Source organism: Apostichopus japonicus, chromosome 9 (genome assembly GCF_037975245.1).
Source record: "Apostichopus japonicus isolate 1M-3 chromosome 9, ASM3797524v1, whole genome shotgun sequence".
Lineage (NCBI taxonomy): Eukaryota > Metazoa > Echinodermata > Holothuroidea > Aspidochirotida > Stichopodidae > Apostichopus > Apostichopus japonicus.
The window spans coordinates 1,563,874-1,836,023 of NC_092569.1; the positions used below are offsets into that span (position 1 = coordinate 1,563,874).

General features: G+C 36.8%; 11 protein-coding genes across 19 annotated transcripts; 5 read left to right on the forward strand and 6 right to left on the reverse strand.

Annotated features, from left to right (window-relative positions):
* Positions 1–9,420: 9,420 nt before the first annotated feature.
* LOC139974042 (transcription factor 23-like) lies at positions 9,421–32,224 on the reverse strand. Its single transcript, XM_071980957.1, has 2 exons — positions 30,107–32,224; positions 9,421–11,405 (listed from the first exon to the last, which is right to left on the reverse strand). Exons 1-2 carry the CDS (start codon positions 30,680–30,682, stop codon positions 11,310–11,312), a joined length of 672 nt encoding a protein of 223 aa, XP_071837058.1. The 5' UTR covers positions 30,683–32,224; the 3' UTR covers positions 9,421–11,309.
* An 11,983-nt stretch (positions 32,225–44,207) lies between these two features.
* Positions 44,208–60,104, forward strand: LOC139974142 (extracellular signal-regulated kinase 2-like). 2 transcript variants are annotated; one of them, XM_071981078.1, is made up of 14 exons: positions 44,208–44,710; positions 46,200–46,298; positions 47,474–47,503; positions 48,027–48,117; positions 49,347–49,477; positions 50,289–50,458; positions 51,008–51,205; positions 52,201–52,335; positions 53,093–53,198; positions 54,171–54,372; positions 55,247–55,345; positions 56,490–56,635; positions 58,457–58,624; positions 59,486–60,095. In XM_071981078.1, the coding sequence occupies exons 1-14, from the start codon at positions 44,645–44,647 to the stop codon at positions 59,669–59,671; spliced, it is 1,827 nt and encodes a 608-aa protein (XP_071837179.1). In that variant the 5' UTR covers positions 44,208–44,644; the 3' UTR covers positions 59,672–60,095. The 2 variants fall into 2 exon arrangements, with proteins under 2 accessions (XP_071837179.1, XP_071837180.1); XM_071981079.1 differs by lacking the exon at positions 55,247–55,345 and having other exon boundaries at positions 59,486–60,104.
* A 4,980-nt stretch (positions 60,105–65,084) lies between these two features.
* Positions 65,085–75,175, reverse strand: LOC139974148 (uncharacterized). Its single transcript, XM_071981092.1, has 4 exons — positions 75,071–75,175; positions 68,092–68,147; positions 66,768–66,932; positions 65,085–65,629 (listed from the first exon to the last, which is right to left on the reverse strand). The coding sequence occupies exons 2-4, from the start codon at positions 68,135–68,137 to the stop codon at positions 65,148–65,150; spliced, it is 693 nt and encodes a 230-aa protein (XP_071837193.1). The 5' UTR covers positions 68,138–68,147; positions 75,071–75,175; the 3' UTR covers positions 65,085–65,147.
* Positions 75,176–92,731: 17,556 nt separating this feature from the next.
* On the reverse strand, positions 92,732–97,152 carry LOC139974149 (uncharacterized). The gene is made up of 4 exons (XM_071981094.1): positions 96,975–97,152; positions 95,621–95,676; positions 94,299–94,466; positions 92,732–93,157 (listed from the first exon to the last, which is right to left on the reverse strand). The coding sequence occupies exons 2-4, from the start codon at positions 95,664–95,666 to the stop codon at positions 92,820–92,822; spliced, it is 552 nt and encodes a 183-aa protein (XP_071837195.1). The 5' UTR covers positions 95,667–95,676; positions 96,975–97,152; the 3' UTR covers positions 92,732–92,819.
* LOC139974144 (transmembrane protein 65-like) lies at positions 93,376–124,929 on the forward strand. Of its 2 annotated transcripts, none has more exons than XM_071981084.1 (7): positions 93,376–93,780; positions 110,880–110,924; positions 111,747–111,814; positions 113,218–113,272; positions 114,439–114,481; positions 119,241–119,346; positions 120,302–124,929. In XM_071981084.1, the coding sequence occupies exons 2-7, from the start codon at positions 110,888–110,890 to the stop codon at positions 120,410–120,412; spliced, it is 420 nt and encodes a 139-aa protein (XP_071837185.1). In that variant the 5' UTR covers positions 93,376–93,780; positions 110,880–110,887; the 3' UTR covers positions 120,413–124,929. The 2 variants fall into 2 exon arrangements, with proteins under 2 accessions (XP_071837185.1, XP_071837184.1); XM_071981083.1 differs by lacking the exon at positions 93,376–93,780 and adding an exon at positions 108,485–109,962.
* LOC139974150 (uncharacterized) lies at positions 102,857–108,151 on the reverse strand. The gene is made up of 5 exons (XM_071981095.1): positions 108,003–108,151; positions 107,792–107,886; positions 106,725–106,780; positions 105,442–105,603; positions 102,857–103,223 (listed from the first exon to the last, which is right to left on the reverse strand). Exons 3-5 carry the CDS (start codon positions 106,768–106,770, stop codon positions 102,916–102,918), a joined length of 516 nt encoding a protein of 171 aa, XP_071837196.1. The 5' UTR covers positions 106,771–106,780; positions 107,792–107,886; positions 108,003–108,151; the 3' UTR covers positions 102,857–102,915.
* Positions 124,930–125,344: 415 nt separating the features above from the next.
* On the forward strand, positions 125,345–131,558 carry LOC139974147 (replication termination factor 2-like). The gene is made up of 7 exons (XM_071981091.1): positions 125,345–125,653; positions 126,241–126,335; positions 126,966–127,047; positions 127,946–128,082; positions 129,159–129,237; positions 129,524–129,637; positions 130,168–131,558. Exons 1-7 carry the CDS (start codon positions 125,585–125,587, stop codon positions 130,489–130,491), a joined length of 900 nt encoding a protein of 299 aa, XP_071837192.1. The 5' UTR covers positions 125,345–125,584; the 3' UTR covers positions 130,492–131,558.
* Positions 131,559–131,636: 78 nt separating this feature from the next.
* Positions 131,637–143,222, reverse strand: LOC139974145 (uncharacterized). Of its 6 annotated transcripts, none has more exons than XM_071981089.1 (10): positions 143,041–143,222; positions 141,810–141,917; positions 140,894–140,992; positions 139,802–139,900; positions 139,139–139,237; positions 138,339–138,437; positions 137,528–137,626; positions 136,901–136,996; positions 136,338–136,436; positions 131,637–135,565 (listed from the first exon to the last, which is right to left on the reverse strand). In XM_071981089.1, the coding sequence occupies exons 2-10, from the start codon at positions 141,900–141,902 to the stop codon at positions 135,398–135,400; spliced, it is 951 nt and encodes a 316-aa protein (XP_071837190.1). In that variant the 5' UTR covers positions 141,903–141,917; positions 143,041–143,222; the 3' UTR covers positions 131,637–135,397. The 6 variants fall into 6 exon arrangements, with proteins under 6 accessions (XP_071837190.1, XP_071837188.1, XP_071837191.1 ...); XM_071981087.1 differs by having other exon boundaries at positions 141,810–141,920; positions 143,041–143,221; XM_071981090.1 differs by lacking the exon at positions 143,041–143,222 and adding an exon at positions 142,782–142,979.
* Positions 143,223–143,543: 321 nt separating this feature from the next.
* LOC139974141 (intraflagellar transport protein 172 homolog) lies at positions 143,544–182,697 on the forward strand. Its single transcript, XM_071981077.1, has 39 exons — positions 143,544–143,701; positions 144,203–144,346; positions 145,758–145,870; positions 147,728–147,913; positions 148,240–148,542; positions 149,487–149,610; positions 150,551–150,709; positions 152,286–152,438; positions 152,865–152,968; positions 153,303–153,501; positions 154,189–154,254; positions 155,078–155,179; positions 156,325–156,461; positions 157,073–157,265; positions 158,301–158,393; positions 160,303–160,380; positions 160,576–160,824; positions 161,231–161,309; positions 162,480–162,600; positions 163,642–163,786; positions 164,304–164,393; positions 164,573–164,670; positions 165,224–165,359; positions 166,140–166,256; positions 166,941–167,083; positions 167,310–167,468; positions 168,933–169,113; positions 169,569–169,678; positions 170,733–170,868; positions 171,310–171,408; positions 173,109–173,282; positions 173,808–174,011; positions 174,966–175,076; positions 177,274–177,393; positions 178,079–178,234; positions 178,978–179,076; positions 179,557–179,710; positions 180,554–180,645; positions 181,289–182,697. Exons 1-39 carry the CDS (start codon positions 143,663–143,665, stop codon positions 181,376–181,378), a joined length of 5,256 nt encoding a protein of 1,751 aa, XP_071837178.1. The 5' UTR covers positions 143,544–143,662; the 3' UTR covers positions 181,379–182,697.
* Positions 182,698–182,836: 139 nt separating this feature from the next.
* On the reverse strand, positions 182,837–188,008 carry LOC139974143 (uncharacterized). 2 transcript variants are annotated; one of them, XM_071981082.1, is made up of 2 exons: positions 187,465–188,008; positions 182,837–185,052 (listed from the first exon to the last, which is right to left on the reverse strand). In XM_071981082.1, the coding sequence occupies exon 2, from the start codon at positions 184,962–184,964 to the stop codon at positions 183,693–183,695; it is 1,272 nt and encodes a 423-aa protein (XP_071837183.1). In that variant the 5' UTR covers positions 184,965–185,052; positions 187,465–188,008; the 3' UTR covers positions 182,837–183,692. The 2 variants fall into 2 exon arrangements, with proteins under 2 accessions (XP_071837183.1, XP_071837182.1); XM_071981081.1 differs by lacking the exon at positions 187,465–188,008 and adding an exon at positions 185,705–186,027.
* Positions 188,009–190,284: 2,276 nt separating this feature from the next.
* LOC139974376 (CYFIP-related Rac1 interactor B-like) lies at positions 190,285–262,674 on the forward strand. Its single transcript, XM_071981486.1, has 11 exons — positions 190,285–190,463; positions 219,826–219,936; positions 231,237–231,358; positions 232,483–232,588; positions 234,524–234,660; positions 237,100–237,174; positions 239,000–239,125; positions 240,429–240,508; positions 246,355–246,481; positions 249,500–249,567; positions 261,247–262,674. The coding sequence occupies exons 2-11, from the start codon at positions 219,867–219,869 to the stop codon at positions 261,311–261,313; spliced, it is 978 nt and encodes a 325-aa protein (XP_071837587.1). The 5' UTR covers positions 190,285–190,463; positions 219,826–219,866; the 3' UTR covers positions 261,314–262,674.
* Positions 262,675–272,150: the final 9,476 nt, after the last annotated feature.

Below are 272,150 nucleotides of genomic sequence, written 5' to 3' on the forward strand. Positions count from 1 at the left end.
TGAATGCTTGCGATAACATTGTCTTTGTATAAAACAGTTCCGTCTTTTTCATTTCCAACTTTCTGATCTGGTTTGTTTGTCCTCTGTGTAGACGTTTTCGTTTGATATACATCTGTCGTCTTGACATTTTCTTCCTCCGAAACAACAGATGTCATCAAGTCGTGACTATGGTTCGATGACGTCATGCGCGGGGCTGGTGATGACGTGGTGATGACGTCATCATCCGTTTCGATTAAATCAGTAGCAACAATGATTGGTCCTATTTCGCATTGGCTATTATGAAAAGGGTCTGAAGTAATCGTTGATATGCAAATTAGCGTTTTAGTATTCAAAGTGTAATTCAAATCGATCCGAACTTTGCTCCTGACAAAATGGTTCCCGATAAAGTCACGTCCTTCAATTGACGTAACATTCCCATCGAGCGTCCTGACATACCAAGAAAGATTAACATACGGGTATCCATCCGATAAACATTCAAATTCTATAGCTGATCCAATGGAGAAAGAGGATACATTTCCATGCAAATTAAGTCTGCAAGCGGGATACCCATTGGACGGCGGATAATTCACTTTCAAAGCGTTCGTCGCCGAAGCACCGTTCTCGTCGAAAACGCATGAGTACTTTCCCGCGTCAAATCTTGAACTGTTTTTAACAACTAATTGTGAATTAATGCCCACCCAGTTTGGTTCGGTCAGGACGATATACTTCGTGACGTCATAGTTAAAAAGACGAGCCCCGTCATAGATGAGGGACTCGTCTTTCATCCAACTAAAAGTTCGAAAGACGTCAAAAGCAGTCATGTACGGAGTCTCGTAAGTACACTCGACGACGAGGTCGTCTCCTTCGTTAGCATCCTCCGTCAGAATTAACATCGAAAGAGGTGACCACGGATTCTGCTGGATGGATGGTGTCAATTTGGTTACGAAAAAGAAACAAATAAATATACACTTCGCCAAATTCATGTTTGTCGTTGTATTGGCATATCAAATAAAAGCTATAAGTTCCCTGTATACAGTTAAAACATCAGACCTTTGTGCGGCATGTATATACGGCGTTAAATTGCGATTAAAGTTTCCTCATTATTGCTGTCGGATTCCATTTATAACAAAACTTGTCACGGATTCAAGAAGAATACTAAAGTAGATTTATGCCACAAGGGTTTGCACGTCTCCTCACTGGTCATCCTTTCAAATCAAAATTTCCAAATATTTGCTGATATAAAAAATATGATGATGTTTATTTCCATAGTTTGATAAGTTATTCGGTGGTTAAATGAATGCAACTTTCGTACACAGACAAACACAGTAACGATAATCAATTGTATGATTGTGAAATTATTTCTTTATCTAATTAGATGATGCACCTATGGTTAATAGTGCGAGAGATAACTGCACCTTCTATTATTTTGGTTGAACCGCCAATGGGTGCAGCAGGAGGAAATCATTAACTTTGATGCATTGTTACAAAGCTACTTGCGGAAAGTGTACGGAGTAACAATAGTTCCATTTCGATAATTGTTGACATTTTTATAGTCTGGCTATTTACAGACAACGCCGGATTAAGCTATTGCGGGCCGTAGCATATGTTATAAAAGGGTCCTAAATTAAATATAGTAATACACATAAATGACTTCGGTTTCAAATACCTTTGTATTAATTCGTTGTATATGTATCACATACATACCACACTCCCATTAATCACTGTGTTAAATAATCACCCCAATTGAAGGTGATAATTGGCTAACATCGCTAACCTTAAATACCCAGTCGTTTATGAAAGTTGAAGGCAGTGTAGTATTATAGTAATAAAGCAAGTGTAGAGTCACTGAATGGGATATTGATAGCGTGCAAGCATTTAGCGCGGGACATATGCTACTGTTGCTTAATCCAGTACTGACGACAGAAGGTATAGTAACTTACAATGCTGATTTACAGATCGGATGAGTTATATAAAGAAAGATGCCGTTTAATACAGTCAAGACGCATTAACTTATGGGGCTCCTCAAGCGCGGTTAAATTAAAAGAGGCCACTGTCATCGGTCCTATCTAGCTGTTGCTATGGGTGTTGCTATGGGTGTTGCTATGGGTGTTGCTATGCATTAGCTTGGCGGTCACATGGGTTGATCCCTATAAAAAGTATTTGCAAGTATTTCAACATGAGGATAGTTCATGTTTACATTGTCAATAAACAAAATGGCATCAATAATTATCCGTACATTTTTCAAACGTCCTTCAAGTACCATTGCGGTCATTACTATGTGAAGAAAATTCGTTATAAAAGATATACCATATGCGAAGCGGAAACTATTAAAATTAACAACAGAAATGTTTCCGACAATATGCTGAGCCTGGGATAAGAAATAAAAACAATGCCATAGAAACATTGCATACTTTCTGGACGTATTCGTGCTCCAGAATATTAGCCTATATTAGTTTTAGTGTAAAGACTATACCGCATATGCCTCGCCGATAGGGCCTAGTGCATAAAGCTAATAGTCAACTATATACGGTAAGCAGGTATATGAGTCTCTATGAAAAGTTGGGTTACGCACAAAAACTATATATATAATGGCTCAAATACACGTAGTCAATTTTCTATACTGTACTTTTGATATCTCGCTTCAAATCCCTCGTACTAACAGGATATGAATATCATATTTCTGGCAGATGAAGGCATGATATAAGGGGACAGTGTAGAGTGGTATTAGTGTTAGGAAATTGTCAAACCTGTCAAAATATTATGTCGATGCACCGTTGATTACTTATGAAGGCCAAAGAGTATGAAAATTATCCTTATGTTACTCAATATATATATATATATATATATATATATATATATAGTTATATTGAATAACATAAGGTATATATATGTATGTGTATATGACAAAGTTCAACTACCCGCTTTTGGTAGAGTATTTGCCCTTCGTGTATCGAGTGGAAGGTTAATTAACCGGGAACAATATCCGGTGACCTTTGTACCATCTTCCTCTCCTAGTTCTTAATTATCACCAAGTGGTGATAGAAAATCAGTTTTCATGCACACGTATAGAAATACTAACTACAGCCAATTGCAATATTAAAGGAATATTCCGGTGGTGAAAGTTCCCTGTTTAATCCCTCCCTCTCTCTCCCTCTCACCCAAGACAGAAATGATGTAAATTTTCTGCAATATATTATAGGTGAAAACTGCATCCTGGTATAGCGGCAATCTGAATCACGAAGATATGAATATTAACATTTCGATGAAGTTTTATGAATTTATCTGGAGTGAGAGACATCACCATTGCAAATCGGCTGAAAATGTGTTTGGTTTTCATTTGAATGTAGTCTACAAACCATTATCTCAAGAAGATAATATCATTCTTTAACAAACAAACAAAACTTTGATGAAATCCTGATAGCTAAATAGGAAACATTTTAAAATTATATTTCAAAGACAATCGAAATAATGCCTATATTCCTGCCACCTGAATATTCCTTTAACAAAGACCAAACATATGATCGTGACCCTCGAAATATTCTTCCTCATTAAGAGAATTATTTTTGACCATTTTATTGACCCTTATTTAGACCTTTATTGCACCTGCTGTATAAGAAGAAAAACATTTGCTAATTTTAGTATCTAAAATTTTTCCATCAAATATATGACTCGATCAATGAATTTCACTTTAGCAATTCACATGGCTTGTTCACCTTAAAAGGGAAGGGCTCACGGTTGGCATTATGGGTGGAATGTTACACTAGCTAACATGAATGATAACATACAACTGAGCCAAAACATACCTCTGCACCCGAGACGAACACACGCGGTCTCTGTATAATATATATATATATATATATATATATATAGATATAGATATATAGATATATTTATATAAATATATATATATATAAAAATATATATGTGTGTGTGTTTCTCAAGAAAGCATTGCTTTTAACCTTTGTCGGGCTAGATATTTAAAACTCGCAAGGATAAGTTTATAACAATATTTCATATTGTACGTTTGAACTAATTAAATTTCAAACTAACTCTTCGATTAAATATAACGCAAATAGAAAATAGAAATAACTAATAATATTTATCTTCAGATTATCCTCTACAATGGCCTATATATGTTCATATCCCAATTTCCGTATTTCTCTATATAAGGGACCAGACTCGCCTATCTATACCCAGCTGTTCCCGCATAAAGCTCTGTCAATTGCCCGGCGGCGTTTTGTACTTTTATATGGTCATTATCTACGTAGTTCAATTAATATTTTATATATATTATGGAAACATTTTGGTCTTTAGCTTTCGGGCAAAATGGTGCCCATGCCACATTTGTGGTTTCCCATAAAATTCCAAGCTTGTTGGCGTAATGCCAGCGGCACAGTTTCACGCAGAGAGTTAAATTTGAAAATATGTAATGGCGCCATCTGTTTCTCGCTCCATGCAATGTTTTGGTCCATTTAAATAAGGCAGTTTCTAAGTCATATATACTCCAGTCTCCATTTATACATAACGGAACTTGTGAAAATTTGAGTTATAAATAGACAGTTCTTTTTTTCGTGAAACTAGTAAGGTCTTCAAGTCCATGAAGTCATTCATACTTTTTGCATGGCACCGCTTCCGATCGGAAGTTACAGTTGCTACTTTCAAATATAGGTTACACAAGACATTAATATTTCATTTTGTCCTCCGCCGTATAAATATATCGTATTTGATATTTGAAAGGTCTTAAAGATTACATCAAAATTTTAAACATGTTAATAATTTATGAATGTTTTCAAAAGTATTTTTTTCCTTGTACATATTGTAAATTGACGCTGCATGTGTGTCCCAGAAAGACAATTGAATTTTATCGAGAATATCTTAATATTGTAGGGAATAATCGAGCGTTCAAGTTTTGTGTAGAAGTTTGGTCTTTTATGGAATGCTATGGTTTCTATGTAAAAAAAATCCACTTCATCTTTGCACTTGTATAGCACTTTCTCCTATTTTACATAGCATTTTGCGATGCGATACCTGATAAATTATTCCCTGTAATGTATAAAAACTATGATATCAAAAAGATTGATATTGAGCAATTCATAACTTCCCTACAAATCGAGAAAGATTGCCACATGTGTGCGACACTGCAACCACACCATATACATGGCATGACTCAACAAAGAATAGTATTTGAATTGGTCCATGGAGCCTACTAAAGATCTTGAAAAGATATGGCTAACCCACTTCTACACCCCCCCCCCCCCCACCCACACACACACGCGCGCGCACCCACACGCGTCCCCCTCCCTTATCCTCATCTCACCCTAAACCTAAACGATCCATCACAAATATTTATTTTGAAAAGAAAGAGATCCCTTCTTGAGCGACATATAAACATATGATGTGACTGGTATACGCTACATTACGATATAATTCTGGCTCAGCTTTCTTTCTATGATGTCAACGTTATCTTTCAAAGACAACCACCAATATCATCCTTTGTCGTATCTTCCATATTGGAAAGAATTAGGAAAAGAAATATAAGAAAACAGAAGGAATCAAACCAGGACCACGGGACATTAACACTCCAAACTTGGTGGGTGACTGAATAAAATGTGAACACTAATTGAGTAAATATCTTCAATTTTAACAAGTGATGAGTAACCGCGAATTATAACCCGTGAGGTTGGTCTAGCTCCCTGGTTGGTATATATGCTGTAACTTGGTCAGATGCGTCATCATCAAGTTATGGTATTTTAAACAAATATAGTCCAATTGTCCCTGTCTAAGGTCAACGATCTTCTTTCTTCTTTTTTTTTTTGGATAAAGGAACTGGCCTCAAATGCAATCATCATTATTGGTCTTTGAGATGGGGATAATTGTAACTGAACAATTTCCATCAAACAGCGAAAGAAAATATTATACCTCCTATAGAGATATCACATCAGATGTAATGTGTCTTCACAAACATGGCCGGAGACTTGAGCAAGTCTAATATGACATCATTTTAGCATCATTTGTGCTTTTACTTTTGTTATTTTAAATTCAACTTTATTTATTACACTGTCTATTTTCTGTAATGGAGTTGAATCTTGCAATTGATTTCGAATATATCTTTTACATTATTATGTTGAGGTTAAAAGAATAGTCCAATGGTTTGTCATATTTATCGGAAATAACCCCCCCCCCCCCCCCACACACACACACACACACACACAAATGCAAAATAACACCTCGCCAAAGCATATGTTCATATGAATGACAGGTGAAGAGAAAATGACATTTGAAAATAACGTCAGCTCCAAAACAGTTTGTGACGTCACTGATTCGCTCTGCCTTAATTTACCAAAACGGACGACATTCCCCATAGCAAGACTACGCAGATGCCTATTTGCCAAACTTAAAGGCGTCGAAATATGACTTCAAAACCACGCCGAAGGAGATTTGCGCCATTCCAAATTCCTTACACCGATTAAAACTGGTATTGTTTCGATCTACCGTACTCTTTATGCCGAAAGTTGACATACTCACAGAATAGGAGGAAATAACTTGAAGTAAAGATGTGTAAGCCTCTCTCAAACCTATTGTTTACTTACTGGCTTTTATTAGCACCGATAATTCTCTTTATTTAGTTAATTATACTTCACTGGACTTCTCGAACGCTCCAGTTGTAAGTCAGTACACTGTATATTTAGTATACCTACAGCTATGCAAGTAACTGGTCTGAAATATTGTTACACTAGGGATAAGAACGTGTTTTGGGAACATGGCCCAGTGACAGAGGCGAGGCCATAGAAATATTTTGGACATCCGGACAAAGTGACTCCGTGACATTACAACCATGTTGGTACTGTTTTAATTTTGGCGGCTTGGTGGTAAGTTTCAAATTTCATTTTCTGTTAATCAGATTCGTATATGCTTTCGTGAGGTGTTTTATTGTATTTTACGGTTTATTTACCATTAATATGACAAACCTCTTGAATATTCTTTAAATGTTTTCAGTGTCAACACTACTTACATTCTAACTGGAACACCTGAAAGCCAAAAAACAAATTATCAGGGTTTCTTTCCCAATAGGCCTATGTCAATATTACGAGAGATTTAGTAAACTTCTTATTTAATAATGACGATCTTATTATATGAGAGTCATGCATTCTTGTTAGTCTCATCTAGTACGTCACATTGCGCATGCTCAGTTCTATCGTGAATCGACCTTACTACTTAATCACATCTGCGTTATAGATAACGTAAACATTAGATTCATTAGTCGTTTGAGAAGTTATCCGGTTCTTCTATGTAAAAACAAATGACGTCATACTGCGGAACGATCAATCACGTTGCAATATCATTGCATAAAACATAATATGCCTCTTCTGGTTTACCTCTGATTTTGAGGTGTCCGATTAGAGTCGAAAACCACACTTTTCTGTCGGCGAGGAGAAAAAACGGGAAGTGACGAGTTGGGGAATTGGAGTTGGACAGGGGCTTTATCTAGGTGAATTATTGGCGCCCTGGCACTCTTACTTGTAACCACATCCCCACCCCGCCCCTCCTCTTTATCTCCTTCTGCCCCTTAATCACCAAAGTTGAACTTTCGCACTGCAACGTTGTCATATACGCAGGCTATAGTGGGTGTAATATATTCGAACATGTATGAAAGTGAGCATATTATAATGCACGGTACAGAGAGGTTAATACAAGGGGCCATGAACCGGTCAACTCTGTACCCCTATACCGTCATTGGAGCTACGAGATATTAATTCATTGTTATACCTCTATCAAGTAATGACAGACTGAATTGATTTGACTCCATCTCAGGGTAGTGTTTTCTGTCAAAAAGACCAAAATGGCAACCGACGGATTTGTAATAGGTGTGAGAATCAAAGGAACCTTTTTCAGTTGCCAGGGGTTCTAATTCCCAATTCTATACCTCACGGCGATAAAACAAGACCCCGAAGAAAACGCAAAAGCAATAGTATATACTCATGGGTTCAGGTGAGACTTGGACATCCCAGTTAAATTTAATCTCTTTCTTGTAAGAATATTTCGAATCGATCTAGCTACTCATATTCGAGGTAGAGTTTTAGCATGTCATTTCTGATTAGTGGTAGAGGAACTTACTAGATGAAAGCATAAGTCAGCCGGTAGGTAACCACGAGCTCTCTTGGGGCCTAGCCTAAATACAACCCGCCGTGCGGGATTCCTTGTTAGCCTAAGGGGAGAACAAGATTTTATGTAAACTATAAGCCATGATACATATATATATACATACATATATAGATGTTATACCCGTACTAAGTTATAGTGTACGTATAGAAATACCATGGCAGTCAGTGTATATATGGTAAGGCTTTCCTGTTTTGTGTTTTGCCCTTCATAAGCCGCCTTTATATGAGTCAGAAGCTAGCGATCAACTGGCTTGTTTACTATTCAAAGATGAAATCGAAAATCCGATGGAAAGTCAATATTTTGACCGTAGAAGAGATGGCAAGATATACCGACTAGCTGTTGACAGCACAAACTTCCATTCAAATACTATGGCAAGCCATCTAGGCCATTATTGCCTGTGTTGTCGAAACAACCAATCAAAGGGTGCATGGTTCTCAGTAATGTTAATGCGTAACTAATTTTATGATCAATGTTTCTTTACATTATGAATTATCACAATTCAAATGTTTTGCATAGCATATAATTTGATTCATAACGTTTATATTGTTGAATATCGAATTAAAAATATCATTTCCCAAAACGGTTAAAATCGATACGAAAAGTCTAACATATAACGTAGTAATACATTCTCAAACTTTACAGTAAATTTCAAAGGAGTTTTGCTTTTCTGTTAATTAAGTAAGATTTCATAGATTTTTTTGGGCAGCTATGAATCCATAACCCCTTTTTGGCGGAATGTTTGCAAACGTCCGTGAAGTTTGTTGGACTAAAATGAGATGAAATTAAAACATTGATACGAATTCTGTATTTAATGTTCCTCAGCACTTCATGCAATAACAAACACGGTTGCTAAGAGACAGATTGTCCGTCTGATTCTCATCTGTAGTAAAGTGAACATTAGATGTACCAGCTGTAGTAAAATGGTATATAATTATCGAGAAGTCGTTATAAGTAAAGTGAGGCTTTAAGTCATGAGAAACCCTTTGATTCGGTTACCCGACGTTTGTGTGGGACTGTGAGGGTGGGTGGGACTGTGGGCCGGTCTGGATGGGGTGGGGGTGTCGGCGGTTCTTCCCAGTTCATGAAACAAATCTGCAATACAACAAATCTTTTCAGTCGATTGTTAACCCAGAGTGAAGCGTAAGCCTACTTAGTTTTCTTCATCAGACTTGCACCCAAACGTGTTTATATAGCAGCTGAAAAGCATTTTCTTCAATATTTTGCATATTATACTCTATGGCTGAAAGAATGATACTGAGGAATGCCTCAAACACATAATCTGTTTTCAAAACTTTTAATTCACCAAAACAAAAATCACTAAGAATTCAAAGGATGAAATTACACACTTTTTAACCTCAGAGGATTTTTAAAGACAAAACAATACATTACATAAACGTGTGGGACACAAACTTTTTTATGCATTGAACTAAAAATGTGTACACATAACCAGATGGTTGTATACACATGGCCCTCTTATAGTTGTTGGGTGCTACCCAATAATATGTGAATATTGTATATGACTTTTAAAATTTCTTGGTTTGGGGGACCTCAACTTTCACTTTTATCATCTTTGACTACCCTTGAGTCACTAATGCCTGTGGCCTGGGAATGTGATCTACCGGACGGAGCTATCGCTCTCCCCCTTTGAGAATCTTTTTTAAGATCATGGGTGCCTAGTTGCAAAATATTATTACATTTTTGTATTAGTTTGAAGTAATTTATATATGTTCAAGATTCCCCCCTTTTTTTCCTACAAAATATTGACAATTATTTTCTACCAAATTTTGTATGCAACCCTCTAATCTTTTTGGAGGCCGCCTTCAAAACGCGCCACCACATGAAATACCAAGGCTGGGGTCAGAGTGGCACAACCAAATGGAAAAATCTACCTTTGACAAATTTAATAACAGTCCCCTATAAGCCAATCTACCATCCAACCAGCGCTTTCAAGTTCATACCACAAGATTTTAAGATAAACAATAATAAGGCTGAATTATATATCAATAAACTGAAATTTTACGTATCAATGTGAAACATAAACCTTCCCAAATTATATCATATATATAGTAACCTACGAAATATCTTCATTTAAGATCATCATAATCCTACAAGATATATGCCAAAATAAAACCAGAATTATTTCAAAACGAATAATCATGATTTCTTCTCATGGGGCGTCTCCTTTAACAATGTAAAACAGTAGAAAAACATGAAAGCAAACTGAGTTCGCCATAAACACGGATAATTTGTTATCTATTATTTTAAGAAGCTTCATTTTTTTTACTTCTTCAAACTGGAGACTGTTGTCTGCTTCCACTTGTTAAGAAAACTAATAAACAGCGACCTATCTGTTATGTGAGGGGTGTACTGGACACATAAAGATATAATTCTCAAACATAAAACTTGTACGTAGAAATATTTGACTTATATTTAATGGAATCGAAAGATAAAAAGAAATATGTATCTATCTTCTTCTTTTAATGTTTTCTAAGGCGCTTGTGGCGTATTTCTTCTTCTCATTTTTTATCGTAAACACTTAAATTATATTATTCAGTTTATATATGCAGTTTCCCCCTCTTGTGTTTTCGCTGAACTTGATTCGGTTCCGTACAAAGCACGGCCTTTATATATATATATGTATGTATATATATATATATATATATAGATAGATATATATATGTTGTCTAGGTATTGCCAATGGTTCGTTTGTAGCCTACCATGGAGTTGATATTGGAACATTATTTCACCCTATATACGTCTCTACTATGTTCTAAATAATACAAAATTGTGCTCTATTAATAGTTGTTTAGATTCCTTTATACCCTTTTCCTTTGTTCTACAAAAGTCGCTTCGAATCCGTTTTAGAAACTTTCCCTCGTTCTCATGCAGCACCATGGATATATTCTATTGGTTGTTGTGAGATTCCGGTTCGGTATATACAGGACGGTAAAGGTACATGCAACCAGCTCCGCCGTCAAACGGTGTCTAGACGAAAAGTGAGGATGGAGAAAAACGGTGTCCACTTAAAACGGTATCTCTTACCGCGGTATACCGTCACTTCCATTATTGAAGTACTTTCGACGAATGTGGAAGAATAGACATATGGTGTTCATTCAGAACCGATGCGGTTAACCAATGTACGACCGGTTCCAAGGTTAAAAATGTTTTCAGACAGATGTTGAAGACGGAGACACCTTATCCAATGTGGACGGTACCGGTATACCGCCAGCACCAGCGTAAAGCCGCGATCTCATGGGCCACTTCTATATAAAAGAAATAAGAAAGAAATGAAAGAAATAACATTAAAAACTTTCAATAACTAAAAGTTAAGCATTAAAATTCATTGGAATGAAACATTAACTTACGATGATATATTTTACTTAGGGGCGACATTGTAAACATTACAGTAAAGACAGGTTCGATTTATTTTGAACCTGAATCGACTTTATAGATTATTTTATGTTTTTCCTGAATAAAGACTATAAGGTACTTTCACAGGTGAGCAATTATTTGTGGTAAATTAAAGAACTTGTAAACAAAAACATTAAATACGTCAACAAACATGACCATAACAATATACATATATATATATATATATATATATATATATATTTATATATATATAGTATTTTAAAAATATTAATTAAACAACTTGAATATATTTCGAACTATAATGCTACAAATATAAAATAAAAAAGAAGTTGGGCCCGGACGTAGGGGAGGGGGGTGGGGGTTCTCTCCGACGCGATCATCTTTGTGCCTATATACTGGTGTTTGCATTATCGGTTTCTGCACCTTTCGGAATCTTACGGATTGTTGTACTTATTGCGGGTTCGGGATTGTTCTATATCTATAGCGTGGCTGCCGAACTATATCTCCTTCAATTTAATATAATTTTAAGAGACGTTTGGGTTATTATAAACTGGCGATGGTTTCACTCTAACCGTGCGAATTCCCGCTAGTGATACTCAAACCACCCGCACAGTAACGCAAGCAATGGATAAAAGATTAATTTCGACAGTTGGGGGAATGTTGCCTTTTTGACTCACGTGTGAGGTTCCTTCCTGGAAAACAGTTTCTTACTTAAGTGTACACGGAACTATGCCATGTGTAGACATTAAAGTAATTACAGTACGTTACCGATGGTATATTCTTACTGTACTTAACTGAGTGTGTATGCTATAGAGGACAGAGCTAACTTGTATAAAGTAACAAAATTAAGGACGAACGGCATGATATAAACGAATCAGCTCAAACATTGTAAATTAAATATCAATGTAACCTATATGTTTTATTTGACCGATATTTTCTCGTGGAATGGGTACACACATTCTGTGTACAACGCTAACAATCAGGATGTACCTGTTGCCGGTATACCTATGGTCTACTTCAAATAAGATAACAATTAATTAATATAAGACACATTTCTAGCCACGGACTTCAGCAAAACAATAGAAAACTTTGCGTTGATTCTATAGTGAACTGACGTAATGTTCCATGTACTAGAATAGCTGGTCCAGCCACTTTTACTGAGAACTTTCTGATGCTTTAAGGCTCATTTCTATACCAAAAAAAAAAAGTATAGTTGAAATATCTTGCAAAATCAATACAGAAATGCTGTCTCAAGACAGGTTAGGATATTATTCCTGTTCGAGATGCATTTGCAAGGCGGGATAGACGTCTCCATTCACTGCCGGAAACGGTCATTAATATCTTTTATGATGCAATCATTGTGTAACATATGTTTTACAATTTGATGGGTGATATACCAGTTCCGCGAATATATCACAATGACGTCACAGCATCTATAATTATTGGTGGCAGTGTACGGTTCTATTATTTCTTCTTTTAATCAGAGATGCATTTAAAAGAAAAATTACTGCTTGGCTTTTTCACCTGGTCCGGATTCACATTGAAACCCATCGCCCTGGGAATCATTTTCTTCATATAAGTTGAAAAAAGAAGTAAAAGGTTTTTAAAAGAAAGGTTATTGACACGACAGGAACGTAATCGGCCGTCCACAGCGGGAACGCAGCGGAGGGTGGGGAGACTCCCGGTGGGATGGTTCGGCGAAGCTCTACCTGATGGTATGCATAGCGGTTATACTTTGATTTCTAAAAACGTAGTTGCTATTATTGCTGTTACAGATGGCAAAGGCTGCATGGCGTTGCTTTGACAGATCATATAGGCAAGAGCACTTACCCCTACACGCTAAAATAAATACAAGTGAAGAGAAATACATCTTTTCTCCCTGTCGGTAGCATGTAGGCCAGCTTATTTAAGCTAAGGAGTTGCTTTCTTGTCATCGTTCGTAATGACTCTATAAGAATCTAATATGTATGAGTCATATGTCGACGAAAAATATCGCAAAACTAATTTATTCTCTTTTCATAGATATCCCTTCCAGCATTCTTCATAATTGTTTTACTTGAATCTGACGTCATCATATCCTTTGGTGACCAATTATCTTAATGATCAAAAATGGCAAATGCCATTTAAAGATATGAAAAATAAAACAATTTTTTTTAATAATTTTTATTCAAGCTTTATGATCAAACATGGCAAATGCCATTTAAAAAAAAAAATAATAATAATAATAATAATTTTAGAATTTTTATTCAAGCTTTCATACCTATCTGTACAGCAACAACTTCCAGTTCGAGTTGGCAGATCATTTTTTTAAATTCAATTTACAAAATTAAGGTTTGCTTTCTTCCATGTTACTTTTAGTGTTTACGTCGTTAAAAATATTCGTTACACGATATATGTGAGAAAATTTGACTGTAATTCTGCGGACTTATACTCAGTGAATAAATGTTTAACAGGACTCGCGATCAAAGACTTGGATATCTCAACTAATATAGATCTCATGACGTGTATGTCTGGTATCACTATCTCGAGTCCGAGCAAAAATATTGTTTATGATATTCCCTGTCACTATATTCTATTGACGATTGCTTGTTTATAGAACGTTTATAAATGGGTTAACGATCTACAAGGAGCATGCGCAATCAATATCTTGTTTTTGACGCTCCTCGTCGAATCGTCTACGTCATCAGTCAACGATGCGAAGAGACCCTGTCTCCTTTCCGTTTCCAAAAGAGATCAAATTTTTTGTTCTGCCTCATTATTCATTCCTATCTAGGGAGAGATTCTGACAGGGACTATGACCCTGTCAAAAGCCCCCTTCCAATTGTGTAAATAATCATAAATTTATTGGCTCTTTCAAGATGATTTTTCATAGGCTAATGACTTTTTAATTTTCGAAAACTTTCAACACTCAAACTCGAGATAGCTATTTATGAGAGAGTGATATTTATCTGATGGGCGTGGCCAATTAATCTAAAACACGATGACGTTAAACAATAAGCCTTGACACTCATCACTGTATCGTTGTAGGACACCTTTATATTCCTTCGGCAAAGAATTTAGATTTTTGAAGCGATTTCTTCTCTTAGTCTAATACTGTTGATATTCCACATTTTACTTACTACAATTTACTTTACTCAAGTAAATTATCGGTGTCTTTTTTATTCTCCCAGGGCCTTTATTTTGTCTTGTTAGACGATAAACAAATTACCTCAAATTTCTCCCACTGGGTTAAATAATTTCAACTTGTACTTACATCGAAATTTACAGGTTTGGTTAAGATTGACACCAAAGGATTGCGGTAATAATCCATGCATACACGGAAATAACTTCCGAGAAACTTAGTCTCAAAGTTCGTCATTACCACCCCCCCCCCCCCCTTTTTAAAACTTCTAGGGAACAACAATTAACATTAACAGTGTGATAAGTTTTGTGGCCAATGTTGATGGCCTTTAAATATCGAGATTTTTTTTTCTCATCTTCAACTTCTATCTCTCTTTGAAATTTACATATAGCCACAATCAAAGCCGATAGTCAATTTCTCTTAGGCTACTGCCAAATTAAGAGACCAGACTTGTGCAAATATTCAGGCCTTTCCTTTAAATGTCTCTAAAGTTTGAAGCAGAGTCTCTAGAGAGAGAGTTGGGCCAACTTGGGAAGCGTTTTTCTCAATCGTCGAAAAGTTATTACCCATGTTATGTTAGGCTCTCATGACTGATTTTTATGCGTAGTGTTGAATGTATATATGTGTACACATTTTATGCTGTAAAACTATAGTATTAGAAAATCAAACGTAGTTGCTTCTAAAGGTACATGCCCAGCGAAAGTTAAGTCTATCAGCAAAGTACAGTTCTGTTAAATAAGTTCGGAACTTTTCACAGTGACATATGTTAACAGCGACCTCTACAGTTAGATAAACTCTGGACTTTCTTTGACAATTTGTGTCAGTGCGTGTTGCTAGAAGGGATTCGAAGCATTGACCTTAAACACATATCTGCTACACAAATTTTGCTATTCAACACTGTACCTTTGTTTGAGGGGAAGGGTGGGGGGGGGGTGGGTATCACTGTATGTACAAATTTGGCTTTCTCTTCCTTTGTGAAGGGGGTGAGGTATCACGGTAAATGCATATTAAGCGTTTCTCTTCCCGTGAGTCGATGTTTTTCCTTAGATGCCACGTTACCGTACCTCTTGCAAAATATTACAAGTGAATACGAAAGGTTTTGCTAATGAAAGCTTTCGAATTTTTTTGTGAGGTTGAAACATTGGGGAGGGGTGTGTACCGATTTCTAGGCCCAGGTTGCCCGCCTAAGGGCGTCCTCGGTCGGAGGACTGATCTATTTCTTCCCACCCGGCTGAACGTTTTTGCTCTGACTGACGATGCTTGGAGGCCCCCCCCTCACGCCCCGCCCCCTTGCGCATGCTACAAGCTATAGCTTTGATTACATAATTTGTTCATATTTCTCAGCTAAGGAGGTGCGGGAAGGGTATGGGGGAAGAGGATATGGGAGGTGGCGATGTAAATTTGCTTGATGGTGGGGTCTGAAGTTACTTGTCTGAAGTTAGATTTATATCTGTGTTATTCAAACTTCACTTGCACATAGTTTTAAAGTTATACTGTCCGACTCAAAGTGTAGCTTCCTTTTATCATTTCAGAACATACAATAACGTATGTTAGGCCTATGTGAATAACAAACAAAGTGATTTACTCGAGATATGGGAAATGTGAGCCAATGGAAACCGTATGATTATTTTGTCGAAATGTTGTCTCTCTTTTTCCCCCGTTCGCTATGGTTGTTATTACACCGATCGCTTCCGTAGACATAATCCGTAACGAAACGGTTCAACGATTCTATGTTAGGCAAATAAACTACTTACAAGATTTCGTATTTAGGACAGACTTCGCGTGCAACCAAATGTTTGAAAAGTTTTAGTGATTTATGGTCTTCGAGGAAAAAAAAAAGCCTACATTTTAAAAGACCACCTTGACGGCCCAAAATAACCATAAACAATCAAATGTTGTCTTAATATCTACATGCACCCTTCAAGAGATTTATTAGATTGAAATTCAAACATTTGAAAATATATCAATAATATGCTTTTCAAGTCACAAATGGCGTTCTATAGAAAGTTGAAAGAACTCGGAAAATAATGATTACTGCACTTCAATGAATGCAGACAATAGCGTTGGAAATGAAATCATATTCAAACAAAAACCCATATACATTTTTTTCTATTAAACAAATTATTTGCAATACATACATTTGTAGACAAATACACATTCATATTGAACGTATCGATATGTATTATGTTTTACTGAAAAATTACTGGGTAAATATGAACATATATATATCCAACTGCAACCTGGTTAGATTGAAGTTTTCAAATCATGTTAATTTTACAAGGTTTAGTTCATAAACCTGCATGTATAGAATATATAGCCTGATATGGGCCTATCAAACTTATCTAAGATAATAAAAATAAGTTTGAATCTGAGCAACCTAATTTGTTTTTACCATATCTGAATGTTTTTTTAAAGGTGAAATTGAATTGAATGTAGAGAATAAATTCGATAATATCGTTTCAAAGATACTTGCTTTTCTTATTTGTATTAAATACATGCAAATGCCAATAAGGGAATTTTCAGACAATATACACATTGCTGGTTCAGGGATTTTAATAACACAGTCGGGATATCCAGGTTTTTTTTTACAAAAATCAACGCCAAAGTTGCCTCAAAAAATCACTGGTCGGTGGTATTCCCGTAGCGAGATATTGGGTTGTTGTCATTTTTTCGTGTTTTGTCAATTTTTGAGTCATATATAGTTATTAATTGTAAATTGTTTATTTCATATCACTTCATTGAAATGTACTTATTTTTATTTCGATAACTTTGCATTTTGAATTCCGAATTAAAATGTTCAGCCTGTTCAGTAAGCCATTAGGGCTGTATGTTAAATTAGCAATAAAATTAATAGTTTTGTATCTGCCTGCGACGGAATTGAGCTTAACGTTACATTTAGCCTTATTTTGTTTCAATCTACTATGAAGGATACCCTTTGGAAGTATACATAATTCCATTTTTATATATAGCCTATGACTGAAAATTTCGAAACTTCTCCGCGAATTTGGAAGTCTATAACAGATCAATATTTTCTTCTTCTTCAAAGATGCCGTTTTGGCAACGATTTTTCCTTTGAAACTTTATATCGCTTATGATAAACGTTTATGATATCATGAAAATCAAAGAAAAATCTCTTTCTTTACCGGATGAATTTTAGAATCCTCTCGGCTAATCTAAACATTATTTTTTAAACCCGACACTGGGATCGTGAGCGTAACTAACATTTGGTTACTAGGTGGGACATCACGTACTTCGATTGGGTTGTCAAGTGAGAGAGAAATAGGCTTGCATGTTATAATGAAGTACAAATATTTCCCTTCCTAGATATTAAATATCCAAATTACATTTCTACCTCCGGGGCCAGGCACGCTAAAGTAAATATCGAAAGTGTAAAATAAACATGATATTTTACCAAAAATTTATAGGCAATAGTTAGTATCCTTGGACGGGTTCGAATAGAGCCATCTGGAGCACTGACATCAACTTAAATATTAATTCATATTTTAAATTGAATAATTAACCCATATAGTCTGCGATTTCTTTTTTCTTTCCTTTTTGCAACATGGCAAGTTTGACGTCACAAAAGTTGATTAATCGGAGAGGGTGAAAAGTTACATATATGTTTTTGAAATTAAAGAAAATAAATCTATAAATTTATATTCTTTAAAGCAAAAACTTAGTATCATTTAATATTTGTATTTTAATATTTTATGTTGAACATCATAATACGGAAATAATATTTGTCTACAGTTCTGGACAGATTAAACGTAAAGAAAAGCACATTCAAGCAAGTGATGATATAAGTTTGTACAGTAGCTTAAATTTAGTTTAAGAAGAAGAAATAATAATAATAATAATTTGTGGGATATCTACGAATTGAAATGATCTTTTTCTTCTCTTTTTATTGTCTTAAGTCGGACATTATATACCTTTGGCGATATACTGCAAAGTTTCGGATGAATTTCCATTTTAATTTTCATTGCTTTGGCTATATATTTTTTTATACATCGCGGATATTTGGTTGATCAAAAATTTGCAACTTTATACGGTATAGTTCCTTAGTGGGGGTGTTGTGCATCCATTAAGAATGTTTTTGTAGCTAACTTGAAACCCTGAATAACCCACATCCGCAAAAAGACTTTGATTAACACCGACGCCCCCCGCCCCCCCCGGCCCGGGTCTCACCTGCTTTATTGTTTATTCCAACGCCTTGAGCCTAATATGAATATAACACTATTCTGGGTGTAGACCACCGAAAAAAACTGTTGGTTACCTGCCAGAAACAATAAAATAATAACGGTCCTCCACCCGCCCACCCCCCCCCCCCGACATTAACCATGTCAACCAGTCACTTATATTTGCAAACCTGGAAAATATGTAAAGTATATTAATATGACCCTACCCCACCATCATCACACCACTTTACCGCTCAAACCCACACCACACTTCCCATTTCTCCCAATCTCTGACCATGGAGTTATCCAATAAAAGTTCCCTGGTTCAACTGTGTGGTAATGTTCTTTTCCTAAGCATATATGAAAGATGGCCTGGTGGGCCTTCATTTGTTCAAATTATGACGTAACCGTTTTTGCGAGAAAAAAAAAGAAGACAAGTTTAAGATTAGTGTACATAGATGCCATACAGCTCGGCCGCATGCTTGTACTCTATACAGCGTAGGAACGATCACGTGAGCAGTTGTCCTTCCTTTTTGATTTGGGAGACAAATTTAAAGCTAAAACACTTCTAAGCATCATTTTATATAATAGATGCACACTTTGTACATCGACTTTAAAAAGATGCAAACACTCCCTCCCTCCTTCCTTCCCTTCCCTTCGTCCCTTCCTCCTTCCCCCCCCCACACCTCCCGTCTTTCTCTCATCGGACCGTAAATTTGGAGCGCTTTTTCTAACCAACAAATTTATAGATAATCTTGTATGATTGGTTCATGTAGTTTAATCTTACCAGCTTATATACGGATAACAAACTCTGTCCCGATTTTTATATATATATTAGACTAAAGGTCATGCGCAAACTCTGTCACCATTACTGATCATCTTTAATCCTCTTTTCACAGGATGGCGTAATTTATTTTCCCTATAAGACAGATCAGAGTAATTCACATAAATGGGCGTTACTTGCTTGTCAGACAAAAATTGAACATGATAACCATCTCAAAATAGATCAACCCCGCCCATTTAAGCCGATTACCCTTACTAGTTCTAGAGGACGACGGGGATGGGGGGGGTGGGGGAAGTTGCGATAGTAATGTGTTGCAGTAGACAAGTATCCGCATATACCAATTATTTAACAGGGAAAATGGCGGTGCATAAGAACAGAAAAATAAAACGAAATTAGTGCCCATCTGCGAAGCATGCTTATTTTTGTTTTCCACATTGTACCTTGTTTTGAGCAAAGAATATATTTAACTGAGCTAATTTATATAATGTGCCAAATAATTCAGAAGAGGGGGCCGACGGAACCGGGCCTACCTCCAGGAATTCCGCCCATGCTGTTTTCAGGGATGTATCAAGTTTGCATATCTCAAATGGTCCAATGATTAGACGCCTATATCGTCATGTAAGACTTTCCATATTCCTCAGAAAAGATTTAAAAAAAACGAAAAATTTCTTTCTGTTACTTTTTGTTTAGTTCCTATAGTAACCATTAGTGCTGGACGTGCCACTCATTAGATCGACAAAGTAGAGATATACTTTCGACACTAGCGGCGCCCAAACGTGCCTCTTACCCGTTTAACACCCGCTATCGTTCTTTCAATTCTCCGCTTCCAGGCATTTTATGCTGTTTTGTAAGGTACATTAACAATAATTAGGGTCACATAAAAAAGTTTATAACCATATTGCACGGTCAAAATGTAGAAAGGACTCGTGCTAAAGGTAAATTTTATGAGTGGACTACCTGTGGTCTTAGGCAAGTTTAAGACGGGCATTAAATGGCGGTGTGATAAAGGCATAAAGGAGAAACGGTGTTGACTGATAAGCAATTTTGATTGAAAGAGAAACCATTAGAGGCAGGTATTGTCATTTTATCAATGACGTCTGACAACACTTATTATATAGCTCAAATCTGAGGTATCAGGTTGATAGGACTCTGGGGAATCTCAAGGTATACCACCCATATAATGCTACAACATGTTAGTAAAGAAGGTGTAGGCTCACACAGTTATTCACAATTATAAATGAACTGAAAACATTTTACTAGTTAGAACAAGAAAGGATAAGAAAGTGTTTAAGCTATATATGCGACAATATACCTTAATCGTTGCCATACGAAAGAAAAAGAAGCAGTAGCCTACTAACTACAACACGTTAGGCTCGCGAGCTTCCTTATCATAAAAAATACATATATAATACTAACTAGGATTACGTCACGTTAGTAAAAGGAGGGTAGGTTCATTTAGAATAATTCACTGTCATAGGACATTAATAGTAATACTACTGAGATTTACAGCACGCTAGTAAAAAAAAGGTGTAGGCTCATCTACCTAAATTACCGTAATCAAAGAACTACCGAAGGAAACATGTGAAACATCACCAGAGAAAGTTAATCACTTAATAAATTAGATAGTTGAAACAAGATTATTTCCTTCAAAATAAATCATTATGATATGAAGGTGTATAAATTGCTTTAATTAAACTATACAGACGGTGATAAAACGAGGCGTACAAAGGACTGATCTATAGTCATAAGTCAAAATTATAACCGTTTATTCGTTATTTTCAAAGTCGGTGTACTATAATAATGTTAGCCAGCGAAAAGAAGTCTAAGTATACAGTGAAGTATTGGCAGCAGCCAGTCCGTAATATAATCCTGTCAGCATTACTTTAATGACATTCAATTAATCTCAGACCTATACTTTTTTTTACGGAAATAACTTAATTGGATCATCAACGTGGTGTTTGGGGGTTGGGAGAGGGGATTCTTCCTGTGTTAAAACTTTTCAGTACTTCAGGGTGGAATAAATAAAAGCACGATCTGTCGCAACAAGTAAGCCTCGTTTTAATATTGATTGATGCCCCCCACCCCCACCCCCCTTCCTTCTTTTTAAAAGGAATTCAAGGAATGACATGCTTTCACAAAGTGTAATATATAGGGTATTCGAATCACGCAAGATATTAATTCAAATGTAAACTGAGCACTTGGCCCAGTCCCCGCCTCAATAATACATAATAATACATAAATAATTGAAATGAATGAATATTTAAACTTTAGTTGGTGTTTGATGACTGACTTTAAAACCGTTATCACATTACTATAAACTAACATATTTAGACCTATAGTGTCGCTTCCGCGAACGAAAGAGGTGGCTTATACTTTCCTACTACTTTTGGCGTAATAAAGCAAGATAAATTGAGACAGGTCTATATGAATATCAATACTTCAAGATAGGAAATTATAGTTTTATCTGACGTTGCTTTAGGTTTTGTTAATTAAATTAGTTTATTAACGAACCACAGCTTTTGTTCGTGTTTCTAATAACTGTAAAGAACTAGGTCTTTAGTCTGAAAGAAATTATATGTACACCAAAATTCTCATTGGCATAACAACTTTAAATTAATTTACAAAACAGTCATTTCTTACATTCAAAACGTCTGTCATGTCATTTTGAAACATATAGATTTTTTAGTTTTTCTCACTTTTTTCCATTAATAATTCGAATAAATTTATCAAAACTTACATGATGTTTGAAGTATCAATAATAATTTGAATAATAAATCTCTAACTTTACCCAACAAAGACCCGAAGAACTTTGTGGATACTGAATTGAATCCATGAAATATATTCTACGACAAGAGGAATAGAATAATTCTGGAAATATGAGAAATTAAATGTGTCGTAATAGGCCTATGTGTTTCATTATTTGTTTTTACAATTTTATTATCATTCTCACTAATTCATCTTGACAGTTACGTATTGGTTTATATATAATTAAGGCAATTTCAGTATAAAGAGTATAGAATTATATAAATAGATATAAGTATAACTGTGCATAAACATTGTGATAAAGACTTCGCTAAAGAACATATATATATATATATATATATATATATATATACATGACAGATTATCCTTATCGGCAAATTTATATTTATAAATATTTTTAACAATGGGATACAATTCCACCATTTACTTCCGATAATGACTGTAAATCAATTTGTTTTACAACGATATATGCTAAATAATTTGTGTGTTTGCGTCATGGGGAGGATGTGGGGGGTGGGAGTGGGCGGACGGGATGGTGGTGGGGTTTATTTTCTCTCTCTCAGAATGAAAACGATCGGTCTTTCACAATAATGTATGAAGCATATAAGTTCGAAATCGTACAGTAAAATTGCCAGAATTGTAACCTTAATTTATTTATTCCTGCATTTGGTTCATTAATATTCAAGAATTCCATTTTCTTTTGTGTCTGCTTAAATTTTGTATTTGTATTATTTTGTTGTTGTTGAAAATCTTGCTTTATATAGAAGAAATGTAGACAGCCTCCTGGATTTTTCCCCAATCACCCCCCCCCCCTTACCCTCACTAGGCTTGTGACGTAACGATTACCATGGTGGTCCCGGGGACAAGAATTATATGGTGCACTTAAACCGAGTGAAGCGAAACAACTGACCACCGCATCAGCGTATAATGAGATTCGGATCCCACATCTCCTTGATTGAACCTGTCACTCTCGAACTCAATATACTGTGTACTCCCTTTCAATTTTAGGCGCGGGTTCCTAACCGCCCGGGCTTCTCCCCCACTCAACCCCCGGGCGTTGCGCCGATGCCCCCTCTCTATCAATTTATAATAACGTTTCGTAAGCCGATAACTTCAGAAATTTAACCGTCCCGTTTTGTCGCACTCATTTTATGAAATCTGAGTTTACGGAGAGCCTTATGTTGAATAAGAGGAGTGGGGTGTATTGAGGGACAAGTTTTACAAAAGAGAGGGGATGTGGGCTCGCGAAAAAAGGCTGATCCGCAAAGACGATCCTCGGTTCTTTTTCTTAAAAAAAAAAACTGGAGTTGGCAGGGGGAGGGGAGTGTTGAGATACACTGGTTAATGTCTCGTTGCTTTGATTTTTGTGTGGTCATGTTTACTACCTTCCTAATGTAACATTATTCAACACAAATTCAGTTTATTAGTTTTACTATAGTATCAAATTTATCTTTAAGTCATGCAGGCAAAGTCCGAAACTTTCCGATTAGCCTTTTGCATGTCATTAATACTTTAATGTCAGACATTTCTGGACATCGATATTTTCAAATCAAATGGAACCAATAATTACTCGCTACTTATCACGAGGCCTAAGATATTATTTAGGATTGGGGCTACTGCATCTAAGGGTGGGGATTTTAGGTGACCGCCAACAACTGCGTCCCCTGGTAGGGTGCAAGGGGAGAACCAACCATGGAAGCTACAGCATTGACAGATATTTCGTGTTTTCTTGTAGCGAAATTCAAGGACCAAAGTATATTTCAGGAAGTGGAATTATCTTAAAAGTTCTTTAAAGTGCATCTTCTTCTTTTTATAGCCCTTTGTTTTAGCAAATAAAAGTATGATGGGGGGGTAGCTAACCCCCCCCCCCCCGGCGCCGGATACTCCAACCCTGTGTTCACATGGCGTTTATAGGTTAGTGAATCAGTGAATATAAGACTAACATATCCGCGTTCACTATATATAGACCAGTTTTCATAATCATTGACTTGATAGTATAGGTTACGTTGTTCCTAGTAAACTTTTTCTCAGACTCTGTCAGGTTTATAGGCACAATTTCATCTTCCTCTTGTTGCCATAGGTGACGGTAATAGTCCTGCTACTTACTATAAATGGCAACGTTAAGCCTTTATACCGAAAATTATAAGTAAAGAACTTTTGTAATGAAAATGATACAGGTTACATTTGTTTTTTGAAAGGTAGATTATTTTCTTCAAATAAAATGTTCACATGAAATCGTCAGTTGATTAAGCAAACAAGGCATAACGTATAAATGGTCGCTTTCAGGATTACAAAGATATTACATTATAACAGTATCAGTCGTGATCTGCCACCCCCATCGACCCCCCCCCCCCAATCCATCCCCGGTCCCAATCTACACTCAAGTTAAGGTTTCACCCGGCAAGCCTGTACCGTTTTCGGTTTGGATGTTACGCCACCTGACATAATTTACTTATATCATGTTAATATTAAGTTAATTTTACTTGTAATAATTATAAAGAGGTAAAGACAATAGTCACTTTTGCATTGAGTCTTGCATATGTAAATTAAGCTAGTAGGCATAGCTCTTGTGAAAGTATTGTACCGTATGTGTTTAGCTTTAAAGTTTTTATTTAAATTACCAAATGAAGACAAAGCAATGACATTAAAAAAAAAATAAAACTTTTACAAGACTCTCTCGAATTTGCTGTTTAGCTTACATCGCTTTCTTTAAAAAATCAACAACTAATAATATGCCTTTATGTGTTTCGTTCAATTCTTTACAAGACGACAAACGTATGCGAACCGGAAGAGTTACACGGAAATATATTATGTTATACTTTTAGATCAAAATTGCATTGGAAACGATGTGCTAGTATTTATACCATAACCTTGATATAAAGGGTTGTCAATGAAACGTTTCATTTTAAATATATTTAGTCTTACATCAAATTACAGATACTGCCATTTTTAACGGTTGATTCTAAACCAGTGGGCGGAGGGAGGGGAGTGAGGGCGGATCCAGTGAGGAGCCCCCCCCCCCCACCTGGATCCCCACCCCCGTATGATCTTTTTGTTTCACTAAAGAGTAGAACTCTTCCCATAAAGGCATTCTATATTTTTCTTGTTTTGCACCGCTATATATAAGGCTATATATTAACTGGGTAATAATTTTGGTCTAGTCTGCCGATACTTCTCTCCCGGGCCTTCGACTTGCTTTGACCAATCCATGGACCCGTCACTGAATTAAGTGTGAATTCGAAATGACTTGGTCAGACAAAAAGATAAATGTTATATTGGCTTAATTAAGCGAATCCGTCACGCCTATAGGGTACCTCCAAGTTATACGCAAAGCTTCAACACGGGAGGATATAGGTATATATGACATGTTTATGTTGTGCAGTTGTCATGCAGTATATAAGTATATCGAAGTATCTTTTCGCGTAAAGGGAAAGTATACAAGATATATAAATAAATTAATATAAATAATTAATAATAATAATAAGGGATACTCTCAGACGACACAAGAACAAAACCACGATTTACTTCCGTCCTTAGACTGGATCAAACAACTTTTTATCGCTCTCGATCTGTTGTTTTGACAGCCCCAATCAAATAAGTCTGACAAAGCAATATTTCTATACGGTTGTCAACTAAGCGTATATACAGAGCTATATAATGTCACTTTTCTACCTGCGAACAAGTGCCCTGAGCAACGCAAATATACCACACCGAGCGCTGCATGAGACCCTCTCAATGCGAAGGTCTGTGAAAAAGTGAAGGTTATGATAAAATGTTCGGGACAAACCCCGGTGTTTAGGAGGAGGTGGTTGGCCGGTACCTACGGCGTCAACAAACCCGAGGGGACCCTTCAAGTCACCTCACCAGGACACGGGATTTACCAAGGTTTTTTCTTTGTCCAGTAATTACTGCTAATTGTTTATCGTCTTTTTAAGTTGACTTTTTATTCAGGAGGTTATAAATATTGTTCTTGTTTTGAAGTATGTTTCTGGTAATTATAAAGCAAATCTATAATAGCGATAACATCGCAAAACAGGGTCGGTGTAGATATTATCCGAACATGTCCAGAAGCATAAAAAGAAAATGTACCGTTAATTAGGCCAACCGCATTTCGACATCCATGGAATAGGGCCATGTGTCTGTAGCCTATCTCACAATGAAGTCAGTTAACTGATGTAAATGATTTTAAATCGTTTTCAGAAAGTATCACACGTCGATAGCAGAGTATGACTTAAATATAAGTCGACAATTTTGGTTAATATATATTTTCAAAATAATTCTATAATTTTTCCATTATTTTTATTATTAGACCTATATGGATTTTTTTCTCGAATGGGAGGGTATTTATATTTTAACATTATAAGAGTGAAAGATATGCGACCCTATTCACATAACTGACAAATCGGGTTATATTTTCTAGTCTACGACTATCTTTACAACTTAAGTCTGATTCAATATTCCCCATCAACCAAATTTGGCAAATACCAGACCAGAGGCAATACTTGTATTGGCGTATTTATATATATAATGCAAAATTACGTACTCTTGTACATGTATACTCACACTAAGGGAAATTCTACTTTATTCGTACTCATCCTGTTGTATTATGCTATTCAAGTCTGATAAATACTTTACCACGAATTTATATTATCGAGGTAAATAAGAGACACATACCGTACAGCTAATTATTAAAATTATTAAATTTATAATAATTTCGTAAAATACTGAATGAAAAGACAACGCACATTCCAAAGTAATACTGTTTATCTTCTACAAAACTAGCAAAAACCAAACCGATCATAAATTAGCAAGCTGTTTTAAGTTTGAATAATTAAACAATATTATACATATTCATGAGTAAACTGATAAGCCTCTGCTGTCAATTGATGTGTTTCTCCGGCTTCCTTCCATGCATTCAACATAGAAACCTGTTCGAATGTTACTTTACACACTGTCAGTAATACAAACTCAGCTATATACAAACTCTGACAGACAGACAGACAAACAAACCGACAACCGAAGAAAGGAGATGGGGTGGGGGCGGGGGGGGGGGAAGAGGTGTATAAGCTATATCCTTGACGGTCCATTTAGAGTAGAATACACTCGAACAGCTTGTGGCTGCTCCCTTTAGACAGAGGATTATACAAAGGTAAAGTGTTCTGGAAGGTGAAGCCATCAAAAGGCGCTGGTCCTAAAACGGCCCAACAAAAGCATGGAAAATGACGTCTTCCCAAATAAAGACAGGAAGTTGAATGGGTCTTTTAAGGATGATAAAGGGTTTGCTAAAAGGACAATCGAGTTGTACAGTCGGTATTTCAAAAGTCTAAATAAATGTGAAGACATTAGCGAATAGGCACGAAGTGTCCATAATTGATACCCCGGAGTGTGCTTAAAATGGAGTCACTTTTGTTGCAGTAATACTTATAGCTGTCAAAATTCTCGCAAAGAGTGCTCGTTTTACGTCAGAAATTTCAGCATCCCCGGGTGCAAGCACGAAGCATTTATAATTATAAATTTCAAAATTTGAACTTTTCAACACTACTCACAATTTATAACATTGGTATCACTGGTATGTATACAAAACCGCTTTTTGAAAAGTAGGATATCCAAGTCGGATTATCATATTTAGTATTAGGGCCTAGGTTGTTTCATTTATAAATTTTTACTTTTATGTATATCATTCGCCTTGATGAAGAGTTCATCCTAAATTGAACTTAGTAAACAGACAGGTTTACTTTGGAGAGATTTCTTCTTACTTGATCTAAACTTGCTGAGAAAAGTTACCCATGCAAGAAAGAGCCCGGTTTTACGAAGAACCAAACAATTTGATCCCCTCTCACCCCCCCCCCAGTCCCCTTACACCGAGACTGTATAAAAATGTCATCACATCAGTGTTATACATCAAGTGAAGTGTACATGCAGATACCACACATGGTCTTAGCCAAAAATGCCCGAGAAGTTATATGATCCTCAAAAATATACTTTCTTTTCAAAGTCGATGAAATAAATAGAATCTATAACTCTTTGGATTTTCTTTTTTCATTCACTTTAAGAAATTATCCCGTCACGCAATTCGAGGCTGGAAAATCATCGGTATATATTTACTCGACTCAAACTGACAATGAAGTGATTCATTATGGGAATTATTCATAGGGTAACAATGACAAAGGAACCAGCTTATATCCCTCCGCCCCTGGTACAAAATCACCCTCCTCCCTCGGAGGTCAATATATAAAATATAACATAAAGTGTATGACTCCCTCCCCCCTCCCCTTAGCCACCCCTCTCTCTATCTCTCCTTGACCGATTTCTTCAAGGATCCTTAAGCATACTGCCAGCGATTATTGCAAATAGATAAGTATCTCAATGAGTAACAGCAATTCGATTGAATGGGGTAAACTTGACAAGATTGGCTTCAACATGATATTAAAATTTATAAATAGTTAATCGATAAACTTTTATATTGCCTTTATATCATTTTCAATGTTTAAGTTTACAATGTTGATTTAGTTTGCTTTAATTAGTTAATTAAATCAAACTCGTGTGAAATAATTGTATGCATGATTATACTTCCCACGAAGCTTCAAGTTTTGCTCTGAAGAAACTATAATATTCTTCAAAACTTCTGCTCAACAGACAGAATCATTTTGCAGGTATTTAAACGATTTAATATAGACATGTTTGGTATACAATTATTGCATATGTGTTATATTATCTAATATCATGTATACACAAAGTTAATATGTTTCGTTATATTTTACTTCCCTGATGTTGTTTCTGGACTTCTAAAGAGACTTATAACTCACAGTTATAGCATAGGAAAGGTAACAAAAACGTGTAGGGGTCGGGGAGGGGGGTGGAGGTATTTGTCCTTTCACATTTCTGTATGTATATATATTTGTTGGGAGGGGTAGGCGGTGGGGGAGTAGAAGGAATGTAGGAAAGTATCAGATAAAGTAAATATCATATATAAATATTGCCTTGAAAAAATAACTACAGTTTACCATGAAACAAATGTTAGGTGACCATTAAAATTTGTATCACATCATGGATCATAAATATTTTCTCCATTTAATTGTTTTGGCATAAATCAGTTACCCCTTTAGTCGTTTAACATTCTAAATATTCTAGTAGTAAAGTAGTATGTTTGTTCCGTTTTCAAAAATCAAAATTCAAAATTAATTACAAAACCGCGATAATCGATTGGTTCCGTTATAATACGGTTGCTTATACGACGCGTGATGTGAGGATATAGTGAAGGCAGGACGTCACTGACATGTTTTGATGGTTTATTCATGAGGATGATCCGTCAAAAGATTCAATAAATAAACTACATAAAAACAAACATAGCTAAACTCAGAAATGGAAGGAAAATACAGTAAAATAAATTAGGCAACCAAATGAAACTACCATCTCAAGTGTATACAATTATATATCGATATGAAAATGCTTATCTATATTTTACATTACAAAATTATGTTTATTGTTTATAAATTGTAAATTAATTCTATACCTTTACTTTGATATTATTCAAGCTATCAGGGAAACTCACAGAGAAGAGCAAACTTAAAATATATAGTCCTGAAGTTGGTTACGAGGGGTAATGGTGTGAGATGACAAAGAACGGTATGTAAGCTGATGGGGAACCCGAAAAAAATGTCTGGAACCAAATATAAACTAACGGGGTAAAAAAAACGGAATGCTGATAAAAGTACAACTCAAGAAAAAAGTTAAAGGAAAATAATTTACCTTGACTGGATGAAGCAGTCCATGTGCTTTTAATCTGTGTTGTTTTTCTGATATACTTGAACTGTTCCTATTCATTACGTCACTATCACCACCATCATCCAAAGTTTTCATTAAATGGGAAATGTATGTCGTAGCTAAGACCAGGACGTCTAACTTGGAAAGTTTGGTATCTGGAGGGACAGAAGGAAGAGATCTCTGAAGTTCCAAAAATGCATCTCGCAAAGTCTTTACCCTTGATCTCTCTCTGGCGGCGTTGGCGCCTTCTGGTTCATCCCCACCCGTCAATTGCCCGTTAGATGTGTTCGTTACCTGCGATGAACGAGGCGGGCGACCACGACCCCTCTTAACCGGTCGTGGCCCGTTAGCCTCCTCAGTTGGAATCGTAGATTTTTCCGATTTTCGTTTTCTGCCACGCTTCTTTGGTGTTTTCTCTGCCGTCGTTATCGAGGAATGAGGTTTGGCCTCGATAATATTTGTATCAGAATTGGGAGGTGATATATTTAACGAATCAGCAGCGACGTATCCGAAGGAATTGTCGGCCATTTTGGAATTGTTTGAGAGAACTTTGCTAAACATTAAAGACTACCCCTCCTTTATTCTTTTGTTTTTTGGTCACATACGATAATCCTATCTGGAAAGACGAACGGCAAACATATAGCTCAGAGAGAATCCGTGGTATTGATCACAAAAATCATTTCATATTAATTTTATCAATAAAAAATGGCCTCTAATTTTCACAAATATGTTGCACAATTTCTGGGCATATTAAGCTGAAAATTGTGTCAAAATATGGGTATGTATGATCCTTATTGAAAACAGTCTTTATGCGCTGGCTATACAATCATGTTGCAATCACAAATTCCATTTACAAATACATCTTTGTTTATTTATTAAAATCACCAAGATAACCAAACTTCGGATGAAAAACAAGAAATGTCCAATGCTTAGCCCCTTAACCAAATAATTATACGGTATTCCCTCCGTTACACTTCATGTCCATCTGTCGTCATACCTTGAAGACAAGCCTTAATTCTTATAGTTTTGACATACCAATACCCTTCTCAGAAAGTCGTAGACAATTCGTGACACGTTTTACTTCTTAACTTTGTATGACGTGAAAGTTCCCAGTTTAAATATACGACAGGTCGTAAAAGGGACCTTCATGGTCTAATGAAACGGAGAAATATGTGTTCGAGATGGTGCGAGACAGAAAATAGTGACTAATGTAGGCGCAATCCTTCAAGTATCTATGCCGTGTCAACCGGTTTAGATATTCTGGGACGATGCGGGGAAGTCAATGGTAATTTGGTGTAAGAGTAACAATAACTATACCCAATATTGATGGATATTTAAATTATATATGCCAAATCAAAATTGTCCAGCTTGATTCATTTTTTTTTATCTAATTCAAAATAAAATAAATCACATTTTTGTAGTATACCTGCATGCCTTTCAAAATCCTTTTTTATTTAATAAAAAAGCGTCCAGTTCAGTTATCCAATTACCCGTAAAAGTTGTTAATTAAATAATGTGGGAAATTGCAATAAATAGCCCAAAAATCACGTCAACTTCATAAAATGATCCAAAACAGAATATTTCAGGAACAGAAACACTCCAAATTCCGTGTCTAGAGTCGACGTAAAAATGCTTCTTCTTTTTCTTTTCAAAATATAAAAATAACCATCGTTCCTCAAGCAAAATTAATGGCAATAATTTCTTCCGATAATTTTGTTGCGAAGAAAAACACTCTTTAAGCGGTCATTGTTACTGCAGTGTGGTACTCAAAACTGAACAAGAAAGGTTAATGCTTGTTGCAATTCTTGAGGCGCTAAGTTATGTGTCACCACACAAGACGGACCCACAGTGATCCCAGCACGCCACTCTCTTCTGTAATATCGCGACTAGCTGCCGTCTTTAACGTTTATGTGGTATTACGTTTTACTTGGTCCTATTTGGCCTGTACGGAAAATCCAATGCTGATTTTCTTTAGATAGCATGTAGTAATTTAGTCTCTATTTTAGTTACAATTTGAAGGTTTAAACTTGCAAGCATCCCTACCAAATTTGTGGTGGAAATGTGAGCGGGATTTTTTTAATATTTTTTGGTCTGTAATAAGATCAAAGTTTAAATGGATGATTATACTTAAGTAGATATATTTCATACAGTCATATACGCACTTATACGTAGTAGTCCATGATAGTGTTTTCTGTAGTAGTGAATCGATCAAGTCAATTCTGCGCATGCCCTGTAAAGTTTTACCGACCAATCCGAAGAACAGGAGCGTTACAAGAGAAAGAGTTAATGACAAGAAAGGACATTCCCTTCACAGACAATTTCCTCCGAAATTGGGGTTCGTCAATGATTGATTAGGGTGATGGATTGCTTGATTGATTGATTTATCGATTCCCTGTTATCAACACGTCACTGAATATAGAACAGAACAGGGGTAAGAGAAGAGGGGAACTTAACGAATAGATTCCTCGCATGGAGGTATTGCTTCCGTCAGAACTTGGGGTTGCACGTAAAGTGTATTTATATTCTGTCATGCACCGTGAAGTGGTACACGCGTTCTTTATTAATTTATTAATGATATTAATTTTAGCGTGGTTAATTTTTAGTATAAATATTCATAAATTCTTTTCTCGATGATTCTGATCTATGAAAATTGTGCCAAGACGCTGCAAAAAGTTAATTTAATTAGAGAGTCACTTTGCAATAAGATCACGTGTATTTTTGTGAATGCTGATATGTATATTGTAAAGGCGTACCGTGCATATTCAGGACCACGCCTTGACCACTGGTTTGATGTAATGAGACTTCACTAGGGGTTGACAATGTGGTCAGATTTGCGATGATGACGTCATATGTGTTTTTCGTGCTAAGGTTCCAACTTAAGTAACTTTTTCTTCAAAAATAAAAAGCAATTTTAACATTTTGAATGGTATCTTGTAAGCTAAAGATATAAAGCCAGTTTGGTTACTGGTTTTGAGACTGCTCCCTGTGGTGGCAACACGTCCACATGGAAACCAGTTCCCCCTCCCCCAGGGGGGGGGCTTGTGGGACCTGGACTTCATTTTAATTCTTATTTCAATCAGTACTATCGACAATTATCCGCCAAAAAGTTTTCAGTGTCGTCGAACATTGTCATCAGTTCTATTCTTGTGTCAACAGCCTTCGTTGATATTTTAGTTTTCTTTCTATATTAGATATTAGTGTTTGCATTATTGTTGTGCGTCAATGAAAAATTAAGGCATAAATGTTAAATAGTTCGGAAGTGAAATTTCTTCAAACTAGGTTGATATTTATGCTCTGTTTTCAAGTTGTTTTATGATGCAGATCAATCGCGGATCCAGAGAGAGGCCGAGGGGTGACCGAGGGGTGACCGAGGGGTGACCGAGCCGCCTCTTCTGAAACTTTCTTGGAACTTGAAAGAAGCTGCAAACACATTTATAACTTCTGAATTTTTAAAATGATAAGACATGAATTTTGCAGAAAAGTTAGAAAAAATTTCTCGCTTTTCAACTAATTTTTAACAATTGGTTTTTTTTTTGTATCTGATCTCAGACATGCTTTGGGCGTTAGATACGTTTAGGAATCCCTAACGCCTCAGAGATATCACAAAAAAATCTGAGAAAAAATGATATTATTTGCCTTGACATTGGTACAATTAATTTTTTCCTTATACAAAAAAAATGTAATTAACACAGTTGGCCCCAGTATTTATGACGGCAAAGTCACAACCAGGTGCCTGAGAAAACCATTTTCACTTCTTTTTGGACCCCTCCGGGTACTCGGTTACGTCTCGCACCCCTGTTGGGTCCCCGGGAACGCGTCGAAGCCACGATAGTCTGCCGTCTATACCGAACAGTACCGCTACGGGCGACGCGTCTGCATCGATGACTGGTGACTCATATTTTAGCTTAGGCGATTTATTAATCAGTTTAACAGTATGTTAGTAAAGAGGCGGCGTGCACGTGAAATAACAGGCAGCTGGGCAAACCCTCTATGAAACTGCTTGTACTTTTCTTGGAGACACTTGATACGAGCAGACGCGAACGAAAAATTTGTTCTATAAATATATTGCAAATATATTGCAAATATTTGACAAACGTATTGATTATATGGTTATAGCCTATCATATTAGTGGATAGTATGATACCCAAAAAAATGGTGTCAGTTGGTGTGCACATGTGAATAGGAAACCCTTAGCCTACTAGCAAGCAACGTGTGTGTTCCCACTTAATAAACTGCATGTGAATAATAGCTGGTTATGATGTAGCAACACGTTTTGCAAAAACAAAATGACGTTGTCAGAAAAATGGTAATGGAAAAAAAAATGATATTAATAATAATTTAATCCGAAATCGTGGATTATCAGATGATTTCACTGGTTGAAGCTTTCAGAATAAAATTTGTCTATAGGCCTATTAATGTTAACAATACCGTCGTGAATTTAAACAAACCCTGCATGCAGTCATCTGGAACAAAAAGTTGCTTTCCCATCACCCAAAACGTCAGCCCCTATATCTGCCAACACTGTCTTTAAGAGACAAGGCAAAACAACACCACTTAAAGAGCGCATTGATGTCTTACCCCCTCCCCCAACCCTTATTGAGGAAAGACCAAACCAAGACACTGAAATAGCACGTTTATAGCATAACGTGTAAGTCTACGTCACAAATGAGCAAATAAGATTGTCCATAATTGAAAAAAAAGCAAAACCTGACCTTATAATTCTTAGATTTACCAAGGAAACTTGCAAGGTTCTAGATAGGACTCTGAACCACTCTGAAAGATATTGAAAGTGAAAATTATGGTAAATGTTTGTTCTAGTCACCGCGGGCTCTTTTTGTGACCTCATTAACGTGCTCTTTCTGAGGGAACCTGACATTGTTTTGGCCTAAGTTCTTCTAATTATCGTTTCTGTTTCATCATTAAAACACAATTATTTGTGCTCAGGGTTGCCTTTTGTGTGAAAATGACTTACCCTCGGGGAAGCTTCGTTGTTCACACGGTCACAATAATTTAACGTCAAATTTTACAATTGATAAACTGAGCGAAGCTAACGTAAGACATGTTTGTGCCAAGTCGTTTTATATTGTCTGAGGAAGATAAGTGTATAAGTCCTATTAAAACCGCGTTCGATGAAGCTGACTGTGTTCAGATATTTACGTCTCCTGACAAAGCAAAAACAAATAAAACAAAACAAAATCAAACGAAACACAAATATTTTCGCGTAATGTGTTGGCGTAAACGTGGGGCGAAAGTTGTTATAGTCGACTACTTAAGACTGTCCTTATCGCAACCCTTGTCATTCCAGCTTTTTTTGACGTGAGAAAGTACTTAATCAGTGTTCGTATATAGAACATTGCACGGACAAAATGGAGAAATGTGCATGATTTTTCAATTAATAATAAAAAAAAAAATTTAACCACATTTTATGGGGCACATCCCGGACCTAACCAGCACCGTATACACTGGAGGACACATAGGCCTACCTGTGAATGAAACGAGTTCGGGTCATTTCGTGTATCAAGGAAAGCATGTAGCTCGAAATCGTGCAGTTATATCCCATGCGAAAACAGGAATTTGCAAGTCACATGGGATTATTTTACAATTCTCACATAAAAGGGGGCTTTTAACAATATCAACGGATGAGCATTATGCAACTTACAGAAATTTGAACCATTTTAAGAGGTTGGTAGCCATGGCGACAAACGGTATAAAGGTTTGTCTAAATAGTCATTATAATATTATGTAAACAGCAGTTGAAATTGTAGCTGAATTTTATGATGAAAGTGTCAAAATATTTTGGCCTCATATATACGCCATTTTCGAAAAAGAAATATAGGGTATACAGTATACTTTATACAGGGTCAGGGGAAGGGATTCAATCTGGTGGTTAGAGGGGAGGGGGGTGGGGGACAGATTTCAAGTGAATCTTGAACAAATCATCACATGAAACTGTGAATCGTAAAACATTGCACAATGAACGACGTAATTTAATAATATTTTCAAAAAATTTAAAATAAAATAACAAAGCATTGCATTCAATTTGTTGGATACAAAACTTTAAGAAGTAAATTAATAGGTTAAATATTCTGTACTTTGTAACAACCAAACGGCTGCGCCCACGTATATATCGATACATATAGGCCTATCATATACTGACGTGTTATCCAATAGGAGCGCATGTATCATACGCCTTGTTTTAAATGGTGTAGCAGTCTCAACCTAACTCAAAACTCTGTTCAAAGTCAATATAAATAGACAACATTTGTTTTATTTATGTGTTTTTTTCCATTTATTTTTTAAAAACTGTTCTTCGGAAATTGCATTTATACACTGTAGTAGAATTCATACCGTAGTATATGTGAATAATATTGCCATGCGCATGCGTTTACCCTTCCTTTGCACTTTGACCTTGTTTAAGGACACGGAACGACCAGCGACTTCGGCCAAGGCTTTGTTGACAGATGTGGCGACGTCATATGACAGTTTTATGAGTTTAACCGTCTCTAGGTGGACACCGAGAAACGGTAAATCATAACCGCTGTCCGATGGGCGCGGTAACCTTAACAGTCAACCGTACTATCATAAAAACGCTCTATGGAACTTGTGGGGTAAGACAATTAATGACAGCAATTGTCTCCGTAATAACGTCGAATTGTTGAAAAGTGTACAAGGACGAAAGATAACTTAAGATTGGATGTGTCGCTGATCATATTTGTCAAATCAAATTGATTTAATGTCTATATATGCATATAGATATCTATATATATATATATATATATAGAGTGACAGAGACAGAGAGAGGAGAGGCAAAAATAGACCACCCATTATATATCTATCGTTTTAGAAAAGATTTCAGACATTAGAAAATTTGTTAATTTACCGTAACTGATGGAGAATATCGGACGATATTTCAAGCATTTTCAGTTTTTATTTTGTGTTCATTGAAAGTCTCGTATCGTGACATATCAATAACTCTATTAATAATTTAATCTTTTGTTTAATCTGGCTTCATGGCAAACTTTCAGAAACGATTTCCCTCGTCACTTAAATAGTGACGTCATCAGACATCGTTTAATGCGGTAGTTTGTGCAATAGGAGGATTCTGTTATGTATTATTCTCATTACAATGCAATTCAGTGGCTTATATGGTTATTCACAGTTGATGATTTTCAATTATTGATGGGTTTTTTGTTTTTGATTTATTTTAAAATCAGTGTCTGTTTTTGATATTTTCAAATATTATCGATACCTAATCGATACAAGATAATCTATACAGTATATACCACTCTGTATTATCGTCCTTCATTTTAGGGTCAAATATTTTACCCTCTTTTTCTTTCGCCTCACAGAAATCAAACACAAGGTTTCCAGATGCATGGTTAAAAACCGAAACTCGTATTGAGTGACTTTGTTCAACATCTGTAAAAGGTGTAAAACTATTTTTAATTGCTGTTTTATGATCTCACGGGCATATTAACATGACAAAAGAATACACACAAATTTTTCAAACGGATACTCGGGTATAATTCATATGAGCAAATACCACAAAAAGCCCAGAAAGACGGGAAAAAAAAAAGAAAAAAAAAAGAAAAGGTCGTTTTGTATACCTACTTTATAGGTCTCTATATTGACAACTAAGGTGTGTTTTCAACACCATTTTTTATCATCCGTGGAGAGACATTTACTATATATAGGAATGTTTTGCAGACTTTTTCCCCTTTTCCCCCTCGCCGCACGAACTATAGGGTTTGCGGGAAGACGGTATGCATGACTTTTCGAACTATGGTTTATATGAAACAATAGAGCGGTATTTTTATGAATATTTTATTTCTTAAAGGTGAGATTTACATGAACCTGATTCGAGAGACCTACTTCATCAACGAAAAAACTAAGCCAGGTGTTTTAGCGAAGTCTGATAAAAATGACTCGTAGATGTAAGATATAGGCCTATGCGTCACTGCGGTTATGTTCAACGTAGGCCTGTATGTATGTATATCGAGTTGGATAGCATCAGGTTTGATCTCTATATCTGTAAGGCAAATATGTCACCAAAACATTACTAGTATATTTTTCGATACAGGTGACAAACACCTACAGTGGAATTACCACCTTCCTGGCCGGTTTCGAAATTCTGGACATACAATCAGCGTACATAGCCTACTCACTACATACATATATATATATATATATATATATATATATATATATATATATATATATATATATATATATAATATATATATATATATATATATATATATATATATATATATTATTTATCATTATTATCATCATTATGATTATGATTATGAATATTTATATTATTGTTGTTGTTGTTATTGTTGTTATTATTATAATTATTATATTTATTATTATTATAAACCCTTTAAATATCAGAGGTTCATCAATCAAAGTGGCTGGACTACATAGTCTAGAAATATGGAGCTGACATACGTTAACCTATCCCTATTGTATAACCTCCACATAACATGATACAGGTGGGTATCACACGTACTTCACTCGATACACACAGAGAACACAGTAACTACTGTAAATCTTAAAGGTTCGTACCACAGTAAAAACTGAATCGAGCTATAAATATGTAGCATGTGCTATTAGGATTACAGTTTAACAACTGAGGATACCCGGTACATTCTCCAAATAGGCAAGCTTAAAAAAAACAAAAAAAACAACAACATTGACTCATCAGTCTGAGGTCAAAGGTTACAACATATGTCTCTCACAAAAAAAAAAAAAACAAGAATTCAATCATAAATATATTACTTGACCACAGCTGTCGCGTTTTTCCAGTAATCAAACACATATAAAAAGTCGTAATAAATGGTTGTAATTTTTATTATATTATGTTCGAAAATCAAAGACTTAACAGCTTATGTTTCCCTCGGGATCGGCGGAGAATGATGGGTATTGTATAATTATGGGTTATGATAAAAGTAGGTTTGGTTCAACAAATATCACTTCGAACTTTCTGCATGGGTTTCTTTTACCATATTTTAGTCTAGTCTTATTGAGATTTTATTCTTTTTATACGTGAAGAGCATTCGAGAAAAAAAAGAAGAAGTTATCTTTGATAATTTAGAAATCAAGACGGTTTTGCCAGACCAATCGCGAGAAAACTATCCTAATTCTCCCCTTTATGTTGCAATCCATTTCCTTTATGTCCGCGTGAGATTCTCTTACCTTTAACACATTAATTCAGTCGTTATGAGGAAATGAATCATAGATTTTATTGAAACGACTGATAAATAATCTAGCCTCACGTATGCCGTCGTGTCGAATTTGGGAACGGAGCAAAATGCAGATCGCATGAACATATACGCAATTACTCTTGGATGGAGTCTTTGTTTCTCAGTACACATGAACGAAATACATGTTGGTTTTTGGCCCGAGACCACCGTTCAAATGTAAGGAGAGGGAGTGGAGGGTGGGGGGGGGCTGTTCGATGTCTGACCCTGGGGAGGGAATTTTTGTTTGGGTAATGTAAGGTGAGGGTGTAAGTTAGATGCAAAGAAGTGCGATTATTTCCATCCTTTGTAGTACATTGTAGTGTATATAGTGAACGTTTCATTTTGTTAGTACAATCTTTATAAAATCTTTTGGAAAAAAGTGACAGACGTGTGATTAATGTGTTGGCTATATGCGACCTTACCCCAATTGTACCCCTACCCCATGCATTATGGAATTTAGGTCATGCCCCACCATAGCGCAATGGATGTCAGCCTATATTTGTTTGCGCATTTTTGCATTACGAGGCTTTTGACCAAAGTACTTGCCAACTGCATTATAATAAAAAAAGATCTGTTTGGTTATTGAAGGATTTGTCCGCGGGTTTTCTTTTCAAAGTATATAGGTTGATTTTGTTTCTAACTGACATAGTTCATAAATACTTTTAACAGTGTATAATTATGGGACGGGGAAGCCTCCACCCCTCACATAAAGTTCCAGGGATAAACAGGGGACAGGGAAAACAGTAAAAGAAGAATAAATATCTATATGATATACGATACTGGATTAGCTGCTTAATTGTATTGGGTCATAATTGAGATATGAGATACATATACTTTATGTTTAATATTGTTAAAATATTCAGGGCCATAGCTACTATGTGATTGGGACAAAGAATCTAATTTTAATCGTCATGAATCGTCGTTATACTCATCAATGTTGGTCCATTTAAATTAGTAACTTAATTTACAACTCGGGTAATTGTCATTCTCCCAAAGCACCTCGTGAATTTAGATTCGGTTATAATTAGAACAGCTTGACGGGTGTGTTAGAGTGGAGCATTAGTTAAAGCGGTATGGGAACCAGTGGTCTTCGTCAGACAGAATTGTAATGTGGGTGTAATGTCCCGACTGTACAAGTTCCCAAATACGAATACGAGTAAAAAGCCAAGAGTACAAACCCACTAAGTGTGCCGAATACTCAATCAGTTTCCTTTTTACTATATCATGGTGAACATGGTTACAAAGCCGTCAATTGCTGAGTATGGATAATGGTGTACTCAATTCAATTCAAGCCAATTCATTCCTACCAAAGATCAAAAATATATATCACATACATCAATACATATAAAGGATATAATACAAGTTTTATTGAGACGAAGAACAGAAAACTTGAAAGGTATAATTGATGGGTAGGGAAGCCAGAAATAATAATAGCTTTTCGAGTCTGGCATTTTAAGGAGAGAAACAAATGGTAACGTACAAGCAATAGAGGAGAAAATTTAGCAGGATTGAGAGAAGGAGAACACAAAAGCAGGACAAACAAACAGAAAAGAGTACGGATGGACTCAAGTACCTCAATCCTGGCCTCAGAATTAGTCCCAGTTTCGTTCCATGTACCACATGGACCGCTATAATGGTGCAGTGTGTGTACAATCAGTACAGGTGCACATTAGCAATACACACAATACATACGGAGCCAGGACACTTCGAACCTCCTTGGGATACAACAAATACGAGTGTCCAAATTGGTATCTGAGCTGCTAGCTAACTAGCTATCTGTCATCGCATAACAAAGGAAGCCCAGTCGCTCATGTAAGAGGGCGGTATTGGTTTGTATCGATTTGATGCAGAAAATGTGACGCCCTTTAAATGTTCTTTCGTTATATGAGTACTTTAATGGGGTACTTTAATGGGTAAGTCTGTGCTGCGGGATCTGTATATCAAGTAACCGTTAATCAAACCGATTTTCATCCGATATTATCTATCCATGATATGTTTTCCAGGCTCCTGGATGCGGTTTTGTATGTTACTAATAAACATCCGACGATTATTAATGAAAGTCTACATAAAGACTAAAATTGTAAATTAATTTTGACAGGACAAGAAAATTAAGGCTTTAAAGAGATGCACATTTTCTCTTTCGTGAATCTAGTTATATACTATTCAGTGAACTTAATTGGAAGTTGCTGTACTCGCATTCGCCAAAACATCTTGGAAATGTAAACATCGGAAATTAAAACAGCGCCATCTAACAAGTCATAGCTAAGAAAACCATAACGATATTTTCGAACTATTTATCAATTTCCGAGGGGAAAAGTGCATTCACAGGAGATCCAAAGTTGACAATATAACAGATATCAATAAGCAGCCTCCTTAGACACATAACCTACATTACAACATACGCCAGAGTGGAAGAACCCATCGTGCTGTCTGCAGTTTGTACCACCCTTTTCGAATCTCAAAACCGTCTCCGGTTTTACGATGCTTCGAACGGCTTTGCATATGTTTCGTTGCTTTTAACGATGACGTAAAAAGATGTAGGACGGGTCATTCTGCATAAACCAACCTCGAGAGAAATTACGCACTGCTGTATATCTTTGGCAATGGGGTTATAGCAAATACCTATGTACTTACACCATGACCTTTGACCTTGGAAAGGAGACCTATACCTAAACGGTTATATCAATGTCACGTGATTTACTTTAACGGTTTTATTAGTTGGAAGGTATAGCTTTAATCAGGCAAAAAATCACTGATTACTTTTAGTAAGATAACATGATAAGAAAATCCTGTTTCATAAGTATTTGATTGTAACTTTGCGATAGCAATTCCATGTGATATGATGGAACGCAAAATGAGAGGACATTACGTCATAAATGGAGTGCGCATACTCCCAAAGGAGCTTTCCTTGCTATTAACAACTGGTTTAAATATTCACAGAAACTTCAAAATACCTGTATTGCAGTAAAAATATGAACACTTTATTTTGGTGTATGGTTTGTTTCACTTTCATAAGATGACTCAGGCGAGAGGGAGGGAAGTTTACAGTAGTGCCACACTATCAGCCCAGTCTCCTTACACTGGGACTAAACTGATAACGAGGGGGGGGGGGGTGGGATTGGATCCTGCCCGGGCCTGGGGTGAATAATAAAGAATGGGGGCCCGGGGGATAAGGGATGATATAATATATTCTCATTTCATAATATTGCTTACTTCAGGAAACTTAAGACTTTAAGAGGGAGTGGGGCGGTGACCATGCATTGAGGGGTGTGGTCGTATCACAATGAAAGAGTGGGAAAGGGAGGGGAGGCGGGGGGGGGGGGTAAAGGGGGAGGACCAGGAAGAAACGTTCACGATAAAGTCCATTAGACATGCATGAAAGTAAATATATACTCTGCAACGTCAAATTAATTTTTCTTTTGAACAAAAATGTCAATATATAGGTTTGTGGAAGTGTATTGCCGAATTATAAACATGGTATCAGTACACGATTAAAATAGACCCATACAGCCTTCTACACGTAAATCACATATTATTCATTACAGATCTCAAAAGTCTATAATTTCAGCTGAGATTAAATATGGAATGCATTTTTTACTGCACAGTTACTTTTTTTATGGAATTATGATTCACATTTGTATAGAAAACCAAGAATGAAAAGACAACTTTTCTCCTTAAAAACAGTATGACACACGGTACAAGTACCAAAAACTAAATAAAAGAACCTGCACAGCTTCACACAGACCTGTGCATGTTATGTTCGGTCGCATTTATATTTTCCATACTGGTTCCAAAGATATTTCCATTGGCAAAGTCTTACCTACCAGTGATTATCATTGATAACGTTAATTAAGCCTCACTAAGAACGATTGTACAACAAGTGATATTGTTAGATATACAAGTACTTACACTTGTCGATACGGATAAGAAGTCGAAAGTTTGATGCGAAAATGTCGACATAAAATTTCGGAATTTCGAGTTAGTAGTGGCAATTTTGAGACAACGTAGTCCGCGGCGAAATAGTGTCAATCATACAATATATCGAAATTTTAATCGTCAAACTTTGAAGTTCTCCCTCAAATTTACGACTTTTTATATCGCAAAAAGGGAGTATAGAGTAAACAAGGGGTGTAACTTTTGAGACGAAATAGTTGAATAACGATTTAATATAAAACATTTCAGAAGATTTTGTGCGGTAAACTTTACTCAAAATTTCGGTGTCGACCGTAGAAATCTCGGGGAAAGAATGCTGGGACATTGAGAATATAGACCAAATATGACAGAAAAGTAAAAACTTGAAGAAAAAATAGACGGAATTTCCAATTTCCGATCTGTGCCACCATCTACAAGAAAAAACTTAAACAATTTTTTTTCTGGTAAAAGACCCCAAACCACAATGTTCTTACGCCTAGCTATGCTCACCACAGTTTTGAACGCCACTGCAGTGCATTCTATTTGTCATCTCCCTCGAGGAAAGTCATGTGAGACTGGCATATTTCATACATTAATTACTTTGCTCAAGATAATTTAATCACTTCATTTATCGGCCATGGAAAGTAAGACTCATAAAAACCAGTCCTGTAGATAATAGTCAACGGTCTCGTGTCTAATGCATCTATTTAGAAATTGTTGAACAAACGAATGTGTGTCCGTATTTCAATTGTTCATTTCTTATCATTTGTTGTTATTTTAAAATATTTCCTAATACCGACATATTTCCGAGGGACTATAATGTCGCTGATCTGTTCGAAGTCACAAATAAAAGTTTCTGTTGCTATGGTTTCTTTGGCAAACATTTTCATGACGTCATACATTACAAATGCTTCTTGTCACAATTAACTGTTCGTTGCATTCTTCGATATTGTTATACTATACTAGCACCGCGTACAGGGCTATAAGCGAAATACTACCTGTACCATTAACGTTAGTTCAGATTTAGGTTAGGACCATCAACTTTATGCTCCCTAGTTACTTCAGTGCTGACATGATAACTTCTAACTCAAGAAATTATTTTCAGATCGAGATAAATGTGTTACCTAGCCTAGGCTGTAGCCTAACTCAACCTAGCCTATGTCTGCAGTTACAAGCTACAGTAACGATACTAACGTGACATTCCATTGCCTGCTGATATAGCCTACACTACAGTCAAGGTAGCCAACATCGCTTACCCCAGTTAATTTACTGTAAACCCTGGACACATCTGCAGTCTAGCATCACGACGACCTACAGAAAACAGTTGCGACGGATTAAGGAGAAATCCTGTTTCAAATAGAAAATGACCGCAGAAATAGAAGACCATGTTCTTCGAAAATACGAGATGAAGAAAAGGCTCGGCAAAGGGGTAACTTCAAACATTTTGGTTATGCAAGACTTACAAGTAATAGAAAGCTAGGCCTAACAGTTAGAATAATCTAGGTTGTCCTTCAGAAGTTAGAGCATTAGTCCATGGCCTTGGTGTGTGTTTCCATTATGGAGGCCTAACATATAAATGTAATGGAATTTCTAGAAATTTCATGGTTTAAGCAAAACAATGGAGAGTTAAACTAATATGAGGTGTACTAGCTCCTCCTATTCCTTCAATTGATATGTTTTGATAAAAGCAAAGTTGAACAATGATGTAAATGTGCAAAGTCCAAACCATCATTTATTGTTAGGCTGTAAACATTTTCAATGTTATTGTTACCTTCTTTACATTAGCTCAATTGAGAATCTTATTTGTTTTGTTTAATGGAACAAAGTGGCTATTGTTACGACTAGTCGTAAGAATAATTCCCGACTACGCATGCGCAGTTGCTATTTTCATGACCAGGAGTACTATTTTTACGACGAGGAGAAACAATAATTTTCGGTTAGGGTTAGGGTACGGGTTAGGATTGAGGTTTAGGGTTATGTTTAGGGGTAGGGGTACCCCTACTACATGCGCAGTTGCTTTATTTACTTTACTGCGCTTGAATTTGCCTTTGTCGTAAGAATAGTTTATAAATAATTGTTACGACTCGTCGTAAGAATAGCCACGGCCTTAATGGAAAGGATAAAAGAACCGCCCACAATTTATTCTTCTCTCTGACTTTGGTCACTTAACTACTATTGTTCATGTGTAAAACAAATGCTACACATCTTTACAATTGAAGCCATTTTGGTCATTTTGGATAAGTTGCTTTTGCTATGCAAATATTCCCTGGGTATTGACCAGTATGTTATGATACGGAAACAACTATGACAGCACACATACAGAGTTAACTTGGCAAGTTTTGGCAGCATTGATACCCAGTCTTCTCGGCAGATAATGTAACGCTGCCACCACCCGGTTTTTATTTTAGAATGTTGAAGCAGACATGCAAATTAAAAAATTGGGTGGTTCTGATTCTAAGAAACCTGACCTTATAGTTAAAAAACTGACTGCTGATACAGATGATAATGTCACATGATATACTTCAGAAACATCGAGATCAAATATTTAGCAAACTTGTGAATTCTTATTTTACTGTACATGTATCTGTTATTCTTTGGTTGTAATCGGCAGGAGGTTACCTCAATTTTGGCTATTGCAGATACTGTATACAATCCACTAAAATCTCTGACAAGGTTAAAGAAATGGGATTTGTGTGCATGTTGTATGAAACCTGTGTTATATAAAGGATTTTTTTGGTGACGTCTTTCATTTACGTAAAATGACAGACCCTTAATTCCCCCCCCCCCCCCTCCTCCACCAATGTAATATGTAGACTAGATTTGTATTAACAAGAATATACAGAAGAACATTAAAAGTGAGGTAAAACCATGCTGTTCAATGGTTATGACAAAACTGTCTTCTTTTGCAATTTCCGTAGGCGTATGGTATTGTCTGGAAAGCTATTGACAGACGGACAGGGGAAATTGTGGCTCTGAAGAAAATCTTTGACGCTTTCAGAAATCAAACCGATGCCCAGGTGAGTTTGCGATCGAAGACGTTAATTAGATTTGGGTTGAATTTTGGGGCATTTGGAATTTAATTGACAAATTTTCGCTTTGACACGTGTGTTTTCTGAGATGAAAAGATTTCTGATCAGTTTTTCAAGATGGGATATCTGTCAGAGGATCATGGGAGTGTTATTAAATTTGTTACAGCAGCAAATATCGAGTATCAGCTTTCATTGGTGCACTTGTATGGTTTTACTTGTATGTATTTTAGATCCTCCTGCAAGCAGGAACTCGCGAAGAAGCCTCATTGGCTTATCAAAGCCACAAGCTGACCAAAGTCAGTCTCTTACATTCATATTAACGTCCATGATTATGAATTGTTAATTGTCAACAACTCTGTAACTGGACGACATACATTAATTTGGGAGTGACTCGAATCGGGGACTTTATGATTGAAAGGCACCGGCCCGTTAACCACTGAGCTAACACTCCACTTGTTATTTAGCTGTAGCTGTAAAATTAATCTGTGAATTCTCCAATTCTATGATTACTTTTGGTGAACATAGTTTGGTCAAATTCAGTTCAATTTAGTTCTGTGAAGGGGCTCTATAAGTCTTCAACAAAACATACCTGGCATCCAGGTAATGAAATTTGCTTCAGACTTCATAACCTTGCTTTATAAATGCACTAAAACCTCCTATCAGTTTTCTCGTCCTCTGAGCCTCAAGGGGTCAACGGGTTATCTCTAATGGGCACAGACTGGCTCAAGGAATCAAAAGGTTATAAATCTCAAATAATGGAAAACTTAGCCAATTTCTCAAAAATAATTTCACAATGTATAAACAATGTCATGTAACTCTCAACAATTGTTTAAAGGGAAAGGGAGAGGGGGGGGGGGCAGGAATGGAAATTAGAGGTGCAGGTAGATTGGATATTTAGATTTTGATCTTACATCCTGCAGTCTTGTTAATCAAAGGTAATCTCCTTCCGATGTTTTGGATGGTCGTTTCCCATTTCTGGTAGAAGTTCCATTCAGTAGATTGGTTGCCAGTATAATGGCTTCTGGAAGTCTTTTCATTTACAGTACTGTACATTGATTGGTTTGCTTAATTTCGATGATAACAGACTTTATCATTAACAACCTCACTGAAGCTGTACGGCATGACTCAGCATTCTCGTTTAATTATGTCTCTCTTTCTTTCAGAGAACCTTCCGGGAAATAATGTTCTTACAGGTAAGTTAAAATGCCAATGAATGAGTTTTATGGGGGGGGTGGGGGGGGGGGTTGTTGTGGTGATGTTTAGAGACTGATGTTTTGTTATGACAGTGCAGTGTTAGGGGTGGAGGTCATTGCTTTATTTTCAAAGTGTGTGATAGTGCATTCTCTTGCAGTTTTTGATATTGTGACATTTGTACTATACTTGAATTGTTTATTTGTCATTTCCATTCTGTTGTCTATGTACTGTTTATCATGTATTGTCTTGTTTGCTTATACTTTATTGTATATGTCGGGCCTGAAAGTTTTCTCTTTCTTATAATATATAGCTAGCTAATTGCAAACGATCTTTCTTCAATAAGTTATCTGCATCAAATTTTGTGGATCCAAAGATTTCTTAGAGAGTTTCATAGAATGTTTCGACTATGGACTGGTTTGGCTAAGATTAAGATTGATAGTGTGCTGCTGCAAAGGATTGAAAAATTAACCACCAGCAAAGTAGCCAACATTTTTTTTCTCTCTTCCTTTTGTTCTCTTTCAGGAATTTGGAGACCACAAGAATGTGATAAAGTTATTAAATGTGATGAAGGCTGAGAATGATAAAGACATTTATCTTGTGTTTGAGTACATGGGTGAGTATCGTGTATTGTTAACGATCATGAAGACCGATCAACGTAGTTAATAGTTATGAAAAACTTGCTAGATATGCTGGAATGGTCACCACATTTCAAAAGCTTTATTTACTGTACATATGCATATTTGGACTGTTTCAGAATATCTGTTCTACAGAGTAATGTATTCATAACCTTCTAACAATCTTTTGTGTTGAAAAGTTTTCATGGTATCAATAACTGGTCAAGGCAGTCTTTGCTAACGTTTGCTACCACCATTTTTCTCTTTAGGAATTTCACTATAAATCTATTTTATTTTTAAAATTATTCCTTCATTTATATATATATATATTTTTATACTAATATTTAAGTTGTGTAAATTTTATTCTTCATATTCTTATTTTAAAGGGTTTTGTCATTTTGTTGTCATTGTAAAGCGCTCTTGAACATGCTTAAGCATGAAAAGAGCGCTATATAAATTGGTAAAAAAATAAAAAAATAATCAAGGGATATTCCCTGTTGGTTGACTTAAACACATAGAGCACTCAAACCTCTCACAATGTACATACATCTACTATATACTGTAGTCTACTATGGTGTCTACCATGTAGTCTACTATGGTGTCTACTATGGTATCTACTATGGAGACATCACTTGTCCCTTGTGGATTGATCCAAATCTGCTGATTTCGATATTATCAATCTTAACATCATTTGGACGTGTACCAGTGCAGTCATACATACGTGCATGAATTTATCAAAGAGTTACATACTCACATTGTTGCATTCATTGAAAGGTTCCCATCCCTTAAAGGCATTGAAGATTGCCCCAAACCGCGTGGGGCCATCTGAAAAAGTTAACTTTCTGTTGCTTGCAAGTGACGTTTTGTTTGTGTCGCTACAAAGTGCAGACAGTAATGAAACGTGATACCTTAATTGTTATCTTTAGCTGGACCTGAGATGTCCATCGCTGTATCGTTTGTATACTGTGCTGTGGGTATTGACCCCAGCTGTATGTACTGACTGTACACTACTGTCTAATTACCGAAGGTAGCAAGCTGTGTGTGTATTTTCTGGGATCGATGGTGGTGTTTAACACTTCTGTTACACCTCATTCGAAACTAGGTCAAATTACCGGCATTAGACGTTTCTTTTTGCGCCCCTTCTTCACACCCCTTAATACTGTTACCATGGTACCTCCTGTTTCTTGCCTTCTATCAATGTTTTTTTTTAATCTCTTCCTTATCTCAGATACTGACCTCCATGCTGTCATCAAGAAAGGTGGGATCCTGAAGGACATCCACCAACGTTACATCATGTACCAGCTGATCAATGCTACTTCCTATATACACTCAGGAAATGTGATTCACAGGGATCAGAAGGTATTTTTTTTTTTTTTTTTTAAATCAGATCTATTTCACTGTCATGTTTGATATCAACTTATATAACCTGTATCATATTTTCTTATTCCAGATATTTTTTACTTATTATTTTGTTAAATTCTTCATGATCATCACACAATTCATTTAGGTAGGCACTGTCTCAAAAGTAGCACTTCTAGGGTGTGTGTGGGGTGAAGGGGGGGGGGGGCTGTGATGGATAATATTTTTTTATTGTTTGATATTCATTCAGCCTTGCTGCAGGGTATCTTGCAGCCCCAGCAGCTTTTTTTTGTTTTGGCACGGTGCCTTACCCACTACTCTTCCAGTGATAGCTTCTTATGTACAAAGTCAGATTTGTGTTTATTTTGTTTTTGCTTGTTTACTTCCAGCAATTTTTTTTATTATTTCATTAAAAAGTAATAAACTAAATGGAAAGAAATAAGAGACCAATATAATCCATTCAAACATACTTTTTTTTGTGGGGAAAATATAAAAAAACACTTTACTCTGAACATGTTTGGAGTACAACACTGTGCTGTGCACAAGTCCACATAGGCTGTACAGCTTCCAATTACAATGTATGGTGATTAACTTGACTTGATGGATTGAATGATTTCTGAAAAAGAATAGTATGCTTCTTTTGTTGATTAGCTGAAGGGACTATACAACAGATGGGTATGCCTGCATTATAGTCCTACTTAGATTTCAGGTGATCTATGCCTTACCTATCTCTACTCTACTACTGCACGCCTCACATCTACCTACTCTTGGTACATTTGGTAATGGTAAGCTCTTCATCTCTTTTTGATAGCCATCTAACATTCTACTGGACACTGAATGCTTTCTGAAGGTAGCTGACTTTGGTTTAGCTAGGTCCATAACCCAGTTACAGACAGCTCTCAGCGAAACGGACCCAGCCCTTACTGAATACGTCGCCACTCGATGGTACAGAGCTCCAGAAATCCTGCTGGCTTCAAAAAGGTATCATGGCTTTCTAGGTTCCTCCTTTAATTAGTTAAAGGAGCTTACCTGTAGAAGATGTTCTTGTTTAATACTACTACCATTGTGTAGTATTATTACTATAAGTAAGCCGATCAAACCCTGATTCTTCCTTTAAGCAGTTAAAGTAGCCTAGCATAAATGGTTTTGTTTGGTACTGTTTCTTTTATGTATTATATTAAGCATGATTCTTGAAGCTAAGCCAAACCTTGGTTCTCCTTTAAACAGTGAAAGGAGCTTAGAAAGTGTTCTTGTTTAATACTTCTACCATTGTGTATTATTATGAGTAGTAGCATGATTCTTGAAGCCAAGTCAAAACCTTGGTTCTCCTTTAAATAATTAAAGGAGCTTAGTAAGTGTTCCTGTTTGATACTGTTATTGTTGAATTCTCTTCTTTGTGTGAATTTTGAAGCCGTGTCAGACCTCGATTCCCGCATTAATTTCACTGTCGACAAATGTTTTCAGCGAGTAACATTTCCAGTGTTTCAAGATGGGGAAGTGTATCATCCATTTACTTTATAATCCAACCAGGTACACCAAGGGCGTGGACATGTGGAGTCTGGGTTGTATATTAGCTGAGATGATTAAGGGGAAACCCCTCTTCCCAGGAACCTCAACTTTTAATCAGTTAGAGAGAATTATGAGCGTGATCGATCAACCTTCGATCGAGGACGTCGAAGCCATCCAATCAGATTATGGTTCCTCGGTCTTAGATAAAGCCAAAGTCAGGTAAGTCTTTTGTACGAGTCTTAAAATCTGTTCCATTGTGTCTGTTATAATTTTGATGTGTAAAAAAACACCAGACTTACAGAGGGTGAAAGTCTGCTAGCTCAGGTAATTTTGTGGAACAAAATTGCAATATTTTTGCTTTCGTACTTGTTGAGACTAAGCCTGTGAAGGACTTTTCGTGATGACCTTATCTCTGTTAAGCATTGGTAATGGTCAAAGCTTACCAAAAAATACCATCAAATGGCAGTGCAGTGTTCACTAGTAACATTAGCAGCAGCAGTTAGTGTTGAAAATTGTCAGCCCAAGATAGACTGATACATAATGATTGAAATAATTGAAAGATAAATGCATATATATCCTAAAGTCATAATATCTCTGTGCATATTTAATATGCTGTATCTCACCCTCTCAATCCTGGGGTTACCAAAGTACTCTTCCTTGTTATTATAATGTAGGGCCCTCAAAAAGTGGACGTCCATGGCCTCCCTCACTGGACATTGGTCTGACATTCCCCCCCCCACCCCACCCTCCCCCTGCCCAATTTCCAACATATGTTAGGATCCCTGGATGCTGTAATTTTTTCGTTGAGCAAGCACAAGTGTCTTCATGAATCAACTTATAATTCTATACTTATAATATAATTTCCATTCAACATTTTTAAGGACAATCCAAACTTGCTTGAATGTATATTCCTCTTGAGATTATTTGTATTTCTGAATATGTTTGTTTTGTTTCTGATACATACTAGCCTTTTTTTTTCCTCCTGGTTTCTCTTTGTTTGATCGTAAGCAAATTTTGTTCTCTGAATCAGGTCATTTCAAACAGCTCTCATACCCTGTAACCACTTCAGTTGCTAGAAAGTGCTAGAAATCTTTCCGTAACGTATAGTATCTATATATTTTTCACTGACAATGAGGGGGAGCTTTAACGATTCCTCTGCAATGATCGTAAAGTTTAAGGACGATTTCTATGGAATTTTACTTCAATGATTACAGACACAGACAATCTCTCGAGGATCTGTTACCAAACGCTCCGAAGGACGCCCTCGATCTGATAAGAAAACTGTTGCATTTTAACCCGGAGAAGAGACCCACGGCGTCACAAGCTCTTAGACATCCATATGTTTCAAGGTAGGTAGGAGGCGCAATACAGATATGTCTTATTAAATATTGTTCTGTAGAGACGTTGCAGAGGAAATAGATACACAGATTGCAAATATCGTTTTTCTCCTCAAATGCTAGGTTTTTTTCCCTCTGTATGTATTGTATTGTAAATTTGTATTGTATTGTAAATTTGTATTGTATTTTAAATTTGTATTGTAATTGTATTGTATTGTAAGTGTAATTGTAATTGTAAATTTGTATTGTAAATTTGTATTGTAGATGTATTGTATTGTATTGTAATTGTAATTGTAAATTTGTGTTGTATTGTAAATTTGTATTGCAAATCTATTGTATTGTATTGTAAATGTATTGTAAATTTAAGTGCAAAACGTTTGCATGCAACAGATATCTGTACAGAATTCCCTGTAACTTTTATGTAGCTATGGGTAGAAAATTGTAATGCCTCCCTATCCCCATGCAAATTCAGCCCTAAGAGATGATGAACATCATGTCTTTGAATAGGTAATTTACAATATGCTGTATATATTTCATGTTTTCAGATTGATTTGAAGCTTTTTCCAGAAAACTTGAATAATGTTTGGGGGCTTAATAGTATATTGAGTCCCTCCATAACCACACTTCCCCCTCCTGACCCCCTCCCCAACCCACCCAGTACTTGATATCTCTGTCCAATGTAACACAATGTGAACACAGTTTCCAGAGATTTGTAAATTAAACGTAGCTTGATAAAAAAAAACGGAATCACAAAATTTACATTTTGTAGATTCAGAAATGCGGCGGACGAGAGGCTCCTCGATTATGATGTCATACCTCCGCTGGACGACGATGTCCAGTTATCGGTCAAAGAATACCGTGCCAAGCTCTATGAGGTCAGTCAGCGTTATCAGATAATACTTTTATGTGGTTATATGTGTACTTGTTACATTTATTTTGGTTCTTCATTATACTTCAGAGATACTGGAATATAAGAAAATACTTGTATGTTGTTATATGTGTACTTGTTACATTTATTTCGGTTCTTCATTATACTTCAGAGATACTTGGAATATAATTTCTTCGTCCAAATGGCCTTTGTAGATTTTTTTTAGGGGTCTTGTTTGGATGGTAATGGTTTTTTCAACTAGTTTGGAAGTACACTATTCTCAGGTTTTTGTGCCTTCCATTTACAAGTGTGACTTACATTACTGTTTCTTGCATTTTTTGAAGATGGTTGAGATATGACCCAATGGTTAGAAAGCCTTAGGCTCAATTGACACCTTAGCCTTGTGGTGGAGAAGGCACAAGCAGACCCCCCCCCCCATTTATTACAAAAAAGAGAAAGATTTCACAAAAGCAGCCTGATTCACATTTATCTCAATTCTTTCTAGTCATGCACCTCAAATGTTTGTTTTTGATGTAAAAAATTAAAATAATTAATGGAAAAATATTTGAAAGGGGGCTGTGGATCAGGAAGGGGGTGGGGGGGTGGGGGTGGTAATTGGGAGGTATGAAATGGGTGTCATTATCATAACTATTGAATGTTCTGCACAGCATAGAGTATTGAACATCTAGCAGATCTCTTTCTTTGAATCTGGTCATGAAGGAGAATAAATTATAAACAAACCCCCTAAAAAAAAGTCACATTAAAAAGTTAAATTAATGCATTGAAACCAACGTGTCACCCACCTAATAAACGTGAAAGGTGTACAACCTAGTAGTTTAAATTCTCTTTTTTAACTTTCAGAAGGCCAAACTGATTTGATTAATTCATGTGATTGCTTAATGGAGTTGATTTGATACGTATACATCTGATCGATGACAACAACAAAAAAATGTTGCATTTTAACTTCTTTTTTTTTTAGATGATTAAGGAAAAGAAAGCAAGGCACAGAAAGAAGGTCCAACAGGAGAAAATGGCCCTTCCAGAGAAGGTAGAAGAACAGCCTGGGGAGGACTCAGCGATGGAGTCACCAGCCTTGACCCCTACTGACCCCAATTACATCAGTACCGTTAGACAGAAGCCCCCTGTAGGGGCAGGAGGTGCTGCCCCCGTTCCTTCTGCAGGTTGGTACAATGTAGCAGATTGTTTTTTTTTTTTTTTGTCTTTTTGGGGTATGTTCAGAATGGTCAGCATCCAAGGAGATAAAAAAATTCAAAGTTGAGTGGTTGAAAATTATTTGAAGCTGTAGAGGGCTTCTGTTTTTTTTTTCATTTTCTTTTCTTTTTCTTTCCCAAGGGACTATCAGTTCCGGCGCACCGTTTTCAAGCTTTAGTTCTAGCCCGTTTGTTTACATAATTTTTTGTCAGAAGTTGAAAGTGATCTGAAGTTGTGGAGTGCACCTTTTTTTATTGGTTTTTGACCTTATTTTGGAAGTGACTATCTGTTCCCCTTTGCACCGTTTTCAAGCTTTAGTTCAACCTGCATGTTCCTTCCTCAAATTGTTTGGCAACACTACAAAGAAACGATAGTGATCTTCAGTCAAAGTAAAAATTGTGTTTTATCGTTGCTATTGATCGTTGCTGCTTTGTGTTACATTTTATCATCTCTTTGTGTCTTTTGGCTGCTGTTCGTGTCACCAGTTTGCCAATTTCTATTTTTATTTCTATTTTGCCCACTGCCTACCTCTCCCCCTTTTATTTTATCTACTTTGTGCACTCTTTAATTTGGTAAAAATGGTACTTTGTGTCTTAGTACTTACGAGGGTGCACCCAAACGTCGATAAAAATTGTTCGTCTTCCAAATAATAATTAATTAAAAAAAAAAGAATTGCTGTAAATTTGCTTTCTGTGATGTTCCTGTAGTTTGCAGTTTTCTTGATGCAGTGGTAGAGACCGATTCCCAATCTCTCTCTCGTATTTTTGTTCTCTTCTCTTGCCTCTCTCTCCATCCTCTCTCTGAACGTCCTGCCCTCTGTTTTTCTTCTAAATGTTGCGACAGAGAGTAGATCTAGAGCTCCGTTGCACAGTTCTCACGTTCCAGGTGCTAACAACCTCTCAAGACGCATTTATCCAAAATCCAGTGCGCCGTACCATACAGGCAGGTTTCAATATGTAGTTATTTACTTCTTCAACTTTCTACAATGCCACATTAAGAATGTTAGTCCCAAGAGGTTTGGTAACAAAAAAGAAAAAAAATGTTATTATTAATCAAAATAATATTATTTCTTGGGATAGATAGGTTGGTGTCTAGAGGATTGAACTTTTCATGAAGATATATTTATTACAAAGAGAGCGATAAATACTTTATTTGGAAAGAAGACAAAACATTGCGATTAATTACTTGTGGGAAGCATGAATAAAATCTTGTAATGTCACTAAAATGTAACATTGTTTTAAACTGGTTTGGTAGAGAAGTTTAATCAGATATTTAATTATTTCAAAAAATGTGACCCTTGGATTGGGCAGTTCTTTTAATAGTCAGTATATTGTTTTAACTGGTTGGTAAGAGAAGTTAAATCAGATATTTAATTATTTCAAAAAATGTGACCCTTGGATCGGGCAGTTCTTTTTATAGTCAGTACATTGTTTTAACTGGTTTGTTAGAGAAGTTAAATCAGATATTTAAATATTTAAAAAAATGTGACCCTTTGGATTCGGCAGTTCTTTTAATAGTCAGTACATTAATTTAACTGGTTGGTGGGAGAAGTTTAATCAGATATTTAATTGTTTCAAAAAATGTGACCCTTGGATTGGGCAGTTCTTTTAATAGTCAGTACATTGTTTAACTGGTTGGTAAGAGAAGTTTAATCAGATATTGAAATATTAAAAAAAATGTGACCCTTGGATTCGGCAGTTCTTTTAATTAGTCAGTACATTGTTATTCTGGTTGGTAAGAGAAGTTTAATCAGATATTTAATTATTTCAAAAAATGTGACTCTTGGATTGGACAGTTCTTTTAATAGTTAGTACAGTACTTTTATTTGCAGATCTAATTTCAAAGCAGTTTTTGACCAATCAAATTCTTCCTTACTAGTTTATCACAAACAACCTATCCACCTCTAAAAGGTCATATTTTACAATATAGCATGTATCATCTTCTGTGTGTCCAAATTGTTAAAACTGTAAATCATATTGTGGGTATCTTTGCAAAAAAAAAAAATGTTTTTGAAAACATTTTGCTATCGGGACTTACATTCATGAGCAGAATTGTTGTTAAACAAGCTCACTGATTCTGTTTACAGCTGCAGCTCTCGGGCGACCAACTAGAGAATCCTCTCCTCAGTCGAGTCACAGCAGAATATTGTCTGGAAGGGCTCAGTCTGCTGGTAAACAATCACTGGTACGACAACGAAGCATGGAAAATCTTACAAATAATACTAACAATAATGTGAGTATTATATTCGGGGAATTCAAGTGACTGAGATTCTGTTCCCCTGATTTAGAGATCTAATTATATTAGATGAAGGTAATGAAAAAGTAAGCTGGTAGATTAAATATTTTTTTTTAAATCATTCAACTATATTATGATTATGATTATTATTACGCCATTATTTTTATATAGCCCATAATCCACAAGTTCAATGCGCTTTGACAACTTAGCCTTGGTCATTGGTAACTTGTCACACCTACACACCAAAGTGTGCGCAATTCAATCAATCTCTCCTGGGGCACCACAGTGCACCACAACCACGTGTCCCCCGGGGGACTTCCCATAGGGTGCAGCCACAAACCAGACCAGGTGCACGCACTATATTTACAAGTTACCTCGCAAGTCCCCATTTATACACCTGGGTGAAGAGAGGCAATGGAGATAAAGTGCCTTGCCCCAAGGACACAACGCAATGATCTGGCCAGGGTTCGAACCTGTAATCCTTAGATCACCAGTCCACTGCCTTAACCACTTGACCACAACACCCCCCCCCCACCTAGTGGGTCTGTGATGTCATGTGTGGACTTGTTCAAGTCGTTTCTGTGCATGTGAAATAGCATCCGACATCTGATATCTCAGAACGAAAGACAGTTATTTTTTTGGTTCTCTGGATGTGTCGTTTTCCTCGATCTATGTCATATGGAATTTTGAAACATCTTGGTTGTTGTCAATTTTGTAGGTTACAATAATCCTTTAAAAAAGACCCAACAATAATTTCCAGAAGCAACACTTGATTAAACTGAGGAAAGTTAAAAACGTAAACAAAATAGGCAAAAATATATGTTTTAGACTGGATTTTAATGAGTTTTTCAAGCATTTTGTGACAACATGCTTGAAAAAATTGAAAAAAAACCTAAATAAAATCCACTCAAATATATATGTTCAATAACACGAGCCCATGTCATGTCTACGAGAGTAGGAGCCTACGCAGTTCGCTGCTTCTGGCAGCCACACCATCAATGATATTGTCAAGTTTGGCCAAGATCCTTTTTTCCACAGACATCAACATGAACGCCTCAAGATGTTCTTGTGTCATTGTACTTCTTCAATTGGTTTTTGAATCTCTTCAAGGCAGAAAAAGAACTTTCACATGCCACTTATGACACAGGTAGCATTACCAGCAGCTTGTATAAACAAGCTCAATGCTCTTGTAAGCATCGGTGAAAAGGTTCAACTTGAGGAGCACCTTGTAGCAGCAGAGATCGAGGACAGTCTTTACATGACTGATTCCCACAGTTAAAATATATATTTCTACACAGCCCGTCTGTATTCTATTAACTACTGTGAAAATGGGCTGTAAATTTTACCAGGCTCCCCAGCCCATTGGGCCACCGGCCCACCGGGCATTGCCCGTGTGGCCAGTCTGCCACTGGATGTATCCATAATTCAAGGCTTTAAACAAAAGTAATTTTTGATTTCAATAGTCTTTCTTCTGTCTGTGCACAAATGGCTTGTAATTTATAAAGAAGAGACATGATTTTCAAGTTGCCATGGCAATGCCACTCACTTGGCTGTTGCCAGATACATTCATAATAATATTGCAGCAAGTTAAAACACTTCATGTCTTCTCAACTGAACCTACCATTGAGTGCTTGGTTTTCACCTTCTAGTACTGACAATTTGTTCTTCCTTTTTTTTTTGGGGGGGGGGGAATCAACTTTTGAGCAGATGGATGTCTCTTCAATAACCTTAAATATCAGTTGTCTCCCTTCTTGGATATTTGGAATCCATCCTCATATCTGTATCAATCATGTAGGATAATATTGTCTTTTCCTGAAGGGTTTTTCCAATGAGAATGCCTTCCCTGGCCAGCATCGGAGCAGCAAGAATACCGCCAGTCCTCAAAATAAGACGAGATCTTTCTCAGCTAGCATCAAGAATCCAGTCATCACCAGGGACTCGGAGTATCAAGCAACCAAAGGACTTTCAGTTTCTAGTTCTAGAATAGTGAGTGAACGTTATCATTTAACCAAAAGTAATAAAGAAAGTAGTTGTGACCAGTCACTCTGTCTCAAGTCATGTCACCGGTCTATTTTAACTTTCAGTTTCTAGTTCTAGAATAGTGAATGTATGTTATCATTTTACCAAAAGCAATAATAAAAAATAGTTATGACCAGTCGCTCTGGCTCGAGTCATGTCGCCAGTTGATTTTAACTTTCAGCTTCTAGTTCTCCAATAGTGAGTGAACGTTATCATTTTACCAAAAGTAATAGAAAAAATAGTTGTGACCAGTCACTCTGGCTCGAGTCATGTCGCCAGTCGATTTCAACTTTCAGTTTCTAGTTCTAGAATAGTCAGTGAACGTTATCATTTTACCAAAAGTAATAAACAATATAGTTGTGACCAGTCACTCTGGCTCGAGTCATGTCGCCAGTCGATTTCAACTTTCAGTTTCTAGTTCTAGAATAGTCAGTGAACGTTATCATTTTACCAAAAGTAATAAACAATATAGTTGTGACCAGTCACTCTGGCTCGAGTCATGTCACCAGTCGATTTTAACTTTCAGTTTGTAGTTCTAGAATAGTGAGTGAACGTTATCATTTAACCAAAAGTAATAAAGAAAGTAGTTGTGACCAGTCACTCTGTCTCAAGTCATGTCACCGGTCAATTTAACTTTCAGTATGTTCTTAGTTCAGAAACATTAAGCTAACATTATCATTTTAACCAAAAGCAATCAAGACAGTTGATAAAGAGAAAAGTTTTGTCATTACGTACATCGTGGGGACTCACACTATAACATACACTGTTAGCTACATTCCAGACTATGGTCGATGTTTTGATTTGAGTTTTCCGTTGACCCTTCCACAGTTGCCCGCACAGAGACCGTCCTCTGCTAAGGACGTCAGACCCAAACAGCCGATGGGTCGCAAACAGTACGGCATGAAGAACGTTTCCTCCTCTGGGGCACCCAAGTCTGCGTTAGGCAGCTACAGCCAGTCCCACGGTGTCATATCAGCTAGTGGACTCGCAAAGATACAAGCTAAGAGATTTTAATGTATTTCAAATCTATTGTCTTTATGTGTAAATTTATTAGAAAACTCCTTGTGTGGTTTTGCCAAGAATGTGTCTTTGATACTTAGACAAAACATGATATCCTTTGTTCAAACAGGATGAATATCTAGAGAACCCCCCCCCCCCCCCAATTTTTTAGCTTGTCCTCGGGTGAGGAGGAAAGGGCCCTGACATTTGGAAAATGAGATGTGCATGACTCTTTGTGAAAAATTAAAAGTCATAAAGGAGCTACCTGCATTATTTTTGTTATTGCTGTATTAACAATAGGATTTATGTTTACTTAGATCTGTAAACGAAGACTTCATCTGGGGATATTACCCTCATTAAAACAAAGTTAAATGTATTACAATATAGTATAGCATATATATTAAGAGTACAGTACAATAAATGAAAATAGGATACAATATTATGGTATAGTACAATACCATATATATAGTATAGTACAATACATGATAGTATAGTACAATACATGATAGTATAGTACAATACAATATAGTATAGTATAGCACAATCCATTATAGTATAGTACAATACAGTATAGAATAGTACAATACATTATAGTATAGTATAGTACAATCCATTATGGTATAGTACAATACAATATAGTTTAGTACAATACAATATGGTATAGTACAATACATTATAGTATAGTACAATACATTATAGTATAGTACAATATAGTATAGTACAATACAACATAGTATAGTATAGCACAATCCATTATAGTATAGTACAATACAGTATAGAATAGTACAATACATTATAGTATAGTACAATCCATTATAGTATAGTACAATACAATACATTCAAGTATAGTACGGTACATCATGATACAACTTGGTACATTAAAGTATAAGAAATAACAAACAATACATATTTTTACAGTACAGTACAACAAAGTATTCAAAAAATAGAATATAATCTACAGTACATTGTATTAAATAAAATATATAATACAGGACAATACAGTGCAGTACAATGCATTATAGAACAGTACATTAGAATATCATAAAATCCAACGCAGTACAACACAGTACCACTGCAACATGTGAACATGTCTCTGAGGATTAGAACTGCCAAAAGATTACATTTGAACTCTTCCTGCAGTTGAGCTAAAGAACTATACCTGTTCACAGATTCTTATGAACATTCCCTTGAAGCTACTAATTGTTTGAAATGTACACAAAGAGATCTTCAGTGTTATAATTACCAGGGATGTACTCACACTGGGCGGCTGCGCCCAGCAGTTCTGAATGCCGCCCAGCACAAACAGTATTTTAAACATTTCCGCCCAGCACTTTTCTGATGATAATTTAACAAATTTTAACATAACTAAACTCTGGGGGAATACATGGCACAGAGTAGGAAAAATAGCACGCATACTTCCAAAATTTGTCCAGTGGGGAGGGGTGCCCCAACCATGAGATCCCTCTCCGAAGGGTGTGGATCACCCTACCGCACAATCTGCATGGCACTCAAATATTCCTGAGCACATCCCTGAATTACATATATCACATACTATATAATTTCTTTTTTTGTTATTTTTTCAAAGTGAATGAAACATATACAAATATAAAAACAAACCCTATCATCTAACATTCTAATACTGATAGCATTCCATTTTGATTTACCATTTCATTGTCCAAAGACGAAGAATTTATTAACAATTGTGGAGTTAAATATATACAGATATGGTTTTCATAATTTGGAACACATATTATTAAAAGAGTAAGAACAGATGGTTCAAGTTTGTATGAAGGTGGGAACTTGCCCAATGTAATTTTGGATAATTTAAACACATTGTGTGAAATTATATTCAACAATTGATGTTATTGTTTGTGGATCAGTTTTATAATGGGTAACCCTAGTTAGCAAAGTCATATCAATTCAATCACTTTTATAACCAAAAGGGATTAATTTCGAATTGAAGCCTTACATAAGTTTCCAGAGCCTGCCAGAGGAGATCAAGTAAATTATTGTCTTTTTAACATCAACTCTTCTTGGCCAAGCTAGCTTTCTATTAATTCTAAGCATTGATTCTAATGGGTGGGCTGTCTGTTGGCTTGGTCCTCATGGAAGTTTCCTTGGAAGTTGACTGCTGGTTGCAGTTTTGGAAGGGGTTTACTACCTTATAATTATCTCACCTTGACATGAAAATTAACCTTGATATTCCCAGGGGTGGTAGGGGAGGTGGACAGGCACGTAGCCAAGGGGGGGGCAGCCACCACCCCACCTTGAGCATATTTTTAATTTTTTTTTTAAATGTTTTTTTATGATATCGCTAGTAATTTCAAAAGAGAAAATGCTAAGATGCAACTTACAAGGCCTGGGAAGTGCCATTTCCAGCAATCTGGGAGGCATTTTCAGCCAAAATGTTCTTGTACGCTTCGCGCCAATCATGGTGGCGCTACGCTTAGATAGTTTGCAATGCCGTTTCTACGGCTCTGATAGTTTGCCTACATTTTCGCCCCTCCCTTGGCAAATTCTTGGCTACTCGCCTAGAGGTGGAGTACATAGGAATGGAAGGCAGGGGGGGGGGGGAGGTTGGTGCATATTTGACAACTATTGTTTTAGTGTATTAAGTTGTTCCATTCCCAAATGTAAGCAAGTAGGATCGCTAAGATTGCAAAAGTATGTTTTTTTCTTTTCTTTTTTTTCTTTTATTCAATGTATCACCTTGATTTTGACATTTTCTTTTTTGTGTTACCAAAGAATGTGTGTGTTCAGTAAGAAATTTTGATAAAGTCCATGTTTTTTTTTTCGATTTTTTTTCCATTATTTTCCATATGGCATGGTGTGAAATAAATTGTAAGTTAGAATTTTTAATAGACATTTTTGTTTTGTATGTTTCTTTAGTCTGTATATATAGGATGTTTAAATATCCTGCTGATATAATTTAGTTATAGATAGTACATGAAACACTACATATATGCATAATGTAGTGAGGAACACCACAAGCTAGACAGAATTCAGAGGTTGTCACGATGTACACTTTATATTTTCTTAAACTGAATAGTGAGAGGACAGAACTGTTGGTCATCTGTTCAAAATCAACTCAAACCAAATTGAAAATTCCATCGTTTGAGATCGGAGAATGTGTACCAAGCCAGCAAGCTCGCAACTTGGGAGTTGTGTTTGATTTGTCTGTAAGTGCTGCTGTCGATATTGCTAAAGTATGCCAGAGAGCATTCCACAACATCAGGAACATTTCGATGATTCCGAAACAACTGCCACTTTGGTGCAGTCGTGTGTTCGGTCACATCTTGACTATTGCAATGCTCTCCTCAGTGGATTACCTAAACATCTTCTTAATAAGCTTCAACGTGTTAGACTTGTAACAAAAGTAAAAAAAACACCAACATATAACACCTCTTCACTGGCTTAGAATTGTGGACAGAAGCAATCAGTATAAAATTGGTTTAGCCCCAGTTTACCTACAAGAGCTTTTCCAACAGAATACAGACCTAGCAGGGTGCTTCGTTCAACCGTACAACATAGGCTATCTGTTCGCACTTCCACCTATGGGGAACGTTGCTTTGCTAGATCAGCTCCACAGCTCTGGAACAGTCTCCCCTTACATCTGAAAACAATCCAGCATGTGTCAACTTTCCAGAAAGAACTCAGGACATTCTTATCCATGAATGCGTATCCATTTGTTTGATAACTGCTGTGTCCATTTTGGGTACTTTGCTCCTGCAGCGCTTCTTAGCGCTTTTTTTTTGACTGTATAAAAGCGCTTTACGAATTCTTATATTATTATTACACCCGCCCCCCCCCCCACCCCCTCAAATGAGGTATGCTGAATCACAGGGTAATGAACCTAGGTTTATCCTCCATGTGAGGGCCGTATCCTCATGGGTTTCCACTGTCCTCTCTAGGCTTGCTTTAATAGGCCGTTATTGATTGGTCATCGCTCTGTGTGTCTTTATTATTATGAAATACGATTGTGCGACTTGTAACACGAACCATCGAAATACGACTTTGAAATGTTCAACGTTATTGATTTTGAACACAGATAAAGACACGACATAGATAAGAAACATTTAAACATTACTTCAAGTTTATTTTATAGTGTTTACATTTATTTCTTAATTACCAAGTCGTATTAATGTGCGATAGATTATAGGGGTGAAATTTTGAGAAATCCGTAAATCCGTAAAACCAGTAACGAAACCAGAAGGTCAAACTACTAACAATCCACAAACGTTATTAAATAATGTGGAAGTATGATGTGGAAGAGAAAGATAAAAAATTCAGCTATAGTTGAAAAATCCTTCTCACTTGAAGATGATTTTATCTCTTGATCTCAAGATATGGTTGATTGAATGTAACCAATTTTGACTGGCTTAATCCTTGATTCTTCCCTGGAGTGGATCACAATGTAGTCTGTGATGTCATAATGGCAATTTTTCATTTTTTTTTTTCAGAAGCTTTGCTTGTAGCTATTATAAATTTCTTGCTGATTTATCCTTGAAACCTGATACAAATTTTGGAATGCTGACTTGGCCGTTAGTCCTCTGTATTTAGAATTTCATCAAAATGGACCTCACACCACCCTTGAGATGCAGAATATAAAGTTGAAGGAGATACTGCGTTTTTATGAGACGCCAAAACGAGAGGCTATTTACCCGTACTACATGAAAGACACCGTTATTATATTTGACGCTAGAAGTTACAATCTATAAAGGAAAAAATCATGTCACCTGCATGAATGAACCACGTAACAAATCTTACTTGAACTCTCCACCCCCCCCCACCCTTGCCCCTCATCCAACCTTCACAGCCCCTCATCCACATATGTATATGTATATGTATATATATATATATATATATATATATAGATATAGATATATATATAGATATATACATACATACATATATATACATATATATACATATATTTATATACATATATATACATAGATATAGATATATATATAGATATATACATACATATATATATATATATATATATATATATATAGATATATACATACATACATATATATACATATATATACATATATATATATATACATATATATACATAGATATAGATATATATATAGATATATACATACATATATATATATATATATATATATATATATATATATATATAGATGTATATAGATGTATGTATAAAATGTTCCAAGTAGAACACGACAGAGCTCAGGTTCTTGTAATTTATGCCAGGCCGAGAAACTAGCGATAATAGATCATTCTAGCCCTAATCTCTTGAACAAAACAAAAGAAATCCTCGCAAGCTGCAGACATCAACCAAAACATCCCCAAAATAAAGTCAAAACTAAGATGACAGAGAGATATCTTTTTAGTACACCTCCTGACGATTGCTAGTAAGCATGAAACTCTGAGTAGAGGTTTGGTTGCAGAAAAATCAAAATATATATATATATATATATATACATATATATAAAGAATTACATGTATTTAAAATTTAATCCATGAATCGCAGGTAGAATAAAATCACAAGGCCAGCGAAAGTTGTACTGACAAACGGCCGAAACTGAGAATTAGCTCCATTCAGAGGATCAGCTTTATTCCGAGGATCAGCTTTATTCCGAGGATCAGCTTTATTCCGAGGATAAGCTTTATGCCGAGGATCAGATCCATCCCGAGGATCAGCTCCATCCCGAGGATCAGATCCTTTCCGAGGATCAGATCCATTCCGAGGATCTACGATGGTCTCAGTGCCGAACAGTCGTTCTTCAAATTCGCTGAGTTGATCGAAAGTGACACAGTAGTCTGACGGACAAACGCACGTGTTAAGGCTCTCGTAGTTAAATCCGGGACCTTGGAAGTTATCAACATGAGCTAAGGATGGGTTGATAGCTTTCAATTCATCAAGATCGTTGCAGCCGCTGAGAAAGCCAGTGCCACAGGAGGTGACCATGTATCGCACCGAATAATCGTCTTGAACTGGAGAGAAAAAGGGTAACCGTCGGTTAACAGAGGCTTATGAAGTATATGAATGAGATTAACGGGGATGCAGGCTCTTCAAGAATGAATGCTATCAACATTATACAATCACGCAGTCAACAGACGCTGAAGCTTATAAAATGACACACTTACAAATGAAAGGACCCCCCCCCCAACCCCACCATGCACCCGATCACTACGAACCTGACCACAATGAACTAGAACAATAAGACTGGTTGAAAGACAAGAAACGTTAGCAAAAGAGCATTGTAACAAGTTATGAGCTTAGCAATGGTATGTACAGACTTAAGATGGTCACTCCAAAGAGCCTTCTTCCAGATCTTAGGACCTTTGAAACAGATACAACGCTGAATGGAATCCAAACGATTTACAGCAAGGCTGAGTTGTGGTTGTGCATGGTCTAACGTTTGGAAAGGAACGGTTGCAGTTTGACGAATAACTTTATCATAAATATTGAGGATTTTGAGTTTTAACGGAACGTGGATTACTGTGATATATATAAGAGAGTAACTCTTTGTTATGAAAAAAACCTGATGTTTCTGCAGTCGGGAAGGATATAGCAGGTTGCCGGACAGATTTACAGTAAGAAAAGTAAGGTAAGAGAATGGTAGTAGACAGAATGTAGAATTCTTTGTACAATGCTTATATATTTGTAGCCTATGATATAGCCTATATGATTTAGCTTATCTGTGTTGTAACCTATGCACCAACCATGGGAGTATAGCTAGACTTCTTTTTAAGGGGTACCCAATATTTTTCTAGCGGGGGGGGGGGAGGGAGGGAGGGCGGCTGGCATGACCTATTTCTAAATATAAAGAAAATATTTTCTGACCGTTTTTTGGGGGAGGGGGAGGGCCTGACAGATATTTTTGGGGGAAATGCTTGCCACCGCCCCCCCCCCCCCGCCCCCAATGCCGAGGCTACCATTAATGCATTACGGTAGTCGTTATACCATGGACCAGAGAGCCTATCCGCTTGATGAAAGGTGCTTCTCTCTTTGCAGTTTCTTCCATGGGGTTTGCAGAAAATAGGAAGGGGTGTAATTTGTAGACCTACAATCAAAACTCTATAGTCCACTTCTGCTTCATTCCGTTTGGGTAAAAAAATATATACTCACATGAGAATTTCGATGCAATCAAAACACATTTGTCCTGTGTTGGGTGACATTTTTGAGTTGTCGGTTGCAGGTTGTTGAAAGCTATCTGGGTACAATTGTTAGTGTAGCTTGGATTGTGTGCGGTACACTCTTTCTTTATCCAAATATAGCATTCAAGTCCCTGAACTGCCAACAAAAAAAAATAGTAATAATAATAAAAATAATAATAATTTTGATCACCGCTTCCCTTTTTAGTTTCCCGAAAGGAAAAACTAGCTTGTGAGGTGGACCGCGGATTGCAAAGTCGGTAATGAATATAAAGCGATTCGCAAAGTTGGTTATTACTATTACGTTTAGATTCGTCCAAAACGGCAGCATACAGAAACGTTGTACTCAAAGCCGAAGCCAAAGTGAAATTCATCAGGTCACACATCCGGAGCCTATACATGATGAGTTCTCCACTACCGCCCCCGTTCCCTTTCGGAGAGACATTTCATACTGTAGTTTTTATTACCGAGACATGGTGAAAATTGTTTCATCTTCAATTCAACCAATTAACATGATTATTATAGGAATATATATTCCCCAAGATCTGTTGATTTTTTTTTATACAAATATTAAAACCCTGCATAATTATACTCCAGCATGCTATTGGGAATATTTCAAAAGCATTTCAGTAAACATGATTAATATCATCAGTTTTACCTCCAAATATGTTACAAATCCAAATAATGGCCATTAATGTCCAACTTTCTTGAAGAAGCATTTCTACAAGGGCTACCACTCTTACCACCACCAAAAAAAGATCTTGGTTATTTGGTTCAACAAAGCAAATATCAACAGGCCAAAATATTCTGACTGTATATAGTCCTTCCTTCACTGTCCATTTTTTTCATATTTTGTATTGATTCCCAAGAGTGTGGCTCTTATATGTAACCGACCTTTAATGTGCAGCCAATAACGCCCCACCCCCCACCCCCCCAATTAAAACAAAGAATATACAGTATGTATACTCTCAACAACATTTCATATAGTACAATATGGGGAACCAATTATCCAACTAAATTGACACGAATTGTGATCAGTTGCAGCTCCTGAACTTTGGGACAAACTTCCTACTGACGATAAAACAGCCCCATATATATTGTGAAGACTTTTAACAGAGAACTTAAGACTTGTCTGTACCCAAGAGCATTTTGTGTACTCTTAGCGCCACTGAACATTGCATGACTTTGGATATTAGGCACTATATAAATTATTGATTGATTGATTGATTGCTTGATCGATCAGAGACTACCATTGAAAACTGACGCTTAGGCCGATATCCTATTGTATAGTAACTTACCAGGGACTGAAGCCGATATGCAGAGGAGAATAATGTACGTCAGCATTTTATTTAATCTGCGAACAGAACAGACAGAAATTATAATAAATAATAACATGGTAAAGATGAAAAAGTATAGTTTTTGACGCAGTAATTAACAAGCTGTTCAATTATTGAATGTTCTAGGCTGTTTTTAGAATAGCAAAGATATTTTACGGTTCTGTGAACTATAGAAGGTCAATGTGTAGCCATTTGGTGTCCAAGATTTTACATATATATCTTTATATATTCATTTGCCTTGGTCGTTTATTTCCATTTCATTTAACAGAGTCTGTTCAAATGATCTCTTTCGACATCCGGTCTTAAGGTTCACAAATGATTTCTAGTCGGTTAGCATGTCACGACTAAGACCAAATATCATCACCAAAGAGAACTGCCATTGTTCGATACAGGTATAGCAAAAGGCTTGCGGTGGAATGACGTCGTAGATAATAACCCCTCAGTGTCAACGTGTAAATTGTGTAAACAAGAGTACAACGACACAGGATTCGGTATTTGAGCAGGTTTCCAATAACATATTTTCGTACTTTTTGGAATAATATCTTTCTTTCTTTCTTTTAAAAAAAGCAACTTCTCAAAGGAACCAACATTTCTTCCAATCCTTTGTATAGATGATTGAATTTGTTTCAAAACAAATAAATGATAACAATCAACCGCAAAGTAGAAGGTTAAAAACACTCCCGTTACAAAGAAGTTTCATGCTGAAAGCAGTCAATGATGCGTTTCCAGATTTACTGTGATTTTTTTGGCTAATAGTCCCTACCATTGTCTGCAAGCATTTTTTGCATTTATCGTGCTCAATAAGCACAACGTATTTTGTTTAAATAACTTATTTATACAGCGCATTATACCGAGGGTCTCAATGCAACTAATTGTAACGTTGCTGTCCCGTGTAGAGATAGCAAAGTTTGTAGTATAGGCTCTCATGTGTGTGCACTCTCAAATATCACAACGTGTATTGTTGGCCACAGTGGACAAAATTCAGAAATTATGACGACATATCAGGAGGCAGGACTTTTTTATGTCTACATAAAATTGAATTGATGTGGACATAAATTCAAATTAATGCTGGCATATATTAAAATAATGCTGGCACCGTACCGTCAGCTGCGTACTGATAATGCAGTTGGCACCTTCCTGTTTCAATCTGTTTCAATCTGTGTGAATATTAATGTACATTTAAAGAGTTGTGTCTGTATTGCATGTATATGGGCTACCACATTATGTCAAAATATTCTTGCTATGAGTTGCACTTCTCTTTATATAGTAAGTACACCTTGTAAAGGGTTTCAGTGCAAACACATGAATTTATTTGTAATCTAAGATAATACATATAATATTAATGTCCCCACGCTTCCATAGGCATGAGTTGTATAATTTGCATTTATGATTTTCAATATGCACATTATAAACCTATCACTATAGGATATCCGTTGCGCACAAGCCAATGTTTTTGTCAGGGGTCATTATAACTAAGTATTGTGCGTTCCTGTATAGAGGTAATTTAAAGTGGCGTGTTTTCATGGAGGAACGTGGTATGGGGACGCAAGTTTTTTTTCTGAGCGGACGCAAACAATTTTTAAGATGTTGTATCCCGTCGCTGGCGCAACTCTTAAAATCCCGGTAACAATACTGAGAATAATACTTGGTAGTAATATAAGATTTTTCTATTTGTACAGCTTTCTGCTGATTTCTCAAGTCTTGCTAATGTAAACCTGTGAAACTACATTCTTTTCTTTCCTTGATCAACATCTGGACAGAATGTTAGACAAGTTTGCTAAAAAAAATCTAAGGTTTCAATGCACACAGAATGCAAGCAAGCTGCAGAATGTTCAGGTTGGTTGTGCATGATAAATTAATGGGAGTTTTATCATTTCAATTTGTATATGATGGCAGCCAATAAATATATGTTTGAACAAGAGTGGATAGAGGGTGTGGGTCGAACCTTTTTTTAATAGCACTCAGAAATTCAAAAGAACATGTCCTAGCTGTTAGATCTAGTTATAGTTTCAGTTTCCGTTCCATCATTCCAGTATAAATAGCATAAAATACAATTATGTTTAATAAGAGAGAATAAAACGTAAGATAGATAAATTCCATAAAAGCGATTAAAGGCAAATTAAGAGTTAGTAAATAAAGCAAGAGTTTTCAAAATGTTAGTTAACTGAAAATAATAAGGAAATATCAATAAACATATATTAAATCAAATCATTTAAGATACCATTTTGAATAAAAAAAGATGTTCTGCATAGAAATGAATTTGTGATAATTTTAACCCAATATTATGTTGGTGCTATTGCACGATGTCATAGAAGTACGATGCTTCCATCGGTTTGAGTGCATGCGGGTGCGTGCGTGCGTGCGCGCGTGTGTGCGTGTTTGTATGTGTGTTTGTGTGTATGTGTGTTTGCATACGTGTGTATGTAAATTTGTGTGGACGCTCGCATACTCGTACTTCAAGTCCGCGTGCGTCTTTAAGAATAATCCTTCTGTCGTGGTTTCTTAATAAATGTAATGTGAACGGTCGCGGACTTATGGTGACCTGAGATTTCCGACTAAGTTATAATATCCGCTCTATCCAGTTGTAATTTGGCGGGTATTTTTGAACGTGCAGTAGGCGTGAGGTATACCTACGTTGTGTTTGTTCAACTTCAGGCCGGGCCTTTCTTAACAGAAACACTACCTAACGACGCTATACGTAAACACATTTTATTTTTCTTCGCACCGATTCGACCAACACTGCATAAAACTGTCACCGTTAAGTTCGTGAGACTAGAACAAACTGAATGACAGTCCACTTAAATCTAATAAACTATAATTCCAAACTCACAGGTTTTTGAAGAGGCCAAAACACGGTAATTTATGATTACTTCGAAACGGATGATTTTGGACTCGGTTGCTATACGGCAGTTACTAAAAGGCTAGAACCCTTACGTATGGCCTAGCATATAATGACGTTACATTAGCCTACGCATATACCTTCCTAGGTGTTAAGACCTAATATTAAATGCCTTCGATGTTGGATTAGCCTCAAATACGACATCAGCAGTAAAACAGTGACTAGCAAGATCGTTCGCTCATCCATTTGAAATGTTTGTAAGAAATTTGAATCTGGGTTAACGTGTAATGAATAAAGTAAAACGGATTGGTGTGAAATTTGAATACAGTATATACTGTTTACGTTTATGCGCAGTGGTGTATGCAGTAGAACCTACCAAAATAGTACAGCACTATGGCGGGCAATCAGTCTCAAATTGTGGGGAATCGACTTATACCGATTTAAATCGACATGTACCAATTTCCTTCGACTTATACTAGTTTCCAGCAGCTTAAATTGACTTCTACCGATTTAAATCGACATATATCAGTTTAATTCTTCATATAATCGATCTAAATCGACATATACCAGTTTAATTCGACATATCATCGATTTAAATCGACATATACAATTTAAATCGATGATAAGTAAAATAAATCGGTATATGTCAATTTAAATCGACATATACCAGTTTAAATCGATGATATGTCGAATTAAATCGGTATATGTCAATTTAAATCGACATATACCAGTTTAAATCGATGATATGTCGAATTAAATCGGTATATGTCAATTTAAATCGACATATACCAATTTAATTCGACTTATACCAGTTTAAATCGTCATATTTAAATCGACATATACCAATTTCAAACGATGATATGTAAAATAAATCGGTATATGTCAATTTAAATCGACATCTATAGAGTTTAAATCGATGATATGTCGAATTAATTCGGTAGAAGTCAATTTCCTTGGACTTATACCAGTTTCTAGCAACTCAAATTGACATATACTTATTTAAATCGACATATCATCGATATAGCTCATTAACATATTCCAAATTCCGATTTTGGTGATGATTGACATGTGAAGATACATCACGTGCAGTCACCTGACAAGGCGGACGAATAATTAAATAGTTCCAAATTTACCAAGCTAGCAAGGGTGTTCATCATGATTATGTCAGTGGTAATCAGGGGCGTATCCAGGATTTTTTAACCCGGGGGGGGGGCGAATTACTATCTAAGCGGAGCGCCACCATCGGTTGGCGCGCAGCGTACAAGATAATTTCTGGTTTTGATACCCCCCAGATAACCGGAAATGGCACTTCTCGGGCTTGAAATGACCAACCAGATGTACACTTCTGCCTGAAAACCAAGAATTTCCCAATATTTTTTTTTCCATCCATAACCTTTTTGAAGATGTCACCAGTCACACATCATGTTCGACCTCACCGCATCTCCTGTGGATCATTGCTTTTTGTAGGTGATTAGAAATAAGTAACTATTATCTGTTTATTGTGTAATGCTCCACCCGGGGGTAATGATGAGCCTGGCGGGCTCCTGGCCCAAAGGGGCCCCTATCAGGAGGTCTAAGCAAGGGCGTCCTCAGAAATGTTTACGAGGGGGGGGGGGGGGTCAGTAGGTCATAAATGTGTAACACACTACTTGATACTATCTAAGCGGAGCGCCACCATCGGTTGGCGCGGAGCGCACGAAAATACTCCTAGAACGTCGAAAAAGACATTTCCGTTCAAGTTGCATTTACACATCGGTTATTTTGAGATCTCATGTCTTAGGATTGCGACTTTCATTAATTTCAGTAATGCATTATGGGCCGTATGCAATGAACATAACTAGAGAACTGTCGGTTGGGGGAAATCATTGAAATGTCAAATGCTTAACTTTTTTTTTTGAATTTGTGATTTTCCAGGGGGAGTGGGCAAGTGCCCCCCCCCCCCTCCTACTGTATGGAGTATAATGGAGACAACTGTACAAATACAGTAATCAAACCTTAGCATAAACCTAATTTCGGCTGAAACTTTGTCTTCATCTAAGTCTAATTTCCCGTGCTTTTTTACTTACCAGATACACCGAAGGCATCTTTATTCTTACCTTTTATATTATATTTATATGCAAGCCCTGCCTTCTTTTCAAATGAACGCAGTTTCAAGTCTGTTGGGTGGTGGGTTATTGGTTTAGAATTTTTCAAAAAATCATATGTCCCGATGTTGTACTCAGAACAACTTAGGCTGGAATCGGGTTTTAAATAATATACTTCGTTTTCGATTATAATAATAAATAACATAACTAGCTCGACACAGACATTAATACCCAATGAGCCCATGATCATGATGTGTGTATTCCGTATCACGTGAAAATATGTATATTGTCTTGTTCAGTCTTTGCATGAGTTATTCTTTCCCAGTAAAGCCGGCCCTCCCTATCCAAAAAGGTATACCATTTTTCTGTGCATCAGTATAGCCGGAGCCCCCTTTTGGTCGGGGCCACCTGGTTAGCACGGTCTGAGCCCATAGGAGTTACGCTACTTTGACCCAAATTCTTTTCATTTCGAAAGACGCACAGTTTCAAGTTCATTACACACTGAAGGCTTCGATTCTCTATCTGCCTTCAGTTAAGGGAAGATCTTGGGATTTTCATCCCTATCGGCGCTACGGATATTGCTAGATATCCATACAGTACAGTGCCCTTGGGATTTCTTGGATTTTTCGGGGCCTGATCTTGGGAAATTGCAAGTCGGAAGTGGTCATACTCCATGTAGGTCATTGCACGACCTCTAGACGTCACTAAAACACAACCCGATCACTTGTTATCGATGAAGCGGTGTGTTGTCGGATTTTGTCAAGGTCTTGGTACTACGGGCGAAGGTCATTAATTAATTTTCGTAACTCATCGGGAAGCGATTAGAGGGGTGGGCGTATGTTTGTGGGCGCGCGTTTTCATGCAGATGGGAACAATCTCAAGAAGTGATGAGTTCGTCATGTTCCCCGACGACTCGGTCGAGTTCGAGACCAGCCACAGTTGGTTTCATAGCACAATTGTACAATTTAAGGCGTCCATACACACACACTCGTTATCATATGTAGTACCGGTATATATATATATAGATATCTACATTAGTGAGAGAGGAAAATGGAAACGTCAAAAATGGAGTTGGTCGGTGTAAGGGGAAGGGTGAGGCGCACACCCCCCCCCCCCCCGTAATCCTCGATTCGTCACTGGCTACCATGTGTATATAGTAGTGATCAGCGCTGTATTTATGACTGTTCCTCTTCTCTTCCCGGTGTCTTGGCGTTTATCTTCTACTCCCTCCTTTTCTCCCTTTTCTCTCTTTCTTCTTTCTTCTTTTCCCTTCCTTCCTCTCCTTCCTCCTCTTTTTTCTCCCTATTTTTTCCTTTTTTTCTTCTCTTTTTTCTCTCCTCTTTTTCTTACCAGGGGGGCGCGCCCCCAAGGCCCCCCTGGAAACGCGCCTGGTTATTTTGAACTTTTTTAGATTTCATTATGGAAGCACCACCCAGTCCCTTATTGATTCACACAGCAACATAACGCGCTTTATAAGGCTTTTGGTGTTGCCGTTTGAGGTTCTGCGATTGTGCGTTGTAATGACTAGACTAGTTTTGGTGCCTGTATGTGACATTGGCTTATAAACTTGCACGGTAACTCTAAAATTTCATGGTCAGGATTAAATTCATTTAATTTTACGTCAATGTCTAAAAAAGGTCGTAGACACGATAACTCAAAACGTCACAGGCCTAATTTGTATGCAGAAAGTTTTGAGATACTAATTGATCTAAAAATATCACTCTAGCCCTTTTCTCCCCCCCCCCCCCATTAACAAAATTTGTGTCTTATATAGCTATATGCATATATTGGATCAGAGTTGCTAAAAGCAGAGACAGTCAACCGCCAAGTAAACAAAGCCATTATAACGCTTTGGGCATGATACGATATTTCTATAAGTTACAAGGCGCTCCATCGAGAAAGAACTTTAACTGTAGTCTATATACACAGAGGCTACACAGTATGGAAGCATTGGCAATAAAGAAAGTGATAGTTTAATTAACAATACATGCAACTATAACAAATTTATAAATCTTACCGATATATCAGCGAATAGCTTGGCAAATTTGTCTTTCGACGAAAATGAGCGCTGGTGTATTTATTACCGTAATGAAACCATGACCAGTATATATATATTCCAGACTAACACGTACTGCGCAACTGCGGTGACTGGAATTGATTCTTCGAAAAAACGGGAATGTGTTTGACCTGGGTAAGGAGAATTCAAGGTGCCATAATATACACATATATACACACACATATATGCATGCATATGATGTTATTGTTCGTGGATCAGTTTTATAATGTTTAACCCTAGTTAGCAAAGTCATATCAATTGAATCACTTTTATAACCAAAAGGGATTAATTAATTTCTAATCGAAGCCTTACATCAGTTTCCAGAGCCTGCCGAAGGAGATCAAGTAACTTATGGTCTCATTAACATCAACTCTTTTTGGCCAAGCTAGCTTTCTATTTATTCTAAGCATTGATTCTAATGGGTAGGCTGTCTGTTGGCTTGGTCCTCATGGAAGTTTCCTTGGAAGTTCCATGGAAGTTCCTTGGTGGTCGGCCAAAAATTCTATTGACTGCTGGTTGCAGTTTTCGAAGGGGTTTACTACCTTATAATTATCTCACCTTGACATGAAAATTAACCTTGATATTCCCGGGGTGGTAGGGGAGGTGGACAGGCGTAGCCAGGGGGGGGGGTGGCGAAGGGGGCAGCCGCCCCCCTTGAGCATATTTTTTTTAAGGTTTTTATGATATCGCTAGTATTTTCAAAAGAGAAAATGCTAAGATGCAACTAACAAGGCCTGGGAAGTGCCAATTCCAGCAATCTGGGAGGCATTTTCAGCCAAAATGTTCTTGTACGCTTCGCGCCAACTCATGGTACGCTTCGCGCCAACTCATGGTGGCGCTATGCTTAGATAGTTTGCAATGCCATTTCTACGGCTCTGATAGTTTGCCTACAGTTTCGCCCCTCCCTTGGCAAATTCCTGGCTACGCGCCTGGCAATGGAGTACATAGGGATGGAAGTGGGGGTGGGGGGTGGGGGAGGTTGGTGCATATTTGTCAACTATTGTTTTAGTGTATTAAGTTGTTCCATTCCCAAATGTAAGCAAGTAGGATCGCTAAGATTGCAAAAGTATGTTTTTTATTTTTTTTATATTTTTTTTTTTTATTCAGTGTATCACCCTGATTTTGACATTTTCTTTTTTGTGTTACCAAAGAATGTGTGTGTTCAGTAAGAAATTTTGATAAAGTCCATGTTTTTTTCATTATTTTCCAGATGGCATGGTGTGAAATAAATTGTAAGTTAGAATTTTTAATAGACATTTTTGTTTTGTATGTTTCTTTAGTCTGTATATATAGAATGTTTAAAATAACGTGCTGATATAATTTAGTTATAGATAATATATGAAACACTACATACATGCATAATGTAGTGAGGAACACCACAAACTAGTCAGAATCCAGGGGTTGTCACAATGTACACTTTAAATTTTCTTAAACTGAATAGTGAGAGGACAGAACTGTTGGTCATCTGTTCAAAATCAACTCAAGCCAAGTTGTTTATTCCATCGTTTGAGATCGGAGAATGTGTAATCGAACCAAGTCAGCAAGCTCGCAACTTGGGAGTTGTGTTTGATTCTTCTTTAAGTGCTGACGTCCGTCCATATTGTTAAAGTATGCCAGAGAGCATTCCACAACATTAGGAACATTTCGATAATTCCAAAACAACTGCCACTTTGGGTGCTGTCGTGTGTTCTGTCACATCTTGACTATTGCAATGCTCTCAGTGGATTACCTAAACATCTTCTTAATAAGCTTCAACGTGTTCAGAACTGTGCTGCTAGAAAAAGTAAAAAACACCAACATATAACACCAATTCTTAAAGAGCTTCACTGGCTTAGAATTGCGGACAGAAGGAATTATAAAATTGGTTTAGCCCCAGTTTACCTACAAGAGCTTCTCCAAGAATACAGACCTAGCAGGGTGCTCTCGTTCAAGCGTACAACATATGCTATACGTTCCTACTGTTCGCACTTCCATCTATGGGGAACGTTGCTTTGCTAGATCAGCTCCACAGCTCTGGAACAGTCTCCCCTTACATCTGAAAACAATCCAGCATGTGTCAACTTTCCAGAAAGAACTCAAGACGTTCTTATTCATGAATACGTATCCATTTGTTTGATAATTACTGTTGTGTCCATTTTGGGTACTTTGCTCCTGCAGTGCTTCTGAGCACTTTTTTTAACTGTATAAAAGCGCTTTACAAATTCTTATATTATTATTATTAGACCCCGCACCCCCCCCCCCCTCAAATGGGGTATGCTGAATCACGGGGTAAGAGGGTGACGGTGTCACAGTATGTTAGCACCAATCAAAATATATCTTAAAGAAGGTTTGGGGTTTCAGCCAATCGCTGTCAAGCACCCCAAATCAAGATGTCTGCGCCCATAGATGTAAACAAAGTGCAAAGCGTATACGAGAAGAATGGCGACTTCCAGCCCGACTTCAAGCCACTGATCTGTACAGATCAGTGCTTCAAGCGTGTATAGTCAAGGTGAAGGAGCATAGAAATAGAGAAATGGCGAGCGGTCGATTCGGGCGCTTTGGAAGTGATGGAGAAGTCCGAATTTCGATATAGCCTACCTATAACTAGTAGTAGTAGGCATAGTATTAACTACTGTAGTTACTACTAGTACTAGCCTACTACTACTAGGCGTAACTGTATTTTAGGAATGTAACTGTGTTAGCCTTACTTAGGCCTGCAAACTGTACTGCCAGTGTCATGCACGGCAATTCACTCTGGTATTTTAATAATTATTAGTACCCTAGGGCCTAGGATCAATACTTAGCTTTGTACTGGTGGATCCAAGGGGAGGGGTGTCGTGCTTTCCCAATGGCGATTCACAATATGTCTAATGCCCCATTGTTTGTCCTTTGTACACTGTATAACAATGTGCAGCGTATTGTCTGCAATTTTGAAAAATATAATATTATTACCAAGTACTCCACATGTTCTTCAGCACTAGGCTATACTGTACGTATTTCGTGGACTTTTGTGGATGAAATTGGAAGCCCTCAGTTTGTAATGACTTTGTAAACTGCAGTGATTGAGATCCTTGTTTGGACAAGGTGTTGAGCTATTTTAATAAAATTGTGACAGGTGATCAGCATGAGATCCAAGAGAACTTGATATGTCATTCAAAAGCATGACTATACAGTCTGGCCTTGATTTCAAAAGATGGTTTACTGACAACACACCCTGGCAGAAGATGTCAATGATCGTTAACATGCTGATAAAAAAGATAGTGCTAGCAGTATAGAAGCACAACCAAAAAACATTGGAAAGGAAAGTTAAGCTGCACTCAAAGACACAAAATATTTTGCATGGTTCCATGACTGGTCTATGGAAGTTGCCATCATGGTATTGTATGAACGGAGACTCTGGAGCAAAATGTTGTTATTCCATATTTAATGGAGTGGCACCTGGTTAATGGAGATCAAGCACAGTGTATGTAAAATACTGGTGTAAGTCTGAGCAACTGGATATTCGAAAGACTCCCCCATATTGGAATGTTACTTTTAGCTCGAACAAGCTATGCCACTTGAACTCTTGTGACTCAGAATCTTCACTCTGTCAATCTATCTAGCTGTTATCCATCTGTTATTCATCTTTCTATAGTACCTTTTTGAAGTAACTACTGAATGGGTGGTGTGAAAGCCCCTCATAGCACTGGGACTGTATGACAGCCTTTGGCTTAGCCATCCTTTACCAACTTTAAACCGTGCAGTCTTGTGTTTGAGCAAGTGGGATTGCTTGACAAAAGATTGAACTATTAAGTTTATGTAGACAGCTCAAAATTGGCAAAATACAATTAGCTTCCTACTCGTATTAACATGTAATAGATCAAGGTGGTAAGTTTGTTCACCATACATGTATCTGTGCTAGCAGCCTAGGAGTCATCATTTACAGTTTGTATTTAGGAATTCTATAAAAATTATGTCTATTTCTTTCAGGTTGACACACGATGTGGTCGAGTACTTATTTATGAATCAAGTAGAGCCTTGTTTACAGGAAATCTGCAGCATATCATACAACATGCCAGTTTCAGGGTTTGCAAAGCAATCAATATTTTGGTATATGACCAGTTTACAGCACCTGGTAACTTATCAGTAGTATTAAAAAAGCTATATAAATTTAGGGTTACAATTTCACAACTTGAGTGTGGTATTACATTTATCTATGGTTGTTTAAGTGCTCTGGAAACCCTTTTTGTGATGGATTTTTGTGAAAGTTGGATGCAATTTCCTCTGCAATGTCACAATTGCAACCACAAGCATTCCTCTGGCAACTAGAAATGTTCATCCTCTCAGTTTAGTCACTGAGCCGGTGTTCGTTCAATCATCTGTTGGCAAAATTTTCAGACATTGAATGAGAAGAAATTCAATAATTTCACCTATGGCAGTTTGCAAAACTTTTGCCAAAAGTGGGCAAAACTGGCAAATACTCTACACAAAATACAAGACATCACACTCATATTTTCATGCATATTGTGTTGAAACTTTTTATCTTTTCATTCTATTTATGTCAAGAGACATGCTGAAGGGCATAAGAAGCCTCATAGAGAAAGGTTCATGAGTGCAGTAGTAGCAGAAAGAAATGACAGTAATCACATAGAGACTGATTTGGCTGGACATAACTGAAAATTATATGTTCTACTAGTTTTATCAATTTTTATGTCTTTCACCAGCCATGATTGCTAATAATGAAGGCATACTGTGCATACCTGAAAAGGCAATGGGTTGGGAGGAGGCATATTTCTTGGTTTTGCAGGTTTATGTGTATGTAGTTGTTTAAAGCTGCAGTATGGTATAATGCAGTTGAACCTCATATTGTGATAAGTTAAATACTGTCCCTGGATACAGTTAGTATTTTACCTTTGCAGACATTCTTAGATGTTTACTCATTTAGGTACTGTAAAACTTCATAGGATCAAGCAAATGATCCAAATAACTATGACTGATCACAATTCAAGTCAATTGAGAAAGCACTGTATGCAAGCAGAATAACAATTAGAATGGTTGTTCAGTGATGATAAAAAAAAGGGGGTGTGGCAGAAAAGGTTTGTAGGAATTTTTTCTCAAGTTGCTATCATAATTATCATATTTCTGCCACCTAATCATACAGTTAATCAAGAAGAATTTTATACTAGTGACTAATAATTAGTAAACAATGTTAAAATAAATAACAATTCTCAACATTAAAACGCTATAGAAATATGCCCTTTGCAAATCACAGGTGATATATGTTCTGTTCCTTTATTGACAGATCTATTTAGTCTAAAAAGGTTCTTTTCACTGTGAAAAGGTATTTTTTGTGGCATGAAATAGTTATCCTTCAGCAGGGTTCATATTATGTTATTTTCTGAACATTGCAGTAAATGAACCCACCCATTGTATGTTAAGCATTCTGTGGTTTCAGTCAGTCTTTTCAGTCAATTAAAATTTCCTTGCTGTCAAGGTAGTATGCAATTACCTCTTTGTTTAATTAACAAGACATATCATGTTGCATTGTGCCTGGATCAAAAACAACAGTTAACTTAAATTTATGTGCATTTTGTGTACGGCATTTTGTAGTTTTGGTTCCTTGCTGAAAGCAAAGGAACCTTTGTAATCAGGTCGGTGTGTGTGTGTGTGTGTATATGTGTATGTGTGTGACACTTAAGTTTTTATGCACGATAACTCAACAAGGGCTATGATTGATCAATGCTATATTTGGTGGGTGGGTGGGTGGTCCATAATTTGTTGATAAAAATATTGATTTTGGTGCTCATATCATGAATATTAATGAGGTCACAGGGTTAAACCTACAGTAGACAACCATAAGTCACAGTCCCATCAAAAGTGAGTGTGTTATTGATAGGTAGCTTACACATGGTGATGTGTGTTACAATTGATAACGCGTGTATTTATGAGGAGGTGTGGCTTTGTAAGGCAATTATTGATCTTTCTTCATAATTACATAATTGGAGTGTTCCCTGTTAATCAATGAGCAGCAGCAGGAACCATGAAATGTTTTCATTCTGGTTGACAGTACCTTGCTATGCCAAATGTGTCTTGGAAATACCATAGCTGGTTGTGTTTCATATGTAAATTAGTATGTGTGCTTTGTGCTTGCTTATTTCTACTTACGATCTAGTTGCTGGAAAAAAGCAGTGATTTGTTTTGTTATTCAAGTGATATCAAAGCATATTTGTGGTGAATAAAGGCAATACTTTAATCTGGTGACATTGCAACAAGAGGACTGTACTTGGTGATTTCAATAAACTCAAGTCTCAATTGATAATGGCATTTGGTTGTTTATTTCATTAACTATTATTGACAGATGGATAAAAATCCACATTCTTGACATTTTTATTGACTGAAATCTTGTCAAGGTGCTCTCTAGCATAAAATAATTTAAAATTATTAGATGAACCCAATTGCCTGTGATGCTACATCATTTGATGTTGTGACAACTATCTCACATGCAACCAGCCTTCACACTAACTCCGTCAGCATGTCTACAGCACATACTGAGCAGAACATTTTGGGTGTGTCTCCCCTGGGGATACTGAGCAGAACATTTTGTGTGTGTCTCACCTGCCCCCCCCCCCACCTATCTGTCATACCCTCACACTGGATGTGAATGACTTTGCAAGTGTGAGGGTCCATTGTTTAATGTTACCACAAAAGACATGACTCTCTAGGGAGGCTGATTTATTTATAACATTTCCACTTTGCCCCCTCCCCCATACCCAAGTGTTTTCGTAGGGAAAACTCGGAAAGTTGCACCTACAACAGCACTCCTATAATGCTAACAACAGCCCGATCATTTAAGTTTGGAAAAGGCAATGGTCAGGCAAAACTCTTCTTCGCACCAACATCATGCAGTATACTACTGCCAAGGGGAGTGGGGGGGGGGGGATCAATAACCTCTCATAGGTTGGTCTGATAGGATGAAGAATCTCAACACTTTAAGGCTTATAGCTTTGAAATATGACAGGCTATGTATCTTACATTAATGTAAACAAAAAGGTATACATGGCTCTGAATGTAAGTAGAACATAAATTAGCTCTAAATTTAAGCTAACAAGAGCGCCCTCTACTAATATTTATTTGTTCCTTGGCCACATTTGCATGCCATTTTAATCACGGGACATTTTAAATCGGGCAAGACTATAAACAATAGTGAGTCCCATCTGTGGTCAACGTGGCCTCCCACTGTGGCGTAGCCAACATTCAATTGTTAGGGGGCAAGATTTTTCTTAAGAGGGCTTGATGGTAGGAATTACCAAGAAATATATGTATTAACGGGCACCTCGTCTGCACAAATACACATCTAATGGTTCAGTGGAACATGACACACTTTCACTTAATTTACCTCTATAGCGGAGACAGTCGTCTTGGTTTCTGCATAATTCCGCACAATATGAAAAGGATACAGTGAATAAATTTGCTACTCTAATTCACAACATGCCCAGATTCCCACAGAAACAAGTTTCACTAGGCCTATTCTCCACAAGTGGCATCATTGGTCGCTGAAAATAAACATGGGTTGCTAGCGTTAGTTTGTAACGGTTATACAACTGGCCAAATTATTGGCGCTTATTCTGTAGGACGATATTGATCAACGATCTCCGTATGTGGGTATGATGAAGGCCCAAAATGTATAACATTTCGGTTTGATTACCAAGTTCTGACCTTACATGAAGTATGAACATGAGCCCTGAGGTATGAATACTTGTGATCAGAACTCGAAGAAATGTTAAAAAAAGTATAATTTTGAATACATCACTGGATCTCATTTGGGGGGGGGGGGGGGGGGGCAAGACTGTAGCACAAAGCAAATTTGAAGAAGAAAAAAAACCTGGCTCCCTCTGGCTACGCCACTGGCCTCCCCTAGCTGTATAGACTCGGAATGATATCATAATTATCTACCCTTTCATTCTCCTCTCAATCCCTACAATAATGCATTTGATCGTCCTGATCATTGCATCATAGGACCCAGCGAGTCCAATTCTATCACAAACAGTATTTTTATCGATTTTTATGACGTTATATTGTGGAGCGGTATTTTGCGCCAATATAAACTTTGCCCGACTGGCTTGAAATTTTATATTTAAATAATAAAGACAAAGCTCAGTTTTGCAATGTAATATCGATTGCCTCCGACCTCTGGTAATTTTTTTATTATATTTTTTAAATTTTTGTATGTCTTTTTTAACATGCCGCCTTTTATTCAAGTATAAGAAAAGATGTGAAACTTAAGAAGTAAGAGAAAATGTCATGCTGTATATACGCCACAAATTATCATGCCATTGAATGTTGCATTTCCGACTTATTGACGTACACGACTACGTCACATCCGCTTGGAGTTAAAAGACGGGAAAATCGGGATTTAATTGACAAAACGTACCTTTCCAATTAGCTTTCAAGGTAATTATAAGTTTCAAGTTCACAGATCTTTCCAGTGCTGTGGGGTTTGCCTTAGAAAGTATTCTTATGAAGCGCCCTCACATGGAGAGCAACTTCCAATGAGCTTATACATGGATATCACGTGAAAGCATCGGTCTGCCATAATATGCATTCGGAGGTTCAGCTTCCTATAGACCTAATTCATTTAGACACCATAATTAATCAGGCTCATCCTAATGGTAAACCTATAGGGTGTGGGTTAACGCCATAATTGTTTCGAAAATTCTTTTCGAAGTCGAAATCCTTTCCACTGAATGCCGCACATGTAAATTTTAGTTCCAACCAAGATTTTGACTTTCTTAAGACTTTAATATTTTGGACATGCCATTCTCCTGTGATTCTGTGACGTTATCACACTCGTTTGGAAGGTGGGGAAGTTTTCCATAGAAACTATTAGTTCTGCAAGTTTCTTTCGATTTTTAGCCTCAGTTTGAAAATATGGCCAGTTTAGCACTTTAACCTTTAACCTTCTAAACCAGAAATGGTATGAGCATCCGTCTCGAATATGTTTGGGAACTAGTGACCCACTAAGCCATACAATTAGAAGATCGATCGGACCCCCACCCCCTTTAAAGACCCCCCCCCCCACTCTTACGGAATACCTTTGAGAAAACAGGTGTATTGGACTATATATGCTACAAAACATGTGCATTATTGTGTACGTATAGCTGATCATGTGAAGGTTTATTTAGAAGCACTCCTTCCTTCCGCAAATTGTTCTCATCTGTTATTGGTATATTTCGAATCAGCCTGCTGAACTTTGGTCCGGTGGTTAGCTATTCAAACATCTTACATCACTGCTCATTTATTAGCCGTGCTGCTGTGGTATTTTTCTTTATTATTCACTTTTCTTAAAGGATAAGAACATCATTTACAAAAGGGCAATGAGCAGCCTAGTATTGAACAAATAAGAAACCAGAAAGTCAAAGATTTAGTGATTCCTTGCCGGGCCCATAGGAGAAATTTTGTTAGGGCTTTGATTTCAACTAGAGATTTGGATATACCATGTTTGTAGGTTATTCACAGTTTGGGCTGTATTGACCTTCACCAAAACAATAGGGTTATTTAATTGATATGGATCATCGACATACCAAGTACATATCAAAATCTTATTGCTTACTACAAAGATACTGGCCAGAGAGAACCTACAGGCAGGGGCGTAGCGAAGGGGTTTTTGTTGGGGGGGGGGTGTGGAGAATTTGATTTGCCGACGGATCTGGAAGTGGTAACTGAAATGGGGGAGGGGTCTAAGGGTAGGGGGTCTACCCCTCCCCTTTGGAAAATTTTTAGTTTTGAAACGTCCTCAGATGCAATCTGGTGCATATTTTAAGTCAAATCTGATTTGCCAACGGATCTGGAATTGGTGACTGAAATGGGGGAGTGGTCTAAGGGGAGGGGGTGTTCCCCTCCCCTTTGGAAAATTTTTAGTTTGAAACGTCCTTAGATGCAATCTGGTGCATATTTTAAGTCAAATTTGGCACGGAAGAAGCTCCCGTTCTCCTTTTCTCTATTCAGCTTTCCTTCTTTCTTCCCCTTCCGCTCTCTTCACCTTTTCTCCTTTTGCCGACAGACCCAAAATTTGCCGACAGCGACCAAATTATTGGGGGTGTGTGACACCCCCCACACCCCCCCCCCGCTCGCTACGTCCCTGCCTACAGGAACTCAGCAACTTACGCGAAATGCAGCTCGTACACCGGTTTCGTTGCGACAGTTTTGTACGGATGCCTGATCCGGACGACGAAATGATATAAGCTTGTGCATCATGATCGTAATGCAGAAACATGTATGTGATGACAGTATGGTCGATGTTGGGTACCGTAGAATGGGTTTTCTGAAAACTGCTTCTCTTGACCTCAAAGGAAATTTGACACGCATGAAATTCCACAGCGATTTTGTTCTCACCAAAGGCAATCTACGTGCTTTGTTTGTACATTAACGCAATTTCAATTTTAGAGTAATTTCTCACAAGATTTTCAGACTTTCACCTCAGATCTGCTGACCTCACATGACTGTTGACCCGCGTCCAATATAATAGGGATCTCCTACACAATATGGGCCATCTACATACTAAGTATGCAATCCTTCCAAGTTACCCCTTCCTACAAGATATTTTAGTTTGACCTCTGGTGACCTCAAATGACCTTTGACCTCCACCAAAAACAATAGTAGTCTTTTTCCTAATATGGGTTACCCATATGAAGAGTATGAGTTACATACAAGCTTCAATTGTTGAGATATCGTGTTTACAAGAAAGTGTCTCATACACACACAAACACACCCACGCACGCGCGCACACGCACTAACCCACACAATCACCATCGCATTGATTTCTTCAGTCTTTGGCAAGGAATCAAAAGAGGCCTCTTTCTGGATATAATGCCCCAGAGAACTACAGCAACTGAAATACAATGACTCAGACTTTTCTATTTTATTCTTTTTATTTCAAACCAAAAATATAGTATAAATGTAAAAATACACGAGGTACACAAAATATGAATATATAGGGTAAGAGAAAAGATGTGATAAGGAGCTTGAAATAAACTTGATTGAAATGTACTGTAAAAGTCATTACAATCCCAGTTACCTATACCACTCCACCCCCTCCGAAGACTTATAATAGAAATAATGATGATAATGATGATAATGACGATAATAATAGTAACAACAAAATCATAATAAGAATGATGATGATAAAGATAACAATAGTAATCATAGTAACAACAACAACAAAAATAATAATAGCAATAAGAATGATGAGGATGACAATGACGATAATCATAATAAAAGTAATAATAGTAAAAACAACAATAATAATAATAATAACAACAATAAGAATGACGATGAATAATAATAATAAAAGGCATTTATACATTAAGTTGCCCATGGATTGGTGTACCTGAAACTCTCGACCCGCCCACCCTCCCCCACCTCACCCCTCCGCTTTTCTTAATGGATGGGTGTAAGTTATCATGGTTCACTATTTCACTCAACAAATGCTGCAACATGCTTGGACCACAGAAACAATGAGTGCTCCAAACCACCGTACTTCAGATGTTGTCAGCAACTGTTTCCATCGTCGAGGCATCTCAAGTAACACACTTTGCATTGAATTGGTGCCTTCATGAATAAAATGTAGTAAAATAAACGAATAGTTAGGAAGCAATACAATATATTTCGTAGATTTCAGGAAGTTAAGAAAACAAAATTAACAACTGTTCATAACTTTCTGCAGATCATTTCTCATGTTTTTGCTTTGTCGTGGCTCCTGCTTCAAGGTGTCCTTGTTAATACAGGGTATTAAACAAAGTCATTGCCCACGAAACCATGAGTATGATGCATTGAATTCAATGAATTTTTAATTATTTCTAGAAGTATAGAACAAATTAAAACCATAGGATAAACACAATCATTTCACATACTGAAAGGTGCCTTGTACTTACTGCATTGGTCAGGAGAGAAAACCCATAGGTTACCTTCATGTTTAAAGTTAAGCCTCTATTTTTCCATTTCTTCTTTGTTATAAGTGATTTGCTTGTAATCCTATCAAGAATATTGTTTCCCTGAAGACATACTGTGTTTATGCTTCTAATTGGCAACACCTCTCAGTTTTAGTCAGATACCTCCAGCCCCTCAACCTCCACCCTAAAGTACTACAAAGTGCTTACTGGCAGGTGGTGGTTCCCAGTGTCAGCCACTATAGAATAACAATACTTGTTCATACTTTTGGGGGTATTTTGGAACAGAGATTAGTCGAACTTTTGGCTTTAAAGGTAGTCAGTATAGGCCCCAAATTCTAGCATGCTATAACTGCTAGAAGTTTTCAAAAGTACTTTCCTGGAGGTCTTTACTATACAAACTGTTCTCAGAAATTTTAAGGAACACACAAGATGACTAAATGTCCCAGTTAGGAATTTTCCTCAAAGTTTGTAATAAAAAAAAAGTTTAAGAATATTGACCAAAGGTGACCATATTTGAATATCTAGCATAGTTAGCCAATAAAGTACACCTTTAAGAGGAACCCCACCTGGAATTAGTGATTTACTTGAAACACTCTCAATGCATATCTACTTTCTTTACCGGGCCTCTATACTGCACAAAACATTTTACTCATTAACTTTTTCCTTGCAAGAATATAAAGAAATTACAAAAGACCTTTACATAACCACAGGAACAGTGACACCAATTTATGTGTTCATTATGCTGTCCCCAATTCTCCATAGGCTTATGTATGCTGTGTCCACCACTTTCCATTTACCAGTTTCAGTATTAAACACTTCTGGGGTGGTACAGTGCCCTAAAATGGACAAAAACTAGACAGATAATATATGTGATTCAGTGACTAATGCATGTCCTTAATGGAAAACTGGGGAACACAGAATAGCAAATACGAAGGGAGAATTTATGGAGAACACTATACAAGATGAACATTGTTCATGATAACTTTATCTGGGGTGGTTAGGTGCAAAGTTAAGCACAAATGGATTACATACAAGTGAAAATATCGGGGTTTTTTCCAGTCATCTAATGGTGCTTATGAACACATTGGCTTTACAAGAGGTGCTCAAAATCATCCAATGTTAGCTCAGCCATGCCAACATGCTGTAATATTTGCATAGTTCAACAATTTGTTTCACTGATGAGAAATGTATGCCTATGTGTGTAATAAAAATTTCTTTTGTTTAAACATATGGGCCTACACTAGCCTACAGAGCATCCCGGTGGGAAACTTCAGGTCCACTAACTACAGACATTTCCATACACATGGCTTATGGTGGATAACCAGTTTGCTGAAAGCTATTCTTCTCTATAATAGTTATCTGTTCCAGTAGTTCCAAAGTCTGAGATGGCAACATCCAAACACATTTTCTTTAAACAGTTTTTGTTGTTGTTTAATCTGAAGTTAGCTGCCGAGCTAACAACTCATTTTGAGCCTTTCATTGGAACACCAGTGGATGGTCTATAATGAAGTCATGATAACTTTAAAATAACCCCTACTGTTCGCATTTGCTATGTAGAGTGATTGACACTAGAAAGCTAGATTACTGTATCACAAAGAAAATTCCTATGTAGACAATGTGAGGAAATTCAACGAGAGCTTTGCGATTGAAAAATCCTGTAATTCCTTTTGTTACAAGTCTCATGATGGTGCCGAATACTTGACCTTCTTTTTGGAAACTGTATGGCTGTATGATATCTGTTGATGGAATTGAACCATCTGCTGAATGAATTCTGCATCACCAGAACAGATTATATAATGGCCTAACAAGTTCCAAAAAGAAAAAAATCAATTTGGTCTATGTTTCTAGCACCTGGAACTTTAAAACTGAAGTCCAATTTTGGAGTTGAATGTCAAAGAACAAATCATACCTCAATACAATTGCCACACATACTGTAGGGAATGAAACTTTGGAGAACCATCAGCAGATGAATGTATGAATATGATGAATGTGGAGTAAGTCATGGATGTGGAGTAAGTCTCCACTATATGGAAAATACATTGCATTCCACACAGCCCACCTATTTTGAGAAGACTTCATCAGGGGAAGAATAATCTTGTGCAACCTGTAAAAATGTTTTTTTTTGCAGACAATGTTATTAATGGCACAATCAATTTACAACGAATATCATAACATGTACAGGCCTATTGAAGTTCAATGAGTTTACACTGTTGGAGATGTTGCATTTCAATATCTCAATCAGACCTTTGTTTGTCTTCAAATCTATCATATTTCTGAAATATCATGGGGAAGTAGGAATAATATCTTCTTGTTTGAACAAATGTAGGACTGGAGAAGAAACATTATATAGCCTAGACCAGGGTTGTCCAACCTACGGCCCGCGGGCCACAGTCCGACCCGCCTCAAGGCTGCGTCCGGCCCGCCAGAGATTATCTACGGTGCGAAATTTTAGTGAGCAGATATATTGATAACAATTTGAAGCTATATAATCATCATCCGAACCTTCTGCGTCCAAAAAACTGCATACAGGTCAGTTTTTGTGACACTCTCTCAGTGGAGGAGGGGGGAGGGGCGGGCGGTCCGTTCATCAGGACGGAAAATAAATCAGTACCATTAGGGCCTGACTTTAGAATCCGTACCATATGAATGTGAAAGCTTACTTCGAATCGGCAGAATAACAACTCTATAATCAGTGCGCTCTGCTCGCAGTGCTCACATTTTGTTGCCTTGGGCTTCGGGCAAAAAATCGAGCGTAGGCTAGGGTTCATGCGGCCCCCTCCTTCATCATAATCATTCCATGTGGCCCTCCTCTGCAAAAGGTTGGACAACCCTGGCCTAGACCTACCTGCCTGGAAGATCCACATGAATCTTCAACACGTCCCTCATCATGAGTTTGGTTTTCAGATAAATAGGTACAGGTGCCATACGAGCTGTAAACGTTAGGCCTTTGCCTATTTAATTATTAGGGCCTAGCCTACTCCAGTCTCACGTCTCAGTGTGTAACTGACTCATATGGACGAATTGTCAATTTGTCAAGTAACGCAATAACGTTATTTTGTGAAAATCCGACCACTTTTACCTGCTAGTCCTCAGCACAGTCACCGGGCACACATGCATTGCGTTCATATCAAAAATAGGAACTGAAGCCTTCACTTTGGTTGTTCAGCGTAATAAAGTGACGGTAACTAGTATAGGCCTTGGCTATTAGTACGTAATTCCATGTACACTACTGAAACCGGGATCGGCATAAGTTTACACAAGGGCGCAGACATGTTGTTTATCCAGGAAATGCCTGCGATTGGCTGAAACCCTAAATCTTTTCTAAGATCTATTTTGATTGGTGCTAACACTCTGTGACAACGTCGTAGTGGTAATGAACCTAGGTTTATCCTCCATGTGAGGGCCGTATCCTCATGGGTTTCCACTGTCCTCTCTAGGCTTGCTTTAGGCCGTTATTGATTGGTCATCGCTCTGTGTGTCTTTATTATTATGAAATACGATTGTGCGACTTGTAACACGAACCATCGAAATACGACTTTGAAATGTTCAACGTTATTGATTTTGAACACAGATAAAGACACGACATAGATTAGAAACATTTAAACATCACTTCAAGTTTATTTTATAGTGTTCACATTTATTTCTTAATTACCAAGTCGTATTAATGTGCGATAGATTATAGGGGTGAAATTTTGAGAAATCCATAAATCCGTAAAACCAGTTACGAAACCAGAAGGTCAAGCTACTAACAATCCACAAACGTTATTAAATAATGTGGAAGTATGATGTGGAAGAGAAAGATAAAAAATTCAGCTAAAGTTGAAAAATCCTTCTCACTTGAAGATGATCTTATCTCTTGATCTCAAGATATGGTTGATTGAATGTAACCAATTTTGACTGGCTTAATCCTTGATTCTTCCCTGGAGTGGATCACAATGTGGTCTGTGATGTCATAATGGCAATTTTTCATTCTTTTTTTCAGAAGCTTTGCTTGTAGCTATTTTAAATTTCTTGCTGATTTATCCTTGAAACCTGATACTAATTTTGGAATGCTGACTTGGCCGTTAGTCCTCTGTATTTAGAATTTCATTAAAATGGACCTCACACCACCCTTGAGATGCAGAATATAAAGTTGAAGGAGATACTGCGTTTTTATGAGACACCAAAAACGCCAAAATGAGAGGCTATTTACCCGTACGCCACAGAAATCTCTGAAATCCTATGGTACTACATGAAAGACACCGTTATTATATGTGATGCTAGAAGTTACAATCTATATAAAAAAAAAATCATGTCACCTGCATGAATGAACCTAGTAACAAATCTCTCCACCCCCCCCCCCCCACCCTTGCCCCTCATCCACATATTTATATATATATATATATATATATATATATATATATATATCTATATATATATATATATATATATATATAAATGAAAATCGTAATGAGTTGGAAAATCAAGAACAGTGAAAAAACTTTCAGCCTCCACCGGGATTCGAACCACGGGCCTCCCGCTCTGTACGCGGACACCCTAACCACTAGGCTATGGACGCTGATTGTATGTCCAGAGGTTCGAAACCGGTAAGGAAGATCGTAATTCCACTGTAGGCGTTTGTCACCTATATCGAACAATACTAGTTCTGTTTTTGGTGACATATTTTGCCCTACTCTAGAGATCAAACATGATACTCTCCAACTCGAAAATCATTTGTGATTCCTAAAGCCGGATCTCGAAAGAGATACTTTGAACAGACTTTATGTTAATGCAATGGAGGAAAACGACAAAGGCAAATGAATATATATAAATGAAAATCGTAATGAGTTGGAAAATCAAGAACAGTGAAAAAACTTTCAGCCTCCACCGGGATTCGAACCACGGGCCTCCCGCTCTGTACGCGGACACCCTAACCACTAGGCTATGGACGCTGATTGTATGTCCAGAGGTTCGAAACCGGTAAGGAAGATCGTAATTCCACTGTAGGCGTTTGTCACCTATATCGAACAATACTAGTTCTGTTTTTGGTGACATATTTTGCCCTACTCTAGAGATCAAACATGATACTATCCAACTCGAAAATCATTTGTGATTCCTAAAGCCGGATCTCGAAAGAGATACTTTGAACAGACTTAATGTTAATGCATATATATATATATATATATATATATATATATATATATATATATATAAATATAGATATATAGATATATAGATATATTTATATATATATATATATATATATATATATATATATATATATATATATATATATATATATATATATATATATATATATATATATGTATGTATAAAATATTCCAAGTAGAACACGACAGAGCTCAGGTTCTTGTAATTTATGCCAGGCCGAGAAACTAGCGATAATAGATCATTCTAGCCCTAATCTCTTGAACAAAACAAAAGAAATCCTCGCAAGCTGCAGACATCAACCAAAACATCCCCAAAATAAAGTCAAAACTAAGATGAAAGAGAGGTATCTTTTTAGTACACCTCCTGACGATTGCTAGTAAGCATGAAACTCTGAGTAGAGGTTTGGTTGCAGAAAAATCAAAATATATATATATATGTATATATTTATATATCTATATATATACATATATATATATATATATATATATATATATATATATATATATATATATATTTATATATATATATATATATATATATATATATATATATTTATATATATATATATATATATATATATATATATATATATATATATATATATATATATATATATATATACATATATATAAAGAATTACATGTATTTAAAATTTAATCCATGAATCGCAGGTAGTATAAAATCACAAGGCCAGCGAAAGTTGTACTGACAAACGGCCGAAACTGAGAATTAGCTCCATTCCGAGGATCTACGATGGTCTCATTGCCGAACAGTCGTTCTTCAAATTCACTGAGTTGATCGAAAGTGACACAGTAGTCTGACGGACAAACGCACGTGTTAAGGCTCTCGTAGTTAAATCCGGGACCTTGGAAGTTATCAACATGAGCTAAGGATGGGTCGATGGCTTTTAATTCATCACGATCGTTGCAGCCGCTGAGAAAGCCAGTGCCACAGGAGGTGACCATGTATCGCACCGAATAATCGTCTTGAACTGGAGAGAGAAAGTGTAACCGTCGGTTAACTGAGGCTTATGAAGTATATGAATGAGATAACCGGGGATGCAGGCTCTTCAAGAATGAATGCTATCAACATTATACAAACACGCAGTCAACAGACGCTGAAGCTTATAAAATGACACACTTACAAATGAAAGGAACACCCCCCCCCCTCCACCCCATCATGCACCCGATCACTACGAACCTGACCACAATGAACTAGAACAATAAGAGTGGCTGAAAGACAAGAAACGGTAGCAAAAGAGCATTGTAACAAGTTATGAGCTTAGCAATGGTATGTACAGACTTAAGATGGTCACTCCAAAGAGCCTTCTTCCAGATCTTAGGACCTTTGAAACAGATACAAGCCTGAGTGGAATTCAAATGATTTACAGCAATGCTAACAGAGTTGTGGTTGTGCATGGTCTAACGCTTGGAAAGGAACGGTTGCAGTTTGCCGAATAACTATATCATAAATATTGAGGATTTTGAGTTTTAACGGAACGTGGATTACTGTGATATAAAGAGAGTAACTCTTTGTTATGAAAAAAACCTAAAGTTTCTGCAGTCGGGAAGGATATAGTAGGTTGCCGGACAGATTTACAGTAAGAAAAGTAAGGTAAGAGAATGGTAGTAGACAGAATGTAGAATTCTTTGTACAATGCTTATATATTTGTAGCCTATGATATAGCCTATATGATTTAGCTTATCTGTGTTGTAACCTATGCACCAACCATGAGAGTATAGCTAGACTTCTTTTTAAGGGGTACCCAATATTTTTCTAGCGGGGGGGGGGGGGGGGAGGGCGGCTGGCATGACCTATTTCTAAATATAAAGAAAATATTTTCTGACCGTTTTTTGGGGGAGGGGGAGGGCCTGACAGATATTTTTTGGGGAAATGCTTGCCACCGCCCCCCCCCCCCCGCCCCCAATGCCGAGGCTACCATTAATGCAGTACGGTAGTCGTTATACCATGGACCAGAGAGCCTAACCTCTTGATGAAAGGTGCTTCTCTCTTTGCAGTTTATTCCATGGGGTTTGCAGAAAATAGGAAGGGGTGTAATTTGTAGACCTACAATCAAAACTCTATAGTCCACTTCTGCTTCATTCCGTTTGGGTAAAAAAATATATACTTACATGAGAATTTCGATGCAATCAAAACACATTTGTCCTGCAGTGTTGGGTGACATTTTTGAGTTGTCAGTTGCAGGTTGTTGAAAGCTATCTGGTTACAAGTGTTAATGTAGCTTTGATTGTGTGCGGTACACTCTTTCTTTATCCAATGATAGCATTCAAGTCCCTGAACTGCCAACAAAAAAAATAGTAATAATAATAAAAATAATAATAATTTTGATCACCGCTTCCCTTTTTGGTTTCCCGAAAGGAAAAACTAGCTTGTGAGGTGGACCGCGGATTGCAAAGTCGGTAATGAATATAAAGCGATTCGCAAAGTTGGTTATTACTATTACGTTTAGATTCGTCCAAAACGGCAGCATACAGAAACGTTGTACTCAAAGCCGAAGCCAAAGTGAATTCATCAGGTCACACATCCGGAGCCTATACATGATGAGTTCTTCACTACCGCCCCCGTTCCCTTTCGGAGAGACATTTCATACTGTAGTTTTTATTACCGAGACATGGTGAAAATTGTTTCATTTTCAATTCAACTAATTAACATGATTATTATAGGAATATATATTCCCCAAGATCTGTTGATTTTTTTTTATACAAATATTAAAACCCTGCATAATTATACTCCAGCATGCTATTGGGAATATTTCAAAAGCATTTCAGTAAACATGATTAATATCATCAGTTTTACCTCCAAATATGTTACAAATCCAAATAATGGCCATTAATGTCCAACTTTCTTGAAGAAGCATTTCTACAAGGGCTACCACTCTTACCACCACCAAAAAAAGATCTTGGTTATTTGGTTCAACAAAGCAAATATCAACAGGCCAAAATATTCTGACTGTATATAGTCCTTCCTTCACTGTCCATTTTTTTCATATTTTGTATTGATTCCCAAGAGTGTGGCTCTTATATGTAACCGACCTTTAATGGGCAGCCAATAACGCCCCACCCCCACCCCCCCCCAATTAAAACAAAGAATATACAATATGTATACTCTCAACAACATTTCATATAGTACAATATGGGGAACCAATTATCCAACTAAATTGACACGAATTGTGAACAGTTGCAGCTCCTGATGTTTGGAACAAACTTCCTACTGACGATAAAACAGCTCATATATTGTTAAGTCTTTTAACAGAGAACTTATGACTTGTCTGTACCCAAGAGCATTTTGTATACTCTTAGCACCACTGAACATTGCATGACTTTGGATATTAGTCAATATATAAATTATTGATTGATTGATTGATTGCTTGATCGATCAGAGAAACCATTGAAAACTGACGCTTAGGCCGATATCCTACTGTACAGTAACTTACCAGGGAATGAAGCCGATATGCAGAGGAGAATAATGTAGGTCAGCATTTTATTTTATCTGCGAACAGAACAGACAGAAATTATAATAAATAATAACATGGTAAAGATGAAAAAGTATAATTTAGTGTTTCAGATTTGACGCAGTAACAAGCTAGAATGTTCTAGGCTGTTTTAGAATAGCAAAGATATTTTACGGTTCTGTGAACTATAGAAGGTCAATGTGTAGCCATTTTGTGTCCAAGATTTTACATATATATCTTTATATATTCATTTGCCTTGGTTGTTTATTTCCATTTCATTTAACAGAGTCTGTTCAAATGATCTCTTTCGACATCCGGTCTTAAGATTCACAAATGATTTCTAGTCGGTTAGCATCACGACTAAGACCAAATACCATCACCAAAGAGAACTGGCATTGTTCGATACAGGTATAGCAAAAAGCTTGCGGTGGAATGACAATTCCTTCCTTACTGGTTTCGAAACGCTACAAGGGGTGCCCATGGTTACTGAATGAAAGAGTTTTAAACAGCGTTATATCACCTTCAATCCCCCATGTTTTCACACCAGACCTTAACCATGCAAACAGACGCAAACAAAGCCGATATCTGAAAATACGCCACTCTCAGAAGCTGAACTGAATATATAAATAAATATCAAAACATGTCACATGTATTTTATTGAGCGGCGCCTATTGTGCTGCTTTTTTTAGTAGAGTTTTCACAGTCGTTATTGATTCACACAGCAATATAACGCGCTTTATACGGAGGCTTGTGGTGTTGCCGTTTGAGGTTCTGCGATTGTGCGTTGTAATGACTAGACTAGTTTTGGTGCGTGTATGTGACATTGGCTTATAAACTTGCACGGTAACTCTAAAATTTCATGGTCAGGATTAAATTCATTTAATTTTACGTCAATGTCTAAAAAAGGTCGTAGACACGATAACTCAAAACGTCACAAACCTAATTTGTATGCAGAAAGTTTTGAGATACTAATTGAGCTAAAAATATCACTCTAGCCCTTTTCTCCCCCCCCCCCCCTCCCATTCACAAAATTTGTGTCTTATAAAGCTATATGCATATATTGGATCAGAGTTGCTAAAACCAGAGACAGTCAGCCGCCGTAGGGTTCAAACTTAGTAAACAAAGCCATTATATATAACGCTTTGGGCATGATACGATATTTCTATAAGTTACAAGGCGCTCCATCGAAGAAACAAACAACAACCTAGAACTGTAGTCTACACGGTGACATCCCTTTGTTCCGAGGCTACACAGTATGGAAGCATTGGCAATAATAATAATAATAATAATAAAAATAATAATAATAATAATAATAAAACAAATTTATAAATCTTACCGATATAACAGTGAATAGCTTGGCAAATTTGTCTTTCGTGATACCGACGAAAATGAGGTGTATTTAATACCGTAATGAAACCATGACCAATATATATATATATTCCAGACTAACACATACTGCGCAACTGCGGTGACTGGAAAATTTGATTCTTCGAAAAAACGGGAATGAGGTTGACCTGGGTACGGAGAATTCAAGGTGCCATAATATACACATATATACACACATACATGCATGCATATTATATATATATATATAGATATATATATTTATATAGATATATATATATTTATATATATATATAGATATATATAGATATAGAAATATAGATAGGCTATATAGACATATAGATATATATATACATATATATATATAGATATATATTGATATAGATATATATATATAGATATATATATAGATATATATAGATATATATATATAGATATATATATATATATTTATATAGATATATATATTTATATATATATATAGATATATATAGATATAGAAATATAGATAGGCTATATAGACATATAGATATATATACATATATATATATATATAGATATATATTGATATAGATATATATATATAGATATATATATATATATATATATATATATATATATACATATATGAATATATATATATATATATATATATATATGAATATATATCTATATGTCTATATAGCCTATCTATATATCTGTATCTATATATATATCTATATATATAAACTGAAACTAAACTGAAATATAAACTAAACTGAAAACGCAATGAAAGGCTTTAAATAGAATTAATACCGGCATTAAATAGACCAATCGCATTAGCGAATTTTGAAGCTGTTATGCTCTGATTTTCGTCGAGAATCTTGTAGGTTATTGACATGTGTTCCCAATCCGATGTTTTACCAGTTCGCAATGCTTTGAACCGTTTTGTTAATCTTCGAAGAGCATTACGCTATGAAAAGTTTGGAAGACTCCTGAATGAAGATGGATGACCTAACGGGGAAAGTTTCGCGCCTGCGCAATAGCTGGAAACATGAAAGGAAGCTTGTCGATAAAATATTGCATATTATACCAAAGCGCAACTAAAGTTTCAGTGCCAACTAAACAAATATGGTCTATTTTATGCTGGTATTGATTCTATTTAATGCCAGTATTAATACTATTTAATGCCGGTATTAATTATATTTAATGCCGGTATTAATTATATTAAATACCGGCATATGAAGCTGCATGGTGATTGGCTGAGAATTAATGCCGGTATTAAATAGAATTAATACCGGTTAGAATTTACATTCGTACGGACATTTGATCAGCAATTATTCCCGTATGGCCTACCATATACGTAAACGGTTAATGCATACAAAATAAATATTTCTGCCGTCTCTTATTAAGTTGTGAGAAAATTTGGAACTAGTCCAACAAACTTGACAAAGCGCTATTGTTCTCTGCGGTATCTATATCCTCCCGAAATCCAAGCACGGCGGCATCATTGTTTACACAGACAAAGACCGCTATTCAACCTATTACTGAGCGGATTGTGCTTAAAAAAACCCTAACACTTTGACAAATTTCTATCTTACTAACCCTTCTAGCTATAGACTTGGTTTGAGTATTAGAATAAAGCTGATATTAAGATCTACTCAAAATATTTTATTTCCAAAATTTTGGTTTAACTTTGTTTGATTCAAGAAGTATGAAAATACTACATTTTTAATTGTTTTTCCAAGCAAACCCAGGCTCTACTATAAGAAACAGGCCAGTACCTAGTTATAAATACACTAGAAGCCCAACACATAAAAGATAACTACCCTGAAAAGATCAGGGCTATATAGAATTGGACATTTGAATTATCATCGGAATATTGCCGTCCAAAAACCAAGAAAATGCTGAAAAACTCTTCATTGTTTCAAATATCATATCACGGTCACCCTACCCCATTGCTCAAAAATGTCATAAATATGATGTTCTTTACAAGCTTCCGTCGTGCTGACGTATATGTGAGTATGCCATATTATAGGCGTTGACACATGCATCGATGTATATATATATAGCTTGCTGGTCACTTCGCCCAACAACCATTTCGCCCAACTACCATTTCGCATGGTAGCCTGATAGCCAACAGGCTATATGTCATTTATGGTAGCCTGATAGCCAACAGGCTTTATGTGATGCATGGTAGCCTGATAGCCAACAGGCTTTATGTAATGCATGGTAGCCTGATAGCCAACAGGCTATATGTCATCTATGGTAGCCTGATAGCCAACAGGCTTTATGTGATGCATTGTATCCTGATAGCCAACAGGCTATATGTCATGCATGGTAGGCTGATAGCCAACAGGCTTTATGTGATGCATTGTATCCTGATAGCCAACAGGCTATATGCCATTTATGGTAGCCTGATAGCCAACAGGCTTTATGTGATGCATTGTATCCTGATAGCCAACAGGCTATATGTCATGCATGGTAGCCTGATAGCCAACAGGCTTTATGTGATGCATTGTATCCTGATAGCCAACAGGCTATATGTCATCTATGGTAGCCTGATAGCCAACAGGCTTTATGTGATGCATTGTATCCTGATAGCCAACAGGCTATATGTCATTTATGGTAGCCTGATAGCCAACAGGCTATATGTCAAGCATGGTAACCTGATAGCCAACAGGCTTTATGTGCTGCCTGGTAGCCTGATAGCCGAACAGGCTATATGTCATGCATGGTATCCTGATAGCCAACAGTCTTTATGTCATGCATGGTATCCTGATAGCCAACAGGCTATATGTCATGCATGGTAACCTGATAGCCAACAGGCTTTATGTGATGCATTGTATCCTGATAGCCAACAGGCTATATGACATTTATGGTAGCCTGATAGCCAACAGGCTTTATGTGATGCATGGTATCCTGATAGCCAACAGGCTATATGTCATTTATGGTATCCTGATAGCCAACAGGCTATATGTCAAGCATGGTAACCTGATAGCCAACAGGCTTTATGTGGTGCATGGTAGCCTGATAGCCGAACAGGCTATATGTCATTTATGGTAGGCTGATAGCCAACGAATGTTATAGAGCCTACAGACCCTCAACATAGGATTCGGCTTCAACAACTCCAGGGCCACACCCTCCCCTCCCCCTCTTAACAATCCTGGATGCGCTGAGCCATCTTAACAGCCACATGTACACATGAGAAAGGCAATTTTCTAGTAGCTTACACATCATGCCCTTTGGTTTTCCAACTATAAGATTTTGTGTCAAGGTGGTTGTTTCTTTAATAATTTGTTGCTCTTTTAGCCTTAAAACTAGAACAAAAAGAAATTCTTAGAACAGTCATAATAACAAATCAAAAGGAAACTGAACTATTGTTTTCCATTGTGGTTAAAAGGAAACTCAGAAATGCAATGAATAACAACAATGGCTAATAAAATTACAAAGTAATGATTGGCATATTAAACATGTTTATTTATTTTTCCGTGCAGCGCTTGTTTTGTATTCACTCAGGTTGTTATTATAACACACATCCGTATTTCTAATAATTTCCAGAGTTTTTTCCATTATGACATAACTAGATAGGTATTTCCCCGCGTTCACCCTAGATTATTTACGTCATGCATGGAAACTTCCATACGTTGTATTCAATAGTTTCTTATACTGGTTAATCTTGTAAGACAGTCTTTAATTGTCCAGAATACATAATGTATATACGTCTATTACACATTCAAAGTTTACTGTTCGATTGGTAATTGAGGGGGGAGGGGGGGGGGGTTATGCTGAATCACGGGGGTAATGAACCTAGGCGTATCCTATATGAATCTTATATGAAATAAGTACCAAATAAAGTGCTGTTATCATGAAATAAACATGCTCAAGAGCACTGTACAAAAGAACCAATTCCTGGAATATAAAGGAATGAATGCCTATATGACATGCACATTTTGATGTTGAACGCGTGCGGAGCGCGCCAAAAATTTTGGTTATATTTTCCGTGTTATTACCAGCTTCCATATTGGTTATAATTATTTGGCAAGTCGTTACAATAATTACGATAATAATAACATCAGTTTAACCATTGAAAAGCAAATTGCAAATTATTCTTCTTTCAGTAGGTGCCTGAAAAATTCTCATCATATTGCCCGAATTTTCACCAAAAAAATTGAAACACACAAAACAAATTTTTCTTCTTTCAGTAGTTGCCCGAAAAATTCTCAGCCTATTGCCCGAATTTTCACCAAAAATTTTGGTTGGGGGGGGGCTGCAGCCCCCCAGCCCCCCGCCTCCTACGCCTATGGTTCTCTGTATTTAGAATTTCATCAAAGGGGAACTCTTTTGTTGTGTGTTGTGTGGTTTTGTGTATAGTAATATTATTTCCCTCTGTGGCATATGAGCACAATATAAAGAATAACAAAAACATTTTACAGCTTATACAAACACGACACTATAAATAGTGATGACAAAATAACGTCACGAGGCTATTTACACGTACGCCATATATAAATATCTCTGATGTTCTATAGTACGACAAGAAAAACACAGATAGTGTATGTGACACAAGATGTTATAAATAATCTAAAAAATAAAACTATTGTCTCCTGCATGAATCAACCTCGCAACGACCTTCCCTGCCCCACCTCCAACCTTCCTGCCGCTCATCCAACCTTCATGCCCCTCATCCAACCTTCCCTGCCCTTCATGCAACCTTCCCTCCCCCTCATCCAATCTTCCCTACTACTCGTCCAACCTTCCCTCCCCTCATCCAACCTTCCCTTCCCCTTTCCACCCCTCAACCAACCTTCCCTCCCCCTCATCCAACCTTCCCTCCCCCTCATCCAACCTTCCCCCACCCCCTCATCCAACCTGCCCTCCCTCTTATCCAACCTGCCCTCCCCCTCATCCAACCATTCCTACCTCTCATCCAAGCTTCCCACCCCCCTCATTCAACCTTCCCTCCCCCTCATCTAACCTTCCCTCCCCCTCAACCAACCTTCCCTCGCCTTAACCCAACCTTCCCTCCCCCTCATCGAACCATCCTGTTTCCAGAATTGTAATCCTTGTATATCTACTTACATGACTCCAGTCATTCAACAAACAAGAAGATTGTGCTGCCCTCACTACGCGTCGGATATGCGCTGCTAGACTACCAGTTATCCATAAATAAGGCAATAACAGGCACAGCCTTTCTGTATTTATTTCTCACTTATATTTGTGTAGTAAAAACTGTAAAACAAGATAAACGATACATAATAATAAAAACTGAAACACTATGAAACTAATCACTAAACTAAATACGGTAATGATTGCACTCAGAGTAGTGACGTGTTAACATTGTCGGTTATGACACATATTATAACTATGACTGAGTATATGATAGGGACGAGAATAAAGTCGATTAAAAATCTAATAACCTACTACAAAAATGTTCCTTCAATTAATATAATAGTACAATAATAATGAGAAATTATTTTTACGACACTTAAGCGACCACAAATGTGGGAGAAACCCGCAAAGGCTAATAGATTACAACTTACACGTCGGATGGCTTCCAATTGAACATTTTAACTCAAATTTGGAATATTTTTAATTTAAGAAAGTCATTTCAGATGAGAAATCCGTAGATTTCTCTTGGACGAAAAACCCACCTTACAGGCTATGACCCGAACCTCCCGATTGCTAAGCCTCATTGGTTCAAATGCCACTGCCTTTATCCACTCGGCTATATATAAATATATATATATATATATATATATATAGTTATATATATATAGTTATATATATTTAGTTATATATATATAGTTATATATAAATATATATATATAGTTATTATATTATATTATATTATATATATATATATATATATATATATATATATATATATATATATATATATTTATATATATATAGGCTCTTTGTATCATTTGAAAAAATTACATTAAAAAAAATTATCCCATAAATCGCAGGTACAATAAAATAAAAAGGCCAGCGAACGTTGTACTGAAAAATGGCCGAAAATTAGATCCACTGCCGAACAGTTGCTCTTCAAATTCACTGAGTTGATCGATAGTGACACAGTAGTCTGACGGACAGACGCACGTGTCAAGGCTCTCGTAGTTAAATCCGGGACCTTGGAAATCGTCAAAATGAGCTAAGGATGGGTCGATGGCTTTCAATTCATCACGATCGTTGCAGCCGCTGAGAGAGCCAGTGCCACAGGAGGCGAACATGTATCGCACCGAATAATCGTCTTGAACTGGAGAGCGAAAGTGTAACCGTCGGTTAACTTAGGCTTATGAAGTATATGAATGAGATAAACGGGGATGCAGGCTCTTCCAGAATGTTATCAAAATTATGCGAACACGCAGTCAAATGACGCCGAAGCTTATAAAATGACACACTTAGAAAAGAAAGGACCCCCACCCACACCCACCCACAACGCACCCGATCACTACGAACATTGAACTAAGATACATGAGACGGGTTTAAAGACGAGAAACGTTAGCAAAAGAGCATTGTAACAAGTTATGAGCTTAGCAATGGTATGTACAGACTTAAAACCACAGGTGTAGGAGGCGGGGGGGGGGTTGGGTTCGGGGGTGGGGGCTGCAGCCCTCCCAGCCACAATTTTTCGTGAAAATTCGGGCAATATGCTGAGAATTTTTCGAGCACTTACTGAAAGAAGAATAATTTGCAGTGTGTTTTTCAATGGTTAAACTTATTACTATCATTATTGTTGTAACGACTTCCCCATATTATTATAACCAATATGGAAGGGTAATAAGACGGAAAATGATTGTATATATGTTATTGGCATGTGATGTAATAACCGATGAATGCCTATAAGATATGCACATTTAACATGTTGAACGCGCGCGGAGCGCGCGAAAAACTTTGGTTATATTTTTCGGGCAACTCGTTACAGCCCCCCCCCCCCCCCCCAATCAAATTAGGCTCCTACACCTATGCTTAAGACGATCACTCAAAGAGCCTTCCAGATCTTAGGACCTTTGAAACAGATAAAACACTGAGTGGAATTCACGATTTAAATGAATGCTGAGAGAGTTGCTGAAATCTAGTGTTGTGGTTGCGGACGGAGTAACGATTGGAAGAAAATTCAATTGAAACATTTATAGATAGACCCCATAGCAAAACTGGAACGGAAGGGTTGCAGTTTTATGACTGTCGATATCATTAATATTGAGGATTTGGAGTTTTAACGGAACATGGATTACTGTGATAAAGAGAGTATAGCTATTTGTTATGTAAAATGAATGAATTGTCTGCAGTGCGGGAAGGATAGTTGTTGGCCGGGCAGATTTACTGTAAGAAGAGGTAAGGTATGATAATGGTAGCTGGCTATGTATAGAATGCCCTTGTTCTTTCCTGGGTGACTTTTCTTAAAAAAGTATATAGAATGGAGAATTTTTTTTTGGCTGGTGACCAATCAGAAAATCAAATTCTGAAGAAACTTTGCTGCACACATGTAGTGCTGCTAAGTTAGATTATCATCAAGAGTTTGGTAACATGAGAACAAGTTGATGTGGTTGTTGTAGATGTCAAGACCCTTACAGCTTGATGGGATGTGGTATAAAGAGTAAATGAAATATTTTTCTTTTATAACAACGGACATATGCCGGACGTTTCATCTCTTGATACTTTTAAGACCCTATGTATAAGGAACACATTCTCTGCAAAGTTGTTCTAAATCAATACGTGTTTTTTACACAGTATACAATTGTGTAAGAGACTCTTGTGTGTGTGTGGGTGTGAGGGTTTACATGATTAATCTGAAAGAAGTGGTCACGTGTCAAACAGAGATCACCTTGATTCGGCGATCGCTTAGCCTATACAAAGTTAGGTGGAAGATTCGAGCTTTAGTTAAAATAATTGAAGAAAAGTCTGGTACATTATATCTTCTCAAGGATTCTAGAAAAACAAGGTCAAGTTAGAGATATTGTGAATAGTAGGCTACTGTAGGACCAAGTATACCTGTGATGTAGCTAGCTATAAGCAGATGTATGCCTATGATGTATGCCTATTTGTAGCCTATCGGATATAGCCTATGTGATTTAGCCTATCTGTGATGTAGCCTATGCATCAACCATGGGCGTATAGCTAGACTTCTTTTTTTAGGGGACCCAATACCCTTCTAGCGAGGGGGTGGGGGCAGACATGACTTCTAAACGTAAAGAACATATTCTCCAACAGTTTTTAGGAGAAGGGGATCGAGGGGCCTGACAGATATTTTGGGGCCAGGATTCAACCCCCCCCCCCCCCCACCGCCGAGGCTAATGCAGTAGCCGTTATACCCTGGACCAGAGAGATAAACTTCTCGAAAGGCACTTTTCTCTTTGCAGTTACTTCAATTGGGTTTGCAGAAAGTAGGAAGAGGTGTAATGCTGTAGACCTACAATCAAAACTCTATAGTCCACTTCTGCTTCATTCCGTATAGGTAATAAATATATACTTACACGAGAATTTACTTGCAATCAAAACACATTTGTCATCTGGTGGGTCACATTTTTGAGTTGTCACGTTGTTGTTCACAGCTATCTTGGTACAAGTGTCATTGTACTTTTGATTGTGTGCGGTACACTCTGTTTTTATCCAATTATTGCATTCCAGTCCCTGAACTACAAAACAATCAAATAAAATAATAATATTGATCACCGCTTTCCTTTATGGTTTACCGAAACCAAACAAAAAGTGATATCACTCTTACCGAACTTGCAGATTGAGGGGGAGGGGGAGGGAGAGGGGAGGGGAGGGGAGGGGGAGGGATTGCAAAGTCGGCAATGACTATATAGCGGATCACAAAGCCTCGGTAATTACTATTACAGTTGAATTCGTCTAAAACGGCAGCATAAAGAAACGTTGTACTCAAAGCCGAAGCCAAAGAGAATTAATCAGGTCACACATTCGCAGTCTATGCATGCTAAGTTCTGAAATTTGGAGCAAACTTCCTACTGACGATAAAACGTTGTAGTGATGTTAAAACTCCTATAGTGTCAATACTTAAAGGATTGGTTCAGTTGTCATACATGTTTATGTTATATGAAAGAGGATAATAAAAGAAACACAATGGTGAAAAAACTGTTCAAATATCTTTTTCGGTTAAAGAGATATTCAAGTGTAAAGTTTTATCAAATTGTGTAGAAACTGCTGAAATCTGACTAGCTGTGACGTCACATCCTCACATTCCTGAAAAGTCTTTGTTTTATTCTCTAAATACTTTGTGAGATTTCATGACTCTCAACCAAAAGATATATCAGGAGATCTCATATTTGTCCAAAGGAAGTATTTGAGATTAAACATCTTAAGATCATTTGATTATATTATTTTCAAATGTGTCAAAAAAATGTAAATTCTTTTTAAAGAAATATATTCACAAATGTTAAGGAAGTGAGGATGTGACATCACACCCTCACAGTTAGTCTTTCTACACCAGTCGTTTTCAAAGAAATTTTGATATCTTCAAAGTGTCATATCTCCTTAACAGAGCATGCCATCATGGTAGTTTCTTCACTGTTCTTTTTGTCTTTTTGTGCTCTTTCGTACAAAATAGACATGTCAAACACCTGAACCAATCCTTTAAGACTTGTTTGTTCCCATGAGTATTTTCTTGACTCTTAGCGCGCTGAACATTGCATGACTTTGGATATTAGGTACTATATAAATTATTGATTGATTGATCAATCAGAGAAACCATTGAAAATTGACGCTTAGGCCTATATCCTATTGTATAGTAACTTACCAGGAAATGAAGCCGATATGCAGAAAAGAATAATATACTTCAGCATGTTATTTAATCTGCGAACAGAACAGACAGAAACAATAATAATAATAGTAATAATAATAATAATAATTATAACGATGACGATGATGATAATGATAATTATTATTATTATAAATGATGATTATTCTGTATATGTATATATATATATATGTATATATGTATATATATATATATATATATATATATATATATATACATATACATAATATCTGCCTTTGTCGTTTTATATATATATATATATATATATATATATATATATATATATATATAAAACGACAAAGGCAAATGAATATATATATAGAATTGAAATCGTAATGAGTTGGAAAATCAAGAACAATGAAAAAACTTCCAGCCTCCTTCGGGGTTCGAACCCGGGCCTCCCGCTTTACATATATATATATATATATATATATATATATATATATATATATATATATATATATATATATATATATATATATATATATATATATATATATATATATAACCACTGCCTTTAATGTGTCAGTGAAAAGGGAGACCTAAAAGAGGGTCGCTCTATGATAATTGTTCCATGGGTCCGATCCGGCTATATCGATGCGCCTGTAAGTATACCTCAGATGGAGTAGTATGCCAAATATACCTAAATCTAAATAATAATAATCACAATCCGCCGAAGCGTAGATTGACGTTACACCTTTATTGGCTACGCCATTCTATCGAGTGATGTATCGAAAAGAAAGTCTTGAGATAATAAGTGAACTAAAATCACTTAAGCCCTGTACTCCCCTTCACAAACTTTTTGTCTTATATAGCTATATTCAAATATGTATCAGAGTTGCTAAAAACAGAGACAGTCAGTTGCCATAAGATTTAAACTTAGTAAACAAAGTCATTATAACGCTTTGGGCAAACGATATATCTATAAGTTGCAAGGCACTCCATCGGGAAGAAAATGTAGAACTGTAGGCTATGGAAGTATTGGCAATAAGAAAGCAATAGTTAGAGTAACAAAACATGCACGGTAAACAAATTATAAATCTTACCGATATATCAGCGAGTAGCTTGGTAATATTGTATTTAAACCAAGACCGATATTTATCCCAGACTAACACATACTGCAGGTGACACTGTGGAAAAACTGATAGAACGGAAGAAAAGGAAGGAATGATAGTTGATCTTGGGTAAGGAGGATTCAATGTGCCGTAATAAATAACTATACGATAACCATAGAAATTGAAAAGGACTATAACTTACAGCATGTTGTTAATTATGGAACGCGGAAAGGGTCAACGTGAGGCTCCGTCCACTCAGAAATGGTCGTTCGCTCAGAAACCGTCCACTTAGAGATCGCCGCTCAAATCAAGCAGCCGTCCATTTTGATATCGCCGTTTAACGTGAGGGGCCGTCCACTTGGAGATGGTCGTTGATACACAGACCGTCTACTCAGAGATCGCTGCGCGAACACAGCCAACCTTTCGGGAACCGTCCATTCAGAAATGCCGCCTTTATCCACTCGGCCACATGGCACCGGTAAAATTGTCTTTTTACAATATTTTGACCGAAAAAACTCCAACCCCCAAACATATTCAAAATCAAACCAAATCAAAAGTACATAACTAAAACGACATGATAATATTTTTTCAAAGTTACTTTCTTCGAGCTATTTCACGATGCGTCATCTTCACTAACACTGATATTTAATGGGGAAAGAGATATAATTTTATTTAAACTGGTAAATTGAGCTTTACGACAGGAAATATCTTGAAATTATGACATGTATCACATTAGCATCATACATAAAATATACATTTTGAAAGCACTTCAAACAGAGATATTTAAATAATAGTTTGCTCAATTAATTACACAAAAATATTCATCAGCTAACGATAAACAAATGAGATTCAAACTTAGTAATACAAAAATTGGTATCAAATACTACATTGCAATAATTTGTATTTATTTCAATTTAATTAGGCTATACGTTAGACCTAGTATATGAGGCAATATGTGGGTAACGTATAAACACAATTTCGCTCAACTAGATCTAACAACAATATCAACGACAAACACCTGCTGTTGTTTACGAAATGAAAATAAGTTACAAAACAATCTTTGCAGTCGAACCGATTAACCAAAGATATAAACACTACAACTGTAAATTGCGTCAGTCCAGTACAGTCATCTAGTATTACCAGGGAGTTGTTATGGAAACTCCCTGGTATTGTATTACTAAGGTATTTACATAGAACTATGTGCTGCCAGTCCTGATAAGCCCTGTTTGAATCCCCGGCTGGAATTATACTTGGCTCAATAGCTATTCAAAATGGTTGCGCCCATAAACTGGGTTGGTCAATATTACTAGCTGCGATCTGACAAGAGAGAATTAGGTTAAGCGACTATCCAACGTGTTTCATATTTACTAACTTAATTACTGATATTATAGAGATGTTGAGGCACGGCTCGGTTATTAATTTTCTACGCAATTTTAAGTCAGGCGGACAAAGGTTTGTTGCAGCTGGAAATGCAGACATATTGAAACGGTCGGTGGTATCTCCATTAGGATCCTACGTAAAGCCTAACGTTAGGCATAGTGCCAAAATAACCCATTCCGGTTGCTATGGCTTTGCAACCACTTGCAAATCTTTTTCCACTACGTGTAGAATCACAAATTTATTCTCTTCAAAAAGAGTTGATTTTGGCAAAAGTCAAGTTCTTCCAGAAACTACATTTGCAGTTTATCATATTGTACAAGCACAATTCAGAGACCATAACTATAAGTCTAACTTTACATTAAGTCACACTAGGCCTACTAACATCCCTACCAGTACTACTACTAGTCCTGGTACTAGTGTTAGAGCTATAAATGCTCAAATCAGACCTGGAAATGATGGACAATATAGGAACTGTTCTCCTCGAGTTCTCAGTGACGCTCCTCAGTCAAGGTCCACTCTTAAACTTATGCCACACAATACAGTGAACAGGCTGAATTTGCGACATCTCCTCTCAAAGAATGTAAATGTCAATTATCCAGAGGCTTATGGAAGGATATGCAGATGTTATCATTCCCATTCAGATGGTACCGAGTTTGAACTTCACCCGAACACTTTCAACTCGCCCGAGAAAACAAGGAAATTTGTCAAGAAGCTTCGGAGCAAGCAGCGAGCTCTACTGTTGACTGAGATACAAACTTTGAATCAAGAGCTAAATCAAGATGGTAGGTGTCACTGCCTGACCAGTGCATTTTTTTGCGTCATGTCAGCTCAATTCAAGATTTATTGGGTAATCCTATTATGAACATTTGACACAGATCCAGGGATCTTACAAGGCATAGTAAAGGCTTCATAAATTGACGCACCTTCGTAATTGACGCACCTTCATATATTACTGGCAACGATACAGCGGGCAACTTACACTCTTTGCAGCAAAGCCGAGTTACATATTTTATGAGTTTGAATCCATTTCAGCAATGTGCTGATCAATTTGTGGTTTTTTAAGCTTTTAACATCCCTCCCCCCAATTTTGCACATATTTTTGGGATTTGGAAATCTTACTCCCTAAAATAACCAATATTACCACAGCATGATACCACTATACTCTCTAGGACTTGACCTGCCTAAGCTTAGGGGCTCAGAGCATAGCAATCAGTATTCAGTATTGTATGTTGCATATGCACAGAATAATAAATATTTTGAAATCATGACATTTCTGAGGGAGCACACATGAAAAACACATACAGTTGAGTGATTGGATTTTTCCTTGATAGACATTGTTGATCAAATACTTAAGTGCGTCAATTATGAGCCCACCATGCTATAGTATATATACAGTAGGCCAATGTTACACAATGTAAAATTCATGATATTACCATAGCAATGCAAAGTTAGCCCAAATTGCATTTTCAGAAACGTAGGCCGCTAGTTATATGATACAATATAATTTGCAAAAGGAGGTTAAAAAGTGATCTATCCAGTAACAAGGAACCTAGTGGATAGTCTTTACAAGGCAGTGGCATCAGAAGCAATGAAACCTTGTCTTGGGAAGTTTGTTGGTTTGAGCTCTTGGCAGAAACACTGATTTTGTTATAATCCTTGATTGATAATCATGGGCAGTAACTTTCTCTCAACATTTCAGATCAGAATATGCTGCTACCGCCATCTCGTGCACAACTCAGACTTGGTAATTATGTCTCCAAGAACTTCCTTCTTTTTTTTTGATCAGAAGTAGAACTTAGATTTACTGTATTGTATGGATTATGTGTTGATAATCTGTGCCTACCCCAAGGCATGATGTTTCACACTCTATACAAATTTTCCATCCAATATCTAATCTATTTCTTTTTCCTTGATTAACTGAACCAACAACTAATTTATGCAGTTATCGAACACTGTAGGCTGAGCTGTGCTGTATATACCCACAATCCTGTAACTTTGATCCCCTCTTGATAAAGAGGAGAGACCAACAAGAGAAATTTGTTGGAACTACCTATATATACTGCACATCAGTTACTGAGTGGAATGTACATTTTGTATACTGTAGCATTGAATTTACTCCCATACTCCCAGCAGCCTCTAACCACAAGAGATGATATGCAGTACGTAAAAACCATTTAAATAAGAGGTGTTATCTCTCTAGGTTCATCAATAATGTTAGGTTGGGCTGAAATTAACCAGCAGAAAACTGGTAGTATGTGAGCTACTGGACAAACAATTTTTATACTGTGAGATAGACATATATAAATAGGCTCCTGATGGTCTGCCTTCAATAATGGGACAAATTCCACATGGTCACCCTTATCGAGTTTGGGTCATTCTCTCTTGAAAGATTTGCGACAAAGTCCATCAGCAAGATTTTTCCATGACTCTCAGAAATATCATATTAAATAGAAGTCTGGTGTGTAAGTCTTAAGTCTTGACTATCATTCAGGCTTTCATCAGTGTACTCTGGCTAGAATGCTTTACCATCTCTATCACATGTTTATCTCTTTTCATTTGACCTCAGTCACTCTTAACAATGCTGTTCCTTTCGTTGGTTTTGGCTTCCTGGACAATGCCATTATGATCATAGCGGTGAGTCATAAGTAGAGCTCTGTCTAAGGAATTCTCCTTAATATGTAAAATCTGTTTTAACCATTGCTGCTGAATTAGCATTGCAATGGACTTAAAGGCATTGAAGACTCGCCCCAAACAGCGTGCGACCATCTGAAAAAGTTAACTTTCCGTTGCTTGCAAGTGATGTTTTGTTCGTGTCGCTACAAAATGCAGACAGTGCAGTAATGAAACGTGATACCTTGTTATCTTTAGCTGGAACCGAGATGTCCATCGCTGTATTGTTTGTACACTGTGCTGTGGGTATTGACCGCAGCTGTATGTACTGTCTGTACACTAGTGTCTAATTACCAACGGTAGCAAGCTGTGTGTGTGTATTTTCTGGGATCTATGGTGGCGTCTAACACTTCTGTTACACCTCATTTGAAGCTAGGTCAGATTACCGGCATTAGACGTTTCTTTTTGCGCGAGTCTTCACACCCTTAAAAGATGGCTGTCATTTTGTAAAATCTGTGAAATTAATACTGCCACTGGGATCTGGAACTTTTTAGTTTCTATGTTTGATTTTCTTCTCACATTTTCAAAGTGGAATGTTAACAGTAATCCCATCATTAATTAGGTGATGTAGAATATAAACATTGCAGAGAATCAAGAAAAACTTGTAAAAGTAAGTGGGCCTGACGTTTCCATCCTAGCAGGATCTTCTGAAGATCCTAGAAGATCATGCAAGGATCCAAACGTCAGGCCCTCTTACATTTACACATTCTCTTACACAGGCTCTTTAATGGATAAGCAGTTTGCGAACTGTTTTGTCGTATTTTGAATAAAGTAAAACAACACAAATTGAAGCACATGTGGCTCAATAATGTCATCTTTAGACTTGATCAAGTCTTCCCACCTGACATGTATATCATCAATAGATCAATATTGATATCTCTATATCATCAATAGATCAATATTGATATCTCTATATCATTAATAGATCAATATTGATATCTCTATATCATCAATAGATCAATATTGATATCTCTATATCATCAATAGATCAATATTGATATCTCTATATCATCAATAGATCAATATTGATATCTCTATATCATCAATATATCAATATTGATATCTCTATATCATCAATATATCAATATTGATATCTCTATATCATCAATAGATCAATATTGATATCTCTATATCATCAATAGATCAATATTGATATCTCTATATCATCAATAGATCAATATTGATATCTCTATATCATCAATAGATCAATATTGATATCTCTATATCATCAGTAGATCAGTATTGATATCTCTATATCATCAATAGATCAATATTGATAATTGGGTTTTGTGTCTCCTTTAAATTTCATTAATTCTGTTTTACAGTTTCGCTCCTTTTTCTGATACTTGCTTTTCTCCATCCCACAGGGTGATTACATCGACTGGAGATTAGGTGCTTTGTTTGGAATATCAACGCTAGCAGGTGAGGAGCTGCTCAAAGGAAATTGACTGAAAATCAATCCATTTGTCTTTGATAGCAACCGTGGTGTTTGAATGAGGGTTAAACTTTGGCCGCAGCAATGCCACTACAAGTTGTTGAACAGTGACAAAGGCGACAAGAAGGATATAATATATGCTCTGTAAAAATTGTAAATTAGGAAGCGGTAAAGTAGTGATTCCCTGGCTGAATCTGTCATCAGATTCATAAGAACTAGGGTTAGTCTCTGCTAGTGCCAGATTATCCAATATGCAAATGAGGCATTTGCCTAGTGGCCTGCATGGTCAATGGACCCCCCCCCCCCCAAAAAAAAAAAAACCAAGGTGCCTCCAAGATCAAGGGGCTGCCACAGTCATGGACCGCCGTGAACACTTTCAGACAATCTGTTACTGCAAAGCTTAACTGTTTGGGGGAGGGGTGGGGGGAGGGAAGGGGTTTATGAGGGACAACATATGGTGCCAAAGGCCTTATAGGAAGGTAATCGGCCGTGCTCTCCGCCGACATAAATAGTGTCCTGTAGTAGTAGTGTTACTTAAAAGAATTCTCTGGTCAAATGTTTATACTTTGGTAAACCAGTATTTTGTTTGTAAGGAGGAAGCTGAAATTATACCTCTTCTCAGAATTTATAGTGAGCCTGTGTCTGCTGGAAGAGAAAAGTGTTGTAACGAGTCCATAACTCAAGTCAATCAATTTCATAGGTCAAATGACTTGAGCATGTCATGTCAATGACTTGACCGGATTTGGGGAAGTCGGCAGTAATTACCCGAGCCAGATATAAAAAGTGGCTCTCCCAGACTTGCTTCAGCTTTTATTAGACAACAGTGAAATGTACTGCTAGAATTACAAAGTGATTTTTTATTAATTAATTTTGTTTCTTTTTCTGTAATCAGGTTTGCAAAGTATGTTAAAGTTTGGAAAGTGACTAACAGTTCAACACTGACTCTAAATCCTGGGCCTATTCTACTATGTACACGTAATGTAATTTAATGTATTGTTTGAACAAGACAGCCAAAGATTGTAGATTTAACTTATGTAACAGGACGTTTTGTAGAAGGTTAAAGTATGTACTACATAGAACTGTGTGACACATCAAGTAATCACTTCTTCTTCTTCATGAAGGATTTCCTGAATTTTACTTTCTTTTTCTATAGCTGCTGGCCTGGGAAACTTAATTTCTGACTTAGCAGGTGTAGTGTGAGTATCATAAATAATCTCTCTGTTGCTATTAATGTTTCCTGGTAAATAAATATATATTATAGCTGATGATAATGTGGATGACTGGTTTCACTTCTTTTACCTGACCTATGTACGCACAGTGTGAACACTATCATGAACTGATGTTTGATCTAGTTTATGTCATGTGCGTGCGCTTTGGTATTCTTTATTCTAACCACAGCAGATTGTTCTGCCTAATGATGTCAGAATTAACTGGTATGGTGTGAGCATACTGTACATTGGGCATTCTATATCTAGTATACGATTGCCTGATGTCAGGTATAGTTTGTGTTGTGTGAGTATGCGATGGCATACTTTTATCTGACGCAGCATACTATCAACTGGTGTAAGAATTAACTTTAGTTGTGTGAGTGTAATTTGGGATTCTATATCTGACAGCAGCATGCAACTGCCTGATGTCAGATTTAACTGGTGTGGTGTGGGTATAGATTGCCATTCTTTATCTAATCTAAGCTTACTACCTCCTTGTGTAAGAATTAACTTTAGTGGTGTGAGTGCAATTTGGCATTCCATATTCTGACTATCATATACTATTGCCTGGTGTAAGATTATTCTGGTGTGGTGTGAGTACACATTGTAATTCTTATTCCAATCAACGCATACTACCACCTGGTGTCAGAATTAGCTGATGTGGTGTGAGTGTTGATATGAACATTCCACATCTTACCATATGTAGTATTCTATCACCTGGTGTCAAAGTCAGCTGTTGTGGTATGAATATTCATTAATGCCTACTGTGAAAGTCAGCTGTCGTGGTATGAATATTCATTAATGCCTGGTGTCAAAATCAGCTGTTGTGGTGTGAATAATCATTAATGCCTAGTGTCAAAGTCAGCTGTTGTGGTATGAATATTCATTAATGCCTAGTGTCAAAGTCACCTGTTGTGGTATGAATATTCATTAATGCCTAGTGTCAAAGTCAGCTGTTGTGGTATGAATATTCATTAATGCCTAGTGCCAAAGTCAGCTGTTGTGTATGAATATTCGTTAATGCCTAGTGTCAAAGTCAGCTGTTGTGGTATGAATATTCATTAATGCCTAGTGTCAAATTCAGCTGGTGTGGTATGAATATCAGGGTTCGTACGGGTGCTTGAAAACCTTGAAGATGCTTGAATTTGATTGGTCAGTTTTCAAGGCCTTGAAAGTACTTGATTTCTTATATTTTTGGAAAATGTCATTGAAAAGTGCTTGAAATTTAACATGCTTAATGCAAAACATATTTTGTATGTAATTGTTATACAATAATTACCGTGGAAGAGTCAAATTGTGACAAACAAAAAACTTAAAAGAATGTCTTAGTTGTCTAAAAAATTACGAGGGAGGGTCGCGCACAATCACCGCAAACTTCTCGCACAGTCACTGGCAAATTACGGCCTCCACTAAGCAATTTCAGTACCAGCGGCAATAACCAAAAATCCCCACAAATCTCCGACCACATGGTAGCCTAACATCACACTGAGTCAACATGGAAATCTAACCTAGCCATCTGTTTATTCGCTCAGTTGTGTCGCAAATAAAGAATAAAAATATCCATGAAAAACTTCAATCTTCGACCACATTTTAGCCTAACAATCACACTAAGTCATGGGAAATGTAGCCTAACCATCGGTTTGGTTTGCCCCCCAAATAAACTTTAGTAGAGTAGCTTTGTTTACACACTTTCCTTGCTGCTATCGTCGCGCGCATGGTAGCCGAACACCACACATAGTCAACGGGAAAATCTAGCCTAAGCACCTCTCTTATCTACTGAAATTGTGACGCAGTTAGCTAGAACTAAAATATCCGTGAAATACTGCAACCTTCGACCACATGTTAGCCTAACAGCCACACTAAGTCAATGGGAAATGTAGACAACCATCGGTTTGCAAAAAAAAAAAAAAAATGCGTAGCTTTGTTTACAATTTCAATTTACTGAAAATCGGCAGTTGTTTGGATGGTATGTGCCAGTGGCGGCGGAACCGGGGGTGGGGCTTGGGGGGCTCAGCCCCCCCAATAAAAAAGTTGAGGGGGCAAATGCTTGATTAGCCCCCCCAATATTAACCAAGGCTCCGAAACGTACATCTGCCCATTTTTCAATGCATACTTGTCGATCTGTCCGATGCACACGTATACTCTATAGGTGTAAAATGGACTGCTGACGCCCTTTTCAGCTTTTCACTACTTTTTACTTATTTGCGATTTTTGACTATTTTATTGCGCTCTCATATACCTATTGACATTTGTCATATTCTGTCGGTGTATTTTCCGACCAAATGGCGACGACACCTATTTATTCTCCGTTTATCTGCAAATTAGCAAGGCCCCGGAAAGGGTCATTTCCTGCAATCTCGGGAGTATCTTTACTCAAAAATTTTCTGTACGCTCCGCGCCAACCTGTGGTGGCGCTCCGCTTAGATAGTGTCGAAAGCGCCCCTATAGACCATTCTTGCCCCCCCCGACCAATACCCCTAGCCCCGCCACTGCCCTTATTACACTCAAAAACGTCTTTGTGAGTATACTACGAGTAATAGCTACTCTCTTAAAACACCATCGAATATACAAATTACAATGTTTTTACAGACTTTACGTGCAATCTGAGAAATTGCAGGCTTGAGACTCATATTTTAGGGCCAGGTATTCGCAGCATAAAACACTCGGGAAGTGCCGTTTCCGGCCATCTGGGGGTTTGAAAAAACCCAAAATTTTCTTGTACGCTCCGCGCCAACCGATGGTGGCGCTCCGCTTAGATAGTCTCCACACATTAGCCCCCCCCCCCCAATAATTTTTCCGTTCCGCCGCGCCTGGTATGTGCTATGTCTTAGAGAGGGAATGTTGTATTTTACGTACACCGTTGCTGTGGCAATGGATTTTAAGGTTTTAACTTTGATTACTTTTCAGCAGTATATAATGGTTTCGTATTTGGTGGTGATTTCATCCACACATGTTGTTTTCTATGTGTTTCTACATGTTTACTATTTCAGTTGCTAGGTTGTTGGTTTTTCGTTATATATTTGGTGTCTTGACATTATTTGCTAAACGATCGCAAATTTTTGCGATTAAAATTTTAATGAATTTGCTTTAAGGTCGCAGCACTAGGAAGAGGGAAATTGTGCTTACTTTATCCTATTAAATGCTTACAACCATTTCCTTAAACAGCATGTTGAATTTTAGAAAAGAGCACCCCTAAACCTTAACAAAAAAAACCTGGTAAATTCATGAAGAGGGTCGTTTTTAACTTTTCATTTTCCAAAATTGCCCCCAAAGCCAAATCTTAATTTCTACCCTGGTTGTAACAACAGTCGATCAGACACGGACAGTCTATAGGCCGAGTGAAAATGCATTGCTGGACGTTCGCATGTGAGCTGTACAGTAGTAAACAATCTAAATCCTACCTACCTGAACGATAAATTATTTATCATTCTAGTTGGTAGGATTTACATTGTATATCATAAACAATACTGTTTGTATGCGGCGCACGTGTAGCGTCGTTACAATTCGGATATATCACGTAAACACATGCATGCTGTGAACAATTTTGGTGGAAAATTTGGAAGGAATACCAAGTTTTTTGCAGGACTTCCAAAATCTTTGAAAATTTTTGAAACTGGTAGTCCCACGGACAACCTTCTCAAATACCTGAAAATCCAACACTGATCATGTCTTTATATACCCAGCGTACACACTGCATTAGATGTTTTATGCCTCTGTCTCACAGAATGTCTATATTGTTAATGATAAGCATGTGCTTGAAAACATAAATTTGGTGCTTGAAAAGTGCTTGAAAAGTGCTTGAATTTTGTTGTGAAAAAAGTGTACGAACCCTGGAATATTCATTAATGCCTGTTGTAAAAGTCAGCTGTTGTGGTATGAATATTCATTAATGCCTAGTGTCAAAGTCAGCTGTTGTGGTATGAATATTCATTAATGCCTAGTGTCAAAGTCAGCTGTTGTGATATGAATATTCATTAATTCCTGGTGTCGTCTTTAATTAGTTTGGTGTAAGTATACTCTAGTATTCTTGTCTTATATTTTATTTAGTCGCTCGTACTTTTATTATTGTCGCCTGATATGTTTATTGATATTTTTCTTAATTTTTTTACATTCTCCTCATTAAATCTGATTTAAGCTCAATTATCCTCCACTGGTTGAGATGGTTGATGAAACTACTATAACATGTAAATTGCTTCTTTTGGTGTAGTGTGCAGCGAATCACTTATCTGGTATGGCAACACAAGTTACTATTCAAATATACCTGAATTGCTAAGCAAATCCAAAAGATGTACGGCAGTCTTGTACACAAAACAGTGTTTACAGTATTTTTTTAACGGAATTTTTTATTTTAAAGGGATGGGACAATTATCATTCAAAATGTAAACACTAACTTATTCCCTGATATGTTTGGTAGGGGTCAGCAGAGGTCAATGTGTGAAAAAAATTGAAAGTGCTTTATCTTGAGAAATTGCTATTTAGAGAAATTTGGACATTATCCATATGATTGTCCTTGGACATTCTGGGTGGGGGGGGGGGTCAGTAGGACCACAACCCCTTCCTCAATTTCTGTTCTGTTTGGGGGGGGTTCAGTAGGACCATAACCCCTCCCTCAATTTCTTTTCTGTTTGGGGGTGGGGTTCAGTAGGACCACAACCCCTCCCTCAATATCTTTTCTGTTTGGGGGGGGGGGGGTTCAGTCGGACCACAACTCTTCCCTCACTTTCTTTTCTGTTTATTCTTTTTCTAGTCTTGCTGGATATGTCGAAGCTTTCGCTGCCAAGTTCGGTATTCCTTCTCCTAACCTCAGTTTGGAACAGTACGATATGAGAGGATCTAAAATTGCCTCAGCCTTGGTGAGTCTTTCTAAAGGGACTAGATATTTAATTGAATTGTGTGAAATAAATATTCCACATTATTGTGAGTTAATTTCAAAACACTTAGCAATTCAATTCAATGCACATTTTTGCATGGATTTAATACTAAATACTGAAAAATGGATTAAATACTAAATATTGAAAAACCTCTGTATGAACAAAGAATAAAATTGTAGGATTTTTTTGTGTGGAATGTTGAAAGAAATTTTTGGTTAGACAGGATTTAAGCCATTGACCTCAGGGGTACATGTTCTGCACGAGTCCTTAGTCAGTCAATGTTATATGTTTTTAGCCGTTGGTTAGAGGTGATCCCTATATAGCAGCCATTACATAACTGGATGGTAGGGAGGCAAGGGGAGTAGGGGTGGCCAAGGGAGGCTACCAGTGAGAAGCCAGAGTACCTTCCATGTAACCAGATATCATTCCCAACTTTCATGTTTTTCCATTTAATATAACTTTAATTTGGTGACAATACTTAGGAGGATGTCTTGTTTTGATCAATTTGTTAAACTTGCAAGAAATTTGGTGACCGAATGAAAGCAACTTCTTTTATGATGATGCCTTGCTCAAAGTTGAAGATTTGGGCTAAATTTATTCCTTGACTGACAGGTTTCAATCAAATTTATGATGAAATACCAATTTAACTCAAAAAATGCTTTCAAAGCTACCAATCTAAATTAATAATTACGACAGAAAACCTCTGCCACGTAATTAATGTCTTGTTTTTAGGTTTTGTCAAGTAAAATTTAATATCATTTAGTTTATAGTAGAATTTTTTTTATACCTTAAAAAACACTTTATAAATTTATAACATGAGAATGGTTAATATCATGCATGTTAAATGCTCATCATAGTCAACAACATATTAGTACATCTGATTCTGATGATTGTACAAAGAAAAAATGCATAATTTTCCGGACCCGTTGTCTTTCAGGGTCGATGTATCGGAATCGCTCTCGGCTGCCTTCTAGGAATGTTCCCGTTGTTCTTCCTCAAGACGGAATCTAAAGAAGAGACAGATTCTACAGAAGAGCATCAAGAATAAAATCCAATAGATTAATATCCTCGGTAACGATATCGATTTAAAAAAATTAAATTATTTATGGTAAATTTAGATTAAAGATGGTCGTGGCATGAACCCGAGCTGCCGTATTCATTGTGTCTGAGGGATAGCAAATAGCCTTGTAGTAAATGATCCCTCGTTTAAGGCCCGGTCACACTACAGCGATATTTTATCGGAATACGGTCCGATTTTTCCGATTTTAGGCCGAAGAGTGAGGTTTGTGGTAGTGAATGTAATGAATGCAGTGGAATATTCGAATACCTACTTCAAATCTGAGGGGTTCTAGAACTGACTACATTCTGAAGTGACGTCACATCGAAAAACGATAAAAATCGGAAGAGAAATCGGATAGCTATCCGATAAAAGGAAACGGAGTCAATAGCAAAAGTTAGGAGAGGGCTATTCCACATCGGAATGGCTCAACAGATAGCAAATCAGGTCCTTTATCACTGTGGCTAGAAGACCCGAACGGAAAACAGGCTGTTTCGATTCCTCTGGGAAAATCGGATAGTATTCCGATAAAAAATCGGTATAGTGTGACCGGGCCTTAAGAGGTAAGTAATTCTGTTTGAAGAGGTCTGGTATCTTTCTATTTGTTTGTAAACGTTAACTTATGATCTCTTGGTACGATTTTACATGTGTCATGTATTCCCTAATGCTTCAGCATTCAATTATAATCCCTTGTGTGTATGTTTGTAACCCATAGTTTTTTACATCTCCTGATCTCCGTAAAAGAAAAGTCCAGGTCAAAATTTCTTTCTGATATGTTAAAGAGGAACATAATCTCAGCATTCTTTTGAAATTGCATTCAATTCCTATTTACCGTTTTTGACGCGTGATAAGTTTGTTGTCACCTTCGTGGTATCTTTAAACAACAAATACGAATACAACAAATGGGTATCTCTGTTGCCATAGCATTGGTTGCCATGGTGAACCTTAATGTCCCAAAAGCAGGGACTCTTGTGGTGCGACACTGATGGTGAGTGAGAATTGATTGTCTCTGGTGCTTTTATCTCACCCTAAGTAAATTTTACAATGGCATCAAAAATATATCCTGATCATTACTATTCTATCGTGTTGAAAATATTTCATAAATGCAGGCGATAACACTTAACAAATTTAGATATAGTGAAGAATATCCACAGAAGAAAAAGGTAGGGTGGAAGAAATGGTATTTTTAATGATTAAATTGTAAATATCTTTTCCATTTCCTGGGGTTAAATTTTTCACAGAAGTTTAACCCTAGGTGTAAAAAAGGAAACAGCAGTGCCAGCAATTAACTTGGTTGTCTATGATGCTCTAATCACAAAAACAGAGCACTAGTTCATTAAGCACTGTGTACTAATTACAGAGACCACACACGGCTTGCTTTATAGTTGTGACATAGTAAGTAAGGAGCGAAGGGTACAACTGTAATTGTTTATGATGGATTCATTTACAATAAAACGGCAGGCATTTGTTGGTTTTATCGTACTTATAACAAGGAAATTGCCAAACTTCTCTATGCAGTACTAATGACATATGAAAGGCATGGCTTCGTTATTGATGATTTACTAATTACAGTAAAACAAAAATGAATCGTAATTATGTAGTACTGAGTTCAGAGAAAATAAAGAACATGTTTTATTTTTTTTATTTTTTTATCCAGTACTAATCACATATGAAAGGCAGGACTTGGCTACAGTATTTATGTCAAGGAAAAAGTTTTTATAGTTTGAAGAAACGTATTTGACTATAGTCTATCTACTTATAAGGATGTGAAGTCTGCAGTGACATTTAGGCCTTGAGGTGTTTGCCAGTATTGTTGTGTGTGCTATTGTAATCATTTTGAGAATGCGCCAAAAAGAGAATCCTGCATGCAGTGCATGATCAGGAGCATATTTACTTGTTTCATTATACCTTGTGTGTGTATACTAGTGGCATGATGCCATGGGGCTGAGAGAGGCTGAATCCTTGAGCCATAGGGGCCCGTAACCTTGCTCACTTTAGGACCCCTAAGCTTGCTCACTTTATGGCCCCCCCATCACCTCCCCTCACAGTCCCCCAAGTATATTGTTATGCCGCTGGTGTATACCATGTTGTTGCAAGAAGACAACTGTTGTTGAAGTACACTCTGGTGTACTTCAGTTTATTGTCCATCAATCTTCAGTCATTTAAAGGCACTGAAGACTCGCCCCAAACCGCACTACAAAATGCAGACAGTAATAAAACGTGATACCTTGTTATCTTTAGCTGGACCTGAGATGTCCATCGCTACATGTATCGTTTATACAATGTGCGGTGGGTATTGACTGCAGCTGTATATACTGACTGTACACTAGTGTCTAATTACCGAAGGTAGCAAGCTGTGTGCGCATTTTCTGGGATGTATGGTGGTGTCTAACACTTCTGTTACACCTCATTCGAAACTAGGTCAGATTACCGGCATTAGACGTTTCTTTTTGCATGAGTCTTCACTCCCTTTAAATGCTGCTGCCTCTGCTTTCCTTCGCACCTCACATTCCTCGTCCTACTCTTACAGTCTTACTATCTACCTCTAATCTCTAGTGATCGAAATGGATGGCATTAGCCACCAGATTAATTTTGATATGTTGTAGACCAGTACAAAACACTGCCAGGTTGTAATTCTGTAAACACGGTTTAATTTTTTGAGAAATGAACCTATAAACAGCTGCTGAGGGTCATCAGTTAAAGTGACTGGTCTCTATAGTCTAATAGACAGACCTTGAGGACAATTCCTTGGATGCAAAGCAGAACTCAATTCAGAAAACATAAGACTTTTATAGCCTCCAATGACATGTTTATAATGTAGTACAAATTGGTCAAGGACAAATTGTGTTGTATGTCATCCAAAGACACTCTGTTGTTTATATAAAGTTAAAAGAACACCTTTTGGTTTGAGTTGTTAGACTTTATCAAACAAATTTATTAACTTTAACAACATTTAGGCCTGTGCTGTACTGAGGAGTTAACCTCATCATTGTATCCTTAAAGGAGCTTCCAGGGACTTAACATATGTTGAAGGTGAATATCTTGAAAACAAGAATAGCTGTAGAAAATTTACTTTTTTTTTCTTTTGGTCTTAAACTATGATATATCAAGATGACAATTCTACCTACATTAACTTTATTAAAAGTAGCAGATTCTTCTAGCGACCTCATGTGAACAGTTGGATAATTTTTCAATCCCATATATGCTTGCTGAGATTCTTTAGTAGACATAGTTGATCCTGAAAAGTTAGGTTGGTAAGCTTTCAACTGTCATGGAAAAGTCATGGAAAGTCAATCGCCAGACCTGGAAAAGTCATAGAAAAGGGTAAAAAATGTAAAAAGTCATGGAATATTGAATTATTTTCATGAATTGTTTTGACCTAAATGACTTGGTTTTTTTTTTTGCATCCTGAAAATTGGGCAATTTTAGAAGACATTTGTATTCTATGAAAAAAAAGGTATTGGAATTTGTTAAATTTGTAATGGAAAAAAAGTCATGGGAATTTTATTTTCAAGAAAGTGTGGGGGTGGAGGGTTATATATAGTGTGTGATGGCGACTTGCCAACTACATTTGTTTCCATCTTCCTGTCATTAGACCTATCCTTCACATCATCATGTAATTAGTTTAATTTGTGTCATGTCTTGTAAACTAATAACAAATATTTAATCAAATATAAAAATTCCTGTGAAAGAAGTTGATTGCTTAAAAATATTGATGGAAATTTCAGGTAAAAACCACATCCTCATAGCATTTTGTATTTCAAAGGTATGAATTTGTCAAATTTTGTAACCTTTGGGGAATATATATCTGGCAACGTTACAATTGCATGATGTCATCGTGGCAATGGAACTGAAAATGATTTTCAGATTATCTTTAAAACATATCAATCATTTATCTACAGAGGAAAAATGAATAGTTCTACAAACAAAAAATTGCATTTCAGTGAAATTCTGAATACAGGGAACATAAAAAGCATAGCAAGCTTTCTAAATGTATCACATTTCGATAATAAATTGAGAAGATGAGTTGAACAGGTAAATTCTTTGAAAGAAAAACTTGTGATGACATTGCAGATCACCTATTTTGATCATTTTCCTGGAGCAAGGAAGGGTTATTTATCTCGAATTAGGGACAAGATATTGATATGTTTTTTTCCCTTCTTTTTAACTAATAGTATAGAATATTTCTCTCTTTAAGATAAGTCTTACATTGTCTGCTACAGGAATATCCTTAAGAAAAAAATTCATATCTGCTATATAAAACCAAATGACAAATTATTTAACTATTTAGCATTTCTGCCAATGCCTAATCACCAAAAGTAGGTCTTACTTTCATTCCTTAGTATGAAAGTACTTTTATTTCTGTGCAATAAATTCACTTCCATGTAATGGTCTTGTCTCTTTTGGTATTTTTGGTAAGAAGGGAATAAAGAGAATGTACTGGCCGTTAATTGTTATGTTAATGACATATATATGTGAATATGAAATTAAACTAAACCCTTGAAGAAGGAAGCTTGTTGTATTTCTTTGACTCAATTTACATTTATATCTTTTGTTATCTATATTTAAAAATTTAAGTTTTAGATTGATAAATTCTCCACTTTCCCTCAATCATGTCCCCTCATTTCCCTTGCTCTCTTTGCAAAATATGTTTAACCAAAACTACGTATAAAGTTTTGCCCTTTTTAAAGGTCAGCACTGTTGTCCCAAATATGCTAGAATTTTTCATATAATGGTCACGCATACCAAGACTTCTCCAAGAAGTTCACTGTTTTCTTGCAATCCTTTTGCCTTAACCAAATAGTTATAACTTTAACTGATTTGTATTCCACGGATTGTCTGGAATGATTTGGACCTCTTCGAATCTTTTGGCAACTTGTCTGAAGATAAATGAAAACGCGGGAGAGTGCAGGTATGTGAGGTACATATTGGAACAATTTGCGAAAGATTTTAGATAAGTTTTGAGACTGGACATTAAATTATTCCCACCACCACCATTTCCCATTCCCCAATAACATGTGCGATAAAGCAACATCCTAGTTTGGCCTAATGTTTAGGCCGTTAGTAGCACTTCGTATCTAGTCACGCCATTCTGTTAAAAACGCCGTACGCTGAGTTTTGCAATACGCAGTATTTACGAAGAAAGTGAAGAGTAAATCAACCATGGGTGGAGATGGAGGAAGCATTCCTGGTAGGCAAGACCTTGTGAAAACGAAGCGAAAGCCAGAAAAGGTAATGAAGTTTTTCACTTTGAAACTTTCTGCATTTATCAAGAACTTAACAGTTAGGCCTAGCCTATGCACAGGCACTCGTAACGTTATGTAGGTGTATTGTATATATACTCCGTGTTTATATACTATACACCTACATAACGTTACCAGTGCCTGTGAGCCTATGTAGCCTAGAAGACAGTTCCTGCCTATGGCCTATCGCTAGGCCTACACTACAGTTTGACTAGTAATATTAATTATTAGTATTACTACTAGGCCTCGGCTATAGGCTAGCTAATACCAACGAAATAGTGGTGTGGGACATGTTACATAGCTTTATAATTAAAGAAGAGTTGTTGGAATTAACAGCAGTTTCAAACCCTTAGAGTTAGCCACTAAAGTAGGCCATTTAATGTCAGACTAAAAGCATTTAAATTATATAGTCTTGGCAACGTAAGCCTTGACTCTTTTATGTAGACCGCTTAGAAACATTTCTATCCTTTGAATTACAGACTCAATATTCCATTCATATGCTTCATTTCAGTGGTATGTGGAATCCTTTAAAGCTTGATTTAATGTAGTTCTTTGTAATCATTTTGATGTCTTCAGGCAGAACGTCACGTGGAGAGAATAGCAAGATGGCTTCATTGTGCAATCACGCAGGAAAAGTTGGGACCGCCGATAGTCTCATGTGAATTAGGAAGGTAAGATAAGCCTAATGGGGGAGAGGAGGTGGTAGGGTGGCCTCCCTGGTGGTAGGAGATCTAAAGTGTATGACATGTGTTTACCAATTATCAAGTTTTTCACATGGTTTTCCAATGTAGTGTTTCCATTAAACTGCTACTTTTTAAAATCATTCTTAGATTTTTCATATTTTATCCAAGATAAAATGCAAACAGCATATTCATTCTGATTTAAATGTTGAAAGGAAACAACTTTTAATTATTGATTATTAATTAACCAAAATTAATTAATAAATAATTAAGCAAAAATGATATCTAAACTATAGGGAGATGACTGGGACCAGTGAATCAGATGTGTACATGTTTAGTGGTGTAGTGTGCTCTTGTCTTGTTTTGATTAGAAGCAATATGAAAACCCCTTTGGCTGCAATATTCTTTTAAAGACAATATTTGTTATTTTCTTCCATGTGGATCTCTTCTGATTATTCTAAATTTCACTCTTATAGTCAATATCATATTGAGGGAACCTCATTGCTTATACTGATTGATTTCCCTTAAAATCAATATTTATTGAAAAGTAAAGAAAAATTGAATATATAATTACTTAAATTCATGATAACTGAATGATCTCTTTCTCTTTATGTTTGGCAGGTTGTACAACAAAGAGGCGGTGTTAGAATTCCTATTAGACAAAGGAAGTTGCCAATCAGCCCAGCACTTAAGAAGTTTAAAGGTAAAAAGTATAAAATGCAAACATGTACTGTTATATCTACTCTACGCTACATAACTTTAAATTTTTAAGTATATATAATAAATGTCAGGTCCTCATACTCGCTCTACTTTGTGTGTACTATGTATCCCCCTCCTTGCAGGGTATAAGGTGTTACTTTTATATATTTATGATGCAAAAAGCAGATAAAACCTAATCATGAATAAATGAACAACAAGAAATTTGTGTGTTACTTCAAAACTATATCTCATTATATGACACTTTCAGCTCTGAAAATGTCTTAGTCATCAACATTAACAAAATTAATGTAAAAGGTCAGAAACCCGTAGGAAAGTGTGGTGGATCAGTTTGAGCAGCAAATTTAGCAAATCAAGCAGGTTCATTAGCCTGGCTGGGGCACAGGGAGGGGGAGGGGGGACATGCCCCTCTGTGCAGACTATTGTACCCTTGTCCACATCTTTGTCACCATGATGGGTTCAAAACTTCACAACAGTTTTGTGTCCCTCCTTCAATTGCTAACTGTCCACCAACTCTGATTGCTTCTAAAAACACTTTTAATTCAATTTCATTTGGTATTGCGACATACATCGTTTTGATGTATGACACAATTCAACAGGGAGATGTATTTGCTCAACATTAGCTGAAATGATTGTATAAAAGATGAATGAATACAGATATTTCTTCGTCATTTTCAGTTTCTGCCATTTCTGAGAAAATAATAGCAGAAATATTCTGTCCCTTTTATGAACTTATGAAGTCATTATACAGTTGTTTGATTTATTCTCTGACATAAAAGAAATGATATAAATTATGTACCAATCGAGCAGTTTTGAAATCACTAAACAATTATTCTTTCAATGAAAGATTTTGAGCAATCTCATTTTTCATTTACCTCTTATAGGACTTTAAGGAGCTGAAACTGACAGATAATCCTGCTTACAGAGGTCCAAGTAATGATAAAGGTGATGCATACAGTGACAATCAAGCATCTTTGTACGTCTGTCCGGTTACTGGCCTTGAAATGAGTGGAAGATACAGGTAGGAGGACAGGGGCTATGGAGCACGTAAGGGGGAGGGTGGTACATTCCCCCAGTATCGGGAAAAACATCAAAGTTGTCCGTTTGTTTTAGAAAAAACATGCTTTTTTGTTTACAGCAATTGACGACCACAGGAACCAGTGGCCACTTTTCAATAGGGAGTGGCCCCTGGTCCATGAAATCTTTAAGTTCACCCCAGTATCATATCTTATGAGAACATCTCAGCGGTGTGCATGTCTTGTTGACAGAGGTATCTTCCAAAGTGACTAAATTTCTGGCATGATGAAAACCAGCTGCAAGTATTTTAGCAGCTTCCTTACTTGTTACTCTGGATATATCATAATGTTTAGTTGGCCGCATCAATGGGGTCATGAAAACCTCACATGATGGACGGGACAGGGCTGGTCTGTGCTCTTTATAGTATAGCTCAATAAACAATGTGGATGTTGAAGCATTTTCTTTTGAAAGTCTGTCTGGGACAGTAAGACAGTGACACAGACAGTCTACCTAGTTCACCCCGGTATCACAGGACAGGGCTTGTCTGTGCTCTTTATAGTATAGCTCAATAAACAATGTGGATGTTGAAGCATTTTCTTTTGAAAGTCTGTCTGGGACAGTAAGACAGCGACACAGACAGTCTACCTAGTTCACCCCGGTATCACAGGACAGGGCTTGTCTGTGCTCTTTATAGTATAGCTCAATAAACAATGTGGATGTTGAAGCATTTTCTTTTGAAAGTCTGTCTGGAACAGTAAGACAGTGACACAGACAGTCTACCTAGTTCACCCCGGTATCACAGGACAGGGCTTGTCTGTGCACTTTATAGTATAGCTCAATGAACAATGTGGACGTTGAAGCTTTTCTTTTGAATGTCTGTCTGGGACAGTAAGACAGTCTACTTATGCTGACACATAAATTTAAACTTTTGCTCTTGTAATCTCATACTTGTCTTCTGTAAAACTGTCAAGATAGAGGGTGCACGCATCTATTTCAAGATGCCTAAACACTACAGGTACGACATGAGTATATGCACCTTTTAAGGTTTTCATGATGATGAATAATGGTGTTTCTTTGCAGGTTCTGCTTTCTGTGGACGTGCGGGTGTGTTGTATCTGAGAAGGCTATCAAGGAAGTCAAATCAGATGTGTGTCATAAGGTAAGAGAGGTCAGGGGTCAAAAACATTGTGGGCATGCTCTGTTGATATGGTGAATGTATTTAAAAACAATTTTGAAGAGATCAGTTGAAAACATCTCCATTTGGACAGGGGGGGATTTATTGTCAATTGAAACAAAAGAGAACATTATACAGTAAGAGTTTGATGCTGGTGAGAGTGACAACGAAGAATTACATTTATTTGATAAAGGTCTTATCTAGTTGATGATTGTCGTTTCTTTTTCTTGAATTTGATCACTGACAGCTTTATCTTTAACTTCACTTGCAGTGTGGGGGACCTTACATCCCCGGTGATGAGATTGTCATCAATGGTACGGAATCAGACATTAGTCTACTGAGAAACAAGATGTTAGACAAGAGAGCCAAGGCAAAGGCTGAGAAAGTAGGTACCGCTAAATGATGTCCACACCCCATCACTGTTCTCCTCTCCTGTCCCTCCCACCCCCCCCCCCATCCTCATCCTCCTCATTGTGTATCCATCTCTCTCAACCTGTGGTACACAGAAAGATTGGGATAAATATTTAATTGACCTATGTGTTCTCAAAGCAGTCTGAAATGGTCTAAGAGTGCCATTTTGGGCCAAAAAATTCCTTTGCTCAACCCCGCCTTTCGTCAAGAACAGAACGAGAAGTGCAAGGATGTTCATTGAAAAGGAAAAATGTTTTTTGGAGAATGGTGACAATGCTCACATACAGCAATGACAACATCTTCAACAACAACATCAACCACAATAACATCATCGTCACATCAACATCAACCACAAGAACAAAACTTGAAATCTCTTTCTAGGTATAAATTTCATGATAGATACATATTAATTTGGTCTACACCTTTGTTAACGAAATGGATGCTCTTTAATTTCATCCGTTTACGTTTCTTCTATTCACGTTTCTTCTGTTTCACATTTTGCAGAAAGCGAAGAAATCTCAGAAGCGGAAACTGGACGAGAAGGTCGTTGATGGAGTTGACGAGAAATCTGAATCAGTGGAGAGCAAGTCACTGCAAGCAAAATTTCAGAAATCTTCCAAAAAGGTAGAACAGCATCAGCAAGGCCCGTCTGTCTCCAAGGGTCCGCAACCTCTGGCCGCCAAAAGGGACGCTCAGGGAGAACGCAAGCCAGAATTTGACGCAAAGAAGAGCAACGTTTACAAATCTCTGTTTCTATCAAAGGAGGATAAGGATAAGAAGTCACCCTGGGTTACTTACAACCCTTACTATGCCATGTCTGCGCCATGATGGAACCAGTTGGCCTGGCTTATTGAACCGGAGAAAAATGAATGACAATATTTTGTAAGGCCAAAGTCACCCTGGGATACTGAGTACACTTACTGCCATGTCTGGGGCATGGTAGAACCAGTTGGCCTTGCTTTTTAACCGGGCAAAACTGAATGAGAATATTTTGCTAGGCCAAAGTAAACCCTGGGTGTACTTTTAAGGCCCTTACTGCAATGAATGGACCATGGTGGAACCTGGCTTCTGTACCTGAGAAAACTACGGACAATACCTATTGAAGTATGCAAATATGGCAACCACATGTTTTGCATTGCTGTTTAGCAGAGGTTCTAAATAGATTTTGATTCGGCCTACTAAAACCAAATCATCATTTTTAGTTTTAAACAATCACAGCTTAGCCTAGATTCAAGCTGTCTCTACGAACAGAGGAGGCCAAGTAAAATTGAAATGACACGGTCTTTTCAAAATTTGTGTATACTGCGGGGACCGTACATGAAATCCGGGGACATGCTTTTAATATGGTGATAACACATGAAACCTATGCTGGCCCGATCTGGGGACGTCTGATCACCTTATGTTAGAAGTTTCTAAAAATGTATTGGATACTTCAACTGTTTGTTTATTCTTGTTGATACCATGGATTATTGTATGAAAAATACATAGAAATTATTAGATTGAATAATTAAAGAAGTTATTAGGTTCACCTGAAATGTCATTCACATTGTGTTTGTATTATATATTTGTTTCTGTCAGCATGTACATCAAATCACAGATACTCGGTAATGATGAAGGTATTTGATGATCACAGTTAATGTTATAGGACATTCATAGGATCAAGTCGGGTTAAAAGAGAAAGGGAACGCATCATTAAACTTAGCAGTGGTAATATACTTGAATCTGAGGGGTTTATTAAAGGCATTGGGCATGGCAAGGGGCATTATTAATGGCATTGGGCATGGTATTGAATGTTTGAAAGGCAATTTGAAAAGCAATGAAGATAGTTAAGTTGTTGTCCTTTGTCTCTACTACATAAATTCTTACACAAGACACAATAAAGAACAAAATCCAGATTCTCCTCTGTCACGTCTTTAATATGCATTCACAGAATAGGTTATCGTTCCGTATTCATCGCACGTAAAGATTTTGTAAAACTAAAAGTTACAAGCAGTTTTGAATAAATAAAAGAACTACTTCATTATGCGTGGAGGATTCCATGACATTCGTACTTGATAATGGTTGATATGATTATGCATAGCTTTTAACAACAACATTGCAAACCACTATGTCTAACTGTACTGTTTCAAATAATCAAAAGGCTGTCATTATCTTTGTTCAAAAATGAGTACAATAACATCTTTATTTAACTTATTTAGAGTTAGGTATACTGCTGTAAGCATAAAACTTCCTTCGTAGGAAGTGAATAAGTTAATTTCTTCTGAAAATATTTTTTCATGGAAACCATTTTTGCAAGCTATTACATAGTGAAACCACATTTTTTTCTGAAAAATGGAACTATATGGAAGTTTCTTCTAATTCCCATTCAAGCTCTTTGCATCACAACAGAATGTTTCGCATTGTAATTTGGGACATTATATTATGCAGATTACACTATTTTTTATTCAACTCTGTTTATTCAGGTGTAAAGTGTGTAACCCAATTACGGATACATGATATTGCAAACAAAGATGAAAACACATATCCGCTCCATTAGGTTAAAAGCTCATGAACGATAAAACATTAGCCATAAGAATTTCAAGAAAAGATCAAGTTTGTAACCGAGCAAATGGAATTTATGGATTAAATTTAAAGTAAAATGGCAAAAAACGTGGATATATATTTGCATAAATAAAACAAATAGAATGCAGAATAAAAAAACAAATTTTTTAAATAATTCGAAGGCAATTAAATGAGTACTAAATGAATATAATTATATAACTCTATCTAACAAAGAAACTAGATATTGTTTTATTTAAATACTTCAAAGAATTTGGTGACTGCAGAAGATACTAGATCTTGACTAGGAAGCACTTAATTATAATTTAGAAGTTTTAAAGACACTAGATTAAAAATAAATCTGTCAAAAATACATTTTTTAGGAAGTAATTGTAAAGAGAAAGATAAACATCCAAGGGGTGGATTACATTACTATATATTAAAAATATATATTTCAATTGAATCATTGCAATATTAGATTTCAGTTGTTTGCTGAAGTAGTACAAAAGAAGCGCTTATTTATATATACTATTGAAATAAACTTTATAACAGAGTACCAGAAATTAAAATGGTTACATTTATATTAAACACAGATGTTTACATTATGAAATCTAATATATTCAAGCTTTAATAATTGCTAGGAATTCCACTGATTTTTCTAGCAGTCTGTTAAAATTTAGGGAAAGGTTTAGGGCAAGACTAACAGTTTTCACAGTAAGCAAGAATTTTTCTCTGGCATGGAAAATGAGAAATTCTTCTTTGAAGAAATAAAACCTACTTTTCAATTTTTATACATAGTTTTTTTTCAGTTGAATTAATAGTTAAACCAATTGGTTAAACATTTCAATTATTTATGACATTTTAATATAACTTTTAGCGGAAAATAAAAATTTGCCATTTAGAAAACTTTAGGAAAAAAGTCCAGGTTGCCCCGGAGACTACCAGCAAGGTCAATCATGGAATTAATAACCAATCAGCAGCCTGATTCTACATTTCATAGGAATCTAGAGACAATAATCACAAGTCCATAATCTAAATGCCATCCTGTAGCCTACACTTCACATCCAATTAATAATTAATGCTTGTTTTATTTTATGTTTTTAAAAACTTAAAAAGGAATGGAATGGTATACAGAAAAAATATGTATTACGGAAATAGGTACCCCCTTCAGTAAAACAGAATTATTTTGTTCATTCTCAGCTTTGAATATGCAAATAGACAAAGTGGTATACATATATGCTACAATATATGCATAGAAATGAAAGAGTATAGTGACTGTTAAGCCTAACACACTGAAGAATAATATGTGAGGTGATAACACAATAAATGATAAATTTCTTTTCTAGATGCCAGTGAGTCATCAGACTGGAAAACTCTCTAGACTTGGACAGCAAATGAAATCTAGAAAGTTACATATTTATCGTGAGGGATCTTTGATTGGTGTTGATTCTATTTGCATATTAAGTTTCCATATGCATATTTGCATATGAACAGAATACAGGCTTCCTTGCATAACCAGAGAGTTTGCTTATAATCAGTGAAACTGCTTTTGTTTTACAAAGAATGAAGAGAAAGAGGATATTAGAAAAGATATTGTTATTATGTCGTCATATAGCTTTGTAAATGTGATGCTGTGATGTTTTCCACTGAGGTCTACTGACAATTTAATTGATAAATTTATTAGATCATTTTAATTTTTTTACATTTTTGACCTAATATCTAAAAAATTGTACGATAAAGTGGAGGAAATATGACACTTTATAAGCTGCATATGAATTCATGAAAGGTAGGAACTATAAAGCTATCTAAAGGAAACCTTAGACAAACATATATGCTAGATAAACAAGCAATGACCAATCAAAGGAAATACAACTATTATTGAGAAAATAACATATCTGAGACTATAAAATCCTTATCTGGATGATAATCGAAGACTGATTTTAATATCAAGTTGTCTAAGAGGGTCTAATTTCTTTGTCAAACAACTTATACTATAATTGAATTTGTTGATTTCAGCAGAAATTATCTGGCAAAACTTTTTCAAATTAAGACCTTGGTTCTTATAAACTGAGCAGTTTAATAGTAATTAATTTACTACTTTAACTTATTTAGAAATTGGTCAATTTTGTTTTCCAATTTATTTAAGAAAGGGTGGCTCAATTGATTGCTCAAATAATCCATCCCATTTCATGAAACTGCTTTGATATAAATCTAGTTTTTGTGAAATCATATAGACTTGGTTTGATAAATTCCGCTATGAATGCACAAGTTCACACATTACCTTATAACCTCTTAAAGGAAAAAACTTACACCCACTTGTTCAAGTGATATTATTTTGGAAATGAAATGGCTTTGTAAATTGGTATTAAGTTCACCTGGAATGTATGTTTCCTCACAGGTGTTCTACAATTGAAAGCATGTTTCATCGACAAAAGCAAACGCTTGCATGGAAGAGTAGGATAAATTTTGCATAGGATTATTACTAAGGCATCACTTCACTCACACATGACCAACTAGTAAAAAGAAAGCCAAGCAAACTCTTTCACACTTTTGATAATATGTAAACATCAAAATAAAATAAAACTGTTAGCAAACTGCTTATCCACTAGAGAGCCTGTGTAAAAGAATGTGTAAAAGTAAGTTGGCCTGACGTTTTGATCCTAGCAGGATCTTCTTCAGAGGCTAAAATCATTTTCGCCTCTGAAGAAGATCCTGCTAGGATCCAAATGTCAGGCCAACTTACTTTTACACAATATGTAAACATGAGAGTACAAAGGTCAAACTTTGCTACTGACTTCTTGTAAACACACACATTCTGCTAGAAATTGGACACTTCACTTTATTTTACTGTCGTGTTTACTGTTTTCGAGCACCGATTCCAGGTTGAGTCATCAATGAGTGAACCGCAGCACAAAGGTCAGGGGTTATGAATATGCATACACCCTGGCATGCTGCATAATCCCCCAAAATGATCAGTAAACTTGCGAATAGAAGGTTCTAAGAGGTTTCTGGAATTGTCTAATATTGCAAAAGTGGGTCTTCTTCTATGCTCAGTGATAACTGAGAGAGATTCTGACGTCAGATTTAAGCTTAAAACTTCAGATAGTAAAAATCAGCTAAGTTCAACAATGTATCATGTTTGTTTCTCTTTCATACTTTCTCTGGATTGTAGGATTTGTCTAAATTCACATCACCATTAACAATTTGTTTCAACCTGGTCTCTGTCCTCCAAATCAAGAATAACTTTATCTTCTGTACTGCTGGTATAACAAGGTGCTTCGTCGCCGGGGTTACAAGTCTTGAGAAACTCCACGATGAGAGTGTAGTCTGCATCTCGGGCAAGATCGATGGGTCGAACCCCTTCCTGAAAATAATATGAATTTATAAGACACAATTAATAAGTGACATGTCTGTTCATAATTTTTTCATGTCAGGCATTCTGCATGGTTTATGTGGGATATGGTATGGAGTGGGGGAAGGTGGGGTGGGGTTAGAAGTTGCTTGTGGTGTTGGAAGTAAATGTCCAACTGTGGTACATGAAACAAAAATGTTTCACTTATGAACTCATGCATTTAGCCGATCAAATTTTTTGAGTCATATGTATAGACAGGTGTATGGGAAAAAGTGAATAGTTATAGCACTGCTAATACCATAATAAAATACAAATCACATTCTTTTGATATTTTGTGTAAATATGCAATAGGTAGGATTCCTGCATGGCTTAGAAAGATGGCTGAATCTCCTCTGTGCATTTTTACTCCAGCCCCCTCCCATCTCTCCCACCCACTTTCTATTCAGATATATACATCAATGCTTAACATCATATGTAGTTAATGTTTCAGTGTTATTTTCAGGGATAAGCAACTGAGCCTTCTTTCCAGCCCAAACCTCCATTGATAAGTTGATCATCAGTGTCTAAGGCTTAAGTGCACATTTTTAATCAAATTTTTTGTTCGAAAATCAATTCAGGGGTTTTCCTTCCCACAAATTTTCCATAAACACCCATCAAAGACCAACAAAACAGAAAAGAAAAAATCAAAATAAAAGCAAGGAAGGAAAGGAAAAGACCACTTTCAGTAAACATACTTTTGGTCACTTTCACCATATCATAGTTTTTTTGCAATCCAGAAACTTACCTTATTTTTTAAATTGACATCCGCTCCGGATTGCACAAGTTTGTTGACAATTGTCAAGTGGCCATGTAGAGCAGCAGCATGCAGAGCACTCTCACCATTCTACATGCCAAAAAAAAAAGAAAAAACTTGCAGCACTAAATAAGATTGATATTTTCATAAAGTAGTTTGGTCTCAACATGTTGTTTAATTTCATCATGTTGTTTGGCCTCATAATATTGGTTAATTTCATGATGTTGTTTCTCATAATGTGCATTTTAATAAATTCATTCCTACAGAAGTGGGGGGGGGGGGTTACAGTGTTCATAACAAAAGTTTCTTATTTTTCATCCTGTTGCTACTTTATTATAATTATTATGATTTGTTATTATTGAAATTGTTCTTGAAAAATAAAGCCTGCTGTTCAAGATGATTAATATATAAATTCAATATATGCTGAAGTAACTTTTAATGCAAACAAACTCTTGGGTAACTACAATGAACATCTTGATAGACCAGAAAAAAAAATTAAATCATGTCAATTCAGCAGAAAGTAACTTAAGACTCATTCTGTAGGACCTACTTACCGCCATTAGTCCTGTATTTGCACCACACTTTAAAAGTTCTCGAACGCATTCTACATGGCCCTTATGAGAAGCTTTGAACAGAGGGGTGACCCCATCCTTAAATAACAATCAAAAGTGACAACAATTGAGTTAATATCACAATGTACACTTAGATTAGTGTAGAAAACCATGAAATGTATTGTTATTTATCTTAAAGGAGAGTATCCACTTAATAAATGTTGTGGCAAGTCCAGGGAATTCTTGGTGATTCCTGGTATACACATTCTCTGATGACATTTATCTCAAAAGTAGAAAATTTATATTTATGATATTTATTATAATATTTATAATATAATATTTACATACCTTCCATCTTCAAGACTATACTTAAAGGAATATAGACAAATTAAAAAAAAAAGTTTGTATTGTACAGTAATGCTAAACTATGTTAAGGAACATTAAACTGCATATTCTATTCTGCTCATCTTTAAGTAGTTACAAGTAAAAATTTGTGACTATTGAAAAAATTACAAAATATTTTCAGTCCGGTAGAACGACAAGTACTTGGAGGCCTGTTATCACATGAGGGGGCACACACTTCATACGCTACACCTTCAACTGATATTAACACACACATCACAAACATACCTCTCTGGCAGCATCTACAGTCGCTCTATGGTACAGAAGCTCTGATAGGACTTCAAAATGACCCATTTGAGCAGATATCCAGAGAGGTGAAGCTCCATCCTACAGTAGTAAAAATCAAAAAAGAATATGTTTACTGTAAGAGCCTTTAAAACAGCTGATTATGTCTCATTCCTGAAGTTACATAATTACATCATTGTAATATAAATGGTATCATAACAATTTTTAATTATATAAATTATATAATTGTGTTACTGTTTCCTGGTGATTTATTCAATTCACCTGTGGAGTGGTCAATAACAATTTGTATGATGCATTTGGACTCACCTCACCTCACCCTCCCCCCCCCCCCCCCCCAAAGAAACAAAAGAGGAAACATCTGGTGATATTTAATTGGTAATTGGCATTACCATTTATAAGGAAAATCAAATTTGATAACACTCGATATTATTCTATCAGAAGTAACAACATGTTTAGTCACATTTGATTTTTGAAAGTCAGCCTGACATATCAAGTTTTATCACTTTTTTTTTTAATATAAGTTGTCATGAGCAATCTAGTCTATCAAGGTAGTCTCAATTTCTTGTAAAATAGTTAGGGAATTGAGAAAATGTGAAAATGTCTTTTTTTCCTTGAAGAGTAGACTGAACCATGACTCAAGGGTGGTTAAGTAGAAAAGGTAATATTTTCTGAAATACAGTCATGTCATGTAAATGTAACATCTGTCATAATCTAGTCTTTTATGCTCAATCAAACCATGACGCAGACACCCCCAACCCCCCCCCCCCAAATAAAAAGAGACAGAATGACTCACTGTTCTACAAAGATTAACATCAGCCCCATAAATTATTAGATACTTCACAATGTCAAGGTTGCCACTCTGAGCTGCTATGAAAAGGGCTGTTGCACCATCCTGTGGGGAAAATAAAGGTGAGATTAACGGTAAATGCATCAGAAATGAATTGAAGTTAAGTAAAGGTCAATTTATGATGTGTATGGTAAAGGCATGGATATAATATTGTAAATGGCATCGTGGATAAAGATGGTGACTATGGACGGATGGAAGAAAGGAAACCTGGGACATTCAGGAGTTCCACCGCTGGGTGGCTTCAGTATAGGCAACACAGTGGCAAGGGCGGCACTATCAAAACACACAACAGTAACAATAGCACCAAAGCAACACCTACCAGTAGCAAAGACACTGGAAGAGCATCACCAGAACATCATGCAGTAGCAGGGACACCACCAACGCGATAAACATTACAGAAAAAACGGCACCATTACAGCACCCAGCATCAAAAACACATACGCTTGCAGCAACAAAATAACTGACAGAAAAACTCCCAGTAACAAGAACAATACCACCACAACGCTATTACAACAATACTGAGTAGCAATGAATGTGCCACAATAACAACACTCTGCAGAAGGACAAATGCAACTACTAGCAAGTGTAGCACCACAACACCTAGCAGCAACACCACCATTACAAAAACATTCAGTAACAATAACAGCACCATCAAAACTCCACTCACCATTAAGAACAACACCTCTTGACACTAACACATACTGCACACCAATGCCTGCTGTGTCTATGTATAAGTTTCTACTTACATCCATCTGCTGGTGTATATTAGCACCATTTTCCACAAGGATTTCCACAACTGGTAAGTGGTTACACTGGCAAGCGACAATTAAGGGTGTACCACCACCCTAAGAAAGAGAAAAATTAATTTGTGAAAATGGTGTAAATAATAATTATTTCATTCTGAAAGTTGGTGGAGTAATGGAAACAGTATTCCTAAGAGCAGTTTCACTGTTAATGCAGCTGGCCGCATGAGTCTGCTTGATATCTCCAGTCATACAAATGCTAGAAATATTGCTGCTTAGTTATTAAACCAGAATTTGTTTGTGGTTGATAATTCTGCATCACAACACTGTCATATGAGTATCCTATACATGCATTTTAGCTTTTGTCTTATAAATTCTATTCATATGCAAATATGCGTATAGAAGCTTAATAAGCAAATAGAATCAACATGAATAAAAGAACCCTCACGATAAATATGTAACTTTCTAGATTTCATTTCTGTCAAATTTAAGGAGGGTATCCAACATGGCATTTCATTTGACTAAAATTGAATGATTAACTTCTTGCTTACTTTATTAATTATTTGATTGATTCATTGCCTGGGATGGTGGGGGAGGGGGTGGGGGGTGGCAAGGATGGAGGGGATCAATTGCTTAGAATATTTACACTTTCATATTTGCTCTCACCTTACTGGGCGAATCAAATTCGGCTTTAGAATTGATGAGCAAAGAGACAATTTCTAGGTAACCTCCTTGACTAGCAAAAAATATAGCAGTTGTACCAGTCTGCATAGGAAAGAAAATAAGGATGCAACAATATAAATCTAAGAAGATTTGTGCATACAAAATTTGACCGATTGAGACACTTCACCCAGAGTAAGTAACGTAACTGTGCATTCCTGCGATTTCCAATGATATACTGTATATCCTTCATCAAATGTCAAAAGTCAGAAATGTTCTCCTAAGGTCAAAGGTCTAGAATGATACATGGCACAGAGCAAATGGATTACTACCTTTGAAGATTATGTAACTAATATTGAGGAAAACTTGCCAAATAGCCTTGTGCCATCTGTGAGCTAATTATGCCGGGTTTGCCCGGACCCCTTTCTTAAAGGGTGTGAAGACTCGCGCAAAAAGAAATGTCTCATGCCGGTAATCTGACCTAGTTTCGAATGAGGTGTAACAGAAGTGTTAGAGACCACAATCGATCCCAGAAAATACACACACAGCTTGCTACCGTCGGTAATTAGACACTAGTGTACAGTCAGTACATACAGCTGCGGTCAATACCCACAGCACAGTGTACACACGATACAGTGATAGACAAGTCAGGTCCAGCTAAAGATAACAAGGTATCACGTTTTATTACTGTCTGCATTTTGTAGCAACACGAATACAACATCACTTCCAAGCAACAGAAAGTTAACTTTTTCAGATGGCCACACACGGTTTGGGGCGAGTCTTCAATGCCTTAAAGGTTTATTACAGTGTGACACTGGATAAATTATTCCCTGTACAGGGTGAATTGATTAGTTGTTGGCAGGCAGAAGCACTTTATTCCTGTACACCCGGAGTCAAGCGCTCCAGTCTCGTTCTAGCCGAGAGAAAATCTGTTGCCGTCTTTTGATAAATTTTCAAAGGTCAGTTTCCTGGTCCATGATTGACCAAGTTACCACAAAACAATGTTAAATTCAACTACTTGCTTGTTTGTAGGAGTTAACGTTAAGAAAATAACAACTACTTCACAGAAGATGTGGGCAACTGATTTGAATTATTTACCTCCCGTTTCAGATTTGGGTCGGCACCCTGATCCAAAAGCTCTGTGATGCAATCGATGTGGTTGTTGGCTGCTGCTAGGATAAGAGGTGTTGTGCCTTCCTGAATGGGAAATGGAATAAGACAAACAGGACAAAGTTAGTAATAAAAAAAAGTTAAAATGAGGGGAAAGGGCAGAGAGATATGTTAATATTTGTATCCATGAAAGTTGAAAATTGATTAGAAAACTGCTAATGCAACAAAACAGCTATTGCAACTAAATTGAAAGGCTGAAACACTATGTTGCAGGTATACATGAATTCGGAAAGTTGTATAGTTTGAGTACTGTTTATAGGAATGAAATATTTTTTTTAAATTGCTGTTATAAATAGTAAAACATAGAATGTAAGTTTGTCACTGACTTGCCATCAGTAGTTAATAAACGATCACACTACAACAGAGCATTAAGCTAGTGGTTCAGAGTTAGTAATATTCAGAAACGACTTAAAATGTTTATGTCCTGCATTCCTGATTTTCAGGTGGAATAATTTAAGCATTTAATACACTCCATACATTTTTAACCTCTACATATATGGTACTCACACACACTGGAGCGTGCGGTGAATTAAGTAGTACACCACACACAGTGAAAATTCACTTTTATGGTCAATAAAGAACATACACAAACAACCTGCATTCATGCATCATATCAGCCACAAAAGTATTAAATCAAAAGTATATATATATTAATACAACTTGGCAAGACATAAATATGTACACAGTAATTAGCAGCACAAAATGGGAATTTACATAATACAATCACCACGTAACCCTTAAACTATTTCTTTTGCATATCAAAACTGACAGCTATTTCATGCTTATAAATTCAAACTTATATATTTTTTTTCTATTGTCAAATGGCAAAACACATTTCACAAACCTTGTCGACGCTGTCTACACAGACCTTTCCTGTTTCAGAAATCTGCCTGAGTTTCTCCACATCACCTTTAACTGCGGCACTGTGGAGCCTCATGTCCGAAAGAGATTCCTTCTTTTAGATTAGAAAGCAAAGGGATAGAGTTTAAATTCCTGATGAAATATAATGTAATGTAAAATAGTGAACTCATCAGTATCAGAGATGGTTCCTGCTATTAAATTACATCAAAACCTTGTGTAACTAATCTTTTAGAAGAAAGAAAAAGTTAAATCTTTTTTTTATTTGTGGGGGGGGGGCTGGACTGGAGTTTAGGATAGCCACTTGCTTTAAATTAAAACTTCTTTCAATATTTACTTTGTTAGTGAGCATATTTTGTTATATTGATTTTGTTAAGAGTCAATTTATTATTAATACAGAAATCACTCAATCCTATCTATTTCAAGTTTTTTCCCAAAATAATGGAATAAAAGCAAATAGAGAAAATAAAGAAAACTGTGTGGTGGAATTGTGACAACTTGCTGAATTATACATAACAGGAAAGGAATTAATTCAATAATGAATAAATATTGTCCCTAACAAATGTTTACCCCCAAATCAAATGTACTGGACTACTGGTCATAACTTCTTAACTTAGATACACATGCATGTATGTATGATGAAGTTCTCAGATTGGATAGACAAAGCTAATATCATTGTCTAGCTTGTAAACTAAACATATATGGAGTATTATTATTATGTATACAGGCATACTGCTAGAACTTGTTGGTACTTAAAGACTAGGCGTTTAAATTCAATGCCTTTTCTCCGCCTAGGCTGAACGGGAATCGCTCCTATCACTTCAGGGAGCTGCAACTTCCGAGCTCCATGGTTCTAGTAAGCAGTACAGGAGTGTGCATAAACAAACACTGCCATAACTTAAGCCAACAAACCTTGGCAGACATGATCTGAGAATATAGCTTTCCGAGTAATATTCACCCTTCTTCATCCACACCGTTGCCTTCAAGTCATAATCTCGGATATTTCTAATACTCTTCTTCTCAATCACGTCTTCCGTTAATAACAATTATTCATTTTCGTCTTCAGTTATTGCTTATACGTTAGGTGCTTTCAACATATAGTCGATCAAGAGAGCCTATTAGTAGGGCAGGTATTAGTATGACCTAACCTATGTCAATGAAACAACCCACGGATGTAAATAATGTACTTGATCAAGTTGGAAGACTTTGATCTTTACCTTTGTTTATTGATAACAAACAGTTACTTCATGAAAGTCGACTCACTGGAAACCCCAATTAAACATTATTATTGAATCGCCTGCGTAATTGCGACAATTTGGTGAACGCCGTACGATATAAATATGACCAGAAATATGAAGTATAACGAATGACCTTTCACCCTACTACAGTATACTTGTAATACAAATGGTACACAGGACATTACATTGAGTGTCAAAGACCTTTCACAAATAGATATGCCAATGCTAGTAGAGGGTGAAAAGGGGATTTCCCTAGTTTTGTACCATTTACTACACATTTGACTTGAACTTAACCTGCTGAAATACATTTGAAATAAATCTTTTTCTTAACATTCATTACGATTTTCTGCAAACCTACCGATATCACAATAGAGATTGTTTCTGTATCCCGGCAAGTAGAGGTCGATAGCGCAGGTTCAACGCACTCGTTTTGCTACGAATTATGAACAGATGGCTCATCTTCCGTATGATACATCTCTGCTTCAATTGCTGGCATTCCATTCGCGATCGAATTTGACCAAGATCAACAACGACCGTCTGCATACTAGTTACTGTAAAATATCTGTCGTTTGGTGATGTTAGTTGATGTTGAACTCCAAAAATGCAGCTCAAGCACATGAAAACCCTTCTCACTCCACAGGTAGAAGTTTTTGAAATGACATTGCTGATTTTATTAACATTTTCGACATGTAGTTATAGACGCTTGTGGTTGTCAAGCTAGACTAACTGTTAGTCTATTTAACATTTACACTATCTACAGTTAAGCTAGACTTAGAAAATATGCGCGCAGCGAAGCCTAGTGTTATCCAATACCACGGTGAACTAGGCAGATGTTATTGCACTGAATTATGTAGGCCTAGAATACTTTACTGAGTACTTGAATAACTTAAAAAAATGCAGTCAATATATATAGGATATATATATAGTGGATAAGTAAGGTTAGAAACCAGCGTGACAACTTTTGAATCACTTTTATGACATTTTGTTTCAACTTATAGATCCAGAATTGTCCCGGGACAATATCAGATCTGACTAGATTTGGGCCCCAATCCTGGTACACACAGGTTTTAATAATTAAATTGTTTAATACAAGGTCATTCCATTCCTTATTCCTGTGATTTTACTAACAATTTCATTGTAGGATGGAGCTGCCAAGATTACTGCCATGGCCTGGGCACCAAACAACACCAAACTAGCAGTTTGTACTGCTGATCGAGTTGTCCTTCTCTTTGATGAAAATGGAGAGAGGAGGGACAAATTTTCAACCAAGCCATCAGACTCAAAGGTAGAATAAGATGAGATGTTTTCTTTTTCCTTTTATGTAATGGATATGTTTTCCATGCTGTACGATTGTATTAGATTTCCTAAGGTCTACTTAAAAGTAGTTCATTAGAAACACTTAAACAGACGAATATTCTTCCATTATTCACCAGATTCACTCAAGAATAATTGGTGCAATGTTGCATAAAAACGAATTAGTCATTCTTCTGTCCCCCAGATGGTATCATATTGATTAGTCACTGTTAATACTTGTTACTAGTTGATACTAAAATGGTAACTTCTGCCCTGATTCTAATATGCAAATTAGACTAGGTCGAGATGAAACTGCTGTGGCAGTTTTAACAGCCTAAGATAAGTGCTGAGTTTTGAAATGATCATCCCTTGTCAATGGTCTAAGCATTTCTTTAACATTTATGCAATCAATTAATTTATTTTGTACATTGATTAATCATTAACTTATTTCTTCATTTTGTGTTCAATTTGTAAGATGTGCAGGAATCATGATGGTACAAACACAGTCGGCTGCTTTAAGTGAAAGAAAGTATATTACATGAGACAAAGATGAGACCAAAACAATAAATCAATAAATTCTATGATATATGCCTGATATTATTTTGAAGGATCAACTGTGAATGAATCTCTATCAGTCAGGTCAAATTGTTAAGGATGTTTTTTATCTGGTTGTCCTCGTACAGCCATGCCTTGCCTTTTGGGTTGTGCGAACAGCAGATTTGGTTGCACGCAGAAATGAAGCTAAATAACAATGATCAATATGTACACCGTAGAAGAGATGTGTGGGTTTGGTGAATAGAACACCTTTGTTGGGAAAAGATACTAATTTATCATTAAACCAACTTGAGAGTATTTAGTTACAATGCATTCTTAATTTTATATTATAAACAACTACCGTAGATACAGTAGTTGACCTCCAAAGCTGATTTTGGTTGAGTTCAGAACAGAAATTTTGGTCGTCTCGAAAGACCAGCTGGCCATAAAAAACACTTACAAATGGTTAATTAGTCTTCTTCGTTAACAGAGTTTGCTCTGAATTTCTAAACAAAGTGATGATAAATTACTTCCACAAAGTTCTGTTTACTGGTATTGCAACTCAAAGGCAGATCAGATTATTAGAATTATTGAGAATGTGAAACAACCTATATACAGTAAGGTCTAGTATATCATGATCTAATTTCAACCAAAAGCCATTTGCATTGGCATTATAAAACTCATATCTCACAACTTCATTCAACTCAACTTAATTTAGCTCATTTTCAATTTAAGCTGTGAAACTATCTAAATATTAACCAGCTAGTTACTAAAAATGATTTACATTTATGGAGGATTTCTGTTTCTTTATTGTTCAGCCTAATTGACGTAAAATAATTCTCTTTCTAATTGTTTTGTCTTTTGTACAGTTTGGAAAAAAGAGTTACATGGTGAAAGCTCTAGCATTTTCCCAAGATTCGACCAAGCTGGCCATTGCACAGACAGATAATATCATCTTTGTATACAAAGTTGGTGAAGATTGGTGAGTGTCAATCATATGTACACAATTAAACTATTAACATTCAGAGCTTAAGATTGTCTTTTTAAGCTGCAGATCTGTTATTAATAAGTCTAATAAAACCAGTAAAAGCTGATTATGATAACGGTTGGTGATTTCATTTTCAGAGTTATCAGAAAAATTTGCAAGCCAGTGACAGGATTTCATGTTCCTTTAAACACCATTTTGTGTTCTCTTATCAAAGTCTGCTATTTTCTCAGTCTTTTTTGAGGTCAGGGATCAGAGGACACAAGCTTTGATCAACAAAAATTAAGTGTTACATATTATATATATATATTTTTATAAATATATGGTTGAACTTGTGACAGTATAATATATAGTATATCTGCAAAGCAGATGTGTACATAGGACAGATAACCAAGGTTATGAAAATGGTTCACTTTTTTGAAATACAAAGTTCTGCTATTAAGATTAGCTAATAAATTAGCTAATACTTCCAAATGTAAATAATGACACTGTGTAAACACACCAAAGATAATGTAAGATAAATATGACTCAAAATGCAAACATGTGCTAATTAAATTGCTTTGACCTTTAACACTGTTGAATATTCATGATAGTGTATTTTCTCATAGCTCTTTGGTCACATGCAGTAGGCCTCTATTGTTCCATCCATGGATGTTGTGTGTCAATGTTTGTACATGTAATCATTAACACCCACATTATGTGTACAGCATAAACACTAGAAAGGTTGTTGTAATATTATTATCAGTACATGAAAGTCTTAATTTAGATAAACACAGATAAAGACTTTACCTGCAATTCATTACTGGAACAAGTCAGATCTGAATCCATGGCTGGTGTCAAACTTCACTTAACCAGAGAAAGAGAATTCTTGCCTGTCGTACTGAACTGTCAATTGGAATTATACTCTTTATACACATTACAAAATTATAAGCAGTGTTAAGTCAGAGCATAAATCCATACATGTGATTCAGTAATATTTTGAATGTGAACCTTTGGTCTTATTGTAAACAGAGACAGTATGTGCTTTATTGACTTAATATCAACTTTTTTTATTTACTCAATCTATATTTGAATGAGCCAGTATTTGAGTGGAAATAATCACATAAAAATCACATAAAATTGTCAGAGTGGATCAAGTCTAAATATGACAACATTGAGCCACACATGCTTCAATTATATATTTGTTTTGCATAGTTTATTACAATGTTCATTTCTGTAATTGGAGAATGGATTTTTTTTGCAATTGCTGAATCTAAACTATGGAACCTCATAACATGACCTAACGATGACATTGGTGTCAGGGTCAAAACTGTCAACATTCTACCCTCAAAATCTGAAAAGAATAACACTAAAAAGTAAAAGGTTTCTGTTCCTAGTGGTATTATAAGTGTGGGATAACTTACCTCAATCAGTAAGACTTGTCAACAGCCTTGGAACCTTCAAAATAAATCTAAAAACTACCTGTTCCAAATTTCATTTATGTATCCTTTTTTTTCTGATGTTTCTGCAAAGTGCCATGAGCACCTTTGGGCAGATACCGGCGCTATACAAAGTGTCCATTATTATTATTATTATGACATCAAAGGTTTACAAAATGACAGCTGTCCAGACACAACTATTAAACTAGGATATCTCCCAATGGAATAAGACCTTTCTTAGCCATTTGGGAGAGTTTCTCTTCACAAAGTTCTCGGTCATATATAAGCAAAAGGTGATGGTAAGGTTTCGAATTTCATTTTTAAGGCATTACTAAATTCAGTAAGATGACTTGATTATGACACAACAAACAACTAGTCTGTATCATTATATCATTATTGACTTATCACTCATATCAGTTAAACTCATTTCCTGTAGGGATTCCAAGAAATCCATCTGTAATAAGTTTGTTCAACAAAGTGCCGTGACCTGTATGACGTGGTTGGCGGATAACAACATCGCTTTTGGATTGGCCGACGGGAAGGTACGCGTGGCGGTCACAAAGTCTAATAAGTCACACACGCTCTATGCCACGGATTCGTTTGTGGTCTCTATCGCCCAAAAGTGAGTAAGAATCAAACATTTGTCTACCTTGAATGCTCTTTACCATGATCTTAGACTGATTAAGTTTGGTAGCAATTCATGACGCATATTAAAACGATCCTTTGTGACCACAATTGTAATTATTATGTCACAATTCTTTAGCAAGTATAGTCTTCTAATTACATGGACATCAAGTTTTCTTTGTATATATACCAAGTTGATAAATAAATTTCCTTGCAAGTTGAAAATATTAATTCTTAGTTATTTATACATAATTTCGTCTACCTATTTATATAGATATCTTCAGAGATTAAAAACACCTTTGTTTTCGACTCGTTTCATTTCAGTGTGTCTGGTAAAGGCATCCTTACTGGACATGCGGACGGAACGATCGTGCGGTTCTTCTTGGACGACGAAGGCAGTGGGGACTCGCAGGGCAAGCTGGCCACACACCCCTGCCCTCCCTATGCCTTGGCCTGGGCCGGTAACAGCATCGTGGCAGGAGGCTGCGATAAAAGGGTCGTCATGTACACTCGGGACGGGAAAATCCTACAGCAGTTTGACTACAACCAAGAAAAGGACGAACACGAATTTACGGTAGCCGTCAGCAGCCCCAGCGGCCAATCGGCTGTCGTCGGTAGCTACAACAGGTGAGAAGCTAGGCAGCCTTTGTCGTCAGTGACATTTAGCAGTTCTTAAATGGATACTTCTGGAGTTGGACAATGTAACACTTGTTTTAAAGCCCAGAAGAATATTCTACACTGTTAGTTGAAAATTCTGGGTCGTAATTTCTCCGGTTTGTCCATTGGAGGCTCATTAATTAAAGTGGCTGAACTACAGAGTCTAACACATAGAACATTGTGTCAGTTCCTTAGATACGACACAGAACTCCAAAATATGAAGCATCAATGGCCTTCAATATTGGTTTTTCGTTTCATTTATTTGTGTTACATATATAATACAGAGTCTAAATATAAAATGAATGCATAAAAAAACATGGTGTGACGGAAGTAAACTAAAAAACCCTTGAGAGCATGTCGAGAGTTTACTTCCCTGAAAATATAAAACACACACACACAAACAGATGAAAGACATAGTAAACAGAGGAAATTCCATCATTAAAATGGGTAGTATGTTTTATTTCATAATTGTATTATTATAACCATGTATAGTTTTACAAGAATAACACCAACTTAATATTAGAGGATGTAAGATTTCTTTGTTCAGAATATTGTGTTTCTTGTTTTTTTTTGCTTACAAGACTCCCATGTAAGATACAAACAATCACATTAGTCAATAGGAAGGGGACATACACTCAATTTTGCAAATTTGTTCAATGATCTTGGGGCCAAAATAGCTCAATCATAGTCAAACCCATTTCTTCTTTTTCAACTTTGATAATTTTAATTTAAATCCAAGGTTTATGATTGAAATGTCCACTATACCTACACCAATGAAATATATTCTATAGCACTGCAGCCATGTTAGATCTACTCCAAAAATGCAATTTCCGTATGAAAAGTGTTGTTGTATTGGTGTTTATTATTTCATTCTGTCTTTTTAATTATCCATTTTTTGTATCTCACGTCTTCAGACTCAGAGTCTACAACTGGGCTCCTAGAAAAGGAAAATGGGAGGAAGCTAATATGAAAGAAATCATGAACCTTTACACCATTACTGCCCTGGCCTGGAAGAAAGACGGATCTCGATTAGTAGCTGTGAGTCCCGGACCTCAGAACTGATTGGACTAAATAAGCATGAAAAATAAAAAAAAACTTACATGACTTTCCAGACCTCAAAACTGATTGGACAAAATAAGCATGAAAAGAAAGGATTTAAAAAAAAAAACATGATTTCCTTCAAACAGTCTTGGTTTTCCTTTTATCGTATCAGTGAACTGTGGTGATTGGCTAAAAAGGTGGTTGATTTTTTGTTGGAATATGTGGACTTCAAGGTTGTCCAAAAAGTAAAAGTTTTTGTTTCAACAAGATTAATGTGTAATATAATGCCTGTAAATAAACATGGTTGTAATTAACAGTTACTGACGTGGTAAGATTTGGCTGAAAACAAGATTCAATCCACCAAACCATGGCTACTGATGGCTACTGATTCAAGGATATAACAGGCTAGGAAGACTGGTTCTATGAGAGACACATGTACTGTAATGCCCGACAGTGACAACAAAATATTTTTTTTTGGGGGGGGGGGTGATAAGGAAATTATATCTGAAATTAAGTACTGAATATCTGAAATTATGTACTGTATCATTTTGTCAGCGTTTCAGCTGAAAACAAATCTGGCAAAGTAAGCAAAAAACCTTTCCAAATTTCAAACCATTAATCCTATGGTTGAAAGTTTTGAGAAGAAAACGGCCTTTTTATGTCACTTTCTAATTTATTGAGAAACAGTTACAAGCAGTGAACTTGAGGCTTTAATGCATTTTATGAAATGTTGTGATTGGTCCACGTTCCACTGGGGAGATATTTGTAGACAAAATCACTCCTTTGGGTGATAAAATTCTGATCTGTCCGTCATCTAGAATTGACCTTTGTACTCCTACATTTGCACGGCAGAGATGCTGAAAGGAGGCATATAGTTTCAGATCTCCCTGGGCGTCAGAAATGTTAGCAATGTCTTTTGTATCTTTCCATCACTTAGGGTACTCTCTGTGGTGGGGTAGAACTCTTCGACTGCTGCCTGCGACGTTCCATCTACAAGAACAAATTTGAGATGACTTACGTTGGACTCAGTCAAGTCATTGTCAAGAATCTATCATCCGGTACCAGGGTGGTGCTGAAGTCACATTATGGTTATGAGGTATTTAATTCACTCTCTTCTTACTCTTATCGCAATTTAATGTGACAGTGATACCACTAGCCTGCGAGGGACCGTCGATTCCCTTTACCCGCCAAAGGTACGGATGTGACGAGTCTAGATAGCTAGGAACTGTAGCCAACTGTGTGATTTTAGTTGTTATTAGAGAGGAAAGTGGAAATCATCTGCTGTGTCCAATGAATAGTATATTAAAACCGTAATAGCAGCAAGGAAATAACACCACAATCATTTCTCTTGACAGATTGATAGATCTTGATAGATAGCTAGGAACTATAGCCAACTGTTTGATTTTAGTTGTTATTAGAGAGGAAAGTGGAAATCATCTGCTGTGTCCAATGAATAGTATATTAAAACCGTAATAGCAGCAAGGAAATAACACCACAATCATTTCTCTTGACAGATTGATAGATCTTGATAGATAGCTAGGAACTATAGCCAACTGTTTGATTTTAGTTGTTATTAGAGAGGAAAGTGGAAATCATCTGCTGTGTCCAATGAATAGTATATTAAAACCGTAATAGCAGCAAGGAAATAACACCACAATCATTTCTCTTGACAGATTGATAGATCTTGATAGATAGCTAGGAACTATAGCCAACTGTTTGATTTTAGTTGTTATTAGAGAGGAAAGTGGAAATTATCTGCTTAAGCCCTGGTGTCCAATGAATAGTATATTAAAACCGTAATAGCAGCAAGGAAATAACACAACAATCATTTCTCTTGACAGATTGATAGATCTTGATAGATAGCTAGGAACTGTAACCAACTGTTTTATGTTAGTTGTTTTATAGAGGAAAGTGGAAATTATCTGCTTAAGCCCTGGTGTCCAATGAATAGTATATAAAAACCGTAATAGCCACAAGGAATTAACACCACAATCACTTCTCTTGACAGATTGATAGATCTTAATAGATAGCTAGGAACTGTAACCAACTGTTTTATTTTAGTTGCTTTATAGAGGAAAGTGGAGATCATCTGCTTAAGCCCTGTGTCCAATGAATAGTTTATTAAAACCGTAATAGCCGCAAGGAAATAACACCACAATCACTTCTCTTGACAGATTGATAGATCTTGATAGATAGCTAGGTACTGTAACCAACTGTTTTATTTTAGTTGCTTTATAGAGGAAAGTGGAGATCATCTGCTTAAGCCCTGTGTCCAATGAATAGTTTATTAAAACCGTAATAGCCGCAAGGAAATAACACCACAATCACTTCTCTTGACAGATTGATAGATCTTGATAGATAGCTAGGTACTGTAACCAACTGTTTTATTTTAGTTGCTTTATAGAGGAAAGTGGAGATCATCTGCTTAAGCCCTGTGTCCAATGAATAGTTTATTAAAACCGTAATAGCCGCAAGGAAATAACACCACAATCACTTCTCTTGACAGATTGATAGATCTTAATAAATAGCTAGGAACTATAGCCAACTGTTTTATTTTAGTTGCTTTGTAGAGGAAAGTGGAAATTAGCTGCTTAAGCCCTGTGTCCAATGAATAGTATATTAAAACCGTAATAGCCACAAGGAAATAACACTACAATCACTTCTCTTGACAGATTGACGAGGTGAAGATTCTCGGTAAAGATAGATACCTGGTTGCTCATACCACAGAGACGCTGCTCTTGGGGGATCTCGCTTCCAACAAACTCAGCGAAGTACCCTGGCCAAACACAGGTGGCAACGAAAAGTTCTTCTTTGAGAACGAAAGTGTGAGTGTAACTCCAGCATTTATGCTGATTTTTCACTCAAACTTTTAGACTGGACTGAGAATGTAAGGGTTTTCCAATTGTCTGAGTTTATTAAAAACAAAGTAAAATAGTTTATCTAGCATTTCGCTTTCCTCGAAGGTTTACTTAATTTCTTGTGTTTGCTTTCTTTGTTGATTCTGTCTTGTTGTATTGATCACACTGTTGAATATGAATCGCAGTATACAATCACCATGGTAACAAACATTGATCAACAACCTTTGTTCTTGTAGTACCCATCATATGTACTTTTCATATTGTAAGTTTGTATCATATAAAGCTCCCTGTACCATTTTTTGTGAGAAATTATGTGAACTAACTAAAAGATGAAATGGAGTTGTGTTCCTTTCATATTTATTTTTTGATGTTATTCTTTCCCTCGTCTTGCAGGTTTGCATGATATTCAACGCCGGAGAGCTCTCTCTCATCGAGTACGGCAATAACGAGATTCTTGGGTGTGTTAGGACAGAGTTCATGAACCCTCACTTGATCAGGTGATTATTATAAGAAAAAATTTTGTTTTTTTGTGCCAAGCTTGTTATGTGTGTCATTTTATGCAATATGAAATTAGCTGTTAATCACTAGAATTTCAGACAAGCCAATGTATAGAGCAGTCTTTTAAAATATCAACACCTTCTTTTGTTCAAGTCGCCATCTCTATTTATGGAGGTCAATTTTCCGTTAAAAAGAAGTAGAAACTAAACTTGGCTGATATGTCTCAGGGGAGATTATTTCAAGCTGACAAAATAGATTTGATGTATTGTTCTTTTTATCTGTAATTTTTTAATCTAGACTTTTTCTCTTTCAACATCACTCTCTAACAAACAGTGTCAGACTAAACGAAAGAAAACAACGCAACATCGTAGACAACAAGAAGATGGCGTACCTGGTTGATCTGAAGACCATCGCGATACTGGATCTGATCTCGGGATTCAATCTGGCCTCGCTGCAGCACGATACCAAAGTAGATTGGTTGGAGATGAATGAGACCGGGAGGATTCTTCTCTTCAGAGACAAGAGGATGCGAGTGAGTCCGAAGAGATCATTCAAATTCTCTTTGAGATTGGCAGTGTTTGCGACATGATTGTGTTTCACAGTTTGATTTAATATTTGATCAATTTTGATGCAGTCTGATTCCCAAATCATGTGTTCACAGTTTGAGTTAATTTTGATCAATTTTTGATGCAGTCTGATTCTAAAATGATGTGTTCAAATTTTGATTTAATATTTCATCAAGTTTGATGCTGTCTGACTCCAAAATCATGTGTTCACATTTTGAGTTAATTTTGATCAATTTTTTTTTATGTAGTCTGATTCTAAAATGATGTGTTCAAAATTTGATTTCATATTTGATCAATTTTGATGCAGTCTGATTATAAAATCATATGTTCAAATTTTGAGTAAATTTTGATCAATTTTTATGCTGTCTGTTTCCAAAATCATGTGTTCACAGTTTGAATTAATTTTGATCAATTTTTATGCTGTCTGCTTCCAAAATCATGTTTTCACATTTTGGGTTAATTTTGATGAATTTTTGATGCTGTAATAGCTCATTCATCCCTCGCAGAATTTTTATCATGTTTGATTCTGTCTCTTAAAAAGTGTCTTATATTTGTCGTGTTTTGTGAGATAATATAAAGCTTTCCTGCATATGCCTTCTTGTATTAAAATCATAACCTATTAACTTGCTTTCTTCTCTCCTTTCTCAACACAGTTGTACATGTTTGATGTTTTGAATGAGAGCAAGGCGACCATTTTGAATTACTGCAGTTATGTTCAGGTCAGTCAAACCTAGATGTCCCGTAGAACTTTACGGTTAAAATTCAGATGTTTAATTATTTCTATTCCAACTTTGCAATGGTGTCTCTTATGACACCACCTGGTACTGTATCGCTGTGCTACCAGGGGGTAGGAAGTGGGGAAGGGTGCACAACATCAGAGGGGCACTTTCTCATTCCACAACCACCACTCGTTATGCTACAAACCAATACACACCGGCCATATTACTCAAATATATATGATGTGTTAGTATGCTATCAACACTATTATAGTGCATGTGACTCTTATAAAAATTAACAAAGGCTTAAGATATCCAATGGACAGTTCTTCATCAAAGGGGCACATTTTATTTGCCAGTTGTGCACATTTGCTATTTTGGAAAAAAAGTGGGGGGGGGCACGTGCCCTCGGTGCCCCTCCGGCTCCCACCCCCCTGTGTGCTACTATTTCAGTTTGTTTGGTTGGTTAGGATGCGAGCCAAACTGGGTTTGTGTTTTTTTGTTTTTTTTTGAGCTCCACTGAATAAGGATAGTTTAGTATAAATGCTTTACCTTATTGTTACCAGCTGTCAGTAAGTAATCACAGCTTAATCGATCAGTGAATGAGGTTTATAAATAATATTTAAATGTTATAAATAACAAAAATATAAAAAATACTTCTACTTGATTGTCATGGAATTTTACACTGACAGTTTGCCACAAACTACAAAATCTATTTGTCCAATGGTATGCCTCTAACACACAGTAGCTTTTGCCATAAAAAAAAATAGAATTAAGTTTTAATAACAATATCGTGTTTTTTTTTACATATGTTCCTTTGTTATAGTGGGTCCCGCAGAGCGACGTGGTGGTGGCACAGAACAGGGGCAACCTCTGTGTCTGGTACAACATTGACCACCCTGAGAAGGTCACAATGTTTCCCATCAAGGTAAGTAATACTTTATTCACGAAACAGGTCAAAAAGTGTCGGTTTCCAACGAGGACCTGGTTATACTTTAAAGGAAACAATGCTATGAAAGCCTTAGATGCTGTTCAAACATAGGAAATGAGTTTTGAGTTCCTAAATCTTTACATTGAGGGAACATTGATATACTATACATCAATACCAAGTAATGAAATAAGGGACTAAATAAACAGGTCAATATATCAATATATACCGGGTATGTCATCAATATATACCGGGTATGTCATCAATATATACCGGGTATTTCATCAATATATACCGGGTGTGTCATCAATATATACCGGGTGTGTCATCAATATATACCGGGTATGTCATCAATATATACCGGGTATGTCATCAATATATACCGGGTATGTCATCAATATATACCGGGTATGTCATCAATATATACCGGGTATGTCATCAATATATACCGGGTATGTCATCAATATATACCGGGTATGTCATCAATATATACCGGGTATGTCATCAATATATACCGGGTATGTCATCAATATATACCGGGTATGTCATCAATATATACCGGGTATGTCATCAATATATACCGGGTATGTCATCAATATATACCGGGTGTGTCATCAATATATACCGGGTGTGTCATCAATATATACCGGGTGTGTCATCAATATATACCGGGTGTGTCATCAATATATACCGGGTATGTCAGCCAAATCACAGTCATGCCACCCACACCAATATAAGTTACATCACATCCGATATAACAGTAGCATTACTGATGACGTAATATTTTATGTCATCCATATATGATAGTTCTGATAATAATCTTTATACAGTCATAATGTGTTCTGTTATTCAGTAGAACTGAGTTTAACAAACCTCCAAAGAATCATATTTTACATTATCACTGCTAGCTGTTTGATGTCTATTCTTAATGACCTCTGACTCCATTACATTTATAAATCTCATTGCCAGAGTTTATGTACTTCTTAATTTGATGACCAAAGCTTCCTTCCGCAGTATAACAAGGACAATGGTCTAGTTGTCCGTTGTCAAGAAACAAAACAAATCACCATGGCTGCATTTCCCTCTCTTTCTATTATTATGATTATTATGATTATTATTTTATTTTTATTTTTATTTTTTTGTAGGGCGACATAGTAGATTTAGAGAGAGTGGATGGTAAGACAGATGTGATTGTCAGTGAGGGAGTCACGTCCATCTCGTACACCTTAGACGAGGGCCTGATAGAATTTGGAACAGCCGTGGACGATGGAAACTACACCAGGTAAAAATCAGGATCATTTAGAGCCAGTTTGCAAAATCTAGCGATATTCAAATAGAGACCAGTTGCAGATTTGCATATAATAGGAAACCTTCAAATTTTACGAATCTTTCTCGAGCTGAAAATGGATGACATGGTGCCAGGATGGTGTGAGAGGATTGAATCTGGGGGTCAAAGACATAGAGGGGTTATTGGGGCATTTGTCAGAAAAAGGGGCACTTATTATTTATAAAAAGAATTGGGCACCTTTCAGTATTTTACAGAATTGGGGGCACATGAATATGCCACAAGCTCAACCACTCCTTCATTCAACAAATGGTCACTTTTAGTTGAACAAAAAAAAGCGTACATTTCATTTACGAGAAAGAGCGCTTTTCGTTATAACAAAATGGAAAGTTTAGTTGAGGGAACAAGATTTTTGTAGAATTTAGGCATCAAAAGTGGTGCACTTTTCCAATTGTAGCATTTGTTGCTCTTTTCCATTCCAGCTCTCAATTTTGTGGGCATTGTTCACTATTTTACATTTTTCTTGACTTAAATGCTTGTTACATATAGTTACCAGTTTTCCTTTTTATTGGTTGTAAGTCTTTTGTTTTTTGTCAATCTTCTTTCAGAGCTGTTGCATTCCTGGAGACGCTGGAAATGACTAACGAGACTGAAGCAATGTGGAAGACTTTAAGCAAGCTTACTCTCGACGCCAGACAATTGAACATCTCAGAGAGATGTTTTGCTGCCCTCGGTGACGTTGGAAAAGCACGATACCTTCAGAGCCTCAACAAAATGGCTGCTCCGATAAGTCAGGAAACGGTAGGTTTATAGAGTTAAACACCCAACTCTTGAATTGATTTTTTAGATTTGTTCGCACATTTGTTCTTTATGTTGAGACACGCACTTCTTAAACCACTGACGTGACTGACCTCTTGTTTATTCATATAAATGACTGAAATATTTAGCGATAAAACACTGTTATCAAAGACTGCTTATGTACTGCAAAAAGCCTGTGTAGGTTGTAAATGTATAAACTAGAGGGCCTGCATTTCAAACCAAGGCAAACGGAAACAAACACAGCTTAGACTACATTAAAAATAGACAGATTGACGGACAACTAAACTGGACCAATGCTCTCTAACTTATACAATGATATATGAAGTCAAACATGTCCCTCAAGCTAAACTGGACCAATGCCCTCTAACTGATACAATGATATATGTATTAAAACATGTCATTCAAGCTAAACTGGACCAATGCCCTTTAACTAATACAATGATATATGTAGTAATTCATGTCCCTCAAGCTAAACTGGACCAATGCCCTCTAACTAATACAATGATATATGTAGTAATTCATGTCACTCAAGCTAAACTGGACCAATGCCCTCTAACTGATACAATGATATATGTATTAAAACATGTCACTCAAGCTAAACTGGACCAATGCCCTCTAACTAATACAATGATATATGTAGTAATTCATGTCACTCAAGCTAAACTGGACCAATGCCCTCTAACTGATACAATGATATATGTATTAAAACATGTCCCTCAAGCTAAACTGGACCAATGCCCTCTAACTAATACAATGATATATGTAGTAAAATATTATAGCAAAACATGTCACTCAAGTTTTTGAAGAATATTAGTAATAAATAGTCAAGTTCCATGTTTTGTTAGAGTCAAAGTGAATCCAAAATTATCATTTTGAAAAATTTTCACTTTGTGTTGCGCTATTTTAGCGGCTCTATTAGAAGGAGATGAGAATAAAAATAAGGGATTTCAGCTTGGCTGGAATAACTCTTGGCTATACAGTGTTATATATGTCTCTCCATTTCCTTTGACCTGACAGGGTGAAGACGGCACAAACCATTACACGATCAGGGCCAAACTAGCCATCTTGAAAAAGGACTTTCAGGAAGCAGAGAGGATTTACTTAGAGCAGGTAATAATCCAGTTTAATGTTCAGTTATAGAGTTATAGATAATTATAGAGTTATAGATATAATTCAGGAAGCAGAGAGGATTTACTTAGAGCAGGTGAATGGTCCAACAAATTTAATGTTCAGTTATAGATAAATATAGAGTTATAGATATAATTCAGGAAGCAGAGAGGATTTACTTAGAGCAGGTAATGGTCCAACAAATTTTAATGTTCAGATATATATAATTATAGAGTTATAGATATAATTCAGGAAGCAGAGAGGATTTACTTAGAGCAGGTAATGGTCCAACAAATTTTAATGTTCAGTTATAGATAATTATAAAGTTATAGATATAATTCAGGAATCAGAGAGGATTTACTTAGAGCAGGTAATGGTCCAACAAATTTTAATGTTCAGATATATATAATTATAGAGTTATAGATATAATTCAGGAAGCAGAGAGGATTTACTTAGAGCAAGTAATGGTCCAACAAATTTTAATGTTCAGATATATATAATTATAGAGTTATAGATATAATTCAGGAAGCAGAGAGGATTTACTTAGAGCAGGTAATGGTCCAACAAATTTTAATGTTCAGATATATTTAATTATAGTGTTATAGATATAATTCAGGAATCAGAGAGGATTTACTTAGAGCAGGTAATGGTCCAACAAATTTTAATGTTCAGATATATATAATTATAGAGTTATAGATATAATTCAGGAATCAGAGAGGATTTACTTAGAGCAGGTAATGGTCCAACAAATTTTAAAGCAGCATTTTGCGTCCTTTTCTATGATTTTTCTCAACCTCACTGACTCCACTATGCCATAACGACATACATAACTAGCTTATCTATTTAAATCTTACTTCATATGGTGGCATAAAAGTCGAAAAATTTGCAACTTTCAACTTTGTTTTTCTCCAAGATAATTACCGTTAGAACCCAATAAACCTCGCCCATAATATGAATATTTAAACACTGTGAACGTCATTGACCAATACGTAACCCAACACCAAGCTTGATTTGTGTACAGTCTATATGGTAGTTGTACCAGAGAGTTCCATTACATCTCCCTGGTTGTACCAACGCAAAGTCTTGAATCTATTTTTAGCAATGGCTCATAACTAAACCTGCATCTCTGATTGGTTGAATTCAAACTAGTGGGTTTGGCGGAACTGTATGCGATTAATTTTAACTGTGGAATTTGTCGAGGACACTCTTCTCATTATCTGCAAATATCCTTAATTACTCGCCAATTATCGTTGTTTTACAGGGAAAAACTTGGCTAATATCTTAGTTTGCTGTTTTGTGATTGATATAAATTGATGGACATGTCAAAAAAGTAGAAAACGGCGACCAAACGCAAAATGCTGCTTTAATGTTCAGATATAGATAATTATAGAGTTATAGATATAATTCAGGAATCAGAGAGGATTTACTTAGAGCAGGTAATGGTCCAACAAATTTAATGTTCAGTTATAGATAATTATAAAGTTATAGATATAATTCAGGAATCAGAGAGAATTCACTTAGAGCAGGTAATGGTCCAATAGAGTTTAATGTTTTGTTTATAGAGTTATAGATAATTATAGAGTTATAGATAATTAATATAGATAATTAGTAAGTTATAGATAATAACCTAGTTATTATACAGTACAGCTTCAAATAAAAAGTAACAGAATTGACTACTTTGTAACTTATAAATATGCAAATGTTTGTTGTCAGGTGTTTCACATTGCCTGTGTTACATTGTTATGAGAATTTAATTCAAAGATTGCGACACCTTCTACCCCATCCCTCCACATCCACCCTCTCCCTCCACCCCCGTCTCTTCAGACTTAATTGAATTCCTCATGAATTCCGGCAATACAGCCACATAACACATCGGTGTTTTTTTTTTCTCTCTCTCTCTCTCGTTTCCCAGAATGCAATTGATGAGGCGATGGAGATGTACCAGGAGCTACATAAATGGGACGACGCCATCGCTGTAGCAGAGGCAAAGGTCAGTATAAAAATTAATTATTCTTATTATTATTTATTATTATTATAATTATTAAATATTATAATTTATTTATTAAAGATACTCAAAGTACACAAATCTCATAACTTTCATTCATAATTCTGAATTTTGCGACATATTTCTGGTTCATACATCTATGTTATCCGGTTTGTTTTATCGATGCTCGATGCATCACAGGGTCACCCGGAGCTCGAGACCCTCCGTCAGAACTACTACCAGTGGCTGATGGAGACAGGCCAAGAGGAGAAAGCCGGTGAGCTCAAGGAGAACGAGAGAGATTTCCACGCAGCAATCAACCTCTACATGAAGGCATCGATGCCGGCCAGAGCAGCTAGACTGGTCACGACCAACGAAGAACTCATGAATAATAAAGACCTAATCGCAAGAATTGCTGCCTCTCTGATTAAAGGAGAATTCTACGAGAAGGTAAGCTAGATCACTCTGGACTCAGTTTTCCATTTGCGTTTACCCATTGGTTGTATCTCAGATGGTAATTTGTGGTGGTGGTGAAAATGTTGGTGAATTTCATTAATATTTCTTGGTCAATGTCACCTTTAGCCAGGGCGAGAAACAACCAACTTTCAAAATTGATGTAATTCAGGGGTCTGCAAGTAATTTCCTGAAATGACATCAGTTGGAGCAAAGGGCCAGAGAGCACTAAAATGTGCCTTTTCCTAGAATGAGCAAGTCAAGTAGGCCTTAGGGGCCTGCATACTTGATAAATGTAAGTCTTAGTGGATCAGAGTTGGGATGACATAAGAATTGTCTTTATTTATTTCATCCGTCATTCACATTTTGCACTTATTTTTTCTTTCTTTTCTGTTTGGTTTAGGCCGGAGAGCTCTTTGAAAAGACCTGGGAGGAGGCTAGAGCCTTGGAATGTTACAGAAAAGGTCATTCCTATCGAAGAGGTTTGTAGCCATAGCAACTGTTTGTGCTTTCAATTCCGAAAATTTTTACAATCTTTCAACAATTGATGAGTTTAGTTAAGTTTATCATGTTATCATTTGCTTTTCGGAAAACTGTTTAATCACATGTTGTGACTGGCTCGGAGATATTTTAACCAGATGACGACCGGCGTATCTTCACTCCTCTGAGTATTGGTTGTGTAAGTAGATAATGAGGAGGGCTAGCTCTTCTATCTGATGGGGTATTTTCCAGGACCAGAAATGAAAGTGAAAATAATATCACATTCCTGGCAATATTCTGGTGGTCATTCCAGGAAATCCAGAGATTCGGTCTCAGAGCCACAAAATGACTTCCTGACCGTTGGGGTTTTGCTATTTAAACTAAATTAATAGATTTGGTCCTGTACTCACTATGAACTTTATGGTGAACATTCAATCTACACTCTTTTTGCTGTGAAATAGGAATGTGATTAATAGTATTTAAAAGGACTTTACTGTGACAGAGAATGTGAAATGAATACAATAGCAAGACAAAATATTGCAAACTGGCAGTTAAATCCCCATTTGAATATCTTGCACTTCCCTCGAGATATGGTTTATTGAATATGACCTATTTTTGAAAAGCTTAAGCTTCAACTACTTCAGGAATTGGTTCATAGAATGAGGTCTGTGATGTCATCTGGGCAAATACTCTTCAAAAGCTTTACTAAGGCTATAAATATCTACTTATAAATTTATCCTTGAAACCTAATATATCTGGAATGTTCGCTTTGCCGTTAAAGTTCTCTGTACTTTTTAAGTTCATCAAAATGTATCTTTTTTATAGAAATATTCTTTTCCTCTGTGGATCAAAGATTGACAAAATCATAAGAAAATCAAAAACATATTCAGCTGAAATTCCCTGATGACATCATTCATTCTGTTGTTACAACATATCGCAAAATTTGAAAACTCATTTCTTCATGATACGAAATGCTATGAGGACGAGGTTTCTGCCCCTAAAGATTCAGAAAAGTCTTCAGCAAGTTTGCTAATCCGATCACCTTCAGCCACCAAAAAATCCTTGTAAACTCCAAGCTCCCAACTGTTCATTAGCTCTGAACATATCCCCCAAGAATCTGCACATCTCTTTTCCCAAGCTGATGGTAATGACTTATAATTTGCTTTCTCCAGCTGTGGAATTAGCCCGTTCCTTCTTACCAGAGGCGGTGGTGAAGTTGGAAGAGGAATGGGGTGATTATTTGGTCTCACAGAAACAGCTAGATGCGGCCATAAATCACTACATTGAAGCTGGGTATGTATCCATTTCACATTTAGGACAGTTCTATGTGGTATGTTTTGAAATAAGGTGACCATGTTTTGTTCGGGAATACCAAGGACATAATACTGTATGTTAACTCCCTCGTGTTGACATCAAGCTATGGTATCTGTTCTGTGCAATTAAAACCGAGGGGTGGGATCTTGAAGGCATCTCAGTGTCTGGTGGTGTTATGTTGGAAGGATGATGATCAAATGACAGTCAAACAAAAATCAAAACAAGTGAAGAACAATTAACAATTTACCTTTGTCTGCTTAACATTAACAATTTGGAGGAAGCAATAAACCTTGCGCAAGATCGTCATGCTTGGCGGAGGTTAATCACTGAGCATGTTGGATAGACGAGACTCAACTTACTACTACTACTACTTTGTCTGCTGAAATTGTAGTAGCTAGATGGCCAAATCACCACATAGTAATCCCACTGTATTTATAACTACTTTTGTTGGATCTATGTATTATATCTGGAAGTTTTCTTAAAACTTTGTAAAATCAACAAGATGTTCACATAAGATAAAAAAGAGAGGGGGAGGGGGGGGACAAGTCCAGGGAAATTAGAATGTGTGTAAGCCTAAGTGTATCAAACCTGATGGTTTAAGTGTGGTAGGATCTTTGTCACATTTTGGCTGGACAAGGGTTACAAACAAGCTTACTGCTTACACAGAGAACAATGGAGAAACAACACAATTAAACTCTTTGTTGTACGGTTATGTGGTTTGAAGTACGTTGGAAAAACAAGAATGCAACCAACACATCAACCTGATTAAATTCCATTAATTATTCTTCTCTTTTATTACTGCTTATTTACTTTCCATGTTTTCTTCGTTACATGCATGTGTCCTTACATTCTTGTGCTATTCACAACCCTTTTCCCTTTTTTTTTTTTCTCGGTTTGCTTCAGTGACATATACAAAACAACTGTTAAAATAGACGAAACCTTTAGTCTTTCTCAGACTAAAACATATTGATCTTAGCTGTGTTTTACTATAAATTGTATTTCTTTCCATCCTTTTGGCAGGGCTGCGAAGAAAGCCATCGAGGCGGCCATTCACTCCCATCAATGGAATAAAGCCGTCCAGATTATCGAGATCCAAGAGGCTTCTGTCGGGGAGGAATATTACCCCAAGATTGCCAAGCACTATAGCTCGATCAGAGACTTTGAGGTGAGAAGATAATCACAGATGATGAGAGTATCTTCTGTTGGCTTTATGTCGCCTGATCAGTAGTCAAAATAAAACAAAACTGTGAGCAAACGGCTTATCCACTAAAGAGCCTGTGTAAGAGAATGTGTAAAGGTAAGAGGGCCTGATGTTTCGATCCTAGCAGGATATTCTTCAGAGGCTTACTACGTGTTAGTTTAAATCTGAGATAGTATCAGATATATTCAGAGGCAGAGAGGTTAGAGGATGGGAGAAGGGGAGGATGATTGATGAGTGAAAAGCCATGAAGTAATATTTATCATGAACCAATTAGTAATGTACCATTAGTGATCAAAGTGCATTTGTGTTACATATTTTATTTTAAGGATTTGTATGAAAGATGTGACTTCAAATGTTCTTCCTTCTTAGATTATCTCTTTTTTAATCCTTCCTCCTTCCCCCCCACCCACCCCCCCCCACTCTATGCCTACTTCCTAGTTTATGTACAACTGTCTCCTATTTAATTCTTCTATCCCCTTAGACTGCTGAGAGATTCTACATCCAGGCAGGCCTTAGTAAGGATGCCATTGATATGTACACAGCAGCAGGAAAATGGGAGGCGGCTCATAAGGTGAGGAATTCATTCTTTTCTTGCTAAAACACTATTTATACCCGATTTTCAGGCACACTTCTATCATTTATGATGATTATAGCATTTCAAAGTGCTATATAATCACCTCAAATTTCTGTGACTACATTTTCAATCTTTCATTCATTTGATCACTTTCACCGCTGCTTTTCGTCCGACAGCTCGCGGTCCAGTTTATGAAAGGAGAAGACGTAGCAGTATTGTACATCAGCCAGGCCCAGCAGTTGGAGAGTCAAGGAAAATTCAGAGAAGCAGAGAGGTATAATCCTTCAAGCACGAGTAGATTAAACGCCACATCTTTTAAAGTTTCCTTAAGGTCTTCAAGATTGGCCACAAAGTTATCAGCATGCTAGCTTAGCTGAACAGTTACAATTTACTACTTTCCTAAAGATTCTTACCCCCATGCACTCCCCCACTGCCCCCTCCCCATCTTACCCAATTAAGAAGCATTTAATTTAGACAATTAATATATCAAAAATGGGGGGATAAAAGTTTTGAGGATCGAAGTAATATGCATTTTGGAAGTTTGGAGAATCAAGTGACCAATTTTTTGACTTTCTAGCATATTTTGTCATATTACAGATGACCTTGACAATTAAATGATGCTAACTACTTTATTTACATTGTACTTTTTTTTTGCTTATGTAAGTTCTACCTATTCAGTTCCAACATATGTTTCTGCAATGCAGTTGAACACGTACCAAGCATTTGTTATTCTAAACAAATATTAAACTGTTGCGCTAAACTCCCAACAGGTATATAAACGGTGAGAATATCAACAATTCCCTGAATGATTTTGTTGTTTATTACAGATTGTATTTGACAGTAGAAGAGCCAGACCTGGCTATCACCATGTACAAGAAGCAACGCCAGTACGACCACATGATTAGAATCGTGAAACAGTTCCATCCTGACCTCCTACAGGACACACATATACACCTAGCCAAGGTATCAAGCTATGTTAAATAAACATCACAGTATTTATTGTTTATCACAGTTAAGTATATCCTAATACTCCATCAGGTATGGGGAGGGAGTGGGATGCCATACTCATTCCCCTAATAATAATAATAATAAATGCAAATTTATATAGCGCCAATATCTAGAGGAAAACCAATGCTCAGTGGCGCTAGTGCTCAGGGAAGGCAGTCAAAAATAGATGTGTTTTGAGTCTGTTTTTGAAAATGTTAACGTTGGGTGCCGACTTGATGTGCAGTGGAATTGAGTTCCAAAGAGTAGGAGCGGCATTAGAGAACAATCTTTGACCAAATGACTATCAATGTGGTTCGCTACTCTTACCCCTAGAAATGTTCTGTCATCCCCACCTCTAGGAAAAGTTCTCTACCTCTACCTGGGTTGCCTTATGGTCTTTGTTTGGGCTACCCTAGGGTTATTTATGGGAAGCAGTGAGGGCATGGGGGGGTGGGGTGGGGTAGGGGGAGAAGTACCAACAGATTCACAGCCACAAAAGGAAAGTAGGACGTGGCTGTTCTATTAACAACCTCATGTTCCATGTTATTGTTATTCCATATTATTGATACCTGATAATTTGTTTTGTTGCAGGGAACTTTTCAGGTATTTTTTTTCTGTAATTACCACATGTGTTTTGTTCATAGTAATCAACCAAGAGAAAGAACAGTTGAGTTGAAATATCAGTCAATAAAACAACACACATTTACCAAATAATAATTCATTCCAAATATAACATTCCTTTGTTTGTCTCTTCAGGAACTTGAAACAGAGGGCGCCCTACGACAAGCTGAACATCACTTCATCCAGGCAAAGGACTGGAAAGCGGCTGTCAATATGTATCGAGCTAACGACCTATGGGATGAAGCGTTTCGGGTAAACAATGTGAAACTTGATTGTCCATCAATGAGAAATTTTATTCAAGGCCCACCCAACCTCAAGATTTGTGAAAACTTGAAAAGGAAAATCTGTGTTAAATTCATGTGCTCACGATCTGTTGCAATGCATTGTAATGCAGATTGGTTGGTACTCAATTTGTGTATAAATTTCTTGTTAATAGTGATTTAATTAATATTATAACTAAATAATATATAAATAATTATATAACAAGTGATTCTTGTTAATAGTAATTTTTGTTATATGGGTAAATATTTTGCAATGAGTGCTGTCAATATTATACCGGTGCTGTGGCCGAGTGGATAAAGGCAGTTGCATTTGAAGCAATGAGGCTTAGCAATCTGGATGTTCCGGGTTCGATACCCGGCCGGGTCATAGTAAGGTGGGTTTTGTATCCAAAAGCAATCTACAGTTTTCCCATCTGAAATGACTTTCTAAAATTGCAAAGATTCCAAATTTGAGTTAAAATGTTGAATTGGAAGCCACCTGACGTGAAAGTTGTAATCCATAAGCCCTTGCAGGTTTCTCCCACATTTATGGTCGCTTATGCGTCGTAAAAAGTAACTGCTGATTATTATGATGGTTATTATTATTAATATTTAAGCTTTTCTTGTGAGGTTGTGTTTATTAATTTCTAGAAGTGTCTTCTTCTTCTGCTGCCAGGTTGCTAAGAGCCACGGTGGTCCCAATGCCTCTAAACAGGTTGCTTATCTCTGGGCAAAGAGCCTAGGTGGGGATTCGGCTGTGAAGCTGCTGACCAAATTTGGACTGTTGGAATCTGCTATTGACTATGCAGCAGAGAATTGGTAAGATAAAATAACTGATAATCACTTTTAATGAGAATTTCAGGAAATTTATTTTCTGATATCTAATTAGATATTTTGCTTTAACATATGACACAATTATCAAGGTTGTAGCTCACATTTGTAGCATTTTAAAGGTCAAAATTAGCATTTTTAGAATTTTATGTCATGCAATTAATTTCTGCTATCATCTGGTTCGTAATCAAATATATTTCCTTCCGTGGTTTAGCGCCTTTGACTTTGCGTTTGATTTGGCCCGTACCTCCATGAAGAACAAGATGCCCGAGATCCATCTCAAGCATGCCATGTACCTGGAGGATGAAGGCAAGTTTAAAGAGGCTGAGAGTGAATTCATCAAAGCTGGAAAACCAAAGGAAGCTGTACTCATGTAAGTCTTATAAATTTGGGTTTGAACTGCTGGTGTACACTGGCATAGATAGACAAACTTTCCCACAAACTTTATTTTATTGAATTATAGATTACATGGACTTGCCTTTTATCTTTTAGATGAATGGAAAGCCTATATATTTTTTCATATTTTTACAAGAGAACTGGCACTGTTTTGAACTACTTTTATAGAAGAAAAATAAGACAAACTTTCCCACAAACTTTATTTATTAAATTATAGATTAGATGGACTTGCCTTTTATCTTTTAGATGAATGGAAAGCCTATATATTTTTTTCATATTTTTACAAGAGAACTGGCACTGTTTTGAACTACTTTTATAGAAGAAAAATAAGACAAACTTTCCCACAAACTTTATTTATTAAATTATAGATTAGATGGACTTGCCTTTTATCTTTTAGATGAATGGAAAGCCTATATATTTTTTTCATATTTTTACAAGAGAACTGGCACTGTTTTGAACTACTTTTATAGAAGAAAAATAAGACAAACTTTCCCACAAACTTTATTTATTAAATTATAGATTAGATGGACTTGCCTTTTATCTTTTAGATGAATGGAAAGCCTATATATTTTTTTCATATTTTTACAAGAGAACTGGCACTGTTTTGAACTACTTTTATAGAAGAAAAATAAGACAAACTTTCCCACAAACTTTATTTATTAAATTATAGATTAGATGGACTTGCCTTTTATCTTTTAGATGAATGGAAAGCCTATATATTTTTTTCATATTTTTACAAGAGAACTGGCACTGTTTTGAACTACTTTTATAGAAGAAAAATAAGACAAACTTTCCCACAAACTTTATTTATTAAATTATAGATTAGATGGACTTGCCTTTTATCTTTTAGATGAATGGAAAGCCTATATATTTTTTTCATATTTTTACAAGAGAACTGGCACTGTTTTGAACTACTTTTATAGAAGAAAAATAAGACAAACTTTCCCACAAACTTTATTTATTAAATTATAGATTAGATGGACTTGCCTTTTATCTTTTAGATGAATGGAAAGCCTATATATTTTTTTCATATTTTTACAAGAGAACTGGCACTGTTTTGAACTACTTTTATAGAAGAAAAATAAGACAAACTTTCCCACAAACTTTATTTATTAAATTATAGATTAGATGGACTTGCCTTTTATCTTTTAGATGAATGGAAAGCCTATATATTTTTTTCATATTTTTACAAGAGAACTGGCACTGTTTTGAACTACTTTTATAGAAGAAAAATAAGACAAACTTTCCCACAAACTTTATTTATTAAATTATAGATTAGATGGACTTGCCTTTTATCTTTTAGATGAATGGAAAGCCTATATATATTTTTCATATTTTACAAGAGAACTGGCACTGTTTTGAACTACTTTTATAGAAGAAAAATGATCTGAGAGATGTTTTTTTGGATTCAATTTATTTTATATATGTCATTTTATCTAAGGTACGTTCACAATCAAGACTGGGACTCCGCTCAGAGAGTGGCCGAGTCTTTCGACGCAGACAGCGTGTCGGATGTCTTGGTCGGTCAGGCCAGGAGTGCCTTTGAACAGAAAGAATTCCAGAAAGCAGAGTCCTACCTTCTGCGAGCACAGAGACCTGAATTAGCCATTAAACTCTACAAGGTTTGTGGTCATTGCATTGGTTTGGGTGAACAATGTTAATATCATGCTAAAGATTGGATTTGCATTCAATTATCTTGCCTGGACGGTCTCCAAAGTTGAAGTTGTACGTACTCACTAGATTACGAGTATGAGTACGTACTCGTTAGAACAGGAATATGAGTATGGATGCACTGCAATATGCTGCGATATACCTTTACTCATCACACATAGTAACATTTCATGTGGCGTCCTTACCTTATCTCTTATACAGAATGTTGAGATGGGGAAATCTCCTTGGTATGAGTACAAGGTTCTAGGCATGAAGTTGATTACTGAATTTTGTGCTAGTTCCTATTAATATGAGTAAGGACACAAATCTAAAAGTAAGGACTAACTGCAGTCTGCTGCGATACACTATCATTGACTTCACGGAATAATATCTGACGTGGTATCTCATTCTCTTCTGTCTTATTCAGAATGCTGAGATGTGGCAGGATGCTCTGAGAGTTTGTAAGGAGTACATCCCTCATAAACTACAGTCACTACAAGATGAATATGACAGGGAGGTCCTCGACAAAGGCACAAAGTTAGTATCTGCCCCCCCCCCTCCCTCACTCCCTCAACCAACCCCATTTTCATATTCAATTTAAGCTTCCAGTGATGGTCAGAGGAGTCCTCTGTGGATGTGGTAGTTTTGAAAGTTTGTAATTTTCATTACAGTTATTTCTATGCTTTGTAACATCTGCATTGCTCTGCTGTTGGAAGTGAGTGCTTTCACCTCCTAGTATATTTGAAGAGGTGGGCAGGTGATACTAGAGTACATTCCTGTTTTTTAGATAGGTGGTCTTATGCTGGAGGTCAAAAGGTAAAAAAAAAAACCCAGTAAAAAGGGTGTCAGCATAAATTTCGAAATGATAATGAATTGGATCTGTGTTCATAATAATTCTTTTTCACAAACACACAAGAAAGGCTTGATATTTAGCCAGTGTTCTTCCAAGAACTTTATGAATGAAGTTTATAAGGAGCTAATGGATGGTCGTGTTATCCTTGGGTTTCTAAACAAAACTGAAACAAAAGATCTCCATTTGTAACTGGTGAATCGATTGGTTCATCCTGTCCTCTAAGTACCAACGTGTGTTAAAAATTTCTCCTTCTGAAGTAATACCTTAGTAGGACTAAGTGTCTGGCATCGAGAAACCGTGGATTGTGATAACAGTCACATGATTCAACATAACTCTCGCTACAATAAGCTACTTCAAAAGGATTGTCTGGTAGCCCTAAGATTTTACCTTAAAAAACGATAAATAGTTTATTTATAATAGGCAATCTTCTGTGCGTGTACACACGAGAGTGTATTTGCTGCGGAAATAGGAGTGCTAACTACAAATCGCTCGTTTTGCCTATTTGCCTGCACTACGTTAATCACCAAATTGATGCATTCGAACAAAACGGTGCTTTTGGTGAGAAACTGTTGAATTTGAAAACCATATTTCTACAAGAAGAAAACGTCGATTGGGGACAATTTTCATGTGGTTAGAAAGAGAAAAATAATAACTACAAGGACAGTGTATCAAAATCTTCCACCAGACAATTCCTTTAAACCTGAATTTCATTTGTCTCTCTCTCTCTCGTTCACTCAGAGGAGTAGAGACTTTGATCAGTCAGGCCAAGGAATGGGAGGCATCAGGAGAGTACTCCAGAGCAGTCGATTGTTATCTCAAAGTCACCCAACGACAGACCTCAGATACGAGGGTTCTAGAACAATGCTGGTCAAAGGTCAGTCAATTGTCTTCACCGAGTGGATAGTAAATATCACCCTGTTCAACCTTCATTGATTGGGATTAAAATGTATAGAAATTTAAGAGAAGAATTTTTATAAATGCTAAGAAAGCAAATATATTATATGGTGTACAAGAGTGCAATAATTCCTTTTTGCTTTTGGGTGGTCATATGGCTTGGCTGCCTTTCATTGGGGGTGGGAGGGGTAGGGAGGGGTGGGTAGCCATCAGGCAATTGCTTGTAAACTGAGTAGTGAATATGCTAGTGAAATTAAGATGTTCCTGGTGTTTCCAGAAATGTTTTTTGCACGAATGGTGATGAGAACACATTTTCAACCATTTATTTTGCTGCATTTGAAAATACAATATTTTTCTGCTGATGGAAACATTGCAATTTGTCAACTTTCATTCTTTCTTTCTTTATTATTTAATTTTTCAGGCTGCTCAGCTGTCGATGAAGTTTTTGGATTCGTCTAAAGCAGCAGACGTAGTGCAGATAGTGGGACCTAAACTAGCAAATATTGAAAAGTACAACACCGTAAGTTTGTATTATGCTACAGTTAGTACAACACCATAAGTTTGTATTATGCTACAAAATAGTACAACACAGTAAGTTTGTATTATGCTGCAGATAATACAACACCGTAAGTTTGTATCATGCTACAAAATAGTACAACACAGTAAGTTTGTATTATGCTGAAGATAATACAACACAGTACGTAAGTTTGTATGATACTACAAAATAGTACAACACAGTAAGTTTGTATTCTGCTGCAGATAATACAACACCAAAAGTTTGTATGATGCTACAAAATAGTACAACACCATAAGTTTGTATTATGCTACAAAATAGTACAACACAGTAAGTTTGTACTATGCTAAGATTAGTACAACACCATAAGTTTGTATGATACTACAAAATAGTACAACACACTAAGTTTCTATTCTGCTGCAGATAATACAACACCAAAGTTTGTATTATGCTACAAAATAGTACAACACCATAAGTTTGTAGTATGGTACAGATTAGTACCACACAGTAAGTTTGTATTATGCTAAGATTAGTACAACACCATAATTTTGTATTCTGCTTCAGATAATACAACACCGTAAGTTTGTATTATGCTACAAAATAGTACAACACAGTAAGTTTGTATTATGCTAAGATTAGTACAACACCATAAGTTTGTATTCTGCTGCAGATAATACAACACCGTAAGTTTGTATTATGCTACAAAATAGTACAACACAGTAAGTTTGTATTGTGCTAAGATTAGTACAACACCATAAGTTTGTATTCTGCTGCAGATAATACAACACCGTAAGTTTGTATTATGCTACAAAATAGTACAACACAGTAAGTTTGTATTGTGCTAAGATTAGTACAACACCATAAGTTTGTATTCTGCTGCAGATAATACAACACCATAAGTTTGTATTATGCTACAAAATAGTACAACACAGTAAGTTTGTATTATGCTGCAGATAATACAACATCGTAAGTTTGTATTATGCTACAGTATCCTGTAAGGTTGTGAATCAACCTGTACATTCTTCACTATACATCCAGTGTACATCTCAGAAATAATAAACAGATACCCTGGAGTATTGCTTCATAATGGAAACGGATAACATAAACAATGTATAGAGCTTAATTTTGTAGGCTTGACTCTGAAATAACAAGCAGGTACTTGTATTTGTTTATTCTAAACTTGAAATGTGGTTTTCAGAATGAAAGTCAAGGTTCAAAGTGTGATACTTCTTCAATTTAATGCAGTCTTTAATTAATTAACTAAATAATTAATACAGTGGGAATAAAAAATTTTCAACGTTGATTTGGCCATATAACTTCACCAGTTTTTAGCACAGAGAAATAAACTTTTCTCAAAGTCCTTCAGCCATACTGGTCTCACACTAAGATTGATGCTTTTAATTTCAAATCTTGTATCATTTTCATGTAGATGCTCTTGAATAACGTTGTTGTCCCCACAAAATTGAGTTGGAACTCATAAACTTTGACCGCTTCGTCAGACTGCACCTTATCCTACTTTCTTCAGATCAAATATCGTAACCCACAAGTGAAACATATCCAGCTGCTTACAACCTATAAAATGCAGTACCTCCAAGATTTTGCTGTGCAACTTTATACCTGTTATTAAACATTGTAGCAAGAAACTTGCTCACCCACATGTTCACAATTTTAATATTGTCAATAATCTGCTGTCACGTTTCATTCAGGCCGCAGAGCTGTACCTCGGTACGGATCTGATCAAGGAAGCCATCGATGTGTTAATGGCCGGAGGAGAGTGGAACAAGGCTAAGAAGGTAGCCAAGGAACTGGAACCGCGGTATGAACGTTACGTGGACGAAAAGTACAAGGAACATCTGAAGAACGAAGGCAAAGCTGAGTCTGTGAGTAAACGTTATCATTGTCATGTATTTTATGTTGTGTAGTTAAATGTGACCTATTGTATGTTCTGGTTATAATGTACTGTTTTGGAATGCTATTGACTTGTGATCTAAGGATTACAGGTTCTAGCCCTGGCCAGATCATTGCATTGTGTCCTTGGGCAAGGCACTTTATCTCCATTGCCTCTCTTCACCCAGGTGTATAAATGGGGACTTGCGAGGTGACTTGTAAATATAGTTGCGTGCGCCGGTTTGTGGCTGCACCCTATGGGAAGTCCCCCAGGGGACACGTGGCTGTGATGCACTGTGGTGCCCCAGGAGAGATTGTTTGAATTGTGCACACTTTGGTGTGTAGGTGTGACAAGTTACCAATGACCAGGGTTAAGTACAGCATGGCGAGACTTTATTGTAAGTTGCGCTATATAAGAACTGAGAATTATTATTATTATTAATAGAAAACTCTAGAAATGATCTACAATTATGAGGAAAATTTTGAAAGGCATTCATTTAACTTTCATTTTTTATCAGCTGGTGGGGGTGGACGTCATCGCCGCCCTGGACATGTACGTCGAAAGAGGTGAATGGGAGAAGTGCATCGAAACCGCCGAGAAGCAGGGACACAAGGTCCTACATAAATATGTAGCCTTGTACGCCAGCCACTTGATTAAAGAACACAAAGTACCCAAGGCATTGGAGTTATATGTCGCTCACGGTGCCCCTCCTAATCCTCAGGTGAGAACTTGTCTATATATTCGTATTGTCAGATGTGAATCTCAGATATGTACTTTGTTAATCTGGGTTAGACATATATACAGCTCCTATTCCACATCCCCAGTTCTTAATACTAAAAGTGATTCTAAATGTGTTCACTTACCTGGGCCAAGCTATAGCAACCCTTCCACCCTTTTCTACCCTCAAAGTATGCTTGTATCTTTATCACCTCCCCATCCCTTTTAAATATTACCCTCTCTTCTTAGCCTTATTCTCTTACCCCTCTAATAGTATCTCACCCCTTTCTTCCTGCCGTTAGTCTCATTATGATGTCCTATAGTTTGTTACCCTTATCTCTTACCCTAATCCTACCCCTTCTTCATACCTTCACCCTGCTCATAAATCCAGTTCTAATATTATCTCACCTCTTTCTCTGAGGTTAGTCTCATTCCGATGTCCTATAGTTTGTTACCCTCTGTTATCCTCTTCATAACTTCCCTTAACCATCGCCCTGCTCATAAATCCAGTTCTAATTTTATCTCACCCCTTTCTCCGAGGTTAATCTCATTCCGATATCCTATAGTCTGTTACCATTAATCCTAATCTCTTACCCTAATCCTACCCCTTCTAATATTCTCCCACTGTTATCCTCTTCATAACTTCCCTTCACCATTACGCTGCTCAGAAATCCAGTTCTAATTTTGTCTTACCCATTTACTGAACTTCATTCCATATTCTCCTCCAAATTATAATAATACACGAACCAATGAAATGATCTGTCTAATAATAAGAAATATCAAAGATTTTCAAATTTTCTTCACATTAATTATGGATCAACTTATATACAGTACTGATATCTCGAGACTGAATCATTTTTTAATGTTGTTATCTTTTACCAAAAATTTAATCAAATTAGTTTATGAAGGCTTGCACTACATCAACAAATTCCTCAATTTCTTCTTAACTCGTACATAGAATTTCAACATTTACAAGAGGCTGGTTTCAGACATGCTGGCTGCAGAGAACACCGATTCTGCAGATGCTTACAAGATGTGGGCGGACCTTAGAGACGTTTTACTCAACTTGGTAGGTGATTTCTGTTAATTATCAAGATTTTTTGGGGTAATGTTTATGTCAAGTCTGCCAGCTGTTGGAACATTGATGAAATTTGAAAGTTTGGTGGTGTGTACATGATTCTTTTCATTAATTTGGTTGGTTTGATCATGTATTACCTGGATGGAGAGAAAATTAAACTTCTGAGCGAGCCACAGTGACATTTTAGATTCACTTCGCAGACGGCAACAGTCAAGGAAGTACCTACTACCATAACCAAAATGGAAGTACTATATTATATGGGAAATAAAATAATTTTTTTTTTTGGGTATGGAAATATCCTGACAAGCTGTATATATATTGGCGTAAAAATTAACTTAAATTAAATGAGGCAAGCAATTGCGAGATCGAACTAGCTCCATGAGTTTCGGTTTCCACATCCTCTTGTTGATATTGAAGCTGTCACTTTTGAATGCAATGTGCTATGTTTTGTTTAGGCTCCTAGCCCCTAACGCTCCCTTGCATATAAATATGGTAATATTGATCCCTTGCATATAAATATGGTCATATTGATCCCTTACATATAAATATGGTATTATTGATCCCTTGTATATAAATATGGTATTATTGATCCCATGCACATAAATATGGTATTATTGATCCCTTGTATATAAATATGGTCATATTGATCCCTTACATATAAATATGGTAATATTGATCCCTTGCATATAAATATGGTCATATTGATCCCTTACATATAAATATGGTAATATTGATCCCTTGCATATAAATATGGTCATATTGATCCCTTACATATAAATATGGTATTATTGATCCCTTGTATATAAATATGGTCATATAGATCCCTTACATATAAATATGGTAATATTAATCCCTTGCATATAAATATGGTCATATTGATCCCTTGCATATAAATTTGGTATTATTGATCCCTTGTATATAAATATGGTTATATTGATCCCTTACATATATATAGTAATATTGATCCCTTGCATATAAATATATTTATCTTTTGCATATAAATATGGTATTATTGATCCCTTGTAAATAAATATGGTATTATTGATCCCTTACATATAAATATAGTAATATTGATCCCTCGCATATATATTGATCTTTTGTATATAAATATGGTATTATTGATCCCTTGTATATAAATATGGTTATATTGATCCCTTTCATTTAAAAATGGTAATATTGATCCCTTGCATATAAATATAGTAATATTGATCCCTTGCATATAAATATATTTATCTTTTGCATATAAATATGGTATTATTGATCCCTTGTGAATAAATATGGAAATATTGATCCCTTACATATAAATATAGTAATATTGATCGCTTGCATATACATATAATGATCTTTTGTATATAAATATGGTATTATTGATCCCTTGCATATAAATATGGTATCATTGATCCCTTATATATAAATATAGTAATATTAATCCATTACACATAAATATGGTATTATTGATCCCTTGCATATAAATATGGTAATATTGATCCCTTGCATATAAATATGGTATTATTGATCCCTTGAATATAAATATGGTAATATTGATCCCTTGCACATAAATATGGTAATATTGATCCCTTGCATATAAATATGGTATTATTGATCCCTTGCATATAAATATGGTATTATTGATCCCTTGAATATAAATATGGTATTATTGATCCCTTGCACATAAATATGGTCATATTGATCCCTTGCATATAAATATGGTATTATTGATCCCTTACATATATATGGTATTATTGATCCCTTGCATATAAATATGGTATTATAGATCTCTTGCATATAAATATGGTATTATTGATCCCTTGCATATAAATGTGATAATATTGATCCCTTGCATATAAATATGGAATTATTGATCCCTTGCATATAACTATATGGTATTATTGATCCCTTGCATATAAATATTGTAAAATTGATCCCTTGCATATAAATATGGTATTATTAATCCCTTGCATATAAATATGGATATATTGATCCCTTGCATATAAATATGGTATTATTGATCCCTTGCATATAAATATGGATATATTGATCCCTTGCATATAAATATGGTAATATTGGTCCCTCGCATACAAACATGGTAAAATTCCCCATAATATTCCCCATACGTGTCACACAATCTCATGTAAACGCCATTGAACAGTTTATATAGTTACGCCCTTCGTCTCGTTCTTTCTAACAGTGTGATAATCTGGCCAAGGCATCTGGTGTTGATTCTGCTCAGAGGGAAGAGTTTGACAGTATGCTGATGATATCACATTACTATGCTACCAGGAGTGCTTGCATGGGACAAGAGAGCCTGGTATTCATATCCTTTCATTTTATCTGTTTTCCATTTTCATAATTACTCCAGTAACTAAAAAATTTCATTACTTACCTGCAAATCTTATTTATATGAATTGTCATTTATTATATTAAACCTTAAATAGGCAAAATATCCTTTGACAAAGTTCTAAATGGTGGTGGCATTGGTTTTGAAATGTTGTCATATTTTCTTAATTTTTTTCTTAATACACCTGTTGTTGCATAATGGATCAATCGAACAGTGTAGGTAGTGCTCAAGTGTATTTGCTTTATTGCTACATGACAATTACATTGTTTATTTTTGCAATGGTTACATCGTTACATGAGACATGGGAGTTTTCCTGTGATGTTGCAGACACAACCACCTGCTATAATTCATACCAAAAATACCAAAAAATCATACCATCTTAGTAGAAACAAGTACAGTATAAATATAAATCATGTTGATAATTAAGTTCATTTGAATCATTGACGAAACATATCATGATATATCGAATCTAAAGATTTTCAAAACTTATCATCATTTATTTCTTCTTTTTAATCGTGATTTTAATCAATTATTCTCAAGTACCTTCTCAAGGTCCTTCTCTTCAGGAAGGGAAATTTTACTTTCTGACATCCTGTTTATATAAGTCTGTAAACAGTTTGAAGAAATACAATTTTCTATTTTCAAATCTTTTCAGGAATCTCTTGTGGCTAAGCTGTCCATATCCCTGTTACGTCACACTGATATCGTACCGGCTGACAAAGCCTTCTATGAAGCAGGTTACCAGGCCAGATCTCAAGGGAAGCTAAATATGGCCTTTGTATTCCTTAACAGATTTCTGGACCTGACAGAGGTAAAAAAAAATATATATTGATAATTTTGCTGCATCATTTTTGTTGAAGAAGATGCATTTAATTTCATTAATAATGAGAGAATTGGGGGTGGGGGGATGGGTAGGGGTGGGAGGAAAATACAGAAGTATTAAAAAATAATCTCTTAAACATGAAAATTTGCAACAGGTTTGCCTACATTGTGATGAACTGAAATACTAGCTTCTAGTAATAAATAACAGAATTTTGACCAATCACACCTTTGTAAAGTCAAGTCAAGCCATTTGTCAGTATATTCCAATAATCCTCCTGAATTTTCCTGAATAATGTTCTCGACAGTGAGTTTGTTCACGGCATTACTGTAATAGGCCATGGTGATTCAAGGAATAACTCGCTTCCAAAAATTGAACTATAAATATTAATCTGGATTTTGACAAGCTTTTGTTTAGCTACTGAGTGTTTTCAGGTTTTGCTCAGTAAGCTGACACCAGGTGCATAGATGGAGAGGATAGAGTGGGGGATGGGTGGGGGGTGGGGGTGGTAATAGGTGGAGGCAGGAACAGGGTTCTTGCTGTCTATTCTGTCAACAATGATGTAACATTGTCTTTGGTACATTAGGTAGTTTCATTACTGTATGTATCAGTGTTATCATTGTAAAAACCAGTGAAAAACAGGTAAGTAAGGTGTCAGCCATCCAGCTCTCCTCAAGGTCATTTCGACAGCAAATATCAAAATGTTTTTTATTCTTATGCTCCGCTCTTCACAGGCTATTGAAGAGGGCAGTCTTGATATGTTAGATCACAGCGACTTTCAGGACACGGATATTCCGTTTGAAGTACCCTTACCAGAGAAACAACATGTACCTGTAAGTAACCCCCTACCTCTCACCCTACCCCTCACCTTCACCATACCCCTCACCATACCTCCTCTCTCAACCTTCCACTATGTTGCTTCCCTTCCCCACAGCCACATATGAAAAGTGAAACGTTTCAACTTTTGAAGTTGTTTAATTTAGCATCCCTTTTCATGAACGTTTTCAATCTTTCAGTTGACTTGCGAACACTATTTACATTACCATGGGATAAGAAAATATGTGAAAGTTTAAGCTAAATTTATTTCCAACATTCTAATGAGAGAGAAAAGTTTGGCAACATGATATTAGTTATGGAAAATCTCATAAAATTCCTTTTGTTTGCAAAGATTGAATATTTCTTTTAATAATAAAAATTGGCAACAAAGTTGTTCTCTGTTTGATATGATGAATTCTTATATCTCAATCAATATTTATGTTTAATCTATTTTAAATTCTAATATCTTCAAATTTTTTTTTTGATCAATTCAAAAGGATGAGAAGAAAGAAGAGGTGAAGGAATGGGTCCTGTCAGTGTCCATGGATCAGAAGGTGGAGCAGGTGTTAGACTTGGACGAGAGGGGTGTGTACGTGGCCTCACTCATTGCCAGTAACACCGGCATGCAGTCACTACCCTGTGTTATATCAGGTATGTAGCCATCCTCTCATAGAGGATTTAACAGATTTCTCATGTATGTACCCCTTTTCTTGGGACGGGGGTTGTGTGAGGGAGGGGAGGAAGAAGGTAGATTTTAAAAGTGCAATAGACTGACTGTTCAAAACTTAACATCAAACAATTAAGGGATAACAGTTTTTGCTTTCAATTCATAATTCCAAACTCTGATGTTGGAAAAGATGATAGGTGTTCATGGGAAGATGGGTAGCTCGTCTCAGTCAATTTCAAACAGCAGGATTAGTTTTGTATCATTGTTTCTAACAATTTTGTATCAATGTATCTAACACAAGGAGTGTTAGCTCAGTGGTTAATGCCGGTGCCTTTCAATCATAAGGTCCCGAGTTCGAGTCACTCCAAGATTAATGTATGTCGTCCAGTTACAGAGTTGTTGACAATTCATAATCATGGACGTTATATATGAATCTTAGAGACTGCCTTCGGTCAGCTTGTGGCTTTGATAAGCCAGTGGTGGCTTCTTCGCGAGTTCCTGCTTGCAGGAGGACCTAAAATACATACATACATACTTGTGTTACACTAGTTAAAAGCATGCTCAGCCATATTGCTATGCTGTACTTTCATGTCACACTTCAAAGCACTCATACTAACAGTACATGCAGTATGAATATCCTGTTTCTATTGGATATAAAGGAACTGTTTGTACTGTCAGTACGAATGCTTTGAAGCATGCTGTGAGAGACAGTATAGAGTGGTATTAGCATTGCAAAATTGTCCCTTCTGGCTGTCCTTAGAATTGGTATTCAAATGAAATTTTCATCTTATAAATATTCATGTCAAGAATTTCCATTTTGTGTTCAGGTTATCCTGTGTTGAGAAACAAGTTGGAATTCAAGAAGAAGGACAAACTGGCCAATAAAGATGACTGGAATAAATTCCTAATGGCAACAAAGGTTTGTTGATGTCATTTTTGTATGTTGATGTCTATGTTGATGTTGATGTCATTTTTGTATGTTGATTTGATACAAAATAAGTGCAAACCAGCGCTGCATTCAATGTCCAAAGATGGCTATTCATGATTCATATTTCTGTAGCAAAGAGGGTCTGAAGGGGGCCGGTTTGAGTTGTAGGGGGGGGGGGCAGGGCAGTCGGAGGTGGAGGATTTGGCATAATAAAAGACATGTTTTAGTGCTATCATTAGACATTCCAAATACAATTTTCAATATTTGCACACTCCTGTAGAGTGTGATTTCTTATTGTTCAATAGGTTTGTATTTCATCCATTACTTGCGAGAGATCGTAAATTTTGGGGAAAGTAGTACCTCATTCAGATAGTGTTATTTGTTGGCTACCAATCAGCACCAAATGGAGATCATTTTAGGCCATCAGAATAGGAATAGGGAATGCATAGTCAAAATATAAAGGTATTCCATATTGAGTTTTTTTCCAGATTGTTTAGTTAATCCATTCTCTCTATTGTTTAATGTATTTTGGTCTGTCTGTCCGTCCGTCCATCTGTCCATTTAGCTACTTGTAGTCATCATTTTCATGCCTCATCCTGTCAAGGTCATTTTGTTTTTATTTTTGTTCTGTTAGATGTCTCACAGCACAGAGTGCCAGGATGTCCTTAAGTTTGTAAGCCAGTGGTGTGGAGGGACTCCAAGCCCCTCTTACACCTTCCAGTAAAAGATGCCAACTTCAACCAACATCTTTAGACATTTTCTTGACAGCAGAAGATATACTTGTGACAACTAGGTTTTGTAGCGTCTTTAGCCAAATTCTTCAGCAATGCGTACCTCCATTTCTTGTGTTGCAGGAATTGGACGTAGGTATTCAGACTAAAATTGAGTATGAAACTTAAAAGGGTCGTCCTTGATGGTTTGCTTGAAAGTTAATTCATTTTGCTATATTTGTAATCGATGTTATGGCTGTTAACAAACAAGAAAGCAGAAATATTGAGTTTTAATTTAATATTTCCTAAGTAATAAGACATTTGATATGAAATGGAAGAAAAAAAATCACCTTGGGTTTGTAGCTTGGATAATTCCAAAAACTTTGAAAAAAGTTTTGGATTTGTCCCAGAAACTTTCATTAATCATGCTTTAATCCACCATTTTGCGGTTTTGGAATAGCATAAAATTTGTCATTTATGTGCAACCGTAATGGTGAATATTGTATCGTGACCTTTGACCTGCAAGGATAAACTCAGAGTGTGACTTCCTGTGGCGATAAAAAGACAGGTGGAATGTCTGCTTATATTGACCTCACAGGAAGTACTTGAAGTGTGAAGTTTCAGTCGTGTAGAAATCTTTGCGATAGAACAGAAAATTTGACTTTTTGAATAAAAGGCTCATCCAAGTTAAAAGAACAGTTGTTCTTGAATTGATGGCAACATTCTTGAGTACATTTAATAGGTCAAGTCCAACAGTGGGAGGTAATAATTAATAACTTCCCTCCTTGGAAGGGAAAAATGGTTGTGTCCAGGAACGAAAGTCTTTTTTTATAAATCATATCTTTCATGCTTTAACCATTATTGAATATGTACTACATGAGACTGACACCCTAGTAAAGAAATGATTGGAAATAAATTCCCCCAAATGGTAAGCTTAAGTGGATCAGTAGGTACAGTTCAATATTTGAGGATACCTTGATTTTCAAGAAAAGATAGATGTATCAGTGAGATAAAGTGAATAATGGAATGTGGGAATTTCACATCTTAAATCTGCTTTAAAAATTGTCAGTTTTCTTTTGACAGAAAGGAAAGAAAATTCCAACACAATGGATCGCTTTCAGTCGATAAATGTTACAATTTCTTTTTATTGATTCTCTTTAAATTATAGCTAAAAGTGATGTGAAAAAAGTAGATTTGTCTATTCAAGATATATATATATAAGTGATATAATGAATTGTTAATTTGTAACCCAACACTGAAACACCTTGACTTTTAATTCATTTACTTGAATGTTAAATGTAGTTTGTAGTCTTATTAAATATTGCATTCTTGACATGTTTAGGTGTCTTTGTCATAATTTTGTTGCTTAGATGTCTTAAGCTGGTCCCTGGGGTTATGGGGGCCAGAGAGATGGGGGCTAGATGAAGGCAACCCTCATTGAAAGGAGACACAAACCTAACATTTCATTCTAAGCTTATCTGACAGATCTTTGTGAATAACAATAAGATAATTCTCACTGCATTTGGGAGATACTTTAGTTTAAAAGTGGTCTCTAAGAGCTGTCACTTTGCAAATCTGTGTCACTGGGATCCAAACCTTTTACTTTTCTTTGGAATTTTCTTTCCCTATTTCCACAGTAAAATGTTGACAGTGTTGCCATAGAAATTAATGCAACCATTATGTCACGTTAAGAGGTTCAGTATTTCAGAATTCAGCATTGGCGAAAATCATCTCAATTACAAGAAAATAAACATTTTAATAACAATGAAGTGGATGTGGCCTGATGATGCCACACTTTGACCTGATGATGTCATACTTTGGCCTGATGATGTCATACTTTGACCTGATGATGTCATACTATGCCCTAATGATGTCATACTTTGGCCTGATGATGTCATACTTTGGCCTGATGATGTCATACTTTGACCTGATGATGTCATACTTTGGCCTGATGATGTCATACTTTGGCCTGATGATGTCATACTTTGGCCTGATGTCATACTTTGGCCTGATGATGTCATACTTTGACTTGATCAAGTCTTACAGCCTTGTGTATGAAGGAATAAACACTGTGATATCTCCCACATGGAATTAGATTTCCATCACTCTTTTGGGGGCGCTGTTCATTATAGCTATCTCATTCACATAGACCAGTAGTGATGGTTAGGTTTCTATCTCCTTTAAGGGCATTTGCTCCCAGTCTACGGCAGCAGCCAGTGAAGAACACTACACAAAGAGTTTTACTAGTGATAACCCAGTTTATACAACTCGATGCTAATATTGTGTAATACAGTATACAGTTTGAGAAGTAAAATTCTCTTAAGGCGTTCATAAAAAGTTATTGGCACCTCGAATGACACCATCAAAGTTCTTTTCATGCGGATTGCTTCCACGTGGCCTTTGGGAGAGTATAGAAGGCACATGGGGGTGTCTGGATAATGAAAGGGGTGCGCTCGCTGGGTTTGGTAGATGCCCGCGGTTGGTAGGATGGGAGTGTATAGAGTCCATGCTCTTAATGAGATGGGAGTGTATCTTTCCTAACTTGTACCCATTGAACGGGCCAGAGCGTTCCCCCCAAAAGTTTGTCGGGTGAGATTGTTGAACATGGCCGACGGGGCTGTTATGTCTTTGGAAGATGTTTAATTCTGCTCCAGAATTTGCATTCAAAATTTCCAGTTTTCGCATAAACGGGTCCGCACCATTTCCATCGTCTTCCCGGATCTCGGTTTGGAAAAATCGCTTCCCTTGATAGTTTGGTGTACGAGCCTCTTGATGATGAGTACGGGGACAGTTGCCATGGTGATCCATGTAGCGAAGACAACGACAAGTTTCACTTTTTGTCCTCTTCGGCGTTTTATGTGAGTTTCCATGGACTGATTGTAAGTTGGTTACAGGTTTCCCTGACCTTGTGTGCATATTCAATCGAGAAGCCCACACTCCAGATGTGCTTTCTAAAGTCGTTTTATCGATTGGTCGTCTTCTGTCATGTGACCAAAATATCAGAGTTTTCACCCCTGCAGGTGTAGTGGTGTTACCCTGCTCGTATCCTCCCGAAGTCAACCTCCTTGAAACATTTTCGAGATGAAGTTGCGAAAAGCATTTCGGGTGTAATCTCGTGGCATTAAGTTGTCCTCTTAATTCTGTATTTTCGCGATTTTGCCAGAATTTTAGCGAGACTTTACTAGTACTTGACAAATTGTGTATCCTTTCGGTTATTGTCACCTTCGGTACATGGAGAGAAAATTCGCTCTCAGAGTCACTTTCGGTGGGATTATTGACAATTTTCGGGAAATGCTCGATTTCCTTTTCGACCTCATCATCATCATTGCCATTTTCCAGATCTTCGGTTTCTTGTTCAAATTCTTCAATATTTTCGGAACTTTCGGAAGGAACTTTCGGAATGTCACAGACATTTAATTCCGGTCCAGGTTCCGTCTGGCTAGCTCGAGTTTGAAAAGTCAATTTTGACTCATTCGGCGTGTCATGCAAGGTTGATGTCTCTTCAGGATGGTTGCCTGGTGACGGGATCTCTTCGTTTACGTCACGATTTCTTTCAGCCGATAAGGCGGCAACCTCAGGTAGATCGTACTCCGCTTCCATCAGTTCACTGTTCCCTAAATTCGAAGCCTCCACACGTCCTGAACTGTACGGCTTGTACTGGTAAAGTGAGTTTGCGCAGAAAGAAATACTGGAAAGAGAAAAACAAAAATGTCTTATCTTAGCCATCTAAATATGACGTGACCTTCAATATAAAGAAGTAAGAAATATCCAATGCTTGACCAGGATATTGAGTTCAGTGGAACGTCCTGTTATTCAAAAAAAAAATTAATTGATTGCCAACCGGCATAACGTATAAGCTCACAGCTATTCAGAAGTTTCTCTTCATACAAACTAAAAACTATTCTCAATTTAGATTCTTTACATTGACAGGCGTTCGCTGAAACATATTTACATTGTCCCAAGTAAATACAATGAAACCAGTCATGTTTCTTTCTTTTTCGTTTTGTCTTCTATTTTTTTTTTCTTGAGAATATGACAAATATGGTTAATTGTCTCTGAAAACAACTCATTTCTCAGCAATTTCACATGCGATTTCCGTTTGTGACGGTCGGGCGTATACTGCAGTTCAACACGGTATTTAGGAACAATATTTAATTTACCATACACTCACAAAGAACTGTTAAAGATTGGACAAAGCGTCACCATTGCCGTGAGCAACTTTGCTTCATTAATAAATCCGTGGTTTCAATTTCGCATGGCTTTTCCATATAGGCTAACATGCAAATTTACTTTCCTGAGGGTTTGGTGTCACGATAAGGAGGCACAACTTGAGTACCTACGTCATCGAATGAGGCCGCCAATGGACCACCAGTGGTTATCCTCAAACAGTTTGGGCCGCGGACTGTGGTCTGGGCTAGCCGCTCACAAACGGCCCAAGCCATTGCATTAGATGGACCCTGATCATGTAATTTTACCTGTTCTGATATACCGTAGTATCTGATCTATATATTGTAGGTTGTTTGTATTGATTTTAGTAAATATTTGATACGTAATCCTGTGCTAGCGGGAGGGGTGAAGGGCCTAGTGGACTGTAGTGGCAATGAGTCGATGTCCCGAGCCTGTGGGATCAAGAGGTTGGAGACTACATATGGGGGAAAGAGTAATGTATTCTCTTACAATATACTTTTAAGGCAAAATGCAGATTTCAAAAATGGGGCCATTGTGGCCGCATAATTGTCCCTGGGGTCCCGCTATCTGGCTCTATAGAGACGTCACTGGATACAATTCGAGGCTGCGATTCATTCAAACAAAAGGAGTGACGTTAGAGGGTGCGTGGATATATATGTGAGGCTATATAAATTAGGTCTTCACACAAGGTTGTCCTAACAAATACTTTTATTGTTATGAGTGGCGTTGAAAATTGGGGTAGGCCTATACTCCTGGACACCACCCACCAGTACTCCCCTGGAAAACAGATAATCAGGAGAGTTTCTTGACTTCGTCAATTGCAATATTATTTTGAGGATAATATTCGTTTTTTTGTGTAATATATCATCACCGGGGGAACAAAACGTAAGCTACACACAAAAAGCTGTTTACAGATCTTGAAATAACACTTTCATACACTGTATTGTAGCCATCAAATCTTCACAAAGGCTTACTGTATTTTCTAACTCAAACCTGGAATTTCCCTGAGTCTCATAATAAGGTCAAAAACGGTCAGAACGTCTAGGAATTTATCTCTCTTTGTTGGTAAATAAGTTTATCAGACGACACCGTGCACCGCATTGAATTCCCAGCAATACTTTCAGGTCGTCCGACTTTTGACCCCGAGATTGATTCTAGGATACACCGTTTCCCTAGAAACGGAAATATGTGGGTTTCGGTAGTGTGTGAGGTTGTATACACCTAATAATGTATGAGGAATGTACACCGTACTACGCATGGAGCTGCTATAGTCGAGAGCATTAGTAACAGCTTGATGTTATGATGATGTGCCCCATAATTAGGTATGGGTACAATCATCAACCCCTATACGTCACGCCCCCCCCCCCGTGCACCCCAGATATACTCCATACTCACAAAAGATACTGTAAGTTTTGAGATGGGTCTGGGACTATGCTACAATGGATTTGCGCTCATACAAATAACTTACATTATGTTACAAAGTGTTTTACACATTTGAAAAGGATATAAAACAGTAGCCACAAACTATTATGGTGAGATGCAGTGAAAATTATATACATGTAACACATCGTAACCGAGACAAACATCAACATCCACAGCGTGAGTCGAGTCCCCCCTGCTTAATTGTTAGTTTAGCAAGAGTGGAAAGAGGGGGTCCGGAGGGGTGTGCGAACCTGTTCGGAAGCAGTAAGGGGCTATAAACGTAACCATCAATTATATCAAGTATTAGGCGGTAAGACAGGGGTTCCACCACCCCTTCCAGTCGCAGTCCCCCACCCCTCTTTTACAAATTCATGTCCTTACACATGATTACATCGTTGTGAGAAAAAAAACCCATTGTGAACAATTACTTAAAATCCTCATTAAATGAAATAGGCACGGCTTATACGCTCTCAAAAATGTGTGAACTTACCATATAAAGTTATAAATTGTATTTTTTTTTAAAGATATTCGCCAGCTAGTCTTCTTTAGTTAGCAACAAAGGATCGGCGATAACGTTCGCCAGTCCAGTTTCGACAACCGACAGAAAATGACCGCTCAAATTAGTTCCATTTTCCTCACCAGTATATTAATACAACCAAAACAAAGATGGCTTTTCCCCAACTCGTTGATTTATAGTGCGTGCATACGTCTTCAACTATGTTAACGGAGCAAGTATCATTATAAAAGTGATAGCACGTCCTATGCACCCCACTGTGAATGTTCCAAGTCTATTAGGTGGTGGTCTGCAGGTTCTGTATTGATCGGCCGGTAATCCTTAGAAACACCGGAATGGTGTTGTCTGGTGTTTTAGCGATCAGCTATTCTTCCTCGGATTAGAGAGAATACATTCATGACAATACATTGTCTGAAAGTTCAAAATATTATCGATTCTTATAACCGATCCCGGTTCCAAAGTGTATGGACGCGTTTTGTGAATGCTTGGTCAAGTAGAATTCTGACGCTACAATAGAACGAGGGATCTGCTGCTAGGCAATACAGCAAAAGTCAAGGTTAGCCGTATTGGACTATATGTAAAGACTGATTATGGTATTGAAAGGGTTTTCGAATAGGGTAATCAATTTACCTGGTACGTGTTAATTTGTAATCAATCAACTTCTGGCATTAGGCTAGAGGAACCTCTCATCTCCCCCCCCCCCCATCCCCTCCATGCAAAATATGAATTTTAAGTTCATATACGTACACTGTGTAGGAATGTGACTGGTTCAAATGCAAAAAGTGGGCCTATGTGAAATTCGACCCCAAAGTGTGCTATTATATATAATACCGGGGCATGCGCATACTTTCAGATGATGATGGACAAGAAGCTATTCCATGGTTATTAGTTCATCCAAGAATAAACCCGTCTATATGCATATTCATTTGCTAAGAAAAAGTCATCAACCAAGATAGAGCCTGGGTCCAACTCTCCCCCCCCCCCCACCCCCCAAAAATGATCCATTCTCAACCCCAGTCCCCGGTACATTGAAACTGGACCGTGTTACAGGACATGAATATTCATCAACCTTGGCCAACAATAAGCCAGTTGGGACAATTTCCTTATGCTAATACCTCTCTAAACTGTACTTCAATATCATGCTCTCAAAGCACTGGTACTAACAGTACAGACAGTTCCTAACCTTGATCTGTTAGAAACATGATATTCATACTGCTCGTACTGACAATACTGAAGCGGGACATGACACTACATTATAGAAAAGATTGTCCCAACTGGGTGCAACAATAAGCCAGTTAGACCTTTTTTTTATAAACTGTTCTTTCATATCACGCTTCAAAGCATTTGTACTAACAGTATATCATGTTTATCTGTGGTAAACGCTAGGAACTGTTTATACTGTCAGTATGAGTGTTTTCAAGCATGTTTTGTGATGACAGTATACAGTGGTTATAAGCATTAAAGAAAATTGTTCCAACTGGGCTGCTTCAACACTTGAATATGCGTTTATAACGTTCTGAGACCGGCAATTCGAAATCATGTGTATAAAAAGTGCAGAAAATGTAACTTCAAACCTCAGAAATAACACATACAGCAAAATTTGAATGTAAATATAAGATAAACTTTTGCATGCCTTTCTGACTAAGATAATGTGTTGTATATATTCCCTTTCCGATTGAGGACTCGTGATATTCATATGACGTAGAATCGTCATCGCTCACAATCTCAATGTAAGGGACCTGGGCTTGAGAGTGGAACAGTTAATTCTTCCATCATTGTTATATGTACTGCATGGAATTTAGGACAAATTTGAAAACAAATCATCTACTGCAAAAAGCTTTCCTTTGATGAAGAGGACACGAGGACCGTTTGCCGAGCCAAACTGAAGACGATGCTGCTATGTTGCTGTCGTTTCCTAACACTGATTCCGATATGTTCATGACAACGACAAATTGAATAGCGCCCTCATTTACTGCACCAGGATCATATATACAAAGAGCGAATTTGGCCAACTGAAATGCAGGCGCCATGTTGTTACCCAACAACGCGCGTGTTCTAAAAATAGAATCCAACGTATCTTAATAGGTTATCTCACGCACATTAACAATGAGTAAAAACTGTACGAAAAGATCAGTTGATTAGAAAATAGCTGTTTAAATAAAACTTCAGAATGTTAGTTGGGGATGTGGTACTGGAATCTAAGAGCAAAATCAGGATTTTTCTTACCTCTAACAATCCTGTACACCAGTAACACTTTTTTTATAACTTTATTTTATCTTTTCTAATTTTTTATGCTTTATATATTGTTGGTGGTACAGGTAGACTACTATGGGGAGGGGTGAAGAAAGGGATTGATTCTGAAACATGCCACGATATTTTAGCATTATCGCCGATAGTTTCTTAAAGACGTGGGAGAGTAACTGTACGAAAGTTAGACCATTAGACCTACTGTGTGAGGTTTGTAATGTTGATTTTTCTGGGGGAGGGGTGTGGGGAATCTTTAATTGTTTCCCAGGATGTCATCCGGCTAGAATAGAGCAAACGGGCCTAACGTTAGATTAAACCTACTCACATCTCGCCAAAAAAAATGAATTAGCTGCTGCCTTCAGGTTACACGCCGAGCTTTAATTTCCCAGCTTTTGCGTTTCGTTGTTTTGCTAGAGTAACAGCACAGAGCGCAAGGCAGGTGTATCACGTGATCAGATTTGACCAATCGCAAGCTTTCCTTCTTTCAACACGGATTTTGCCAAACTCTGCACCATGCCAGTCCACTGGTACAGCGCTACAAATTCTGTGAGCGCTACCGCTGTACTTCCTGTTTCATCTCTTCCGCATGAACCGTATAAGTTTACTCAGTTTAGTACGACTACGAGTACGAAAGCAACCCGAGAGTAAGCTTCCGTCAAAATTTCGTGGAAGTGAAATAACTGCAGAAATTTCGAGCGCTGAAAAAGTTAACATTCTGAATTTCTAAGGTTTGCTCTTTTCGAATTTCATTGGTATTAAAGGCTTTCCAAATAATTACTGATCCTAGCCAGGGCCTAAAGCTATTGCTGACTTAGCCTAACGTTACAGTTTGTCCTACGCTTCGGTTGAGGCCTAATCTTATTTGTTAAGTTATAGTTATACCATATACTAACTGACGTTGACCTGACTTTACTAGTAAGAGTTACGCAGACAGTAAAAACGGTAACTGCAAAAAGAAACAGAAAACTTGTTGAGAACATCATTTGCCTTACCGAACAGTCATATTAATTCTTTGAAAGTAGCATAGTTGTAGTGTTTCTTTCTGTTAAGTTCTCGTTAAGACCCCTCGGGTATCACAGCGAGGATGTTGGTATATACGCAGCGCAGCAGTGCTATAGTAACAATGCGTGGGCAATCTTAGTTTTAAATACCTCAAGAATAGGGCTCTATTTATCGGCCAAGGATTGTGTATTCCAGTCTTTTATAGTCCTAGGATAGAAACTATACTGAAAAGCATGATGATTATGTGGAATTTGAGTAAAGCGGCCACGTCTCCCGGGTTTCAAGAAGGGATTAGGCCTAGTCTCGTTTGGGACTGCAACTACTCGTCAGTCATATTAGCCTAAGTTAGCTTATATACATCTAACTTCTTTAAAACTAAAGGAGCTTAAGGAATAGCCTAAATCCATAACTACAAAAATTCCTCTTGGAAGTTGGAGTCTAGCTCACAGCGATAGCCTGGTCTAAAGCTAGACATAGTTAAAGTTGGAATCCAACTTTAATCCAACTTGGATTAGGTCTATATCTGATGGATTTATTCACTTAACTCCGCATAGCCTAGCCTTCCACAAGTTCTAGGATATAACTTCAGCAGTTTCTATCAAAGTTAGGCCTTGTTTCATGTATTGTTAGGTGAAACAGAACAAAAGTACCTTTACAACTTGGCTACCCAATAGCAGTCACATGCAAACTTTCCCTTGGCAACGTAAATATCTTCTTTGCTGCACATCCTCTTAAGTCTTAGTAAATGCAGATCGTTGATAGCTGCCTGCAATATATATGACAGTACAATTCAACAGATTTGGACTAATGTAGCACAGCTGCTATGGTATGTAATGTACTGTCATAGAACTATAGGCCTACATTTTCTTGTAATTTGCTAACTACTGTGAAAACCAGATGGCAAAAGTCATAGGCTAGATACGAACGTTACCATAATAGGATTGGATGTTCCTTTTAGTTTTCACCTAGGCACTGTCTCCCAATTTCAAATCAAAAGAATCTAGAGTTTCCATAGTCAGGCCAAAGTAAGGCTAACTTCAAGAAAATGAATTTAACAATTTGGTCAACTAAATACACTAAATACAGTAGGTTTTATCCTACTTAAAACATAGCGTATGAATTAGTATTGTATTGGCAGGCAATTTCACTATGCCTAACACAGTCTGACATAAGACTGCTCTTATTCCTTACGTAAGACTATCCTAATGTATGTAATTGCACTAAGTTTTGTCTTTAACATAAAGTATTAGCTAGTCAATAATTATACAAAGCCTAAGTGTGTGCAAGTATGGTAGAAATCATCTACCAACAGAGAATAACATCTCTAACTATTTAAATTAGTGCTATTCAAAGCACATCCATGAATATTCCCCAGTGTTTATATATATTGGAGATATTAATCATTAGTGTCTTTTGATGTTAGCATCACAGGTGAATGTAGCCACGTACACAGGAAAATATGTTCAATGATTTTCAATGGGCCGGTTTTCAGAAGTGAAACTATAAAGATTGTGTTTTAATCTGTGGTCCTTGTTGAATTCATTTTACCTTGTGTGCATATCTACCACAATCTCATGATTTGGTGTTCTGTACTGTTAAGTGAGTGAACTATTTAGCAATGTAACATGTTTTTCTGGACCAAGGAGAAGGATGTTTTTCTGCAGATAACCAGATTATAAGCTACCTTGTTCAAGTTGCAATAACTTAAATCTTTATAGCAAACTAACCCAGGCATGTCTTCAGTAATCTTGCTTTGCATCCAACTTTGCTATTTGAAAAAAACCTCATTTAATCAGGATTTTTCTTTTTGATGTGCACATGTGCACAACACTTTATGTATTTATATAGCTGAACAAATTATGTAGCTAATAGCTATGATGGTGATTGCACTGAATACTAACTTCATGCAAATATATGTACATAATTAGAATACTCTTAAATTTATGCATGTCTGATCTGTTGTTAGATGTTGACACATGTCGACTGTTGGCAAGTTGAAGGGCAGAACGTTTCCAGTTATGGTGATGTCTGTCAGAGCTACATATATATCATGTGTTTGAGTAAAGAAGAAAGTCAATTTTCAATAGATCTAATCTGCTATGTACTTCCATGTAAATCATTCATTTGGATAGTTTCAAAGCACTTGAATTTGTTCTGATTTTGTTTCCATGATGATATTTCCCATCAGACAATTACACTTGAGCTCATTCATTCATTATGTCAGTATACTGTGTAAATGCTCATTAACAATTCTATGTACCAATAGAAGGCATACAGAACATATAATTCACTTTCAATATGAGTATCAACACTTGGCTAATAATATCCCTAGCCAGGGTTTACCCTGCCAATCACTCCTCGTGCACCACACTGTGTTGGCAAACTGAAGGTGTGCAGTCCTGAGTTCCCTGCTTTCAAGCAAGAGATGAAGAAGAAAGTCAGAATGAAGAGATACTCGTTATGTAGGTTCATTTTGGAAGAGGGAGTACATATACATGACATGAAATATATGAATGGTCTATTTAAAATGCTAAAATATTAGGGTCAGTCATGCATCAATGCTATCATGATAGACCTGAACCTAGGTCAAGCCTTGGTTTAGCAAAGTAAAAAGAATCAGAGTGAAATATATGAATACATGTTCTATTTAAAATGCTAAATATGAGGGTCAGTCATGGAACTATCTAGGCCATCAGTGCTATCTTTGTAGACCAGTACCTAGGTCAAGCCTTGGTTATTTAGCATATTTAATAGAATCAGAGTGACTTTTTCTCTAGATATCATTTTATCCATATACTGTATGCCTCGTATCATTACTACAGTACATATACTGTAGCATTGTCCAAATAATATATTAAGTACAGCCGGCCCTACATGAAGCCAACTATATGTTAATATATATATGTTTTGATTCAGAGAGCTAAACTCCTAATTAAGAGGAAAGGTGACAGTGACCTAGTTAAGTGAATTGGGAGGGGTGGGAGAGGGGAACAGGGCTTAATCTTACCAAGTTTTACAGATTGCGTACATGGGATGGGTGGACATTTTGAGATTACACAAATACTCTAAAGATCCTTGTTGTCTGTAAATTAATCATAACAACCTGTCTTTGTTTTGGCCATAGGTTTGATATAGTTTCTTCTAATATCACACACAACCATATGTCGTGGGTCGTTTGTACTACACAATTACAATTTACAAGGAATGCAATCTTAACATTACAGATCTAATCTGTCGTTTACATGTCATATTTTCTCATTATTATCCTAAATTTACTAGTTTGCACTTTTTCCAGCTTTTGTCTCGGTACTTCCATCTGGAAGCAAGTAAAGGTCAAACGTATTGAAAAATATAAACTCCACTGTTTCATTTCCTTGGTTGTCATGGCAACCCTCATGACCGTTCGTTGCACTACATCAATTCATTTAAATGAAACCAAGATACTGAAAGTGTTTGAGGTATTATGATTGGACTCCTGGTACTGTTAGCTGCACTTGATTGCTTTAAAAATTAATTAACCGAATTACAAGTGCCCTTTCGTGAAGCCTGATTGGAAGAATATCGTCTTTCTATGCATACATGTACATGTACATATCTTTGCGAGCTCTGCTGTGTGGTCTGCACTGTACGTATAATTTGCTGGAACTTTGCGTCCAGACATTTTTAAGAAACATTCAACACGTGCTGTGTCCCTTCAACTTATCTGGGAATTGCAATGCCAAATGCGATGCAAAATGGGCATATATTGCTCTACAGGTGCAGAGATGTACAGTATAAAATAGTTTTATACACAAGATCCATAGTGTTTTATAGTGACAAAATTCAGATGCTTTAAGAACTGTAACTCAAAGTTTAAGGGTTGTATTTTGAATAAAAGCCAACAATGAAAGCTAGATATATATACAGTAAATTATGTTTTGCTTTCTCAGAAGTATCGCATCGATTGAGCAGTCTGCAAACTGTTAAGCCCATGACCCATGAGCTTCCATGTCAACTGAGCCATGACCAACCAAATCCCCTCTCCCACCGTACTCAGGAATCAGATACTTGTAAAGCATAATCAAAATAAAATAAAACTGTTAGCAAACTGCTTATCCACTAGAGAGCCTGTGTAGGAGAATGTGTAAAAGTAAGTTGGCCTGACGTTTTAATCCTAGCAGGATCTTCAGAAGATCCTGCTAGGATCGAAACGTCAGGCCAACTTACTTTTACACACTTATAAAGCATGAAATCTAACTTTGACAGTGGACTTTGGCAAGCTCCTAAAGCTATACAAATCTAAAAAAAAATCCAACGTCTTGAAAAATAATAGGGACCCTCTGAAACACTATTGGCTCACCCCAAACAAGATCATTTGCTGATATCGTCCATATTTGACATCCACGATTAATTTTGCAAATTATGCTTTATCCAAATAAAATGAATGAACTGCATCATTAATTGTTTATCATTATATCAGCAACATCCTTAGGAGGCTACTGCATGGAGGTAGGAGTTGGGTCAACTGCAGGAAATGGTTTAGTGCTCAGCTTTTGTGTAGGTTGTTAGAACTGTCTGAGACCAGTCTCTTATGAATATTATGGTTCCTGTGAAGTTAATACATAAAAACAATGTATCCAGTACAGTACTATACTGTACATCTTTCCAGTTGTCTAGCAAGATGACCATTTTGCATAGCATGCTAATTTGCTATGACACACCTGTAGATAAATGATTTATTGCAATGTGCGTCATTTTACAGGTCTCTGTGTTAAACTGTTAATAAAATTATTTTTGAAATCTCAGACTTGGTTTATTCTCCATTTATAGGTGAGAAGTAAAGGCATTGAAGACTCGCCCCAAAGCACATGCCGGGCTCTGAAAAAGTTAACTTTCCGTTGCTTGCAAGTGAAGTTTTCTGCTTGTCGCTTCAAAATGCAGACAGTAATGAAATGTGATACCTTGTTATCTTTAGCTGGACCTGAGATGTCCATCGCTGTATCGTTTGTACACTGTGCTGTGTGTATTGACCGCAGCTGTATGTAATGACTTTACACTAGTGTCTAATTACCGACGTTAGCAAGCTGCTTGCGTATTTTCTGGGATCGATGGTGGTGTCTAACACTTCTGTTACACCTCATTCGAAACTAGGTCAGATTACTGGCATTACAGGTAGACATTTCTTTTTGTGCGAGTCTTCACACCCTTTAAGCTAGACACAACATACAGTAATTGTCATTCAAATGTGTATAAGGTTATTTATTTCAAGTTTTAGGGGGGTTCCTCTAGTCTTTATCATTAAATTGACATCGTTGACTGTATATATATAAACGATGTTTAGTCATACCTGTGAATGACCTTCTCTCATGTCCTGTGTAGTGACTCATGAGAAGTCATTGGCAACTTTGTTACATTATGGAAGCAATTTTCTGTCATTAACTGGAGTGGTTTGTTTACATTAGGCTTCCATATGGTAGCACTCACATCTAGAGTGTGGCATCCATCTTTACACATAAATGTACATCTAATTGAGTGCATGCTCAGGACATTTATAGATTGATAGAATTTGAGGGGCAACAAAGGCAAAATGAGGAAGTGTCACCTCTCCGTAAATTAACGGATCAATTTTGGGTGTCCCGATCGTTCGGTGAAACAGGAAAGCCTTTTATATAGAAAGAGGTAAAAGCAGGAAGTTGCTACTTTGTTTCATTGGAAAAGTAACAGCTCTCTGGTGAAAGTAACAAGAGGCAGTTGCATGCAAGTTATGTTAATTACTCACTTACATGTCTCCTCAAAACCTTGGTACTCTCAATCTACCATGAACCCGGTAACCTTTCTAACCTTATAAATACACTCTTGGTGATTAGTCATTATTTACCATTCAGTGATCCTATGACTCAATCTAACAACCAAAGTGTCTACAAGTGTGTTTTCAAGTAGAGTATTCAAATCCACTTTATTTGGTATCCATCCAGAATCCATTCAGTGTGCTCCCTCATGTCTGAGCTTGTATCCATTGTACTGAACAGCTCAATCAGTATCATTTTTGAATTTGTTTACTTTTTGGAGGGGGTGGGGGGAGGGTGGGAAGCAGGGGAGGGAGGGTGGGAAGCAGGGGGAGGTGGGTGGGTTCTAGCTCCTGCTTTTGCCCATTGTTAATGGACTATTTGGGACATGTGTACCAGTTGCCTGAATTGCTGCCATTACCCCCCTCTCGCCCACCCCCCCCCTCGACTTTGAAACCAGATACTGTTTGTGTGTACCAACAATATCGTTCCCCTTAGCCTCTTACAAAATCACAGAAGAGATAAAAAAACGACCTCAACCACATATTCTCAACTTCTCACACTTTGCTCTCGGATTCATCAGATATGACACCTCCCAAATTGGAATTTTTTTATACCAGCTGCTCTTCTGTTATGCGAAAAATGTCCGTGTTCAGATGATTTTAAGTCTTGTTTGCCGTAATCATCTTTGGTCAGTTTGGGTGTCTGTCTGGCCAATACATGCTCAATAGTCCATGTATCATGATGTTGTTGAGTACACATGATATACCATATACACTGTATTTACTTTACACCTCTCACCTATCTCCACTCAAAATATGCACTTTTACTTCTAAACGTACCCTAACCTGCAAAAAATTGGTTAAAACGTATGTGTGCTGTTTCAGAAAGTTTAGAGTGCATGAAAGTAAACAGCATGTGAATTGAAACTATAATGGCTTGTGGAATTGACGTAGTAAACTGGTTTCAATTTATTCTGTTGGTAGCATACATAGTAAAAGTAATTGATTCTTCATATTCCATATTGACTTGTTAGGTGGCAGAAATATTTTAGGCTTTCCAAAGTGTTACGGTTTAAAGTACCCTTTTGAGTTGATTGGCAATATTTTTCCCAAACATTTAGATTTTCCATTTCTTGCATTTTGAGTCAGACTAGAAAGTATCCTGGTGGCAAAAACAAAAACAGGACTGAAACAAATTTAGTAAATATGCACTCATAACCATTTTATCTGGTGAAAAAAATCTAAATACATAATAAATAAACAGAAATTTATTTCAACTTAAAATACTTAACAATAATTTGTAACTTTAATTTCTTTCATATCATGGTGAACACATCAGTTCTATCGTCATGGTAATTGGGTCACTTAGCAACTGTCCAGATTGTGTTAGCAGCATGTTCAGAGTGCTGATTGATTTTAAATTTGTTTCTTCTAATTCAGTTGTGGTTTATGTTTGACCCTTAGGTGGTCAGTAACCGCATGTAATATATTCATTAACTTAAAACTTAATTATTAACGTCATTTAAAAGAGCCTTAGTCTGTATTGTAAATCATGCCGGGAATTAAAGGGAATCTAAGGGATTTTACAGTAGATGCACCTTGGTATGGCTGAAAAAATCAGAAACAAACAATTCCCCATCAAAACATCAGCAATGACTCAATCCGTTGCTATGGCTACGAAGGTAGCTTTTTTTCTGTGATATTACTTAAGTACTACTAGATAGGTTTGAGCTAGGTTAAGTTACCTCATTTACATCTTACTTACTCTCCTAGGGTATTCATAAGTAGTAGTACCCAGATCAGCCTAGCCTACATAACGACTGGTAACATTCTTACCCTACACCACCCATGAACCTCTACAAAGGTCACTGCCATCTTCCTTCCAAATCTACCTTCCGAATCTACCATTCCAGTAATGGATACATATGCATATTTAACACATTTTTCCAGTCTTTTAAAATCAATATGTTGGACTAATAATTAACTGTAATTGATACTACATGTACTGTAGATTGAACTCTTCAGTCATGTACATGCCATGTACAAGGAAGTATAAACATCACATATTTACACGTCTGACTTGGAAACATGTTAGTCGAGGTCATTGATCTTTTCAGGACAGACATAACTTAGAAATCAATAATGTTGATGTATACATAGAAGTGATCAGAGATTATAGCATAATTTGTCTTGTCTGTTAGGGTCCTGAATCCACATTGGGTTTCCTAGGAAACAAAAATAGTAGCTTTTTGCCTATTAAAGAGCTTTGTTGTTGAGATTTAGATTTTATCTTCACCCTCATCCCTCCTGAAGCAGTTCTGTACTCAAGGGCATACATACTAAATTCGGTGCGATGTCTAGAGCTCTTTGAAGGCCATGGTGATTGTCTCAATTAGGGATGCACCGGATATCCGGTCCGGCCGGACTATCCGGCCGGATGGTGAGCAAATATTCGGTTCCGGTTCCGGCCGGATATTTTTCAAAATCCGGCCGTATCTTTTTCAAATTAGGCCTGAATTATTCCTTAAAAAGGTGTTGGTATTAACTTAAATCACTGTAAACTATTTCCAAAAATTAATAAAAACATTCAAAGTAAAGAAAAATTAGGTTTAACATGTTTAATTTAATTTTCTCAATGGTCTGACCCACTGTTTCTAAAGATCAACCAAAATAATACTCCTTGTTTCGTACTCCTACTTCTTATTAATGATTTTCTTTTGTGTAATGAAAAAATCCGGTTCCGGCCGGATTTTATCCGGCCGGATTTCATGTACTATCCGGCAAAATCCGGTTCCGGCCGGATCCAAAAATTTGGATCCGGTGCATCCCTAGTCTCAATGTCTTGCTATTTCAAATTGCCCAACACAGTTTTGAGAATTTCTTAGGTACCGTACTTTCGTTGAGGGTTTTTGAATCAACAAATTATTCTCCGGCATTGAGGGTTGCTCATGTTATACAGTTAGATGCCTCTTTGAGGATAATATTAGCAAATTCCCTGAGGCTAAGAGCACATTCCTTGAGGCTAAGTGATTGTGTTGAAGTTTGAGTTTCAGTGACCATTATTTGACCTTTCTGGCATATTTAGAGGTTACCACGATCCATCTCTCTCATTTCTCCCAAACACCATACCACATACCCTATCCCTCTCTGTGCGTGCCATCTCTGCCTCTCAAACACCATCATACCCTTCTGCTCTGCCTACCCCTGTTCCTCCCCAACACCGTCATTCCTTACCTCTCTCTGCACCTCTCTGCCTGCTTCATCACCATCATACACCTCTGCTCTGCTCTTTCCACCCCCTCTTTCCTCCCCAAAACCATCATTCCTCACCTCGCTCCACACCTCCCTGATCGCCTCATCATCATCGTACCTTGCCCCCCACCCCCCCCCCCCCCCCATTGCCTCTCTGCCTTCCCCAACACTATCTAGATAAAACATCTCACTCTGGTCAATTACGGAATTGTCATCTGTTCTCTCCCCCCCCCCCCCCCTTTTAGTTTATACTGCAGCATATGCCTGATGCTTGACTGTGTTTTAATTTCATGGTTTATGAAGGTTTTAGTAGGATGTAATCAATTTTCAAACATCACCTGTCTCGGAGATGAAAAGTTGAAATTACCTCGTAAAAAGTCTAAATAAGCTGCTTGATTTAAAGTGTAAGTTACGGTAGAAGTTAGAAGTGACCTTACTTTTATGCGTATGTGATCACGTTCGTTCGGGTTTTACAGTTATACGAGCAAGCACAATCAGGGGTTTATATTTAAAAATCAAATGCTGATGAGAGATGAACTAGAAGAGCAAAAGTAGAGAATGCTATTCAATGTTGTCTGGGTCTGGCTAATTAAAATTAGATTGCTGTGTAGCCCTCCATTTTTTTTCAACAAGGGGTGCACTCCAATGCAGTGCTAAGTACTACTACAGGTCATATAAGTGGAATCTTTCTATTAGCATAAGGATTGCCAGGCAATCATATTATCACAGTTTTGTTTCATATATGCCCCATAATACGTCTTCTTTTACACTAAAATCTTAAAATTTCGAGGATTCAAAAAATCGATACAAAATCCAACATATGATGAAAGACTGAAATTTTTACAGTATACGAAAAGTTGAAATTAAGACATCAAGTAGTAGAAATTTTCACAATTTCCAATCTGGCAATCTTTGCCAGCATCTTCAAAAGTAAAATTCTTTCGGTGAAGACCCTAGGACTCCATTAGTTTCTGCCACCCCCCCCACTTATTGACAATTTCCGAAGCAGTTATGTATCTGATTTTAAAATCTGTCATCTGGATAGGCTACTATTGCACATGTATACAAAAGGCCAGATTGACATTCTTAAAAAATTTCACCTTTTTCTCTTGTTGAACAAAAAACCGTGGCTGTTTAAACTAATGAATGCTTTTAAGTATGGTGTGGATGCAAGGAAAAGTGGGGGGGGGGAGGGGCATATGGTTTTGGTCGGGGTGTACATCTACCCATATCAACTACACCCTCAAAATTAAAAGTTGTACTTAGCACCACCTTGTGTGTAGACCAAACATAACTTGTTGTCCTTTGGACAAAGACAGACATATGTTAATGGCTGTCCACACCTGATGGAATATTGACCATATTTTGCATATCGGACAACCCTTTACCAACCAGCAGTCCTACTCTGTGTCATGTTAGTTGGTCACTTGATACATGGTGTGCGGTGGATCTTGATATGATGCATTCTCACCCAGATCTTAACTGCCTGTGCAAGCTATCAGGTTATCGGTTTACCATGATAGGATTGCTTAGAGTGAGAACCAGTGGCTTCATGGCAGTGAGCTTCCCGCTGGGGTGGGAGAGCGTGTTTTGCCCTGGGTTAATAGCCAGAGACAAAGATTTTGTCAGTACTACGTAGGAATCTGGCATTTTGAACAGGAGGCAAAGGGAATGTGAACCTATTTTTTAGCATAAGAACGAGAGTAAACAACAAATGGTATCTGGATACAGAGCCAGTATACATGTTACTCACACACATGCGCAAGAGTCAAAAAGTTGACCTTAAAAGTATGTTTTTGTTAAGCCTTAGGGCTAAATTCCTGGTATTGCAGAATTAGCACTGCAGTAGTCTTCTGTTGAGATAATCAGGGATGACCCACAGTAGGATTAATAAATAGGGTGTATCAGACCATACATGGTTATGTACTGTGTTTAATATAAAGTTATTGGCAAGGTGGAACTATTCAAATGACAGGTGAGGTATAATTAGAAATATAAGTAGCACCAGAAACTTGTCAGGAGGTATTCTTTCTATCAGGAACCCAAAAAAAAAAAAAACAAGGGAAAGAAAAAGGTTTTTATTGTAATTTCAAATTCCCTTTTAGGAAGTAACAAGGAACATGTGATGGATTTATAAAATGGAACAAATCTCAAAGTTAATGTAAAATTTTGCTTGAAGACTCATTTTATACAGTCGTGTTGTAACATTACAAGTATACAAACTAGGCCAAGAACATTAAAAGTTTAGCTACTTGCTATATAACGCAAACTTTTGATTGAAGAAATCAACTGGCTATAAACATAATGTTCTCAGTCGCATTTTCCTGAATTATTACATACATCAGTTACCGGTACAAGAGTTTGAGAGCAACCCGATACTACCCGTTGCCTATAAGTAGTCAAAATGAGACTTATTTTAGGTGGGGAAATCTTGGAATGATGTATGTTTAATGACGTATGTTCTTCATGTCTACCAGCAGAAAAGAGACCTTATACTTCCTCTAATGGCAAATGGCAATAAATTGGCTTTTAGCCAGTAAGTAGCCCAAACTTTGAAGCACCTGCAAACTTTGCTTACTTAATATTTAATTACAGTATGCATTTCTGATGTAATTTTGGGGTAGGAGGAGGGGGGCAGAAGAGGGGGGTGAACTGGTGGTACAGATTTTGCCTACAAGTTTTCAGGTAGATTATCATTCTTTTAACAGTTATTGACCAGATTTTGATAAGATTCATCGCAAAAATGTACTTTTTAAGTAAGTATATGGATACTTTACCTGTACAGTATTAACATGTATGCACGTGTAATTGAAAGCAATACAATGCCAGGCCTCTGAATCTATCCGACCATTCGATAAACAAGTTTTGAGGCCAAGCTCGTAGACCAGCTGCCTCGGAGAGTAGCAAAGGAAATCAGTATTTCCTGAAGGCACGCTTTGTTTCAGATAATTTCATCAGGAAACCTGCAAGTACTCTTCAAAAAAGGATGTACAGTGTGTACTGTATATATATATAGAGAGAGAGAGAGATTGTAATATTCAATTGCACTGTGAGTCGATAAGAATATATACTGTAATGTAAGTCAATAAGAATAAGTATAAAAGTACATACTAATGTAAGTTAGGTTACAGGTGCTGTACACTTAATTTAACTTGATTTGTTTTGTATTTTTATTTCTACTTATTATTGTTTTATTCTTCATCATGTAAAGCGCATATGAATATATATATGTTATAGTATTTGCGCTATATAAGGAACCATAATAATAATAATACATACTCAAGTGGTTATATATATGTTAGTACCTGTATTTAAGAATTTCTCGGCCAACATGTAAGAACATACTGTACTGTAGTGAAAGTTGACATTGTGAAATGTTTTTATTGGCAGGTAGAGAAAGAGGGGGTAGACAAATTGTGGATTGTTTCTGTACATGCTATGGCCTATTCCAAGGGTTGTAGTACTTGTACAATAACAAACTCCATAGAATGTACTATTACAGATATGACATATATATAGATATATGGTCAATTCCATGATAAGGTCAACATCATACCAAAAAATTTAAAATCATTGTACATTAAAATTGTATAAGTTTCCAATAAATAGAATACTTGTAGTTACTAAAAATAATTTTTTCACCCCCAAAACCTCATTTGTTTGATTATGGGGTCGGTAATAACAAATGGTTCCCGTAGAAACTAAATTATGAAAAATACAGTGAAATTTCATTTTGTGCAGATTTGTACATAGTAATCATAGGTATCATCAGTTTTTTGGACTAATTATATTTGCTATAGCATAGTGCTCACTTTTTAGCTTCAATTTTTTTTCTACATCAAGGCATTAGACAGTAGTGGTGAATTGAAAACACCCTCGATTTACTGTCACGCGAGTCACAAAATTTACTGTTTTTGTTTTTTTTCTCCTTGCCTGCACAATATTTTTTCTCCAAATAATGAATATCAAGTCTTCACATAGATACCAAAAGGATTACTGAATTTCCCTTTCCAGAAGATATTCAAATTTTGCGGAAAATCACCCTTTACGAATGTCACGCGAGTCACGTCACGCGAGTCACGTCAATTCAAGATAGTGTTTCTACCTATTAACTGTGTGTTGGACTAATTATATTTGCTATATAGCATAGTGCTCACTTAATAGCTTCAATTTTATTTTGACATCAAGGCATTAGACAATAGTGGTAAATTGAAAACAGTAAACATCCTTGATTTACTGCCACGTGAGTCACAAAATTGACTTTTTTTGTTTTTTTCTCCTTGCCTGCACAAAAGTTTCACTCCAAATAATTAATTTCAAGTCGTCACATAGATACCAAAAGGATTACTGAATTTTGCTTTTCAGAAGATATTCAAATTTTGCAGTAAATCACCCTTTACGAATGTCACGCGAGTCACGTCACGCGAGTCACGTCAAATCAAGATAGTGTTTCTACCTATTTACTGTGTGAAAATTACAGGGATGTTATAGTTTGATAAATGAATCACTGATTAAAGATATCATATGCATTCCCCTTTAATTAGGCAACTTGAATAAAATGGGCACACATAATGCAACTAATTACAATAATTTTATTTGAAATATCAGAATTTAAAATCATGAATATTTATTCGCAATATGCCTATTTTATCACCACATTTGAAAAGTTAGCACATGTCATTGATTTTTTAGTAATATACAAAAACATAATCTAAATTTGTATCTGGCAATGCCATGTGCTATGACTTGACAACCTTTAGGTTTTAACTGCTCAATCATTCCCAAAATCCTATGAGGGAATGTATCTTCTCAAATATTACACTTTTGGTTTATTCAAATATGATAAATGAGAATGGTAATTTGAATCACATTTTGATAGATCTCTTTCTTCTATAGCTCTCAAATGAGTGACTTCAACAGACTAAATATTGTTATAAATATTAATTGACAAGATATATTGCCTGAACAACTGTACTACCCGTACAGTATGTTACCTTCTGTCTGCAATCATGAAGGTAACTCGGGGACATTAATATCATCTGGACATTAACAAGGGAAGTACCTTTTGGACACTTTCTAGACCAATGAATGTTATATTTCACTTTGCAAGATCAATACCTTCGATTCATTACTGCATTTGGTCTAGAACTATCCGAAAAGTGAACTTGTCACGCGAGTCACGTTTTCTTGTCACGCGAGTCACAATACATCTTCCTCATTATTTTCATGCGTTACAACATTTTTTCAAAGTTGCATAGCAATTGAGGTAGAGGTGTTTTTCAACTTCGGTATGATTATAAAAATTGATTGGAAATATTTTAGTAAGACATAAGAAATCGAACATTTGTGTGTGTATTCTGATTTTTGCTGATAGTAACTGTCACGCGAGTCACGTTTAGTTTTTCGCCAATTTCACCCCCAATACTTGAGGTATAAATATTTTTTCTCTACTGTTGTAAGCATTAAGGCGTTCCTTCACTGCTACATGAATGCTTTTCTCCCAGGTAATTTCTTTATTTGTTTAATGATATCAAATAGAGAGGAATTTTAGTAAAAATGTCACGCGAGTCACCATGGAATTGACCATATATGCTGAATGGCTGTTTATGACTTTCACAATGACTTTTGTGTTTTGCTTGTAACATACGTGTGTGATTCATAGTCCGTTACAAGGCAGTGACATTAATGCGTACCATAACAGTCCTACGTGGATAATCCATGCTATTTTCTCTATGTTGTACGTGAGATCCCATTGTCAATAATCTTATGTATTTCAATTTAACTTTGATTGTCCCCTAAAAGATTATGTAGAATTGTTTCCCTTTGGCAGTGACATTCTAAGTAAACATATCATCAACACGTCTTCACACAGAAGGAAGGAAGCTTGACTCTCTCCGTGACTTGAAAAGCTGATAAAAATCTGTATCCGTGCTGGTCATGTTTGCTATGTCTTTTAACGATCAGCATCAGAGTTTCGTGACTTGCTGAAGTATGTGACAACCATATAAAATTGTCATTTTTATTGCAGTTGAGCTACCCACAAATCATTCTGTTCTGTTTTACATTAGTAGGAATTTTAATGCAATATTAGTTCAGTGGTCTGTGTAGTAGTTTGCTAATCCTCCCCCCCCCCTCCCCTCCGGCTCTCTCTCAAGTGGATACAGTTAATAATAATCTCTCTGTCAATATATTCAATATCACATACCTACATTTATCTTAAAAAGTACATGTCAAAAATGGTCACTCTGTGATCAATGCAGCACCCAAACCCACCCACCCATCCGCCGCCCACCCCATCCACCCCGCCCTCTTGAAGTTCAAAATGGGAGCTGAGTTCGTTTGAGCTCTCTGACAAGTAATTGCATTGCCCTATTATCGTTAGGGACAAAGGAAAGTTGAACTATGCTGTGCACTATTCAATGATACATGTCAGTGCATTTATATATGATGGTACTGAAGCATGTATACCGACTGACAATAGGACGAGCACTACACTGTAGTAACTGTTATTATATAGTCAGTGTATTATCATTTCCATACAGTACTTATAATGCAGCTCACTATTACATTGTTTTCCTTTGACACTCCTTCGGTTTATACAGTATTCGGTGTGTCCATGGAGACATTCTCCATTGAACCGGCTTCTTGTCTTGAAGGTCACGCTTCATTGACCCCCGGTTAATTACATCATGGGTAGTGATTAAGAAGTAACGCATGGCGAGTTCTCTTCCATATGTACAGGATAAAAAAATGAAAAGAAGGAACCAAAAAATGGGGGGGTGGGGGAGATTTATACCCATGTGCTGAAGTAATTAAAATGATATTTCATTCATTTTGTGTTTGATGCGAAAGTCACCTAGATTCATATGAACTATGTATGGTAGTACTAAGGCTGCTAATGAAACAAAACTGCTAAAGAACCAAAACGGAGACAAAAGATTAAAAAAAGATCTAGTCACTATTCTATATATGGGATTTTTGTTAAAGGGAAAATAGAGCGATGAGATTGGATAGGTACTGTCACCGGGAAGGGTTGGTAAACCTGTCAGGGATGGTTCGGGGAAATATTCACGGCTGCTGTATGCAAACAGTACTGCCACTGTGTGCAGCACAGTATATAGATAAACTTACAGTGTAAAGTTATCAAACGATCAGTAACAATGAGTTTTAATTGTTGTCGTGCTTTAGTCCTATTTTTACCTGTCTCCAGTCTTCTATACACCCTCCTCATCTACCTAACAGACTAACTTGGTAACGTTTTAGCAATATCTACACCCCTGGGAAGTTTTGTGGTATTTGATGGGGTTAGAATCTTGATAAAACTTTTCATTTTTTGAAATATTTATCATTATTATTTTTTGAAATAGTTTATTAGACAGTAGCATCCGTCCATGGATATAACATTCACATCCCCCCCCCCCTAATGGAAGGCTAATACACAGTATATATTGCAAGAATCTAGGACAACACATGGAAATTTTTGAGTTTGTTTCCGCCACTCTAACTTGAGTTATTTTCCTGTATTAATTAATATGTGTAGACGTTGCAAAACACAGGTCTCTGAAGGCGTGTGTAGTATCAAACAGACAGTGGTAGTAGTAGCAATGATTCTGATGATAAGAATCCTTATTAGCGGGTGATGTTCCATGATGGTGAACATCTTTATCGGGGAATAATTCAAGAGTTATAAAGATATTGGGGCGAGCAAGGCAGGAATAAGGTTATCAATCAATAAGGCAAACTCTGCAGGGACAAAATTTCTAGACAAACATCCAATTAAACAGGTTAATGGCTTTTGGTAAGATGGCACAGTTGGAACGTGAATGATGTCGGTTGTGGACACTTTTTCACGTGCAATGTTTGACAAGTTGGAGTGGTTTATTTTAACAATAAGCTTGGTCGGCAGAATGAAGGATGACGGAAATGTTGCTGCTCAATTAAGTGTAGTATATATACCTATCATGGTTAAATTGTGTTAGCAATCCCCTAGACATATGATGTACACAAGTCATATGATATTGAAGTGTGATGGTGTGTTGCAGTGGCGTAGGAAGGTACTTTTGAGTGGGGGGACTGAAGACTGATGGACGGTCTGGGGGAGGGGTCTAAAGGGAGGGGGTGTCCCCCTCCCCTTTGGAAATTTTTGCATTTCCAGGTGGCCTCAGATGCAATTTGGTGCAATATAGCACACTTCAACACCCACTCCATTTTGTAAACTTAATTTTGTATTTTCACCTGGCCTTAGATGCAATTTGGTGCTCCAAATGAGATTTTTTTTCTCATTTGGAAATGAAAAAGGGGTTTTCTGACTTGCGAAGCGGGGGGCGGAATGATACTTCCGCCCCTCCACATTTTTCACTGGGGGGCTGGCGCCCCCCCAGCCCCCCCGGTTCCTACGCCCTTGGTGTGTTGTCGGTTAGAAAAGGTCCATAATTAACTTGTTGAAGGGAAGGGTGGGTGTGGGGCGGTGAAGAACTTAGGAGGAGGGGTTTGGTTAGCAATACCCTAGATATATCATGTACAGTATACATATGTACACATGTATGTACACAAGTCATACAATATTGTAGTGTGATGGTGTGTTGTCGGTTAGAAAAGGTCCAAAATTAACTTGGGAGAAGGGGTGGTGGTGGGGTGGTGGTGGTGAAGGTGTATAGAAAGAGGAGGGTTTCCTTTTAGTTTCTTGGTGCATTATTGCTTATTGCACAAATGCATTTGCGAACTTTCAGAAATATCGGTAACAAAGCTATACGGGGGGGGGAAGGGGGTAGGACGGGGTAGAGGCATATTATGGAGAATTAACTGGTGTAGAGCAAGAAGGAACCTTTTATAGTGGTAGAAGGACAACCAGCAGCAGCATATGTACAAGTAATTGATAAACATTTTAGTTATGATATATTTTTTTTATCAGATTTTACTTTCACTTTAACATGTTTTGACTAAACCCATTGACTGACAGTATCGTATTTCATGATGTTTGCCAACACCGGGGAACTTACTGTTCCTTTCTGAGGGAGTTCCCTTTGCTTTAACATAACGGAAGGAGTTTCCTCAGATTGTAAGCTTACAGTGCACAGATCAATTGTCCATGGACACACTATGGGAAGATATAGGTTTTAACTTCCATCAAAAGGACTTGCTTATTATCTTGTGACACCTTATTCGTACAACAATTGATGGGGTATTTTCTTTGTTCCCGATATGCCTACTGTACCAGCATAGCCCTTTATAAACTGTATACTGTTCATATAGTGTAACTGGTGTGAGGAAGTGCATTGAATTTTGAGTGTTATTTCCTTCTTGGGTTCAGTACTTATACAGTATAGTGGTGGAGGAGAAAATAGTACCGTAGTTTGCCATGTAAAAACACACACACACACGTGTGTATAAGCCATTTAATTGAAATGACAGTGGTCGTCTGTAATATTTCCGGTTACAATAATGGTTTGATGCATGTTGTTAATTAGACCGTGGTCATATTCGCTCATGTGATAGGTGTGTAATTGTACTTAATGTACACTCTACATTCAGAACAGCAGGCGGAACTTTGTGTACAGTATTCATGTGACATCATGACCTTATGTAATTGGCACATAAGATAGTATGTTCTAATTTACACAGTGCGTTCATGACAGCCAAGTGCATGATACATTTATGTGACCATGGTCTGCTATCTTGGTTCCTGTGACAGTGTGTTGTATGTGCACTGCATATTCATGACAGCAGCCAATATCATGGTACATTTATGTGACCATTGTCTGTTATGTTTGTTCCTGTGACAGTGTGTTGTATGTGCACTGCATATTCGTGACAGCAGCCAATATCATGATACATTATGAGACCATGGTCTGCTATCTTGGTTCCTGTGACAGTGTGTTGTATGTGCACTGCATATTCATGACAGCAGCCAATTGCTTGCTACATTATGTGACCATGGTCTGCTATCTTGGTTCCTGTGACAGCAAATATGCTAGATATTCAAATATGGACACCTTCTGTCTAACTGTATTTATTTACAACCTTCAAGGAAAATTTTCCTAACTGGTACATTCAGTCATCTTGTGTGTTCCTTTAAAGTCTGAGAACAATTTTGGAGAGTAATGACCTCCAGGAAAGTACTTTTTGAAAACATCAAACAATTATAGCATGCTATAATTGTGGCCTATACTGACTACCTTTAAGTTATTCCCTATTTGCCATCTACTGTACCTATTAACACACTACTTAGGCTGTGTTTTAATAGTACTACGGTCCTTCCTCATTATCCCACACCCCTGGGAGACTGCCCATTTTTTGTTTCACCTGACTTTACTACCATTCTGAAGTCGACACACTGAGAACCCAGTGAGAACCTTGGCCTTGCTTAAATTTTGACAGGACTTGATAAACTGAATCTATTGTAGCATTTGCAGGTTAAGAGGAACAGACTGCAACTTCCATGTTTGCTAAGTAAATAGATTTTATCACCTTACATAGGCAATGCTTATTGGGGATGTCCTGCATTTATAGGCCAATGTGATCATAAACATAGGTTAGGGACGAAATTTGTCAGTTGTGCTCCAATAAACAAGTACATCTAGGCTTAACAGTAGTTGCATATTGTAGTAAACCAGTCATGATCTTGGCATATCCAAAGTATATACATCAACAATGTTATTTCCTTGTTTCAATTCTACAGTACAGTGTCATAGCTAGCTGTACATACATATAGTAACTGCACATTCTAATATACTGTAGTTAGCTGTAGAAATGTTGTCAATGCAGGCAGGCTCTGGAATATTAGGCCCTGCACTTGCGAGGAATTTTGCATTTTAGACTACAGTAGTGTAACATTAATTGTATGAGGGAGGGAAGGGAACACGGTTATTCCTGAAGAAAGACCAATTTGGGAACGGAAGAAGTATGAATCTTTACAGTGTTCATCATGTTTATTATTAGATTTTTGGGGGAGGTGGGGAAGGTGGGGGGAAGGTGGGGGAGGAGAGAGTGGGTTCTCTTCCCTCTCCCTCCCTCTCCTATTGACAATGATGGCCTTGGCACCCATGCTAACCCTCCTAAGAGTCTTAAACATGCTCTAAAGGTCACCCGTACAGAAGCTTCATATACTGTAACAACCCTAAGGTATGCCTGACCTAGCAGCCATTGACATAGGGACTCCCCACACCCCCTCCCCCTCAAAAAAAATTCCCCCCCCAAAAAAATTACAGTACTTAATGTTTTTAACCAAATTTCCTGAAATAGCAAACACCATTATTACATTTGATCATTGTCAATCAGTCAAAGAAGTGGGATAATGATGTCCCACCTTTCCACCCCCCACCCCCTTCCCCCGCCTCCCTTCATCTGCCACTCCAGTTCAAAAAGATCTCTATCAACTCTTACCCCAAACTTAAACGGTAACTTTCAGCACATGTATGTATGTGAAGTTTCCCACAAGGAAGGCTCCTACAATGCTGTATGATTGCATTGTACAATTGACATGGGTCTGTTATCAATGTACAGTAATCTGTATCAAGTGACACTCTTTTCATTATTTTTGTAGGGAGAGTGGTCTACTCAAGTGAAATACCACCAATATATAACATTAGGGTCAAACTGGATTGGTGATTGGTAGTGTCTGATAGTTCCTCAAAATATTTGCAATGAAAAAGGACACCACTTAAACAGGTGAACTTTGGAATGCACAAGGGGGGAGGTAAAATGAACTTTGGAAGATGTACTGCAAAAGGAGACAGATTTTTGGAAGGCTATTGTTACGTTATATTCACTAATAATTTTATGCACTAATAATTTTACCGGTTACCAACCAAATCGTATATTGACCAGACCTCCCCCACCCCCCCACCAAAAAAAAACAACATGTAACATTACAGATTTACTTATTTACTTCGTTCCCCACTTACCTGTCTCCCCACAACCTGTGCACCACATTCTACCGTGTCTAGAATGCCCTGGTAATCTTTTAACACTGTACACCCTCACTGGCCCTAATGGCCTTCCTTCATTTTTGGTTCCTTGCGTTAGCAAAAGGAACCTATGCAGTCAGGTTGGCGTGTGTGTGTGTGTATGTGTGTGTGTGTGTGTGTGTGTGTGTATGTGTGTGTGTGTGTGTGTCTGTGACACTTGCTTGGGTACGCTCTATCTCATTAAGGGAATGTTGGATTGAGGCCAAACTTGGACTATAGATCCGCCATATGGAGAAGGTGTGCCCTATTGTTTTTGGTGCCCACAAAGGTCACCAAAGGTCAGTTATGGTCCAAAAACCGAAAATATTAAAACTGCAATAACTCCCAGTGCCAATGTGCGACAAGATCGATATTTTGGGAAAAGTTGTTAACTGGTTAGGGGAACATTTTCAAACTTAACGGTCATGTGATCCGAGGTCACCAAAGGTCAATTAATGATAAAAAACTAGTTTTTTTGCGATAACTTGAGAACGAAATGTCCGTTAGGGTTGGGAGTTGCTTCAATGTTATCCAATTGTTGACCCGCATCTGGGTGACCCTTGACCTCAATTTGACCTCTGGTGACCTTTACGTGTTTTTGGGGAATTTTACAGTTTTGATGCTATTTTCAGATGTCAAAGGTACCTTCTGATCATAAAAGTCAAAGGGTTGACCCCGTGTGACCTTTATGTGCGAAGTTATATGGGGTCAAAGTTTTTCGGTCCGAGTTAGGATGGTTGTACAGACTTTTCGTTTTGTTTTTTGGAATCAGGAGATTAAACTTCATCTGAAACCAAGGTCAAAAGGTCAAAGGTCACATTAGAAAAAATGTGCTTATTTTGGGAGGAAACGAGCAAAAAAGAAAATGTTTGGTTTTGATGCTAGATTTGGATATCAAAGGTACCTTCCGATCAAAAATGTCAATTGGTTGACACCCGTGTGACCTTCGTGTGCGAAGTTATACGAGGTCAAAGTTAATTTTCAGACATTTAATGCAACAACTCCCAGTTCCAAGGTGTGACATGGTTGATATTTTTGGACAAGTTGCAAATGGTATAGGGGAATATTTTCAAACTTAACGGTCATGTGATCCGAGGTCACCAAAGGTCAATTAATGTCAAAAAACTAGTATTTTGGGGGTAGAAAATGGGCAAAGAAAAAAATGTTTGATTTTTTATAGTTTGATGCTCTAATTTAGGTCTCATCAATCAAAAATGTCAATAAGTTGACCCAAGGTGACCTTTGTATGTTAAGTTATATGAGGTCAAAGTTAATTTTCAGACATTTAGTGTAATAACTCCCAGTGCCAAGGTGTTACACGGTTGATATTTTGAAACAAGTTGCAAATGGTATAGGGGAATATTTTCAAACTTAACGGTCATGTGATCCGAGGTCACCAAAGGTCAATTAATGATAAAAAACTAGTATTTTTGCGATAACTTGAGAACAAATTGTCCATTAGGGTTGGGAGTTGCTTCAATGTAATCCAATTGTCGACCCGCATCTGGGTGACCCTTGACCTCAATTTGACCTTTGGTGACCTTTTTAGTGTTTTGTGGATTTTTACAGTTTTGATGCTATTTTCAGATGTTAAAGGTAACTTCTGATCATAAATGTCAATGGGTTGACCCCCGTGTGACCTTCGTGTGCGAAGTTATATGAGGTCAAAGTTAATTTTCAGACATTTAATGCAATAACTCCCAGTTCCAAGGTGTGACAAGGTTAATATTTTTGGAGTAGTTGCAAATGGTATAGGGGAATATTTTCAAACTTAACGGTTATGTGATACAAGGTCACCAAAGGTCAATTAATGATAAAAAACTAGTATTTTTGCAATAACTTGAGAACAAAATGTCTGTTAGGGTTGGGAGTTGCCTCAATGTAATCCAATTGTCGACCCGCATCTGGGTGACCCTTGACCTCAATTTGACCTCTGGTGACCTTTCCGTGTTTTGGGGATTTTTACAGTTTCGATGCTATTTTCAGATGTCAAAGGTAACTTCTGATCATAAATGTCAATGGGTTGACCCCCATTTGACCTTCGTGTGCGAAGTTATTTTAGGTCAAAGTTAATTTTCACACATTTAATGCAATAACTCCCAGTGCCAAGGTGTGACAAGGTTGATTTTTTTGGACAAGTTGCAAATGGTATAGGGGAATATTTTCAAACTTAACGGTTATGTGATCCAAGGTCACCAAAGGTCAGCTAATGTTAAAAAAGTAGTATTATGGGGGGAGAAAATGGGCAAAGAAAAAATGTTTGAATTTTTACAGTCATGCTCTATTTAGGTCTCACCGATCAAAAATGTCAATTGGTTGACCTCCGGGTGACCTTTGTGTGTGAAGTTACATACAAGTTCAAAGTTAATTTTTTGACATTTAATGCAATTAAATCTCAATGCCAAGGTGTGACATGGTTGATATTTTGGGACAAGTTGTGAATGGTGTGGTGGAACATTTTGAAACTTAAAGGTCATGTCATCTGAGGTCACCATTGTTATCATATCTGTTGACACGCTTGTAGGTCTCTTATATTTCTAACATTTTCGACGCCATATTTAGATCTCAAAAATGCCTTTTAATAAAAAATCCGATCACATTTTGTGATCACAAAAGTGTTGGCTATAGTGTTGGTTTCTTTATGGGAACATGTAGGACCACAATTACTTGGACTATTTCAGCCCAATCTTGCTTGATAATATATGTGTATTGTCATATACCCCAAGCAAGGAACCACAGTGCCCTTGGGCTCTTGTTCTACCCACAAAGTGTCTCACTGTGTTTTTCGGAGTTAGGAAAATTTTTGACACTTTGTGGGTAGAAAAATGAAGGAAGGCCATTAGGGCCAGTGAGGGTGTACAGTGTTAAAAGATTACCAGGGCATTCTAGACACAGTAGAATGTGGTGCATAGGTTGTGGGGAGACAGGTAAGTGGGTCACTCGTAAATATATAAACCAGTAAGTTTTATAATACCTGTCTTCTCGCAACTTATGTACTCTCTCTCTCTAACATGTGGACTATCTGAGTGACCTGGTAGAAATTTTTAGGAGACAGGTGTAAGTTTGTAGCTCTTAATTATTAGTACACAAACCTGGTTACAAGTATTTTGGGATTTTTTTATCGTATCAGCAAATAAGGACGCTACATATTTACAGGCATTCTTGGAACAGTTTTTGACTGAATAACTTTCTTGTGTAAGGTTGAGGAAGATGTGGTAGAGGTATCACTATTTAGGGATAGTTTTCAAGTCTCTGAATTATGGCCCAACCACAGGGTCATTTGTCTACTGGAAGATGGGGGACCATCTGGCAAGCAATTACTGTGGGAGCAACTATGGTATTGATTGTTTTTGATCATGTGTGACAGATTTAGACTTTGCTCTTTGGTGATAGTAGACTGGTATTTGTAACTAGAATGCTCAATCTGAAATATTAGAAGTTAGAATTTTGTAGAAAGGGGCAGGGTTTGGGAAAAGAGGGCGGGACTGGCCGCCCCTGTAAAACAGCGAAGCTAGGGCACTGGGCCATCTGCCCTATATATTGTGTAGAGCATTCACAAAGTATGGGCAGTGATACAATCGTAGGTCGTAAAATAAACACAATTGGTGTTCGTTCGGGACACAAGCCCTTTTTACGAGACGCATACCTTTTATTGGGAGTTGCTTCTGTAGGATGCAAACTGTTTTGTTCAGTAACATTACTGCTACAGGTATACCTATAGTGGACAACAATTTGTAACATTTCGTTTCTTCAAGAAACTTCCACAAACGATTTAAATTGAACCGGATTCTTGAAACAGACGAAGAAACTGAGCTAGAGATGTGTTTGTAAAGCTTTTGAAATGGTAGAGGAGAGGAAGGGAGAAGATATTGACCCAAGGGGTGCAGCGTAGGTGCAGTGCAAAGGTTTTAATGATGGTTTTAAGTTGGGTACAAATTGGAGTGGGTATGTAGAGGTAAATGGTAAGGGTCATTTTGTGTCAGTTTACCAAATCCAGTAAGTTTTGAGGTGGAAGTTTGACCCCTGTTGTAGAGGTGATTGTATGTATTTATTTTAGATCCTCCTGCATGCAGGAACTCGCGAAGAAGCCATCATTGGCTTATCAAAGCCGCAAGCTGACCGAAGTCAGTCTCTTAGATTCATATTTAACGTCAATGATTATGAATTGTCAGTTGTCAACAACTCTGTAACTGGACGACATACATTAATCTTGGAGTGACTCGAAATGAGGACCTAATGATTGGAAGGCACCGGAGTTAACCACTGAGCTAACACTCCTTGCGATGGGTTTGTTAAATCTATTGAAATACATCAAAACCCACGAGTTCACGATGATCATACATGTATGGGCTTGTCTATTAATACACGTATCACAAAATTTCCCCATCATGGGACCAAAAATTGCACAAGATCTTATCACCACAAGGAAGTTGAAAAAAGTACCCTTGTAAGTAATTTCAGACAAAACAATTTCTATGGAGGAGAAATATCAAAGTAGGAAGCTTAGTTTTATTGTTTATCTTAAAAACAAAGAACTAGTTTGACCATTGTTCATTTTGAAAGGATATATGGCATAGCCTTTCACATGACATGGCTGGAGAATGGTTCCTTTTTAGGAAGTGCTGTTAACTATTGTGGTGAATTGGTGTGTCTGTGTGAATTGTCTTCTCCTTTGCATTGATAAAGCATCGAAGGGTATTTCCCCCTCGAAATCTACCGTGGGTCTACGTAAGAAATTACGTCGACGGGGTTCGAGGCGTTTCTATGGGAGGTCGGTGTGTACATTGTGGTTGTACTATAGATGCAAGGATGGTATTTTATGCAGCAATCAGGAGTGACACAAAAGTGTTTAAATTTAATTAATTAGGTGATGCGCAGTTTTCATGTGAGCCACTGGCCATGACCTTGTGATATAATGAGGGGGGACTTTGGGAAAAAGGAAGTTACAGTCAATATTTTCATAAGTTGCATTCAGAGCTTGAGGTATTCGATGACATGGCAGTTTTTTTGGTACTGCTTGTGTTGTAATGTCTAGGGTATGTAAAAAAAATCATCATTGGTACCTGTCTGTGTCACTTTCAAAGATTTTACTAATGGAACTACTCTGTACATTGCAATGCATAATTAGAAGGCTTCCCCTGAATAGGAGAGGAGGAGGGGTGAGGGGAGAGGGAGGGGGGGTGGTGAGTACTTCTCCATGTAAGCCTCTTGTGGTTCAAAGATTTACTAATGAACTACTATGTACATTGCAATGCATAATTAGAAGGCTTCCCCTGAATAGGAGAGGAGGAGGGGTGAGGGGAGAGGAAGGGAAGGGGGGTGGTGAGTACTTCTCTATGTTAGCCTCTTGTTGTTCCTGCTTTGTTCAAGGTCCCTGTATAATGATCTCCCTGTATGATGAGATGTTTAAAAAAAATGGTAAATGTTCATAGTGGTTGAACACCACACATTCACTCTAAACAGCTTGATGCATTATAAGAAAGAGCCTCTCTACCATTAAATGGTATCAATGGAAACACCATTTAACCAAATGAAAATAATGACATGCACTGTAAGAGAGCTCTAATATTGAAGCACTGTACACCCTACCAGCATTGTACAGCTACAATACACCTTGCAGACTAGCACACTTACTTTGTGCCTGCTTCAAGAGCATTTGAAAGTATCTCCCACCCCCATCCTCATCCCCACCCCTTATCCCAATCCAACCCTCACTTTCCGCTCCCCCTGTACGTTTATTATTGAATGAGAAACTATTGAAAGCTGATAGTGTTGTAAAAAGTGATTATTATTATTATGTACACCGTTATTTATATAGCGCATAATCCACAAGTTCTATGCGCTTTACAATTAACCCTGGTCATTGGTAACTTGTCACACCTACACACCAAAGTGTGCACAATTCAAACAATCTCTCCTGGGGCACAACAGTGCACCACAGCCACGTGTCCCCTGGGGGACTTCCCATAGGGTGCAGCCACAAACCGGCGCACGCAACTATATTTACAAGTCACCTCACAAGTCCCCATTTATACACCTGGGTGAAGAGAGGCAATGGAGATAAAGTGCCTTGCCCAAGGACACAACGCAATGATCTGGCCAGGGCTCGAACCTGTAATCCTTAGATCACAAGTCCACTGCCTTAACCACTTGACCACAACGCCCTCACCACTGATGAAGAACAAAAAAAGAGAAAAACAAAATCAGGTCTGGGTATGAATGCAGTACAAAGTATAGTAATTGACATCATGGGCGGCGATCCGTACTTCCGAATGGGGGGGATATGACCTTGTTGACTATCTAAGCGTAGCGCCACCATGAGTTGGCGCGAAGCGTACAAGAAAATTTGTGGATTTACAAACCCTCTAGATGGCCGGAAACGGCACTTCCCGAGGTTTCCAAGCGGCATATACCCAACTTTAAAATAGGGATATCATGTCCGAAATATCTCATAATCAGGATCCAAAATACTTTTTTTTTTAATTTCGGGTGTTATTTTGGGAAAATTGCCCCTGTCAATCTTGTTTCAGGCGCTACGTTAGAATGTTCAAGAGCTCTTTTATATTATTCGATGAAGAAAATGGCCTCATGCAGGCTATTTTAGGCCTATACACATGCAATACACAATTACACATAGTTACATTCCTAGGTACCGATTGCTAGGGCATCCAGGTGAAACGTGTATTAAGCATTACCCTGGTAACATGAGATTCTCAGCTGTTCGAGGGAACATGTACGTATGTATAGGCCTACTATAGGGCCCGGAGGGTGCATATATGTCTATATCAATACCGTGGGCGCAATAATACATTTTGTTGTTATAGGGCCAATGAAGCCTACAGTCAACTATTCTTGCTTTATAAAGACGGTTTATTTGAAAAGATCGCACTGCGTTTATGGTATACCATATTTAGCTTCATTTCTCGCCTATAGGCGAGAAATGAAGCTAAAAAAGAGCCGTGCATTCACGATGATGCATAAATGTAGGCATGAAAATATTCTTATCCCTGGCATTTGGTGGGGGGGATATGGTGTATTACATCCCCTCCACCCATTTTCATGGGGGGGATATATCCCCCCCCTTCCCCCCCAGGATCGCCGCCCATGATTGACATTTGACTCAACAACTGAATACTATTCATTGCCACATTTACCATCCTTCCTATGTTTGAAAGAGAAAGTTAATGTGAATGATGTGAAGACATTAACACATTTTCCTTTTTTAGCTGAAAATAAAATTTTAATATCCCTCCAAATCCCTCAGGCTATCCTCACATTACCATGTGCAGCTATATAGTTTATGTTTAAGGTATTAAATGTAACCACTTGATTGATTTAGTGACATCACGGGAGTCAAATTTATTGAGATGCTAATGTAGGATGATGGAAGTTCTCCTTGGCAGCAATTCTATTCCCCAGAAAGAGAGAGAGCAAAAAAAAAAAACTGATTTGTTTTGCAGTTCCTGGTCAGGTGCTCATCTTAAAGTTGATTTTTTTTCTTCTGGTAATAGTTAAGTTCCTTCAAGATCTCATATCCTGGAATTTATAACAGGTCTGGATAGCAGTTTAAATTGGTTGAACTCATTGCAATATTGCAGTTGAGTGGTGAAAGATAAAGCACTGTGTCAAAATGAAAAGCTGCAGTGCAGCAAAAGCCTCTGGAGCAAGGTAGAGGAGGGGGAGGGGAGGGATAGAGATGTGGAGAGAGAGGTACTCTGATGCTATTCCCTTATTTAAATTGTGTTAGATTAACACAACCTCCACCCCATCCCACTGCCCCCAATCTGTGTTAGTATTTTGAAGACCTTGGTCTGGCTACAGGGTAAATACAGCTTTCATATACCTCTTTGTGTGATATTTCTGCTTCAGAGTAGTGTCAGTATAGGGAAGTGAACTAGTTTTAATTATAATTATGTAAATATATTTTGTTGATATTCAAACTGTTTGTAAATTAACTCCAAGAGACTGGTAGGTATGGTAGTACTGTTCATATACAGTACAGCAGTGCATAACAGAATTTTTATCAGATATGATATTACAAATGAGATTTTTTTTTTAATTATTAAATAATTGTTTCATATTCATATTTATGTGTTTTTCCCTTCAAATTTGATATCTTTTCAGGACAATTTTTATAATCAGAAAGACTAAGTGACCTCCTAGAGATGGGAAACCTTCTTCGGCTACTACAGAAGCCAGATGACTCCATTCCGGAAATCTTCCTGGACTTCGAAAGTAGGTTTCGTTTTTAGGTTTAGAAGATAGTAAAATCGTTGTCACTTGTTTAATTTGTATTTTAATCCCTTCCTAAGTTAACCAGTTTCCTCGCAACCGACAATAGAGAACTGGCTCCCTAAATCCCCTTGATAGATATCGCATTGTACAGTATATACTTTTGTACGTGTACCAGTTTTGCTAACCTTTGTTGTGTATGGTAATGATACTTGTAAACAGGCTGAGGATCAATTCGAACAATGATGTTTCAGGTGACAGGTGAGCTCATTTGCTCAAAAATTTCCAAACTTAGTAGTTTTTTTTTACCCCCTCCCAATCCCTTCCCCTCAACCCCATTATCCAATCCAGGAGTGCCATTCATTCATGTACCTGTGCTTAGTAATATTGTTTCTGCCTTGAGAAATAGTCTATTTTGTACCAATACCTTACACACTATTAGAGGTGATAGCTCTACTAACTTTGACCAGCAGGAAAAGGTTCAGGCCCACGCGTTATCAGGCAATAATGCTGGCATTTTGTTTGAAAGACCTCTATTTGAGATCATTCAGGCATGATGGTTAAGCAGTTGAAATCAATTTTCTCACAAAAAAAGTTAAAGTTTCATATATTGTATTCACAAAATAGCCAAATGGATGTACATGCATACACTGTCTATGTATGGTGTTGAGGCATGCATGGGTGTGTGTGTGTTCTTATCTGAAATCCAGAGCTTAGACTGAGGCGAAAATTGTTCCAAGGCTGGCAGCACAAGAGTCAGGAGATTTAAAATGGCCGACCATATTTGACAGTTGTTTTTTGTTTCCTTTTTTTAGAACTTGCAAATGGCTGAGTCATATTAATTCATATTTTAAGAACTCGACCATCGCTAGAGGCAGTGAAACAGGGTTAGAGTTTATAGCATAGACTTGGAATACTTCCTTGTTCAACAAAATGAGGAAAGGTGGTGGGTGAGAGGCTGGGAAGGGGGAGGGGGGTGGGAGAGTAGTGGCAGGTAGAGGAGGGGGTGGAATTTTACATCGTGCATATAATTTACTGCCTTGTCACGATAATACTGAGTGATCCATGCCAATGATTCACTCAAACCAGAGACAGGGTGGAAGCAGAGGTGGATAGGATCGAAGTTTTTCTCTTTAAAGAAAATAATATGCCAGAATGGCTATGTTCTTCAAAGAGGGGGGAGGAGAGGGGGCGGGGAGGGGCAGGGGAGGGTTGCTGTTATAATGCTCACTGCAGTTGAACTTAATAGAGAAGATTAGAAGGACAGTGGTTTGTGTGTGTGTTTTGTACCTATCTTCGTTGTAATGTACAAAGTTGGTGTACATTCCGGATGCAACCAAGTTGTTTCACAGAGATGAAATTGTCATTGGAGCTGCCATGTCTTTGTGTATTTGGGGGATTTACTTCGCTCCTCTCTTACCTGTCTCCCATTCCACATCTGAAGTTTCCCATCTACCTAACTACACACTGGAAACCGTTTTAGCACTGCGCCCTCGCTCCCTGGGCACCCCCCACTTACACCTCCATCGGGATCCTACCCTATGGCGAGAAAAATGAGGGCTCGTATGTGATTATGTGTAATTTTCTTATAAATGTAGGCTACAAACCTGTTTTTCTAACAGCCACACAGTTCCAAGCACACTCTGCAAATTATTCTTATGGGGGGGGTCTCAAAGTTGTATAATATTGACTGTCAGGCATGTATGTAAATAACATGACCATTTGTTCATCCTGTATGGAATAAAAAAACAACCAAAAACCTACTTTCGTTTGAGCTGCCCTTATCAATCACCTAAAATCTCATGTTACCCAAGATAGACATTCTACTTTCAAGTGGTTTGTTTGATGTGCTATAGTATTAAACACAGTTGACAGTCTTTCCAAAACCTAATATAAAAAATAAAAAACCATGTTCATCTAAAAAGAAAGAAAAATGCCATGTTTTCCTTCTTGCTCTAGCTTTTGATTTGTCCGACACCAGAAATTTGAGGAGAGCCTCTCTTAGGTTTGTAAACACGACAGTAGGGTAGTCTCAGCTTTCACCAGACTTCTTTATTCAAACATATAGAGGTCTGGATTTTGAGGTTGCCAAGTTCAATTAAATCAGGCTAAGTCATCAGAGTCGGGCTTTCCTCTCTCAACGGATTTTATCCAGTTGTCATTGAGCAAACATCGAGTGACAGAATTTCAAACAGTGTCTGTTCTTCTTTAAAAGCCGAGTGTACCGTGCTCGTCTCGCTGTTCCATCACATGGTTTGGTAATGTATGGCTAATGGGTCGGGTGGGGCGTGGGGGGGGGTTGGGTCTAGAAGCTTGGAGGATGAATGAAGCATAGCAGATTACATATCTGTGCTTCTTCAACCCCAGTCATTATAGTTTTATTAATTACATGCAGGGTTTGGTGGAAAATGGTTGGTTGCATTTATATTGAATGGAATTTTCCATTATGTGTTGTGGTGTATGTGTGTGGGTGGGTGTGCATCTTGTAAATTGTAACACAATTTTTTGGGTTTTTATTTTACCTTTTTGGTATATTTTCAGTATTATGCACAGGCACAAATGAAAATATTAGCAGGTCTGACACCAAAACATAACACACTTGAAACTGTTAGTGTGGCATAATTTGATTATCGAAAACACCTTGCAACCTCTCCTGAGAGCTTTGACTTTTTATGTTTTAGGGATTAATAGTATTACTTCATTCCAGCTCTCTGACCTATCTGTATTAAACACAGTTTACGTAACCTCCAAAAAGGAATTGGTCACCCCCTTACACCCCTGCCCTCTCCCAACTCACTGCCTTTGTAGGTGAATGCCACTTCCGCTTCCAAATCTACCTTTTAGATGGCTTACAAATTTCTGTGAATATCAATCATTTTCTAGTCAATTAGAATTTATGGTGTATTCCTCATTTACCTGTCTGCACAAAACTGCTGTACTCTCACACATAAGTGTCTTGATTTGACAGTCTACATATAAACATATGCTTTATGGAGCAGTTTGTTTAACGTGGTGTGTAGTGTAAGAAGTAAAATGAATGTTTCAGCCTTGTTCCCATGCGGACTTCATAACTGCATTGATCCATTGAAGGTTCTGTTTGTAATTATGTAGGACTAAATTGCTGAGTCTTTGGACAGGAAGGGAGATAAACTAGGCAGTGAGCAGTCTGCATCTCAAGAGAGGGTGATGTTGGAGGGGGGGGGAGGGGAGGGGGGTAGCATAGTGCTAAAATTTTACTAGTTTTTGTCAGTTAGGTAGATTACAGTACGCTTAGTACTAGATACATGTAATCAGTACAGGCAGGTAAGTATCTTTGTTGAGAAATTCCCAAATCAGTAATTTTTGACATCTATGGACAGTTATATGACTTGAAAAACTGGTTAGTTTCAGCTCATCAGTAAGAACAGCTCATTAAGTGTTTGCCAAACCTAGTCGAGCATCAGTTCTCTAGTTGTTCAGAGTTTTGCAGCTCTGTATTGAGTTTGCATTCATACTTTACCTGATTTAATTAAAGAGGGGTAGAGATGAATGGACGAAAGTAGTCTTGATTAAATTTTGCATGTTTAGTAGGTATAGATTTGAAAGATTTTAGGGTTTTGTTTTGGTCAGTTAATGGAATTGAAATTTAGAGAAAGAGATTGACTTTTTAAACGTGGTTCGTAAAGTTGATATTACTGCTACTTAATTTGAAATTAATGCTGTTATCACAAAGTTCTATATGCAGAAGTATAGCTTGTCATTGTACAGTATGTATACTGGGTTTCCATAGTTACGATAAATATGAATAAAAAAAAAATTGTGGAAATTGGAATAAAACTTCCAAGTTTGAAAAAAGACTTTAAAAGCATAAGAGTGCACAAATGTGATTATAAAATGTTGAAAAATGAAACAATTTTCTTAAACTGGTTCTGTATTGATCTTATATCTTGTAATCAAAGATTTTCCCATATGTCTTGTTCTATGAAGAAGAACATGAAATACTAATTTTGTCATGCCTGCTTAGAAGAAAGGACATTTGCTTCACCCCTCTCTTACCTGGCTCCTAACCTACACACCCCCTATTTACCCTAGCCTATTAACTGGTATTCTTGCACTGCCCCCCTCCCACAATGACCCTGTCTAAGGTCACCCTCTTCCCCCTAATGACCCTAAGTCACTCTCTCCTTCTGAACCTACCATTTAGCGGCCTTAGACGAGTGTTTTCCAAATGGATTTTCAATGGTATTTAAATGGTTCTGCAAGATGGAATTATGGAAACTTTTGTACGTTAGTTACAGTACGTTTTAAAAATGTCGTTCAGCACATGGAGGTGAATTTTCAATGAATAAAATATTGGCTTAAACTTATTATTTCTTTGAAATGGTATATATAATACAGTAGCTATTAAAGGTGATATTCAGCTTATCAAGAGCAATAGAAAGTTTTAATCTTTTCAAGGTTGTCTCTAACAAATGTTACCCTGCATTACCAATTTACATGGTGTTTATAAAATAAAATATCGTGCTCAGATCATAAATTAATAAAGCTATGTTAGACTGTACATAGTAATAAAATCAAATCTTGTCATTAATCTATAAATTTAATATTCAGTCATCATCAATCACTATTAAGAGGATACTTCTGAATATAGCTTAAAGTAGGGAGAGGTTTTTAATCACATGTGAAAGTGTGGTCATTAGTCATTCATTAACGAACATGACACATGTACAACATAGAGAAAGAACCTATCTGTGTAGTGAAGTGTGAATTATAGAAAATGTGTGCCGACCATGTTTATCTGTATACTTCTTATCAACCATGTACAGTTTATACTGCAGTAGGCAAACGGGTAACTTTTCAGGGATTTTCCTGTCAGGTGCTTCACAGAAAATAGTCATCAAGATTGAATCAATAGAGAACATTGTATATTTGGAGAATTCATTTTTGTAAAATCCATTTTGAATAATGCATGCTAATATTTTATCCTTGCCACAAAGAAAGCTGTTTAAAGTGAAAGTAATGTCTTTAGGATGTAATATGAAATTGATGAAAGAAAAGTGTATTGTAGTGTTGTTATAAAGGTACACCAGGGGTTCTAGGAGGGCCAGAACAAGGCAAAGTAGGCAGAACAAAAGGGGTCATGCAGACAAAACCTAAAATCTCACTATAGGCCCAGGCCTAGATGTAGTAATGTGGAGGTTGGGCCCTGAGGGCGCTCAAGCCTAAAGACTTAAGGGTCCGCACAGCCAATGAGTGTCACTTTGTGGGCCAGATTTTGGCTACCGACCGCCAATTGAGAACCCTCTGACGTACACATTTGTCTTGACAAAGGTAATCCCATTGGCAGAGATGTGTACTAGAGCTATACTACACACAGACATATACTACATACTGTATGTCTGTCTCAGTGTCTCTAACGCAACCATTTCACATTGTACACCCTTTAAGATATGTTACTATATATTACATTGAAAGCATCAATTTAGCTCCTCTCTATTTACTGTACCTTCCTTTAAGTCAGATGGCCCATGAGCATTTCCAACCATATCCTTTGGTTTATGCTGGAACCTAACATCTGGCTGACCATACTTTCTCCTCTTCTTACAATGATAAGAATATAAAGAACTAGTAATGGGGCAAGTCAGCTCTGTTTATTTACCTGGCAATCTCTGGTCAGAAATGTCTAATGGCCTGTAGCTTTAATTTATCAAATCTTGGGGACTGTCCAGAAATGTCTTAACGTGTCATTGCACTTAATGGTAGATTCATACTGTGTGGATAATTTGATAGACTCTGGTAATTACTGCTCATGTACAGTATCGTGTAAGCTGTACATCGCATTATTTATTATCTTGAATTATCGTGGGTATTTTGTCAAATTTTCATTTCGGCAGGGTTTGATTTACATATAAATTAGAAACGCATGAAGCATCTAGTCCCCGTTATTCTTAAGTTCACGATGGATAGTGACCAGACAGTGGGCCAATAGGGACACAGTACTACAGTAAATGTTGCCAACATTGGTAGGTTCGGCTAAATGCAGAATTTGCATGGTTTGATTGGAGATGGATAAATATTGTTGTTGTTTATTTATTTTAGTGTATCATTTAAGTAAATTTCCATTCTGCCAGCCCGGTGATTGCCCTCTTTCTCAAATGCATCAGTTGTAGTGTGTCGTCCAGGTTTGACACCTACAGCCCTCAAAATGATTGCGCTCCAATAGGAAGCCTCCTTTTTCGAGTCCTGGGGACTGAATATCCATTTGCAACTTTCTGAAATGTAAAACAGATTAAATACTGATTCTGTTGTTTAATTTGGGGTTATGTTACGGCACACACTTTAATATAGTCTATAAATAAAAAAACTGAAATTTATTTCCAAAAAATAATTATATCCAAGTGACCCCCCATCCCCCACCGATCTTATATGTAGTAATTAAACAATGAAAGTATACAGATAAGTTTGTGCCATTCAGCATTGAAAATTTTGTATTCTATAAAATTTAATATAACTAAGTACTACGTGCTGTATATCACTAACCCCAATATCATTGAAATATTACACGTTATTAAATATAGAACCGATGCATGCACTGGACTGGACGTAATCCTACGTCAAACATTGTACCCTTCTCCCTGCTGTGTGTACAGCACGCATGCCACCATCATCTATAGTACAATATCTTTGGTGTGCACACAGTGCAGAAAAAATTAACACTGACCTAGATACGCTGATAATATTTAATAATCATTCAATACCTCAGAGCATTTGTCACGCTGATGAATACACCGAGCCCGTGGGTCTTATTCCTTCAATCATTTGTAACGTTAATGGTATATATAGAGGTATATATATATATGTATATGTATATATAAATTTATATATATATGTTGATACTAGTTGAGACTAGTGGAACACTAGTAGTTGTAACTCAGAGTTTCATGCGTTTAGCGATCGTCAGACAACTGTTGTCTGAGTTGTCTGACGATCGCTAAAACGTGTGAAACTCCGAGTTACAACTACCGGTGTTCCACTAGTCTCAACTAGTATCAACATATATTCCGCTCTGTCCACTGGACATAGAGCACTCTGCGCCAAGATAGACGCCAACCAACCAACTCTATATGTATATATATATATATATATATATATATATGTATATATATATATATATATACATATATATATATATATATATAAATATACATAGATATATATATATATATAGTTACAGTGAGATATTGTCTTTTTCCTTCAATAATTTGTAACGTTAATGGTATATATATATATATATATATATATATATATATATATATATATATATATATAGCAAGGAATCACTAAGCCAACTGGTTTTCTGATTCCTATTGTCTTTGATATTTTCATATGTTCCTTTTGCTCTGTTATAAATACTGTATTCGAACAGTTGACTTGGTTAATTAACAATGCTAACTACAGTACTTACAATTACTGTTTGAACATGCAGCAAGATAATTAAAGTATAATGGAAAGAGAAAGTATCTGGCATCTGAGAGCCTTGTAATGAACTATATAGAATGTAGCATGTACTGTAGTACTGTGAAGTATTTATACTAGCATATCATTAACTGCACATATACACACTATCAGTAAGATTGATTTATTCATGTACACAGGATATGTTTTATAGTGTTGAATCTGTACAGTACTGTAGTAGTCTACAGTATGTTCCTAAGCTGGGTGGTTGAGTCTGTACATGATTTCTCATAGTTTCTATATGTTGCAACGGGGAATAAGATATAGTTGAAACTTGTAATGCACCTGTAATGAACTGTTTATTATGTAGCACGTACTGTAGTACTGTGAAGTATTTATACTAGCATATCATTAACTGCACACATATACACACTATCAGTATGAGAAGATTGGTTCATTCATGTGTATGTCACAGGTTATACTTAATAGTGTTGAGTCTGTACAGTACTGTAGTATTCTATGTTCCCAAGCTGGGGCACTGGTTGAGTTTGTACATGATTCTCATAGTTTCTGTACATTGCAATGGGGAATAAGTTATAGTTGAAACTTCTGTGTAGCAGACTTTTAGCATTCCCTGAGTTTTTTGGCTCAGATTATAAAATACTACGATGGTTTCTGTGTAGAAAAACTGCTATATACATCTTTACACTTGTAATATATAGCAACTTGACCAATTTGCATAGCATTTTACAATGTGATACCCGATAAAGTATTCCCTGTGCAGCATCAGATCTGGACATGATCGTTGTGTATATGGACATGAATGAATAACCTAGTTTACAGTACTGTAATGCACCGTATTCTTAAAATGGATTGAGAGTTTGTACATCTCATTAACATCTCATTAACTGTACATTTCAGTGTTAGATCTGGACATTCGTATGGACATGCAAACATGAATGACTAATCTATACTGTATCACTGTGTTCCTAAGCTGGGTTGGTTGAGTTTGTACATCTCATTAACTGTATACTTCAGTGTTAGATCTGGACATTCGTATGGACATGCAAACATGAATGACTAATCTATACTGTATCACTGTGTTCCTAAGCTGGGTTGGTTGAGTTTGTACATGTCATTAACTGCATACTTCAGTGTTAGATCTGGACATTCATATGGACTTCAAGCATGATTGATGAGTCTACACTGTGCTAAACTGCTTCCTAAACCAAGACTGAAAAATATTTAAAGATAGACCTTTTTTTTTTATTTTTAGAAATTACACTACTGTATTTACTAATTTAGTCACTGCATAATCTCATTTTTTGCATAATTTACTAGTTTTATTAAGTGCATATAATAATCAGTATGCACTTTGACTGCTCACAGACTGTACAGTTCACCTGCCTCCACACAAACCAAACATATTCCCATTCACCTAACCTGTAAAACATAGGCATTGACCATATTAAACATCATGCAGACTTAATCACAACCTAAATAAAAAATAAAATAAAACTGTAAGCAAACTGCTTATCCACTAAAGAGCCTGTGTAGGGGAATGTGTAAAAGTAAGTAGGCCAACTGACTTTTACACATTAATCACAACCTGTGCACAACTCCCTCTCTCTCCAGCCCTTCCTAAAGTACAGTGTACTAATCAATTGAATCAATACAATGTCAGATTATTCCTTGAAAATTAATGTTAATAATTTAAAAAAAAATTCATTCTGTTACATCACACAAGCTGTTTGATCATTAATCAACCATTAACAAACTTCCCTCACTAATTAATTCATCAGCTAATTAAGAATCTTTTCAGCAGAGTTTCAGTAACTTTAGGTGAGTGGTACCACTACATTGTGTAGTGAAGAGTTTATGAAGCCATTTAGCAATGCTTCTGTTGCGGCAAGCAGACGGAGTTAAGTCTTTATCAAAGACTGTTTGAAGTGTCTTTGTAACATTTCACACTTTCTTTTACTTTCATGTTCAACCCCTTGCTTATACATACATATATATATATATATATATATATATATATATATATATATATACAATTCATTGAAAGGATCAGTCCAAGAGTTTCAAAGTTATTTTGAAAACAAGAATTTCTTTACTTTTTGAATCAACTGCAAAATTTTGCAGCAATTTTTTTTTTTAACCGAAGGGTTAAAAAGGAGAACACATTAAGTGATTGAAATAAGTTTGCTGTTGGTCCAATCGTAAAGTAACCTCTCAGTGTTCTGTCAATTTCAAAGAGTAGAGAACTTCTTTAGGATGTTAGAGCTGTATTTATCAATGCCTACAGTGGAATTACCACCTCCCTTACCGTTTTCGAACCTCTGGACATACAATCAGCGTCCATAGCCTAGTTGGTTAGGGTGTCCGCATAAAAAGCGGGAGGCCCGGGTTCGAAACCTGGTGGAGACTAGGAAGTTTTTGCACTGTTCTGGATTTGCCAACTTCCTTCAATTTCAATTACATTGATATATATTAATATATATGAACAGTATTATATGTGCTTTGTTATTTATTAAATTTAAAGGTCCCCCAAACAGAGCTATCATTTTATAGATTAACTTCGCTCCTCTCTTACCTGTCTCCCACTCCACAATTGCACTTTCCTAGATCTACCTAACTACACATTTGGAAACGTCTTAGCACTGCGCCCTCGCTCCCTGGGCCACGCCCACTAATTCCTCCTTCCGTATCTACCACCCGGAAGTAGACTACACGTAATTTTCACGAAATTTTTGTTTGTGATTTTGCAACCATTTTATAGTTTGGTGATGCTGCATACAATCTCCAGCATGAGCAGCAAAGGCACTCAATGAATTGAGTTTTCTCGCATGCATATCTTTGCCATAGAGTCGTAGAGTGAATAATAATCAACTTCCAAAATCAGTTAATGTGACCCGTAATGCATTGTTCACAATGGTTAGATTACCTGGTGTACCCACCCCGTACAGTACTGTCATAGAAATGATATTTCATAAGTCTGTAGAAGTTACAGGAGTTTTCCAAAAGTATCTTAAAGTCCAAAGGGTAATGTAGTATTTAAGACATAAGCATATTCTGTAAGGTTGTTACGGTACATATAAGTACTAAGCCTCGATCCATATATCTGTACACTGTAAATTGGATTGGCAAAACATTAAAAATTACCCTTCGTTTACAATGTTTACTTTCCACTTTAAGTGAGCAATATATAGTACATTTTTTATTGCTTTTCTTTGCATAAGTCATCACAATTTTACCAACCAGCACTCCATAAATGTTAATAATAGCCCATGCAAAACATAATGGCCAAGGTCAGAAGATAGATAACAATCGGTCAGAATAAATATGCACAAATGCCGATAGTTTCATTTTATAAGCATGAGACTTATTAGCATTAAATGCTATAGGATTTAGTTCAATTTGCTGAGAGGACAGTATATAGTATTAGCAGTATAGAACCAACTGACTGCTTTTTGCTATATATGTCTTTAACCTGTTATGAATTTTGCACATTCCCAAAGTTTACTTAAAAAGTTACGTGAATGGATACATGTCAGCACTGCGCCCCATACGTCCCACCGCGAATGAACAACCTTTTACAAAGTTGCTGGGTATTAACCTTATTTACTTACATGGTCTCCATTACCTGTCTCCTCACAACCCCAGCACTCTAGATCTATCGTTCCTCGAGTGATCTCGACGTCACTCGACAGCAAGAAATCAAGGTCATTTGACATTGTTCTCTCTTACAAGGCGCATAGTACATAAGAAATTTCAAAATTATATTAAATTTGTATTGATTTTAAATTTTTATTTAAAATTCAAAACTAATTTTTCTTTCTTCTTTCTTTTCCTTTTTTTTTATACAGATGCGCAACCAACAGATGGTGAGAAAGAGATCTTTGATGTGGTCAGTGGAGTCCTGACCAATGCAATCAAGGTGTTGGAAGACCTACAGCAATACCAAGGAGCCGGTGACGAGATCAGATTTGTAAGAACAAAGGAGGGAGGGAAGCACTTTGAATTTAACCTCTCAAACGCTAATGATTTATTCATTTATTCCATCCCAAATTTGATATGCAAATTAGGCTAGGATATAAAATACTTTTACATGTCAAATGCAATCAGGGTTACTGTACTGTAAGAACGGAGGGAGGGAGCACTTTGAATTTTACCTCTCAACGCTACTGATTTTATTCATTTTATTCCATGCCAAATTTGATATGCAAATTAGGCTAGGATATAAAATACTTTTACATGTCAAATGCAATCAGGGTTACTGTACTGTAAGAACGGAGGGAGGGAGCACTTTGAATTTAACCTCTCAACGCTAATAATTTTATTCATTTTATTCCATCCCAAATTTGATATGCAAATTAGGCTAGGATATAAAATACTTTTACATGTCAAATGCAATCAGGGTTACTGTACTGTAAGAACGGAGGGAGGGAGCAATTTGAATTTTACCTCTCAACGCTACTGATTTTATTCATTTTATTCCACCCCAAATTTAATATGCAAATTAGGCTAGGAAAAGGTACACCAAACCATGAGGTAATTTGCAGACCTAGGATTAGAATGAAATGATCAGACATGTAAAGAATAGAGGGTATTACCATTATCATCTAATGCCAAAGCAAAAAGAGTGTAATCTCAAAGTTATTCCCTTAGGTGTCCTTGTTACGATACAAGAAAACACAATGAACTTTTGAAAAAAAAATTAAATATTGATGTGTGGAAATATATCATTGATTTTGACTTCTGTGGGATATAAAATACTTTTACGTGTCAAATGCAATCAGGGTTGCTGTTCGTCCCGAGATCTATAGATGTGTTGTTTGATGATGAGCGGCCAATAACTTGATAAAATTGCGTTGCGTCATGAAAAGCCGATAGAAACTCTCTCCTTGAGGAATCAGAATTTGAGATACAGTTCTCTGTAGATTGTTCTAAAATAATCGGTTTTTTTTTTTGTTTTTTTGTTTGTTGTTTTTGTTTTGTTTTACGTTAAGTGCTAAAATGAAAACCACGTTTACCTCTTCTCTCTTAATTTTTTCATTTTTTTTGGATGGGTTCTTGTTATTTAAGTCTCCTCCTCTTTGGTTTCTCTTTTAGGCAATATCACATCCAAACAATGAGGAGTATCAGGAGAAAGCTTGGGCTGCTGTGTGCCCATTGGTTGTAAGGTTAAGAAACTACTATGAATATTCAATAGAAGTTGGTGAGTGTCAACACTTATTCTGCTATAATATTTTACTTTATATTTTCTTTGATAAGATTTTGACTGATCTCAGTTGAAAAAGTGATTTGTTGCGTCACTGGACAAGTATACATTTTGTATGATTCAGGCCTGGAGAATTATCTGTCGCAAAAGTCACTTATCCAGTTTATTGCCCGAGACATTCCCATATTACAGAGAGCAGTGTAAATTAGCAGTAGGCCGCTATGAACTACATGTTAGACTCTAAACCTTTGCTCCATCAATGGACCCCTAGGGAGAATGAAGAGTTAGTCATGGACCCCATCTTATCCGGGTGCTATGGCCCAGTGGATAAAGGCGGTGGCATTTGAAGCAATGAGGCATAGCAATCGGGAGGTTCCGAGTTCGATACCCGGCAGGGTCATAGTGAGGTGGGTTTTTCATCCAAGAGCAATCTATGGTCTTCCCATCTGAAATGACTTTCTAATTCGAAAAGATTCCAAATTTGAGTTAAAATGTTGAATTTGAAGCCACCCGACATGTAAGTTGTAATCCATAAGCCCTTGCAGGTTTCTCCCACATTTATGGTTACATAAGCGTTGTAAAAAATAACTGCTGATTATGATTATTATTATTAGTATCTATGGTTGGAGCCGAGGTCAGAGAAGCGTGTCGAAGATGACACTTTCATAATTTGGACTGACCTAGACTCACAGACCGTTGGTTCGAGTCATCTCCGTTAACTTGCACGATAGTAAATAGTAGAGTTTGTAAGTTCACTTGTAATGGGATGGAACCCTGGGCAAATTAATCATTAATTGTGAATGACAATTTACAAATCAATACTTGGATACGAAACTTGTCGTCAAGAATTGTTGCAGTGTTTGCACGGCTTGCCCTTGTGTAAACAGTTTTTCTATAAACCTGCGATTTGGTTTTGATTAGATCTCGTCCCGAGTTAGAAGCATTCTCATGTTTAATGGACGAGAACACCGTCGAGGTAATTACAGCCGTCATACGAGAGAAGTTTTATTGTGGGGATGTTTTTCTCTCTATTTGTCATTAATAAGATCTTTTCCGCCAAAAATAGCTTCCAGTTTTCACTTTCGTCGTTATGTGCTAGGCGGTTGTTGACTATCGTTATTTGCACAGATTCATTGAGAATGCCTAGGGCACTGTAGTTTGTGCCGTGGAATGTGCATAGAGGCATGTGGAAATGACTAGATTAAATTGACAAAAGTGTCGAGATATTTGGAATTCTCAGAAACCAAAAGCAAAAGTAATAGACAAAATGGGAGTAGAAAAAAATTAGAAAATAATCTGTTACTGCAAGGGTGAACGAAAATTGTTTAGTTTTTGTAAGAAACAAAACAGATCGAGGAAGGCAGTGCTGTGTGTTTTGGCACTCGGCTTTACCAATCCTTATAAGATGACCGGCCCAGATGAGCAGAGAAACGTTCCCCCAACCTTACCCCACCCCTGCCCCCTGTCTGGTTCCCCCTGTGTAGATTCCCTTGCAACAACTGACTAATTACACATCATCTAGTGCCCGTGCATTATGTATGATCTGTTTGTGACATTTCATATTCGGCACAGAGTAAAAATAGTAAGAATAAAGGCTGTTACATCACACTGAATATCTTGTTGATCAAAATATGATTTCCTTAATTCTCGACAAAAAAGTGCTTCAAATCTGATGAAAACCATGCCTGGTGATGATATGTTTGTATCAGAACCTGTCAGGAGTGCCAAAAAAGATCATTTAAGACATCGGTAGGATATATATATATATATGTCATACAGTAACTAGTGTGTGTGTCTGTGAGTATGACGGACTATACGAGCACACTTAACTATTCGGATCGCATCCCGGTCTGAGTAGCTCGATCTTTGCTGTCTTTTGCTATTTGTTCACGATTTTCTCTCAATTTTTGTGTGTGTTTTTTTTTTTTCCAGCTCGTGCGGTCAAGAGCCTTCTCTTCATCATTTGTTCAACGGATATGTCAGCCAAGGAACACCTGGAGATCCAACAGGCGACCGCTAAACAGTTTGCAGAAATCTTAGACTTCACACTTAGATTTGACGATCTGAAGGTATAAACAGACAAGTTGACAGTTTCCCATTCCTACGACCATGCCCACCCAATCCCCCCCGGTCAATCTCTACCGCCTGCCTCCCCGTACCCATAATCTGTGGGTTAACATTTAATATCTCGCCCAATTTCACACCCTTCCCCACCCTCTACCCTGATATGAAGATAAAGCTATTTGTCCATCCCTTTTTTCATTCTGCTTCCAAACTTGACATCTGCACACACCCTCCTCCTCACCCCCCTATAATCTGGCTCATCTTGTCCCCCAACTGTCTCCTCCCTTCAGACTGCCCTCCCCCCCCCCCCCCATAACCGCTGCCTATCCTCCTCAACCCTAAGATGTTCTTGAAGGTATCATTTGCCGTCTGAACTTTAAATTTAGTGTGAAAACATCTGATAATAATTAATAGCCTTGGTTAATTCATTAAGTGGCTGTAAAGAGGTTTTATTAATGTAGCCTGTATATCACAAATAGCATCGTGAAGAAACATAGTTCCTTGTTTTGACAACCGTTAAGATATTTCTCTGTTTTAATTTCTCGTTTCTGGATGTAAGGTGACTCACTCCTTACAAGTCTTAGACTCTAGACATTTTTTCTTAGTCGTGTCTTTTAAAATCAGAAAAACGTTGCCTTAATGTAAAACTTAAAAGGATTGTCTGGTGGCCCAAAGAAGTTACCTTAAAAAATAGTAAATAATTTTCCAAACATGTTGTCAAAGTATGAGAACGCTACTGTTGCGTTTGACAGAGAAACGATTTTTTAATCGTTATGGATAGACATTTCAAATATGATTTGAACAGTACAATACGTGACGTCAGCTCTGCCATAGCAGATTGCGTCATAACCCACCCTCCGCACAGTACCTATACGGTAATCACAACAAAAACAGCGTTTGTATACAGATAAATTTCTTCCTTAATTTCCGGTGAAATTTCTTAAAAATTAGATATGTTTTCAAAAACTCCTTAAGCCGCCATGTACTTGAGCGGTGGTTCCGTGGTCTTTGTGTAACACAAGGTAAATTTTAACAGCAGACTCTGAGTTGTTCAGGCTATACATCGCGCTATCCAGCTCCAACGCGAAAAATGTTCGCATGTAGGCTGTACTCAAACGTTGACAATCGGACAGTTCTGCGAAGCCTAAGCTTCTCAGTGCTATATTCTGCTCTGACAACGATTCGATCAATTTCTTCAATAATTTCCGGTGAAATTTCTTATAAATTAGATATGATTTAAAAAACTCCTTAAGCCGCAATATATGTAGTAGATCGGTGGTTTCGTGGTCTTTGTGTAACACAAGATAAGTTTTAACAGCAGGCTCTTCGTTGTTTATACATCGCGGTATCCAGCTCCAGCGCGAAGAATGTTCGCGTGTATAGGCTACTGTAACGTTTACAATCGGACAGTTCTGCGATGACATCGATCCCGCCAAGTTTCATCTTTCGGTTTAATGAATACTTTATAAGTTTCATTTTACTGTTAATTTGATCCGTGAATTTTATTTCAGAGATTTCGAAGAACAGTTAATGAACTGTGGTTTGAGTGTGAGTGTACTATGTGTAACGCTATACAAGTACACCAACTGAGCATCGTAGTATATACGTTCGCGAGTATGTACGTTATATATATGAGGCAATTCAATGTGCTTACACGTGAGTTAATTTGCTGCGGAATTGGGAGTGCTAACTTCAAGTCGCCTGTTTTGCCTATCTGCAAGCACTACGTCAATCACCATATTGAAGCGTTCGAACAAACGGTACTTTTGGTGAGAAACTGGTGAATTTGAAAACCAGATTTCTACAAGAAGAAAACGTCGAATGGGGACAATTTTTACATGGTTAGAAAGAGAAAAATAATAACTATAAGGACAATGTATCAAAATCTTCCACCAGACAATTCCTTTAATCCATGTAACTATCACTTCTGTTGTGTTGAGTTGTATGACACCTTTTGGATTCAATGAGTTTCTAATACCCAAGTGTCATCCATTTTGATTTGACACTAGTCCAAGTTTGCTCTCCTTTTGAGATTTCAACTGTCGAAGCGCAAACCGTACCATTCGGCCAGCTCTCCAGCCAAAAGGACAGTTATCACAACACAATTCATAAGTACATCTTCGTAAAAAGGAACAGGTCGTAAGTGTGGCCTTTGAATTATAAAGGAAATATGAATCGTTGAAACATAAACACAAAGTTACCAGGAACTGGCAGTCCAGGAAAGAGATTGTTTTAATATAAAGATTTAGTTAAGACATTGCTCAAGGAATGCCTTGTAATAGTGAGTTAATAGTAATGGCTTTCACTAACAGATCATTTCATTGGTTGTTTCCTTGTTGTCTCTTTGTTCGTAACTCTTTTCCATTACGTCTGCCGTAGAGATGATTTGGTGCAATCCAGTGGTGTATTCATCTTTTTTTTCCATTTTGTTTTTTTGTTGCCAGATGACTAATCCTGCCATACAGAATGATTTTAGTTATTACAGAAGAACTTTGAGTAGGATGAGAATGGCCAGTCAGGTGCGTACATTCAACCCCCTTGTCAGAGTCTCTGACCTTCGACCCGACACACTTCTGTCCGAGCACGAGTCAAAACAGAGGGTTATTTTAATTGGTAGAGTCTGCTCGTGGGTTGGTCTGATATGAACACTTCTTTAAGACTCGTCGTCTAAGATTGACTCTTTCGAAGCACCCTTCTTTTGACTCTAGTAGACATTGTCATCAAGCCCACAGCTTGTTCTCTCAAAAATGAGATTGCAAATTGACCTAACTAAACCAACCCTCCTGATTTCTTTGTCAAATGAATATCAGGTATCGAGTCAAAAAATGATTTTTATTTGTTTGTATTTGATCCATTAGTCTCAGACCAACACTTTAGCATTTTAGTATTAATTAATGCACTATAGCACTCACGAAGACCACTGCTACGGTCGAGTGGATAAATGCGGTGGCTATTAAAAGCAATAAAGCCCATCATATGGGAGGTTTAAAGCCCAGCATCTGGGAGGTCCTAGGTTCGACCACTGGCAGGACAAGGTATATTGGGTTTCTTCATACAGAAGAATATCCCAAGGGTTACCCCATCTGAAATGGTCTGGAAAAAATTGGAGGTATAAGTAGTAGTTAACTCGAATTCGACTTCTCCCAAATTCACATGTGTAACTACTCAGCATCTTAAGTTAAATACATTCCAGGGCGATTTAGAATCACACGCAGAAATCGGACGGGAAATTTGTCAGACCGTCTCAATTCTCACTGTTCTTCTCGAAATAAAGTTCAACTAGGCAAGCCTATGAACTGCATTGTGAACATGTTTTTGTGTGGATTTATTGTTAACAAATTTCCCAGAATGGACTGAAAGAAAGCTACTTTATCGTGGCATGCTTAGTATTCAAGTTACCCTCCACACATACGTGTATAGACACTATTGTTAGTATTTCACGTTTAGTTCATGAAGGATATGTGTAAGATCATCTTAACGAATCAACCATTCAAGGGGGGGGGGGGGTCTAATTCGGCCTAACTGCACATAGATTTTAATCTCTGAATCTCCTCGCATTTGTTGGTTTTAACTCTACTGAAAGGAAGAGGCAGAGGGCTGTGGACTGGAAGAGGTGGGGCAGGGGGGGGGGAAAGGGAGTGGGCACAGTGTTAAAATTTTTCCAGTGAGTAGAACAGTGAGATGGGAGAGTGCATTAGTACATTGGAGACAGGTAAGTATCATCCACCCAGTAACATTTGAAATATCTCTCGTGACAGAAATGCAACCGAGCGATCAGAAATGTCTCTGTTCGAACAATACTTCTTTTGAATTGTGTACTTTTAATTTAGCAAAAATTGAGAAGGATGTAAAACTGAAAGTTAAACTGCAAGCACAACCATTCTTCTTGAAGGAAATGTGAATCATTTTCCAGGAATATCAATTAATTTGTAATATTTTTAGATATGAAGGAGGTCATTGGTGTTTCCCATAAATTGTTAGCACGCTAAAGACTTGCTTGAAGAAAGCACTTTCCTTGCTGTATAGCGCAAACACTAAACTTTTCCCTGACATTGAAAAAGGTTCAAATTGACAAAAGTTGTTTCAATGAGAGAAAAATGATTTGATTTGGTGGCAGTGAAAAATTTCCTGTTGAAATTTTAACCTGACTGACCAGGCATATTCTAGCATATTTGAGGGCAGTTATCAACTTTAAGTGATACAAGCAAGTGTTAAGGAGATTCAAGAACAAAATGAGGTAAGTGTTGTAAAGTTTAAAAAAATGGAATTGGTATGCTTGATTAAACTTTTGGAGTTCCCATTGATTTACGTCTATTTTCTCTTTCTTGATCTTTCCCTGGACAGGAGAGCTCAGGGGACATGTCATTAGCTGTAAACAATGAAATGGCTAACAGGATGTCATTATTCTATGCACAGCCCACTCCCATGCTGCAAACATTGAGTGATGCAACCACTAAGTTTGTCTCAGAGGTAAGTCATTGAGTGATACCATCACTTAGTTTGTCTCAGAGGTAAGTCATTGAGTGATAGCATCACTTAGTTTATCTCAGAGGTAGGTCATTGAGTGATAGCATCACTTAGTATATCCCAAGGGTACTGCTGTTAGAAATATCACAACTAAGTTTGTCTCAGAGGTAAGTCATTGAATGATACCATCACTAAGTATAACCCAAGGGTACTGCTGTTAGAAATATCACAACTAAGTTTGTCTCAGAGGTAATGCAGTGAATGAGGGCATCACTTACTTTGTCTCAGAGGTAAGTCATTGAGAAATATTACAACTAAGTTTGTCTCAGAGGTAATGCATTGAGTGATACCAAGGGACGAAATAACTGGGTTCGCATAGCAATTTGCTACCCAAGAATTGCCAGTTGCTAATCAATATTACTTTTGATTAGCAAAAGATGCAGTACCTGCTAATGCTAATTGCTATTTCCAAGAATTGTCGAGCAATTATTGCTAATCAATTCTCTAAAACTATTTCGTCCCTTGGATACCATCACTAAGTATATCTCAGAGGTAATGCATTGAGTGATAGCATCACTTAGTTTGTCTCAGAGGTAAGTCATTGAGTGATACCATCACTTTGTTTGTTTCAGAGGTAAGACATTGAGAAATATTACAACTAAGTTTGTCTGAGAGGTAATGCATTGAGTGATACCATAACTAAGTATATGTCAGGGGTAATGCAGTTAGTTTGTCCGAGAGGTAAGTAATTGAATGATGCCACCGCTAAGTTTGTCATTTGTGGGTAAGTTATTTAATACCATCAGGGATACCATTGCTTATTTTTTTCTTGGAGGTTAGGCAATGAGGCCACTGCAAACTTTGTCTTGTACATTAGGGCATTGGTTGATGCTGTTGTTAGTTGGTTTATTGAGTAAAGGCAATGAGTGGTGGTATCACTGCAAAATTTGTCTTTTTGGGTATGGTATTGGATGATGCCACTGTTAAGCTTGTCTTGTAGGTAAGGGCATTGGATGATGCCACTGTTACGATTGTCTTGTAGTAAAGGGCATTCATTGATGATTGGTTGATGCGATCACTAGTTGGGTTTTGAAGAATTAGTCATCCCATACCTTGTTTAATGTTTCAATTTGTTAACACAGAGAACTAGTGCAAAAGAGAATGGAACTGAAGGGTTTTTCAAAATCAATGCAAATTGCTGCTCTTGAGATCGATCAGAAAGCACTGGGCATATTTTCTGGTCCAAAATTGATTGAACTCTCAGATGAATACTTGACATCCTTGCTCGATTTTTTCACTTCCACAGAACAAAGAACTTCCGATTGAGAACACAACGGACATTCTCAGTACCATGACAGCAGTCTGCCGAGTGATGTTAGAGAATAAGTGAGTCATAACTAGTCTGTCTGTGTTTCAGTTTGTTTTGAATTCTTATTATGAGTTCAGTTCAGGAAACATTTCCAACAGTCCCACCTATTCTTTCAGGCTCAATTATTATTTTTCAATACTGCTATGGAAGTTTGGTAGGTCTAGATTAACCTGTTGATATTCTTATATATGTAAAAGTAGGCTAGGCTAATCATTTGTGGTATGAAAGCGTGGTAGGCCTAGATTAACCTGTTGATATTCTTAACATTAATTAAACTCTGATTTGTCACAATAAGAGCCAAATAACTGTAATAGAAACCATGCATATTTTAGACTTATTAATATTCAAAGGGTAGATAATAGGATGCAAACACACATGGAAAAACAAGTAACACCAGTGGCTTTATAACTTGGTTTAAGGGCTGTGTTGCCAGAAATATTGCCTGACTTGAAACATTTCATTTTCAGAGTGATTCATCTAGTCAACAACACATGATTGGACTGCTTTGAGGCAAATGCCAATCAAATTTGACAAATCATAGCAACAAACAATGTCTTCCTTTTAAAGCAGTGCTTTATGTTGAATTTTGTAAGTCATAACTAAAATTCCCTTACCAAAATTCCTTCAAGGTCGAGTTTCATCTCAAGTAATAGGAAAAGTTCAAAGTTTCCAGTATATATTTTTTTATGTTTAGAGGATGTAAAATGTTTAGTATTCATTAGCAACCCAGTTGGGACGATTGTTTCTATACTGTAGTGTCATGCCCCGCTTTCAGAGCACTCTTATTGTCAGTACGAGCAGTACGAATATCATGTTTCTATCAGATCAAGGTTAGGAACTGTTTGTACTGACAATACCAGTGCTTAATTTGAGAGCATGATTTTGAAGTACAGTTTAGAGAGGTATTAGCATTAGGAAATTGTCCCAACTGGCTGCTAATATGAATGACATCATTCATATTCATTAGATACTTACTAATGAATATTCATCACGTAAGAAATTCTAGAAGAGTGTCGTTGCTTGTTCAAGACTGCAATCGCGTTCGGGATAATTCTAGTATAAGATACCTTTCCATATGAGCTGGCGACTAAACTCGCCAAAAACTTTTTTTACTGCCAATACTTGAGTGTTTGTTTAGTATATGACTCTCTTTTTAGTTTACTTCTCCCAAGTTTAGTTTTGGTTTCTTTTGAATTGTGTACTTTTAATTTAGCAAGAATTGAGAAGGATGTAAAACTGAAAGTTGACATTGTTTGAAGGAAAATCCTGGGTGTGAAATTTTGTTTGCTCCTTAGCTGGTTTTTATTGCAGTAGACGTCGTAAGTGGGTGACTATAAAATCACTCGAGAAAACTTTTTCCTCGTATGTCGGGCTGTGAAACAAAATATCGATGTGATGTAAATAACTATAAAACCCTTAGAAAAACCCTTCACTCAAAGTAGTTTCCTGTTACGTGGCAAAACGTGGGTGTTACTTCTAGAAGGATTTATGGTTGTCTTTTATGTTCTTTTGCTCTAGCTTAGTTTAAGCAGTGTTTCGAGGAATTGGGTAAATAAACGCTTACCACCAAACTTGACTCATCTACCATATTTTGGCATAGAATGAAAACTTGCTTAACATATTCAAAGCCAGATCTTTTCCTGAAACATTCTGTGGTGACATTTACAGACAAAAGTCGCAGGGGGAGGGGGGTTTGGTGAGCGGAGCTCAAATACTTTTGCCACTAATGAACGTTTTAGAATAAATCAGCAATAATTTTGTATAAATTTGTTCAAGTTGGTTTGAGATGTAAATGGTCTTTGCATCAAGGATACCACATCCATCTGTTCACATTGACAGATTTTCATATTTTTGTCTGGCTCACAATCACACGACTGAAGTAATTTGCAGCATGAAAGGAATATAAAATAGCTCTACCTTTCTGTTGGGTTGTTTTCATTTTTAAGGATATCGTAATAGTATGCAGGCATGTGCCCAGGATTTCCTGAGTGCCGGGTATACTGATCGCCATCCTGGGGGAGGGGTCTAAGGGGGAGGGGGTGTCCCCCTCCCGTTTGAGAAATTTTTCGATTTTTGAAGGTGCTCAGATGCCAAATGCTGGCACTTGTGTAGCTTTTTAAGCACATACGCTAGTTTTGCTAACAATTTACAATTTTAAATTTTTTTTGGTGAAATATATTGTTAGGAATGTCGGGATTTTAGATGATAATAGTGCTGGGCGGGATTCACGATCTTTAAGACAGTGCTGGGCGGTAATTTTTAGTGCTGGGCGGGGCCGCCCAGTGCTGCCCAGCATGGGCACATCCCTGAGTATGGTGTCATGTCATTTGGAAGAATATTTTTAAAATAACTCTGAATGTTGCTACTAAAGTTACAGAGTCCTGTTTCAATTATCTCAAGCAGTTTGTATGTTTATGCTTAAAAGTGCTTTGTTTTAAAAATAGTAGAAAATTCTTTATTATGCTTTTTAAATAGTTGGATGTTTTTTAATTGTTACTATGGTTACATAATCCTGTTTCACTTTCAACTAGTGCCACAAAGCGAATATGCAGTGCGTATTTTTGCACAGTTCTATAAACAGGCTCTCTGGTTACTTGCGTTGGACATGCAAGTATTCGATGCAGTCAAGTTGGCATATTTTCAGTTTTGGTGTATTCGTGTGTGTGCGCTTCTTATTGTAGACAGACTGAGGACTTGAACAAAAGGAATTCCAAGTCCTCAGAAGTCATTTGAAAGTATCACTAAGTCCTCTGAAGAATTCCATCGTAAGGGGTAATGTTAAGGTTACTGTATGTGGATTTGAGCAATGGGAACAACAATGGATCCTCAGGCTGAATGAAAAACACACCTATGTGTGTGTTTGATTGTGCCATGCATGCTAGTAAATATGATATCTCAGGCTGAATGTAAAACAAACCTATGTCTGTGTTTGATTGTGTCATGGATGCTAGTAAATATGATATCTCAGACTGAATGTAAAACACACCTAAGTGTCTGTTTGATTGTGTCATGCATGCTAGTAAATATGATATCTCAGACTGAATGTAAAACACACCTATGTGTGTGTTTGATTGTGTCATGCATGCTAGTAAATATGATATCTCAGACTGAATGTAAAACACACCTATGTGTGTGTTTGATTGTGTCATGGATGCTAGTAAATATGATATCTCAGGCTGAATGTCAAACACACCTATGTCTGTGTTTGATTGTGTCATGGATGCTAGTAAATATGATATCTCAGGCTGAATGTAAAACATATCAATGTGTGTGTTTGATTGTGTCATGGATGCTAGTAAATATGATATCTCAGACTGAATGTAAAACACACCTATGTCTGTGTTTGATTGTGTCATGCATGCTAGTAAATATGATATCTCAGGCTGAATGTAAAACACATCTATGTCTGTGTTTGATTGTGTCATGGATGCTAGTAAATATGATATCTCAGGCTGAATGTAAAACATATCTATGTGTGTGTTTGATTGTGTCATGGATGCTAGTAAATATGATATCTCAGACTGAATGTAAAACACACCTATGTCTGTGTTTGATTGTGTCATGCATGCTAGTAAATATGATATCTCAGGCTGAATGTAAAACACACCTATGTCTGTGTTTGATTGTGTCATGGATGCTAGTAAATATGATATCTCAGGCTGAATGTCAAACACACCTATGTCTGTGTTTGATTGTGTCATGGATGCTAGTAAATATGATATCTCAGGCTGAATGTCAAACACACCTAAGTGTGTGTTTGATTGTGTCATGCATGCTAGTAAATATGATATCTCAGACTGAATGTAAAACACACCTAAGTGTGTGTTTGATTGTGTCATGCATGCTAGTAAATATGATATCTCAGGCTGAATGTCAAACAAACCTATGTCTGTGTTTGATTGTGTCATGCATGCTAGTAAATATGATATCTCAGGCTGCATGTAAAACACACCTATGTCTGTGTTTGATTGTGTCATGGATGCTTGTAAATATGATATCTCAAAACATCAGCTGATCTCATACTTTTACATGTGGCTTACCAGATGATGAGTATGATAACACTCTCTTTGGTGGATTAAGGTCACTTGAGATAAGTAGAGGTCAAAATGCCAAAGTCCTTTACGCACTCATATCTCATGAACTGTGTAGTTTGACAATGCGTCCTCAATTCAGGTCAGAAGTGGTTAAATATTTCAGCCTTCCATTCAAAGCATTCTTTGATTGCAGTCTTGTTAAATCATTGACACATATTTTGAAAAGGTGAATGAAAAGAAAACGATTTTCCATTCTCACAGCTCAAGCACCCCTGAATGGATCTTTAGATTGCCATCAACTTTGGATTGCTAATTTTTTTTTTCTTTCGGTATATATATTTGGCATATCTCCCTAAAAGTATAAGTTAAAACCCAGGTATATCACGAGTGTACTTTGACCGGGGTGTCTGTTCGCAGCGAAAGTGAAAATACGCTGTAGGACATCAGCCATGTCAAATGAATAGCAAGTGTTTCGTTAGTTAGAGTAACGTACTCATTAACATTATGTCGCAAAGGTGTGGTAACCAGTGTGTATGTATTAAAAGGGAAAAAAAGCTGGTCCTTTGTTTAAAAGGCACGGCTGCTGGTTGGTTTAAGTAGACATCTAAAACGGTATGCCCGTGATTAACTTTTATTCATTACGTTCTTGTAATTGATTAAAAATGAGCGGATCTGTGACAATTTTTTCTTTTCTTTTGGGTTTCTGCCGAGGGAAAATTGAAACGTGTGTTTATGGAATGTACGTAGGTCTCTTGCGGGCAGTTACCTGGGAGACAACCATGAAAATAAAACATCGTGGTAGAAAAAGAAATGGTCGTACGCTTCATCACAGCAAGCATCGCGTACCAAACAAACTAAGTTATTATATACCATCGTCAGTGGTAAATGTGATGTCTATTTAATAGGATGTATAAAACACAACACCAAGGAGTTACATAGTATCCATTTCAAAGGGCACTCGTGATACTTCACTTGATTTAATACTGCCATCATCATATGGTTTACAGTCTCGATGTAAGGGGACTGGAGTTGAGAGTGGATCAAGTTGTAGGCCAGGCTCTCCCTTTCGTACATTTCTCCCCAAAAATATATATATATATATTTAAATATATTTAAATACATATATACGTGAGACAGATTACCATTAACTCAGTTGACTGCATCTGTGCGAACAAGCAAACTAAAGTACACTTTTGGTACAAAAACTCAACTCGAAACTTTCAACTGTCAATATCACAGAAAAGGTATGTGAGGATTTTAATGCAAATTTCACCAACAGGACGTTAAGAATTTGTTCTTCTTCATTCAGTCAAAACCTAAATTTACCCTAGCACTATCTTTTCAAAGGAAAATCATTTCGGGTTTTCCTTTTTGGTTTCCCGAAAGGGAAAACGATTGAGTCACTCTTACTGTGGATTGCAAACTCGGCAATGATAACAACGCGCATCGCAAAGTCGGTAATTCATGTTACGGTTAGATTCGTCCAACACGGCAGCATACAGAAACGTTGTACTCAAAGCCGAAGCCAAAGTGAATTAATCAGGTCACACATCCAGAGACTATGCATGTTAAGTTCTTCAATACCGCCCTCGGTCATGCTGTAGTTTTGATTTCCAACGTAGCAACTTCCATTCTTGCTGTGTGACAATCTATGATCTTACATTACCCCTCTCTTCTCAACTAAATATGATACTCTCCTTATCAAGGTCAGACATTATAAATAAGGTGGAATGTGTCACATCGAAGTTGAACTAACTTCTCTCCCCGAACGGGAGCGTGATATCTGCTCTTCTCTAATTGGTTTCTTCTTTTCTTGGTCTCTTTCCCAGAGAATACCACACTCGATTCCAACAGGGTGATACGGTATTGTTTGTCCTTCGAGTGATGGTGGGACTCATCATCCTCTACGACCACGTGCATCCCGTAGGAGCGTTTGATCGGAGGGCTGCCATAGATGTAAGTATCAAGGTTTTACTTTACTCTGATCCACCCCCTTTTACTTTACTCTGATCCACCCCCCCCCCCCTTACCATGCCACATATGCACTTTGATCAACAAATGCATCCTGTTTGGGCGTTTGATCGGATGGCTGCCATAGATGTAAGTATCAATGATGTACTTTGCTCTTTTCGACCCATCCCCCCCCCCCCCAGTCCATATATGCACTTTGATCGACATAGCTTACAAAAGTCAGTTACATTTCAGCATAGATTATATCAAACCAAAATTAATAAAGTATTTAAAGTATTCATTATAAGTGTTTGTCGTTGAATTACAGAGAGATTGATGATGTAGACAAGTTGTGACATTCACTAATGATTGTAAGTTCAAGCAACAAGTCTGGAGACACTAAAAACATGCAAAGAAATCAAAGAATGTGATCGTAACATTATTGACTTTTTTAAAGTAGAGTAAAGTAAAATTTATTGATATCAATCATAAAATGAAGATAAAATAAAATGGATTCCGCAGCTTAAAAATATGCAAAATATATATACAAAAATATGATGAAAATATCATCTAGTTATATGACAGTTCAAAAGCTTTATACTCCTCAGTAAAAAAGAATGTCTAAAGCATTCAGTACGCATACGAGGTAGGGTATATGGAGTGGTGTAATACTTATGGAGAGGGTGGTCAGGATCAGTCAAAATCCCTCTTACATAATGAAGTACAATTTCTTCAATGTACTGATAATCTATAGAATAATACTTTCTGAAATGTCTGTTAATCAAATTGAGTTGAGTCTTGAAACAGGAAGAGAGCCACACAGGAGCACAATAGACCATGAGTGAAAGCACCATGGAGCGAAGAGCCAAAGCTGTTTCTCATATTCTAGACCAAATCCTCCCAACCTATAAATACTATATAGCCGCTGCTTTACTTTCGCAAGTGTTGAGCCTATATGAGAGTCCCAAGTGAGAGTATGATTAAATATGAGTCCTAAATATTTAAAATCTGACACAACCTCAACCTCACTATCATTAATTATAACTGGATCATGACTCTGAACTGAACAGAAATCAACAATTAATTCCTTGGTTTTGTAGCTGTTAATAAAAAGGTAATTGGTTTCACACCACGCAGCAGTCTCCGCAATAGCTGTGTGGTAATTGACAATGCTCTGTGGATATTTATCATTACACAAACCAACAATAGCGGTATCATCTGCATATTTGATAATGTAAACATTTTTATAAAGTGTGGACAAGGAATCAGTATAAACGGCAAACAGCAATGGTGATAAACAACACCCTTGTGGGACACCAGTATTAGTGACAATATCTTCACTGCTGACCCCATCACAGTATACATATTGAGTTCTGTTGAATAAAAAGTGATACAGCAGTGATATGATGTTCTGGTTTACATGAGCATCTAAAGTACGAAGTAAGTTCGAATTGCTAAGAGTGTTAAATGCGGAGCTAAAGTCCATAAAACAAACCCTGGCAAAATTACCGAAAGTGTCCACATGTTGGCGTAGAACTGAATCCAACAGCAAACACGCATCCACAGTTGATCTTCCACTGCGGTATGCGAACTGATACATGTCCAATGATGGAATACATTCTATGATTTCAGTGCGAATAAGCTTCTCGAAACATTTCATTAGGACACTAGTCAAAGCAATGGGCCGGTAGTCCTTCTTTTCCACTGGGTGAGGCACTTTCATCAATGGGGTAATCTTACTTCGTTTCCAGTCATTAGGAATGTATCCACTTTTATAACATTGAGTGAAGAGCTTATAAAAAATTTCGGCAAGTTCAAGATGACAGTGTTTCAGTAGCCAGGCGGGGACACCATCGGGACCGCATGATTTGGAAGGTCTACTAATGATTGTAAGTTCAAGCAACAAGTCTGGAGACACTAAAAACATGCAAAGAAGGTAGCATTATTGCCACAAGATAATTGCCTCCTCCTCCTCCTCCTCCTCCTCCTCCTCCTCCTCCTCCTCCTCCTCCTCCTCCTCCTCCTCCTCCTCCTCCTCCCCCCCTCTCCCTCCTCCTCCTCCTCCTCCTCCCCTCCTCATCCTCCATAAAGAAGGGGGGATGATGGAGTGGTGAAGATGGTAGAGTGTCTGAGCCACAACCATTAGCTCTCAGTTTCAAAACTCCACCAGGAACCCAGATTCTATTGATGTATTAAAACTTGCTGCTTTGTGATGTCCTTGAACAGAGTCCTCAGTCGATTTGGTATTTTTCTGGTTTTGTTAGTTAGGATTTGGTTCTGTTCTTTCAATGGCTTTTAAGAGACCTTTTGTTCACCATTGCTGTAGTAGTGGTGACAAATAGGGTGCCTTCATATCCCTCTCAGTATTTGGGAAAGTGATCATTTGCCAAGGTACACTCTCGTCTGTCAGTTGGCGAGACGGTTCCCAAGAGCAAGAATGGGTATTATACTTTAAACCCATCAAAACGAGAAGGTCTTGGTATCAGTGGGTGCTTCTTCCATTGTTATCACATTGATAGGGTTTCAAAGGCAACTTTGTTGGCTTCTTACCATTGGGAAACACTTAACTATAAAATTAAACTCACAGAAGCAACAGCAAAGCTCATAAGCCTCCACAATCGACGACTTGCTAGTGTCTGTCGGTCAGTCGGTCTGTCTGTCTGTCAGCACTTTGCATGAAGCTTCATTTGTTTTGATACGTTTCGTGAACTTTGGTCAGTTTACTAGACTATAGAAGTTCTGTTGTAATGAAGTGCTACACTACATAGCAGTTCAATGCAGGCTATGTAGTACTACACTACATAGCAGTTCTATAGTTATGTAGTACTACATTACATAGAAGTTCTATGTAGTTATGAAGTACTACACTACATGGTTGTTCTATAGTTATGTAGTACTACACTACATAGCAGTCTATGTAGTTATTAAGTGCTACACTAGTCTCCACTATTTGTTTACATCAATGGTAAAGACGTTGTTATTGCTGTCATAGCTATTGACAATTATTCTGTTTTTTCTTTGCAGGTTAAAAGTTGCATCAAAGTCTTACGAGACCAGACACCAAATGTAGAAGGTTTGCTGAATGCCTTGAGGTATGTTGTTGTGTTTCCATTTCTGTGTCAGTTAGTAATTCTATTAAAATTAAATGTTATGAAAATTTATAAACAGACTAAAGGTTACTCAGAGAGAGCAGCTGTGATTACTCAGGTTACTCAGAGCAAATTGAGTATTTTGACGAGTCAAAAATTACTCGAAGTAGAAATGAAAGACTGACAGGCCAACTTTTCTCAAACTCTGTAGAGCTCTGTTCAACTTCAAACGCAATCCAAAATTATCTAACCTCAATCATTTTGTGGAATACTTTTGCAAGTCTTGGCCACTCTTAGCCTTATAGTTTGTTTTTTAGTATTTTGTGTCATGATCTTGTAGACTTTTTAGTTCTGAAAGATTTTTACTCAGGGAGTGGAGATTTGTCCCCTCGACAGTAGACATGAGTTGCCTATACGGACGGCTCTACAACAAAGTCTTTTGAACTTTTTGTGACTTTTTGAACTTTTTGACTAAATAGTCAACCATTATATTTATATTTTAAAATACTGCCACCATTATATTTTCATGTACTTAGAAATGACCCTGTATGTTTTTCTGGTACCAGTCCCGCCTTCATGGGTGTTTCTGGCACTTTTTGTCATAATTTACACCACATATTGGATGCCTTGCTAAAACCTCAAGATTTTCCTACACTGCTCTCCTAGGCACAAAGTCTTTTGACTAAATAGTCAACCATTATATTTACATTTTAAAATACTGCCACCATTCTTTTTAATGTACTCAGAAAAGATCCCTGTTTGATTTTCTGATATCACTCCCACCTACGTGGATTTTTCTGCTTGGTTTGTTATAATTGACACTTACATAGATCTGTGATGCCCTGCCATATTTCATGTACTATGCAGCAACCACATCAGTTTTATTGGTGTCAGCATTTACCTGCCCTCTGGTACTACATCTAGTTTTGACAGTGCGCCCTCATTAATACCTCACATGTTTGCTCATCTGTTTATATCAAACCTCCAAACTTCATTTTGTGGTAAAGTTACAGCACTGTGGTTTCTTTCTTTTCCTGTTCAAGTTTTGTGGTCACAGTCGTAGATTTAAAGTCGGGTTTTGTCTTCTAAGCGCTGACCTAGATAAGTCATTATGATTTGCTTTTGAATATTGATCAGTATTGTGTAAGCTGTTACTGTCTGTTCTTTAACAGTCAGACAGTTTAAACAGTGATTCAGTATTTGCAGTGTGACACATGTATACAGCCCTTTGGTGGAATGCTAAGGGGAATAAGATGAGAAAAGGACCGAAATAGATCAAAATATATCAAAACCTGTAAAAATCAGCGGATTGATCCGCTCCGCAAATTATCACTGTCATTGAGGAAGCTAACTTGCCTTTCTGAAAGTTTTTGCACCCCATGAAGGTCATTTCAGCGAGCAGTGATTAATAAATATTTCAGTCTCTGACATTTTGTTCTAAGGTAGAAACATTGTCATATTTATATTATATAGTGCTAAGTGTGAAAATGTCAAATTTTTCTAATTTTCAAAAATTCTGAACCTTTCCTTCATTCAGTGCAACGGAACTGGACAGTCACGTAAAAACTTAATGATTACTTTTTTTTCCCGGGGAGTTAATTATCGAGAAGCATCGAAAGATTTGATCAAATTTGGCTCAATCCCTGTCGAAAGGAAATGTAGGCTTGTTAAGGTTTCTATCATGCTGAACTTAAAGGGATGTAGCATATCAACAGCTATAGAAATGGTTACCAGCTCTCACTTTTTTTTCTACTTTTTTTTATTAATTTTTTAAAATTAAATTAAATTAAATTAAAGTTTTTTATTTTTATTTTTTTTTATTTTTTATTTCTTGCACTTTGACACGTATGAAGACTAAAATTCTGCCTAAGTCACACTTGACAACAGCATATAATCTTAATAGGGTTTTTCGAGTCATGATCCCCTCTCCCCTCTTACACTCAACTGGTGGAATTGGCATCAAAACATGATAGGCATAATATCAAAATATTAGGTCTAAGCCCTGTGTAACTGATTCCCCAGTAAGCCTGTCACACCTGAGCCTTGCAATGAACTAGGTAGTGTACAAACTGTAATTTTAAAAGACATATCAAACTTTATGTAGCAGGGGCTTAAAGCAGATAGTCTAAGTGGGCTGCCAAGACATTTGAAACCTCCCCCCCCCCCACCCCCTCCTCTGTCCCATTCAACAATGAGAAATCCACATATAATCCTATCCTTACAATATTTGATGCTAATAAAAGCTTTAACCTGCATTCCTGCTTCCTCAGCCTCCCCCCTCCCCTCTCCCTTCTGTCTCACGCAATGGTTTTAAATATATGAGTGAAGCCTGAGAAAATTGGACAAGTTCATTTCTACACTGGCTTTATTTTAGATCATTATAGATCATTAAAGAATTCACAATTGGGGGTGTAACATCAAAACTTTTGAAATGGTGAATATAAGATGTTAAACAATTAATATGAGACTTTTCAGTAAGTATTCACACACATAATAATAGGGACCATCAAAGTTGAAAAAAATACATTCACCTAGCAATTAAAGTACATCACTTTAATCTTTGCTGCTGGGAAAGGTAAAAATCTTGTCAAACAGCCAAAGAAGAGATAACCAGTGTAAATTTTTTTCTTTTCTAAGACATATCAAACTGTAAAAAAAGTAACATATATAGCAGGATACAGATCTTAATAGGGCCTGTGAGTCATGACCCCCTTGCACTATGACATGTATGAAGACTAAAATTCTGCCTATAAAGCCACACACTCTTTTTATCTATCATGGTCATGTTGAAATTAACACAAATTTCTGTATGACCATGTACTATATCGATAAATTATCTCAGCAAAATGAAACGAGAATAGTACTCAATATCACTGAGTGTATGCTGTGAACATATGACTTCTTAAAGGCATTGAAGACTCGCCCCAAACCTCGTGCCGCCCTCTGAAAAAGTTAACTTTCCGTTGCTTGCAAGTTTTTTTCTTGTCGCTACAAAATGCAGACAGTACTGAAACGTGAAACCTTGTTATCTTTTATCTGGATCTGAGATGTCCATCGCTGCTATGTACACTGTGTTGTGGGTATTGACCGTAGCTGCATGTATTGACTGTACACTAGTGTCTAATTACCGACGGTAGCAAGCTGTGTGTTTATTTTCTGGGATCGATGGTGGTGTCTAACACTACTGTTGCACCTCATGCGAAACTAAGTCAGATTACCAGCATCAGACGTTTCTTTGTGCGCGAGTCTTCACTCCCTTTAAGTTGTTGTTTTTGCAACGCCTGTATTAGCGTACGTCATTACTGATATTTTAAATCACTTTATCCTGTAAAATGTTCCATTGACCATCTTGATACAACTGGCATTTTTAAATAAACATTTATCAAAATTTGCAAGTTTCTCATTACAGTAATTATTAGTGTAGAGAACTTTGATCATCCAAAGGTCTGTGAAAAATTTGTGTGCATGAAAATGTGTTGTTTTGAAGGTTATATAATGGTAGTTAAATACTGCTAAATTGGTCTCATTAATATGCGCGTTGTTGTTGATCCGAGGATCGTTTTCAACCGTTTGGGGATTGGTTTGTGATATATATGCATATATTAGCTGTTACTGGAATAACCATTATGGATTTATGGTCCATTGTGCCCGTAAATTTTGGATATTAATGCTCTCAGCAGTGTAATAAAAGCACAGAAAAGAAGTAAAAAACATACAGATGCGAAAGAAACTAATGGGTTTTCCTGTGAACAGTCCATGGTAAAGTCTTAGGTTGCAGCATAATAGCAAATCCTACCTTTGCAGTGTATGCTATAAATGAAAGGTCGAAAAAGAGGGTAAAAAATAAGCCTGCTAATTGTAGGGAAATAATTTAGTGTTCCTCTTTATGTAATTTTTTATAATTTATTTCATTTTTGGGTTTTAACAGTTTTTGAGGGCACTGAAGTTTGACTCTTCATAAAATACTATTGTGACTGTGTACAAAAAAGTGAGATATACATCTTGTGCACTTTGTATAGAAAAAATTGAATTGTACATTTCCTTCCTTTTGTTCGATTATTATTCTTTATTTTTTGTTGTGGTTAATTGCCTTGACAACAGTTGTTTATAGGTCTCATTGTCAAGGTTATAATCCAGGGTGTTTTGAAATACTGCGGTTAGAAATCGATATTGTAATGGCAATCCACCTGGGATTTCTTTAGCATTCGTCATACCGAGCAGTATTGTTCAAATGTATTTTTTCTTCTCTTTTTTTAAACAAAAGCTGGAATGCTTAGTCAGTAGCTTCCAAAATATCTTTAGAAAACCTAAAAGAGTCACACCTTTCATGCAATTTACATTTTCATTATATCTCTTAAAATTCTTTTTTATTTATTTATGTTATTTTTTAGGGTTAGGGGGTTCATACTTGTTGGAACCTGTCTAGTACCGAACGTGTTATTGTTGAGGATTTAAATTCAGGAAAGTTCACATTGTTCTGCGTGATGTCAGTATTAAGTTTTTTTGAGAATGACCCTTTAAAAAAAGGGTAAAGATTACATCATCAACTAAAAAGATGACATATGAAGTGACTGGACTATTAAGTCTAGTACACAGACCATCGGGTTCAGTTCCTAACATGCAAACATACAATGGGACGATATACAGTAAGGCTTCATGGCTTAAAATAACATGTAACTTAACAATACAGAACACATTTGTCAAGCACAAATGGTTTTGTATGTCATCCAAAGGGTGGTGCTCTCTTATATTAATATGAAGTTCAAAGAATATATGTTTGGGTTGAATTATTATGGATAAACTATTAATATTTAAGCCTGCATTGAGCCAGTGTCATATCTGGAACCTTAAAGGAACATTCCATAGTTATAGCTAAATCTAAAGGTGAATCTCTTGAAAACATTGATAAGCTATAGAAATATTATCAGCAACTTTTTTTCATTTTTTTTTCCCCAGTTTTTTTTCTCCATATCAACACAAAATTTTTAGCCTAAAGAAGCTCTTTTAAATCATATAAATATTCATGGAATGTTTATCATTTGTGTTCACCAAAGACAAGATTCAAGAATGGGGTTGTTTGCCCACTTTATAAGCAAAATCGCAAGATGTTGCAAACATCGCTTCCCTTGTTATCAGCTATAATAATAATAAATAAATACGTCATTATATAGCACTAAATCACACAAAGTATCAAACGCTTCACACACAAAAAAAAACGATAGATAGGAAATAAATACAGTGAAAACAAATAATAACCTAAGATAAATAATCCTAAAATACCAAAACAAAAAAAGTAAAAAACAAAAATAGGAGTTTCTAAAAGTACAATAAGAAGTTATAACAAACAAGAGATTATAAAAAGGGTAATATTACGTAAATAACTTTAAAAAAAAATACGTCTTCAAACGACATGGATATATTGGCAGCGTTGGACTGGTCCTAATGTCTTTTGGCAAATCATTCCATAGCTTTGGACCAATGTAACTGAATGCTCGTCGCCAAATTTTCTTCCTCGCTGGTCGTACAAGAAGTAAGGATTTGTCAGAAGAAGAACGTAGCGAGCTAAGTGTCTGTGAGCTGAATGGGTGAATGCATGTGACGGCGATAAATATCAAAATAACACACACTGGTATAGTCTGTAAAGTATATATTTCTTTCAATTGTACAATTGTTAAATGCTGCCCCCAGTTTCTGACATCTTTCAGTGTCAGTCTATGGGGATAAACATCAAAAGAACACACACTTGCATAATCTGTAGCCGTATTGTTACACAATATTTCTTTCAATTGTTAAATGCTGCCCCCAGTATCAGACATCTTTCAGTGTCCCTGCCGATGTTCCTCAGTCAGTCAATTGAATTTGCACACATTAAAATCACTCAAGCCCGTCGTCGTCGTTGGCTTTCTGAGTTTTGTTTCGCTGCGGTTTTTGAACATTTATTTATCTTCCTGTCTGCTGTATCTATACTATCCAGGGTTTGTCATTCTGTTCACTTTCAAGCTTGAACTTCCCACTGATCCAGGAAATTGGGATCTTTCAAATTTATTTATGATAAGTTCTCAGGTGTTTTTTTTTGTTGCTTTTCTGTTCTCTTCTTGTATCATTGAAGCATTTGTAAGCATAAAGTTCATTCCAATTAAGTTGGTTAATGCTTTTCAATATTGCCGGATTCAGACCCACAGTCAATAGTTATCTTGCTGTTAACAAAACACCGATGTGATGTAAAGTAAAATTTTGTTAAAAGTGCAAACTACACTGTGAATGTAAGTTTATGTACACAAAAACATACCTCCTTCCCTCTCACTGCTTCAATGTACGAAGCCTTCCCCCACATCACCCCTACCCTATTCCTATCCCCCCACCATCTGTCCCACCCTCCATCCTCCCCCCCCATTCCCACCCATACCATCCTCATCCCTCCTGTATTGAAATTCTGATTGCATAGCTTCTTATAGACTTTCACCAGATACACAAAAATGCCACAATGACTTCATTTAGAATGCCTGTTTCAAAAACTTGACGGCGATTCTACTCAAATTATTCTTTGTTTTCTGTGATTCGTTGATCCATATATGTGTCATGGTTAGTACTGAGATGTTAACTTGTGAGAAACCTGTGAAAACATCAAAATATTCAAATCGCAAGTTTTGGTATAGTCATATATATATATATAGAAATTGTGCCTGATAACTTTAAATTGAGATATCTTTGGAACTTGTATTTATCCAAGTACCCATTTATCGTGGCATATATATCACATGAAGAGTACTATATAGTTGATTTGAAATGGCTGTTTTTAGGAGGCAATCGGAATCACAATGTGTGCAATGGGTCGTACACTGTCTCAAAGACTTCACACGCAAAGCAGAGATGATTGACATTTTAGCATTAACCTCCTACACCAAACTCCCATCACCTTGTTGAATAAAATCATTTATAAATAGCCCGGTTCTTTTAGAATTGAATCAGTAATCAGCGGGTCCGCTAAGATTTGATTCAAAGGGGAAGTTCGGAGACACAATATACCTTTCGATATTTTGCAACATAAATAAACTTTATGAAATAAAAGAATTTGGCTGGTTTTCGAGTTCAGTCAGAATTCACAGTTAGAGGTCGGTCCGAGGTCTGTCAGAGTTCAGTCACAGTTCAATAGAGGCATTGCTGATGTATATCTTTATTATTCTGTTAGTTCTTATTTATAACAGGTCACAAAATTTTACAAAAAATTGTTAATGTAAATTTTAAAATATAAAGATCCTGATTTTGCGGGACAGATATGATCTCTGGGTTCAAATTAAGAGCCATCACTGTAGACTGTTCTGCATCGGATTGTAGCCAAACAGCCACCCCTTAAAAAATAATATTAATAGTATAACTGTAAATTGAAATATAATAAATGAACAAGCACAGGACTTGTAATTTTTGAGGTCAATAGTTGAAATCCCACTATATTCAATGTTTTTTATTTATCTCAAGTTTGTCTATAATTTCCCAGCCATTAGTAAATGTTGCTGTAATTATTCACATAAAAAGTGACTTTATATTCATGAAATCTCTTTTGTGCCAGTGTTTCTGGGTTGATCCATGCTTTATTGCCTTCTGATTGGCACCCCCCACCCTGCCCCCACCCCTTCCCCTTCCCCTAGGACTATGTATGAACTAACACCATCCAAGTGCCGAATAGGTCTTTCCAAAGAACAAAACTTAAAAGCAAGATACTCTGATTTCATAGGAATGTGGCAAAAACTTGGGCAATCCTATGTACTTACTTATTAAATTTAAATTTTGGCAACAATTACAAAGAAAGAAGATAAAAAGCAAAAGAAAATTTTAGTGTTCAAAATAATGTTGTGTAGCAGTTTTGTAGGCTCTTGAAGAATTTTTTTTCTCTTATGAAAATACTACAGTTTCCTGTGTACAACAACTTCTATACATCTTTGACTCATTACATAGCACATTGATCCATATTGCATAGCATTCTGTGATACCAGATTATTACATTATTCCCTGAAAATACTACAGTTTCCTTTGTACAACAACTTCTATACATCTTTTTCTCTTTACATAGCAAATTGATCCATTTAGCATAGCATTCTGCGATACCAGATTATTACATTATTCCCTGAAAATACTAGTTTCCTGTGTACAACAACTTCTGTACATCTTTGTCTCTTTACATAGCAATTTAATCCATTTTGCAAAGCATTTTGCGATGGGATACCATATTAATAAATTATTCCCTGAAAATACTAGTTTCCTGTGCACAACAACTTCTATACATCTTTGTCTCTTTACATAGCAAATGATCCATTTTTTTGCATAGCATTCTGCGATACCAGAATATTACATTATTCCCTGAAAATACTACAGTTTCCTGTGTACAACAACTTCTATACATCTTTGTCTCTTTACATAGCAAATTGATCCATTTTGCATAGCATTAGTGCAATACCAGATTATTACATTATTCCCTGAAAATACTTGTTTCCTGTGTACAACAACTTCTATACATCTTTGTCTCTTTACATAGCAAATTGATCCATTTTGCATAGCATTTTGCAATGCAATCATCAGATTATTAAATTATTCCCTGGAGAGGATGTATTGCAGCGACCACACAGACCTTTAGTTGTACTATCAAGATCTATATATTTAAAGAGATCTGCATTTTAAGAGAAGAAACCAATGAAAAGGAGAAATTCCTTTCATGCTGGAAAGATCCAAATTGCATAGCATCATTTGAAATGGGGATTTCGAGGAGAAATCTCGGGAGAAAAATCTTAGGTCATAACCTCTTCTGAAAATACCCCCCCGAAATGGTTAAATCAGCGATGAATAGTTTGCACTCAATATTTTCAGTTTAGATAATTTCAGATTACTTGTAAGTGAAATTCAAGACAGATTACAACTTTCATCACAGATATCCGGTCCGTTTCCTGACGCGGGTGTGAACATTATTTTTTGGTAAAATTCCCTGATTCGATCTTCAGGATGTTGATGTAGGAATCATCGTCCTTCCTCTCTCTTTATTATCTGAAGGAAAAGTAGGATACTTAAGACTAAGATAAGAGCCGACTTAGGTTTGTTTTCCTCTCGTGGGCGCTAGGAGAATTTTAAACGTTTCTGTCGAAGTTGATGAGGACTTCGAGTACTCCGCACATCCGCACACATCCAAGGCGTTGTTTTTTCTCCTTTACTTTCTTTCCTATCTTGGTTTACAAGTACCTCCAGAATCACAGAATCTGTCGGCTTAAATTTTTTTTTTTTTTTTCTCACAACTTTTGCAAATATTTTGCAAATGAAACTGACTCATTACATTAAAGTTTGTGGGACACAAAAACTTTGTAAATTGGGGAGTTCAACTGTTCAATTAATTTAATTTGATTCATAATTTGGGACAACCAAACTCTACTGTACATGAATCACAGAATCTGTACACTAAGTCTGACGAAACTAATAGTTTTTCTTGGTTCAAAAAAAGTTCAAAAGTAAACTATTGAATCAATTTAATTTAAATAATTTAATTAATTTGGAGCAACCAACTAATGTTCATGGGTAATACAAATGTGGGATTTAAAGTTACATCCTTATTTATGTGCAAGAGCCTATTACTATAACAACCCTAATTGCATACGTATGCAATGCTCAAGTATTTTGCATTATACACCATATTAAAATTGATAATAATATTAATATTGTTATCACAGCTAGACAGTTGTTCTTTTGACTTTTGTTAGGGACAGACTTAAGGGGAACTTCCACCAAAATTAGTTTGTCATTCAGCTCTGAAGTCAAGTAGAAACAAGTCTAGAACGTTTGTATACCTTTGCGTGTTGAAGCTACCAGGGACTAAATAGAAGCACAATGGTTTCGTATACAAAAGAACATTAACAATGGATTGTTGTCAAGCCCGGTTGGTTGCATGTATTGTTCTCTAAATACAATGGACCAAGAAAAATTAAGAAAAAAGAGCCATAGGGGGAAAAAAAATGTTCACTGTGTTTTGACGTAGAAAAAAATTAAAAAATAGATAATGAACAGTTGTCAAGTAGATCCTACAGATAATGGATTTGACATCACCATGCCAACCACAACTTTTATAACCTGGCAACATCTTTGTCCCACAGCTTGATGTAGTGCCAAGGTTTTTAATTTTAACCATGTTGACTTTGGAATGTTTTATTAAACACCTTCAGCATATATTATGCCTATCTGCCCCCAAACTCTAGCACGCTAAATATTGATAACAATACTTAAAAAGCATTTTTCCTGGAGGGTATGTCCCATCAAAGGCTTTAAATAATGGAGGCGTGTGATATTAGCCGACAAGCAGACTCTTTGATAGCGGCAGTCATAAATATGAAAATTGGTGACCATTATTTGATTTCTAGCATATGAGGGGTAGGAAGGTTCATGACTAAAAGTCAGTTGAAAAAACCATTCTTTTGATTTCTATCTCTAGTCTCTGTTTTTTGCTGATAAAAGTTTTCACTTGAGATTTTGAGAAATTTATGGCAAATATGTGGTTTCTCAAGACATTTCATTGCAGTGCAGGAAGTTGTTGCTATTAAATCCTCCCTCCGAGTCCTGTACTACTGGACTGTGTATTAAAGGCGGGTGTTTTTTAGAGCGAGGTAAATGTTGTGGTCGTCGTGGAAAGACATTAAGCATTCTGCAGGCTCGATCACTCGATAGGAAGGCAGGATTTTATAGTTTATAACATGAGAGTATTAAAGTCACTCCTCTCTGGTTTAAGTGGTAGTTTGTGGTTTACAACGGGGACATTCTTGAGCTAAAAAGGAGAGAAATGGGGGGAATGAAGAATGGTGATTTGTAATTTGTGGTCATTATTACAGACATGTTTAATGGGCTTGCCAGAAAACCTAGCGAAAACAGTTTAGAGATGCATAATGGAAGATTATCTCGACTATTAAACGTGAACTTTGTTCACATAAGTAACAGGATCACCTATATTTTTGATGAAATGTTCAACGTACCTCGTAAGAGCAAATTAAAAAAAAAAAAAAAAACCAAGGGAGAAAGAAAATGAACAGGGATTTGATTCCTGACTTTCCAGAAGTGCAATTCGAAGACGTAATTTAAGACCCTTAAGGAAACATACCGGTTGCGAGTCTCGAGGTAACATTTCCAGACACTAAAAACACTCGATCACGAAAGAAAAACTATGCAGAGCATGCTTAACCACAGACTGTACTATCTTTAGAAAAGGTCTGTTTTACTGCTTCGGAGAGATTAGTACTAATTTAAATATAGTTCCGTTTACACTTTGAGAATGAGCGCATTGTTGGAACCCACTCTCAGAGTACGATTTGTCGCGTTAACGTAGATGAAGGATTTGCCCACACCCACCCCCCCTACCAGTGATAGATTAGGATCGGGGGTAAGCATCGCATCTCCAGGTTGATCAGCATTTTCCTCTACCCCCTCCCCCTCCCCTCCCCCTCCCCAACCCATATTTGGTGTCTATTGATTTGTTATCTGCTGACACAGCAGTGGTAAGGCTGAGTTGTTACCCTACCATCTTTTTGTCTTCCATGACGTATTAAGTTTCCGAGTTAATTTTGCCTCCCCATCCCCACCCATCTTCGCATGTCGTGCGTTATTCCGATGACTTCCGCAAACGATTACATCTCTCCATGGTTTTTTTTTTTCATTCTACAGGTACAATTCGAAACATCTTAACGACGAGACCACGCCGAGCAACATAAGATCACTGCTCGTGTCTTGAGGGCGCCGTGTAAGCCTCTGAAGTCAAAAAATCCAAACCTCTGATCTTCCGCGTGTAAATTTTAGATCTGTATTATGGATAATTCTATCTCAGAATTTTTTTTTGTACGTTGTTTTTATTCTTTATCATTGGCCACAGGATTCCGAGTCAAAGCAGTAGCCCGTTCTCCCTCTAAGTCGTTCCAGTCGCGGAGATGGGTATTTTTTTTACCGGTTTGAGATCCGTCGTGTCGTGCGGCAATCTCAAGTTTTCTTCTTCCTCGGTCTGAAGTTTTGTTTTTAACCGTCTCAGGAGTGTATTTGAGGGAAGCAAGTTTTTTTCCTGTGATTGTGGAAATAGTGAAATAATCACAGCATTCTTTTTCAAAATATGCTACAAGCTTGAATTTCTTGGACTTGATATAGTTAGATAACCTCTAAGGGTCTCATGGAAAAGTTCTCTTTTTTGTTTTTCTCTAAGCAGGTGGTTGCTATGACAGGTGTGTACGTCTCTATGCCTAATGAGTACCAAATGCTGTGGTTTTTTGGGGGTTTTTTTGATAATTTTTTTCATGTCAAATGCAGTAAAGTGTAATACCTCATGAAAATCTGTTTTACATATGCAGCACAAATCATGGACACGTAATTTTAAGCCTAAGCCTAACAATAATTTAATAACAGCCTAGCCTACTTTGCATTTAAGAATCAGGGCTGAAGTTGTCGTTGTCATTATTAGTTTTTGAGGCTTAGCAAATTGCCCCTTTTTGGGGGCGGGTGAGAGGGAAAACTTGCCATAGTTGGAAAAGGCCTAAACTCGAGAGAATCTTGTGGTATAAAACAGAGTATGTTTCTGAATTTCTACCAGCTAATTTTTTTTTCTTTTCTCTTTTTGTTGATCTGTTGATTTTTTTAAGATGTGGTTTGACTGTTTAGCTCCACTAAAAGGTGATCCTTTGATGTAAAAAAATTCATCGAAAGGCTGTTAAATATCAGGATAAAATCTTGAGTACTAATTTATATGAAGCATCTTCTGAATGGTACCTTGAGCAAAGAAAATTGGAATATTTTTTTGTTTTTCTGTCCGACGACAATGGTGTGAAAGAAGAAGGAAGTATTAACTTTGACACAGATCCAATTTTCTCATCCTTTTCTGTTATATGTACTCTGCACGCTGAGTGAATACAGGCTTATATATAGTTGGTGCGGCCGGGGGTGGGAAGGTTGGTGGGGGGGGGCGAAATTGGTCTGTTGCACAATTGACTTCAGCTCACAGCTGAATGACAGATAATTTTACTTTGGGGTTTGTTTGGTTGTAATGCTTCAACTTCAAACATCAATTGGCATGCTATGTAATCCTTTTACAAGTCTTTTGTTAGTATATATATATATATATGTATATATATATATATATATATATATATATATATATATATATATATATATTTATATATATATATATATATATATATATATATATATATATATACATATATATATATATATTTATAAATAAATATATATTATATATATATATATATATATATTATATACTGTCTTAAAGTTGTTCGTACCATTTCTGCTGGTTTGGGTGATAGTTTGGAAATGGTTTCGAACCGGTTAATTGTTGCTTTTGTTATATTATTTTTGTTTTAATTCTCAGTCGACTTTGTTTATTTAGCCTCGGTATGATTATATATATATAATATGTTTCGTTAATGATGATATCTTTTTATTGATGATGGACGCTATCATCATCGCTGTAACCGAAGACGCAAACAGTAACGGCTTGGGACTTTTAAGCAAATAATTTTCGCTTCGAAAAGAAAGCGAGGGGTTAGTCCAGTAATCGAATCTGATTGCTTAGCAAAATTGCTGGCAATATTCTGGACCTTTGCACCAAAACTACAACCTCATAACGATTTGTATCGTGAGGATATGAATTTTGTTTTTATATTTTGTGAAAATATGGCATCTGGCAACAGCTGAGTGAATGATATCATCATGGCAGTTGAGCTGAAAAAAAAATGTTTTTTTTTTTTTTTGCTTTATTATATATCAATCATTTATCCGAAGTGGAAAAATAATATTCCTAGCAGAGGAGTTGCATTTTGATGAAAATGTGATTTTGGAACATTGAAAGCTAAAAAAAAAAGACAAAAAAAAACATTCCAAAAATATCAGGTTTCAAGGATAAATCACTAAGAAGATTATAATAGCATATTAGTAAAAACGTTTGAAGTACATCTACTCATATGACTTCACATACCCCCTCCCCCCCCCTCCCCGCTGCTTTGATCCATTTCATGGAGTAGTTGTCTGTTTAGCCAGTCTCAATAGGTTACATACAATCATAGTTAATATTTTTTGCTGCAAATATAAGGTTCACATTGATTGCCACCAGAATATTCCTCTGAAACAAAGTGATCAGTGAGGTCCACTGCAATGGATGTTTACCTCAGTGAGAGGACATCCATTACAGACAAAAAACCTCAAATGGAAATAATTTGCATGAGATGGACGAAGTAGAAAAGAAAAGATAAGTGATAATTTAGATACTTCATAGCCTGAAGTTGATAACAAGAGACTGAGGATTTTAAAAGTGTAAGATTCAATACAAGGTGACATTGAAAATGTAAAGAAAAATTTTCTAACAGAGAATTTTTTTTTTCTTCAAGTAAGTTACAACAGGAACAACACATTTGACTCGGTTTTGGATGGCTGTGATAAAAACTTGACAGTTGGCAATCATGAAATCAATTTTCTCTTTATTATTTTCTTCAAAGAGTGCACTCTTTCATATTTTGGGAAGTTTTGTTTTCAAACGATATAATCGTCAAATTTTTATGAGAGTCATGAATATTTATAGATTCATATCTTCTGAATAAAATGACATTTTAAATCTCGCAAGTTGCCTTCTTATAGCCTTTTATAGCTAAATTGGATTCAATATTTGTTGACAAATAGTTACATATTTGGATAATTCTGTATGGTGGGATAATTCTTTTTCTTTCTGGAATGATAAAGCTTGTTTTTGCTTGTTTTTCGGTTTAATACTAAGCTTTGGATAATTTTACCAAACCATCTGAGATCGCAATTGGACATGCGAGGGAGTGGCCACAACTCCCTGGGCATGCCAAGATGATCTTATAAGATGTTTTCACCAAATGAACCATGATAATTAATTAATGTTAATTAGTGGTTAATTATTAATTCTATTCTACTCTAGACATAATCTTCTCCCGACAATTTTTGCCAGATCATTGTCAATGGCGAACAAAACAAAAAGCAGATTATTGGTCATTGTGCTTTAATGAAATTTGGCCAGTCCAGCAAATGAATTATTACATTGTTATAGGTTCTCAGTATGCATAAAGAAAACTGCAAATGTAGTTTTTAAGAATAATTGTGTAATCATAAATATATTGAAAGTACAAATGCTTTTGTGTACCTAAAAACTGCTATGCAAATTTGCACTTGTGTAGCAATTTGCCCCAATTTTGCTCTCTTCGGAAAAAAACTTATTCCCAGAGGAGGCAATCATCAGACAGGAATGTATCCGAGCAGAACGCAAATCATTAATTATTCGCTGATCGATACAATTAGTAAGACAAAGAAAATCATGAAACGATGGTTTAAATCGGACGAATGTCAGAGCACAAACTTGATGTATATTGTCGACAGTGAACTGCTGTCAAGTCACAAGGGGAATTAAAAAAATTTAAATAAATAAGAAGAATTCAAGAATGGAAAGAAGTAGAATTCATTGAACAGTAGTCAGAGAATTAATAACAGTACACATGAAAATGAAATTGATCCAAGTCTTGGTGGTACCGTACTCAGTGGTTAACGGCAAGATGAAGGTGCCTTACAAATCATAATTGCATGATTATTAAGAAAATGACTCATCAAAGAATGCTGGAATTAGAAAACAAATTTCAAAGGGTCGCACCCAAAACGATCAATTGTAAATTGTTAAATTAAAGTTTTTGATCTATATATATATATATATATATATATATATATATATATATATATATACGTACACACACAGGTTTTATATTAATTTAACTAATTTGGGGAGGAAGTATCATGGAAAAAATGTGAGGTTACCGTAGGCAATCATTTTATAGAGGTTAATGTGATAACATAAAGATTAATGAAAGATTTAATCATGAATGCTTAAAAATTACGTTCCCCGGTTTGGTTCATTTTATCTTCCTCTGTAGCAATTTGCCCCACTATGCATATTATTAATTTTATATTTCATACCATGGTTTGCAATAGTTGTTATTACTTTGTTATAATTTTTTTTTATAGTTTTTTCCTTTTTTTTATTAAGTTTGTTTTTATAGATGAAATTAGCAATCCTTGAATTTCTAATATTGTTTTTTTGAGCAATTTATTAAATTTTGTGTTGGTTTTTGTAAAGTGTTGTAGTATATTATTATAAAAATAGCTTAATTAATTATAAGGATTATTTGGGTAATTATTGGTCAGTAGGTAACTTTATAAAAGATGCAAAAAGATTTGGTGATATTTAAATTGCAAAAGTTATAGCTGCTTGTCGAAGGATAAAGAATGAATCACCCTGTAATCAATGGATACGGTATCAGAAATTAACGGAAGAGTGGGGAGACATTGCTTGAAGAAAAATGTGGGGGGGGGCGGGGGAGGGTGGGCAGAGATACGAAAGGAAAAATCTTGGGTTTGCCTTATCTGTGTAGTCATGTGCATATTCTGTCACTATTAAATCATTGAAATTCAATGTAGTGAAACTGTGACAATTCATGACAACAACAAAACCATAATAACCAAATGAATATTTGGAATTAAAATCCTTTAATGATACAGCTACATTTTTTGCAACGATGACATTTTGATGATTACGTTGGACCTATTAATATTTCTTTCTCCAACTGAGCATTTCCCATCCTCTAGTTTATCCAGGAACTAGCACACTATGCAATTTATAATCGTATAAGGTCAGTCCTGCGTGTGTGAATGCAAAAATTGTCACGAAAAATGTACCTTGGTCCCTCTCTCACCAGTGCTTCCAAAGAGGTGCAGCCTACCCACCCCCCCACCCCACCCTTTGGCCTGCCACAATCAGTGGTCCCTGTTCTAAGATTTATATTGTGCCATCATTTGAAACTTACTGCTAGGGCTGAACAAATTCCGTTTCTTTTAAAACATCTTTACCAAACTTTCTCCCTCTCTGTCCCTCTGCAAGTCTGGTTCAAGTTGACTGATCGCTCTTACATATTGCTTATTTAAAACTCCATGATACATAGATTGTACTACAGCAAAGTACGCTGGTTGCGTAGCACTTCAGTTTCCATAACAACTCCCTGATTTTAGCCATCCGCTAGCAACCGTCATTAACATAGACTGCATTGACAGGCAGACTACAATGTTACTCAATTATCACGCTCTCTTCCAATCAAAGGAAGTTATTTAATGTCTATGTTCATCTGATTCAATCCTGCTGTGTATCACAGCGTCTATGGCAAGCCATGTGGGACAAACACTGCATAATATATCCGCGTATTAATTCGAATATATACGCGTATTAATTCGAATATACATGTGTTGTAGCCTACATGTGTAAAGTTTCGCTTTTTGAAGCGATCTCGCGAGCCCGCCAAAACATTTATCGTTGGTATATGTACACAGCAAGAGCGGAAATGTTTTTTTCGTGTATATTCTAACTAATCCGTGCATATATTGGATTTAATCCCCATATGTATTTTATTTAATACGTGTATATATTCGAATTAATACGTGTATATATTCGAATTAATACGTGTATATATTCGAATTAATACGCGGATATATTTAAGCCATATGATTGGCTAATAATATATACGCGTATATATTCGAATTAATTCGCGTATAAATTCCAATTAATACGCGGATATATTATGCAGTGTTTGTCCCACATGGCTTGCCATAAGCGTCTGTGCATGCTTACCATTGAACGCGAACTCTAAAATAGACAGGGAGAGCCATACATTGAAGCGTATCACCCTCGAGGAAGTTCATGAGACTCCTGCATACCTATACGCCTTTATTTTCCATCTTCTTAATCTTAGTATGACCTTGAGTCCCTCCCACCCCCCCCCCCCGGCCATCTGTGTTCTTGTTTCTCTGGCGCATATTTAAATTAGTCTCTCAATAAACATGGAGTCTTGTGTGTTATGACACATTCATAGAGTTTTACAATGACAATGTAATGTTAATCATGTTAAAAAGCACACGGAAGGATATTCTGTATGGATATGATATTATAGTACAAAGGCTGATGGGTAATTTGTAAGCGCTTTTGGTTTGCTTTCGTAGGTACTGTGTATGGATGTCATATGAGAAGAATACATCAACAACAACAAAATCACAAGTAGAGACGTTTGACTATAGAGGAGAATTTGTACATTATTTTATAGAATTATTTCTTACTTGCGATGTGACCACTTTTTCATTTCTTTTTTTTTTCTCCCCCCCTCATTTTTTTTTTCTTCTTAGTATTTTTTTTCGTACTACATAACGAAGTTACTGTTGGAATCTTTCTTGTCGTTCGGTTTGATGAAAAAGAATAATTTGAAATATTAAATTTTTTGGTAGATATGACAAAGAAAACGATTTTGTTTCCCCGTCGTCTTTTCTTTATACAATTTATTACTATTTAGTGGCCCGCTTTGGTCATCCCGAAAAAATCTTTGACATTTCGTGCATCTCTCTCCTGTTCTCCAAATTTTGGGTGGATGGATGGATGGGTGAGTGGACACTTTTCTGGGGTCTAGTGTAGACGATAACTTTTACCTGGGTCCAGTGTATATTTTGTTGTTACTGTGGCTAGTGAAACCCTGTTAGGAAAACCATGAAAATGAATGCGATTAGTGGTATTTTCATATTTACACCCAGGCCCTTTGACCGTCGCACCACCCCACACCCCTACCTTGTACTGTGTTTGTTGAATTCCTGTCCCCCCCCCAAAAAAAAAATTAAAATAAAATAAAACATGCGACTTAGTGGCCTTTTTCGAAACTTCAGCATATGCTCTGGCAACCTCGGAAAGTTACGGATTTAGTGTGTAATACAATTGCGGTGTGTTACTTTACAGAAAAGAACCTGGGCAAAACAGGCTGTAAGCGTGTGATCATGACTGTTATGTCAAATGAGGTACTACGTCTAACTCGAACTGCCATTTGACGTGATCGATGAAACGTACTATTTTGACAAAGGGAAAGAAGTCTAGCGCCCTCTCGATCTCTAGCCCTTGAGTTTGCAGTACATTTGTAGGTATTACACCTCAACTAGACCAGTGAACGTCCACTCGTCTGAGAGGTTAACCATTGTCGGAAAATAGCCCTAAAGTGACCACATGTATTGATTTTTTGGGGGCCAATTTTTGAGTCATCATCATTCTTTTCGATGCTTGGATGTTGAAGAGGATGAAATAAACCACGGATGGTCTAAAAAGCTCGGGGATTGAAGCTGATTAAGAAAATCTTGTGTGAAACAAGAAGATTCCGCAGCAACAGATGGCAGATGGGTTGGGAGCACTATGATAAACTTAAAGCCTTCTAGCTCAAAAACTAATCGGTCATGGTGATAAAGGTTGAATGTGCTGTAATAGCCCAAGCCATCGGCTTTCATATGGTGGGTCGGACATGTCAGTTGAAAACTTTTATCTATGCTCTAGCGGCATTGGAAAGTGACGAGTTCAATGAGTAAGTCAATGGGAGCAATTAATAACTGTGGCGCGACACCTGTAAGGTCATCTAAGATTAGCTGTTTGCAGACAAAAGAAACTTGTTAATGTTGCGTAAATTAGCACAATCGTCTCTAGGGAAGCCGAATCAAAAGTAGATTAGCGCCCTCAATAGGTTACCCAGCCGGCACCCAGCCCATCTATAAAAGTCTTTTGTGTACAGTTGTTTGATGAATAAACCTACTTCACCCAATGGAGATAAACTTGTTTGAAGTGTGGGTATGTACACTTACATGTGTATCTTGGAATGCCATCTTTTCATCTTAAGTCGGTCCAATCAGGTAACACAAAGAAGCCCACTCCTTTTGTACGCCTACCATTAACTAATCAAAGAATGGCGGGCATTGAGTATCGGCTAAAGATCATCGACTTCTGGGAAAGACATTCCTCTAATTACCCTCACTGTTCAGAAAGCATTTTGTCTCCTTTAAGAGCTGATCATGCAGACACCGATTTATTGAAAATTCTCCATTTCTTTCTTCAAGGGCCTGTCAAGTGAATTAAAAAGAAGAAGAAGAAGCACAATTCGGTTCAATAAAAACCGTTACATTTTGGTTCATCTCTCTAATAACACAAGGTCCACTGAAACAGAGAAGTATCTCCTTTCACGGGATAACACTTCCATGGTTGGGAATTATCATGGACGTGCTTGCTCCAAACGGCTCAAAATGTATTTAAAAATTTGTTTTTAGTTGGTTCAGAAAATTAGCAAATTAACCATAAATACCTACAGTCCCCCACACACCCCTCCCCACAAATGATCAAACTAAGACACCTCGAAATTATCACCAAATGAAGGTTAAAGTAATAATCCAACGATTAATGAAATCTTATCGATTATCGACATGTTAATTGCACAGACCCCAATGACCGTTATCAGTGACCGTGGTAACATTACAGGGCAATGACTCCCTGGTTATGCATGAACAAAGCTATAGCCAATTACAGCCACGTCCTGTATTTTAAAGGAAATATATGTAAGCGTTGGGAACCAGTAGGCATAATGACAGTAAGAATGGTGAAACGAGAGGGTGTTAAGGGGGGGGGGGGCTCTCAAATTGGGAGATACTCGAAAAAAAAACTATCCACGTAACTATATCCATTCTGAAGTTTGATACGAATTCACCAAGTTTAAGCCATATTGACTGACAAACTGCAAAATGTTACTTAGACTTGCGAAAGCATTTGAAATGATTTGGTGTAGATTATTCTTATAATATATCGTTTGGTACGCTATTTGAAGAATATTTGGTTTCCCACAACATGCCGAAATCAAATATCATGTATTTTGACATGTGAAAGAGACTAAGGTTCTATAATACCCGTTTTCAACCCTTGTCAGTGCCGTCAAGCAGGACTTTGGTCACGTGATTGTGACGCCTGTTGGCTCGAAACCTGTGGCTAAAAGTTACCATTATTGGTCCCAAATTTAAGCATACAGCTAACAGCTTTCAAGTTTCAGTTTCAGTTCCAGTTCCTCCAAATTTCCAACGGAGGTACTGGGTGGGCTAGAAGATAAAGGAACAACGGAACTTAATGCATTGGCGAGGGCTTGGTCAAATGTTTGAGCTTTAAAGCTATGAGCTTGAATGACCCCCAACTGAATGTTCTAAAATAATTGGTTTGGGTTGGGGGGGGGGGGCGAGGGGATACTGATGTTACTTATACTTTGTATCAAGTCAAAACGGCTGTTAAAAGGTTAGTCTTGAAATTAAAAAACAGCAGAACTGCGAGACCTAGAATGTTGTTAGTTTATTTTTTATTTTATGTTATATATTTTGAAAGGCCTATGCTAGATATTTATAAAAACCACCATTTCACTATTTTCATGGTTGAAAACCATTTCCTATGCAATGGGTCTGTAAACTACAAGGCAAGTCACGTTTCAAGAGAATTTTAAAATAAGTTCGATTCACATGACCGAAATTTTCGAAACCTCTGTATAGCTGCACAGTGGAGTGTCCATGACGTGTTTAATTTTTGCATTCTTTAAGTTAATATTGAAACCCCTTAAAATGAACATTTTTTTGACAGTTATAAGAATACCTGCTGGTGTCATGATATTCAAACTGTTGAACAATCTTTGTTTCCATGGTGATATACAAACTGAGCACTCGACATCCATTACTGAATTACATAATACAATAATTTCAAACGATCGTTTGTCTGTGGTTCAGTGATATCCATTCAGGGAAATAAAATCACCGGGCAGGCCAAGAGCCTCTCTACCCCTTTCCCAGCCCCAAATTTCGTTCTTAGACCAGGGAGCTGCTACTCTAGAGTAGCAGCTCCCTGCTTAGACATACAACAGGTCAAAAAACTCCCTTCTATGGGTTGCTAAACTTTTAGCTGAGACCAATGTAAAAGAATAACGATCTCAATCGGTGGCCATTCTCAAGCCATGTCAAATAGATCCACCAAATTAAGTCGAATTGGAATGCGGATTACGTAATAAGCTCTAGACGGTCTGGGGCAAGTTCTCAAGGCTTTTTATAGGTTACGATTAATGACACAACGTCTCGGACGATTTTCAAGGCTAAGCTAACAATTCGGTCAGGCAAAAGAATTACATTCCGTTATCTGACACTTAAAGTTTCTAATTACTCAGCAGTGTTTGGGTGGTACGGTTAAAGTGCTGGTTGGGCTTTGCCGGTCAAAAGTCGCACGGTTGCCATGGACAATTCGATAGCCTCTGTATAGTCTGTATCGTAAGATATGGATTGACGTTGGTATAACAATCGTGCACAACCGTTAGTTAGTTAGAGCATGGAGCTATTAACCTCAGGTTTATAGCTCCATGGTTAGAGGAAGACTTTAGACAGATCGTTTCTCGGCCTTTTGGCTAAGATCATGTGTAGTATATCTGTTACCTCTCGAGGGGTATGGTGATGCACACCCGACGATGATCACACAGTCACAGTCCCGATGCAAGGGGACTGGGGTTGAGAGCGTATCAGTCGTTCGGTAGTTTGCTTTTCGTGCCCAGGTTCTTTCCTGGGTGACGTTTTCTTAAAAAGTAGTTAGTTAGAGGAAGACTTTAGACAGACTATTATGTCCTGATACAGTATCATAGCCTAAGGGAATTGAAAAC

Bases quoted from the DNA above. Each gene is read 5' to 3' on its own strand.
- LOC139974042 (XM_071980957.1), bottom strand. From the start codon at position 30,682: ATGTTTAGCAAAGTTCTCTCAAACAATTCCAAAATGGCCGACAATTCC. The intron at 11,406-30,106 runs GTAAATTATTTT...TCTTTTATATAG, and splicing joins GACTGCTTCATCCAGTCAAG to AAGTGGCCCATGAGATCGCG.
- LOC139974142 (XM_071981078.1), top strand. From the start codon at position 44,645: ATGACCGCAGAAATAGAAGACCATGTTCTTCGAAAATACGAGATGAAG. The intron at 51,206-52,200 runs GTAAGTCTTTTG...CAATGATTACAG, and splicing joins TTAGATAAAGCCAAAGTCAG to ACACAGACAATCTCTCGAGG. The intron at 55,346-56,489 runs GCAGGTTTCAAT...TTCTGTTTACAG, and splicing joins CAGTGCGCCGTACCATACAG to CTGCAGCTCTCGGGCGACCA.
- LOC139974148 (XM_071981092.1), bottom strand. From the start codon at position 68,137: ATGCTGACGTACATTATTCTCCTCTGCATATCGGCTTCAGTCCCTG. The intron at 66,933-68,091 runs GTAAGTTACTAT...TTTTGTTGGCAG, and splicing joins CATATCGGCTTCAGTCCCTG to TTCAGGGACTTGAATGCTAT. The intron at 65,630-66,767 runs GTGAGTATATAT...TTTTCTCTCCAG, and splicing joins GATTGCATCGAAATTCTCAT to TTCAAGACGATTATTCGGTG.
- LOC139974149 (XM_071981094.1), bottom strand. From the start codon at position 95,666: ATGCTGACCTACATTATTCTCCTCTGCATATCGGCTTCATTCCCTG. The intron at 94,467-95,620 runs GTAAGTTACTGT...TTTTGTTGGCAG, and splicing joins CATATCGGCTTCATTCCCTG to TTCAGGGACTTGAATGCTAT. The intron at 93,158-94,298 runs GTAAGTATATAT...TTCTCTCTCCAG, and splicing joins GATTGCATCGAAATTCTCAT to TTCAAGACGATTATTCGGTG.
- LOC139974150 (XM_071981095.1), bottom strand. From the start codon at position 106,770: ATGCTGAAGTATATTATTCTTTTCTGCATATCGGCTTCATTTCCTG. The intron at 105,604-106,724 runs GTAAGTTACTAT...ATTGTTTTGTAG, and splicing joins CATATCGGCTTCATTTCCTG to TTCAGGGACTGGAATGCAAT. The intron at 103,224-105,441 runs GTAAGTATATAT...TTCGCTCTCCAG, and splicing joins GATTGCAAGTAAATTCTCGT to TTCAAGACGATTATTCGGTG.
- LOC139974144 (XM_071981083.1), top strand. From the start codon at position 109,194: ATGTTGAGGCACGGCTCGGTTATTAATTTTCTACGCAATTTTAAGTCA. The intron at 109,963-110,879 runs GTAGGTGTCACT...TCAACATTTCAG, and splicing joins TCAAGAGCTAAATCAAGATG to ATCAGAATATGCTGCTACCG. The intron at 114,482-119,240 runs GTGAGTATCATA...TTCTTTTTCTAG, and splicing joins TCTGACTTAGCAGGTGTAGT to TCTTGCTGGATATGTCGAAG.
- LOC139974147 (XM_071981091.1), top strand. From the start codon at position 125,585: ATGGGTGGAGATGGAGGAAGCATTCCTGGTAGGCAAGACCTTGTGAAA. The intron at 127,048-127,945 runs GTAAAAAGTATA...TACCTCTTATAG, and splicing joins AGCACTTAAGAAGTTTAAAG to GACTTTAAGGAGCTGAAACT. The intron at 128,083-129,158 runs GTAGGAGGACAG...GTTTCTTTGCAG, and splicing joins GAAATGAGTGGAAGATACAG to GTTCTGCTTTCTGTGGACGT.
- LOC139974145 (XM_071981085.1), bottom strand. The intron at 139,901-140,893 runs GTAAATAATTCA...TTTCCTATGCAG, and splicing joins ACCCAAATCTGAAACGGGAG to ACTGGTACAACTGCTATATT. The intron at 139,238-139,801 runs GTGAGAGCAAAT...TCTCTTTCTTAG, and splicing joins AATTTGATTCGCCCAGTAAG to GGTGGTGGTACACCCTTAAT.
- LOC139974141 (XM_071981077.1), top strand. From the start codon at position 143,663: ATGCAGCTCAAGCACATGAAAACCCTTCTCACTCCACAG. The intron at 143,702-144,202 runs GTAGAAGTTTTT...ATTTCATTGTAG, and splicing joins AAACCCTTCTCACTCCACAG to GATGGAGCTGCCAAGATTAC. The intron at 149,611-150,550 runs GTGAGTCCCGGA...TCCATCACTTAG, and splicing joins ACGGATCTCGATTAGTAGCT to GGTACTCTCTGTGGTGGGGT.
- LOC139974376 (XM_071981486.1), top strand. From the start codon at position 219,867: ATGGGAAACCTTCTTCGGCTACTACAGAAGCCAGATGACTCCATTCCG. The intron at 231,359-232,482 runs GTAAGAACAAAG...TTTCTCTTTTAG, and splicing joins CCGGTGACGAGATCAGATTT to GCAATATCACATCCAAACAA. The intron at 239,126-240,428 runs GTAAGTCATTGA...TCACTTCCACAG, and splicing joins CCACTAAGTTTGTCTCAGAG to AACAAAGAACTTCCGATTGA.